This window comes from Rhododendron vialii, chromosome 3a (genome assembly GCF_030253575.1).
Source record: "Rhododendron vialii isolate Sample 1 chromosome 3a, ASM3025357v1".
NCBI classification, from domain to species: Eukaryota; Viridiplantae; Streptophyta; class Magnoliopsida; order Ericales; family Ericaceae; genus Rhododendron; species Rhododendron vialii.
This window is the reverse complement of record NC_080559.1, coordinates 26,352,444-26,638,432: the sequence shown is the minus strand read 5'-3', so window position 1 is coordinate 26,638,432 and position 285,989 is coordinate 26,352,444. Positions and strand designations below refer to the sequence as shown.

The following is a 285,989-nucleotide window of genomic DNA, read 5'->3' as shown; positions in this document are numbered from 1 at the left end:
CAGGGGTTCTTGTGCACGCGGATTAAATAGATTACGCTCTTGTGCGCGCAGATTAAATAGATTACGCCTTAAAAAGCAGGGTGATGCATTGGATAATCAAGAAATGCGCGTTGTGGTTGTGCTTTGTTGTTGAGTCGTGATCGCGATGACAATTTCGCAAGGCTAGCTTCTACGTTTTTTTTTTTCTTTTTCAAAATCCGCAAGGGGTATTTGTTGTGAATGACTTCGACAATGATTTCACAAGAACTTAAGGATTTCCTATTTTGCTATGTACGCACAAGTCTATGATTTCTAAAACATTGCGGCCACGGTTTGATTGAAATTAATACTTACATGTTAGCCAAATCAAATTGAACATGGATAAATCATCACCAAAATCGACGTCACTCGCTCTCATACCGTAAGTTCGAAGACATAAACAAAAGGAAAAGACTACAATACGCACCTCTTGTTTGAGTGTGTATCATATACATTCCCCAAAATGTTATGAATTATAGAGAAAATGTTACGAATCGTATTGCTAAAAAGTTATGAATCGTATAAAGGTTACGAGATACACCAAAATGTTATGGATCATAATGAAAATGTTACAAATCGTACTGCTGGAAGGTTATGAATTCTATAACAAAAGTTACGAAACATACTAAAATGTTATAAGTGAACCATAAAATAGGTACATATGGTACATCATTTTAAGGGATATGTATTATAAACTTTCCCCAATCAAAATATGCAACCTAGTCTCAAAGACTTCTGTGGAATGAAGAAAAAAAAAATTTAAAAATTATCTTGAACTGCAATTGCACACAATTAAAGCTAAATCTTTAGGGAGCATTTTTTTTTTTTTTTTTGAGAAAAGTTTGTGTAAGTATGTTTACTTACATAGATGTATTCGGAACCATCGGATGCACTATGCACATAGAGTTTACAAAATAATGAAGGGCTCACATGTGTCCGGATCTGTGCACACAAATCTGTAGATCGACGCTGCAATATTGCTCTCTTTTTATAAATAAAATCTGTATCGCAGCGAAATACTATATAATTAACAAAATACCAGAATACCCTAATTTTAATTTTCTAAGTGAAAAATGGGTTGGGTAGTGTTTCAAATCCCATTTTTCACAACTTAATTGTATTTTAAGAACATATGATTAGATATCCATTTTAACTTCTTAGAGCATCCATAGTGGTATAATCAAAACCAAAAGGTTATTAAGCTTAGCAACATTTGCTCAAAAAAGAGGTCACATTGGAATAACCAAACTTAATAACCTCTTAGTAACTCATCAAATTTTGATCATTAGATAATCAAAATTAGCAATCTTTTGCCAATAATCAAATTTAGTTGTCCTGATATTTTCTCAATTAAGTACACCATCATTACACAAAAACTTTCTCCATCTTCCATTTTCAACATGTTTCTAAGAAAAATACTTTTAAATACAGTTTTTATTTTTTTGCAAAAATAGTTTTTTTCAAAACAGTTTTATTTATTAAAATTGTTTTTCCCAGAACTTTTTTTTTTTTTTGCAAAAACAATTTATTTCAAAAACTGTACTTTTGAAAAACAAAAATTCAAAAATTTTTTTGTAAATCAAAATTTTCAAAAAACTATTTTCTCCTTTTATAATAATTTGTTTTTATTAGTTTGAAAACTATTTTGAAAAAATTGTTTTCTATGTCACAATTTCTAAATTTTTATAAATTGAAAAGGTGATGTGGCAAGTTTTGGTTATTAAATTTTGATTATACCATTGTGGACATCTACATTGCTAATCTTAGCAATTTCTTAAATGAATAACCAAAAAATGATGTGATAACTTTTGATTATGCACTTTTGATTATTCCACTGTGGATGCTCATGCCATGTTTAATGTACATCCTTAAAAAGGCCCATATTTGACACTAAGAAAATCCTTAAAAATGTCAAATGGACGCCCTTTTTTTTTTTCCCCTCTATACCTACCTCTCTCACACAATTTTTGGGTCTCATTTTTAACATTTTTTTTAAGAGTCAACTGTGGATGCTAGAGGTTTTTAACTTGTAGCCTTTCGTTTTTAAGCCCAACAACGATGGGAAACCTTTTCAGGAAGATGGCCCACACAGCCTGATGGATCTTCCATTCACCAATCAAATTAGAGCCCACAATGTGACGTAATTAACGTTCCTTTACCCAATCAACTGCATACGAATAAGTTGGACTTTCTTTCTCGTAGCCCAATAGTCCGTGGATATTGGTTGTTCAGACTAATAGGCCGATGGAAAATTCTAAAATCAGCCCAATGGGCTGACGATAGTAGGTGTGTGAATGTGTATTAAAGGATATAAAAAGTGTACAGAAATACGTGTTTTTCTTGTCTTTTAGTGTGTTTATCGTCAACCCAGTGGGCTGACAATAGCAAGACCGTAAACTGAATGACTTATTTTTTTGTCTTTATTTAAAAAAATTGTATTTGTTACTTTTTAGTTAATTTTTTGTAAATTATTGCTACGTCATGATGAGAAAATTTTAAAAAGTAAAAAATTATGATTGAAATTCAATTTTTTTGAATAAAGACAAAAAAATTGGCTTCTTGGCTTATTTTTATTTTTATTCAAAAAAATTAGATTTCAATCGTAATTTTTTACTTTTTAGATTCCTCTCGTCATGACGAACGATAATCCACAAGAAAATTGACCAAAAACTAATAAATGCAAAAAATATTTGAATAAGAACAAAAAAATTAAGCCATTTGGCTTATTAGGCCAAACAACCTATTATGGCTTTAATAATCCTTTGTTATTTAAATGTTTTTTTGCATTGATTTTTTTTTTTAATTTTCTGTGAATTATTGATTTGTTTCAACGAGATAAATTTAAAAAATAAAATATTATTTTCAAAACTCAATTTTTTTTGAATAAAGACAAAAATAGTTCAAAACTTTTGGATTACTTTTGTCTTTATTCAAACAATTTTTGATTTTGAAAATCGTTCTTTACTTCTAAAATTTTTCCCGTCGAGAGATGAACTAATAATTCAAAAAAAAAAAAATTTGATGCAAAACTATGAAAAGTTTTTTTAAAAAATTGAATAAAAACTAAAAAAACTAATACAAACAGATTATTAAGCCAAATCACCCCCTTAACTGTGTAAGCCCACGCTGCGTAGACCCGATAGAAATCCTAGAACCTACCTTAGTCTATACGTTGAGAACTACCCTAGTCTATACGTTGAGAATCACCGACTTGGATTTTTCTCCAAGGAAAAGGAAACAAATTAAATATCCAACGACCAGGAAAATCTTATATATATTCCCAATTAAACTCATCAGCTCTTCACCCCTCTCTCACGTAATCCTTTTCCCACATGTACTTAGTATTTTTTTAAGAAACTGAGGCCCAAACCCTATAAATACAACAACCCTCTATTTCCTTAATTAATTGCTTCATCCACAAGTTCCAGGTTTTTTAATTTTTCCCCACAAGAGTAATAAATATCCTTCCTTATTTTCTAAAATCCTCATTCTCGAAAATCAATCATGCCAAAGGAACGAACCAGTCATGTCACAAAAAGGGATGCCGACGAGTTCCTCAACAAGGTGAAGACCACGGTTTCGCCCAAGAAATACCTGATTTTCACGTCTCTCATCCAAGAAACCAAGGACGAGAGGACCGACATCGTCCTCGTCGTCACAAAGGTGATGGAGCTATTCAGACGCAACGGGGAATTGCAGAGAGAGTTTAACTATTTTATGTCGAGAAGGTACAAAATCGTCCCTCTGATGATGCGCGGGGGATTTCAGATCAGGGTGAAGCGTTCTGTTGACTTCAAAAAAAAAGATCAAGTCGTTTTATGAATGTAGAGGATGTGATTGAACGAACGAAGCGGTAACGAGGGTTTTCACGGATGATCAAGAACTATTGTTGTGCTTTCTTGTTGCGTCTCGAAATTCGACGATGATTTCATCGGGGATTACTAGTTGTGTTTTATTTGTTGTGATTCTCTTGTGAATGATGTCGACAACGATTTAATCAGAGTCTTGGATTTCCTTTCGATTTTGCCATACAAGATTATGATTTCCACCATTCTGTTCGACGGATTATGATTCTCAAAAAAAAAATTAATAATAATAATAATTCGACGAATTCTGATACTAATGCTAAAACATTACAGTTTGATTGACGAATTGGATGCGACCAAATCAATTTGAACATGGATACGTGATAGCAACCCGAAGCGGTTTGGTTTAGTGTGAATAAGAAAAACAAAAAGTGTTTGTCCATATTCGAATCCTACGATCGCTAAATATTTCATACCTTGGGGCTTGGGGCAATTAAAGGGTTTGCCCGTTCGTTAATATCACAGTCCTGAAAATTAGACGAGATGCACGCAAACTAGCCCGGACATCCAATTATCATAAAAAGACCAAAATAAAACCTCTCTATCCTATTCCTAGTTTTAGAATAATTGACAAGAAGAATTCTATTTCCACTTGAACAAGGACTTTGACCTAGGACTTTGACCTCTCTCCGTTATTTTTTTTGTAGGGAGGACAAAAAGGTAATTTCACCTACCAAACTCACTTAGGCAATTGCTGACTAGGGACCTCTCTCAGTTCATAACACCAGTTATCACAAGGTTTTCTGTACAACTGGAAATCCTAGCTTAATTCCCTCTGTCCATAAAAATCAGGTCTAATTCTCAATTCTTTTTACCATGCCGCCACAGGCCACACACCAAGTTACGGTACCAGAGGCCTTACAATACCTCAAGAAGCTGAAGAACACGCTTCGCCCCGAAGAATACAACGCTTTCGTGACCCTTGTGAGAGGTACCGTGGGTGAAAGCACCGATACTGGCTTTACGATAGCTAAGATGGCGGAGCTACTCGAATGCAACAGAGAATTGGTACCGGGGTTCAACTCTTTTCTACCTGAAGCTTACGAGATCACCTCGGACACCTATTATGGCGGCTGCCACAATTGGATATCGGCAGTGAAGGGTTCTGTTGACTTCCTGAATAAAATCAGGACGATAATGAAAGATGAGGATGATCGCATGTACAAAGTGTTCCTCGATACTATGGTTAAGTACGGGAAAGAGCACAGAGACATCGATGAGGTCTACAGGGACGGTGCCACGCTTTTTGAGAAACAGCCTTCTTTGTTGGTTGAATTCGGGAGGTTTTTTGCAGATTAGATTGCACCCGAAATCAGAGTTATGCACTGGGTGATGAAGTACAGTTGTGTTTTCCTTTGAATTTTGATAAGGGATGAGTTACGATTTTACTTGTTGCGAATGCTTTTTTGACAGTGGTTTCATAATGGGTTAGGATTTCCTGCTGAGCAACCTGACAATTGGGGTAAGTACCAATCAACCAGTGAGGCCACCGGTCGACCAGTAAACGCAATCACACATTAAGGAATTTCAAAAGTACGGTTCGTATCATAAGTAAACGTATATAGTAGTATTAGCTACATGTTACATCCAACTGATCCATGTTATAGCTTTTGAAGCCGCGTGGTTAGGCTAAATAATAACCGTGGACAACCAGTTGTGCAGTTCCGGGTCATGACATGGACTCTAACACTATTGACCACTCATAAGCATCTCAATTTGAATTCGGATACATTAAAGCCAGAATCCATGTTAAGTGGTGCCAATATTCCTCTTGGTCTCAAATCACGCTAGGCACAAACAAGATTATCCCAGTATGTGAACTATGTAAAACCGAATAACATTGAAAAATGGCCCACTAATCTGCTGAGTTGAGGCGTGAGGGAGTACCAAAACAAACACCATTTTTCGAATTAACGAAACAATTTCCGTTCGGATACAACGACAGGAGTTGGGTACAAATCAAATGGTATTGAAACTTTGAAACGGGTTGGTTAACCATCATCAGTATGCACTTGTTGCACGACAAACAACGAAACCCCCCAGAATTAACTGTCAAGTCAATGAACACCACGAAAAATTTTGGTTAACTTTTTTTTTTTCCCCCAGACCTACACACTTACAACTAAACACTGTAAACCAAATCAAGCCTAACGGAACAAACCACCTACAACAAAGCCAAGCTACAGTTGCCCAAATGTTGGAAACTTTGAAATGTTCTCACTATATAGCAGGAAAACTCAGCATAAAACTGAGATGGCAGCAGAAAATAGCACCAGCAACATGAGATACAGTCTATGTTGTCCACTGATAGTTGATGCGGAAGAGGACGTTTTCTGTGGCCTGAAATCCAAAGGACATAAAATGAGTTAAGGACAATTACCAGTAACTTAGTGATTACGGAGAGAGAGGTTAAGTTGTAATACGTCTGCAAGTAGGCTAGGGCACCACAGTAAAGAACATTGCCGGGCGCAGGCAATGCAGTTGTGTTGTCATCTTTTGGATTTACAATCCTCATGTATGTCTCTTGGCCTAGATACCATCTATCGAGATTCTCCGTCCTGAGATTCCACACTCCGACATTGTCAAGAGAAACCAGAACTGCCGTCCATGCCCCAGGAAAAACCTATACATATGCCAAAAGTGGAAATAACTGAACGACACACAATTTGCAGTTTAACTTAAAAACAAGGAAAATAGTCAAATATGTAAAAACAAATTCTAATGTGTACAGGCAACACTATAACGATTCTAAATTAGTGTTTGGTTGGGAATGAATCTGGTAATTATTGGAATGCCATATTCACCTAAACTGGTGAACGATGATTGTCCTTGTCCTAGTAATTTGCAAAAGTATGTAGGAGTCTCTATCCACAAACCTGTGTTGTAGAGCGAATTATAGCATCCCACTTATCGTATGAATTCCTGCTGTTTTCTGTCCAATTCCCATAAGCCATCCTGCCGTGGTAGTAACATAGTTATCATCATGCACACAATTGATTTGAAATAGTAACTTACGTATGGTATGCAAGAAAAGAAACATACCCAACCACAAAAAATCCATAACCGGATATGTGAAAGCTCTGCACCACTGTATCATTGTTCTGCAATACGACTTCAATGAAACCCTTGTATGTAGCATTAATGACGGATCTGTCGATTCGAGGCGGTCCAGTCAGTGACGTGCTTGGGAAATCAAGCTTGTAAGCACCTTGGACTTTGTACTGATCGGCCAACCCAATTGGTGTATCAGGATTAACAAACGAAATCCCATTTAATGTAGTTCGGGTCGTCCCATTAATCACCACTGGTGGCATGCTGCTTAGTATGTATGTGTCTGTTATGTTGATTGAACCATAGTGAAATGAACCTTGAGGGTTAGGGCGAGCTCCACTTGCAGATCCGTTTTGCCTAATCAAGGGAGTAAGCATTATTCAAGGTAGATAGATGATAAGAACTAATGGTAAGAAGTCAACTGCATGTCAACACAACCTATATTCTTCGGACACCAATTTTTCTTTTCAGGAAAGGCTTCTACGGGGGATATCAAAGTCAGTCGATGTGATACTCAAAATGTTTGAATAATTAGCCAGTTGAAAGTTTCCAAATGAAAGGAAGTAAAACTTAATAAAATATAAAAGGAATCCATGGAACAAACCTGATGGACATTGCCTGGTTCATTGCATATGACTTATCATAAACATCATTTGGTGGATCAGGGAGGGGACCAGCTGCCTTTCCTTGTGAATTGGAATAGTGCAAGATAGCAACACCAGTAACATTTTGCCAAATAGACTGATTCACAAACCTAGCACTTGCTACAATGTAGTAGTCGCTGCTTGCATTCTGATCCATGGTAACCAAAAATGAATAAGACTGCCCAACGTAGATATCTAAGCTAGTATAATTCTGTTGCATTGTGTAGCATCCCTCCGTTTCTGCTAGAAGCAAGTTATGATTCTGGATCCGAAAGTTTAAAGCAGTTGAGACCCCAACATTGTGCACACGAATTCGGTAAGTTTTTCCTGCAGGAAATTGCAGCATAGGTGATTCAGATCAAAGAAATTCAAACACATGGAAGATGTTAATGCAGAATGAGCAGACCTAAACAAACATTTATAACAGTGACCCTAATCATCAAATGGCTGGTTCTTCTCTAACAAAATAAAGGTAATAAGCTTCAAGTTCAGGTGTGAAAAAATTTGACATTGACAACTCAATTAAGCCTATTCAAAACCAGATTATAATACAAGTCTTTCAGTTAGAATTAGTATGCTGGTGCCATTTATAAAATGATGACCGACCAAAATAGATACTCCTATCATTTATTTCAATATCTAACTGCTAGCATCTGGTTGCCTTAAGGGCACACAGAGAGCTATGATGGTCATTATGAACTCCTATATATGAACAACTTCACAACAGCACATGATAGTCTATTTAGCAAAAACTCGCCAAATAACAGGGGTGGCCCGAGGCTTTCCGAGGCCTTAGGCGAAACATTAACATGAGGCCCATTTAGAGGATAAATGAAGACAACAGAAAAGGTCAGCGTAAAGTTTTTAGAATGACATTAGTTCATAGAAGCAAAATGCCACAAGAAAGCAATAATCATTTACCAGGGTCAACATTGATGGTTTCATAGTCAACGCCATCTGGGACAAGTGTGGTATTATACTGATATGGTCCCTTCCCGTTAATTAGGACTCCGTCCGGCATCCCAAGGTCATTCCCAGCATCAAGGGCCAATCTCAGTGCCTAATAAACAAACAGATCACTTTACTAGGTGAATCGCATTCCAGCAACAAAAGATTGATCAGATGATAAACGCTAACCGTATGGCTTCGGATGTACCAATCACCGATGATAATGACGATATCCCCATCCGGTGTCTTGAAAGGCAGCGGGATGATATCCCGATTAGTGATAATAAAAGATCCAAACCCACCACCAGCTCTCTGAAGATTGAGTGACGGAAAATAAAAGAAGCTGCCGATCTGATCCTTAACCTGAAACTGGTAGGTCCAGTTCCACCCTGCAGGGATGGGGCAATTGGTGCCCAAAACCCCATCTTCCCAAGAATTACGACGCATTTGCACCCCTGGCCTGTCAAAAACAAAAGAACCCGAATCACGTAGAAGTACTCAGCGCAAACAGTTCCGCCTACATAAAAGCAATCAGAATTCCGATATCAAAACAGAGTTATCGCTGAAACCTACCAAGTAATGAGGAGATCTTCATCCAATTTGTTCTTGACATTAACCACAACATTGTCGTTAGTAGTAACATTAAGAGTTGGACCAGGAAAAGTTCCATTAACAGCAATAACCTGCAAAAAAGGGCAACTGAGTAATAAGAAATTACTTTTCCATCTGCTTGCTGTCAAAAGGCTGAGTTGTGATAAGTTCGTTTTCATCCAACTAGATATACACTAATACAAATAGTAATAACATCTAGAATTTGGAATAACTTTTCTTTAGACAAAACACTATGAAACTACGAATTTCATACATTGCAACTCCACTTCCTAAATCAACAGAAACTACCAATTTCTATCCATAAAGTACAGAAAAACACAGGGAAATTGTAGAGACCACAAAAACCCAGATTGGAAAGTTAACCACAGAGAAATGTATGGTCCCCAATTGACATTTTTTGAAGTCAACCCAACTATGTAGACAATATTTTCAAAGTTTTCTCCACCATCCACAAATTCACTAAAATTGCATAAAAGTCCGCAACAACTCAAACATCAGCAAGTTGAACAAAACATCAAATAAATTCCAAAATGAAAACATCAAACATTCATCTATCTGTCCATCCATCCATCAAAACCAAATATATTCATGTTTAAGTTTTGCACCCATAAACTCAATTTTAGTCCTCAACTCTTCATCATCGTACACTGGTTCGGATCCTTCTTGTTAGCCATAATTTTTACATTACCAGAGGTTTGAGTTGCTGCAATTTAGGGAGGTTGATTGTGAGAGAACTAAGAAGTCATTACATATTACATATCTTTTCTGGAAAAATAACAATTGACTCCCTATACATTATACTAGCACATCTTCAATCCCCCAATTCGAAAAATATTGCAAAATAACAAAATATACCCACCGACTAGCCCCCGATAGCCAACTAATCCCCCTTAGTCGCGCCTTACAACCGACTAATCACCAACTAATCCCGCCTAGCGCCTGCCCAACATCCCGCCGCCTAATGTAACGCCTTGGACGCGGCAGACCACCTCGTGCCAACTTTTAGAACACTGAATATGAAAAATAAGTGGGTCCACATAAAAGGGCATCTGAAGTAAGTCTACCCCACTGCACGAATTCACCGCTCCATCCAAAACGGCACCGTTTGGTCCCTGTTTGGTGCCCAATAAATGAGCATGATGATTTATGATTTTGTGGGATCCCTGTTTGGTGCTCAATAAATGGGCATGATGATTGAAGATTTTTTGGGGCCCATTGATGTTTGAATCATCTTCATGGAACCCAAGATGGACGCCACAAAATCTTCAATTATTATGCATATTTATTGGACATCAAACAGTGCCGTATTGGATGGAGCGGTGAATTCGTGCGGTGGGTAGACTTCCTGGGCTTCTGTAGTGGCAAAATGTGAATTCCAAAAAGAAAAAATTAGTCAGCAAAATGCTTGGGGACGCTGCCGTCCCTCAAGGACAGCAGCCACTGCCAAGCCATGAAAGCGTGCCGTTTCATGGGTTTGAGGGTAAGACTCCTTTTTGTTTGCCAAGGCCCGTTTGTCATAACTCAATCACATTACTGATTAATGATTTTTTGGCATATTTCGGGTTCCACAAAATGATTCAAACCGCTCATTATTCTTAAAATATTTTTATGTGTTCTTGGAAAATAAATTAACTCAATCCGATATCGTTAGGGGTTTTTTCACAATTCATAGGACAAAACACTTAAGTTCATATTAATTATTTATTATTTTTTGAAAGTCCATTTCAGGTACCACAAAGATAATTTAAACGTTTATTATTATCAAAATATTTTTTATGGGTTAATAAAGAAAAATTAACTCAATCCGATATCTCTAACTGTTTTTTCACAATTCGCAATGCTCAACCGATATCGGATTGAGCTAATTTTTTTTTTTGCAAGAACACATAAAAAATATTTTCAGAATAACTAACTGTTTGAATCAGGGGCCCAAAAATTTAATAAATCTCAAGAGATTGAGCTATGGCAAACGGGCCTCAGCAAACACAAAGGAGTCTCCCCTCAAACCCATTTCATGGCTTGGCAGTGGCTGCAGTACCTGAGGAACGGCAGCGTCCCCAAATCCGAATGTGAACTTCAAAAGAAAAAAAAGATAAGTATCGGCACAATGTGTGTAGATCTAGGACGGGAATAAATGCCCAAATCGGAGCAAAAATAGAGACGGACTAAACAAACTTCAAATATTTCATCAAGTTTTTCATAAACTCATTTTGAGAGAGAGAGAGAGAGAGAGAGAGAGAGAGAGAGAGAGAGAGAAGAACCTGTTGAGGGACGCCCAAAGGGGAAGCAGTGATGTAAGAGAGCTCCAATTGGAAGTTGGCATATGGGTCTTCCGCGAAACAGAGACTACAAAACAGAGCAATGTGGATCAAACGCAGCATCCATGGTGACCCCAACAACGCCATTTCGAAGCTTTTGCGGTGATTTTCTAAACGCCGATTTTCTGGGGTTTAAGGGATGTTTGTTGAGTTGGGTTTATGGGATGTTCACATCACCGTTTAGAGAGAGGGAGAGAGAGAGAGAGAGAGAGAGAGAGAGGGGCTCTTCGTGTGCTGTGTGGGGTTTGGTTTGCGAGGAAATCGAGTGTGGACTGTGGACTAGTTTACTTGGTGGTGTCGCCCGATTTCTGGAATTGCGTGGCGCGATGCGCGGATTACGACCGGATATGTGCCAAACCAGTTAAAGCCCCCAAATAAATTTATACTCCAACTACAAATTTATCTGAATCCTCCTTGGGTCGCATCTAAAGTAATCCCCGTTTGTTTGATTTTTCAGGCCAGCAATGCTACAGATGCTACTTTAAAACGTAATTATGAATACAATTATGTCTGGAGCCGTTATGATAGATTAAGCCAAAGATAAAAATGCAGATGAGGTTATGGATGAATATCGATTTGCTGGATATTTTTCATACTAACCGAGCATATAGGCTTGTAAGTGAGCGCATTGGCCTAAGCGAGCATCTTGATTTGAAGGATGGTCTCCATATACTTGATGACTTTTTGATCTGACCAAGGGAGATCATGATGTTGATGACCCATTAGGAGAGAGAGAGGAGGGCCTGCGCTTTGAGAACACATAGGCTCACATAAATCTAATAATTCCGGACACAATTATGTCCAGAGATGTATATTAAGCTACTTCACTTATTTTTGTTTTTATTTAAAATTTTCTGCATTTTTTAGTTTCGTGTTAAATTTTCGTAGATGATTGGTACGTTACAACAAGAAGAATTAGAAAAGTAAAAAAAAAAATTTATCCAAACTCAGAAGGCTGATTTGTGTCTTTATTTAAAAAAATTTAAGTTTAGACCATAAATTTTTTTTTCCGATTCCACTCGTCAAGTCAAACCAATTATTCACAAAATTTTAACGCAAAACCAAAGAATTTGAAAAAAATTGAATAAAGACAAAAATAAATAAATAAACTGGCTTATTTACTAAAAACACCCCTAAACATTTCCTGGCAATGCTGCATAATGGGAGAAATATGAGGAAAATAATGATGCTAGAAGGATAAGTGTATAGGCTATAACTTAGCTAAAAAAGAGCATATGTAGGCTGTCATATTCATCAAATAGTCAAATGTAATCAATTATATAATCTAAAGTATGTTTAGAGTATACTACCAGGAGCTATGTGAACAACAAATCCATAATAATAATAAAAACTGCCTTTGTTTATCGATGAAAATCTAACCAAAAAATAAAGAAAAGAAAATAAATTCGTAGTGAAAGACATAAATAATAGGACATGTAAAAGAAAGTCGTGCTTCTAAAGCTAAACACGAATTGTGAAAAGATAATAATACCAAAGCAAAAATTTAGAAAGAACGAAGGAATTTTTATAATTTGGTACTAAAAGAATCAAAGATATAAAGAACAAAGGAATTTTTAGAATTTGGTACCAAAGAATCAAAGATATATGTCGTTGCAAGTGCTCCGTAACAAAATACCTCTTCACCTTTAAAACTCAAAATTTATGTAGCATAGGGACCAGTTACGGGAACACAAGTTTTCATACAAAATTAACCAGAGTTGCACGCAAATGATAGAAGCCGTTCAATTCGTTTAAAATAGGTTTCCGAGAGTTCTCATAAAAAATCAACTCATTTTGATAACGGTAAGGGCTTGATCAGTATATTCTATTTTATCATATAAAATTTGACAGGAACCAACTGAATGAACCGATTAAGCACTTATCGATATCCGAATTCGTTGTCTTTTTACAAGAGCTCTTAAAAATACGTTTTAAACAAATTAAACGGCTCCGATCATTTGCATTAGTCTCCAAAATGGGTCCCATAAAAAACTTATGTTTAAATTTGTGTCTCTGGAACCGGTCCCATTAATATACTACAGTACTACCTTGGGGCACATATTAATGAAAGTTGCCATTCACACATACATTTTGTACGCATATCGTGCACAATTAGTGCGTGGGGTCTATTATGGGTTCCATATAAACAATTCAAGTCATTCATTAAATGTTAAATATTTTTTCAATGGCCTCCGCAAAAAAAATCAGCTCAATCCGATACCTATAAGTGTTCGATCCAATCATCTAGTTTTTCATTCGGATTTCAGGATAATGAAAAGTTATATAACTGGATTGAGCATCTACAAGTATCGGATTGAGCTGATTTTTAGCTATGGCCTTTGAAAAAATATTTTATATTTAATGAACAGCTCAATCATTTTTATAAAATCCGTAATGAACCTCACACAATAATCTGTGCACGATATGTGTGCAAAATGTCCGTGTCAACAGACTTTCTGCGTATTAACAAAAATTGTTACCAACAGGCTATAGCCGGTAGAAAATGAGACAGAGACAGCTAATTGTTCATTTAAAATTTTCGGAGTTTCCGCCATTTCATCGCCCTTCTGTCTCTCCAACGTTCTGATTTCCTGAAAACCTCCACATGCAACACTTGTCGGCCCCACTCGGTCATTGGTCCGGAAAATTATCCAACAATGCTATGTACACAACAATTTAAACATAATACCGTCGGCAATTCCTCACATATACGTAGGCAAAAATGTTAGGTGCACAATCATCCGAACACAATACTAAATACCATCTTTCGCATACAAGTGGGTCCCGTGTGTTAAATGTGTGTGTGACCTACGTGTATGTAAGGAATTATGTGGAGGCTAGTGCTTGTGGGCTCCATATATATCTATATATATGGGGGATTGTGAATGGTGTTTTGTTTGAATAGTTGTGTACCTCCATTTGCTCCCCATCGTCCCCGAGCACAATCACATGGGCCTCAAGAGCTTTCTTCAACACACATTTATGTGGGTCCCGATCTACACAAATGTGAGGTAGAAAAGAAATGCAGAACGCCGTGCGGTGGGGCTATAAGGCTCCGTTCCAGAACATCTTCTTAAAAAATAAGTACTTATTTCACATTTTCAAACTCAAAAATAATATAAATGAAAAATTATTTTTCAATTTTTTTTTCACCGTATAAAAGATCTCAATGAGATCTATCAAATAAGATCCATATTGATAGAAAAATTATTTATGTAAATACATGATTTTTAAGCTTGAAATTACCTTCTTAAAAAATAAGTAATTATTTCCGTTTCCGGAACGGGGCCTTAGAGTACTGAATAATAAATCCAGGGAAAGTTTTCAATACACACTCTTTTAAGGTGTGATTCGTAACTTTTTAACAATAGATTCGTAACATTTTGGGATTCATAACATTTTGATGTATTTTAATAAATGTGCATATGATACACACCCAAATAAGAGATGTGTATTGTAGCACTTCCCATAAATCCATTGATCCCACCTACTATTTCCCTACGAGAATCCCGAATTATGCACTTCATTTTTTTTTTTGCTATGTCCACCTTTTACTTTTTGTGTTCTTTTCATTCAATTCCCACTCTGTTTTCCTTTTCTATTTTGATTCTTTGGTATTATACTATTACTGCTATTTAAATACTTAAAAGGTTCCTTTAATTTTAATAAAGAAACTAGCTTAAATACTTTGATTGAACATAACATATTCAATATTAACAGGATTTCCAAAAAAATAAAATAAGGATCTATGTGACCCAATGAACTAAAATGATCAAAAGAAATGGATAACAGTTTTTTTTTTTTAATTTCTACGATCTATTGATAAAAAGAAAGTCGTGCTTTACAACTACTCCCTCTGTCCCAAATTGGTGATTTTTTTTCTCAATTTGGGACCTATCAAATATTTATCTGTATCTTTTTATTTCCTAGTAATATTTTTTATGTCCAATACGGATATTGTTTGATTGTAAAATTTAGACAATTATATGAGTTACTTTAGAAGGAGGTAGTACAATTGTAAGTTCCACTATCTCTTCCTCCGAGAAATTAAAATTTCAAAAAAAAAAAATTTCACAAAATTAAGGTAAGATGTAGAGATGGGATCCTCTCCAGTCTCTTGTCTGAGTTGTTTTCAAACCATTACCGAGTCCATTTTGATTATTGGGACCATTGATATTTAAGACCTTGTCAAGAAGATGACACGTCGAAATTCATGTTAATAGGCTATCATTTCTTCATATATTTCCCAAACAAATTTATCTCAAGAAAATTGGATTTAGAAAACATTGAAACACTGGATAAAAATTAATTTTCCTAGAGATAAATGTGTTTCGAGAATATGTCAGACGATATCCGATCAACACGATTTTTGGGTACCTAATGTTCTCGACAATGTCTAAAGTATCAACGGTCACGGTCGTCAAAATGGATTTGGAAAGAACCAGAAAAACAACCCGAACAAAATCGTCCAGAGAATCCTATCCCCATATGTAAAAATTACTTATATATGTAATGTCATCTTCATTGGGCCTAAAATCAGAGTTGTGATGCTTCTTATCATTCATTCCAAAATATTTGTCTAGTCCTCGAAACAAAGACTTAAAAATAGTAGTACATTTGTTTCAAAAAAAATTTTCAATTTTTTTTATAAATTAAAAAAATTCATTGATATCTAGTAATTTGTTGAAATTTTGTTACTGTAAATTTTTTTTTTGGAGAAAATTGTATTATTCGCAAAAAATAATTACCTTGTTTGGTTCAACTTTCATCTCATCTCATCTTTCTCTCTACATGTTTCTCAATACCTTTTTTTTTCTATCTCTCTTTACTCATTACCACTCATTACATCAAAAATAACTTTTAAAAAGTTGAACCAAACAACGTAATTGTTTTAACCGAGAGTAAATTCTACACGGCCCCTCCATGTAGAAAGGATGTGCGGCAAACAAATGTAGGGATGACACGTCATCATTAGGCCAGTTTGAAACTTAAAACAGTTATTCTTTCTTTTCGCTCTTGGATCCTGTAGAGCAGAAACTTAATTATGTGTGCTTTAGAGACAAAAATTAATTATGATTCTTAAGGATAAAATGATAAAAAAACAAAATCTCTGTACCGGTTCAAACGGATTGAAAATTGGAGCACTTAATTTTTTTCATCATATTTTTTAATATATAAACAATCTAAAAATATTATGTGTTCAAATTTTCAATCCGTTAAAACCGATGCGAAGATCTTATTTTTCAATCATTTTATTCTAAAGGGTCATAACTAATTTTTGTCTTCATGACTCTCATTATTAAGTATTTTCTCTTTATTTAAGACCCTATAGAGCAGATACTTAATTATAAGAGCAATAGAGACAAAAATTAATTACGACCCTATAGGATAAGATGATCAAAAAACTAAGATCTTCGCAGAGGTTTAAACAGATTGAAAATTGGAACACTTAATTTTTTTTAGACGGTTTATATATTAAAAGATAATGCGAAAAAATTAATTGTTTCAATTTTCAATCCGTTTGAACCGATGCGATTTTTTTTTTTGTGACCATTTTATCCTTAATTTTTGTCTCTATGGCTCTCATAATCAAATTTCTGTTCTACAGTGTATTAAAGAGCAGATACTTAATAATGAGAGTCATGAAGACAAAAATTAGTTATGACTCTTTAGAATAAAATGATTAGAAAAATAAGATCTTCGCACCGGTTCTAACGGATTGAAAATTCGAACACTTAATATTTTTAGATTGTTTATATATTAAAAAGTATGGTGAAAAAAATTAAGTGCTCCAATTTTCAATCCGTTTGAACCGGTACGAAGATTTTGTTTTTTTTATCATTTTATCCTTAAGAATCATAATTAATTTTTGTCTCTAAAGCACTCATAATTAAATTTCTGCTTTACAGGATCCAAGAGCGAAAAGAAAAAATAACTGTTAAGTTTCAAATGGGCCTAATGATGACGTGTCATCTCAACATTTGTTTGCCGCACATCCTTTCTACACTAAGGGGCCGTGTAGAATTTACTCTCGTTTTAACCACCTACTTCACATGGAGGAGAAGAAGAAGAAGCAGCAAACATGTGGAGAGCTTTGCCCCCTTTTTTCAATCCACTAAAAATGTGTTGTTAGTCAATGTCCGACAAAGATACGGTATTGTCTCCAGAGAACATGGACACGTCAAGGTGTTGCCAGTGAGATCGGGTTCAACACAAAATCTCAAGATTATTGGTTCGACACAGTGACAAAATCTTAAACTACTGGGTACAATGTAGGATTTTTTAAAGATTAGTACTCCCTCCGTTTCAAAATTAGTGATTTTTTTCGGAAAGCGTGTCATTTTCAATTGTTTATATATTTCAATGTGAATGTGAAAAAATATGCAATATGGATCTTGTTTGTTAGATTATAATTAGTTCTATTAAACAAAGTTTTCAAAATCATATGAAACTTTGTAAATCGAAAGATCGAAAGATAAAAGCATTTGAAAATGACACAAAGTCTCAAAAAAGTCAGTCATTTTGGAACGGAGGAAGTACTACTTACCAAGAAGTTTTAAACTTTTGTCGAGTCCGGAGAATGTAATCTCTCTCACGTCCGCAACCAAAATCACATAAGATTAACTGATCGATCAAGTACTTGTTGAAACGTTGGGAAATGGGAATTAGGGAGATAATCTTTTCGATTACTCCTAGGTAAAATCAAAAAAGACAAGGCAGGAAATGTCTAAACATCTGTAAAGTTAAGGGATTAATTGTTTACAAAAACCAAAACCTTAGATAAAAACAATAGGATTAGTTTACTCTATCAAGTATCAACAGATTGCCATAAACGACCATTGGTTAAGAAACGATTCGCTTCATTTGGTCCTGTCAAAAGGTGGAGATTTATTTATTTATTTTTTTTTTAAAAGATCAAAGTCTCTTATAATAAGAACGAAATCACTGGGGTACATTAGAGTCGAGTAGATATCGGAGCTCATGCGAAATACGACCTGAAGAAAAAACTCAATCTCTAATAAGACAGTTTGCAGTCAGTCAGTGCGCAATTTTGTTCTTCTCCCTAGGGCACCACACAAAGGACCACTTCCTTGCACTAGAGTCAAAATTTTGTTACTACATTTTTCAATGGGAAAAGAGTTTTCTAATCCGCCAGCAGTCCAATGCCAAGTGCAATCGGTTGTCATATACCATACCCACGTGAGAAATTGTTTAGTGTTCTCACCACCAGATCCTCGTATCGAATTCACACATTTTGTAAAGGAGATGTGGAAACAACTCTTGAAACATTAATGCTGGCAGCACGGAGCCACTGAATAACTTTTCTACCCACATTGGCATGTGAGGTCAATTGAACCCTTGTTCCAATATTTTTCCTCTCTTTTACAAAAATTAGATCATGTTATCCCTATCCCCCCCCCCCCCCCCCCCCCCCCCCCCCCCACAAAAAAAAAAAAAAAAGGTTTGTTATGTTAAGACTTTTTGTTTTTTGTTTACTATATTATCTTTGACTATCCAATACCATCAAAATGGGCCGAACGTCTTGGGCCAACCCAATTCTTTGCGAACTTAAGAAGTCTATCGGCCTTTTTGCTAAACAATATGCTGTTACAAAACCCAATCGCTCCATCAAACTCAACGTCATTTACTCATTTACAGTGTTCTAAAAATAGGAGAATCACGGCAAGGCCTATCCGACTAATTTATATGCACCGATTAATCGTCGATTTTTAATTGCTATAGGCCAACTAATCACCGATTAGCTGTCCATCCTACCGCGTAGCGACTTTTTGAACACTATTCATTTATCACCGTAAAGATACCCTCATCCATGGCTGGCAAGTGGCAAGGCTACCATTTTTAATTTTTTTTTTGTGGCTTTTTAGTCATTTCATTAAGGATGGATGCTGCTTCTAGATACTTATCTTGTGTACCTTAAGTTAATATCCAATTAAGCTATTATCATTTTGGCCCAAAAAAATTTTGGTTCGATTATTAGTATTATTATTTTAAGACATCTTGAGTCTGATTAAAGGCGTGGAGAGATTACAAGAAAACTACTTGAATGGGAAAGAAATTAGACAGAGCCAATTAAACAACCAATGGAAAATCTCAAAATTTCATAAATTATTATTCAGATCGAATACAATGAATTAATGTTGCCATACAACATGCCCAAAATGGACTGACAGCCCTCCAGAAAAAAAAATTGGATGATACAATATATTGCTCGGTTGCTGCAAAAATCTGCCCTTTTCCTTCTACTTCTTTGATATTTGACAACCGATCGGAACGAAGAATGGAGGACAATAACTTGAAATACTACTACAAAGATGAGTTTCCTAAGCTTCGTACATATTATCTAATGGATATGGCTGAATGTTGGCCGAGTCCAGCGTCCATATCTTGACCGATGCTGTGACATTTGCTCCTGTGGCGTTGTTGAACAGAAACGCTCGCGCTGCTCCATAGATTGCCTTGGTCGGGTAGATTCGCGACGTGACCACTGTTCTCCCTCCTTGAGCAAAGCTCTCCACAATCGAATGATCCACCTGCATTTTGTCCTTGACAATTTAGCTACACATATTGGGCAAAATTACACAAATCTTATCTGAAAACTACTTGTAAACTTTATTAGTAGTTTCTAAGACCGGTGAGTGACATACCAATGATCTCATGGACAATGTTTCAGCATCGAGCACAGGGACCGATCCCCCATAAATCCTCTTGTTAATATCATTCGCGTTCGATGACCTGTATAGTAAAAACATTATCGTAAGTACTTGTTTCGCGGTAGGTTTTGTAATCCTATTTGTTGATCTAGTTCGGAGATGGAAGAAGCTGAGACCTCATTTCGTCGGAACATAAGAAGGTTGTGTAACTGCCATCAGTGTCCTTGGCAATGTAGAAATAAATGGCCGTGAATTCGGAGAGAGAATCATCAGCGATGACAAGGAGTCCGAAAGGTCCGAGAGCGCCTCTAACGGAAGCACCAGCAGTGCTGCAATTGTAGCCAACGTCTGCTTCGAATGTCCCCTCTAATGCTGCCTCATCCACTTCAAATGTTGCACTTATGTCCAACTGTCACCATGTATGATCACGATTTCAGTCCAACGAAACCGACTAGGATCACTAAAACGTGAAACAATGAGGATAACAACTATATGACAAGTTGCGCGTAAACCAGTCCAGACATCCCCAGTTCTCGAAATCAAAAAATGATCAGGCAAGTTTAGTTTACCTGTGTAGCAGAGGTTAGGTTGAGTGGCACAACTGAACCTGGTTCAAGCTCCACCCCTTGGTACTCAGTTGCGTTCAATCTCAACTCCTTCACTTCCTCCACCGGCCATTGGAGTACGTTAGTTCCCGTCTTCATGTCAAACTCTATAGTCCTTGGAATGGCCTGCGGATCACATATATTATTGCAACGAAATTAAAATCTTCCACGTTTATCAGGACGAACGCAGGATTCTAACCTTAAGAAGACGAACATCAATATAACTTAGAGAGACAGACATTGTTAGCGGGTGGTGAATAAGTTTACCGCGGGAAACGAAACGAAAAGGGCCGAACATTGCGATGATAAGGGATTTTTGCGCAACTTTGGGAACTGCCAATAAAAACTTATCTTGATGTGTATTTTGAGGTCCATAAACAGTGTTCTAAACGTTGGACACCGCCTAGAGCCTATCGACTTTTAGAACATTGTCCATAAAAATTGTCCATAAACAGTCACATCATACTGTACGTCTATTTAGTTCCGATCTTTTTCTACGGGATATTATCAATTGCTCATTTTGGTACGATGATAGATGAGTGATACCTGAACACATGCCCAACCCTTCAAAAGATCATCACCTGCATTGTCAGTTTCCCCAATCCAACCCCACAAGATCCTCCTCTGCTTTGTCTGGTCATAGAATGTTTTTGATGCGTAAAATTTCCCATAGTCCATCCGCAACCCGATACCCACATCCATCTCCGGGTCATCCGGTGTCCATGTGTTATTACTTGGATCGTACGTCCCGAGTGCATAAAAATCCTTCTTATCATCATCCAAACTTGCCTTGAGCACGTGCTTGACATCCGGCCCAATAACCGACGTCTCCAACCCAATTGTACTGTTTGTTGAGACCGGGTAAAAATCTATGCACTCCCACATACCCGTACCCGGAACCGCATGCATTACCCCATCCATAAGCTCGAAGCTAGTAAAATTAGTGGTTTGGTACACAAGGGAAATACCCGTTTTATTCAGCTTTGACCCGATAGCGACCCGCCATGTGCCGTCTTGGGCGTACCATGCTGTGCTCGGGTCCCGAAAATTCGTTAGTCCAATTCCGGGTGGGGGAACAATAACCGGGTTTTGTTCATACTTGACCCAATCTAGGAGGAGGGGATCAGATAAGTTGGCGGGATACGCTAGGTTTTGCACCTGCACGGCGTTATCAGTATCACCGGTGTACAACATGATGATCTGACCGTCGGGGAGGAGGGTAGCAGACCCGGTCCAAACACCGTTCAAATCGAACCAGTGATCGGGGACCATGGCGATGGGGAGGTAGAGCCAGTGGATCAGGTCCCTTGATACTGCATGGCCCCATGTTATGTTGCCCCAAACTGCTGAATCGGGGTTGTACTGGTAGAAAAGGTGGTACCACCCCATGTGATGCAATGGACCTGCAACCATGCAATTTTGTCACTTGTTATACCACATGAATTCTCGCCATCATTTTTGGGGCAAATTTTGTAGAAGTGACAAATGCCAAATTTTCGTTAGAGCAACGACAAAAAGTACGACATTCATGCGACTCCGTACACAATTGTACATTAGAGGGGCACTTGTTTAATTTACGAAGAAATTAATGACAGACAAAGCAGACTTTACCCGGTCATGGAGAGGAGCCTTAATGTTGACGGAAAAGATCTAAGGTTCAAATTCAGTATAGAACAACATTGTAACTTACTAACTACGAACATATGTAACATTCTTGTAATTGAGCATATAAATAGAGATAGAAGGGGACTATCGATGCAATCGGAATTTCTTAAACCTACAATGTTCTTGTGGAGGAGTGTAGGACTGCAAATAGGCAACGGAATGAATCTGGTGGCCGTCTGAAATTGTTCAGTAGTCCGGACGACCACCGCCGCATGGTGCTCCGGACTATTCCACAACTATACATTCTCGCAGAGTCTGCAATTAAAGATTTAGACCTCATGATCCGGAGCACCACACGTGACGGACAAATGGTGGCCGTAGAACAAGTGACCCGCCTCTAATGGGAGAAATGTCTCCAAATCGCGTGGAATACAGTAAAGTGGACAGTTCTTCTCATGTGGCGTTTGTGAAAATTGGGTGAACTCTTTTGTTGGTTTCCCCTCCGAGGGGTTTAAGTCTAAGTTAGGTGGGCAACCTACGGTCAGAGTCACAATCGTGCACGTTAGTTGAATGGTAGAAACTAGAACAGCTGGCTAGAAGAAACCTCAACCCAGCGCATGCTTATCGAGCAACCCAGAATCGAAGGTTGTTTCTGATTTCAATTCAACTAATTTCAAAAATGGACATTTTTATTCGTCAGCTTGCGGTAAGATCTGACTTCTTAAAATGCCAATGGAATTTGGAATACGCGTCCTCCAATAACAATCCCTTATCATTAAATAGTTCTCAATTTATGCCATCGAGCCTACTCGATGTTCTCTAAACCGTTCACTACAAGTTAATAAATTTTTTGAAAAGACGAAAAAGCTAAAAAGTTAGGCGAAGAAAAATACCTTGTCTCTCCTGTAAGATCTTGACTTATGAAACACATGAAATTAGTAATTTTATAACACAAGTAGTAATATATCATATCAGTCTCTTTTAAATTAATGAAGTTATTTTTTATAACATACGTGCACGTTCCAGTTTTCCCCGGGAAAAATAAATAAACAAAAAATAGAAGATGCCGATGGCCCACGGAAATCCTAAAGACACTGATCGGGTGTGAACCGACCGTGCACACTTTGGATCCTGAACGAATCCGAGCCGTTCGGCATTGGATTGAATCTCCACAAATACTTACAATACAAAAATGATGGGCCCGTCCACATAAATCACGACACTTGAGTGGCTGCCTTATTACGACCATAGATAATAGAACGTTAAAAGATTGGGAAAAACAAAAAACAAAAAACTCTCTAAATATGCAATGAAGATCCCACGTGCAGCGGACTTCGGGATCCAAGGAGCTAGCATTTCTGAAATGAGATCGGAGCCGTCAGATTCACAATCTGACTGCACAACATCATCCCCCAATTGATGTGCAACGATGCTTGCATAGGGTCCATTTTGGGTTCGTATACAAATAATTTTTCGAGTCGCCTCATTAAAAAAATCAACTCAATAGAATTTAATAGGATAACAGTAAGTACTTGATCTAATTGTTTAATTTTCCTTCAATTTTTTTTTCTGAATTTTGAATAAAAAATTAAAAGTTGGAATTAAGTGGTTACGGCCAAAACTGAGTTTTTACAAGGAGACTAGAAAAATTATTTTAAAATCACAGGAAGATTTGGATAATAATTATGAGATCCCCGATTGGGCCCTTTTGTGCAAACAAACAATTTTTATTTTGATCTTTTACTTCACGTGATGTTGAGATTTAATCACTCCTAATGTAAATTCAATACTACTACTATTTTAAATCACGTTTCACCAAAATCTCACCGATCTATAAATAATAGCAATTAAATGCAGTGGAAGTATGTTTTGGAATAATAACATACAAAAAGAGTAGCCCCAACAAATGTGGACCAAACTTCAAATCACTATTGAGCCAAACTGTTTGTGACATGGAGATTAGGACAGAAAAGTGCCAATCAAAAAACACATCCATTAAATCCAACCAATTAAAAAGCAATAAAAACACTTTTTATTTTCCGAAAATCAAAAAATAATCGGACTAAGACTTTAATTTCATCGTCAAAACGATGTGGACTTGGATGATTAATTTACTAGCAACCAAACTAGTTACTATTTTGACACTTTTTGTGTTTATGGTGATTAATAAACGCAGCAATCAGACCACCAAGGAAGATTATAGCACTATTTTCCCCATACTTTCTCCAAGTTACTTGTTCTGTATGCCCAGAAAAATTAATTTTTTTAGTGAACTTTCCTATTATGGTAATTTGGAAAAAAAAAAAAAAAAGAGCGACAAGATAGTATAAGGAAGATTAAATGTGTACGCTAGTTTATTTTACAAACATAATAAAATATACTAGTAAAGTAGAATTATAAATGATGTGGCTTAGTTTGCACCAAGTAAGCTAAGATTATAGCACTATTTTCCCTAAGCGGAACAGGACCTTGCAAATAAAATTACCACAAAAGGTTTTTTTGTATAAGATTTTGTACCAAAAGTTTACTTAAATACTAACACATTATCCGTATCAAGAACCTGCGAGAATACTATTTTCCAGAATGGTAATACTAATTCCTACTCTTGGCAACTCTTTCCGAATTTTAGCACAAAGTATTGATTTTCTAATTACCCACCAAGGAAACACTAATTAATCACTGAGGCAAAGAAGGAGACGTACCATCAGGATCTGAAGTAGAAATTAGCCAATCCCCACAAAGCAGCCATGAAAGACAACCATAAGATTTGGGTTAGTCTCCACATAATTATTACTAGATGCAAAAGTACTACCTCTAATTTACTACCCAAAAAAAAAAAAAAAAAGGTTCAAACGAATGGGATTGATGTGCAATATATAAGAGAGAAAAGGGGGCTGACAGGTAAATAATAGTCAAACTAAAAATACTTTTGTTAAATTGTGGAGCACTACCTACCATTCATCCAGTTCTTTTCCGGCTGAAAATGGTAAGAAGTCCTCTGCCAAGCCAGCATAGCATTAGTCCAAGGGTAAACCGGGCCGCTACCGGAGAATTCTCGCACTGCCTTCTCCGACACCCCCTGCGCCACCCCCCTCGACTGCGGCATTAAACTCTCCGGCACCGGCATTGAAGGAGAAGTACTCTCCCTTTGATCGTCATTGACGTTGGACCGGGGACGCGGGTCTTGATTGACGATTAAAGCAACCAAAGACGACATTAAGAGCATGGAGAGGAATATTCCGGCGAGACCCTTGAAGGGTCGGCTGTGATCCGCCGGAGAGGGAGGGTGGTCCGGCAGCCGGGTGTAGGCGGCCGATCTTTCCAGGTCTTCAGGGGGGGAAGAATTGGAGTCCATTTTTTTTTTGGTTGGATTGAGGTGGAGTGTAAAATGAGGAGGTCACTTTGTTTATATAGGCACGTGATTGTGGAGAGAGAAGGGAGAGATGGATTTGAGTTTATTAAACATGGATTTACAAGTAGGATTAATTAATTAATTACCTCGCCACTTAAATGTCCATTAGTATACTCAAATTTACTTCCATTTTCAAGCAACTTTATTAGACTTCATTGATATGAAATGGACAGGGCTACACTGTCCAGTTCCGAATTTTTTTGATTCTTTGTTGGACCTACCGGCACAATCGAGTCGGTTCACATCATAAAGCTTGTCAAGAATACGAAGCATTCCAAAAACTATCTTGATCTCATACTGGCAAGTTTTTAAACAATCTACCTTGAAAAAATAAGTTGACGCACTGAATCAAAAATTATTTTTTCTCCAACCAAATATTTTACGATGACGTATTCTTTAACATGATTTCTATCCTCGTGAGTTTTAAAAAGGAGTAATAATTCCTCATTACTTTTTTAAATGTGGTTTTAACTGAACCCACAAAAGGAAGCCCCAGAAAAGCTAGGGAGAGCGAGCATCCATATCATTTTGTATCAGTGTACTACTATGACTACCGACCGGCCCGGGAGGAAAATCGTATCGATTGGTCGCGTCGGGCTGTTTCCGGCCACCGGATGCCCGATCAGCGCGGAAATCAACGGCATTCGAGGTGTGTAGGGTGCTTGATCCGAGCACCTCTTTTTCGTGTATATACACGTATATACATATATACACGAAAAATGGGTGCTTGATTGCATATATACACGAAAAATGAGTGCTCGGATCAAGCACCCTACACACCTCGGATGCCATTGATTCCCGATTAAGGGCCCCTCGGTTTTTTTTTTAGAATTTTTAGACGGCTCGAATCGGCTGTCCGGTGGCCGGAGAAGACCCGGCGCTGCCGGTCGGTACAATTTTCCTTCCTGGCCGTGATACCTATATCATTATTGTATCATTTTGGTTGACCAGTAATGAAGATTTTGGACTCCATTACACACAAATAAATGCATACATACTCACACTCGTTGGGCCCATACACGTTGCGTCGATATTTGCATAATGTGCGTGGCTGGTTGTATGGGACCTGTCGATGAGTCAGATTGGAAGTGATGTGTCAGATATTGATTGGGTGGGGCAAATCTGCTGTCCAGGTTAGTTACATATAGAGATTGAGAGAAGGAATGTGAGGCGTACATTTTGATTAGAGGGAGAAGGGTAGGCGGGGAATTAAGGACCGTTTGGGAACTCTCTCTTTTCTTTTTTTAATCAAAACAGTTGGGAACTTTGGATTATGTAAATGAGAGAGAGTTGGCAAATAAGTAGGAGTATATATCTTGAACCCGGTTTTTTGAATTTATCAAAACAGTTGAATTTTTGGATTATGTAAAAATGAGGGGATCAATTCCTCTCCATACCCCATCCCTCTATACTCTCTTTTCTTCGTCCATATCTCGGGTCTGAAATTATGATCCGAACCGTCCACCTCGTAGAACACGCAAAAAACTATAAGCTTGCAAAATCTCAGTATGATCGGAGATCGATAGACGCGTGAAAATGTTGCAAACTTTTATGAAAGTTGAATGGTAAATATATTTTACAATTTAACCTCACAATTTACACAAAGTAATTTTTTTCGCATATCTAAAAATCTTCGATGGTACAGAGATTTTGCAGGCTCTATAGCAGTTTCTTGCATGTTCTAAGAGGTAACGTTTTGGATCATAGTTTTAGCCCGGAGGACAAAAAATGAGAGTATAAAAGGGTATGGAGGGATGAGTATCGAGTGGAATTGATCCCGTAAATGAGGGAGGTGGAATTGATCCCGTACTTTTATAGTACTACTAACTCAAAGATGAAAGGGTGAAAGAGGAAATTCATCTTCTATTACATATTTAGTGTTGAAGTAGGATAATTTTTTGGGATGACAAAAAGTGCTAACTGGGACCAAAATATGGGGATGGACGAGTCATTTGAATTGTGAAGTCCCCCTATGGGTGAGCTACTGAGGATGATGTTTTTTGCACATACTAGTAAAGGCCCATGTAGTTTGATGTCGACGGATGTCCATGGCCATCGGATCGGGTCGCTACATGAATTGTGCCCAATGCTAAACCATGTCAGAGAATTCAATAGCCATGGAGCCTCCAGAATGAACTACCTTAGCCATGGAGCCTCCAGAATTCAATAGCCATCGGATCGGGTCGCTACATGAATAAGTTTCCCTAGCTAGCTCCCATGTGCCACTTCCAGTTCAAATTAAATTGCGATCTACCTTAGCCGTGGAGCATCCTGAATGAACTACAGTAGTATAAAACTGTTTCTTTTGCTCCGATGTAAGAGATAACGCCCCAAGCGTAGGGCCTAATACGTCAGTTGAAGCATGATAATTCGGAAATCCGGGATCGTACTCAAGGAAATAATTAATACGGCTTTGCTGGATTTGTAGATGCAAGTTATGGCTTTCGGCTTTTAGACAGCCAACTTGGTTTTACGTGCGTAGTGAAAATAAAAAGGGGGTAAATTGAAAAACAAATAAACTAAGATAAAAGACAGGTTAGATCTAGGAATTACTAACACTCACGACTCAAATTAAACTGCATTTCTCACCCGATTACACGGTTCAGGATACACAACTAAGCTTCCCGAATCGGAAAATAGAATGGTTCGATTACCAAGCTAGCTCTAGAATTTATTTAGCAAATGCCTCGTGCGTCAGAGCTCCAAGTATCATGTGTGGTAGGTAGGCGATGCTCCTACCTACACATGATCAAGGAGATTAACACTTTAGCGATTTGACAAATAAACCCGAACCCCATGTCAATGATCGAAACCAAAGGTTTAAACTTTATGGTGAAAAACGCAATTCTACTTGAGCCATGAGGTGTTAATCACCCCATGACCTAACCTTGGTAAACTACTCGCACATATCTATTGAGATAGGAGCAAGCGAAAATCTACTTAACATAATGAAATAACAAGACTTGAAATAAATTAGAGATTAAGATAGATCGGGAGTAAAGCAACAACTTTAATTAAAGCGACAATATCAAAAACTAACAAATAGAGGCAGAAATTAAAATATTCAAAGCTGAAAATGAAGAACACTCAAGAACAATGCAAAAAGATTCAAAATCTATTATAGATCTAAAAGTTGTACTACTCAATCTATTATACTTGTCTCTTTTACAAAATGATGTCACAATCCTTTTTACTCCGGAGATCCACTCGCAGAATATACCGCGAGATTCGCCCCTAGGGCCCTCGGCATCGATGGCAATAGGGTTAAGCTGCAGTGCTAAGGTCTTCGGCATCGATGTAACGCATTACTTCCCATCGATGCCGAGGTAGATAGAGAACTGGTGCTAAAAGGCTCGGCATCGATGTAACGTGGTTTATCCCATCGATGCCGAGGTTGATAACTCCAGCAATTGGCCTTGCTCACTGCTTTGATCTTGCCTTGGCCTTGGCCTTGGTCTTGCTTTGCCTTGGCCTTGGTCTCGCCTTGCCTTGGCTCTGCCTTGGCTGTTAGGTCATCTTCAGGCCATGACATGCCTTAGGCCTTAAAGCTCTTTTATTTGATGATTCTCCTACAAAACAAAACCAGCACACTCTACAAGCAAACATTGTTAATAACAACTAATTATCAATTAAATTGAACTAAAACTAGACACTAGCGCACTCTACATTACATTCTCCGGTGCTTATCAAAAACTTTAAGAATTACTCCTACTTTACATTCTGTGAAAAGTGATTTCGCACTTTGATTTTTTCTACTCGAATAAAATTAACAAAAAAAACATACGTATTAAATATTGGCCCACATATGCCCATAGGACGCATTCATTGGTATGTATATAGTAGCTGTACTCTGCGGTCCTCATTAAATTGTGAACTTGCTACATTTGTACTGTTTTCAAGAATCCAGCCATATGTATCCGGGGGACGCGGGGGCTCTGCTGCCCAGGGGTGGGCAGCAGCCCCTACTCACACTCACACACTGCACCATTTTATCAAATGGAAAAAAAAAATAAACTCTTCCGCTTGCAATTCTATGGAACAGAAATGTGATTATGAGAGCTTTAGAGTTAAAATTTAATTATGTCTCTTTAGAATAATATGATCAGAATAATAAGATCTTCATGTCAATTCAAACGGATTGAAAATTGGAGCACTTAATTTTTTAATCATATTTTTTAATATATAAACGGTCTAAAAAATTAAGTGTGCCACTTTTTAATTCGTTTGAACAAGTACGAATATCTTATTATTCTAATTATATTATTCTAAAGCATCATAATTAATTTTTGTCTCTAGGACTCTCATAATTAAGTATCTGCTCTTTATTTAGGATCATGTAGATCAGAAACGTGATTATGAGAGTCCTATAGACAAAAGTTAATTATATCTCTTTAAAATAATATGATTAGAATAATAAGATATTCGTACTTGTTCAAACGAATTAAAAAGTGGCACACTTAATTTTTTTAGACAGTTTATATATTAAAAAATATGATTAAAAAATTAAGTGCTCCAATTTTCAATCCGTTTGAATTGACATGAAGATCTTATTATTCTGATCATATTATTCTAAAGAGACATAATTAAATTTTAACTCTAAGGCTCTCATAATCACGTTTCTGCTCCATAGGATTGCAAGCGGAAGAGTTTTTTTTTTCTTTGATGAAACGGTGCCGTGTGTGAGTGTGGGCAGGGGCTGCTGCCCACCCTGGGCAGCAGAGCCCCCGCGTCCGTATCCGGGTCAGCTTACGAGCACTCCAACTAATTTTGGGGTCTTAAAAGTTAGTCGCCGGAAAAAACTCTTCAGTGATCCTAAGGTTTGAAATATTTGGGTTCTGTGAAAAACAAACATGCGATCTTACGAATGACAAGTTATTATTTGTTTTCTCGTGCCCACTCGGTGAAACCCTTCTGGTTCCTTCTTTTTAATTAATTAAGGCCATATGTCCATCAAGTTTTTCTTTTTCTTCTTTGTATTTGTTTTGCCACAAATATTGTTAGTGAATTACAAAGTAAGAGAACAATTTCTAGTGAAGTGGATTGCTCACTTCCTTCCCAAGTAGTGATTAGGGTTCGAGTCCCACAGGGGGCAGGGCTATGAGGACCCCCTTGTGATAACCTATCACCTCACTAGCCCCCGCTAACTATACAATATGGCAAAAAAAAAAAAAATTTCAAAGTAATGGGCGTCGACACTGCTCTATCAACGCAAACCTAGAACCTCCTAGCACATACACGCCATTACGAGACCATTGAGCTAGAAGTCCATGTCTATCTAGCAGTGGCCTCGTTCTGCTAAGGAAAATGAGTATTTATTTTTTAAATAAGCACTTATTTTCTGACTTAAAAGTGATGTATTATGAGAGAATAATCTATTTCGTAAAGCTTAATATTTTTGAGCACGTTGTTTTCAAAAAGTCAAACTATGAAATTTACGCAAATGATACTCCTACTTCTCAAGGCACCGAAAGTACCATGCGTATTAAATAATAAATAAGTATTTTTATTTTAACATCGGAAATCCCATACTCCCATGCGTGACAATTGAAAATTGTAGAACTCAACGTTTATTGCACGATAAGAGATCCGATCAACCGGGTCCTGGTCCCCCTAAACACTGGAAGAATACGTGGCAATTTGATCATCACAAGGTAATTTGATCTCTTCGGCGCTGTTGTTGACTGTCTATTGACTGACACGAAGTGTCTGTTTCGCTTGTGCAGTATGCGTTGTGTCTTGATAGAAATAATTAAACGGTTCCGCTTGTGCAGTGTGTGTTGTGTCTTGTTAGAAGTAATTAGATAGCCTTTTGATGTAATTTCTATACTTGTTGGCAGGGATGCACATTATTTGTATTCTCTATAGCTTTGGTTAGATTCTTTTGTAAATGCCGGTGGGTCTTTTTTAATGATATGTGATGCTTGACGGTTGATATAAAAAAAAAAGAAAGAAAAAAAAAAGTTTCAAAACTTTATGGTTAGATGTGAATTTCTCACTAGAGAGCTCAAACCAAGAAAATATTTTTACTCAAATTAAAATTATTGTCAGCGATCAATAATTTTGAAAGGATTATTAATTGCAAAACAATCTTTACACGTGAATCATCTGATGACAATCGAAGGCCGCAGAGCCCTTTTTTTTTTTTTTTTGGTCTCTTTTGATTTGTTTTTGAGTCTGTGGTCCGTGAAAAAGAAATTGAGAAAAAATATTCCCAAAAGTTTTCATGGGCTTTTCGTGGCCTCACGTTTTGATACAGAAAATCACAATTACAATTACTTTCCCTTTTCCCTTCCTAGGCGACATCTCAATAGACCTTTCAAGGCCCCTGGACGGTGGAATTAGGTTTGTCCTTATTTGATTTTTTTTTTTGCATTTGTTTATTTTGCGTCAAATTTTTTTGACTTTTTGATTCGTCTCAACGAGATGAATCGGAAAAGTAAATTTTTTTTACTTCTATCAAAATATTTTGAATAAGGACCACTTTTAAGTAAAAAAAGTCAACTTTTTTTTTACCTTTTCTACTTAAAAGTGGCATTTTATTCAAAATATTTGGGTAAAAGTATTTTTTTTTTTACTTTTCCGATTCGTTTCAACGAGACAAATCAAAAAGTCAAAAAAAATTGGCGCAAAACGAACAAACGTGAAAAAAATTTAAATAAGGGCAAAACCGCACTTTTTTAAAAAGTGTTAGTGGATCTCATTTTTAAACATACTACGGTCCTATTGGATTTCGATTTGTCATATGAAGCAGTAGTTGACCAGATTCAATCGGAATTTCTTTTTATACTGCACTATTATTTCATTCCACATGGAAATTTACTTGCACCGTGTTTACTGGGTCCAAATTCTTATTGTCGCTCTTTCACAGATACAGTAATAAATGGACAATTTTTATTTTTATTTTTTTAATCATTTCCTATTTCCTACTCTCTCTTCGTGGCTCACTTTCTATCCTTTTTTTTTTAGAATGGAAATTATTACAAAATCAGAAACTCAGCTGAAAGAGTATATGAACACCCTCAACAAGGAGGGGAAAGGGATTACTAAAAGCAAAAATCCGCACTGAACTTTAGAAAATATAACCATAAGCAAATTAGCTAAATCTAGCTAGGGAGGAAACCAATGACGCATTTCTATCTATTACTCCATCCATTCCAAGATTGTTCGGATCGCAAAACGAAACCTAAAAATTCGATGTATTTTTGATAAAATTACTTAAACTTTTTTTCTCGTAAGTTACGAGATATCTAGGTGTGGTTCAAGCACCCAAAAAGAAGAAAAAACAAGAATAACAATTAGCAAATACTAATCTAAAACTCCATTTTCTCAAACAACACTAAAACATATCCCTTCCGTCCCGATTTATTTGTCCAATCTCGGGTTTCCAACTTATTAAGGAAACCAAATCTGATCCATTGATTTGGAGATTTACATAATCTGATCTATTAATTTTGAAATTGGACAGTCAATAGTGCCAGACGGCACAAAGGGTCCCAACGGAAGGTAAAGTAAAGATTGAATGGGTTTTATCCCGCTATAAAACATGTTTAAAAAGTTGATGGAATAACGGGAGAGTGAAAAGCTCCATCCCGGTCCAGCAGGACAAAAGTCAATTGGCTAGTCTGATCTCAAAATCATAAGCCCTCCCTGACAACTCAAAGGCACTCCAAAGGAGCTAACTACTCACCAAGCCGCAAATCAAACCTATTTTCAGACAAAGAAGATAAAAAACCAAAATTATAGTGGCCAGGAAAGCTCCGGAGGTTCTATGGGAAATCGAAAACGGCGAAGTGAGCTATGGCTCCCGGACAGCGATCCAGTATTTTTGGAATTGTCTCCATTGGGGGACCTTCCTAATCTCGAACCCCACTTGTGAACGAAGCTTCCACATGAGCTTTACTTTTCTATCTGAGTAGACCGAAAGTGACACTTTTTGGGAGGGACATGACAAACAAATTGGGATGGAGGGTGTACACAATATTAGATGGTCCCCAACCCTGATGTGCGCCATAGAAAACTTGAATATTATCTCAACAGAGCAACATGATTGAATGGCCCCAAACCGGCCCTGCCTCACGTTTTCCCCCAATCTTTTTGGGGACAAATCTTGTGTCAAATTAAATATTTAGGCCAAAACAAACTTCTAAAGGCGTGAACCAACTTTCTAAAGTCTAGAACTTGACAAAACACCCTCACTACTGACTCAGCAAGGATTTGGGGGTCATCTTCTTTTTCCATCCAAAAACAAAAAACATGTGGACGTCAGATATAAACATTCAAGATTCCGTTCGAGACAATAATGGCCGACCAAACAATTTGTAGCTATTTGCTTAATGATGATGCGATGTTTTCCCGAGCCAGCTTACGCGCACCTCGGATTAATCCCTACAATCCTTCACAGACGTGTGTAAGGTGACTCCAAGAGTTACTGACTAGAGGAATCAAACAAACTTTAGAAATGAGCAAACCCTTAAATCTCATGGCAAGATAGTAACGTTACGCTCACGATCTCTTTTCTATCTCCTTCTTTTCCCCCTTCTTTGTTGCATCCATTCAAGGTAAGGAAGTGAAACTTCCATATTTTCCACATGATTGTAGATCTAATCCTACGTTCTGCTAGATCTTTGGTGATCTAAAATATAGCAGATGATAGTTTCTGCCCAGGAGGAAAGAATACAGAAAGAAGACAGGCAACTCTGACTAGATCCATGGACAATGCCACAATGGATTGCAGAATTGTTCCAGTCAACTCTCCATTTTGCCACTAGATGTATGATCCAACACAAGTACCATCTCTCACAGAAAGGGGATCAAGATACTATATATAATATGCAAAATTTGCTTTAAAATAATCAATTAACGAATGAGTGCATTTCTTTACATACCACCGCGACCAAAACTAGGGTTAAGAAAAAAGGAATTCGAATGATTTGGCATGGTGTAAGGATAAACTCCCAGCAGGATTTACAGAGAGGGGAAAAAAAAGAAAAGAAACTCTCGGATGCACTTCTGCAGTTGGAGCCTCTGTAATTTAGTATAGACCAAAACATGTATTGTCCTACTTGCTAAATCAGAGTATAGTCTTCCTTGTATTGTATTTATAACTTCTTCCATCCTACCAGTGACTTGAGAAACTCCAGGACCTGCATAAATATAAATAATAGAAATCTCCCGACTACAAATTGGAAATGGGAAAAGAACAGACAAACATAAAGGCAGAGTTCTGCCTTGAATCATAAGTGTGAAATAAAATTGTTAAAAAGGGCAGTCAGAATGCTGCCCCATGTGAAATATGAACTACTAGTCCCATGACAACACACTGTTAAATGGCTTTCATCCGAGATGAAGAAACAAACACTCAATGCTTTTTTCTATTAGAACGGACAAACATAAGGGAAGAGTTCTGCCTCAAATTGTAAGTGTGAATAAAATTGTTAAAAAGGGCAGTCAGAATGCTGCCCTGTGTGAAATATGAACTTACTAGTCCCATGGCAACACACTGTTAAATGGCTTTCATCCGAGATGAAGAAACAAACACTCGATGCGTTTTTCTTTTCCTTTTCTTTCGGGGAAAACCATTGTATAAAAACAAAAGAAGCCACACCAGTTTCCCCAGATTTGGAACTTCACGAGTTCCATTCCAAAATCCCACATTGAACCATCTTTCAGTCATGAAAAATAATTAGTACCTCTGATGTGTCCCTGAGCGAGTAAAATGCATTGCTTTCCTTGGGGAAAGATGACACCAAGATTCCATAACCACGATTTCCCTCTCTCAGAACCTGGTAAATAGGCAATCATATACTGGTTTGTTAGATGTTTAAAAAAGAATGGCCTATGTGATTATCCGACCCAAAAACTGATGATGGTATTTGGGGTTAGTCCAGCTTTACCTTAAATGCATCTTCATCAGTCCGATCATCTCCAACATAAATTGGGAGCACATCATCACAGTTACTTAAGCCTACATAAAAATTCATTTGTTGTTCAATTACTGGAAATAGATATCATCATTCCCCGTAAACCGACAGAGAAAGCCAGTTAGTTACTTACCCAGTGATTCAAGTAAGAACTCGACGGCTTTACCCTTATCCCAATTGAGCACAGGCCGAACCTCTAAAACCTGAAATAGTGACAATCAGGGCAAAATTTTAGTAGGAAAAAGAGGCAAGAGTAATCAACGTTGAAATTAAATGAGTCTGCTAGCTTTCTTTAGACAAACCTTCCGCCCATGTGTCAATCGCAGATGAGGGTAGTCTTTTAGTGTTTTCTGGACACATAGTGCAATTATTGTCCAATACTGCAAGAATTCGAAGAACATAAATACAAGATCCATGGTTGCTGTGGAAAAAAGAAGTGCTCTTGAAATGTCTGATTCCACTCTGGTGTGTATAGAAACCCTTACCTTCTCATCCACATTACGATAGTGCACAGAGACACAAAACTTGTTGTTCTCCACATTTGCTCCTTTAATGTCCTTAGTCGACTCGACAAGGGATCTAAAAACCTGATCAAGCATGGTAAATCAGAACATTTTTTGAATGTAGACAGAAAAACCAAACCTCATATGCTAGTATAAAGTATTGTGGACTATATGAGTGCAATATGAAGGTTACCCACCTCCTCGATCATAGGTAAGAATTTACTAGCAGGCTGGAATAGGTTAACTTCTTTACCCTATGAACACAAGAACAAAAGGTCATGAAACCCAAAAAAAATAATAGTTTAAAGAGAAACAGATGGTTGAAGGGGAATATAAGTGTGCAAGAAAGACAGGAGTCCAAGCCAATTACCTGCTTGTCAGTGGACCTAATACAGTTTAGATGGTCATTCGACATAGGCCGAACAGGGCCCACAATGTCCATCCCATGACTTCCAGCATAGTAGAGTTCTGTTAGTCCAACAAAATCATACACCTGCACGCACGGGAGAGCAGCCCAAAGTTCAGTACAGATCAAAGATAACCCAAGAATATAGCTGAGCATATATGCACACACACGCACTGACACAAACATGCACACAAAAATGAGCGTATTACTGCAACAGAAGCCATTCAAATGACACCAAGACGTTAGTATTGAAACAGATAACCTTACCTTGTCACGGCTTCTGCCGCTAATGATTGCTGTTGGGAAATAGTTTGCAACATTCCTCACAGCATCACGCATCTGTGACCAAGTTACAAAGCATCAAACATATGAATGTATTGCTAATGTGTTTTTACAAGTTGAACAAAGTTAGAAGAATAGATTCTCACAGTATCAGACATAAAGGCATGGTCTGGGTTGTCTACGATAGGGGAAAGAGTCCCGTCATAGTCCAAAAACAATGCAATCCTCTTGCCCTTCCCGTAATTTGTAATTTGCTCAAAAGATGTAAGTGCTGAGGGATACTTCAGCTGCAGCACCACAATTGGTGGACAAATAATTGGTCTAAATATTTCATATAAGCAAGCATCTAAACATTTACCAAACATGGAGGGAAAACTTACCATCCAGCTGTGATAAAAATCAGTATCAGTTGATGCCAGCTCAGTGCTAGATTCTTTAGCTTTCTTCCTGTGGGTAGGAGATGAGGATTTCATCGCATCCAGCCAAGAGCTGGACCGCACATCATCGACTATATGAGGTTTCCTCCTTGGGATTGATAGGAAAAGATTGTGAGAAAAAACTACACCAGGGGGCGGGTAAAGGCTAGAATGGATGCCCAGTCTTGACTTGGTCAAGGTCATGGGTGGAGGATCAGCGAGAACAGGAGCATTGTGATTAGATTTCATGTCCATCGAGTCCGGCTTGTTGAGGAAGATATCAATTTGAAAACTATCTAACGGTTTCAACTTGGTTCAATCAACGGCAAAGGAATTGATTTCCAGAGCCAACTTGAGAAAAAGAACTTTAACCAACCCTCTTGTCAATAAAAAACCACCTCTTCAGAGTTTTCTTGTCATTGGCTGTTGGAGAGCGATCCATCAAGCAGAAGAATCCTGAAAACTAATGATACAGGCCATGTCAAATTGAAGAATCTAGATAGGTTAAAGAAAATGGAATAGATGTCATACAGAGCCATAGTTCAGTCTTACTTGTAAATCTTCATCTAACTAGCCAATTGTGTTGAAACCAAGCAACAGAAGGATTTCTGCAAAAGAAAGCATTGGAGCAATTACTTGTGAGCCATGGTACGGCCATAGTTCAAAAACCCGGAAATGTATTAATATTTCAGAACAAAAACCAACATAAGCTGACAACAAAATTTGGAAATATCACTCTTCCTTTGGGACCCAACTAGTGATTACCACAAGAACAGTATCCATAGTCTAGATAGGCACAAAATTATTTGAATCTTTTGCTGATATGAAGGGATGGAAAAGATGTTTCTACTGTCATGACGTCTCGTGCTGTACGCTCTCTCATTTAGTCATCCAGTCTTCTCCTCATCACATAAATCCGTCCCAAAAAGAGGCTTGAGAATGCCAAATTTGAATTCATGTGGAAATGAATCATCGCCACCCCAGACATTCGCATCATAAATGTGTCACACTGCTTATGACCACGTAACGGTGAAAGATAAAGATCGAGAGAAAAGGTTCATCAATGATGATGGCTGGGAACTTGCGATTATGACAACCATTACCATTGGATTTCTACTTATTGTCTTGTCAAGCTACATCACCGACCAATCTTCACCTAATATGGTCTATGATAAGCTAGATATAATTCATCGTGGCATGCATCATGGGATTGAAAATCTACGATTTATACCAGTTAGAGTCACTTTCAGATACAGAAACGAAAACTCATTGCACAGATATGTGATTAAGAAAATAAAGTTAAACAGAGCTGTATGATAAGAGTAGATAAGTTATGCGGAGTAGAATACTTGCAGCAATGAAAGATCCTATGATTTCAAAATACAAAAAAAGAAGCAAATAGTCTTAGGAAGATTTTAATTTAAGACACTACCATACTTCTGTTGCTAATCCAACATCCCATAGGAACCACAAATTTATGAACACACATTTTCCTACACTATGTTAATGGATAGCAAATAGAGTGAATAAAAGAAAGGGAATTTTTTTTCCACAATGGGGTTCCTCTGCATCACCATCATAAGCCAGAAATATTTGGAGACAACAAGTCTATGAAAAGTACAACTTCTCAAATTTTGATACTTATCAAAACAAAAAAAAAACTTTTCAATTTTGGAGACCATCTGTAATAAAACCAATGAACTTTTTACTCTTGTTTCAAATATCTGACTCGCACAGTGGGAGCAATTAGGACCCTCACAAGATAGACAATCCTTTGATTCTATATTAAAGAAAAATAGTAGCTGACAAATAAACCCATTAAAAAAGAAGTCGATAAATTGAAGATGAAAACAGTGACCTAATTAGTTATCACCATCAACTCATTCAAACGTAGCTTTGTGGCAGATAAATCATAATCAAGAAAACAGGAGTGGTCTTGCGGTTGGGAAAAAAAGGGTCGAAACAGAACCGATGAAGATGAAACATACCAATCCCAAACAATTATCCAAACTAAGTAGGAATCTTATCCCACTCTCGCCTTAGTAATTTAAGGTTTTAGCTGAATCCATTAAAAAGAAAGCGATGAATAATTATATTTCTAACAAAGTATTTACTAAAATAAGATTCTTGAATTAATCCAGACATTTGAATAGAGTTACTTTAGGCATATATTATTGGATACCTAATTCGTAGTCATGAAATTCTCATTCTTGGGTCAGGCCGCGATAAAGCAATTTCTTCCAAAAATCCTTTCTTCCCGGCCTAGATGGCCTGTCTTTGATCGGACCGGGGAGGGAATTAGTTGGGATGCAGGTAAGCTAGACACCCCTTACCATCGGGAAAAAAAAAAAGATTCTCGTTTTATTCTCGCCTTCTGAATTGAGCTTTTCTATCAACCCATCCAGGCCTTTGATCGAGGAAGGAAATTAGTTGGGATGCGCGTAAGCTGGACACCCCTTACCGTTGAAAAAAAAATATTTCTCGTTTTATTCCTGCCATCTGAATTGAGCTTTTCAATGAACCCAGCTAAGAGATTAGCCAAATTTACCCCATTTGGTCAAAAAAGGCAAAAAGGGAAGCCTGATTAGATTCAACTTCGCACATTCCACACATGGAAAATTGGTAAAAAGACAAACATATATAGTCATCCCACCCTTTCTATCAAAAGCATCAAGTAATAATTTATTCTTACCCTACCCCCGATTTCAAATTAAGGAGAAGGTACAAAGTGGTAAAATAAATAAGCCGTGAGCCGCGAAAATGAATCCCACATAACCAAATACACAACCCAAATTTCCAACATAATCTAAACACGAACATTATTTTCAAACGTTTATCGACGAACGCGTACCTAATTCTTGAGCTCGAATGCCGAAAAGCCCTCAAAGCATGTACGAAGAAATCAAATGCAAGAGCGAATCTGCAAAATGTAGGTTGTATTTCGGATTGAGAAACAGAGACAATAGAAGACAAAACCCTAGAAATTGAAGGGAGCGAGGAGGGATGGTATGCGTGCGAGGTTATTGAATGCGAGAAAATGAAGAGAGAGAGACAAGAGAAGAGGAGGGAAGGAGGAGGGGGGTGGGTTTATATAGATGGTTTTGCCAGGGTTATTAAACCGAAACTTAATGGAGAAGGCAAATACGGTTGGTGAACCAGGAAACAGCATCTGTAATTTCCCCATTACGAAAGTTTTCTCCCAAATTCAATGCGTGCGTGTTCGACACCCGTACACTTGTCGTGTTGACAAACTCACAGTAGTATTCTCGTCAATTTACGTACACTTCGACTCGCTAGCTTACAGTTTACGCGCAATTCGACTGATTGATAAGCTCCTAAGAGAGTTGATAACACCTAGGAGTTGCCACTAATTAGAATACTCGTGACTCGAGGCAAAGTTCCATATGAATTTGCTCCCACAAGAGTAGACAACAATTAGGAGATTTCGAACCTGAAACTTTAGAATAAAGCTATGACCGGCCTCGAGAATATGGGGGCTTAAGACGGACTTACAAAACGGGGCCCTACTGCAGAGAGGACGGGGGAGGAAGGGGAGAAATCGAACTTGAGTGATATTATGGGAGAGGTAATCGTTCGCAGTTATGACTAAAATGGTGTCTTTTGGGGCTTGTTGGTTTTGAAATTTTGGAGGTCTTCATTATTTCTTTCTACTGTCCACAACTTATTTTTACCTTAAAATTTTCCAAAAATACAGATTTTAATAGTATCAATCTCTAGCCGTCCATTGCTGTAATAAATGGCCAGGATTCGCTCAAACTCTTCTCCATAAAAGTTAAACTTTTCCTTGGAAGAGCTTTTATAAAATCTAGACCGTCCAAATACATCTAGACAGTCAGAATTACGCACACAATCAACACAACGGTTGTGCAAGTAGCATTTTTGTTGTTCAAAACTTTAGAGAAGAGAAGATACACAAGAAAGGAAAATTCTAATTTCACACACATCTACACATCCATTTACATACCCATACTCACAACAAGGGTGGGTCCTACACACACTGGGTGTATAGTGTGTGTGAGCTTCACCCCTATTATGAATGTAGGTGTGTAATTGGGTGTGTAAGTGGACGTGGAGGTAAACTGATTGCACAGAAAGTACTGAGGCGCGTGATCCAACTACCATTATTACATTTACGAACTGAATACTCCCTCTGTCCCATAATAATATTTGTCCGATCCGCAAAACGGAGATTATAAAATAATGTATTTCTTTCAAGAAAAAATTCAAATTTTTTTCATAAGTTAAAAGAACTCGTCAAGATCTAGTAAATTGTTGAATTTTTTTCCAACTTTTCTTACAAAAATTGTATTATTTTTACGTCTCCGTTTTGCGGACCGAACAAATATTATGGGACAGAGGGAGTATTTTAATAATAAAAACGGACAAAACGGACCGACTGGGTCCCACGGGGGAGATCTCTGAAGAAGTCGCGACACACGTGGAAATTGACCACCTGGGTGTCTTGTCAGGGCTTACGTGGCCACGTTACACATGGGGCCCGCCATGTAGGTTTCTGGGAAAGCTCACGTTACTTTCGCACACAGCTATCTAGCTAGCTGCTCTCAGCCTGCTCATCGATGACGCAGCGACGCTCCCGTCCGATCTGGCGAAGGCACATTTGCATAACTCGTGCGTGTGTGCGTAAGCGGGAGCACGAACGTGGGAGTAAAGAATGTTTAAAAAATGATTGCTAAAATGCTGGTTGAATGTGCGTGTGCAGAGCGATGATTAAAAAGCGAGAACGGTTAACATATAGAAACATTACGTGACTAAACTAACAACATCCTCGATCGTGCCGCGTGGACCCACGAACTATTTGCACTAGAAGAAAATGCTAATTTGGGGACCACTAGGAGGCCCCACACAATTGGATTTGACAAATAAGAGCCATCGGGTTGTACAAGTGGGTAAGAATGTTTAAAAATTGAATTGCTAAAACGCTAATTGAATGTGAGAGCGATAATTGAAAGCGAAAACGGTTAACATATTGAAACATTATGCGACAAGCTAACACCATCCTCTACCATGCCATGTGGACCCACTTATGCTATTTACCGTAGAAAATGCCAGAGTGGCTAATTTGGGGACCACTAGGAAGCCCCAAACAATTGGATCGACAAATAAGAGCCATAGGGTTGTACAAGTGGGTTGAGGGTAGGGCCAGATACAAGATGGGGAACTTCGACATTTTTGTCCGCCTGCATTTGTAATATGTGTCAATATTTAGGTTGTGATAATTTTGGTTCACTCATTTATCTTGTGATGATTTTTATAATGCTTTCGGACTTTGATATATGATATTGACCATTTAAAAAAAAAAAAAGCTAGATGGGGGAACTCCAAAGGATTGATGTATACTAGTTGTTAATGGTTGAGACTTAGATATTTTTTCTTTCATAAGGTCTGATCAGGTTCAAATTTTTTAGGCGCTCTCAAGTCCCAATTTTTTTGAGACCGGTTAATATAGAGTTTTTTTTTTTTTTGAATTTAACAAGAAACCCCGCAGATAAGTGGTGAGATCGGTCCTTCAAAATTAAACGAGGTTAACGTATGTTTAAAAAAAAAATACAAGATGGGGTAGGAGGAGATTTTGATGTGTAATGGGCTAGTGGTCCAGGTTTTATCGGCTGCAGGACATAGGTATGGTATGGTATGAATATGGACCGTGGTGGAAACTCGTGCGGGTGTGGGAAGTGGGACCCGGTCGAGCTGGCAAATCGAGTAATTCCAAAAATTGAAATTTTGGGGAGTTGCCGCGAAATATCGATCTGGGCTGCGTGTTGCCCTTGCGAGTGGAGTCCTGCTCCGGTTTCACTTTATAATCAGAAACGTTCAACTTGTAGAGCTCGTCAAGTACAATAATTATACAAAATTGGCTAGACTAAATATCATTAAGTGCCTAATCGAAACACTTTTATCTTGAAAAGAATAGGTCCAAAATACTAGATCAAACCCACTGGAACCAATGATTTTCAAATTATACATGTGTTGTCCTACCGTTCAAGTACTTGATGATATACTTATCTACTCGACGAGATCTATAAAGTAAACGTTTTCAATTAATAGCGTTAGACTGGAGTGGGGCCCACTCGCGGGGGCAGCACAGTGTTGCACTTTTTATGGGCAGCACACACCTCAGATCCGCGAAATATATTTTCTCACTACTTTTGGAAATAGTACAATTGTTTGTAGTAATGGGCCCCAAGTTTTCCCCACACAATTTAGCAGCTACCCGTATAATTTTATTAATTTCTCCAGCTGAATATGATTATGAGATTCAATTTCATGTACCTGGACAAGTTGGGGACGCATAATTTGTATATATTGAGGGCCCGAACAAGTGTATCACAATAAGTTTGTGTTTATAGACATAGCCGTCGTTTTATTTTGCACGTGCGACCAAAAATTGATGATAATTTAGAATTATATGTAGTTTTTTTAACATATATAATCATCCAAGGAATTTGTAAGGGCCAATCATATAAAACTTTTTATATTAGCCAAAAAAAACAAGTACAATTAAAATGAATATTTCATTGTGTAGGGACCCAAGCCCCTCTAGACACAAGTCACTCAACCTTTCGTATGCTCCATCGGAAACGACCTTTCGTCTTCTCCTGACTTGACCTGGCCCCCCTCCCAACCTAACCTTTTGTGTTAGGTCTATTTACCTTCGAATATGAAAGATCATGAGAAAATTGGTCCAAGTTTTCAATTTAGCGCCATTTGCTAAAATAGGGTCATGGTATATAGAGTTCATGATTCGACGCCAGTTGAAACTTTAAGAACGCCCTTTTGATATTTTTCTCTTAAAAATGAAAAACCTTTGGAACATAATAAGTTAATTCACAAAATGTCTAACTCCACAAGTTTTCCAAGAAATCAAATTCAGGGGAAAATAATAATCTGAAAAGTACTGCAATAATCAAATTAAGCCAATCGATTTTGAATTGTAAGTTTGACATATGGTTTTAAACAATTGTAGCTTCGATGATAAAGAATCAAAAGCCTAATAATATGTCTAAGAAATTGACATCCACGACATGATCAACTTGACATGTTTGCTTTTGGCCACGAAATTCTCTTTAATCTACGAAGTAAACACATGCCTTCGGACACCCGGCATTAGCCCAAAAAAAATAAAAATGCCTTCAGACTGTAAATGAAAAATGCCTTTAGATAACTAGATTAGATGTCTATTAAGCAGGCTTTCTCGTATCTTAATACGAAGTTAATTAACACATCGATCTTTGTTATCTAATTGAATGTACTCATAGCCGGATATATATAAAAAAATTACTCATAGCCAAGTATTTGTGATAAAGCAATAAGTGTTTCTCCATGAGGTTACAGATGATCTATTCCCACAGAAGTCAAACATTTCAAACTTTAGGGCCACTAGGCATTATTCTCGGTTGTTACCCTGCTCTGAAATTAGTCGAGATACGCGCAAGCTGGTCCGGACATCCGGTTATAAAAAAAGAAAAAAGAAAAAAAATTGATTGTTGTGCACTAAGAAAAACTAAATAATCTGCGTTGACCTTTTGTTGGTAAAAATGGGTGGGAAAGCATTTCAAATCTACCTAATAAAACACAATGGTGTGGAGACCACACAAACACAAGTTGATCCAAAAAGCTTAGATTCATTTGATCTAATGGCTGATGTGTGCTCTCCAACTCTTTTAAGAAACACCCACGCTCTTACAAATATATTACTCCCTCCGTTCCAAAATGACTGTCCCGTTCGGTCTCCAATGCAAAATTTAAATTGTTAATATTTTTCAATCTATAATGAATTTTATGTGCAATATGGATCTTGTATGATAGATCTCAATTAGTTCTATTATACAAAAATTTTAAAATATTTAAAAATATTATAGATTGAAAGATATTAACAATTTAAATTTTGCATTGGAGACCGAACAGGACAGTCATTTTGGAACGGAGGGAGTACAAAAATATCATCGGTTCTTTTTACTCATTGCTGGGCTTCTAACGTTGGCATAAAAAAAACAAAAATATATTACAAAAATTCCTGTGCCTACGGCATTATCAGGGTACGTAGTGTCATAGCCACAGACAAGCACTAGTTGGTTAATATTTCATGTAGCAACTTATTGGATCCAATACTGATTACTTTAGGTTTTATAGACCAACTTACGAATACCAAATTACATTCGAAGTGTTTACCGAAAGGCAGTGACTAAGTCAAAAATTTTGATCCAGGGGCTGGATTAATAGACATATTTTTTTATATACTTATTATATTATAAAATTTAAAAACTCGAAGACTCGGAGGGTGTCCGGGCCCAACATAGCTGCTCAACTGCCGAAAAGAAAAAGAAAATTGTATTTGTTGTCCGGTCAAATATATATAGGTTGAAAACTGAAGATGTTCTAGTAGAAAGTAGAAAAAAGTGCCCCCATCTTTCTTGCTTGTTTGGTTAATACTAAAAGAAAATGAAGAACTAATGAAAAAGAAAGCTTGCTCCTTAATTTGAACTTTCTTTAGTATTGTTTAAGTTAGGAGACAAACTAGAATGGAAGAAGTTTCGAGTTTAATTTTTGCACCAAATAATCAACTTGTAGTTTCACGTGCAAGAGCATTATTGAAAAGTGTAGTACTATTGATTTCCTTTCTAGATGCATTGGATTTTTGTGAAGAGTACTCTTCATTCGTACAATTTCAGAAGAAAATAGAGCACACCTCACCGACACGGGTAAGACCGTAAGAGCATCTCCAACTCAATTCTCTTAATAGAGAATCAAAATATAAATTTTTTTTTATCCAAAAAGCAAGTTTAGAGGTTTTCACTATTCACTCCAACTTCAATCCTAAATCTCTACTTTTATATCTATATTTTCATCTCTGCATAAAAAGGATAAAATGGTGATTTTAAAAAGGCAAAAAAATATAGAGATCATTCTCTATATGCTTGAAACATCTGTAATAATAGAGAATCAAATTTGGGTCTCTAAAATAGAGACCCAATATAGAGCTTGATTGGAGTAAATTGATTCTCTATTTTAAAGATTTAAAGCTTGATTGAAAATGCTCTAAGCATGTGAAACGATTGTGAAAAAAGTTGTAGATTAGTCCGAGATATACACAAATTGACCCGAGACTCCGTTTAATAAAAAACAAAAGGACAGCTTCTTTTGGTCCGTTTAATTAGGCTATTGTTTTATGGAGTGACTCATTTGAAATCTTATTAGGTACTGTAGTTTTGACCTTTAGATTGTTCTGGTGAATAAAGTTACAATTTGACTCGGACACACGTCAGTTGGGTCCCTTTCAAAACACCCAGTGGACTTTGAATGCTTCGAAACAACATAAAACATAAGACTTACTATAGTAGGCAGGATTTTCTGTGCCGAAAATTTCTATATCTTTGTGCTGAAAATTTTTCTGGCCGTTAAATTTAAAACATGAAAAAAGAGTTACACAATTCACCAGCCGAAAAACCCCTTGGCACATAAGCGCAGAGATTTTTCGGAACAGTGGAGATTGGACCCCAAAACATAATCCTTAAAGTTAGTTAGGCAAGCTTCGATCTTAACTAATCATAGACATAGAGATTGACCCAGTCTTGAGAACAATAAACAAACCAAATGAGGTGTGCAACGTGGGTTGGTGGTAATTGATTGGCAAATCTCAATACACGTTTTGTCAAAACACTTTTTAAAATTAGCAGCAAGTACATGTTCTCAAGTTTCCTAATGTAGGTTACGCCAACCACCATGTTGTGAGAGCATGTGCACAAGTCTAGGTAAATGGGGCATATTAGGTAAAATAAGAGCTGTGCTACGTGCAGCTGTCTTTTTTTCCCACCTCGGGTCCCGCAAAGATGATCGGAGCCGCTCATTTTGTTCAAAATATGTCGTTTAAGGTCTCTTTTAAAAATGAGCTTCGTTCGATATCGTTAGAGGCATTAACAAAACACCCAAAATCACTTCAGAATTTAGCCTAAATTCTGAAGTGATTTTGGGTGTTTTGTTAACGCCTCTAACGATATCGAACGAAGCTCATTTTTTACAAAGACCTTAAACGACATATTTTGAACAAAATGAGCGGCTCCGATCATCTTTGCGCGACTCGAGGCGGGAGAAAAAGGCCTCTGTGCACAGCTGCTGTGCACGAATCATTTCTGGTAAAATAAAGAGGGAAACCCACAAAAATTCTCCACACCAGCATAGTCAAACACAAAGGTAAAATAGATTTGCTTCAATTGCTCGGTATTTTTACCGAGGTACTGTTCATGAGCATTCATTAAACAATTGTTTCTCTCTCTTCCTCACTCACTCACACACACACACACACACACACTCTCTCTCTCTCTCTCTCTCTCTCTCGTCTTCAACCAGTAGCGAATCAAGGGTCTCCACCACCGTCTCCTAGTCCTAGATCTTGGCCCAAACCAAGCGAGCCGGCTACGTCGCCAACCGCCTCCGCAAGAGCACTCTGGCCACCGAGAGAGCCAATAAGTCCAAGTTCGATTTCACGGTACAAGAACGACGGTGAGGTAGTGATGTTGAAGACGAAGCTCGTGACGGCAACGATAATAGGGACGTTAATCGACGAATAGACTGTGGCGATTTTCTCGATCAACAAAGTTCTGTTGCCGAGGGAGCTTTTCAAGGATTTGGCGACGCCGCCTTGTTAGATCCCACATCAGGGAAACTTGAGAAAGTCAAGTGGAATATAAGGATTCGCCCACCAGCTACTGTATAACTTGAGGTTTACCTTTTGAGCCATGTGATTAGGCAAATAATTAGCAGGTCAACTGGGCGGGTTGTTACAGGTGGTATCATAGCCGACACCAATTGGAAGTGTGAGGCGGGTCTCGCAAGTGAGGAGCTTGAGGTGCTTGTCGTGCTTAGGTGGGCCCGTACAAGTGAGGAGCTTGAGGTACTTGTCATGCTTGGGCAAGTCCCACATGAGACAAGCTTGATGTGCTTAGGCAGGACTTATCACATGTCGCTTGGTGGGTGGAAGTGATGGACCTTGGGGCGCAACGGGGAAAGTTAGATCCCACATTGGGGAAACTTGAGAAAGTCAAGTGGAATATAAGGATTCGCGCCACCAGCTACTGTATAACTTGAAGTTAATCTTTTGAGTCACGTAGTTAGGCGAATAGTTAACAGGTCAGCTGGGGCGGGTCGTTACACGCTTGCACCAGAGACAGTGGCTAATGCGCCGAAGCTGGCGAAGGGGAAGCACCTGTCACAGCTGACGACAGATTCCCCGACGGTGTGGAGAGAGAGAATAGTTCTAAAATTGAATAATGGAGTATTTTATAATATTTGTAAGGATAGAGATGATAATAGAGATGATTGGTTAGGGGTTGAAAGAGATTTGAGTGGGTAAAATGAAAAAAGTGGACTATTGGATGCTAAAATACATTTTCCTTGGTGTACAACTGTACATGCTCTGAGGCTCCTTCGCTTAGAAAGAGAGCCACTAAACGAACCAAGTTTTTTGAATTCGAATTTGTAATTCGGTTCGTTACATAAACCAATTAAATTTGATCATTTTAAAACTCATTTAGAGTGGCAAAGCTAGGATTTTGTACAGGGGTGACACTGTTCAATGGAAGCCTACTAAATAGTCACATAATGAACAGTAGGACGATTCACTCTTGCTTTAAATCCTTGTTTTTGAAAATTTTAGCAATTTGAGATGTTTTTGAAAGACAATTTAATTAACACTCACACTCTTTGTCTCTTTGTAAAATGGGATTGAATGGAAGAAGGTGCTAGGCAGCCTAGGCTGCTAGCAGATCATCTGGGTGTGCAAAGTAATTTTGTATCCTAGATAGACGCAGTACGTCAGTTGTTTATTTAATGGATCCGTTCTGGTTTTATCATGAACTTTATTTTGTTTCAAAAAGAGAATAAAAGCTTCGTTCAAGTATCTTTTGTTTTTGATATTTAAATGACAGCTATTGAGATGTTATTTTCATGATTAAAATCGTTCATTTTTATAACTCACTATTTGTTCTTATTATTTATTTAAAAAATTACATTCGACTATCGGTAAGTACCTAATCGACATCCGTTAGTATAATTTCTTTTTGAACCGGGGTTGTCCCATGCCGTCAAGGCACCTCTGCCCCGGTCTTGTTTAGCTTTCAAACCAAGCTTAAACAAGTCCGATATATATTGAGCTTGTATAATTCGTTTTGTCAAAATAATTCAAACTACTTGAAATCAGCTCGATTAAAGCTCGTCTGAAATTCAGTTGCCTGACAAACAAGTCAAACTTGAATACATGGACTCGTTAAATTTTCAAACAAAGTATAACAATTCGGTCGTTTGACTCGTTTATCAGCTCTATATATGTAAACTAGCGCACGCTAGCAGATAGTTCAAATGATCAAAATCTATCGCCCTTTTTCTACTTGTTCTATTTATCCTTCCTGTATTGCAGGTGCACTCGCCTTACGTTTATAAATGCGGCCCAAGTGGCCCAGCTCGAAGAATGAAACCAGTTAGGCCCAAACAAATAGTTAAAGGGAAATATACAAACCAAATCTCTTATTATTTTAAGCATTACAAAGATCAGTTACGATGAACTCATGGCAACTCAATGTGGATGGAGCTTGGAAAAGGGGATATATGGGCATGGAGCTTTTGGGGTAATTATCAGGAATGATTTGGGACAGTTTTGGGGTGAGGCAAATGGCAAACTGGAATGGTGCACAGGGCCTTTGGTGGCTGAAGCACTAGCTTTTCGAAGGGGAATCCAATTGGGCCAAACAACGAGGTCTAAGGGAAGTGTTCGTTGAAGGAGATTCTCAGGTGGTTGTGTATATGATCAATGGTGCAGTTACGGTGAACCAAGAAGTGAAAGATTATCATTGATGATATCCAGACTTTGAGTAGATGTTTTGCTTCTTGTATTTTCTCTTATAGTCGTAGGTCCTTTAATTCAGTTGCGCATCTTTTGGCTAGTAAGGGTTTATTTGGGGTGGGGTATAGTCTTTGGACCGAGTCCCCTCCCGTTTGGCTTCTCGATCCCCTGTATAGGGATGAGGTTTCCTCTTGATGTATTGGTTTCATCGTTATAATATCACCAGTTATCATTTTGGCAAAAAAAAAAAAAAAAACAACTCATGGCAACTCGAGCATTAACGGAGATACGCGTAATCTGGTCCAGACATCTGAGTTATAAAAAAACTCAAGGGGAAACCTAAAGTTTGGAGGTACTTTTCAAAGGTCTATATGGTCATTCTACCCGTTCTCCGTCCCAATTGATCGATCTTCAATCAGCAGGCGATGCTGAACATTCGGGCTTAAAATTCTGGAAAACTTTTGTGCAGCCCACAAATATACACTCCTAATGGAAACGAGGCTGAAGTCCAGCTATACGTCACCATCGTCGTATATTAACAGGTTTTAGAGGTCTGAAACGAAGTTAAGTTTGGGGCCTTTTCCCTAGAGCCCAATTCAAGGCCTATGTTGATCTGAGTTGACGACTAAGGGTAGTCATATATCCCTGATTCCCTGCCCAGAGTACCAAACAACACGAGGAGTGCTAAGGATAAAGAAAATTGACAAAGAAAATATTCTTAAAATGTACATGAATGACTCAGATGCACTGCACATTGCAAAGAAAATACCCTTAAAGTGTACATGAACGGCTCAGATGCACTCATATACACTTTAAGGATATTTTCTTTGTCAATTTTCTTTGTCCCTAACACTTCTCGACAACATAATCTAAGAGACATTGGATGAACAATCTCAAGCACGGAAGAAGCAAATAAAGCCGGGAATGTCAAGTAGTCACTGATAACACAAGTAAAAAAACACAGGTTTTTCAACCTTGCACACAACCAAAAGCACCACAAACACCCCTCTCAGTGGGTTGAAACTTACCCCTCTCAGTGGAGCAAGTACAAATATTCTCTTCCTGAGTCTTTCGAATTTTACCCGTAATAGCCCGAATTAGAGAGAGGTACAAATAACTTGACCGCAACTTCCTAGTAGTTCAGAAACTACAACAGCATGGAACCCCACAATCCCATTTTCCAGGCACTTACAAGCATGCCTCAAACGTACCATTTTCTTGATCAAGCATGTGAACCACCTCAGCCACACCAGCAGCAAGCTCCTTCTGGATGACGCCATCGGGCATATCAAATGTCCTCCTCCTCATCGAAAGCGATTTGCCACCTGAAGGCTGGGGGTCTACCACATCAAGCATTGCTTCCAGCTCATCAATCATCGATCTTTTTGCAGCCCGCACCATATGATCAACACCCTATTCGGGCAAAAGGACAGAAAATGAGAACACTGAAATTTACAAATGGCCCATTCCTAATTCCAAGTAGTCAGACTAAAATAGAACTGCCCCAATTAAGACAAGCAGATGAGTGAGTCATGAATGTTATAGAGAACTGTGCTACTTTCATGCTAGGAGCACAAAGAAGAAAGACTTTTGAAGAACATATTCCATGTTCACCAAACAAACGTCAGTCAGTTGCCCATATATTCTGAAGTTGAAACAATAGCTAGCCATCTAGAAAACATAGCAACCACAACTTACATGAGTATCTAACCTGTGTCTTAATTGGACACCGCTGGTTCTGAATTTCAATCCAGAAACTAGAACTGTACTACGTTAAGATCAAACTTCACCCAACAAGGAAAAAGCTGTTGAATGATATGAAGTTTTGTTCCCTTTGCAATTGACATTGTTGAATCTGGCTATTGTTAAGCCGACCAAAAAATAAGTAAAATCTGGCTATTATTAAGCCGCCAACAACTTGATGCATTGTGCATGAGAAAAGCAAGAACTCATTCTGATCATGAATTTCCTCTATATGTTTTCTTCACTCTGCTATCGTTATTATAGTTATTTAATGAAGTTGGAGAAGAGTATGCCACTAATAACCGCAACCACTCCAATCGGAACAGATAAATCAAGTAATTGACAATGCTAGGCTGCCATCAAGTCACAGTAACCACCCAGTCTACCCGATCAAATCACCAAATCATTGCCCGACAGACAAAGACATAAAATCATCCAAAACACATAACGCAATGAACCTGCACACATTGAAAAAAGCCAATGTAGGATACTAACAAATCTAAAATCAATCATTGAACACTTGATATGCAACAGAACACTTAATACGACCAGATTAGTCATTCAACTAAGAAACAGTTTATGTATTGATAACAAAACACTGAATAGAACAAGATAAGTCATTGGACTAAGAAACAGGCAGGTTACAGTCGGATTATAAAGCTGCAAGTAACTGAATGAAGCAGATAAAGACTGCAGACATCAAGTTACCTCAATGGCATCCACAGTGAGAAGCAGGACAATGATCTTCTCAGAGAACCTCTGACGCTCCTCAGCGTCATGGGACAGGCGGCGACGATATGAGAAGTTGTTGAAGAGTGCCCTGAGCTCCTTCAACTTGGCCTTGGCAACTGCCAGCTCGCGGAGTGCACGAAGCGCCTGAGACCTCCTGATCAGGTAAGCCCTGAAGCTGACTTGTATCATCATCGCCGCATCTTGGGGCGACAACTCCTTCCTCTTCCCCTTCCACTTCTCGGCACCCCGTCCCCTCTTCGCAAAAGCCTATCATACCACTCACACCACCACCACTATCTTTCAGAAAGAAGAGTTTTGAGAAAAAAAATTCAACTACTTATGCAAGTGTTTTGTTGTGGCTGCAGCAGAGCAAGTCATGGGACTTTTCTGAGTAGTACCCATCGGCTTGACACAGCTTCTACAAAATAAGTTGGGTTCTATCTGGTAACGCTAAAAATATCAGCTTTCGGAGATCAATGGCGTTTCTCATACCAAAATGGCACAGCTTCTCCAAAATAGCTGGGTTCTGTTAACGCTAAAAAAGATCAGCTTTTGGAGGTTACTGGCATTTCTCATACAAAAATGGCGCAGCTTCTCCAAAATAAGCTGGGTTCTGTTAATTAATAATGCTAAAAAGAACAACTTTTAGGGATTAATGGCATTTCTAAGACCACCAAAAGCTCACCGTTTGCCAGCATTTTAGTCAAAAAGGCACCGAAAGCAATACAAATAGTTTGCAAAGCGCACTTATTTAACCCTTTTTCTGTTCTCAAAAAGTTAAAAATGCAAAAAAAACCCTCAACTAATAGCCCAAAAATCTTACTAAAGACAAGTCTTTTCTCGCTGGGCTTTCAACCAAAAAGTCAAACGACGAGGATTCATTCTTCGGGGTGTTTGGAAATCTACTTTCTGACTTTTCATTTTTCAGCTTTTTGGCTTTTCAAATTATAGTCAGAATATGTTTTGAAGAATAAAAGAATGTTTGAGAGATATGTGCAGAATGTATTTTGAACAATAGTAGTGTTTGGTAGATGAAGGATGAAAATGAATTATAGATTATTTTTTTTTACCAAGTTGCCCTTAACCTCATTATATTGTGTTAAAAGATGTAAAAATGAATTATGGAGGAGAAGTGGACATTTTGGTAATTTAACCGAAAATGGGAAAAGGAGGTGGAGGTGATTCTCACTTTTTGCTTCCTTTGTCAAAATCTGGGAATGGGTAGCTAAACAAACAAAATGCAATAATGAAAATGCAAAAATGCACCTCCCAAACACCCTTCATAGGCATCCCCCACACACACACACCCCCACCCCCTGCCCCCGAAAAAAAGAAGAAAAAAAAAAGATCCTAAGTATTTTAGAAGCTCAAGTTTGATAATTAATACTGTACCCCATAGCTTCTGCTCTTAAATAAAGAAATCTAAATTATATATTCACCTTAACTACTGAAAAGCAGATACAAACAACAACAACAACACAATCACAAGTTTTCAAACAATTAATACAACGATTAATTAATTAAAGGAATTGAAACAGACCTGCCTCAAAACGAAGGCCCCATGATTGTCAGAAGGCTCTTCGATCTCGACCACACGAGCGCGGGGTCCCCCTCCATTGCCACACTCCTTCTTCTTCACCTTCTTATCCTTCTCTTTCTCTTTCTTCTCCGATTCGCTGCCCTCGGATCCATCTCCAGTCGACACCTCAAACACGTACCTCCGGCTGACCGGAGACTCCTCGTGCTTGTCCTTGATCTCCGCCGACCACCTGTACTTCTTCTCGACCCCACCTCCCTTTATTGAATCCTTCTTCTCCTTCTCCTTCTTTTCCTTCTTCTTTTCTCCGCCCTTGATCTCGGCCGTCCACTTGTACTTCCGATCCAGCCCGTGCTTGTCGTTGACCTCGGCCGTCCAAGTGTACTTCCGATCTCCGCGGTGGTGGGGTTTTTCAGCGTCCACCAGCTTATCGAAGCTCAGCTCCAGCGCGGAGACTCGGTCACAGAGGCTCAGCAGGTAAGACTCGGAGCCGACTCGGTGATGGACAAGTCGCCGAGTCGAGGTGTGATGCGGGGTTCGATCGATCTGTATGAGATCAGTGATGGTGTCGAAGTCGTGGAAATCGATGAGTGCGGGTTTGGCGGTGGGGCGGAGGAGATCGAGGGCGAAGTCGAGGTGGTCATGTTGGAAGGGGAAGCAGTGGGGGAAGAAGGTTGGGGTGAAAATGGAGGTTTGTTTGATGAAGAGAGATGGTTGGGAGGGCTCGATGATCTCGATTCTCCTGTAGCGGGTCATTGTTGATCAGCTCAAAACGGGTAGAGAGAGAGAGATTATGTGGAATGCATTACGGAGTAGTATATATTTGCAGAGAGAGAGAGAGAGGAGTGGGAAAGAAAGGAAGGTGAGTAATAAAAAAAGGTGGGAACTTGGGGGGATGACGCTGGTAGGGTTAGTGTTGGAAATTTACATGGTGAAAACAGATGAGGCGCCACGTGGCGGGTAGGGAACGGCGGGAGGTTCTAAATTCACATCAATTTTGCTTGCTCCCGTCGAAGTGAGAGTTATAGAAGTGGGTAGGGGTGTTATTCGGTCGGTTCGGTTCGGTTCGGGGTGGATTTGCCGCACCCCGATCGGGTTCGGGGTATATATTTCGGAGACCGATCCCGACCGGTATTAATTTCGGTTCTGTTCGGTTCGGGGTGAGTTCGGTTCGGTCGGGGATTTCGGGGCGTTCGGTTCGCCCGAAATGGGCCTTAATTGGGCCATTTGGGCCGTTTTTAAAAATTAACAATAAACTACGGGCTATGTTTAGACTATTTTTTCACCCATATTTGGGCCATTTTCACATGTTTCTCACCCATATTTGGGCAATTTTCAACCTTAAGTCAATCACCCAGGTTTGGGCCATTTTTTCACATTTGGGCCATCGTAATTTGTACCTTTTTTTTTTTTTCAAACACCAATTGAAAAAAAAAAAAAAACATACAACAAGTATGCTCAAACAATTACAACTTTTACAAGTACTCTTCCACCATCTTCTTTTTTTTTTCAATCGAATGGAAATATTTTCTACACTAGTGTATATAACTTGGAGGAGTTAAAGTAATTTAGAACAGAGAGAGTAATCGATTGGAAAATTTTGCAAAAACGTAAATAAATCAAGCAATGAAATTCCAAAAAAAAAAAAGTAAGAGCCAAAAGTTAACCATTCAAAACAATAAGAGCCAGAAGATTAAAACAATTTATATAAATTTATATAATATATTTATATATTATATAAATATATAATATTCGCGCTCGGTTCGGTCGGTTCGGTCCTCGGTCGGTTCGGTTCGGTTCGGTCGGTTCGGTCCGCATTCGGTTCGGTTCGGTTCGGTCGGTATAGATTTCCAGAAAACCGAGACCGAACCGACCTAGGTTCGGTTCGGTTCGGACCACCCCGAACCGAAAAAAAACTCCCTTGGACCGACCGAAGACCGAACCGATCGGTCGGTTTTTTCGGTCTTTTTCGGTCCGGTCGGGTTCGTAACAGCCCTAGAAGTGGGGGACTGAGATCAAAATGGTGCGTGGGCCAAGGGAAGATGGGGGTGTATTGAGATTAAACCAGCGTGTATTTAGAACCTCCCGGGAACCAAGAGGGTAGAGGTAGGGAGCGGAATTTTTTACGAATAAGACAGAAATGACCCCGCAACGGTATGAAATGAGTGGGACAAAGGAAATCACGTACTCCCTTCGTTTGAAAATGCTTGTCCGATCTGTAAAACTTAAAAATAATACAATTTTTAAAAAAAAAATTCAAAATTTTTTCACAAATTAAAAATACTCATTATTATCTAGTAAGTTGTTAAATTTTTTTTGATTTTTTTTTGTAAAAATTATATTATTTTTAACACTCCGTTTTACAAATCAAACATACATTTTGAAATTGAGGTAGTATTTGGATAATGATTTGACAGGAATAGGGAGGTGCACATGGGGATATGGATATCTGAGTGGGATCACCTAAATACTAAATTTAAAATGTGTGTTAAAATACTACTCCATGCTCAAGCCTTTTGGCACTATTAGACTGTACTGGCACAGTGTTCACACCAACTCCTATTTATAAAAAGCTTGTGATTGGGGATCTTAAGATTCGATGAAGTTGGTAGAGTAATACAGCAGTAGTTTAACAATAATCCTGTCGCGAAATCTAGTGTAGTTTTAAACACTGTTTCTCTAATTTGGTTTGCCTAAGCTAGAGTAGGAAATTACGAAAACTCATTTACCATCGCTTCTTATAATGACCAAAAAAGTTAAAATTTCAATTTATTGAACGAACATCAATTCTGCTTCTCCCATGCCTTATCGACCCATATTGAAGATGATTAATTCAAGTAATTATTGTCAAGAGAAGTTTCCTTGTCATGGACAATGCGGGGACATGAAAACGTCTTGCAATTGAATTGAAGATCTGCCATAGCTTAATATTATAGGGTGATGCACATTGAAATAGTCCACATTAGTTGACAATTATTGAGCTACTATTAAAGATCCATAAATCACAGCGTAAGGTACTTCGAATGCTCTTTTGCCGCAATCACGCATGATTTGTCTCTGTTTGATATTGAGGCAAGCGTATACTCCGTATTTATTTTGTCTCAACTAACAACGGTTAAAGCGGCTAAACAAATCAAGCTATTCGAACTTGAGCTCGTGTTCGTTCTGTAAAAGTTTGTTCAAGATTGGTTTGTTACATAAACAAAACCAAACTTGAATATTTTTTTGAAGCTCGTTAAGATTTCAAGTCAAGCTTAAACAAGTTACTAGTACTTGGCTCATTCGACTTATTATGCATGAAAAATTCAAGCTACTTAAGATCCGCTCGTATTTGTGTTGATTAAAACTTGTTTGCGATTGGCTCGTCATATAAACAAGCTAAATTGAAACATATTTTTGAAACTCGTTATGCTATCAAACCAAGCTTGATCAACTACCTGTTTGGCTCCTTTATCACCTCTAACAACGGTCAATTGCACAAATTAATGTCAATCACGGATTCACTGTTATTAACAATACCATTGATCTTGTTCATAGCAGAGGATTTATGAGCACTGAAAACTCCATAAAATCTGGTTCTGAATATACGTATACAGTTGGTCAGTTGTTTGAACGAGTGGAAATTGAATTTGAAAATGAATTTCAAAGGGTCTATTAATTTGTTTTCGAGAACGATACATCATCATAATTTACAGGCAAAAATAATTAGGTTAATTGTTATTACTCTATTTGACGATGACAATTGACACATGTAAATTAATTTTTATTTTAGAGTTACCGAATAAGTAACTCATGCAGTTAGTTGGGCTTCCTGCGAGTGGTTCATGGAATTGGTCCCCAAAATTAGTCGAGGTGCACGCAAATTGATCCGAACATATAAATTGTGATAAACTCATGCATTTAAGATACTGACAAATTAAGAATTGTATTTCAACTCTATATCATCTCTCTGCCCCATCAACATAAATACTAGCGATTTCTTGCGGAATTTAAAAGAAATAACACAACGATTGAAGTAGGAAGAGGAAGAAAACCAATACTACAACCGTGAAACCCAAATTTAACTTAACTACACAAAAACCAATTGAAAAGGGGGAAACAAAACACAAATTACTAACCAATTTTTTGCTTGCTACATGAGCCACGAGGCAGGATCCTCTGTGCCGAAAACTCCTATGTCTATGTGGGGAGGGATTTTGTCCGAGACATAAGGGATCGGACCCACAAGGGACACATTGCCTTATGTTGGGATGAGAAAACCTTGATGTTGAATGTAATGAAAACAACCAGAAAACCTCAACATCACAAAACCCGTCAAAACAACCCCGATAGCAACCCCAACCACCAACCCACCACCCAAAACCCCAAAATACCCCCAAACACAATCTCCCTCCTCTTCCCTCTCTGCACCCCCCTTCTCTGTCCTAGTCTCATGTACCACCCTCCCTGCCTCCTCCACACTCGCCTCCTCTTCCTCCACCACCCCGGGTGGCGCCTCGTAAAACATTTCTTCTTCCGGCTCTTCACACAATTCGGACCCCAAGTCGGCCTCCCCCTCCCCGTCGTCATTGAGACAAGACTCGGTGCACGAACACGTGGAGGCCGCATCCAAACCGTCATTAACGGCGAAATCATCATTTACGTCGTGGTCGCGGTGGTCCTGGTAGTGGCGAAAGACGGTGTCGAGTCGGTTGAGGCGGCGGGAGATGTGGGCCAAGTGGTGGGGCTTGGAAGGGTGGGAAGCGATCTCCGCGGACAAGAGCTTCCTCGAGAAGACGAGTTGCTGGGCGATCTCGCTGTCGTCCGCGAGGAGGCCGGAGGGTATGGCCGGGTAAGGGGAGGAGAGGCGGGCGATGAGGGATTCGAGTTCTCGCAGTTTTCTCTGCAAAACTTGGTATCTCTTCGTCATGTCTGTGAACGATGAGTTCGTGGGTTCGTGTGTGTTTTTTTGGACTGAGTTTTTTTCGGTTATTTTTGGTGGGAAGTTAGTTTTGTGAAAGGGAGAGATGGGGTTGTCATGTGGGGTCCTGACCGATACGACTTTTGAACGTGACCTTTGAAATCGAATTGGGGTTAATTTCGGGATTTTCTTCAAAAAAAAAATTTTTTTTTTATTGTTTGAGAAGGGGAGGAATACATGTTGAGAATAAATTTTATCCCGTAAATTTTTTTTTTTATTGTTTGAGAAGGGCCATACCGAGTGTCTATTGTTGTGATCTGAGCCATTCATATTTTAAGACAGACAATATAATATTGCCATGTAAAAAATCAACTTGATTGGAAGTCGATAGATATATCAAAATTTAGATTTTAGTTTATAAAATGGACGATCTGATTTCTGTCAATAATAATAAAGATAAATTATCCATTTTATAAAGCAAAATTTAATTTTTGATACTCCTATCGATGCCATTCAAGTTTATTTTTTATATGGATATACTCTTATGTGGGGTCTATAAGATCAACAATAAATACACGGTAGGACCGAAAAAAGTGGTAGTGAAAAAGTGAAGTTTTCCACCGGTGGTGGAAAGAATTTAGGCCCCATTCCAGATTCTTAAAAAAATACTTATTTTTTAAGGATCAATTTTCAGACTTAAAAATAATAGGTTTACGAAAATAATTTTTCAATTTTTTTTGCAGAGTTTGATAGATCTCATCTATAAAACTAAATACATATTGTATTTTTTTGATTTCAATAAATCTATTATTTTTAAGCTTGAAAATTGTAAATAAATATTATTTTTTAAGGGGTAATCCGGATAATCTCATAGATGTATGGGCTAATGGTCCAAATGAATGAAGCCCTACTGTTTGGGGCAAGTGTTGCATAGTCTGTCCCGGTACATGCAAGGAAAAAAATTGGAAGCCTTTCCCGTTTTTTTAAATGATCAGGAACATTGATATTTTAGACCTCATAAAAAACATTAGGAACGCCACAAAATCATGTTAATCGGATATTGTTTGATGTGTTTTCGAAACATATTCATCTCTACAAAAATCCATTTTTATTCAGTGTCAGCAATATTTCTAAACCCATTATTCTCGAGATAAATGTGTTTAGAAAATACACAAAATGATATTCGATTAGCATGATTTTTTGACATGTCTAATATTCTCGGCGAGTTCTAAAATATAAGCAGTCCCGATCATCAAAATGGACCCGGAAAGAGTCCAGAAATGACCCAAACAGGACCGTTAAGTCACTTAAAAGGGATTGGGGAGGATTCCATCCCAAAAGAATTTGATTGGAATAATAGTGATTATTTAGTATTCTTAGAGCACCGTCACTTACGTGTGGTGAAACCCACACCAATGTATGGTGGAAAAGGCCCCCGAAGACCATGTAGCCAAGGTCTGCCCTGATATTTCAGGGGTTTAAAGCAAATTTTGAAGAAGGGGTCTGTAACGCCCCGAATTTTGGGAACGTTAAAAGGATAATTTCATTGAAAATTAAATGGAGTCTGACTCAATATTACATTATAATCTTAACCAAAATACTTTAATACAACAAAACAAGGGAGAGTTCACCCTGTTTGTTTATAAGATCTGACACATTATACCGGCATCGCCACCAATATAATTGTAATACCCGCCCCGGATATTTCGGTATTTCAATTATTTTTAATTGAACTATGTATTTTATGGGTTTAAATCGTAAACAATAAAACTTACGAGGGTTCTGTGTGTGATTTGTGATTGGAGCATAAGTTAAGGCGTGGTTCTGCTTACGTGTGATAAATTTCCTTGTGCCTTTATATAGCAAAATATCCTGACGATATTTATCTTTCTCCATACGTATCTTGTTTCTACGTAGAGAGAGAGAGAGAGAGAGAGAATGATTTGGATACAATCTCTCTCTCTCTCTTTAAAAAGAACTCGCCTAAATCTTTTTCAGCTTTGGGGGGGGGGGGGGGGGCCTCCTCCTCCCCTCTCTCCATCGCCTCTCCTTCTTCTCTCCGTTTTCTTGGTGTATCTATTCTCGATCTGTTTCGGCTGTGGGCTGTTGTGATCCAGGCGTTCATGCTTCCGGTGCTCGGGCTTTTGGCCGGTTGTCGGTGGGCCTGTTTTCTACTGGTCTCCGACTCGTCCTCTCAGATTCGGTGAATAGTGGCCGGCGGTGAGGTAATAATAGGGTGATAGGGTTGGGTTTTTCCTTGCTTTTTTCGGTTTTTCCGGTTCTATCGGCTTGTACCGGTCTGTTTTTTCAGATCTGGTGGGTTTGGTGGTGGGTTAATAATTAGTTAGCGACTGCTGGTTTTTTCTCGATTTCGGTGGTGGTGGTGCTGTGTTAGTGGTTTGGCCGTCGTCGGAGATCGTCGGCGTCCTCCTCCCGCTGATATGGTGGGTACTGCGGCTGTTGATCTGGATTTGACGGCGGTAGTATAAGGCTCAGGGCTTGGCCCTTGAGTGTGTCGTCTAGTTTGAAGAGCCCTGGGACTTGAATAGGCAGACTTGGGTTTGCAGGCATCGGCCGCCGTGGTCGCGTGTGATTGAAATTTTAGCCCATGTGGATTTCTATTTCAATCTCCTCACCCGGAGCCCCGCGTTGCAGTGGGGGCTTGCCGGAGATTTAATCTCCTTCACTCTGGTCCGAGGTCCCGTCTATGCCTCTTTGTCGGCGTATGACGTCATCCTTTGACCGGAGTAGGCCGGCGGCTTATTGGTGTCAGTCCAAGGTGTTTGTGCTTCCGGTCTGCTTGATTTCTTGTCTGTTTCCATCGGTTTGTTATTGTTCGTCTGTGATTTGGGGGTTACGCCATCCCGAGGCGACTGAATGGATAGATTGATAGCTTCTCGTGACCCGACCCTTAGAGGAGCTGAGTAGTGAGTCTGTGACTCGGCTTAGAATCTAGGCATTAGTGGTCTCTTTGTCCTTGTTTATCATGTGTATTTTTTGGATGGTTTGGCTGTAGTTCCCTCTTCATTGTATTCGGATGGATTCGCTATATTTGCTTATTTTTAGGCCTTTAATGAAATGAATTGCTGATCAAAAAAAAAAAAAAAAGAGAGAGAGAGGAGAAGAAGAAGAAGAGAAAGACATGTGCAGGGTTGTTCTTTATAAAATTATTCAAGGTACTTAGAAAGCTTGCGAATTTTTCTAATTTTTACTGAATGTTCATTTATGTATCTAGTATACGGTGGTAAATTTTTATAATTTTCTGAGAGGTGTAGAAAAAGATAAAAATCATAAACCTAACTGTGATTAGGATCCTATTTTTTAGCAGATAGCTTACAGAGCTGTGTCTTTTATCAATTTTTTTTATAGTTAAGCGATTCTCCTGATTCTAGGGCCTTATGATTATGAAAAATTGATAAGTTGGTGATGTTTTGGCATTGGAATTACTAAAAAGTATTAAGTATTCAATTTTTAATGAATTTTCAAATACCGACTGTTCTGCTAGAAATTGTGCTTCGCTGCATAGAATTTTCTGAGTTTGGAAGTGATTTTGATTATGTTCCTTTATTTTGAAAAATCTGGAAAAAAATCAGGAATGAACTTTGACAAGTGATAATGGTGTGTACCAAATTTGGGATTTATTAGATGCGTATTATAGTGTTGGTGGATTTTACATGTTTGTGTGACACTGCTGGGTTTTGTAATTGCTGCATTGACACATTTTGAGAAAATGGTCATATCTTTTAGCTCGGGTATCAGGTTAGCCCACGGGTTGTTGATTCTGAAACTAGACTTGTATACCTTTCGGAATATGCAGGGGTTGTCGCTTGTTTTGTACCAAGTTAAATCAATTTTTGATTTGAAATTGATAGACGGACAGAATAGACGGACAGAATCTGTGATTTTAGACAGATTTTTGTGTAATTTTGGATGAGCATAACTTTGTTGTTCGGACTCCGTTTTTAATAAATTTTATATCAAAATTCATATATCGGAGGTGTACTTTTTAATGGTGGTGGTTTCATGATATGGTTTTAACCTTATAAAAAGTTATAGGCAGAACACAACAGGCTTGTCGTAGATTTCAAACCAAATGTAGAGGTTATGTGGTGTTTGAGTGTTACGCTTGTTTAGGGACACTTCTAAACCTTTGAGATGAACATGCTAGTATTCGTTAAGCATATTTAATTTATTGTTGGTATTATAGATTATTGTTAGGAATTAGTTTTGACATTTAAGCGTTCAATAAACTGATATGGTTAACTTGTGGTTAGGTGTCAACCTAATCAATTGGAGAGGTCGAAACCTTAAGTTTGGCGTACCTCGATCGATGCAAAGGTGAGTGTGTTTGATATGATTCTTCTCCATATAATATTGCTGTGGTGGTGAGTGTATATTTTACTATTTGTGATTAATTTTCGATATGATTATTTTTAATGAGATGTTATAGTAAGGGGTGTATATCATGCTATTGTTGTTTAGCTTTTGATATGTTGTGAATGATTCCGAATGAGACACACCATGTCGTAAGTTATATCGTTCAATGGACGATGGTTGGGAGCATGGTGTGTGAGACACGAGATTTGATTTTGATATGCGTGTTTGATGAAAATACATGCTGATAGGTGTTGATTGAACCGTCGAAAGTTAACGTGTGAGGCATACCATGTCGTATGCCATGCCGGCTAATTGTCGGTGGATGAGAGCATGGTATGTGGGATACCTTATCTTAGGTTCATGGGATATGGCAGATGTGTCACTGCATATGATGTGATTACATTCATATTGTTGTGCAATAATTATTATTGCTCAGTTGGGTGGGTATGTTGGTTATAACTGTTGCATACATTCTAGTATTTCAATTATATTGGTGATGTGTATTCATGTTGATATTCCTTCGGATATTGTGGTATTATGTTGAGCATTTCTATATCTCACACACTCTGGCTTTCCTTTTTGGTCTGCCAGGTAGCGAGTTACTTAGAGTGGGTCCACTATCGGTCGTCGTGTTGAGGTATTTTGCTAGCGTCAGGTGGGATTTTGGTTACGTTGTTGTCAAGTGCCTTAACTGGTACAAAATTTAATTTGTAAGGAGTTGTAACTAAGGATAGTTAAAGTTTTTTTAAATGTATAGGTTGTAATTAAGTTTAGTCGATGGTTGGCGTTCTATTTGAGGTTAGCCTTGGACGTTGTGAATGGTCGAGTTTGTTGTAGGTGGTTGATGATGAAGTTGGTTTATTCAAGTTGTAAATAAGTCATTGATAGATGTGTTGAAGTATAGAATTTTTAAAGTGCTATAATGCAGATGTTGTTTCTTGGTTGTGCGATGTCATGGTTGGTTGGTCAATACATTAACTCCTTTTTATGTTAAGGTAATAAGTCTTCCGCTGAGTGTTTATTTCTGACAGGTTGTGATGTGTGGTTTGGTCTTCTGTGTGGAATGCCACTTGGTCACGTCGACTCGGGCCCACTTTGGGTGCCGTTTGCGGGGCGGGGCGTGACAATAATATGTCAGAGTCACCAAAGGTAACATCGTGAGCTAAAAAAGCTCCATAGAACAATTCATACCCACTAACCCTTAACTTACGAACAACGATCATAAATTCAATAATTTCCACATAATTCATACATATTCGACAAAACAGTTAACAATGACACATCCACATTCATTATCCAAACTAACATTGGTGTCCATTATTTTCTGAGTTTCTCCTACGTAACTCCTCGTAGACCGTGTCACCATTTTTCACATTTCATACCATATCAACATTTCCAAACTTATTTTTAACACACTCAACCTCGGTTCTGCCGTTCCAGTCTCCCGAGTATCCTCACAATGGTTCCGCCGCACCGGTTTTCCATTGGCACACTTTGCATTGGTTCTTCTCCGCGGATAACCAAGCCACACATCCAACCTCGTTTCCGCCGTTCCGGTCTCCCGAGTATCCTCACAATAGTTTCGCCGCACCGAGTTCCCATTGGCACACAAAACACACACCACACAATGGGCTACCACGTCCTGCCACATTGCGGTTTCCAAAATATTTCACATTTCCAAAACACGCCTTTTCATTAACCACACCCTAGGTGTCATGTTTCTAACTTTCTCGATTTTTGTGTCTCGTTTTCATGCAATGACTCCACGGTAGGACTTTTCATATACGTAATCATAAATCATTCATTGAAATCGTGAAACTAAACTAGCAAGATCATCCAACTCTATATTACTAAGCATGCTCAAATCACAACTTAAAGCATAATGCCACTTGTACGGACGTCTTTGGAGTGAAAATCACTTATGCTTTACAACAAGACAAGTAATACAAACAATTCATAATACATACTCATAATCATCTAAATATCAAAATACGAATATTTCTATCAACAATAAAGTCTTATCTTTTGAAAAACCATTCTTTCTTCATTTGTGAGAAATTCAAAACAACACATGTTTACTAGAGTAAAAGTCGATTATTCCAACAAGTTCATACTTCCATTAGCGAGAATAAGTTTACAAATTTTCATGCATTTCAAACTTATAGGGGATAGATAACCTTATATACGGAAATTTTACTTATACTTCCAACATATGGTTCTACGTTATACTTGGAGTTGGTGGACAAAGGGACTCTACCTTTCTATTTGGCGGTAGTGGCGACTACGGAGAGAATGTGTACGTCAGGCGGAGTAACTTCCTACGGTTGGCTTCCGGTAGCTTTGAAAGAGAAAGGTTTATCTCGAAACTTCTTTGTAACTAAAAATACTAAACTTTATGGATCGAAATAGGGGTTTTAAGATGAGTTTCTTGAAGAACACAAGAAGAGCTTCAAGAACAAGGAAGAACTAAGTAAGAACAAGTAAGAACACAAGCTTTCTTAGAGAGGGAAGTTGGAGGATGAATGTGTGAGTTGAATGGTGAATGGGGGGTGCTATTTATAGCAAAAATTTGGCTCCCTCTCCTCCCCCCTTGGCCAGCCCTCTCTCCCTCTCTTTGTCCCATGGATTTTGCTCCATTGTCTTGTCATTTCAAGCCTTCAATCAATGTCATAGCCTTCCCTCACTTGTCAATCCAATTTTAGGTCAAATCCTAGGTTATCATGAAGGGTTTTTGTCTAGTTTTGTCCTAGGTTGGGCTAACTTGCAAGGAAGAATAAATGATGGCTAGGGTTGTACTTAGGAAGACTAGAATGGGTTGTCAAGTTGTCAAATAAGCTTAAGGCTATAAAGGGCAGGTTGTGGGAGTGAACAAAGTCACATGCGCACACCACACTCTCTCCCTCTCTCTCTCCTTCGGCCTCTCTGTCTCTCTCGGCCTCCTTTCCCCCCTCTCTCTCTCCTCCTCTCTCTCTCTCTCTCGGCTTCCTTTCCCCCCCCCCCCCCCCCCTCTCGCTCTCTCTCTTGTACCATGTACAAACAAACATATATATATATATATATATATATATATATATATATATAAGTACATATATACATACATCTAGGAAAGTTGTCCTAAAATAATTAGGTTTAAAGCTATAACCTAGGTGTGCATGCATAGCATGGCTAGGCTTGCTTCCAAAAGAAGCAACATGATGGCTATGACTTGTCTTGTCCAAGTCATACATTCATTGGTAAGTCAAAAGTCCATTAACCAAGGGATAATAATTCCCCTAGCATTTATTAACCAATGGTTAAAGAAATAATGATGGTAGGTATGGGCTTGAATGACCATTCATGGGGTATAGTGATTATCCCTAAAGGTCTAAGAGTTCAATTAGGTTTGGGAGGGATTCAAAAGGTTCAAAGATGGTCAAAAGGTCCAATTAGGGTTAGGGAAATGTAACTAGGTGAATTGGAAGTCCGGTTCCTCCAACTAATTGGTTGGAAATTAACTTTACTAGCCATTTAGGGCTTTTAATCAAGAAATGAAATTTAAAGGACTAAAATCTAATTATGACGGATTAAAAAGGAATATTAAAAATAATATTAAGTAATTAAAAGAAATTCTGATAAATAAATGAAATTTTTATTCATTAAAAATTCCGAGTCGTTACAGGGCCCCAATTTTTCCTTGTTGGGCTTTTAGTTGATCGAGGTACTAAAATTTTTATTTTTGAGCAAATACGTTGGGTATTAAAAATAGTTGGGTGCCCTAATTTTTGCACTTTTTAGAGGGTCCAAGGCAACTGGATCTTGTGCCTTAGCCTAGGGCCGACTCTGCACACAGTGGTGCTCTAGAAACAAGTAATAATCTTTTAGATTGATGGCTGAAATGTTTGAGTAATATGGTAACAAAAACTTACACACACACACACACACACACACACACACACACACACATATATATATATATATATATATATATATATATATATATATATATATATAGTTTTGCGCTTACCTTTGGGATACAATATTGGGTTACTTGGATTCAAGGAAAAAATAGTCTTAGCGAATGTTAATAGATTCAAGGGCATGTCTGATCATTGAGGAGATCTGAATCAGAGTTCCATATAGAATGACTATTTCCCTACGGGCATATAGATTTATTGTACGAAACAGGATGAAAATTGACAAATAGCCAACGGAAAAGGTGGAAAAATCCTTCATAACAAGAGATGGATACTCCAAATTAACATAGCCATTTGCCAAATTAAATCCCTACATTCTACCGATAAACCAGAAATTAACGTCACGGTTGTTGCGTCTTATCTTACTCTGCAGAATAACACACATATAATATTGTAGACCGTGCTCACTATTCAGCTAGCTTATGAAAGCTTATTAGTTATGAGTTGGGATATTCATATGTGCGGGCTCATAATCAACCTCTTGTACAACTTCATTGACACTGTTATGGTAGGTAGAATGTGTCTCTTCTTCTTGTTGTTGTATGCCATGGGGGTCATGCTCAAGTATTACCCTTCCTGAATTTTGCCATCTTGGGTCCTGCACAATTGAGGCATAACAAAACATGTCAATAAATCTAATTATTTTCCTAATTTTTATCAAACTATTCTGCTTTTAAGGCCTCAAATTCTGTCCCACCTTAAAATCTGATTTTGTCAAATTCTGAAGAATTCTACTAAGCAATAGCAAAACACAAAACAAAAACAAAGCCGTCATTAATTACTAATAATTTATAACGTGTTGTTCTTAATTTGGCTCGGAGAAAATGTTTCTCTAAGTAAGTATGTGGCAGACAATGGCATCACTCACTCACATGATAAAACGATTGCACGCTATACCATCTAATCATCATTCACTCATGTATTCTGCTCTTTTTGTCTCATCCTTCCAATATAGTTCTGACGCGTCACCACAATTTGAGATGAATAAAAACTAATGCAGTACTTGACTTAAAATTGTTAACCTTAGTGACAGGTTTGGATTGATTTGAAACCATGAGTCAGTACTTGAAAAATACTAGGACATACAAGATGGGGGGGAAGGATGCATGTGAAGCCCATACTACTTATAAAACCGACTTGCTTTTTGGGTCTTTTTGATGATATATAGTAAGGGAGAAACTTATTCACGGTAGAGTCGTGAAGAAGTTATTTACGACTCCGTGCGATTTCGGTCGCCCATTTTGGTTTTGGACAGTCCGGATTTAAATGAAATTTTTTCAAGGAAGAGTTAAACTTTTTCCCGGAAAAATTTCATTAACATCCAGACCGTGTGTTTGGACGGTCACGATTAGCTCCATAAACAACTATTCACGGCTCCGCTGTTAAAAAGATTTTTCCATATAGTAAATGACAATACGACTTCTTAGGAGTGATCTACAGGAAATTTCTACATAGATACATACATTAGTACACCCTCATAGTTTGCACCAGTTAGATGTGTTTTGCCAAAAAACAGTGATGTATACCCATGCACATGATAAGGGGATGGGGCCAATTGGAACTGAATAATTAATAAACACATGAATGTAGTCATGCACGTATCATTTTTGCCTAGTCATTTTTCCTTGGTTCGACGGTCAGTGGTGTTTGAGCTAACTTACGCACACTAGCTTCGACTAATCCCCGAGGACTAATCCCCTCCTTGGTTCGGTCAGAGACAGGCCAATCATTTTCACTAAGAGGTCGGTTGCATCAGTTGGTGGCCAACCCAAATCCTTTAAAAAATAAAAAAAAGGGCCTTAAATATGCCATATGAAGGATGTAGAGGGTAGCATTGTTTAATGTACCTCTATTTCTATAGCCTTTTGCAAGCCCATATGAGATGATGACTCTTCGATCTTATTTCCTGCATGTTTACATATACCAATGGAATAAACGGTAATACAAATAGATGATATAGCAACCCAAAATGATGAATCCGGGGAGCATGCGTGTTGGTCCCATCCAGATCAGTCATGCTCGACAATGGACGACTAAGTTCAGCCCCAATTGATGATCAAGAAAAGAAAAAAAAAAAACAAAACTCAGCCCCTATTGCCATAATAAATGGTGGGGGCTATATGGTAAATTACACTTTGGTTCCTATAGTTCCAACAAGATTCCAGTTTGATCTCCAAAGCTTTGATTTCGTTAGTTCGTACCATACACTTCTATTTCGATATCAATAATGCAGTTCTTCTGTCATCTCCCATTAGTACATCAAATGAAAAGGAGACATATTCGAAACTAGAGGGACAAAAGTGGAACACAATAAATTGGAGACGTCACAGTCGGTCACACACGTCGTTCTTTTCCCGTTTGAAATACTTGGAAGATGACGGAAGTGCCAGATCGAAGCAGAAATTGAAGTGTATAGTTTCGATTGATCGATAAACCCGAGAAGTTCAATCGACCAAAGGGAAATCTCGGTAGAACTACCGGAACCAAGAGTGTTATTTTACCTGAGACAAAAAACATCAGTTGTGGGAAGGCGGGTGTGTGCTTGGTCGGGAATAATCAGAGTAAAACCCAGGTACATGTTGGTCCTGATGACCATTTTTGTTGTGGGAAACATGCCAATTTGAATTAGAAACCGAAACCGAAACAATTGGCTTTATATGAATTGAACCTGAAATTGCTGCTGCTTCTTCTTCTGCACTGAATTTCATTCCCTTCGGCTTTTCAGTGATCATTTCACCACCATGAGTACTCTTGTAACCAATGCTATCACCAAACTCTGCTCCCTTTTTAGTTGAATCCATGTTGACTACCATGTTTGGGAATGCCTGTGACTTGACCAAGAAAAAAAAGGTGATACTCCGTAAATCAAAAGAAAATGACGTAACAATTGACAAACCAAAAAATTGTGACAGTGACACCTTTTTGTTTTGATCGATCGATGACAGTGACATTTATGCTAATTGATAATCCCAAGCATCGGCATGGTGTGTCGATTTCAAATGAGAGAACCATGATTAAGCCTCACATTCTGCACATATCAAGTTTCTATACATAATATGGTTGTATTGTATCGTATGACCGATACCCTCCAACAGATTGTGCAATGATTTTCGCTAGCTTCAAGTATTATGAATGAAAAACACCAAAAAAAAATTATGGCTCGGTTGGCCAGGGGATCTAGCTGACAAGCACTCGAAGGCAAGAAGAAGCAGTAGGCAAGGGAAGTCTGAAGGCCGAAGCGACCCCATGCATAAACTCAAGAAAGATAGTACTAGTATTATCTTCATTATCTTATGAAGTTTGAACCCCTTTAATTTGTCTGCATGCGAGATATACTACGGCATCTTACGTATCCGTGTGGGATATATCACATATGATGTATACAAATTTCGCAATTTATATTTCGCCATCTCATTTTCCAAAAACAAAAAGATGAAACTAGTCTCTAGAGCACACAACGCCATTGAACCAACCTTGCTTGGAAAAAGAAGTCTTTTGCCGAAACCTCCTCCATTGTCAGTGAGCCCGAGACGTCGAGCATTGCATGCATGCGATGAACAAATACACAAGTAGAAGATGAAAACAGAGGATGTGATCAAAGACATCATGAGGATATATGATTAGAGATTCAAAATTTCAATGATCACAGGACTCAAACAAGCACACATAGAATACACTGAAGTTTGGGAGGGGTGAGTCTTATGTATAGAGTTGAAGGAATTACTAGTGTTCAGTGTAGGCATTAAACTCAGGCTATGTGATAGTAGACGAAACAGGACATTCAATTGGTTTTGAAGTGATGAGAGACCTATGAATGAATTAGGAAAAAACAAGGTAGGGATGGGTTGGGGCCTTCTTTAATTTGTCTCTCCTCCCTTCAACTTTCACTTCACAATTGAAGGTTTGTCCCCTCAAAACTCCGGCACCCCTTACAGGGAAAAGAAGGGGAGCAATGTAGAGCTACATTAGTATCTTATGTGTATATAAACCCGAGCGATCCGGCCAAGCGGGCATGACAAAGCTAATAAGTATTTGTCCTTCATCATGTCGCATATTCGAATCTCACGGACGACGAAAATTTCATATCTTGGGGCCATTAAGGGTTCTGTTCGGTCATTAACTTTCGGGCTCCAGAAATCAGTTGAGGTGTGCAAGCTGACTCGGACATCCGGTAATAATAATAAAAATATAATACTGTATGAATCACAAAAACCCTATAAATATAATATATGCAGACATCTTCGATCTGACTAAATCTTTCTTGACCGTATTATAGTATTTGTCAACGTGTTGTGGACCGAATTTGCTGAGACTCAAGAGAATTTCTAGGCATGAATTGTTGGAAGCTGCTTGTTTTCCATAAAAAGAAGAAGAAAACTGTTTGTTCATGGACCGGCACATGTCAATCAAATTACGTACGCACGCACTGTATATGCATATACGAGAAACAGCGAGCCAACAATTTTGGGAGTTTATACCAAGTAAAACTGTGTGTGATTTTGATTTTTCAATGGCATTAACTCTCAACGTCGCGACGCGAGTTTAAGTCACCAGAACGTGAGCATACGCTACACTTGAGGGAGATAAGAAATCGTGCGTGGGGATATATATGTATGAGGACTTTCGAGCCACATTTTTATTGTTTTTGTCAATCACCACTTCTGTCTCGTTATGTTGCTTTGAATTTACGACCCGACTCGTCGAGTCGGACTTCTCGATCCGACGTTTTATGGTCATACAAATAACTGGAGGGAAATTAGCAGGTTTCCACTCATACTAGAGCACGGGATACACATTGTTACTGTGTGAATGACACAACTCGAAATATGGGCATCTGATTCTTTCTATAGAAATGAATTTAGTAATTCAAATAGCAGAAAGTCTACACCCGCTGCTCGACTTTTACCGCACTCCCAACGGCTCTCAATCTCACCGTCCTAAAGTGTTTTAGACGGTTTGGATTCTAAATTTTTTTTCCAGGGAAGAGTTTAGTTTTTTAAAAATCCAGACTATTGATTGCCCAGACGAACGGTGAGATGTGGAGCGGTAAACATAGCGGTGAACGTAGCACCGCTAGGTGTGAAGTTTTGGGGAAGATTTGAAAATTTGTCGCAGACAAGAAGAAGAAGTCAAAATGGCCCAAGATTTCTGAGTTTCAAGATTTCTAGCGTGCGTGTGGCTCCGTGTTTCTGGCTCATCTTTTCTCGCCAACCTCATTCCCGCTGATTTCAAAATGGAAAAAGTAAAAATGTCACCGTTCGATTATTTTACAATTTTATTTTTTACCTGGACACCATTTGATTATTTTACAATTTTATTTTTATCTTCACTTTTTTCCTCGCTGAAACCTGCCTTTTCAGTCCCCACAAATCTGTTTTTAGCGAATTTTTATGAAGCTGTGACCACGAGAACAAGCACGCCTGATTTGCTTAGGCCCGAAGCCAAACCTCGAAAAGAAAGGGCCCTTTATACAATTCTAAGGAACAAATAAATAAACTTAAGAAGCAAAATTATTAGTAGTTGTGAACACATACTAATTACAAGTATTTTCCGCAAATTTGTGCCTTTTTACTTCCGTTTTTTATTTAAAAAATTGAGATTCCTAGTTCTGTTCACCCTGCACTAAAGAGGGTGAACATTACTCTTCTCCCTATTAGTTAAAATGGTGTGGATCTCACCACAAAGTGATGTCATGCTTACCAAAAAGTGTATTGCACTGATGGAATCTACATCATTTCAACCAATAAGAGTGAGGGTAATGTTCATCCTCTTTTAAGGAGGGTGAGCAAAATTGCACTCGCTCTTTTACCAGATTTGGGCTATCAATTCGGTAAGGGCATCATCAATTTTTTGCTCAAATTTCTGTGAGCAAATTTGGCGTAAAATTGATCAAATCTTTATCGATATCCGAATGAGATGATTTTTTTTACAGAGTTCCTTAAAAAAGGGTGTTAAAAATATTGAGCAACTTTGATCATTTGTGTAGGACTCCGAAGTGGGTCCTGAGAAAGACGGTGTACATCCCGACCGTCCGTTCGGTAATCCAACAGTCCAAATCTCATCTCCATCATGCTATTGATGCACAACACCATCCCCGGTTGGTTTTACTGATGTTTGCAGACCTATTTTCAAGATAATTTTGACCACCATTTCCTTTAGCTTCACTAAGATAAGTGTTGATCCACTGTAAATAGGTTGAAAAAGACGCTTAGGGATTAGAGCAGAGAAAACAGTCTCCAAAATCAGGCCATTTTGTCTTGTAAAAGTCCAGCATTCTTGGTCGCCGCGCGTTGTCCTTTCGGCAATTTTGGAGTAATCTTTTAAGCAGAATCCATGAGGCAATCACTCCCATAATAATGGGTCACCGGCAGCAAACCTAGAAGATGAGACACAACAGAAGCTAGCATGGACCATTGTCCACTGGGATTACCAAATGCATGTCACCCTAATCAAGCTAATTAAAGTAATAATCTTAATTTACAGGTGATGATGGGGGACCTCAAAAAGCCATAGAACGTTCTATGCTTCTGTTTGGCTAGCTGGAACGGTTTTCCAATATTCCAAGAATTTTATAACCACAACTAAACGCACAACACATGCACGTTCACTCACAAGATATTTGCAGGTGTAATGACGAAGTTATGTATGCACATTCACTCACAGGACATTTGCGGTTGTAACGAAGTTGTTTCCTTTCTCCGATGCCAATTTCTTCTCCAGTCCATTTACAAATCGGTGAGAGAGAGAGAGAGAGTACCAAGAACATCATATATTGCAATATTGCTGGTAAAAAAATAAGAGCAATGCCATATCAAATCCACATCCGGATGTATATGGGATCCACACACATTGTACGAGAATCAAAGACTTTGAAGCGTATCTAAAGACACACTATCTTTAGAACGAAATTTGCCCCCACTCGATAGAGTTTGTTGTTGGGTTCAGGCAAAATCGTCCTCAGGATTCAACAAAGCCTTTGGGTGAAGAATTGCAACCAACAAAATTGAAAGACTTCCGAGAAATCCTTTTGTCTACCGTAACTAGGGAAGTGCTACAATACACACCCCTTATTTGGGTGTGTATCATATGCACCCTCATTGAAACACACCAAAATATTATGATTCCCAAAATGTTCTGAATCTATTGCTAAAAAGTTACGAATCATATTGATGAAAAGTTACGAATTTTTAGTATAAAAGTTACGATAGGAAATAAAATGTTATGAATGATCGGTCCTACAAGTAATTTTTTATGAGGGGACACAATATAAACCATACAATAGGTGCATATAGTACACATCTTAAAGGGGTGTGTATTGAAGACTTTTCCACGTAAACTGTTATGCGAGAGAGATGATTATGTGGAGTGGAGTAAATGACGTTGGGGTGAAAAGAATTTATGTAAGAGTCATAAGTGCCCTTTTGGAAAGATTACACCTCTTCAAAACAACACATACTTTGAAAGTGTACTTGCACTCTTTCATTGAACATCACACCCCTGGAACAATTGGTTCCATTCACAGTTCCCATTTGTTCGAAAGATACCCTTGAGGAGTTTAGTCCATTTAATTACCCATTCACTTGAAAAGCACCCATTCGCTCTATTAAATTTAGACCGTTGATCAGGTGCTCCAAAATAAACAATTTCACACCATTGATTTTCTATTTAATGAACCGAAACTGCGCGGTGTGTGAAGTACATAGTCAAACATGAGACAAAATGTCTCAACAATCATCAATATCAAAATGCAGCCCCATCAATCCCACACGAATCCGACTTTGAACTCTATATATGAGAATCTCAGTACATGCATGATTTCTCAATCGAAAATCCTATGTGTACCGACCATTTTTGGACCGAAACCGTACCGACGGCCGCGCGCGGCCGTCTCCGGCCACCGGACGGCCGATCCGAGCCGTCCAAAAATTTTAAAAAAAAAAACCGAGGGGCCCCACGCGGGAATTAACGTCATCCGATGTGTGTAGGGTGCTTGATCTAAACACCCTATTTTTCGTGTATATATGTATACACGAAAAATAGGGTGTTTAGATCAAGCACCCTACACACATCGGATGACGTTAATTCCCGCGTGGGGCCCCTCGGTTTTTTTTTTTAAAATTTTTGGACGGCTCGGATCGGCCGTCCGGTGGCCGGAGACGGCCGCGCGCGGCCGTCGGTACGGTTTCGGTCCAAAAATGGTCGGTACACCTAGCAGTACTCTTTCTCAATATATAGAAGCACCAACACCATCTTTTGAATATTTAGAATCCTTATTACTCAACATCACCACTGAAGATTTCGTTTGTATTATCATCCATACATTCATCAGATGAAGAACAGACCGTATCTTAATTTGTAGTATCAATTTGACCAAAAGAATACAGTAACATTTAGCAAAAGTGTCAAAAATCAGACCCAAAACAAACTTAGCCACGAATGCATGTTGGGCAAATCCTTTTTTTTTTTTGTATAGGCCCTAGTTGAGAAACTTGAAATTTTGTATTTTAAATTCCTTTCTTTTTAAATGTAAGCATAGTTTTTTTTTATTATTTAAATTTAGTATTTTGGCAGAAGAAAGTTAAGTCGAAACAAGTTCTAATTGACAAAACCCAAAAATAGAAGATATTATTGAAGAAGATATAAATATCTAATTTTTAGAAACTCTAAAGGAATGCTACATACACGGATCCGGGGGTGTTGTAGTGCACCCCTGTGTAGTGCGGCTGTAGGGCGGTCCATAGCCGTTGATCTCATCAACTAACGATTCAAATTAAAACACTTTTGGACGGCTATGATGCCGCACTACACAGCACACCACAGCGTTTCCCAATCCCTACATACACTACATTGTTCCACTACATTTCATGTGGGGCCTATTCTGGGTCCCACAAAATTCAGAAAAATACTCATAAATTTTAAAATATTATTTTATGGGGCCCTGTAAAAAATCAGCTTCAACGAATCGGTAAGTAATATTTTTGGATTCGTACCTATGGATCGAGAAATAATACTTAACGATTTTCGTTAAAGCTGATTTTTTCCGTTGAGCTGTTCTTTTCTCGGTCCTCGATTTCTGTAGAAGGTGGAGCTGGTTTTTGCAAAATCTGTTGAAAAAACAGAAAGGGGATTATCAACCATAATATATAGCACAACAAAACAAGATATTTTACCATCGCAAGTTTGCTGACATAATCGTGCACTCTCAATCAATGAAGTACTAATACGCAAAAGGAATAGGTATTTTTCCAATCAACTGAAACATCTCTTAAAAGATGTTACCAGTCCATTCTCATAATAGGCAATAGTACTTACTAATGTTTTACGCATCTGAGTGGTCAAAACAGTCCCATTTTTTCGGTTCAAGGCATCAATTCTTGTGTCTTCTTTGTTCCTCATTATTACGAATATCTGCGACGAGAAATCCACTGTCCCATTTGAAAATGGAAAAGAAACGTCAAGCATGACAATGCCCGTAAACAGGAAAGCAGAATTAGAAGCACCTAACAGCGATCAGGTGCCAAATTCAAAACAGATCAACAGATAGAGAAAGGAATCATCAAAGGATACTCATCATCATCATATAAGAAAAGCACATAGGTATATATACGCAGAAACATTCTCCTAATATCGGATGAAGGGCATAAACAATCTTCTCCTTTTGAAGGTACACCATTGGAAGTGAAAAAAGCTAGTAGAAACTTCAAAATAAATCATGGCATCAAGTTCTTAACCAGCTAAATTAAGCACAATAGAATACTATCAAAACACATGTATAGCGAAAGAAGGCAAATGATACGAGACCAGGACATGATGTACAGAACCTCACTCTGGTTTTGAAGACCAACTGAAAATCTGGCATGTTTAGATTGCTGCCGAATTTTTCTCGGTAGTTCGCATCTGATCCAGGAGCCAAGAAAGGGACAAAACTGCAACGTGGAAATCGACTATTGGCAAAGTTGGCAGGTCCATCTGGGATTGCAAATGGATGCTGTTGCGACTGTCCATCCAAAGATTGTCCACCGAAGTTGGAAGGGGCCCTGCACTCGCGAAGAATTCCACATTAATCACAAGCACATTGCACGAGAAATAATGAACTTTCTTTCGTAGAGCCAAAAAACCATGAATGCTATTGCTAGCTGTGCCTCAACAAAGCCACAGAGAGCAATCCAGAATGCTTAATATTTCAGTTCTCATTTTCCCTTTTTCCAGCTTGTATTTGTCTGAAATACAAAACCCATGTCATTGTCTGTGTGCCAAGCTTGCGCCTAGAAGTGCTTCATCCATATCACAGGGAAGCGAAAAAAGAGAGGCAAATGCATACGCAACTGATCCTTCAACACGTATCGTAAAAATATTTCATTTTTAATTAGTAGAGCTTGCACTACCGAACAGATCATTTTTTATGAGCAGTTCAGAACAGCACTAAGCTTAGAAGTCCGGTTTATATGGTTTTGCTTGGGTCCTTAGCAACGGCGGAGCTATTGAGGGACCAGAAAGGGCACAGCCCCCACAGGATTTATTTATTTATTTTTGCATTTGTAAAAAATACAAAAATTAATAGAAGTTTTCAAATAGCACCAAAAAAATTATTGAGTGCTTTGGGACACCTCCAGTAGTCGGTCTATTTCTATCATCCGGCCAGTGGGAGCCAGAAAGGGGTAATAAAGGAAACGAGCAACGCCCTCTTATTAGAAGTTCCTTAGAACAAGAGGTTATTGCTCCCTTACTTCATTCCTTCTCCACACCAATAAGCTAACAACGTTAATTTGTAATGTAGCCACATGGTGTCCCAACGCCTTTATCCGTCAGATTAATGTTGGTAAAAAAAATAAGAGCAATGCCATATCGAACCCACATCCGAACGCATGGGATCCACACGGACATGCATATGGTATACACGCACATTGTTGTGAAACAATATCAAAATGCAGCCCCATCAATCCCACACGAATCCGACTTTGAACTCTATGAGAATCTCAGTACATGCATGACTTCAATATATAGAAGCACCAATACCATCTTTTGAATATTTAGAATCCTTATTACTCGACATCACCACAGAAGATTTCATTTGTATCATCCATACATTCATCGGATGAAGAACAGACCACATCTTTGTACCAATTTGACCAAAAGAATACAGTAACATTTTGCAAAAGTGTCAAAAATCAGACCCAAAAAAAACTTAGCCATGAATGCATGTTGGGCAAATCTATTATTCGCACAACATTCTATAATTATACATCCCTTTTTCATACTCGGTTGCCTTTATATACAGAGATAGAAGAATGTTGATATTTAACATATAGTATAACAAGTGGTAAAAAAAAGACAGCATGGAGGTTCAACTGCAAGAGATGAATACGCCATATCTTCAAAACCTTCAAAACATAGGAACCGCCTCTTCTTCTGGTACTTGGAGTTCAGACCACATAATGAAAAAGAAAAAGTCATCGGAACTCACATTTGGAGCAGATTATTCACAGTCACAGTAACTGAATTTGTACGCTGCAAATCCTGCAAAATATTTTCACATTTTAGTCTCATAATTCAATCGTCAAATAAATTAGGGGGAATTTATAACGATTGTAGCAACAAACGGAGCAGCAGACAGAGAGAATCATATTGAACTCTGTAAGCTTTGCTTTCTTAGTGGCCTCTGTAATCGGTCCTAATTTACCAGGATAATAGGATAAAAGAAAAAAATGAAAGCAAAACACGGTTGGCAGTTCAACACCTAATTCATTAATCTGCCATAATCATTGCTTCTCTAACAATAAGTATACTTGAATCGTTATATACCAAATACCGGTAAAAAAAATCATCACTAAAGCAAAACAGACTAACTGTGATTAACAGGCTTAAGGCAAGAAACAACACAACTTGCAGAAAATAATAGAAACTGATCCAAATTATACCTGGAAAATTAGTTCATCCGGCATGTGGGGAAGCACCTCCCTCACCGTTTCAGCCATGGCAAGGATGTTAGCTAAGTTATCATTTGCAGTCCGCGAAGCAGTCCTAATATGCAAACCGCCAGCACTGCCAGGGTATCTCACTGTACCAGCAGGAGGAATGGGTGGAGCAGATGTACCAGCCTGAGATGGATTCACAGGCCAAAGGCTCCAAGCAGAATCCTCAAGGGCAGTTTGGGCATAGGTTTCCCCTACAGCTGCAAGATGCCTCATCATCATCTGGACTCTCCCCAGTCCAACTGGCCTGATACCTGTGGAAGGACCGGCTCCATCGATACCTTGGCCGGACCAAGTGTTCAACCAACCCGAATCCAGTCCTGGACCCCTACAAATGTAAAACAACAAGGACAAAAGAAACTTTAATAAAGAGGATGTGTTTACAGGAATTGCCGAGGTAGAAACCAGAGTAACAGAGGATGCAGTGGTATGTGCTTGAACTTGCTTAATATCGTTTAATACAGCAGAGATTTTTCCCTGAACTTTTCCAAGGAAAATAGCTCACCAGGATACTCTATATTGCTGAGAAAACAGCCTAGACATACCAACAAGATAAACTTATGCATAGCCAGAAATTCTTCCAGAAAAGCAAATTTGATTTTTTACTTTTACTTCTTGCCTCTCTTCTTTCATGTTCTATAAGAGATCCACGATCGGTTAAATAACTGAACTCTTATCATTTCTGCTTCCGAACATTTCAATATAGATGCCCTCAACAACTAGCACTGGGTAAAGCTCATGCAATAACTGTCCTACCTCTACCCTATCTCTAGTTTCATTTCCTCAGGAGCAATCAAAAACAATTTTTTTCATTTTTCCCATTATGCACCCGTAATGCAAGGAGAATTTGTAGGATGAAGAAAAACAAAAACAACTTCGCTGACAATTACAGTATTATTTTTTTGGTTCGAAGAGTCCACCAAATACTTTGAACTTGGATTAGTAATCAGCTTTGATACTTTATTTTGGAATCTCTTATACCGAGTTGGAATCTCTTATACCCATCTAAAAAACGACAAAAGTTAAAGAGCATGTGATTGAATACTGTAGTAAACTGATGAATTTTAATGCCATATAAGAGGCACTTTTTCAGCCATATGCAAAAAGCATCAGCCTAGATGAATGCATGCACTAGACATAAGAACACTAACCTCCAAGCACCACCTTCTAAAGGATTCTGCATCTGATTGGGGAACACTCCTGTGGGCATGGTATGACCAGGAGGATTATGCCGATCAAGTCCAGTGCTTATTTGACGAGCAAGTTGCTCATCAGTTGATACATCTACTGCGCGAGGATTCGCTTCCTCTTCTGGTCTCCCCGCATGAAGTGGTTTTCGACAAGTGGGGCATGAATAATTCTCAGTTAAACCTTGATCCAACCTAACATTGAAGTGTCAATGTCAGCACCCACATTGAATTTTCACATGCAAAATAACATTTCCAAGAAGCAAAATAGCTCATACCACGATCTCAAACACGCAAGATGGAAAAGATGATTACAAGACAGTCTCTTAGCCTTTGCCATTGGTTCCTATCGTTTGCCAACCCATCAGAACTAGGAGATAAATATGAAAATCAAACAGAGAATCAGGAATGAACTAAGCTAATAAGCTTACCCTACAGATGGCGCATTCGTCATCATATGTTTTTATCTCTTCAGATGTTGCATCAGGAAGTGCCCCATGAAGGGCACGTAAAGCTATCCTTAGCCTAATAAATCCTCTGATGCGTTTCACAATTGCACTTAACAAAGCCTGTTCCATTATAGGAAGTAATTAAAACCACCATGAAATAGGCAAATGAAAATAATTAAGTCCAATCAACGTCGAAATATCCACACAAAAAAAAGAGGCCGATTTACCCTTATATTCAGGAAAAGAACTATATCCACAAGATGAAATGCCATGCCATGAAGCCACCAAATATGCACATAATGACCAAGTGCCATCAATAACGTCATCATGTCCAGAAAAAAACCCAAGTTGCGGATAAGTAATCCTTTCCATTCCAATAATGAACCTGCCATCAAACTCACAATATTTATCAGTAAAGGCAAATTCAGTCCACCACAAGAATTAGAGCTACCCATGACATTCAGAAACAGCAGCAATAACAATACAATAGAAAAAGGACAATTTACAAGAATCATGGAAAGCATTGACCTTAGCAAGTTTTTTAAATCACTCTACATTCCCAAGATGAACACCAACTAAAAAAAGGTCAAATTCAGAATAAAAACAAGCATCAAACGTGTAAAAGAAGAAAATGAAGACAGGTGCACTTTGTTGACCATGAATCTAGCTCCGCAGGGTCAGCCCATAAGTACTCTCTTCATTCCTCCCTAACCTATTGTCTTAACATGGAAGGTCCTTACAACTACCGAGTGTTATTCCAGACTGGCATTATTGGAACAAAGTGGTGGAGTTATGTCCGCTATGCTTGATGGCAGAGGAAACTCCTCAGCACCTGATGCTTTTATGTAGATTTTCATGGAGGGTGTGGGCAGTAATTCTAAAGTGGTGGAACATTTCTTGGGTAAGCCCTGGTTCAATCATTGGCCTTATTGAATGGTGGTTCGATAATAATTTCTCTAACCTTGAGAAATCAATTTGGGAAGCTTGCCTTTATGCTGTGATGTGGTCTATTTGGCTGGCAAGGAATGATAAGGTGTTCAACAACTCCGAGCTAGAGGTTATGGAAATTTGTGACTTGGTGAAGACAAGAGTCGCTATTTTGATCAAAGCGAAATTCGATATTAAGCTTTATCAAGTGGAGGACTTCAAAAGGGCTTTGGATGGAATCAGAAGAATTAGAATCTGAGATGTACTCATTTTAGGTGTTTTTCTGCTTCTCATCCAATCTTTTATTGGATGTTCTTTTAACTTTTATTTTAATCTTTTGTTCGATGTACCCTATCGATCTTAATAAAATCTTTTTTGATGTGCCGAGAAAAAAAAAATTATTGCCGAGAGGAATAAGTACTGGCATTATTGGAACAAACTGGCTCTCTAAGACACAACCGTGCATTCTTATGCCTGATATCCCTAACCTTTACTTACTGCACCAAGCAACGGCCCGATTTTGTCCATTCTGTTCGCCTCAATTTGGCTGATAATTTTCAATGGTCAGTGAATGTCCATACACCATACATAGGAACCGAACTTGTTAGCTGATAGCCAAGTTTTGTTGGTTTTACACGTCAAAACTCTCCCTTTCCTGACTTTATGTTCTAAGAAAAACAATAAGGGAAACAAAATATATCTACAGTGTCATGCTTCAGAAAACATGTCTCCCCTCAAAGATCATGATATACTTCATGACTAAGGAGAAAAATAATAGCAGTATACTTTCACCAATTTTTGGAAGCTATGAACGAAGCAAACACAACATAACAATTGCGTGGAGCCTATGAACTCCTACCCTCATTAAAGTAAATACAATTACCAAAAAAAGACATGTATACCTACAATAGTTTCAAAACTACCTGCTGCTGACATATCAAAGAGCTTGGATCTCTCGCAAATTGAACCGTTCCCTGACGTGTGGTGGATCCATATATCGAGCAACTGGAAACCATGTATCACGACAGCCTACAAAGAAATTTTCTATCTGTTACTGAATGTCTATCCGCTATGAAACTGAAACCACTTCCAGGCAAGAGTACCTGTGACGTCTCAAAAGCAATACTGAGAGGCTCAAAGAATAGCAACAGAAACAGAGATGATCCTAATGTTGGAGATATCAGTAGGCATAGGTTTATCCTGTAAGCAGCAAAAAACAAGACCAATGAGAAGAGTAACAACACATAAAAGTAAATCAAGATGTGAGAGAACAAATAGCATGGACATTAACTCCTGGGGTCGACCAGATATAATAATTCAACTAATGGTTCATAACTTTTGTATCCGTTAAGAGAAGTTGGAGAAATCAGCAGATTGTCTCTGCCTACCTGCATTTATTCTGGAATCTTGGTTGACCATAAAATAAGCAGTTTGCTCAACTGATATATCAAGGATAAGTATTTGTTTGTGGATGAAAATAATTGAGAAAAAATATGTTTAAAAAAAGTGATCGTTAGAGCCTCTCATCATTTGTCGAAGTACTCTCTCTCTCATCATTTGTCAGTTGAGCATCTGCAGTTTTAAAAATTGATCCAGAGATATGCATGCAACGGTAGCTTCTGCAGTTTAGAACCTCTCATCATTTGTCGAAGTACAGGATTGCAGGCTGCAACTCGCCTGCATGAAGCTAGAATCGCTAGTAACCGCCGGTCAGCCATACAGCGGTGAATTTCCTAAAAAGTTTATGGACTATTTCTGCCTTATATATTCAAAATAGCCTTTGCTTGACCATGACAACTTTTCCTTCCAAATAAAACAAATTTTATTTCTGAGAGAACTAATGTTTCTTCCCAATGCATTCCTCTTTTCAAAGTTCTAACCTAGGAAAAAATTTTGGACAATCAAAGGAACTTGAAACCCCAAAATTTTTTGCAAGGGTACTTATCAAGCTTAGAGTGTTCAGTAGTACCAGAGCAAGTCGCTGGCTATAACGAACAATAATACAGAATATACACGAAGATATGTCCATGGTGTTGCAGAAGGAGATGCATTCAAGCGCTCAAGTCGATCTCTTGCCAAAGCTTGGAACATCTGTACATTATTAACAAAGGTGGGTTAAGATATAAGCCAGTTAAGTTCCATACACAACGAACCTACATCTTGAAATGCTATTCAAGAACCTTTAACGAACAAAGGATGGTAAGCCATGTGGACCATAGGACGGCTTGAAATATCGTTGGTGGGATGACCAAAGGAAGAAATGCCCCCTGCTCAACAGTCATCAAACAATTAGAGAAGAATACCAACTTTTGATTGATGAGAATGAAAAGCAACTTATCCGAATTAATGCCTGTAGCCCCAAAAAATGACAGAATATACACACACAACACCACTTCTTGATTTCTAAAATATTAATTCCATTTAAGCATCACATAGAGAAAAAATAACACATTCTGAAAGGAAATCAACTACCACAGCACAACTTGGTAATAATGATAAAATGGACAGACAACCTCAAAAGGCTCAGGCCCCGTTCCGCCAAGGCCCCTTAAAAAATAAGTACTTGTTTTGGGTTTTTGGAAGGGGAAATAAGAACCCTTGTTCCACTAAGGGTTCTTAAGAAATAAAAACTTATTCCGTGTGCCATTTTTGATTGCTTAAATCTTTCAATATGGAACTCAAAAAATATGCAATATGAATCTTGTTTGATAGATCTCAATTAGTTCTATTATAAAAAGTTTGCAAAATCATGAAATTCATAATAAATTGAAAGATATAAGCGATCAAAAAATGGTACAGATAAGTAATAAATTCATTATTTTGGGTTTTTGGAATATAGAAATAAGAAGGCAAAAAGTTAGTGGAACATGGGTTCTTATTGGGTTAAAAATAAGTACTTATTTTGTTAGTGTAACGGGGCCTCAATAACGTATGATCACGACAACATTGTCGGTGACACAAATGAGAAGCCGAAAGCATAAATATGTAAATGCACTTCATATCTTTGCAACAAATTAACAAGCTTTACCTTATAAATAACATAGTTAATAAGTCTCTCCCCCAGTTTTCGAATTTCAGATGAGTGCAACTCCACAAAAAATATACTCTGCACGAATAGAACAACGAACATATCAATCAAGCAACGATGCCTCCGTAGAAGACTACTTTCACGAATTAAACTAAAACTAATGTAGACAAAACCAAAGCAAATCCATCAACCACTAAGTACCCTACAATAACGTTGCAGTCCCAATCAGCGGCTTTTTATATGGTTCTGTGCTGCACCTAGTTGAGTTAAGACTCAAAATCAACATGATTTGTTTAGACAGTTTAATTAGTAATCATATTACAAGGTCTTTGGTATGATGCTAATGCATATTCATATTTAATGAGGTAGTTACTTTTAGGAATAAAGCCGGACGCGAATTTGCTACCTCAAAGGTTTGATGAGTTCTAGGAAACTTTGGTATTTTTTGGGTTCCGTCTCACAACTCTCACCATATATGGGAAGATAGAACAGTCACACGCACACACTTATGACATGTTCAGAATGTATATTTTTGAGATCTAGGTTACATCAATTTGATATCAGAATGAAGATAAATGATAATTATCAAGCTATGGGAAAATCTCTCTGATGTTAAAGAACCACGGACCTTAAGGTTGAGTTTTTGGCAACTGTATGGGATTGATTACCCAAATGACAGAGAACTCAGAGGTTGCTGATTTCTTGATGACCTAAACTAAAATTATTAATCATCATTTATCACTTTTTGGAATGTTACGGCTAAAATTCCCAGGTTTTATTAGTTCCAGGCTTCCAGCTATTCTAAATTTCTAACCAAAAAAATGTCTTTACCTGATGCCATGCTAGGTAGCACAAAATTTGGCAATTTTTTTGGTTATTGTAGGGTTCTGTTAAAACCAATAAATAGGGCCTGTTGGCAAGTTCTTCTTGTTCCAACCAACTTAAAGCAGAAACAATTCAGAAGTACTGCATAAACATGAGAGAAAAGGATAACAATTGGAGAACACAACGATGATTTGAAATGAAGCTGAAACATATCTGAATTTATGTCAGGTAAAGACCATTCTAAGGAGGATAGAGACCTATCCACTCATTCTCCTACATCCAAATGCCAAAATAAATTGCAGAGATCAACAGGAACCGAAAACCAAAACTTACCTTAAGCCCCAGAATGAGCAGGATAAATACATTAATTGAAAAAGTAGCCAACAAGGCAATTGTGGCTTGAGAACCCAACAGCAGCTGTAACGTATAGCGCATATTCCCACGTTCCATAGAATCCTCACCAATTAACCCATCTGAAGTTAGCTTCTGAAGTGACAGTTGTGTCCAATACTGGAGGCTGACAAAGCTAACCAGTGTGCAAACTGCCGAGATCGATAAGTAGCTCACAGCCATGGGTAATAACAATATCTTCTTAACCACAACCAAGGTTTCAAACTCTCATAAGACCCAAGTTAGCATGACCTTCCTGGTTCGAAACTTATCAGAATAGGAGCAAGCTGGAGAGGCCAAGACTATGAATTAGTGGGCAGCCTTGAACCCCCCTCCAATATCAACCTTTTAAAAGATCCTTGAAATGCCCCGATATGAAATCAGAACACCTGCACTCAAAAACAAAACTGAACCATAGTTACGCACCTGGATAACATAAACAAGCATAAATGACCTTCGATAAGCACCCTAATGTCGGGTTTCCAGCTTTCGAGCAGTATGAAAACAAAGGATTTAGGATTAAAACAGCACAAACAGACTATCAGGCCAACATTTACTACAATTGCTATTTAAGTTTTCCTACCTCCGTTGTATCTTCCGCACTGTCATCAGAAATTTCAACTCAACAATGCTTCCTCCGTCTTCTTAGGCAAGGCCATTACCGTTTTTCTTTTGCCCCATTCTACCTGTCCAACGTCAGAAAATAAGTCAAACGGAACACCAGCTTTTTATTCTTGGGTTCAATTGTTTTTTTTTAAAACCCCCTTTTTGGATAGTTTCCTATAACTCTTCTCTACCAACCTATTGAAACAATTTTCATAGTAGTAGGGAAAAAACACCTTTTTCTGATAAATTGGGCAAACCCCGGCATAATTCGGTCCGTCATTTGATGATAGATCAAAACGCCACCAAACAGAACCCCAATCACAATTCCCTTCTCCTCACTTTAAACCCCAAAAAAGTAAAAGACAGGGTTTGTCCAAATTATTTTTTTGATAACTTAGGTGTCTAGGCTAGCTTATGCGCACCTCGACTAATCCCGGGGCCCAATCCCACCGCCTACTTGCAAAGCTCTGTGGGGATTGGCCCTAAAGGAGTTGATAGCAACTAAGAGGTTTTGTTCAAATGAGATCAATCTTCAAACGTCGGACCGAAATTAAAGCAAAAGTAATCCATAGAGCTCTTAAAATGGATCTGACTTCCGCCATACTTGGTACATAATTCTTCCGATTTCGAACCACACGAGAACGCCCAAGAACCCTAAATTTGACCGCACAAAGAAGCCACGAAATCGAAGGCATATAAACTGACAATAACAACGTTGTGGGTAAAGTAGAGAGATAACTGATGAATCGAATAAAGCACAAAAACAATCAACAATCCATAGTACGACGCACCAAAACATAAAATCTGTGTGCGTATATATGTATGGAAATGGGAAATATATTTGAGAGAAATCACGTTTAAATACACAAGAGATTGAAGGAATAACAAACCTGATTCGATCGGAAGAGAAAATGTTAGCTCCGATGGAGAGTCTTTTTTACGTAGCCTTGACCTAAAATTGGTTTGGGGGAGAGTTTAGGACCGTCGATCAGTTTTTGCGGGAAAATGGAAGGGAAAATAAGAAGGAAAATTACAGTGGTTACATAAATCATATAGTACTAATGTAATCTTAATTTGCATTGGAAGCTTCCTAATACCAGAATCTTGTCCCTCCTGTCAGTGACCATTTTGTCGGAACGGTTTGCTCCTTATCTTTTAAGAGAATTTATATGAAAATTGATATTTGTGTTCTCTTTTTTAATGCAGTCGTTCTATTTTATTCATGAAATTATATGAGAATTAATATCTGCGTTTTCTTTTTTGATGCAGACGCTTCACTTTTAACGTGAAATTACTAGTAACTTTATAAACAAAGTAGAGCGTCTGCATCAAAATAGAAACGCGAATATCAATTTCTATTTATATTAAAAAAAAATTTGGGAAAAAGCCTATGGACTTTCAGTCCAATGTCAGATAGATCTACAAACTTCCATAAATATTAATGAAACCTCTAAATTTTAAGTACAAGATTTTTTTTTAATTACTGTTACACTTACACTGTCAATTTCTTAACGGAGGATGCTTATGTTGTACCAAGGCTCTGCTTTTGCTACCGGAAAGTCTAAGCTTACCAACCCAAAATCCCGATCGGAAATCCGATGCCCCGTCTAGCACACTCCGGCCACCGGACGGTCGATCCGAGCCGTCCAAAAATTCTAAAAAAAAAAACCAAGTGGGCTTCCCCAAGAATAAACAGCATCCGACGTGTGTAGATGGCCGATCCAAACAATTCATTTTTGTGTTTGGATCGGCCAAAAATGGAGTGTTTGGATTGGTCAAAAATAGAGTGCTTGGATCGGCTACCTACAAAGGTCGGATGCCGTTTATTTTTGCGCTAAACCACTTGTTTTTTTTAAAAAAATTTTAGACGGCTCGGATCGGCCGTCCGGTGGCCAGAGTGTACCCGGTGGGGCTTCGGGATTCCTCTCATCGGAAACTGTAGCACCACTCTTTTGCTACGCGTACATACTAGGGTGGGCCATCTCTCCCTCTCTACATCTCACACCGCCCATCACTCTCTCTCTCCTCTTTTTTCATACTATCATGTTTCTCTCTCTCTCTCTCTCTCCCTCCTCTTTTTTCATACTATATCATGTTTTGTCACTAAAGAAAAGAAATTCAGAGATTATAAAACAGCTGATGCTCCTTTGGTGTCGAATCAGAAGCACCCGTGTGGCTCTAATGAGTGGAAACCACACTGCTTCTAGGTTGTGCTCTCGCTAAAATCTCTCTACTCTTCTCTCTCCTCTAGCGAACTATTCCCGTCTAGGTTTTTACCAGATCTCTACATCGTTAAGTGATTGGAATTTCGTTGTAATTCATTTGACTATGCTGTCCAGCTCCGTGCTGCATAGCATGCTACGCAGCCGCCGGCATCGGTTCAACGATCGGAGACGTTCACTGCATAGAGCTCGTCGAATACTATAAGTGTACCAAAAATTAACTCGATCAAATACTGTTAAGTATTTCATCGGAATACATATAACTTGAAAAAAATGAATTCAGTGGTTTTGATCCAGTGTTTTGTATCCATTAGAATTCATTCTTTTCAAGTTATATATATTCCGATGAGACATTTAACAATATTTAATCAAGTTGATTTTTGGTAGACTTGTAGTAGTCAACAAGCTCTACGCAGTGGACATCTCCAATCGTCGGACCGATGCCGGCAAGGCCGGGCTGACAGCCACGCAGCACACTGTACAGCACGGACTGCACAGTATAGTCCCCGGATCCACTAGCTTGTGGGTACTGAGCTAAGAAAAAATCAAATATAAAACGAATGAAAAGTGAAACAATTGCATGATTCAATTCTGGCAGTAGTCACAACAACCTTTTGATTATTAAGCTTCCAAGTCATGATAGACATTAAAAGTTATGAACGAAAGTCGTAAACAGTGGCGTCTTGGCTAATGAACTCGGGGTTTTAGGGCAGCAAAATAGCCCAAATTATTATTATTATTATTATTAGAAGGATGAGGACAACGAGGATAAAATTGAAAATAAGAAGTCAAATCAATCCTTAAATTCAAATTACCTGGCAATGACCCAGAAGTAGGGCTGTAAATGAACTGAGTCATTCGCGAACTGTTCGAGGCTCGGTTCGGTAAGAGTTCGTTCGAGTTCGATTCGTCTGCTAAACGAACTGAACCTGAACCTCAATTCTAAGCTCGTTCCGTAAATGAGCCGAACCTAAGCTTAACGGTATTCAGCTCGGTTAGGTTCGCGAATCTATATTTAAATTTAATTAATAATTCAATAGGGGTCTATTTGTAAATGTAAAAAATTTTAAGGTTGTACATATAATTCAATATTAATTTTTCTCCCAAATTCTATACGATCAATGAGAGAGTTTAGGTTCGCTCGAATTTAATGAGCTGAGCAGAATCAAACCTGAGTCTTGACGAGCTCAATTCAAGCTTAGATTCGGCTCGGCTCGATTCATTTGAGTTTAACGAGCCAAACTCGAGCCAAGATGTTCAAGTTCGAATCGAACTCGAGTCAGACTAGTATCTTAAAGAAACCCAACCGAGCCGAACCGAGCCTTGAAAAATTTTAACAAGCCGAACTCGAGTCAAGTTATTCAGGCTCGAATCGAACTCGAGCCAAATCCGAGCCGAACTCATACCTTAACGAACCCGAGCTGAACGTAACAAGGTTCGACTCGATTCGGTTCGTTTACGGCCCTACCCAGAAGCAAATTCCTAGAGAAATCGATAGATTGAAGAGAGAGAAGATGAGGTGTGGATCTCTGGAGAGAGAAAGAGAGAGAAGCAGGCATTCAAGTCTCGTTTTCCTTGCAAGGGTAAAAGGACAAATGGCACAGTTGTGTCGTGGCACTAAACAATTGTGTCGTGGCATTAGGAGCATCCTAAAAATAAAGAAGTTTTTCATAAATGTTTTTTCCTAGCAAATGAACCACTACAGTATAGTTTTCCTGCAAAAAAAATTGTCAAATGAACACTCACAAGAAAATAGATTTCTTTTTCCTTTATTTCACTTTACTTAACTTTTCTTGAGAATAACTTTCCGGTACAACATTTCTGGCAACTGAACGGAGCCTTAGTCGTTTTGTTATACTCCTACCAAATTTGTTGACCTGTTGGGTGATTGGTTTGACCAGTCATTTTTTGTCAAAATTGCATGCGTGACACAACCTCAACCATTGGATCGGAGTTACGGTGTCTCTAAAAGGGGAGGAGATATCAAAGTATTTTCCGATACCGAAGTATTTTCCTAGATGGACATCCTATTTAGAAAGGGAAATGCTATGATGTCCACCCGTCATTTGGGGACACCGTAATTTTTGGCATAACCAACCATTACAAGCATAATCAAGACCGGTGATATGTATAACCAAGGCATAACCCCAAAAATCCTCAAAAATTCTAGAGATTTTGGGGATTATGTCTTTGTAAGGTCTTGATTATACATATCACTGATTTTGGTTATGCTTGTAATTGTCAGTTATGTAAAAAATTACGGTGTCCCCAAAATGACCGGAGACACCATAAGATCATCCATTTAATTAGAAAAATTATTTAGGTGGAATTCGCTTTGGAACGTTGCTAATACTAGAATTTGGATGATGCTATAGTGTTCACAGTCATTTTGGGGACACCGTAATTTTTTGCATAACTTTACCATTATGAGCATAACTAAAACCCATTACAAGCATAACAGAACCCAAATAAGACATAACAAAGGAATATCCAAAAAATCAACAAAGGCATAACAAAACCCAACCAAGGCATAACAAACAAGTTATGCCTTGCTATGGTTCTGTTATGCTCATAATGATTTTGGTTATGCTCATAATGGATTTTGGTTATGCTCATAATGATTTTGTTATGTCAAAATTTACGGTGTCCCCAAAATGACCGGGACACCAAAGTCATTCCCCTAGAATTTTGTCCCTCCCTTCACTGACCAATTTTTTGGTTCGAATCATATGTTTCTTAACTTTAAAATGATTATTGTATTCCTTTTTTGTTGTTGTTGCTATTCGTACTACCACTATTGTTATTGACACCACGCAAGTAAAATGAAAATTATGGAATATGCCACTATATTACACGATGATCAGGAATATTTTAGTTTTCCACTTCTCTTTTAATTCACACAACAAATATCTCGTCCGTATTATTGAAATTCAAAGGAAGAAAGAGAACCCTGTATTGTTCTTCTTTTTTTTGGTAGGTAGGAAGTCCATTCAACTAAAAAAAAACGAAGAGACTATAACAAGAGTAGCAAAATATATATATATATATACAAAACTTCTAATAAGGGCGCCCTTACCGTATTACGGTAAGGATGTCCTTTCCCGACCAATTTGCGATGATCCGAGCCGCTCAATGTGTTCAGAACGTGATTTTAAGGTTACTCATTAGAAATTAGCAAAAAAAAAGATCGAAAAGGGCTTGATCCGAGCAGTTTTTGTTTGTATTTTATTAAACGGTTCAAATAAAAACTGCTCAAATTAATCCCTTTCCGGTCATTTTTTTTGCTAATTTTTCGCGGGTACTCTTAAAATCACGTTCTAAACACATTGAGCAGCTCGGATCATCAAAATTTGGTCGGGAAAGAGAAAAAAAGGGGAAGCCCTTACCGTAATACGGTAAGATCGCCCTTATTGGAAGCTTACTAATATATATTGTTATGATTCTAGAGGTTATTGTTATGCCCTCATTTCTTTACACTTTTCAATTTTATAAACTCTTAAAATTATCCTAATGTCAGAATCTAAGGAATTAATGATACACTGTTCGTTACCTTATTTGGAAATAAATTTTAAAAAGTAGTTCCTATATCCTCAGCGGTGTAGTAACATAGTAATAAAATCAATGACTTTGCACGTTTCTTTCTTAAAATGACTTCACATCCAAATTGGCCATTACAAATAGAGAACAGATAGTCTCCATTGATCTTAAGTTATACTCCTAATTAGGGGATTTTTTGAATTGAGCAATATACTACTCCCTCCGTCCCTTTTTAAGTGTCTTGCTTCGTAATTCCAACTTATTAAAAAGACATCATCATTATACCTTTCACATCAATTTTTTCCTCCACTTTCCCTACTTACCCATCATCATTACACTTTTACTCACTTACTTTTTAAAATGGAATCTACTTTTAGGGACAAAATAGACAATTCATCAACTTTTACCCACTAACTTTACAAAATGGACACTTATTAAGGGACAGCCCAAAATAGAATACCGGACTATAAATAAGGGACGGAGGGAGTATATGTTAATGGGTTTCTCCCGTCATTGAAAAATTTTAAATAACCAAACATAAATCAATAATTGATCCGCCGTAGGAAAATATGGAAGAAGCGATACTATTCTTGTTCCCGTAATTCAACCACCTAATCCTTGACCTCTGGTGGTAATAGAAGCGGTACTATTCTTGTTCCCGTAATTCAACCACCTAATCCTTGACCTCTGGTGGTAATACATCTCTTCACGGTTAAGGAGAAGCTCAATTTCACTTGTGATCTGTCGTTGCAGCAACCCAGAAAGTTGAGAAGGAGTAGAAGCCTGTAAATTGGCAATTTAAGATCTTCCAACTTAGAAATATATATATCTTCCAACTTACGCTTGTTATTTCCAAATTCTGCTTTGCTCCATTGTTGGAGACTACGTTGACAACCTGTACATGGGGAACCCCTTAATTGGATTGAGAGCCACGATGATGAAATGACACCTTCACAGTTGGGATGACATCGACTCAAATTTTGAAAGATTTTTTGAACTTTCTTTAAAGGGACGCAACAATTCAGAATAAGAGGGTAGTGATCTGAGTTTTAGTGTAGGGAATTTATGAAGCCATTCCATAGAAACCATGTTGGCCTCACCAAGTTGATTGTTGGTCCAGGTGAAGGGGTTACCTTCAAATTCCAAATCCATAAGAGCACACTGTGACATAACGTTCTGAAAGTTTTCAATACAGGAACTGCTACAACTAGCCCCTCCTTGCTTTGGGCCAATGAAAAGGGACCGCACACCAAACTAAACCAACTGAAATATCACATACTGCAATCTAGGGCATTCAGGTGAGCCCTTGGAAAAAGAATTACGGCTACTTCACCGGCAAACACAGCTTTGCACATGTCTTGTCATACAGTATCAAAATAGATTCATCAAGAAACCCACATACAAGTAGTTGACTCACACACATAAATGAAACAACTAGAAAATATTCAGTGTTTTCATCCACAAAAGTCAATAAGAGAGCAAATCCATATGTCAAAACAAACAAATGATATTCTTCCATTGATAGGTCCAAACAACTTCAAATTAGACTTCCACAACCACATTTTATAAGGACAGGATAGGATGTCATCAAACCAGTAAGCAAGCAGACTGATTGACTGAGCCACAGAAGAGATCCTACAAACAAATATATATATATATATATATATATATATGTGTGTGTGTGTGTGTGTGTGTGTGTGTATGTGTGTGTGTGTGTGTGTGTGAACCTTAATGTGGTACGATAATCATGAATTCACATGAGATACAAATGCATAGGCAAAGAAATAGGAACCAAGTAGTAATAAAAGTAAACAAAGTTGGGAACTAAATTGGATATGGAATATCGGACTGGCCCTTAGCTCTGTTCATAAAAAATCTCCAGTGGGCTGCTTACTCGCCCCATTTCCCATACTCACTGGTCTTTCTTTGCCCAACAGTATCATTAAGGTAAGTGAGATACTTAGAAGTTGTCAACAAGAAATGCGTACGACTACATAAAAATGATGATCTGTACTTTTACCAAGTCAGGGCCCTAGAATCTATTCTTTACCCATCTAAAAAATAGATGGGGTAAAAATCTAAGATAACTAATGTCAATATCAAATTGTTCACTATAGCGAACAATAATTTCTAGAAACATAAAACAATTTATCCTTCTCAATATAAAGAAGTTCATTACTCACACCTTCAACATACTATCACATCACTAAGAACAGCGATGCCTTCACATGACAAATTCATACGACGCAAAAATCATATTGGATCAGAAAAGAAAGGAACAAGATGACTAAAAATCACACCTTCGAGTATTTAAGATTTTGGTTTGATCCTGCAAAAACAGACTTTGTAGCCACTCAAAGGTTCCTCCTCATGCACGATAGCTTGGAAAGTCTCACGTACGCCGCTTCCATCCATGGCCTCAAAGGTAATATAGTTTACCGAACAACACGTCTCCTTGTTTGCCTTGAGGAGCTTGCCAAACGCAAATGTTGTTTTCTACAATTTCAACAAATTCACTCAATAACACAAAAGATAATTTAGACAGTAAAAGTGGCAATCACGAAAGAACTTTAAAGGACAGACGCAGATAGGTACTTACATAATTCTTGTTATAGGACTTAACAGCCAATTCTGCGCAATATTTGAGATGGTTCGAAACAGGCTCGTCCACCTCAAAGCTCCACCGGAATGGCTTTTGTATACCACACCCAGCTACATCAGTGGGAACCATGACGTCAAAGCCCTGTTAATATCAACTCAACAGGTAGATTAAATCATCAGAATGATATAATTATACTAAGCATACCGAATGAAAAATACCAATAATCAATTAGAAAAATAAACAAACACATAGACGACAAATAATATGCCACATTTACTAATCACCATGTTCTCATTTATCTGATTGTTGTAATCCTCGTGCTCTTCTTTTGTCATTTTGCGATAGCCATTAGCAACAAAACATCCCTCGTCGGAATCTTCATCATCATCTTCTCTAGCGTAGGATTTCTTTTGGTCCCATCCAATGCTGTTGCAGTTGACAAGTTTCATCAATTTTAAGACAAAATCCAACTCTATGATTTTTAGGCAAACAGGAAGGCCTATGCTTTGTCCCGAGGCAATAACCCTCAGACCAAATAGAGGACTAAAAAAATAGTCGACGTCCTCCCCCACTATCCCACCAACAAAGGACTCAAAATTTGGTAGAACCGCATGTTCCCTAATCCCTCATTGCCTCCCAATCCCCAATCCCTCATAATGCTTAGCCCATGTCCCCCATAATTTCTCATGGGATTGGACTAGTTCATAATAGTCTCATCTAGTCCATTGTTTGGTTAGCAACTCCTAGACAAGGAACTAATCCATACCCAGAGTGGTTAAAGGTGAGCCTAGGCGTGCACTTAGACCCGAGGTTGCATGCCATAAAAAGGGCAGGGCCAGGAACCGTAAAAGATATACACCATAGGCGCTCCAGGCTTGCGCCTCTTGCATCTTTTGCCTTAGCAAGTGGTGCATGCCTAATTCTAGTCTCTTTGACAAATAGAAAGAAAACGTTAAAAAAATTTATCCAAGCACGTTTCGCAGATATGGGAGGGGAAATTAGGGGCATTTATGTTACCCCATGGTTCACAATTTGATGCTTATGGGAATTAGGAACACAAAGCTAGAGTAGACATGGATGGTGTATTTGTCCACTAACACTTCATACCCCGCATAGCGGATTACATAATATCCCACGCTTGATTTCCGAATTATTGGAAAGATGGGATTAGTGATGGGGATAGAGGGGAGATGTGTGTCCTAGAGATAATAGATGGGATTGTATGGGGTACCGGAAAAATTGTGCTATAATTAATTCGGGTGGGAGATAAAGGACATGATAAAGAGTAGAGAATCACTTTTGAAAATTGGATTAAAGACAAAAATAATCCAAGAGGTCTGGAGGGATAATTCCTTACACCAATTACTAAGTGGGAGTTTGAGTCCTATAAAGCCACAGATGGGGGACTAGCTAATCCTGAGAAAATTTGAAACTGCAGGTTTCCTCATACCATGGAAGTGGGATTGCAATCTCGGCATCAAAGGTTAGCAAGTCCCCCACCCTCCGGATTATTCTCCCTCCTCATCTAATTGTAAAAAGAATAATCATGATCTCTTCATTCCAAGTTTATTCAATCTTTATCCCCCTCAAACCAAACACAACATAACTAATCTTGGGGCTCCATTATCCTGCAGACCCCAAATGTTCCCTATGTCTCCATCATGATACGAATTTCAAACGAACATAATGCCATTGGGTGATACAAATTTCACATGAATTAAAACTAAACTAGTAAGAAAATAGAGCAAAACCGGAAACAAAAATGACAAAACATATTAGTAATCAAGAGAGCAAGAGAGAGCATACTATTCATCATAAGGTCCAAGAGCGAGAGTTGAAAACACTAGACTTTTCAAGATTTCGGCACCAGGCAAGTTGCAGTCCTGTAAATTGTTGACTGAAAAGGTTGTTTAACTCATTCAAAATTAGAATATAATGTAGAGTCATTAGGAAAATAATACAACTAACTATTGCTTCTACTACTTACCTTAATGCTAACCCAAGGCAACGACCATTAAAAATCAAATTCGGAGTCAGATGAAAAAGAATATCCATATCCTGCATATGCTTCATCTAGAATTTCCCCTATTTCAGCGATCAAATATTGCAAACGCAATGTTTCCCCATAGCCCCTTGCTAATTCCACAGCCATATCTCCTTTTGCCTTAAACCCGAAAAACAAAAATTATTATTGAAACCATCACCAAAGAAACAAACAACTATACGTACATATATACGTGAAGAACCAAAAATCATGTTCGCCAAGGCAAAGGATACTCACCTCCAGACAAAACACGCGATCTTCAGGACTTTCCTCTCGATCGCGTTCAATGTTGATAGAATTAGGGCACAAACTATACATACATGCGTATGTATAGATGGATGGATAGATAGATGGCTTATCTATCTTTTTTTTTCAGGTCCCTGAACAATATAGAAGGTTTCAAAATGGTCCTTGTATTATTTTTCATGTCAATTTCACCCTTGTAGTATGAAGCATTTTTCACTGTCACTCTTCCCGTTAATTAGGTAGAGGAATTAATAGAATATGCTGACAGGGGTGATCTCTGTAGGAAAAGATAGTGTGGAAAACCAGTAATCGATTTTACTAATTTTTGGAAATTTACAATTGAACAGAATATTACATGAATTGGAATTACAGAATATGAAACATAAACATAAATTGTAAGTAGGGAACAAGAATTTGCAAACCGAGACCCGTTTTGTACAACGGTGCCTTTAAGACAAATTCGCCGTCTCACCGGTGCTGGAGGTTGTGTCGGTGTTTGTCTCCCAGGGTTGACTCGGTTCCCACATAGCCGCCGGAGCACCGCCGTAGACTGCTCATCGAACCAACTTGTGTTTGTACTCTCTCTAGAAGAAGAAGGATTTCAAGAAGAAGGAGAAACTCTTTAGATTTCTTGGTCTTGAAACAAAGGAGCCGAACTCCTTTATATAAACGAGGAAGAGCCTTCTCATTGAATACAAAAAATTCAATAGGGGGAGCATGCCCATTCAATAGGGCCAATTCAATATTTCATATTGAATATGAAGAATTCAATTTCTGGAGAAAACTGCTACAGCTAGCCATTAATCCAGCAATTGATTCCATAATCAAATTGTGGGTTTTATTCTAGGCATTCAACCCAAAGTTAATCAGTCGCGCACAACTGATTTTGGTCCATCCAAACGCGAATGGTATAAACTCAATAAAGCACAATCAATTCCAAATCAATCTAGATTAGACCATAGACCACAGACCTCGAACCACAGGTCGCGGGCCCACGAATCCTGAGCTCTGGCCCCGGCCCCAGTCTAATTTAGGTGTTTGGTGATGGCGCGTACGCACGTCATTTGGCCTTTCCAATTCCCATAATGAGACAATTTCTCTTTCATCTTTAATGGAATTTATTCACTATTGTAGTGCCCACCTCACGCGGTGTGGGTCCCACCAAAATTCTCTTTGGTAAAATTTCATTTTTCAACAATCCCCCACATTAATGAAATTGGCAGAAACCGACTTGGAAGACAAAGCTAACATGAGAGAGAGTACAAACGGAAAAATCCTGCATAGGATAGGTAGCTTTTGGCTATGAACCTTCCCTTGTGAAAACATATCGGATTTACTGGCTGACCAGTGAACATGATGTCTTGAACTGTTCTGCCTTTTGTGTAAACCAAGACAACAGGCCTCACACGAAACTTCTCCAAACACGCTTTAGTTCTCACTGTTGGGTTTGTTTTGGCCATGACACCCCTTCCTAGTTCTGCAAGTATTTTCTCAAGAATTTTGCCTTTCTAAATTCCCAAAGAGGCGGCCCCACTTCACACTCACATAGGTGACCTTCTTATAAAGGGTATCCTGCTATACCCCGCCCGCCTAGCATTCCAGCGCATAAGAGTCATTAAAAGGAATGTTTAACCTGTTTCCATTTTGCAGGTATCACTGTTTCGCACCATAGGAATGAGCAGGAGAGCATGTCTCCACAGTGATCGTTCTCCGTTACTCGCAAGTAGGTTGTCCCATTGAATCTAGATCTTGGGATCTCCAGTCAGCTAGGTTGGGTTTCCTTCACGGTACACACGAGCATAGTAGGCTTTAGCCTCATTCCTTTCGATGCTTTCTTAACTAGCTCTTTGTTTAACCATTTGGTTAGCGGATCCGCAATGTTGTCCTTTAACTTTACACAGTCAACAGTAACAACCCTAGTTGAGAGCGTCTAATGGTATTGTGTCTATGACGACTTACCATTATACGTGTTACACACCCTTCCAATCACTAATTTACTATCATAATGGATGCAAATTGTTGGCACAAGTTTCGACCATCTTGGAATATCTTCTAGAACCTGGCGTTGCCATTCTCCCTCTTCACTTGCCTTATCTAAAGCAATGAATTCAGATTCCAACGTAGACCGTGTTATACACGTCTGTTTTGAAGATTTCCAAGAGATAGCCGCACCACTAAATGTGAAGACATATACTCGTGGATTTCGAGTCTTTCATATCTGATATCCAGTTAGCATCACAGTACCCTTCTAGTACTGCTGGATATGTGGTGTAGTGTAGTCCCAAATCACGAGTATACCTCAAATAACGTAGTACTCTCACTATCGCCTTCCAATGGTCATCCCTTGGATTACTCATGTATCTACTCAATCTGCTAACTGAATAGGTTATGCCAGGCCTTGTACAACTCATCAAGTACATCAGACTCCCTATTATCCGAGAATACTTCAACTGGGATACGCCTACCCCCACATTCTTGGATAAGTGGATATTCACATCCACAGGAGTCCTTGCTATATTCATATCAAACTTGCTGAACTTCTCAAGAATCTTATCAACATAATGAGACTGAGATAGCGCAAATCTATCAAATGTTCTGGTGATTTTAACATCCAGTATCACATCTGCAAGGCCCATATCTTTCATTTTTAGATGGAGGTACAGCTACCTTTGGGAGACACCCCTACATTCGAAGGCAACTGTATATCACACTCCTCGGTGTGGACTAAATCCAATGCTCAGTACTTTTTTCAACTCATTGATAAAAGTCTGTCACTTGGACCCTTACAAGGCAATCACTTGCCTATCCTGCTCATTTCCTAAATGAGAGGAATTTGTTCCTGTAGGAATCATGGTTGGCGCACCAACACAAGAATTTTCTTATTCAGACATATTTCTGAAAACACTTGGCCCAACAAAGCCGAGTACAAAAATTGTCTACACCGAGCAGATCAAACACAAGACCAAGGCCGAGCAGTGTCAAAGCCGAAGTCAAGTAGACTACTCCAGAGGCCAAACGATCCAATGATTTGAAGTCGAGTCGCACACGACTAACTAAAGCCGTAGCCCACCACTTTGAGGCCCAGTCGCACACGACTGACCAAAGCCGAAACCAGACAGGTTTTTATTCCCCCTTTTGAGCATTCGCCAAGCTATCTACTAGACAGATTACTCCAATGTCACACAACAGGTTGACTCCAACATACCAAGTTCAGATCATCCTCCCTGTGGTAACATTTATCAAAAATCTTCACTAACAAAAGTTAGTCCAGATTAGCCTCAAATCAAACTGTTGCCTAAACAACAAATAGACAAATCCTTCTGCTCCGAGGATTAGTCACAAACTGAAAAGTCATTATGTGACCAACTATCAAAGTATAGATCCCATGGGCAAACTCTTCACTGTTACCGAGCAAAGACATCAGTCCACGTACTCATTTAAATGCCAATCAAGTGGGTTGCGCGTAGTTGCGAAGGTTACCACCAACAGTTCTATCTCACTCTGAATCAAACCGTGCTAACCCATGCCACAACAAAGTGACACCACATCCATAATCTCGTGATAGCATCCTGTGGAAATAATTACCAAAAACTTCCACACAAAGTTAAGTCACATATGGCTTAAAATTAATTATTAAACAACAAATATCTAAACTGCTCTCCCAGAAAATAGAACCTGTTGTTTTCCAAAATTCAATTGACATAAATGGAACACAAGAAAATCCACGTAAACCCAGTAGATGAAACTTAAAAGGAGAAAACCGGATTCCCTTTCAATTCAAATTAATCACCAAACAAGGCAATAGCAATGAATGACTCACTGCCTTTAGTTTCCAAAACCGTATCTTAGGATATGAAAACCTCCACAGGGATTTGAATATATCATGCAATAATTCCCCAATTAAACCACAAACTGTTTTGCAAACAAATTGCAAGAACAAATAATGGGTATTTGAATCAACAAAGTAAATGACAAAATTATGACCCACAATCATTCAAGTACGGAAATGTTGAAAACGTAATACCCTTTACTGATCCAAGAAACACAGTAGTGGACAAAACTTTCCCCCTGATTTCAAGAGTTATAAACAATAACTTTGAAAAGTCCAAAGTTTTATATCCATGCAATAAAGGGCTAAACCCTGTAACATGGTATATCCAAATAAAACCTTGCAAAACAATGTAAGCAAAAAGTTTGCTCACAACCATGAATACCCATGAGCTGTGAAATAACCAAGCTTCGAAAGCTATGGCCCATCAATTCGTATAACCAATCCGGACGCTATCCTGTTGATGCAGCGGAATTTACGAGAGACTAGTTAGCGTACTAGTCCAAACGAGATAAACAACTCGTCGCAACGAGCAAATCTTGCGCACAAGAAAGAAAGAGAGAATCTCTGAATATTATTAATCAAAAAGCTGCATAAACTCTAGGTTACAAACCCTTAAATAGGCTGAACCCTAGAAACCCTAAAAATAAACTTGGAGAATAAAAAGTCCTAGAATTTGGGGCTTTTCCTAAAACTGAAAACGGGAAAGAAAAACAAGACTTTCCCAAAAAAAAAACAACTTAAAAGGAATTACGGTCTAAAAGTTATTAACGAAACAAATTTTTCCTAAAACGGCAAAATAACGCAATTGAAGACCTAAACGAAGGAATTAGGCCGAAAAGCACCATCGATCATCAACTTAGGGTTATGAGTATTGACCGGAGCGCGAAAATAAGTCAGCCCACCAAGTTTGGGCCTATTCCGAGCTCGTCCGAATTTAGCCAATTTGGGTAATCTGAAATTAAACACCGTTTGGACTTTTGGGGCTTGGCTCGGTCCAGCTGATCATGGAAATGGGCCTCCACGTGTTCTACATCACCTGTGAAATCAATCACCAAAACTTCCACCCACATGTACAAAGTTCAAATCCGAATATGATATAACATAGATTGTTCTCTAAACAATTTGGTTAACATTACAAATTGGGAGCCACATAATCTAATATGCAGTACGGTTCAAAACTCAAACCTTGTAATATGAACCAACAACTGTTACAATAAGACATTAAAATGCTACAATCAGAACAATTGAAACCAATTAACCTAGTCAACTGGTCAAACCAAAACTTATCCCAAGATATCAAGTACTGCTTTCAATAAGAATGAGTAACGGTTTTTTTTTTTTGCTTTCCTTTTGCTGCGAAAAAATGGGTTTTGCCTTTACAAGATTCCACAAACTTGAAGCACCCAATTATAACAGCCAATCAAGTTATCAAAAGAACAGCCGCCAGTAGAGTTGTGGCGAATTTTCAAAACAATTAGCAATAACAAAAAATTTACAACTTTCCGAAGCACGGACTACGTGAGCAAAATTGTATAATGCACTATGGAAAACCAATTTTTGCTATGCCGAGCACAGAGATTTAACAAATCCAGAAAACTCATAAAATGTCCAGACCGTATAAAACCACTTTTGTTCTTGAATGCAAATGGACAAAAATCAAATTTCCACCATTCCCAGAAGATAATCATAACCTGTTTCATAGAACGAAAACCCTTTGATCTTCAATAATACTTAACAAAACAAGTCAGAGGAGTGTCTATGCAAATCCAAATACTATCATATGGGAAAAAATTATCTAAGCACTGACTTTGTAATGGAAACACCCACTGACTAATAAGAGTCAAAAAATTGCACAAGTCTCTGTTTGAGACCAACTTCCCAATTATGTTAATCCCTTTTTCCAAATAAAAAAAACTGTTCATAATGGGAAATCCAGAAACCGTTGCCAAAATAGCCAAAACTAATTTTCCAAAACAAATAATTTTTGAAAATTTACAATTGAACAGAATATTACATGAATTGGAATTACAGAATATGAAACATAAACATAAATTGTAAATAGGGAACAAGAATTTGCAAACCGAGACCCGTTTTGTACAACGGTGCCCTCAAGACAAATTCGCCGCCTCACCGGTGCTGTAGGTTGTGTCGGTGTTTGTCTTCCATGGTTGACTCGGTTCCCACTCAGCCGCCGGAGCACCGCCGTAGACTGCCCGTCGAACCAACTTGTGTTTGTACTCTCTCTAGAAGAAGAAGGATTTCAAGAAGAAGGAGAAACTCTTTGGATTTCTTGGTCTTGAAACAAAGGAGCCGAACTCCTTTATATAAACGAGGAAGAGCCTTCTCATTGAATACAAAAAATTCAATAGGGGGAGCATGTCCATTCAATAGGGCCAATTCAATATTTCAATATAGGGAATTGAATATGAAGAATTCAATTTCTGGAGAAAACTGCTACAACTAGCCATTAATCCAGCAATTGATTCCATAATCAAATTGTGGGTTTTAGTCTAGGCATTCAACCCAACGTTAATCAGTCGTGCACAACTGATTCTGGTCCATCCAAACGCGAATGGTATAAACCCAATAAAGCACAATCAATTCCAAATCAATCTAGATTAGACCATAGACCACAGACCTCGAACCACAGGTCGCGGGCCCACGAATCCTGAGCTCCGGCCCCAGTCTAATTTAGGTGTTTGGTGACGGTGCGCACTCACGTCGTTTGGCTTTTCCAATTCTCATAATGAGACAATTTCTCATTCATCTTTAATGGAATTTATTCACTATTGTAAGGCCCACCCAAGCAGTGTGGGTCCCACCAAAATTCTCTTTGGTAAAATTTCATTATCCAACAATCTCTGCTTAGGAAAATTCTAACTCTACACCCTTACACACCCTTACTCACAATAGAGTGTGAGTTCCACACGTACTGGATACAAGGGCGGAACCAGGAATTGATTTTATCTTGGGCTAATCAAAAAAACATTTCAAGTGGGCAAATTTTTTTTCAATTGTATAAATCGTATCAAATACATATCACGTATCTTAAAATATGTTCAAGATTTTTGGAGGAGGGAAAATATTAAATACAAGAGTGGGGAAAGAGAGTGTTTGTAATATATTGAACTCAATTTTGTTTTGGCTTGGTACAAAATGGTTAGAACCTATTCCTATTTTTACTACTCCATGGAAACATTGGAAAGCTCTAGTACAAGATACTTTCAAAGATAATTCTGGAATTACACATGTGATTAATTCTCACAAAAAACTCTACATACTTCCTGAAGATATTCTAGAGCTTCCAAATTAAAACCAGGGGTGAAGCTATATTGGGGTCCGGGGTCCCGACCTAGAGTTTTAATTTTTTTTGTATTTTATATACTTGATTTTGAATATTATCGATAATTATTCATGTAGGTACTTATAAATTATAATCTTAATAATTTTTGTTTAATTTGATAAAAAATAAGTTATTTTACATTCTCAATTTTTTCATAAATAAAAAATAAACACGTGATTGTTGAAATAGCTTAAAGAAAAAAGCAAAATGATTGGTATATTTTAACTACATTAGGTTAAAATTATTTCAATGTACAAATTTGATGTGTTGAAAAGCAAACACTTTATGATATAATAAGTATCGTTCCGATAAAAAAGTTATAACTATTAAGCCGGCCCCCTTCAGATCAAAATTGCGACTCTGCTATTAGTAAAAACTAGATATTTATAATTTTTTTTGGAGGGTTTCTAAAGTGGACCTGGGTTACAGCCCAACCCATGATGGGTCTACTTCCGCCCTTGACTCGATATGTAGTATGTGAGGGCTCCACCCTTATAATGAGTGTGGATGTGTAATTGGGTGTGGAGGTAGAATGATTGCTCTGCTTATGCGAGCCTCTGATGTGGAGGTGCAAATGGGCATTATTCTTTATTGTTTTTTCCACATTCGTTAATTCTAATCTACTCTATTATAAGGAACTTGGAAAGGGAAAGTTTGCTTACGAAAATCGAACCCTACCCATATACTTACGGGCATACTCCTTAACAGGCATCTTTTTTCTCCTCTTTCCTCAGCCCCGACTTTGATTAATTTTAACTTTTTTTTCTTTTCTCTTACTTTCCATAAGCTGCAAACAAAGCCATTAAAAAAAGGGGTTTTTCTCGTGTTTTTCAGCCCTTCTTAAATTTGCATGTAGGAACTAGGAGAGAGAGGCTGATAAAAAAAAAAACTAGGAGAGAGAGAGAAGTGAATAGGGGTTCCACGCTTTTGGGGTTTAGGCCTGGTCGATATGTTGGAAGCCAAAGACCCAACGATGGAGCTCGTCCTTACTTGCACTAGAATAAAAAAGAACTGCATTTGGCTTGAGGAAGAAATCAAGAAGGTGGTTTTCTCATTGTTGTATTGCGTTATGTCGGAAATTTTTTTTTTTTTTTGAAAAATAATATTTTATTTTGAGTTGTGAATGAAAAGCAGTGCTTTTTGTGTATGTTTAGATTCCTACTGAATTTTGTATGTTATGTGGAAACGGCAATGTTGGCATGAAATGAGCACCAATGTTGACATTCCATTTAGAAAACTTATTTAGGTAGAATTCGCATTAACGTTCCCAATACCAGAATTTTGTCCCTCCCTTCGCTGACCAGTTTTGGATCGAATCATATGTTTCTTAACTTTAAAATGATTATTGTATTCTTATTTTTTTTGTTGCTATTCGTACTCCCACTATTGTTATTGACGTACACCACGCAAGTAAAATGGAAATTATGTAATATGCAGCTATATTACACGATGATCAGGAATATTTTAGTTTTTCACTTCTTTTTTAATTCACACAACAAATATCTCGTCCGTATTATCAAAATTGAAAGGAAGAAAGAGAACCTTGTATTGTTCCTTTGGTTTTTTGGTACGTCGGAAGTCCATTCAACCAAAAAAAAGAAGAGACTACGACAAGCGTAGCAAAAAGGAAAAAATAAAAAATAAAAAAATAAACACCCTGTACCGTTCGACATAAGGCATACCTGACCGGTTGGGGGCATTACAATTTGTGATGTGAATAATTGTTAGACGTGATGAAAACAAAAAACCAAATAAAAGTGAAAAACGAAACCTTTGGGTCCGGAATATACGGTTCAACCTGAATCGTTCATCTTAATAATCAATGGTTCAAATTTGTTAAAACTTTTACCAATAAGAATAAGAAAACAAATTTGAATCATTAAAAATACTATCCGACGGTTACAATAGTTTGGATCGCACCTCTGCAATCCAAAACTAAATTGGAGATAAGTCAAATTCAAACTTTTTTATTGGGAATACCCATGCATGCCTTTAGCATGAGAAATTTTTCTGAGCGGGTATATTTCAAGTGGTACCCGTTCGGCACATTCGGGCTATCCAATACATTTTTGGACTGTTCGGATTAAAACTCTCTCTCTCCTCTCATCCCAACTTTTTCTCTCTTTAAATCTAAATTGTCCGAAAACACAATGAGCAATTCGAATGCGCCAAACGAACACCATGTGGTACCCGCAATTTTCACCCTCTAGCACATTCGGAAGCATCTATCTTTATTTTTGCACTGCTTGATTTGACCAGAGGTATTTCTTCACATATCATCATAGCCACTACCCAACACATTCTCATCGAGAGAATGAGCATTTGATCAAGCCAATGGTCAAATACTCCACCTATTCCAAAATTCTTACTGGCCCTCCCCAAACATATCAACCACTCTGCCGAAGTACTCATCCAGATAAATTGAAGGTAATTAGCTGCAAATAACCTTCTCAAGCTAGTCATGTATCTCGTAAAACAAAAGATAAAAATCTTAGCAAAACAGAAACTTAGGCAATCCACAGTGGCATAATCAAAAGCAAATTATTTTTAAAGTTAACAATATTGGGGTAAAAGATGGCTCACAATGGTATAATCAAACTTAACAACATTCTTAGAAATAATCAAATTTTGGACTTTGGATAACCAAAATTAGCAACTCTTTTCAATAACCAAAATTTGTGGATCTCACACCACATAAGTTAACTGGTTCTAAAATTTATGTACACGTGTGTTTCAAATGGTATTTTCTTCGCTTGCTCTATATCTCATTTTCTTCAGCCACAAACTCTTTCTTTTTCTTTCCCTCCAAAAGTGAAGCTCATATCTTTCAATCATTTACAATTCAACTCATTGTCACCGGATTAAGGTATTTCACTTCTTTTTCGTTTTTATTTTATTCTTTTTCGTTCCTCTCCTTGTGGTTGAGTACATGAAGAACCTTGCATTCTTTTATAAATTCAAGAACACATCTGTTTTTTTTTTTTTAGTACATGATTTTTTTTCCAAATTCATAATATGAGGGAAGGAAGTAACCAATTTTTTCTCCAAAATTAAGGGAGAAAATCGATATATTTTTGCCAAAAAAAAAACCGTAATAAAGGGAAGTGATCAATGGTGGAAAACATTTGTCGCCGCATTAAGCTATTTCACTTCTTTTTTTTCCGTTTTTTTTTAATTCTTTTTTCGTTCCTCTCCCTGTGGTTGAATACATAAAGAACCTTACATTTTTTTACAAATTCAAGAACACATATGTTTTTTTTTTTTAGTGCATGAGTTTTTTTCGAAATTCATAATATTAAGGAAGGAAGTCACCAATTTTTTTCCCAAAATCAAAGGAGAAAATCGATATATTTTTGCCAAAAAAAAAGTGTAATGAAAGGAAGTGATCAATGGTGGAAAACACAAGGAGAGAGAGAGTGAAACTGTAGTGTATCCCTTATTTTAGTTATGGACTAAAAGTGACCATTGTGGATCTCAACATTGTTAAGCTTAACAACCTCTTAAATGAATAATCAAAAGTTGATGTGTCAACTTTTTGTTATCCATTTTTGATTAGGTCATCCACAGCGGTATAATCAAAAGTTAATTGTTTTTAAAGTTAACAATGTTGGTGTAAAAAATGGCTCATAATGGTATAATCAAACTTAGCAACATTCTTAGAAATAATCAAATTTTGGGCTTTGGATAACCAAAACTAATAACCTTTTTCAATAATTAAAATTTGTAAACTCCACACCGCATAAGTTAACTAGTTTCAAATTTTGTATACACACGTGTTTTAATTGGTATTTTTTTCTTCTCTTCTTCGCTTACTCTATATCTTCTTTCATTTCATCCACAAACTATTTCTCTTTCTTTCCCTAAAAAAGTGAAGCACATATCTCTCGATTATCTACAATTCAACCTATCATCACCAGATTAAAGTATTTTACTCTTCTTTTTCATTTCTATTTTCTTTCCCAAAAAATTCATAATATGAGGGAAGAAAGTCATCGATTTTTTCCAAAAACTAAGAGAGGGAATCGATATATTTTTGCAAAAAAGAAGAAGGGTAAATTGAGGGAAGTAAATGACAAGAAACAAAAGAAGAGTGATAGTGAAATTGTGGTGAACCCTTTTTTTGGTTATGGATTAGAAGCAACCATTGTGAAGTTCAACATTGTTAAGCTTAGTAACCTTTTAAGTGAATAATTAAAAGCTGATGTGTCAACTTTTGATTATACTACTGTGGATGACCTTGTATAACAAGACAAACGTCAAGAACATAATTAAAATTGGCTTTTGAATATTTTATTACGCAAGTTTTTTTTTGTTTTTTTCGTAATACAAGAAATCTTGCACTAATTTACGCGCACTTTAAACTAATTCCTACCGCCACTGCACCTTAAACCAGTTCCTGCCGCCCCGCCATTTCACTCAATTACTGGTTAAAAATAGATGAGTTTCTATTGTAAGCAAAACTTATCAACGCCCCTGTTCCGAGTCCGTGCATCTTGATTTCTAAGCCACTATAGCACAAAAATTCCTAAATAGAAGAGCCCCATTCCCGTTAGGATTGTTATAACTACCATCCTTTCCTTCAGAATAACAAAAATTCATAGTAAAACCTAAGCAGAACTAACCGAAAATTCATAAAATTTCAATCCACAAGTCCTGTTGCGAGGCAGATCGATACCAAATGAAAACATAACGCAATCACAGAAAGCAATTTACCATCTAAAAATTGAATGCAAGAACCTCATTAACACCCAAAAACAACTTCATAGCCACATCAATTTTCGCATACAAACGCCAACTCAAAAGTTAATTCACCATTTTCTTGGAAACATAACAGAGACCAAAAAAAACCAAATATACTGTTCTAACTCCCCTGCATCACCAGATTCACTGCCCTTCTTCACTCGACCTTGACATGAAACACGTCAGACCTCTCCTCTTCCTTCACCTTCGGCAGCACAACCTTCAGCACGCCGTTTTTCATCTCTGCCTTGATCTGATCCGTCTTGTAAAGCTTCTCCGGAAGATCAATCCTGCTGCTGAACCTCCGGCTCTCGGGCTCCTCCTCGCTCTCGCCCTTGATGACCAGAGCGTTCTGTTCCACGGAGATCTTCACGTTCTCCTTCCCCAAGCCGGGCATGTCCATCCGGAGGCAGAGTCCGTCCTCGGTCTCCTTCGCATCCCACTCAGGACGGAGCCCTGATCCCAAGTCCGTGAGCTTGCCCACCATATTCAGGATCTGGTTGAGGCTCCTCGTCGAAACGAACGGATCAAACGCATCTGAAAGCCAGTTCAATATTTTCTTAGGTAAGTTACGTGTGTCTATCGCGAGAGAGAAAAAGGATTGTAGAGAGAACTGATAACTGTACCTGAGCGGCGGAGACCATACACGTTGTAGCGGCGGCGGTCGGCGAGGCTGCGATCGTCGTCGTCCTCTTCCTCGAATTCGCGGACGGCGTTGGTGTTGAAGAGACGAGAGGCGCGCTGGGAAGCCGGGGCGGCTTGGCGGGCGGCGCGGAGGGACATGGGGAGGAGGTTGGAGGAGACGAGCTTCTTCAGGGCGAGGGAGGAGGCCATTGGTTAGGGAAACTTGGGGATCACGAATGTAGTGAGAGAGAGAGAGAGAGAGTAGGTTTATGGAGGGTTTTGAGAGATTGTGTGTGACGCGTGGCGGAGGGAATCGGGGGGACGTGGGTTTTATAGGCGGAGAGAATGTTGGGTGTGTAGAATGCCCCAGAAGGAAAAAGAACGTTCTGGATAGATGCTTTCGTTTTTTTGGCTTCTCTTTGGTAGTGTACGTTTGCCGATTTAGTTTAGTTTTAGTTTTATTTTTTAATTATTATTTTATTTTTTTCTTTAATTATTATTTTATTTTTTTAATTATTACTTTCTCATATTTCTCTTTATCTCTCTTCAATCATTACCTACTTTTTAATTATTACCTTATTTCTCTCTCCGCCCACTACCAAAACTAAACTAAACTAAACTGTCAACCAAATAAAGCCAAATTTCAACGTCATTATCCTCGTAATTTATAATTGAATTTCGGCCATCACACTCTCTAGACAATGTCATGGGACTAAGCAAAAAATATCCCATCACACATATTTGTGTTTGGGCTGCACAACAATGTGTGGTGGGTTAGGACTTGAGGCACAACCATGAGCATTAAATAACTGCCGACCACATTTTTTCGGGAACTTTAGGCATGTGTGGCGGGTTAGGACATGATGCACCACCAGGGGCATGAAATAACTACTGACCACATTTTTTAGTGAACTTTAGTGGCGTGTGGTTAGCGGTGTGCAGCAGTTCTAATTTTTTTTGTATTTTTTTTTTAGGTGGTGGTTGGGGGGTTTGGTTGGAGTTTGGAGGTGGCGGCTTCTAGGGGTGGCTCTGCCGTTGCATTTCCAGTCATCTCTTTCGGTCTCAGATTAGGCTTGGCCCTGTTCGACTGATTTCCACGGGTTTTCTGATGTCTTTGGTATGGAGCTTCGTCATCCGAGGCATCTGGTGTCTAAATACGTGCTTCATGTTTGTCGATCCATGTATTTTTCGGTGTGATGCAAGTAGTGGCTCTTGTTTATATAATGGCTCCATATTGGAGTATTCAATTACGCTTTGGAGTTCAACGGAGTCATCTCAGGACCGGCGGTTGTTTTATGTTCCTTTGTTTTAATTGGTTATCAGTTGTCGTTGTATGGCTTACTTTGTAATTGGATTCTGTAGATGCCGTATGGTAGATATTAATGAACTAACTGGAAAAAAAATAAAACTTATTTCCTATTTACAAGTGACTTATCTTTTATCGTTGTAACTTTTGAATTTTTATATTTTGACTTGGAAAATGGTTTTCATACTACTTTCTTTGTTGAGGGCACTCTTTTTTTGTCTTTTAGTGAAAAAACACATACCAAAATTTCAGAAAAAGACAAAAAAAGAGAAAGAAAAAAGAAGCCATTAACAAAAAAAAAAGTGTGAAAATCATTTTCCTACTTTTTTAAGAAAGTTTGAACGAGATAATTTCATGAAAAATAGAGGGGAAGAAATCAACATATTTTGAGCTTCTAAATTTAATGTTTATTCTTCTCATTGAAAGTAAGAAAATGCTAACTTCTGCCCATTAGGATGATAATGTGGAGAAAGTATATCGATACCCGAAAAATTTGTATTGATATCCGTAAAATGTGTATTAATATTCAAACTTGTTTGTTATTATATTTTTATTATCCTTCGCCTAATGAACAGAGATTAGCAAAACCGTTGAAAATAATAGTCAAATAAGTGATAGAAAGTAACATTTTCAAAAACAAAAAACCAAACAATTAAGTAGCAAGATTTATTAAGGAACTCCGATAATCTCATCCCTTCGACATGTCAAAATGAAGTCGGTTAGTTTAAATTCGTTCTAACCGCAAGGGTGCTAAATCAATTTCCTGAGCTGTATCCAAGGATCATCCTGAAATTTTTTGGCCAAAAAAAGATCGATAGTATTTCTATTTTTTACTGATAATTTGATATCCAGCCAAATGGATCTACTATTGTTTAGGGATCTACACCGTTGACGTTCAATTAAAATTGAAGCTAAGATTTGTATGAACTCATCCAAACACATGAATTGAGAGAGAGACAGAGAGAGTAATTCTAATATGGGTAGTGATTTTGTCACACCCTTTTTTGATAATGTCACACCCTGCAAGTGTATTTTTTGGTGCAAAAATACACCAGCAGAGTGTGGCATTATCAAAAAATGGTGTGACAAAATTATTTCCCTTCTAAAGGGGTGTTTGATTCCCTCTTTTTCAACTTTTCTTTATCTCATTTTTCCATTTTGGGTGTTTGGCTATCTCTTTTCAAAACACATTATGGTAGAATAAGTTTGCAATTTTTGTGTTTAGAGAGCAAAACGTAAAAAGAGGCCAAGAGAGGTGTTTTTCCCATTCTGGGATTAATAGCTTTTTTCTTGGCAATGTATAATTACCAGACTACCCAATCCTTTATTTGACATTTACCCAATCCATCACTCACAGTAGGCCTGTCAATGGACCGGATTCGATCCGGATCCGATCCGAAAAATCCGATCCGGATCCGGATCCGAATCCGATAACATCGATCCGATAATCCGATAATCCGGATCCGGTAATTCAATACGGATCCGGGTCGGATCCGGATCGGATCGGATTAAATCCGTTATCAATCCGAATCCGAACTTTATTTTTTTTTAAAATTTTAATTTTTTTTAAAAAAATAGTAAAATTTTTATTTTGAAAAAAAAAATGTTTAAGAAGTTGTATTTTTATTTTTATTTTTTATTTTAATTATTTTAATTTTTTTTTCTGAAAATAATTTTTTTTTGAAAAAAAAATTGTATTTTTTTGAAAAAAATATTTTTTTTTGGCTAAAATTTTTGAAGTAAAAAAAGTTTCCGGATCGGATTCGGATTTTCGGATCCGGATCCGAATTTTTCGGATTCGGATCCGGATTCTCACTATCGGATTTGAGTCTTATCGGATCCGGATCGGATTGTGTCTTATCGGATTCGGATCCGGATCCGGATCTGTCGGATCCGGATCGGATCCGGCCCATTGACAGGCCTAACTCACAGTAAACACGTTTCCATTTCTGGCCACCAGGAGCTTTTCGACAATCATGATAAAAATCCAATCCATAATTCATTTTCGACAATCGTCTACCAAACACTACTACAATTTCAAAATACATTCTGCACAAATCTCCCAAATACTCCGTATTCAAATACATTCCGGCAATAATTTAAAAAGCCAAAAAACCAAAAAGCTGAAAATGAAAAGTCAAAAAGTAGGCTCTCAAACAACCCCTAAATTTTAAATGCTTATTGATGTCAAGCGTAGTGCTAACTCCCCTTGAACCATGGTTTCTTGAAGTATTGACCAATTTCTTTACTATTTAGCAAAATGGGACGGTTCCGGGAACCCTTAAAAAAATTTCTAAAAAAATCCTTCAAATCTTATTCTCATAATTCCCGATCAAATTTTGATGATCCGAGCCACTCAATGTGTTCAGAAAGTGATTTTAATGTTGTCCATGAGAAATTGGCAAAAAAAAAACAACAGGGAAGGGCTTGATTTGAGCAGTTTTTTATTGGACCGTTCAATAAAGTTCAATAAAAAAACTGTTCAGATGAAGCTCTTCCCGGTAATTTTTTTTGTTGATTTCTCTAAATTACCCTTAAAATCACATTCTGATTACATTGAGTGGCTCGGATAATCAAAATTCTATCGTGAACTTGGGGGGATTTTTTTAAGGGTCCCCGGAACCGCCCCACAAAACAAAATTTATAGATCGACCTTAGAGCATCCGCAATGGTAATAATCAAAACCAATAATCAAAATGTGTCACGTCAGCATTTGATTATCCATTTAGTTCATAATCAAACTTAACAACCTCTACCTTCACATTGGTTATTTTTGCATCCTTAACCAAAAAAACCCCCACAATACAAAATGCACATTTGTCCAATCACAAACAAATTTCAATTACGCACCCGACCACACCAAATTATTCGTCTCGATGAGACGATTCCAATGTGGGGTGTTTTTGAGTTTTTTTGTTTTGAGATTGGTTATTGATAAAAGTTGTTAAGTTTGGTTATGGAATAGATGAAATTTGATTATTTACTAAAAAACTGTAACTTTGCTTATTACAATGTGGGGTATTTTTTGAACATTGTTGTTAAGTTTGATTATTCAAACTCATTTGCTTATTACAATGTGGATGCTCTTAGGCCTATTTGCCTTAACAAGCCATTTGGACTATTTTTTGTTTTTATTTAATTTTTTTGTGTCAATTTTTTTTTGTATTATTAATTCTTCTCGACAAAAGAAATTATAAAAGTAAAAAATTACATTCATAACTAATTTTTTTGAATAATTCAAAATTTTAATAAAGACAAAAAATAATTCAATATGGCTTATTAAACGCTAATGGTACTACTGTAGGAGTAGAAAACCTAAAAATTGAAGGGTGAAAAATAAAAGATGCAGTACGGGTTAAAATTTAAAACTGTAATCTATTTTATTTTTAAACTGTAATTACTACTCCTAATATCGAAAAGTCTACCCAACCGCTCTAATTCACCACTCTTCTACTATTCTCAACTTCATGCCGAGGCCGAACGGTGAAATTGAGCACGTCCGTGGACGAGCGGTGAAACTTTGGCTCGTAGAGCCTTGGTTACCAACTGAACTTTTTTGTTCAAAGAAAACAAATACTCTACTGCTCCTACAATAACTAACTGAGCTGGAAAAAACACACCCACAGATCCGAGAGAGGAGTTGCCCAATCACCGGTGATCTGTGAAGATGATGGTGGATCTGGGTTCCTTCTCGGACGACAAGTTCGACGCCAAGAAATGGATCAACGCGGCCTGCCAGGCCCGTCACCCGCAGGACCCGCTGGAGAAGCACCTCGTGGACCTGGAGATGAAGCTACAGATGACGTCCGAGGAGATCGCCGCCTCCCTCGAGGACCAGAGCGCCGCCGCCATCCTCCGTGTCCCCCGTGCCACCCGCGACGTCATCCGCCTCCGCGACGACGCCGTCTCCCTCCGCGCCTCCGTCGCCGCCATCCTCCAAACCCTCAAAAAGGTACTCTCCGCATCACCACTGTAAACGGAGCCGCATCTGTTTTATCAATTTGTGACCATGTGATTGAAATTGAATCAATGGTTCTAGTAATTATGTTATTGACTTACTGTACATGTGTGTTCACATTGCAAATCCAATGGCATTGATGAATAACCGTGATGATAAATGTGTGTGTGTGTGTGTGGGGGGGGGGGGGGGGGGGGGGGGGGGGTGGGTGTGTGTGATGAATTGTTATGCTATGGATAGATTGATATGGAATAGCTGATTATACATGTGATCTGCAGTTTGAGATTTTAGACATTAGCCGCTTAGGTATTCACCACATCGCCATTGTTTACAGTGCTTAACTTTTGTTTTTCTTTCTGAATTGCGACAAATGTGATTGAATTTGTACAAATGGTTATAGCAAATTGGCTATACATGTGTATCTACATTGCAAATCCAATGCCACTGATGCAAAGCTGTGACGATAAGTGTGGGAAAAAAAAAAAAGAATTGTTATGCTCCGTAAAGTAGATATGAAATTAGCTGATTTGAGATGTGATCTGCAGTTTGAAATTTAGACATTAAGCTTACTAGAAGTCAGGGCACGGTGCAAAATTTATAAAAGTGATGTTTGGCACCAACAAACTGAAACAAAACAATATCCAAATCGCACATGCATAAATAGTTATCCTGATGCGCAGATAACTTGCGTACAGCGTACATTTACTATCAAATAGTTGAGATCAAGTCTTACCGGGGACACATAGGTGAGATTAATGCGATGAATTATGAATGCCCATAACTTGCAAACAAATACTACTTCCATTACAGAAGACTGCCAGCAAATAGTTCTCTCCTTTGTAATCTCATTCCTCCTCTATTCAAATGCATTTTTTTTTTTCTGTATCTATTAATTAATCCAGTATACCTCTATCTGCTCAAGGAAAGGGTGGGGAAGCAGTTATGCAATTAAGAATTGAGGGCACTCGAATTTAGGAAAAAAACTGTCAAACATGGGGAAGATAGTGTCTTGTAGTTAGTTACCATAATTGACCTTATGTACTCTAATATTTTACTGCTTATTGACATATGTTGGCAGTTAAGGTTGTGGCTATTTGTGGTATTCAAAGTGTGAGCCAGCCTCAGAAAAAAGTCCACACCAATTTAGTGCTCTCCCTTTATATAGTCTATTAGAATAGATTGTAATTTGGAATATGCAGATCTGGATTCCCTCCCTCCCCAATGACATAAATTTCTCCCATACATAATGTACACACAGGATACTATTTGAAGAATGGATGTTGAAAGGTTGTACCGCTTCCATTGGAGTTATATTCGTTTCAGTTGTTTATCATCTTGGACATACTAATTGAACTGTACTAGGAACGTGGTTTATCTCCGTAAGAGAATAGAACGCGAGGCGTTAACTTGAATTGTTTACTGTCTGCAGGCGGAGGGATCTTCAGCAGAATCTATTGCCACCATAGCTAAAGTGGATACCGTCAAGAGAAGAATGGAAGCCGCTTATGAAACATTGCAGGTAGACTAATTGGCAGTAACAATTCTCAAGTTTATCATCTTGCCATGTGACATGTGCACTTCAAGTACATTTTTGTTGTTGTTGTGTTCTTCTATAAACAGGATGCTGCTGGATTAACCCAACTAAGTTCGACCGTTGAGGATGTCTTTGCTAGTGGTGACCTTCCTCGTGCTGCAGAAACCTTGGCAAACATGAGGCATTGCTTGTCTGCAGTTGGCGAGGCAATTATTTATTTAAACTAAATCATGTTGAATGCACTATGTTCATTATCCATAACATTTAGGGTTGACTAAGATGGAACCCATCCTTTTCAGGTTGCTGAATTTGCAAATGTTAGGAAGCAGCTTGAAGTCTTAGAGGATAGACTGGACACAATGGTTCAGCCTCGTTTAACGGATGCTTTATCAAATCGCAAGGTTTATTTTTTTTAAGAGTCTTGTGTAACCATTGGCCGCGTTCTGATAATCTTCAGCAGCTCAGTTCACCATTTTTTTTCTTGACATTTACACGAGTAAATTGCCTGAAATATCTATTCCCTGTTCTTGATTCTAGGTTGATGTTGCTCAAGATTTGCGGGGAATTCTTATTCGAATTGGAAGGTTCAAATCTTTAGAGCAGCACTATACCAAAGTTCACTTAAGACCTATAAAGCAGCTATGGGAAGACTATGGCTCACAACAACGAGCTATTAAGCTTGGAAGTGAGAAAAACGAACTTGAAAGGGTATCCAATAGTCATGGTTTTTCGTCGAGCTTGCCAACAGTTTCATTCTCCAGTTGGCTGCCCAGTTTTTATGATGAATTACTGCTTTATTTGGAACAAGAATGGAAGTGGTAAGTTTAGATCTTAGTTCCTGCTTTTATATTCCTCTCATTGGCGAGATAGAAACAGAGGCTATAAGATTTTTAACCGGACGATTGCATGCTAATACTGCTGTTGACTTGGGCAGCCATTAAACTGAAACGGTAAGTGTACATATGGGAAATAAGATTCCGTTGTTCTATAAAATACCCTTTTATATAGGAGAACTGGTAAGAAGGCCAATAGCTGCTTCTGGGCCGGTTTTCTTCCCTTGCGAAGGAATTGAAAAAAAGAAAAGAGGAAAGAGAAGAAAGGAAAATGAAATATCAGGCTTTACTGTGCAAACTGAAAAGACCCTCAGGGTTCTGGGATTGATATCTATGTATGCATGTATGGGTTCTTGTTTCATAAATTCAACAATGGAAGTTCATCTTGTCATATAAACAGCATAATTATGTGCCAAACCATGTCTGTTAAATCTGATTCATAATTTGAGGTCTGTTGCGAGGGAAATAACTGTGATATTTGCACAATATACTTGACTATGGTATGTCAATTCTTAGGGTATGTACTTATATTTAGCTTACCATGATGAAAATGTGATTTGCATCCCAACTGTTTTCATTTTATCTGCAGAGATATGTAAATCTTAAATCTTGCATGACCTAGGTATACGGATTATGAGCAAACATGCCAAACAATGTGTCAACCTAAGATTGTTTATTCACTTAGAGAGCAAAAAGCAATGGAGAAGAAAATCATCGAACTAGATTAAGCTAAGATTTTCATTTTCTCTACGGCAGAACTTAATCGCAATTTTCATCTGCAGGTGTATGGTTGCTTTTCCAGATGATTATAAGACTCTTGTCCCTAAGGTTCTAATAGAGACCATGGCAACGGTTGGTGCAAGTTTCTTATCCCGTATTAACCTTGCTACTGGAGATGTTGTTCCCGAAACAAGAGGATTGGCTAAAGGTGGAACTTTAGATTTCTTCAGGAGTTCTTACGGAGAAGCACTGGTTTCTGTTACACATTATTTGTTGTTCTGCTTGATTTGATGGCCATAAGGATTGCACTCTAAATCATCCTGCTTCTACTTATTACTACCATTTATGGAAGTGCAGTTATTTACGTGTTTGTTTTTTGGGGATTTAAGTACCCATATGCAATGTTGGATTCTACGTGCTACAACATTCCAGAAACTGTTAGCAATTTGAACTACCAATTCTATTATCTTAAAACAGGACTTTATACCCATGTTTTGCTACCAGTCATAGAACATAGCTGCGTAAGTGGTTACTCGTTGATTATCAAATATAAATCGTTGCCTGATCAATTACGAATACAAGAATACCAAATCATTAGCTGATGAATTACAAATCGAATAATATCACCTTTCTCACTAATGCATGACAAGAATAAAGAATTAGGGTTGAACTATGTGTTCAGGTTTCATCTATAAGATGAGGAGATGTTTCCTATTTTTCCTAAGGAATCAGCTTTTCATTTCTTTCCAATCTCATATGGTCCCTTGGCGGACAACAAATGGTATTCTCTCTTTGGTGTTTTTCAGAAATTCATTGTCGTTCTTATTATGTTAGGACCAATAGACAACGTAGTATATTCTTCAATCACGTTGGATGCATTGTACATTACCCTGGCAAGGTACCAAGTGACTGAGCCTACTTTACACCTGGTAGTGTAAATGTCTGTGGGGCTGGCTAATTTTGCAGGTTTAATGTGATGAAGCTATTTACGGGTTATGCTGCTGAACTTGGCTCCTTCTAGTTTGCACCTTTTGATTCTTAGTATATTCTATTGCATATGTTTAAGATCACTGTCTGAGTCCAATTGGATTTTACATGCATGGTTGGACGACCAACATCACTCCTTTGTTTTCCTGGGTTAACATGTTGGAAGATGTTGATGAACAATGGTGTCTTTGTTGGTTTTCCTTATAGGACCTTTTGTTTTCATCTGTTTAATGTTATCTGTTCTAAATGATCTGGAACCTGAGACTCGGAGTCGGTTTTTCTGATGTTGAATCTGACCATTGTTTTCATTTCCGTTTTCCAGGAGTGCTGGATATCTTATCGGGGGATATGCCAAAGGGTATTAAAGTTCAGACTAGGCATCTCGAAGCTCTGATTGAACTACACAATATGACGGGGGCTTTTGCGAGGAATATTCAACACCTGTTTTCAGAATCTGATATCGATGTTTTAGTGGATACACTGAAGGCTGTATACTTCCCATACGAATCTTTTAAGAAAAAGTAAGTACATGTATGCCAGAGGCCTGCATTCCTCTATTGGAATTTCCCCCCCCTTTTCTATTAGTCCTCATTGATGTTTTCTTATCATAGCTATTAGCTAATACAGAAGAGCTTCTTATGATTTTTTGTATATGTACGTTACACATATATGAGTGTGTGTACAATGTACCCGCCGTTACACATGTATATATGTATGTATACATGCACATGTGTGTGTGGCACTGTGGGTACCCACACTTGCACATCTGTTTATTTATATGTACGTATTTATAGATTTATTTAGCTTGCATGCAAGTAAATTGTCAGTTGGGATATGATACGTTTCCTTTTGCATTAGGAAGTTTACTTTAAGTTGGTCATATGCTAGAAATGCAGCCTAGCAGCTAAAGAAAGTTTGTTGAGTGGCTACTCTGTGAAATTGTGTTTTGATGCTTTGACTGTAGCAAATCATTTGATATGATCAGTAAAGTTGTCTGAAGTTTCTGTAAAAAGACGTTGAACATGACTGGGAATCTAAATTGAGAAAATTATATCAACACATATAGGCAGCACTAGGGCCATGATGATTTAGATAGTTTATGCAAATGCTGTCGAAACATGAAAGTGGAGATATATGACTTGCCCAAACCAGTCTGCTGCAGGAGGTAGTGATTCCCCTTATCTATGCCCGGGGAGACTTGCTTTCGTGCAAAGATTACAGTTTTGACTATAAATGCAACTAGGATACGCTCGAGCTTTGTGCACATCACACTATGAGCCGCACCTAGCTAACTCAGTTGGTATGAGTTCATTTCAGCTATTCAGTGCTAGATCTTGGACGTTTATGGAGTCTTTGTTGCCATTCTTTACGGGGTCATGGAGTCTTTGTTGCCATTCTTTACGGGGTCAAGTCATTAACCCCATGCACTTGAAAATGTTTGTTTTTATGTTTTTTAATCTTATTATGCATTCAGTTTTTTGGTATCTTCTTTTCTGTTTCTTTAATTGACTTGAGTGTGTCCTGGTTTCTCCCTCTGGTCTATAACTTTACCTGTGCTCTAGGTATGGACAGATGGAGCGTCTTATTCTATCAGCTGAGATCGCTGGAGTAGATCTTAGGGGAGCTGTTGCGCGTGGCATTGGAGCCCAAGGAGTTGAACTTAGTGAAACAGTTCGAAGAATGGAAGAATCTATTCCACAGGTCATTCTTCTTCTTGAAGCCGCTGTAGAGAGGTGCATCAGCTTTACTGGGGGGTCTGAAGCAGATGAGCTCATTCTTGGCCTTGATGATGTAATGCTACAGTACATTTCCACCCTACAAGACACATTAAAATCTCTTAGAGCTATATGTGGAGTGGATATTACTGGTGATGGCATTGGTTCAAAGAAGGAAACCGGATTTTTGGACAAAAAGGAAGGAGCTCATGGTTCTCGTAAAGCTGACTTGATCTCAAACGAGGAGGAGTGGTCAATGGTTCAAGGTGCACTGCAGATCCTTACAGTGTCAGATTGTTTAACTAGCAGATCCTCAGTCTTTGAAGCTTCATTGAGAGCTACTCTTGCTAGACTCAGCACAAGCTTGTCACTTTCAGTATTTGGGTCTAGTCTGGACCAAAACCGTTCTCACACCACCAGCGGTGATGGGAGTGCGGAATTGTCTTTGGCTGCCTTGGATGTGGCAACTGTACGGCTTCTTGATGCTCCTGAAAAGGCCCGGAAACTCTTCAGTCTTTTGGAGCAGGTAAGTGAAAGTAGTAGTTGTGTATTTACGTTCTCCTCATTTATTTGTTTGCTTCTCATTTCTCTGGTGACGAGAGAAAGGGATAGGGTGATCTCATTTCTCCATCATTAAGAATTCATCTGGGTACTACTAGAAGAGTGTAATTAAGTTAACTTGAATCCACCCTGCGTGAATACAGAGAGTCCCTGTTTGGGGGTAGTCCTGTAGCTGAAATAGGTAGCACATGATTTAAAGTTGAAAGGTACATGAATTGAAGTTCCGATACCAAAACAATGACTTGATTCCCAATTAAATAATGAATCCATCAAAGTATATTCCTCCTCCCAAGCTCTATTGCAGTGTAGGTGTATATATTTAAATATGGTTATGTGAAATCCTTTAGAAGTTGAAGACAACTCTGTTATTGTGTGAAACAGGACTTAGTAACGAGTTCAAAAATCTAGGCTGAGTGATTTGGTTAACATTGAGAATTTTCCTTGCTGGTGGAATTTTTCCACAACCCACCTTTCCACTTAAGTTTTCTTTACTGAATTGTTTGAAAGTTGCCAAGTTATGCCATAATAGTTAAAGATTCAAATTTCTGATGCTTGTCCCTGAGTAGCTTCCGGGTTCTCAGGTAATAGAGATCCTCAGGTTTTCAGGAAATTTGCTTATAATGAGGATTTCATCACGATGTGACAAACTGCAAGCATATTTTCGTGTTGATCCAATTTGCATGAATTATTGTTTCCAAATAATAGCTGCATGCCTTTTTATAATGGTGAGTATATCAAGATACGTATTGCTTGGTGTGCTTCAGCCATAGCAACCTAAGAAAATTTGAAAACTGTTAAAGCATCCAACTCAAGACCAATTGGCGATGAGTGGAGAGGCCGCCCAAGCTCATATACTAGTTTTGGAGGTTATAATCAATGAATGTGGGACAAGCTCTAACAAAAACCAAGTCTGATGGTGCTTAATTTTGAGCTGAACACTTGTAAGGCATACTTGCAACTTATATGCCACTCTTACTGCAAATGATCAAAATCTCTCTCATTCGTTTCTATATTTTATTCTGACTTTCAATAAAAAAATGTTCAAAATCTCTCTCAGTGATTTATTATTGTGTGTCGGTCATTAACTCCTCAATAGCTTTCCTGGATCCAACATCCTTTCTCCTCCCAAACAACCGGTTTTTGGCTATGCTTTTCATGTGATGTTAAATGTTAATCCCTCCGTCCCACTTTGTTCCGCCTGTTTCCTTTTTTGGACGTCCTAAAAAATTGTCTATATATCACAATCTATAATATTTTATATATTCAATATGGATCTTGTTTGATAGATCTCAATTTATTTTATTAAACAAAGTTTTCGAAATCATAAAAAACATACTCCCTAGTCCCTCCGTCCCACTTTGTTCCGCCTGTTTCCTTTTTGGAACAACTCAAAAAATTGTCTATATCTCACAATCTATAATGTTTTTTATGATTTCGAAAACTTTGTTTAATAAATAAATTGAGATCTATCAAACAAGATCCATATTGAATATATAAAATATTATAGATTGTGAGATATAGACAATTTTTTAGGACGTCCAAAAAAGGAAACAGGCGGAACAAAGTGGGACGGAGGGAGTAATAGATTGTGAGATATAGACAATTTTTTGAGATGTTCCAAAAAGGAAACAGGCGGAACAAAGTGGGACGGAGGGAGTATCTCTTACCTATATATGTGTTGCGTTGTGCATTCTACTTTGTGTCTATTGATACATCTTTACCCTTGTCTTGCAGTCAAAGGATCCCCGATTTCATGCCCTTCCACTCGCATCTCAGCGAGTCGCAGCATTTGCGGAGAAGGTGAATGAACTTGTTTATGATGTACTCATTTCCAAAGTACGGCAACGGCTGAGTGACGTGTCTCGATTGCCAATCTGGTCTTCAGTCGAAGAAACTAGCGCTCACCCTCTTCCTAGCTTTAGTGCATACCCTCAGTCCTATGTGACCAGCGTTGGAGAATATCTTCTTACGCTACCCCAACAGTTAGAGCCACTTGCTGAGGGCATTTCAAATAGTGATGCAAACGTCGATGAAGCACAATTCTTTGCAACTGAATGGATGTTCAAGGTTAACCACCTTACGCTTCATTGGATAGCGTTGAATCTTATTATTATACATTTAACGGATAAGTGTCGACAATGGGGAGGCATTGCAAAACAAGCTTTCAATTTATCTTTGTAGCATCCATTAAGGTGAAGATAACTAGTTGTTTTTTGTCTTGTTTTTTCCCCAAAAAAGGTTGCGGAGGGTGCAACAGCTCTTTACATGGAGCAGCTGCGGGGGATTCAGTATATAACAGATCGTGGTGCACTACAACTCTCTGCTGATATCGACTACTTAAGTAATGTGCTTTCTGCACTTTCGATGCCTATTCCTCCAATCCTCGCCACATTCCAGACCTGCCTTTCAACCCCTAGAGAGCAGCTGAAGGATCTTCTCACGACAGATTCTGGTAATCAGATCGATGTTCCGACGGCCAATCTTGTCTGCAAGATGCGGCGGGTGAAATTAGAACAATAATCGCTTACCGTCAAGTTTTTCACTGAGTTTGACAAAATAGGTAACATAATCAGCTAAATATATTACGTGCATGTATTTTTTCTTCCTCCATAACTTTCATATGTTAACAATGTAAAGTAGGCATAAGCTGAGATTTTCAGAATATGGAAGCAGTTAGAAAGTGTATTCTTTTTCCTCTGTACATTTTGGCAATTTAACGGAATGCAAAATGTGAAAGCAAGTTGACATTCTAGAGAGAATTTGCTGCGAGAAATCCAAGATTCTGGGAGAGAGAGAGGCGTTTCGCAGGATTTGGTTACAGAGAGGCCATGGAGAGGGAAAACAAGGGTCGGAATTGGGCCGTCTTCCCATTCTTAGGGGTGTTTGGTTGCCTAGATATGCTTGCTTTCGGGTTAAATCTCCTCCCAATTTCATTGTAGTGTGCATGTGTTGGGTTAAAGATTTTTTGAGCCCACTAGGCCGCTACAATGATTGGTACTGTTCATATTTTGAACCCGTCAAAAGCATGAAGCATGTTAAAAGATCAAGTTGATCATGTGCCGTTTGATATAATTTTGAAACACGTTTATCTTGCAAAAAATGTCTGAAACGGGTTTTGATCAAGTCTTGCAATCTTATATTTTGCAAGTTATATGCGTTCCGAAATCACATCAAATATTTTCCAATCAGCGGTGAGCCTCGAAAGAATCCTTTTTGGTCTAAAATTGTACTTCTCCAATCTATTTGAAGGATTGGAGAGGAGCTAGAGTCGTGGTTGGATACCCCTCAGCTAGATTTGGGGTAATTAATTTTCTTTAGGGTGCAAGGCAAGAAAAAGAAGGGAAAAAAAAAACTGTTTCCCAGAGGTGATGATGTGGCATTAACTGTCCCCACAATCTGATTCACACACATGAATATATACACACATATGCATACACGAAAAGTGGGGATGCTCGCTTTACACCGTGTAGAGCGATTGATCCGACCGTTCATCTTGGCACAGACAGCTTGAAATGAATCTAATCGCATACATATCTGAACTGTCTATTGTTCGGTTAAGATCCAAGCCGTCGATTGTCGAGATGAACGGTTGTATCGACCGCTCTACGAGCGCTCTACCGAGAGATACTCGGCAGCATACCCATTCTCACACACACATTTGTGTGCGCGCGCGTAGTTATTATCTTCTTGTTTCTCGGGTACTGATGCCCACTAATTTCAAGAAGATACACCTTTGGCAGCATTCATTCATAGCTAGTAAACTATTAAGAGAAGGTAGAAAAATGCATAGGTGGCCAAGAAGACTACTCTTCTTGCTCAAGACAAAACTACTGATTGGAAACAAGAGGGAAACAACAAGGTCCAACCACACATCCCCCTAATATTATCCGAACACCTTCTCAATATTTTGTGGCTCTGCTTCCATTTTTCCAACCCATACACACCAAAACCCTACCCCCCAATGCCAAAATTCCCTTCACAAGCTTCATAGCAATACCTTTTTTTCCCAACTCAAAACCATGAGCAATGACTCAGTGGACAAGCTGGTCATCTTCCTGGCAAAGAGGGATGGCATTGACAAGCTAGTCAAGACCTTCCAATACCTCTCCAAGCTCTTCCACTGGCATGCCGAGTCAACTCGACCCGGACTTGCCCAGCGCGCCAAGCAATGGGAAGTGGCATCCGGCCTCAGCCGGAAAGCCTTCCGGACCGGCCGGTTCCTCACCGGATTCAATGCCATCCGGCGGAACCCGGGATCCACGCCGACCTTCCGGTTTCTCTCCGTCCTTTCCAACGCAGGGGAGATGGTCTACTTCTTCTTTGACCACTTTCTTTGGGTGTCGAGAATTGGAGTCTTGGACCCACACTTGGCCAAGAAAATGAGCTTCATTTCGGCGTTTGGTGAGGCTTTTGGCTACATATTCTTCATCATCTCGGATTTTATTCTCATCAGAGAGGGGATTGAGGCAGAGAGAGAAATTGTTGGTTCAACAGAAAAATCAACAGAAGGAGACGATAAAATTGGGAAAATAAGAGGAGAGAGAGTCATGAGGTTGATGGCAGTGGCTGCAAATTTAGCAGATTTGGTGATTGCAGTGGCAGATATTGAACCAAACCCATTTTGTAACCATGCTGTGACTCTTGGAATAAGTGGTTTGGTCTCTGCATGGGCTGGTTGGTATAGGAATTGGCCTTCATGAAGAAAATCCGACGGATCGAAATGGAAAAGGAAATTTCACAAAAATTAATAATCTCTGTTTTGTCTACCAGATCAAGAAGTAAATGGATGTTGTTTTGATACTTGTTGGGAGTTTTGTGTGTGTGTGTGTCTTGCGTGCATATCCTTAATCCTTTAATTGGGAAATCTCAGTAGTATCTTATTATTGATATGATTCATACTAGTGTGCATACTTAAGTCACATATTGCTTCGACGGGAAAGAAAAAGGGAGTGCGAGCGTCTATAAAAATTCCGATTTACTAAAATTCGCAAGAGCGAGAATTCTAAAAACGGGAGCAGACGGTCTTATCAGAGGATTATTTAACCTAGGTGCATATTGCTATATATGCATCACTGAGTCTTAAACCCATGGGATTGGGCCGGTGGTCGAGTCTGCGGCTTAGCGGTATTCTTCCTCCTAATTAAGTGTAAGATTAAAAACTCCATGGTGCGACCAACTCTTATAGGGTCAGTCTATACGAGACTTTTCTCCCGGCATTAATCAGATCTATTGGACGGACTGTCCTCAAACCTCTTTAGATAGTGTTGTTCATTGGATTAGAATTTGAAATTAACATTTTGACCTTCTAAAGAAATGACCAGTCACCTAAACTTTTTGTGAAATTTTTCTGTGGATGTTCATCAGAAATTCCTCTTGATTGATTGATTGATTGCATCCAGCTAGGCACCAATCTCAGTACGTATACTAAAGAGATAGTTGGTTGATGAAATTGGAGTGAGTTGATTTATTTGTTATACCATTGCATTGATCAAGTAATTGGTTGAGATTCAGATCAGATCATTCGTCTTGTCCGTCTTTAGTATCCAATCTAAACCTCTCCATGTTACACGGTAAAACTCCATGGCCTTTTTTGATGAAAACACAATGAAGTAAATAATGAAGGAGTACTTTTTAACAAGAAAACAAAAATGAAAATTGAAGGTTGAACTGGCTTCATCCTGCAGCCTGCCCATGTAAACCCAAATACAAGTTGAGCAAATGCAAATTGGATGCAAATACGTATATGGTCGAGTAAAGGCATCTTAGCATCATAAAAGTAAAAGAGTCGTAAATCGGAGGAGAGTGAGAAAATGACCTTCCCAAATTTTTCGGGGAAAAACTATTTTTTTCTTTTCTTGTTTGGTTTTTTTTTTTTTTTGCTATAAGAGACAAAATTTATGTACTAAATTCAAAATGTAAATCATATACTCCACTTGCATTACACTACGGCACAAGTAGCAAAAATAATAACCTCGATCGAGCAAATTAAATAGGAAATTTACCACTTGCAATTGAAACTATGCACACACAAAACAAAACAAAATAAAAAGAAGAAAGAGGAAATTCTTTCTTCTTGAGCAAAACAGAAAATTTGGCCTTCTTTCGCTTGGAGGTTTCTAGAATCACCCCTCTCGCCGCGGTTTTCAATGAATAAGTTCTTTCAATCCACTTTTCTTACTCTCATCCCTCTCTTTTCTTTCTCGGAGAGTGCTACGGAAACCGATGAAACACACCAACGGGAGCCACCAACGGCCGGAGTGGGCCCCGCGTAGCCGTTGGTGTGCTTATTGCCCCAAAAAAATTTCCATCAAAACCTTTTACAAGAAATGCTATTGGTATAGCAAGGAATGTACAAATAGCGCGTACAACGCCCTTTTGAGCCAGTCTCGGGTCCAACAAAGATAATCGGAACCGCTAATTTTGTTCAAAATATTTTGTTTTGGGTCCATGTAAAAAATCAGCTCCATCCGATATCGTGAAGGGTGTTTATGAAATGTCCATATTTGCTAGCCTAAATTCTGAAGCAAAATAGGACATTTCGTAAATGCCCTTAACGATATCGATTGGAGCTGATTTTTTACGGGGACCTAAAGCAAAATATTTTGAACAAAATAAGCGGCTCCGATTATCTTTGTTGGACCCGAGACGGGCCCAAAAGCGCGCTGTCTGTACAGTAGCACGGTTCACATTTTACTAGGAAACAACGGGGAAGTTTCCTTTGCTGACTTGGCAATAGTCCATTGGCTGAGGTTCTTTTACGCGGGAGTAAGTAAACCATCCAGTAAAGTTTATTTACGCGTATGAAGTGGGCTCCACTATCTTCTTTCGTTCGTTGAATCGAGTGGGGTCCACGGCGGTTGTTTTCTCCGGAAACGGTAATCAAGCTCTCTCTTTAGCAGCGACTTCCAGTGGAAAATTTTCAGAGACTCTCACTCCTGTGGCTATATAAAGAGAAACCTTCTAAAAACTCACACAGGAGTATTAATTTCCTCTGTTGTTGTTACTGTGGAGTTATAGTGATCGATCACCGTCGAGATTGCATTTGGTTCTGTTTTTGAAAGGTACGATCGAGTTCCCTTTTGATTATTGAAGTTGAGATAAGAATTTCGATTCACGAGCTAGCTAGATCTAATTCGGAGCGGCTTTGTTTTTGACGATCGATCGATTGTGTTTTTGGTTGATCAAAAACTGCGGAGTGTATCAGATGGAAGAAGGCGGTGTGCAGGCGCGTTATGTGAAGCTGACCAGAAAACAAGCGGAGGTGATTAGGCCTGGTGAACTTAATCAGGCCATTCACGTTCCTCAGGTCTCTCTCTCTCTCTCTCTCTCTCTCTCTCTGTTCTATATATGCATATGTGAATGTGTATATATCTATGGCTACGTATACTGGACATTCACGCTTGACACGCATGCAAACACCGTGATATATAGCCCCGATTTTTAAATTGTAGGAGTAATTATCTTGGCATTTACGTAAAAAAAAAAAATTAAAATAAGTTGTACTACTGTATACTGTATACATGTGTTTGATTCAGCTTTTTTTACGCTAAAATGAAAGTTATTGGTTAGGTAAGTTGTAAAGTAGCTTATCTATTACCAATTAAATTTCTAAATTCTCCTTAATAGTTCTATAGAAGCACTCTGGAGTTAAATTTTTTATTTTTTTTTGTTAAATCTTTTCACGCAACTTCAAATAAGCCACACACACACACAAAAAAAAAAAAAAAGCCCTAAGAATACGTACATATTTGTTCTGTCTTATTCTTTCTCAAAAGTAGTAGATGGAGAAACAATTACTCTCTCTGTCTCATTTTAAATGTCCCTACGAAAAATCGTGCATTTTGACTTTAAAAAAATATTTATGGGAATATTTTTTCGAATATTTTTGCATTGTTCAAAAGATCTCAATGAGTATTTTTTAATGGTGCAAAAAAAAATCTAAAAATTAATTCCGAATTTTTTTTTGAGGTCAAAGTTACACGGTTTTCAGTAAGAAATAGGGAGACGGAGGGAGTAGTATTCTTTATATGACGATGCATTGTAGCTACTCACTTCGTAATTTGTATACCTTTGCTTTAGCCTAACGTTTTCAGCTTACGCTCTCAGTGAACTTGTTCAACTCAATAGAAATTACCCTGTTTGGAATTCTTCGCCATGATGTTGCATAATGCAGTACTATTAGATGTTTTGATAGTAGATGATAATGGGGGACAATGGTCCACTCTTGAAATACTCGCATTCCTCTTGAAATACTCGCATTCTTTTCTTTTTTCCCCGATCAGCACAGAAAATTTTATTCACAAAAACATGAAAGTGATAAGACAGGAAAAAAATGTGTTGAGAGAGCTGCAAAGAATAAACAACTAAACATGGGGACTCTTCTACAAGTGTTACTCGTGAAAACTCAACCTATCGCTCAGCCTCTTGATTTTTAAGAGAAAATAAAACAGCAACTAAAACAGTAAAAAGAAAGAAAAATACAGTTGACAAGATGCTAACTGTGCAAAACTTGAAAATCCAAGCTGCAACACCCTGGAAAACTCGCACACTTATCGAGGAAACCTTGTCAAGATATTTTTTTTAGCGAATCACCTTGGTGACTCATTTATTTACATTTGAATCGCTTTTGCTCATGAGAAAGCACTGTATGTTACATCATTACGGTGCGCCATAGAGTTTTATACTAATGTGCTGGTTTGTTAAGCAGCTTCATCGCAAGTGCAGTGAATGTAGACAGCCTTTACCTGAAAGGTTTGTGTTTCCTAAAGATGAACCCTGGACCACTGGCATTTTTGGTTGCGCTGAAGATACCGAGAGTTGTAAGTTTTCAGATCTGGTCTTGGGCAACTGGATCTACCTTTAGTAGTTATTTCTTGATCATCAAATTGTTACTTGTATTATTGGATCCTTGTTTGACAACCAACTTGTTTCTTCAGTTTCTGGTGGAATATACATGTCTTAGATTAACACTGTAGACCACGCTGATACTGGTTTCAGATATTGAAATACTAATTACTACCAGATTTTGCATAAGTGATATCTTGTGGTCGTAGCCTGATAGGTACTGAACTCTGGTATGATTCAGTTTCCAAATTTTTGAACTAGTCTAATGGAAACTGTATTTGGTTGATGTGAATGTTGTCAGCTTGTTTTCGCTGTACTTTTTATGGTGTTAATGGCATAAGCTTGCAATGCTATTGAATCCTAGGCCTCCATTACTTCCCATCCCACAGTAAGGAATAACTGGGGCAGGTTATCCTGTGCAATTTCATAAGTGATTTAAGCTGACATATTAGCTAGACCTCATTTGTGAGTGTGGATATTGGGCATTTCTATATGTCTAGTTTCCAGTCATCACTATGGATAATTGTAGTGGTAGAAGAGTCTTTGAGAGCGTGGTGGTCATCTCCCAAGCTGTCATTAAGAACTACACTAGTTGTGTTCGTCAATTAGAGGAAAACCAGAAAGAGATCAAAGGAAGGAGGGAAGAATTGATATAGAAGTGTCAAGAAGAAGATACAGCTTTGTTTTGTGGAAAAATGATGTGGTTCTACAGTGAAGTTGTCTCTAGCCTTTTTTGAATTGTGGCTCAAACTCTACATATCTAAGATCACAGGTATCTAGCATGTGACACAACATCCCTATTTTTGCTTTTGGTCTAATCAATGCAAACTAGTTTACACAAACTTCGAATGGCTAGGATCAGTAGCTATGTAGCATGTTTTCTGTTTCCATATTGGAGTGGTCAAGAGACACATTTGTTGAAGTGAGGTTTGTTTAATAGCCCATTTATTCATGTTAGACTGTTAGTGTTACATCGTCTCTTTCATATTTAAGCTGTTCTTGATTTTCTTTCCCTTCTTCTATGTTAAAGCTTATCCTAGCTATCTGCTGTCTCTATCCTTCTGCTTTAAACAAGGACTTCTACTGTTTACTTTCTTATTTCACACCTCTTCAGGCTGGACAGGACTTTTGTGCCCTTGTGTTTTGTTTGGACGCAATGTTCAGAGAATAAGAGATGATGCCAATTGTATTGGTCCATGCATGTGTCACGCCGTTGTAATTGAAGGTGGGATTGCACTTGCAGCAGCAACGGCAGCATTTTATGGCTTCGACCCAAGCACATCACTTCTTATATGTGAGGGTTTACTGTTTAGCTGGGGGATATGTGGCCTCTACACTGGTCTCTTTAGGCAGTGGCTGCAGAGGAAGTATCATCTCAAGGTAACCTCTATTTCTTACAATCAGAAGAAAAGAAAAGAAAAAGGTATACCTCTTTTTCTTCAACCACTATTGGAACTATATGCTGATTGACCACCTCACAATATACTGTAACCTTAAAACGAAAAACCACAATACTCGGATCCAGCCCCAGGATTTTGTTGCATCATTTTACAGTTTCTAGAGTTTTGTGTTAGATAAAACCTGTTATGAACTTAGATAACTCAATCTCCATTGTTTTCTCTTCGGTGGAAATTGAATGTATAAAAATTTGCTAGTCTTACACGCTGAGCCCTTCAAAATATTGCGGATCTAATGTCTCAAACTCTCTCAAATAGACTAGACGCGTACTTACCTGCATTACCTAAACATGTAGGAAGCCTCGTGCTTTTGCTTTTTGCGACACAGTCTTACATTATATATACAGTATCATTTACTAATAGGTCATGACCATACTAGTAGGCTTTGTCATTGAATAAGTAAGAGTTCGATCTGTTTGTGATCCAAAGTTTTATTTCAATGTACATCAATGAAATGCTGTCAACTGGCCCGAACTTTCTGCCACGGAACGAAAAGGGCGCCCTATTCTTCTTACAGTTAGACTTTTGCTCATTCTTTCGGCTAATTGTGCAGAGCTCACCGTGTGGCCCGTGTCTGGTGCACTGCTGCATGCACTCGTGTGCCTTGTGCCAAGAACACCGGGAGATGAACGGACGTCTCTCTGATGGCGTTGTTGTGCCAAGGACCATCGTCAACCCTCCCCCAGTTCAAGAGATGAACTCTGCCAACGACAGCAGCGGTACCTCAGCACCCTCTGTGCAAAGCGTTGACCACGCCAGTTTGGAGATGCAAGCCTCTTAGATCCGCCGACGCCCATAGTGCAAGATAATAAAAGAGAACCATATAATTCAACAAGGGTGTGCATGTGTTGGGTTTTACTCATATGAGAAATTTAATTACTGGGAATTTATACAGATTCCTTTTGTGTCTAGAGACTAGGAGAATACAGAGTTTAAGGCTCCATTGGGGAGAAATTCTCTCGGTTTTATTAATGCAAGTCCCTTATGTTTGGGAGGTCTTCCTAAAATTTTGCTATGATATTTTATTTCGGTATTATTTTCCTTTTCGTAATCCTTTGTTTAGATTTCTGTCCTAATTTATAGATTAATCATTCGTCTCGACGAGAAAAATCAAAAAAATATAAAAATGTGAACCGAAGGTGAAAAAAGTTTATAGGATGACACAAAAAATACTTTTTTTTGGGTATTTTTTCTTCTTTTCAAGATCTTTTTTGCTTTTCATCCGTATTTCATATTTTTCAAACACAGCTCGTCGAGACAAATGGCCAATCTAAAAATTTTAACGTGGATCTGGTAGAATTTCAGAAAAGACAAAAATAACACCAAAACAAAAAATTTAGTATGAAGGATACGGCCTTAATTAGCCAGTTAGCCTCCATGGTCTAAGCCTCTCTAGGACGATGATGACAGATGATGTAGTCGTTCTTTTGGCCAAGAAGTTTGTTTGGGCGTTTTAGATGTATGAAAAACATTTATGTATAACGGGATACCATGGTGGAGGTATCCCCTCTGGTTTGTTTTCACATTTTTAGTCATTTTTCGCTCACAATAAATAAACGAAACCGATCATTCAAATGTGATCAGAAAATGACTGGAAAGGTGAAAACGAACGGAAGGGGATACCACCACCCCTGATATCCCCGTCCGTTATACATAAAAGTTTCTCTAGATGTAGATGAGGTTGTCTATTGTGGCTTTGTGAATTTAACTGCCCATTCCTCTCCTTGAATCTTTTCTTTTTTCTAATACGAGATACGATATGTGGTCTGGCCCTAGTAGTTCCTTTACTTTGAGAAAGTCCCTCGATACAGATCCATTAAGATACATAACACCAGTTGATGACTGAAGAAACTGTAAGAATTTTTTATTTCTGGGAACAATATTGAATCAAGGTTTTTTTTTTTTTGGAACAATTTTATATAACAGGACCAAACCAAATCCCTGAAGGGGAGGAACCCTTACAAGGGAAACACCTCACTACACTAGGACAAACCCTAGCTGTAGAAGGGAAAAAAAACCTATGAAAAGAAATCAGAATAGAGAGAATAAAACTAGACTGTACAAAGGAGATCAACATTTAAACCCCAATCCAGAATCAAACAAATGTTAGTAGCAGACCTACTAACATGCCTCCAGGAGGTCATACTAGCCTTAACCCCCTCCAGAATCAAAAGCACTACTGAAGCAGGTTCATGGCCAATCTGTTGAAAAATCCTACTATTTCGCTCTTTCCAAATATAGTACACTGAAGCAGCAAGGCAGAACTTGAATAGTCTAGATTGGATAGAGCAGTCCTTACAATGAGATAAACCCCAATGAATCTCATCCATGAGATCACGAGAAGGAAGAACAAAACCACACTTAGCTTTCATAACCTCCTAGATAACAGAAGTAAACGAGCATTCAAAAAATAAATGTGAATGGGACTCAAAACCACCCTGACAAAGGACACAATAAGTGTTATTGACCAGACCCCAAGCTCTTAGTTTGTCCTTAGTAGCCAACTTACCAAGAAGGGCAAGCCATTGAATAAAAGACCATCTTGGAATGTGCCATCTATGCCAAACCATATTAAATCAAAACACCTCAGGCCCATTAGTGCGAAGTGCCTGCCACGCTGACCTAACAGAGAAAGAACCATTTGCAGACAAAGTCCAAGTAACAGTGTCCTCCCTATCAACGTGGGGGATGAGGTTAGGATCTGTGGAGGCCACAATTTCTCGAACAATAGGAAGCCTCATTCTAGGCCATCTCCAGGTCCCATTATGAATAATAGAACTAACTGTTGCATGAAGAGACCTACCAAGGTTGAAGACCACTTGATTCCCATATCTGAAATAAAGGGCCAAGGGTATGCCAATTATCCAACCAAAGGAATGTGCTTAAGCCATTACCAATCTTGGATAGAATAAACTTCTGACCTACACTTCTCAAACCAAAAATCTTTCGAAGGGTCCAAGAGGAGTCATTGGGAAATTCATCGACCAATCTTGAATCAAGGTTTTGTTCTTTCTAAACAGGGGAAAAAATAACGAAAGGCAACGTTAGGAATACAACTTCAGACACAACTTTGCTCGAATAGTTTGATGTACATAAACTTCAGCACCAAGAAACTCTACTGAGTAAAAGAAAAACCATTGTTGCTACAAAGAAGCTATTGTTGCTAAGACTGTCAAAATTCTGCAGTATCACACAGTCCACGATTAATAATAGCATCCAAGCCCGAAAAAATGCATCTCATGAAATTTCTAGTACTGAAACTCATCTCTGATCGATCTACTAATCAAACAAACCATATGCGTCGACGGCAATAACGACATCTAGATCATGAACCACTGTGAATGAAGGTAGAACAACGCTGCTACTCACATAGTAGTTATGCACAGATTCTATGCACAGATCCAGTGTGGGGCCCATTCAATACCTATAAATGCTCAATCCAATAATTTAATTTTTCATTCAGATTCTAGGATAATGAAAAAGTTATATGGATAGACCGAGCAACTATAGATATCGGATTGAACTGATTTTTTGCTGAGGCTCTTGAAAAGATATTTTACATTTAATGAACGGCTTGAATTATTAGTGTGGGACCCATAATGGGACCCACACAAAAATTTGTGCATAGAATTTGTGCATTTCTATTGTGTGAGTATCATTAATGAAGGTAGAAGCACGACCGTGGCCATCTACTCCTCGTAGATGGTATCATAGTTGTCAAAAACCTACGATACATGATACGTATCCTATGATTTGTATCGTCTCCTTCAGAGAATGATACGTATCCCACCCAGTATCCTTTTTGTATTGACATCCTAGGATACGACCTTATATGCTATGATTTATATGCGTATCCTAATTCGGTATATAGGGTATCCTTTTTGTATTGACATCCTAGGATATGACCTATATCCTACGATTTATACGCGTATCCTAATTCGGTACATATAGTACGATTACAAATTGGAAAAAAGGCAGACTATATTTCAAGGAGCGGAATCCCAAATGCATTAATCTAAGCCGTTTGATCTACTTATGGCATCTTCCAAACAATTTGATAGAAATTCAACCTCAATGTAGGACTTGTATAGAAGAAAGAACCATACTTCGATTGTGTTTTGTCTTACTTTTCTTTCTCTAACGAAGGGAACAGAAAACCTTAATGTAATAGGCCCTAGTTGAAAGACTTGAGATTTTGCATCAGTTTGTTAAATTGTTAATGTTATTAGGTGTATCTACTTTTAATTATATATTAATTATGATTAACGTTGTTGAAACATAAACTAAATTTAATACTACCTCCGTCCTAATTTAATTGTTCTTTTTGGAAGTTCGTGTCATTTTTCAATTGATTATATCTTATAATTTATAATGTTTTAGGTGATTTTAAAAACATTTATTATAGAACAAATCGAAATCTATCAAATAAGATTTATATTGGATATAAAATTTATTACCAATTTAAATATATAACCAGTTTTTGTATCCAGTTATAATAGAACTAGTACAAATAAATTAGGACAAAGAGAATATTTTGGCACAAGAAAATTAAGTCCGAACAAATCCAATTGAAAAAACCCAAAGATGGAAGATATTATTGAAGAAGATATAACTATCTAGTTTTTAAATAATAATGCGAAAACTATTTTTGTTAGTGTCAAAACTCTAGTGCACAAAAGGTTTGTACCATGTGCATGTACAAGACTTTTATGAGCTGAAATTTTAACACCAACAAGAATAATTTTGGCATTAATATCACTACCCATTACAAACTCCAAAATATCTAGCTCATGAGCTCTAGAATATTCTTGTCAAATATCTAGAGTTTTTTGTGAGAATTAATCAAATATGTAATTCTAAAATTACATCAAAGTTTATCTTGGATAAAAATATCTTTGTACTAAAGCCTTCTAGCCATTTTGTACCAAGACAGAAAAAATTGAATTGAAATGTGATACAAATAGTCTCATTCCCCTCTTTTGTCCGTAATATTCTCCATCTTTCAAAAATCTTATCCAACTAAACAATAGAAACTCCTACTCTTTCAACAAACGTAGCTTAAGATATGTGATACGTATCCCAATATTATTTAGATAATTGGAAAAACGATATATGATACGCATCCTAATTTGAAAACATTGGATGGCATTGAATGATTCGACTCGATTGGTCTTGAGCTCGGCGGAGCTGTGTATCAAAAGCAAAAGGATCATAGACCAAAGGCTGAGTTTCATTAAAAAAATTGCACTTTTCTTATTTTATTCTTGTTCAAATTTTGTTTGCGTTTATTAATTTTGCACTTAATTTTTGTAAATTATTGATTCGTTTCATCAAGACGAATCGAAAAACCCAAATAGTTTTTGTACATCCAAGATAAAGTAAAAAAAAAAAACTGGTTTTTTGAGTTTTATCTTGGACATTTCAAAAAAATTTGGATAAAAAAATTATAATTTTTCACTTTTTCGATTCCTCTCGTAGAGACGAATCAATAATCCAAATATCGCAAAACTAACATGTAACGCCTCGAAAGTTCAAAGACATTAAAAAGAATTGAAAAGAGACTTTCAATTACTTTTCCATTTCGGAGTATTTAAAATTCCAAAGCCTTGTCAATTCCAATTAAATCACAACGTATCAACCTTAAAGTATTTTGCCAAATTCTCTAACTGTACAATATTAAAATAATTAATTGAAATTACAGAGCAACTAAGGGTGTAACCAGAGTTTGATGATATCTTCATTGGTCAACGTCAAATCATTCCTTGTCTATGCCCTTCTGTTCCGTCTTCAATACCAGGCGTTTGAGTTACCAGGGCAACATAGTACCGTGAGCGATGATGCTCAATAACCAAAACCCACCCGAACCCATAACTTACAAACAAAGGCATGTACAATACTGTTAAAGTAAGAACAATTAAAGTAGCAAGCGATCAATTTCAATTACTAGCCTTTAACTTAGTGAAATCTAGAATCTCAACCCATGAGAAACATCCTCCCATGTTAACCACTCGGACTATGGCCACTCGTGATACCGCTCTCCCTTGCTTGCCCTAACCGGGAGCCCCGATGAAACGGCCTAAGTTATTTACTTAGTCAGAGTCATCGGCCGCCTCACAAGGATGAATTTCCCAGAGAACTAACCATAACCATTGGGCCCACAAAGAACTAACCGTAACCTTGGGAGTATATAGACCATAACCTAGTACTATAATACATATCACCCTTTTATCTCCTATTCAAAAAGAGTGATCACGCAATGCCATATCCTAAGGTTTTGAATCGACAATCAACTACCATACCCTGGCTTCATTTTTCTTCTCCCAAATTGGACTCCGTGGATAACCTCCAAGAATCTCACTAAAATCTCATTCCTCTGGCTAACAGCCAATCATATCATCTTCTATCTTTTTCAATTTTCTTTAACTTAAAATCGTCTATGTGATATTCTCTACACGTACACCAATCCCCTGTGAACTTAATGTCCGTTCTAAGTTCTCAAGATGCAATGTCATGCGATACAACTAATTATTCGACACAACGAATCATGAGATAAAATTAATTACTCGGTACACTATCATGCGATAAAGTTAATCATTAGGTACACTAATCATGTGATAAAATTAATTATACGATAAATTAATCATGCGATTAAATTAAGATTGAACCGAAACTAATTAACTTTTGAGGGCTAACATTATTAGACTTCAATACTCAAGGGTTGGATTTATAAGATAAACAAACTCGGGAGATCAAACTGTAATTAGTCCAAGAAAATTTCAAAATCCAGTGGCTATGTTACGTCGGAAAAACCAGGGGGTCCGGCCGGACTCGACCGGCGGGACTCGACTGGCGACGTCGGGTTTGAATACAATCATACCGAAAAGTTAAAATCAATATAGACACGTGATATATACTTAGGGAGGTAAGTTCAAAACTACCTATCGTCCGGCGAAACGATTTATGGAGTGATTTTGGCGGCGGTTTGGAACGGCGACGGAGCTCGGTTGTGATGGTGCCCGGCCGGCTGGTGGTGAGAGGTGATTTTGGTGGTGGTGGTGACGGCTCCGGTTGATGACTGCTCTGGTTGGTGAGGAGGGAGGAGGTGGAGTTCGGTTGGAGAGAAGGAGGTCTACGGTGGTGATGATGGTGACCGGAGGTGGTGGTGTTCGGGTGGTGAGGAGCGGTGTCGGTGATGGCGGTTCTTCTTCTTCTTTTCCTCTCTCTCTCTGCCGTGTGTGTGTGTTTGCTGGGAATAAAAAGAAGAAAATGGGGAGGGATATATCAAAGGGTTAGGATTTGCATAAGGGATACTAGAGGCCGGGGCACACGCGATGCGTGTGCAAGTTGGATTTTCACAACATTTGTAAAAATTTGATCAAACAATAAGTGGGAAGCATTTTTACAAAAAACGTTGTGAAAATCCGACTTGCACACGCATTGCGTGTGCCCCGGCCTCTAGTTTGCATGCAATACGCCGTGCGTCAGTGATGTGCAAGTCAGCAGTTAGGTTGTTCTAATATTCGACCAAATATATGTTTCCTCCACCATTGTGCTTGGAAGCATTAAAAGTGTTAAAACTACAATTATAGACTTTGATTTTCAAAATGGAAGTTAAATTTTCTTTTGATCTTTGAACCAGAATTATGAAGATGCCGAGTTACACCCTTAGCACCGACCGCACAAAAAAGGGGAAAAAAGAACGAATTGCATGATGTCTAAACAGAAGGGATCACTGCTCATCCTACTTTCTTTCCCACGTAGCTCTTTTCAGGTTTTCCTTACACACTACCTATCCTGATGCATGATGGCCACGTGAATTATAGAAACAGGAGTTGGAAAAAGAAAGAACTCTTTCATCTACTAATGGGGGAAAAGGAAAGTCACTCTAGCACACAAATAAGGGAGAGAAGATTGAGAGTGGACAAACCTTAGATGGTGGAAAGGTGGGTGATTTGCAGAGATTTGCCGGAAACTTTTTGACAGTTACAGCTTGTGAAGAAGAAACGTGAAGGAAATAGAAGAGGGATGGAAGAGAAGAAGAGGGGAGTTCTGGCTGAGTTGACATCGTGGGGAGCAGTTGAAGTGCAGACTTACCCTTTTGCCCATAGTTAACTGCTGTGAATTGGAAGAGGGGTGAATTTTTAGATGGGTATTTTTGGAAATGAAAAAACATGACAAAAAAGGGAGACACCAAAGTGGTGCTCTCCCTTTATATATTAGAATAGATTAACTCATGGGAAATTATGTGTTGTATTATGTGTTGTCTACATTTGAGGGAAATGGGGGGATTTGTACTTAGCCGAAATATAAAAATGGGGAGGGGTTGAGAAAAAGAAAAATGCTCTGGTGCCACACGTGCACACACTCGGACAATTACTCGCCGAACATGCGCAAACATAGATGATTACGGAATAAAATTTGGTGTGACGACACAAATAATTTTTCAAATTAAATAACTAACGAGCATAAATAATATTTTTGTTTTGATAATAATAATTATTTATTAAAAATACCGGGTCTTTACATAACAAATGCGAAAAATATGAATAAAGGACAAAAAGAAAAAATGCCCAAAAATTCTAAGACAAAGAATGGGCATAAGCATGACACAAACACGGGTTAAAAAAGTATTATTTTTGTTTTAATTTGTGTGAATGTATGCAAGTGCATGCCAATGAGTCGATTCATAGTATTATATCATCGAATTTAAGCAGGCCATTTTTATTTGCAGATCAATGAATTTGTGAAACGCGCTAGGGCTGCTAAAATTCATGCATGTGTCTATATTTTCTACCATTGGGGGTACCAACTGTGATGTTTGTGGGGTGGGGTGTCATTCTGGAATGGTTTTGCTGTGTACTATAAGTATACTAAGAAGTTTGTTGATATCGTGTCCATATTTCAGAATGGTTTTGGTTCTAAGTGTGCCTCCACCTGTTATGTTGTTTTTGGTTCCAAGTGTGCCTCCATCTGATATGTGTAGGAGACTATGATTTACTTTTTCAGTCTACTTTTCTCCATTTTGTGCATGAAGAGTAGGAGTTACACCTCTGCTATTCATACACACACCATAGTGATCCACTTATTTAATGTTGCTTGTGCTTTTATAGTATAAATACTTTCGCGAATCATGAGCTTATTCTACACCCATCTATTGATTCAAAATTTTGTACCACAGGGAATCAAGAAGATTGCATCAATTCCACGTGTTTGGCTTTGGGAGGAAAGAGAGACCAAATTGCTCGAAGATTGCATCAATTTCAACAAGCTTGCAACATAGAAAATTCTCAAGTAATATGTTGGTTAGCTTGTTTATGGCTACCTTTGGTAACATTGGACATTTGGGTACTATATGAATCTATTGTAATTCTTGCAACCCTTTCATGTAATTTGTGTTTTCGAGTGTTTCGAAAGCTGGTGTAATGAATACTTGCCCGATTGAATGAATTTTGGTTAATTACATTGGCAACATTGAAGTTTTAGATTATATTCGTGCTTTTCTAATAATTGTTTTACAATTGGAGCTGAATGTAATTAAAACGCTATTAAAAGTTTATCAAAGACAACGTTCAAAAAACGCTATTGAAAATTTATCTAAGACAGCGTGCAAAAAATGCTATTAAAAGTCTTGACTTTTAATAGCATCGGCTAATACAGCGTTCCAAAGAACGCTATCTATGACATTCAATAGCATTTTTCTAACGCTGTAAAATGTAATTTTTGTTGTAGTATATAACTTTAAAAGAAAATGTCATCCTTAATGGGTAAAGCTAAGACTCAACAATAGCTTATTGATAATCTTGAGGATGTGTTTGCAAAGGTCCATCTATCTATCTCTCTCTCTCTCTCTCTCTCTCTCTCTCTCTGATTGATGTACTCACTCACTCATACTTGCATCATGAATTTTGTTCAAATAGGTCCAGAGAGAGTTCCATCTACCAGCAGGCGATTTTCCAAACATAGAACACTTCCGAGAGGTTTTGAGTGCTTACAACATCGATAAGTTTGAGAAACTGAAGTCTAAAATGATTCAAGCCGTGGATGATATGCTTGGTTATGACATTCCAGAGCTCTTGAAGAATTTCGGGAATCCTTATGACTAAGGATGTTGCCATTGAAAGCCAGTGCTCCGAGAAGTATGTTGCACATTATTTGTCACCGCTGACAAGAATTCATGGAGCCGCCCCTGGAAGCACCAGTGGTACGTGCGTTGTGCTTGTGTCGTGTCGTGTCTGTGTGGTACCTGTGCTTGTGTCATGTTGTGTTTGTGCAGTATCCGTGCTTGTGTTGTGCAGTACCCATGCTTGTGTCGTACTTGTGCCCATTCCTAATTAAATTAACCTTTTTCTAAGAAATCACTAATTAATGCCCCCAAAATCGGGGCACTACAACATACAATTATTATTTGTGAAATCCCATGTTTCCCTAACAAAGTGCTTTAAACACTTGTAACGCCCCGATTTTCGTAATGAATTTCTTATTAATTTCTTAATATGATTTCACATAAAATCCGTCGTGTCGTGTCTGTGCAGTACCCGTGCTTGTGTTGTGCAGTATCCGTGCTTGTGTCGTACTTGTGCCCGTTCCTAATTAAATTAACCTTTTTCTAAGAAATCACTAATTAATGCCCCCAAAATCGGGGCACTACAACATACAATTATTATTTGTGAAATCCCATGTTTCCCTAACAAAGTGCTTTAAACACTTGTAACACCCCGATTTTCGTAATGAATTTCTTATTAATTTCTTAATATGATTTCACATAAAATCCACAACGGATAAATCCAACAAGGAATTTTAGTTATTACAAACCCAAATTAAAATACTAAGTCTGTCTCAGAATAAAATAACATGTCATGAAAAAATGCAAAGCCATCTTCTAGTTTTGGCACGGGTCCCAGGCGAACTCTAGCTCGGTCTCCATGACCGGATTCTCTTCTGGATAGTACTGCTCGTCTTCGAGATTCTGTGTGCCTTCTTGATTTTCTGCAAAATCTAGCACAAGGCCGGGTACTCTGTACTGTGAGTGACAAGATTCACCCAGTAAAATAATCCTACCCATTTATCCCTTTATTTTATAGCTAGCAAATAGTCAATAGAATATTAATGCAAGGAATAAACAACAGAATAACAAATAATTTGTTTCTTACTATCTTTTAATCTGATGTGTGATCTAAGATCTTCTCCATAAGATCTTTTCCTCCCTAACCACTAGTCATGCCCTGTCCCATGAGGTCACTTCCTTTTTGCTACCGCAGATTACACCTAAGTTATATACTAAGCGTGCATCCCTCTCACTACAAAAACAAAAGGGATAGCTTATCATGCCATAACATAACTAGGGTTCACCTACATCACTTCATAATCATCATTGGATTTCCCGCCAGTTTGGAGACTGGGCCCCTGTTAGCACCCATCTCAAAGACCAGGCCCCTGTTGTCACGACCCTGACCCGCCCCTTGAGGTCTTAATCATGACAAATGCCAGTGATTTCTCACTAAGGCCAAATCTTAAATCAAATATCACATAAACAAGTGATAATCAAAAAGGACTAAAACTTAATAGCGGAAGCAAAAGCCAGCTTTTTATTGATAACAAACCAAAGTTTTACATAGATTTTACAAACCAAAAGTAAACCTATCAGAGCTGTGCTTACTTACAAACTACAAACTCAAAAGCTAACAAACCATGTATAAAGTTAAGTGTCCACAAACATAATTTCCTCTATACAAGTTTCCAAAAAGAAATACGACACATCCCAAAAGTAAAACACCACGCCACCCTACGCGTCGCTTCTTGAAAGATGGAAAAAAAAATACATAAGCCAAAGCTCGTGTGAATGATTAATACATAACTCACATGCCTTCCATGGACAATGCAAAATAATTTGATAGAATTTCAAAACAAGAACTCAAATCCATAGGCCAAATATAATGCACATTCCGCTATTCAAAATTCAAAAGCTACCAGGCGTCTCCGGTAGTGGATAAGCCAGACGTCTACGCATTATCCCAAAACACACACCAACCTCAAACACCCTTGCTAGCCATTAAGCCGTCCCCTAGCAAGACCGGACGTTGGGAATGCCATTAAATAGATTTGCAAATATTTCACAAATAGGTCCACCTTCCATTACTATTCCATGGAGTACACAATTCATAAAATTTGTTCAAATAAGTTCGTTAAAGAAAACAAGTTCAAAATCATGTAATTTAAGTATTAAATCACTCACCTCGTATCTACGTGTCACCCAAACCTCCTAAAATAATTAGGCAATGGAAACACAATGAGAAACTGTTAAACATGCATAAATATAACTTAAATGAGGTCCTAAACACATTTGAGAACAATTGAAGAAGTTAGATACCTAGCCTAGTGAAAACAGTTGCAGTTCTAACTTCAACTTAAAATCTGTCTTTGCGCAGCATAACTAAGAGACAATCTTCATGCATTTTTTTAGGTCTATGAGTCTAGTTTCAAAATCAGAAATCGGATCGCAATTTCATTGCCCGAGCTGAAAAATATGACCGTTTCCGTAAAGTGCGACGATGCTGTCAGCACTGCAGATACTAGAACAGCAGGTCGGTTAATGAATTTTATCTCATTCCACATTTTTAGTTAGATTCTGAAAATTTTGCACAGTAAAGTAGACACATATAGGCATCTTCAATAAAAATATCAAAAAATATTAAGGTCGGGAAGTTGGTGAGAAAAATTCCCCAAGAACAAGGCAGATTCAATTCTGCAGATTTTCCAGAAAAATTCATCTTATTCCTCCTTCAATTTTCAACCCTAAAACCCTTCAATGCACATCAAAACCAACTCTAGAACTTCACAAAACATACTTAAACATGTAGATACAGTAGAGCTATTCTAGAAACATCAAATTCATGGATCAAAGTAAGATCTAAACATGAAATTCAAGGGATTCAATTAGGGTTCTTGAGCTTCTTCAGGAGTTCTACCTAATTCAACTTGTGATTAAACTAAGACCCATAAAATTCATCACTTAGACATGGAATTCAACTACCCTAACATGTGATCAAGGAGGAGAAGCATAAATTACCAAGTCAAGTTGTAACGCCCCGCTATTTTTTAAAAATAAACTCCAAAATACACTGTATTTCAAACACTTCTAGGCCCCTATTTTCTCCATAAATAAATTACATCACCAAAATAAACTTAAGCCGCCTTCTAAATAATCTTCTAGATGCTCCAAAATTATCAACTCTTCCAAAACCTCTCCAAATTAATCCTTAAATGCTCTGATTCAATTTCCACTAATTCGGCTCCACTCTTGAAAAAGATATTATCTGGGAAGCATACGATACAACAGAATAACAAAGCTCATATGTGGAATCAAGAAACGATAATCGACCAAGTCGAAGCAACAATCACAAAGAACCTTATATCATGTCCTCCTCAGTACCTGACCTGTGATCCTCCCCCAACTCCTTCCTCACCGGGTCATCCTCGACCCATTCTGGCTATTGGATAGGCTATTGGTGCATGAGTTCACTCGATCCATGTACGAAACAATTCCATAGTACTCAATCAACAACATCATATTCAATACCAATTATTCCACTTTTCAACAATATTCCATAGGATTGAACGAAAATCACGAGATAATCAAAATGAGTATAAAGGTGAGAGTGAAGAAAAGATTCCGGAAGTAGGAAGCATATCGTATACTCCTCGGATTATCTCAAATATAACCGGCCGTTTTGTCCACGAATCAATGCCTTAAAAATATTTTTCCACCAATATCCACCCTTCAAAACATCTATAACTATTTATAAAATAAACTCTCAAGTTTCTTTCTCCTCTCTCTCTCTCTCTCTCTCTCTCTCTCTCAGCTAAAATTGGAATGAGAAGAGGCGTGATGTTGTAGGTAGAAGGGAGGCCTATTTATAGGAGGCTAATAGAATCTTAGTGTATCTTGATCACATCCAATAAAATCTAAATCAAATCTAATAATATTTAAATCAAATCTTATATAATCTAAGAAAATCCAACTATATCTAATAATATCTAATCAAATTTTATAAAATCTTATAATATCCAATAAAACCTACAAAATCTTTATAATATCTAATAAAATCCAATCAAATCTTAATATCTCTAACAATATCTTATATAATATCCAATAAAATCTATATAATATCTAACAAAATCTAAATAATATCTAATAAAATCTAATCTAGTCCAATCTTATCCATTCATATCTTAATAAAATCCAATCTAATCAAATCTAATAAAATCCAAAATCCAATCTAATCTTATCCTAATCATATCTAACACAATCCAATCTAATCTTATCCTAAATTTTTTAGGATTATGAAGTAGGATTAGGGTTTTTCCTAGAAAGTCTAGGTTTAGATCTATCAATTAACAAAATCAATTATAATTACAAAAAAAATATACTTCAATAAAATATTTAATTTTATTCAAAAAAAATATTGGCCCGAATTTCGGGTCATGACACAAGTCTTCAATTCAAAGTCAACAGGTTTTTCCCTAATTTCCCCCTTTTTCTTCTCTTCACCGCTTCTCTCTCTCTCTCTCTCTCTCTCTCTCTCTCTCTCTCTCTCTCTCTCTCTCTCTCTCCGTTAAAGATAGATACAAGGTAGGAACAACGTAGAAGTTTAGAACCTCTCGCCTCTTTTATTTTATCAGACTTCAAGAAAGATTATCATGTGTGTGTGGGTACATGGCCTATCATGTGCCATAATTCATTTAACAAGTAAAATAGACTCCTAACTCACATAATTGACTCAAAACATAGCACATAATCAAACTCTAATTATAATTAAGATTAGAGGTATTACACCTGTTAGCACCTATTTCAAATCACATCACCACTCAACATCTGCCTGCAGGCAACCTCTATTCCTGAAACTTTCCAAGTTTTCCTTTACCTAATAACGTCTAGGTAATTTCTGGCGTATACCAACCCATATCGCTAAGTTCGATCTAACATGTAAGTTCATGAATCGAACAATATAAAATAAGATGCGGAATATTGGAATAGCAACATGATAATATCGAACAGTAAATCACATAACATTTTATGGATAGGCCGTTGTCCTTAATCTTGTATGGAAACAAATATCGAATTTTACAAGTTTGATTATGAAAAAATATAATAATAAGATGATTATAACTATAAAGTTGTAAAAACGATAAAGTAAAATCTTTAGTAGAAAAATAAACTTAATGTTACTAATAAAATATTAATATTTGATCATTATGTCGCTAAGGTTCTACTTATTTTACTTCAGTTAGGTTCCGGTGAGGGATCCCGCATTTTAATAAAATGCGGGACTCCCCTTCCCGATTGAATTTCGATGATCCAAGCCGCTCAAAGTGATCAGAACGTGATTTTAAGGGTCCCCGCGAGAAATTAGCAAAAAAAATGACTGGGAATGGCTTCATCCGAGCAGTTTTCATTGAACGGTTCAAAAAAAACTGCTCGGATGAAGCCCTTCCCGGTAATTTTTTTTGCTGATTTCTCGCGGGAACCCTTAAAATCACGTTCTGCACACATTGAACGGTTTGGATTTTCAAAATTTAATCGGGAAATGAAAGTCCCGCATTTTAACGAAGTGAGGGATCCCTCACTTGATCCGTGGTGTATTTTACTTTTATTTATTGAGGCTTAAAAGAAAAGGAATTGGTTAGAATAATGAGTTTTATCACAAAAGAAAAGATTAAATGGTATATACTTGATTTAATCTAATATTAAGATATGAGAAATTTTAAATACATCAATTAGAATAAAATTTTGTAATAATGATCATGACCTTAATAGGGTCCTATGATCCTAAGCATCATGTTCGGGTTATCAAAATTTGGGGTTTGGAGGTTCGCGGATTTTTTCTAAATAAATATATTATCAAAGACTATCGAAATTAAAATAATTAGACCATAAATAATCTGTTAAATAATATATGTAGATTTCAACAAGATTTGATCTTAGGATTATGGAGAGTCTTAATTAAAATTATTTGACAAAAATAACATGAGTTATAAGGTCGCAAGTTTTTTATTATTATTAAAACTCTGTGAAATAATTAATTAATTAGATAATAATAATAAATTATTGATATTAACAAGATATCATTTTTGAGATACGAGGAGTCTAGAAAAAATATCCCGGGTGCCAAAAATATTGTTTGGGAGGTCGCAAAATCATTTTGGACCATTTTTAAACAAACCGAGGGGAGTTTGCGGTGGGGAGTGCGGACACAAGGTTTCACCTGGTTCTTGCGGCCCGAAGGTTGCGGCCGCAAGGTGCAACACAGTTTTTGATTTTTTTTTGTTTTTGTTTTCTTGCATGCTTTTGATGCATAGGACCCTATGGAGCTATGTGCTAGGCCTAAAAACATATAAATATACTTGAGGAATTAATGGAAAGGATTATAATACCTTGATTTTGTCGAATTGGATTGAAAACGAATTTTGGAGAATTGAAGGAGATGACTTCGGTTACGGTGATGGAGGGACTTTGGGATTGAATTGGTGATTGTTTGGTGATACTATAGGTCGTAGGAGTTGATATGTATGGTCAATTAGGGTTTCGGTTGAGTGCACCTAGTAAACCCACTTTCCTCTCTCTTTCTTTCTCTCTCTAGAAATCCATTGAACTGAAGCTTTCTTTTCTGATTTCCTTCGAGTTTTAGTAATGGTAGGGAGTGGAGAAGAGAGGTGTGTGCTCCAATGGAGGTGGGGGTGGGTATTTATAGGGAATTTGGATGTGGAGGTGTTAAGGTGGCATTAATGGTGGTGATCCAAGGGTCAGATTAGGGTTGTAGGGGTCGTGCCAAGTGTAGCAGGGACAAGCAGGAGGTGGCGCAGTGGTGTTAATGCTCGGAGGTTAGTGGATTAGAAGAAATTTTCGGATTCCAAAGGGGGATGAACATGGCTCTTGGGTGAGCAGGGAGGTGAGTGAACTTGACTTTTGGATGGCTTCTGGGGTTAAAGGCTGGTGGCTAGGCAAGTGGAAGGAGGTGGTGGCAGCGTGGGGTTGGAGGAGAGGGGTGGTGGAGAGAGAGAAAAAGCCGAGAGAGGGGTGGTGGAGAGGGAGGGAGGGAGGGGATATACATGCATGCATGTGTTACATTTTTTTTATATACATTTATATATTGTTTAAAACTCGGACGCTCAGGGAGCCGGGGCCGGAGCCTCCGGGCCCTACATACCTCCGCCCCTGACTTCTCAACATCACCAATTCACCATAGTGTTTGACAGATACTATTCGCATCCTCTCTTTGTTTTCTTCCTTGAAAATCTTTCTATGGAATGTTGGTGTAGGGTCCAAGAGAGGGTGTAGGCTCCATGACTCCATCCTAATCTACGTATAAAAAGAGTCTTGGGCACTACACAATGGTGTACACTGAATAATTTCTCAAAATTGGGACAAACTTAAGTGACAAAAGACTTAATGTGTGTGCATGAGCAGAAGCGAGAGCATGAATGTGCATTTTGAAAATTTTCCGTATCATTGAAATTTGTAAGAGTGAAGGTTGAAGAGCAGGAGCATAGATTCGAAGGCAGAGGGCAATACTACGACAATAGAAAGAAAGTGCATAATTTTCAAATACAAATGTGTTTAGAACTGTCCGATCACATCAGTCCCGACAAACTCTGGATGGTGGCGCACACATATCGAACCGTTCCCGACATACCTCTCCACCGGTTCGGATCTGCGAACAACATTTCTTTATCAAGTTAGGCCCAAACCCACGACGAATATTGGGTCAAAACCCGAAATTACAAGCCCAACGCGGGAAATCCAATTAAATTAACGGCACAAAACTGAAGAGCACCGAAACAGACCAATAAAAAACAGCCACGTGGATAGACGGTTAAGATTTGAAACTTCACGCCTTTATTCTTGAACCGTCGCAACCCCTGTTTGTTCGAACTCTGTATATATATGCACACAAACGCTAATTTTCTTGTCCATATCTTTCTGATGAGCGGATTCTCCGATACGTTGAAAGCCCTGTCTTGTTCTACTCCTTATTATTCGTCAATGGCGTCGCTGACGTCCCGTTTGGAGCACTCGGTGACGCCAGACGCTCTCAGGTCCTACCTTGCCGAGTTCATCTCCACGTTCATATTCGTCTTTGCCACCGTTGGGTCCGTTATGTCTTCAAGTGAGTGCTCTTTAGTCCAGATATTGGAATGCGTTTTGCTTAACTTCATTTTGATAAAAAAAAAAGGCTGTTTACCGATTATTAGTTTAGTTTCTCGTAAAAAAAATTTGTGATTAATCATCGCCTAAACGGGAGGAATTGAAAAAATATAGTACATTAGTACTTCAAGTTTAAAAGGTCGAGATAAAATGAACCTAAACGCGTGAAAATTCAGTTTTTTTCAAACTTTTTCCGCCTTTAGTAAATTGTTTGGGACTTTCCGATATAAATTTCTACTTTTACATTTTGTTCGTCAATACAAATAATTTATCTAACAAACGTGACGTGAATTTGACCCAAAAAAATCAGAAAAAATGACCGAAAAGACAGTCGAATAAAACAGATTTTTTGGACCAAACACACTCTAATTCCGTAACTTCGAAGTAGTGATCGAACAATAGAAGAATACTATTTGATTAGCAAAATAGTGAAAGTGTTTGGGATGGATGTTGCAGGGAAAATGGTGCCAGACGCTGCAATTGATCCATCTAGCCTGATTGTGAATGCCATTGCAAACGCATTTTCATTGGCAGTGGCCGTATACATTTCGGCCAATATTTCCGGTGGCCACGTGAATCCGGCTGTCACGTTTGGGATGGCGGTTGGGGGCCACATCAGCGTCCCGGTGGCTATTTTCTACTGGATTTCGCAGTTGATTGCCTCTGTTATGGCTTGTCTTCTCTTGAAAGTAACCACAGTCTCACAGGTATGAAATGGAAAAAAGTTGCTTTTTTTAGAGATGGTGTTCTGAGCAATTACGTGCACAAAGAAAATAGAGCAGACGTTATTACGAATAGCGACTGCATATTAAAAACACAGGACTCTGCTAAGTGGTAACACAATGTATAGAGTCTAAACTTACCTGGTGCTAAGGCAGACTCGTAGCATACCACTATTATGGTATCTCTTGGCACCAATGAAATCCTAAGAAGAAGCATTTAGGAAATTTGTCCCATTGTTGTTGTTTTTGTTAACTTTCATCTCTTTATTACAACGTTAAAAACTAAAGAAAGATGGATATAAAATAGAAGGAATGTCCCATCTGATCATTTCTGATAGCCAAAGTTAATTGATTATAACCATGTTGTTCTTAACCAAAAATTTTGCACATTGCAGCACGTTCCAACCCACGGGATTCCACAAGAGATGACCGGGTTTGGAGCATCCGTGTTGGAAGGGGTGATGACATTTGCTTTGGTGTACACTGTCTATGCAGCCGGTGACCCGAGACGTGGTCCACTGGGAGCCATTGGACCATTGGCAATCGGGTTCGTTTCAGGAGCAAATGTACTGGCATCCGGGCCATTTACTGGTGGGTCGATGAACCCGGCTACCTCATTTGGGTCTGCTCTTGTCGGTGGCAGTTTCAAGAACCATGCAGTCTATTGGGTCGGACCATTGATCGGATCGGCACTTGCGAGTATCCTATATGACAATGTGGTGTTCCCTGTTCAAGTGCCGGCTATTGCAGATAGGGTTGGGGTTTAAACATAGGAAATGTTGGGCCTCTGTCAATTTCTTTGCTTCTGTGTAATTGATTTTTGTTTTGTTTTAGTTGCTTTGGAAGCTAAGTTGGGTGCTTCATTGTTTTAGGTAATTAATTAGTTCCTAAAAAATAAATGTCGTGTAGCAAATTACAAAGTTGAGGTATTGCTCTGACCTCTTAAAGGTTCAAAGCCTGATGACTAAAAATGCATCTTAAATACATTCAGGCTGATACCCACAACATGGACATGTTTTTATTGCCTGATTTTAGCTTGAACATGTTTTTGAAGCTCGTTAAAGTTTTCAAACCAAATTTGAACAACGAATTCTTTGAGTCATTCGGTTCGTTTACCATCCTAGGTGGGAGGTCCCACCCTTTGTGTTTGGATTACCCAAGTCCACACAGCCGGTCGAATCGGTTGAATCGTCGACCAGCCGTCATGTCTCCAGTCCGGATACCCCATAAAACAGTTTGAAGGTAAAACCCGGATAGATCCGGAATTACCAGTGGCCGAACCCGCAATCGGGCGACCCGTCTAGATTCCAAGAACAATGTTCCGCTTTCTGATTAGAATTCTAGGTAGGAAAATCAGAACTCCCGTACTCCCCTTCTCCCTTTCTTCCACAGTTCCACGACACCTCAACTCCCCCGCCTTTGCAATTGCCACATATCTCCAGCAACGGTGCAACTCCGGCAAAAGTACTCAGGTTCTATAATCGAATTCAAACGCCATGTATTGGCTTCCCTTTTGATCATAGTATTTACTATTAGATTTTTTAAAGGGTTCCAACCTAAAACCAATTGACTATAGGTGAAACAACTTCTAGAATAGATATTCACCGAGCTTGGAATATGACTGAGATAAGTGATGTAAAATAAATTATAACATCAAATTAAGCTATTTCAAAAACATCACCAATTTACTGAAACCATCAGCCACTACAAGAAAAACAAACCTCCGATGTGACACTAGTAACGGTCATTCCCAGTTCAAACAGTAAGGAAACAAACATTAACGCCACAAGCCGGAAGTAAAAAGCAATGCTAGCTCCAAACCCCTACAATGTGACAGCCTTGTCAGGTTGCAGATTTTCCTTGAAGAGGTTGCTGCAAATCTTTAGAAAATGTTCTTTCGAGTCTCGCTGCAGAAAACGAAGTTAGAATATCCAGAAGCGCATACGTCGTCCCTTCCACCCATTAAGCGCACTCCACTAATTAAGCACATGTCAAATCCTGTACTGGGTTCAATGACGACAATAGCAGGGAAAACCTTCAAGTTGCAACGAAGACATAGCCGCCTGCCATCTTTAGCGCCAGCATCTACCTCGAAGATGATGAAACTCTTTCGGATACCCTGAGCAATAGCATCATCTTCTGCCCTGGCCTCAAGGTTATGCACAAGAGAGCTCAATTCTCTCGTTGGCTGTACCATTGCGAGTAACCATTTGTCCTGAATTTGTGCATCATACTCTGCCGCTAACAAGGGTCCGGGGTGCATCAGGGCAACAGGAGAGTACTTTCTCTTGCGCCTTTTGCGCACCTGCTCACGCATGTCTCTGGAACTTAATCTTTTGGAAGCCTCCATTAGTTCTGCGCAGACTGTGCAGTGTCTGCATGTGTGCCCGACAAGGCTGCCAAGCACCTATCATCTCCGTCATCATTATCTTCCTCTTCATCGTCTTCGTCTTCCTCCTCCTCCTCATCTTCATCCTGGCTTTTGGTATTTTCCTCCTCAATGTTGGTAACTCCCTCCTTGATTTCAGTGTTGTACAGAATGCCATTCTTTATGAACCTTACCATCTTTCTTCTTCTTCTTCCCCCTTGATTTCAGTGTTGTACCGAATACCATTCTTTATGAACCTTACCATCATTCTTCTTCTTCCTTCGTACAATTAACTGGTATATATACACCACGGCTAGGGTTTTCGTTCCTCCTTCGGTTCGTCCGACTCTGACTACGTAAACAATTTAAGAACCGGTAAATTTCACTGGCCTCCCCTGAGGTATCTGACAAATGCACGGACTTCCCCTGAGGTTTCAGAAATGTCACTTCTACCAAATGCGAAGGTTTTTTTTTTAGGGTTTAGACATAAAACTAATTGGCTATAGATGAAGTTAGCTCTAAAATATAGTAACCAAGCTTGGATATATGAGATGAGCAATGTGAAATAAAATCTTAACAATATTAAGAATGGATAAACCGTAGAACGAGGCCCCGTTTCGTTAAAAAAAATAAGCATTTATTTTTAAAAAAAGATAAACACTTATTTTTTTTAATTAAAGCTGTTGTATTGAGAGAGAATGACCTGTTTGGCAAAACAAAAAATAAGAACCTTAGAAAAACAGTGCATGAATAAATGCCGTTCAAAATAAAAAAATGATAATAAATAAGGTGTAGAATCACATAATATAAAGTCAAACAATGAATTTTTACTTGATACTGTAACTTATTTTAGAGGATTTTTATTTTCTAAAGTATATTTTTAAATTAATATTTAATTTCCAATATATAGTTATATAATATAATAAACATATTTATGATATCACAATTTTAATCCCGTTTAATTGCGGCTGAACCAATAACCCGCTCTGCTTCGAGTTCCGAATTTCAAAACATTAGTTTGAATTACGGATATCTCAAACAAACCAATTTTTCTATGATGCCCTCATTTAATATGAGCCTTTAGATCAGGTTTTGGGTGAATCTCAACCCTTAGATCAAAACCACTCCCAAAAAGTAGGGTGATTTTGCCTTTTTTTTTTTAAAAAAACGTCATTATACTTACCATAATTTATGTTGACACTTACCACAAAATATTGTATACTTATCACAATAAAAGACTACAATTCAACGTTTTTACCCTTTCTCTCTCTAACTTGTTCTCTGGGTAGCCTGTTTGGCGGGAAAATAAATTTTTTTGATGGAAAAATGTTTCTTTTTGCAAGAATTTTTTGAATAATTGAAAATTTATAAGTTCACACCACTTTTTGTCATATTCACCCTACTATTTGTCATTTTCCTAATCATTTGTGTAATAGACTATCAAATATTGGGTGAAAATATAATTTTAATTTAATAATCTTTAATTTGTAAACAAATTTTTTATAACAAATTTTTGAAACTAAATATTTAAGCCAAAAAATTGCCTTGATTTTAGATTCATGTTTTTAATATATTTCATTAAATTATTTTTAATTAAAAGGTATTTTACAAATATTATTGAGAAATATTTATTCATTTATTGTTTTGAATAATTTACAATTAATGTTGTTAATATATTCCATTAAATTTTTACTTTGTGTATATATGTTTCTTATAACAAATTTTTAAAAATAATAAATATAAACCATATAATTGTAATAATCTCCTAATTATATTTAAATAATTTATTTGAAATGATGTATGCAATCGTTTAACGTGATATTATAACAATTAGCAATTATAATTGACATTAGACTATTTAATTGGTGGTAGGGTGACGATTAATCTCTATAATCAACTATATGGTAGTCAGAATCATTTGACTGAGAGCTTAATTGATTGATCATATTCAATAAGTGATGATATAGTGATGATTGTGTATTAATATACTTGGCTAAAATGAATTGGTTAAAGTAGGTTAATAGTGATCAATGTTATTAGTAGAAATATTAGTTAACAGTAATCTTAGTTGCAATGAATAAGTGATTGATACAATTGGCTAATGTAAGAGTAACCACTAACTATTGATCTCTAATGACCCATTCAATACATTATTTAGTTTCATTAATCATTAAGATATTATGCTTTAATTACAAGGTAATACAAATTAAGTAGAACTAAGTAACAACACATTTGTTGTGGTAGTTACCTTATTAACTACCCTTATTATGGTGCATTAGTTATGTTACATAAATACATATCTACCTGTCATCAATGTCATACCTACCACAAAATTAGGCTATGTATACCACGCCATCTGATTTTTGTTACCATCACAATATTCGGCTGTTACTTCATGGTATATGTGTACATACCACAATTCTTGCTAGTACTTACCTTTCGAAAAGGATTCACTTACTTTCGAACTTGTGCAATAAATGCTTACCTACCCCCACATTATGCCACTAAAGATACGAAATTCCTCCCTACCTACCTTAAACTCCTCAAATTTATCCATCTGATTTTTCACTTTTCCACACATATTTCTTCTTGTCTCAGGAAATAAATATTGAAGAACTCTCTAACTTTCAAAAATAATAAATTGAAGAATTTGACCAAGTAAGTTTATCCACATTATGAAGTCTTATTTAAGTTGTGATTCTTAGATATTGAACATAATTTTATTTTTTTTAGCAAAAGGTCAATGATTATGTTTTCGGTTTGTTGTTGGTTTGTCAAGATAAAAATGACCATAATGTATATCAATTGATTACCACGATATATGAAAATACTTACCACAAACTATGGTCGTATTTGACCATATTCAGAATTATCTCCATAATATGTCGCATTTTTTTACCACTATATATAAAAACACTTACCACGGATTATGGTCGTATTTTACCAGATTCAGATAGATGGATGACAATTTTAAAGGGAAGAATGTAGTGATAGACATTAGTGATGACGCTAGTGATGATGACAGATATGGTGATGACGACAGATTTGACGATTATCGGTTGGATGCATTAACGGAAGAAGATGTTTATGAAATGATATTCAATTCGGATGAGGATGGAGAAAGATTCTATAATACATATGCCAAAGTGAAAGACTTTAGTGTCCGAAAGGATAATGTTCACCTACAATCATTCACTGGGTGAGACTCATCTACATATTACCCACAATCTTTTACTGGGCGAGACTCATCTGCATATTATCCACAATCATTCACTGTCAATGGTTGTGAATCTAGTGTCGAACCTAATTTGGTAAGTCTCTTATTATGTAGCCATGTAATAGACTATTATCCATTTGTCCATTCATTAATTATTATAACTTTTAAACTATACAGACCGCTGGATGGTTAACAAATCCAAATAGTGTTCAGGCCCAGATCCTAGGCAGCAACTTTGAAGGATGTTCAACAATTCCCGGCAACGGTTCTGACATATCCAGTTTTAGTTATGTACATCCTGTATTCGTGGTAAGTATGTTCTTTGACATGGTAATCACCTCTAGTTTTATGACATGACCACTAAAATGGTAGGGTATCCCTCCATTAACAAGAAGCATACATAAAATTTCTCAAAATTCATCAAAACAAAGAAATGCTTCGAAGACATTGAATACATATCGTAAGTTTTTAGCAATTCTGAATATCAAAAGGCAGCAATCTACATGAGCCACAATATCATTAGTAGCAATCTATGAGCCACAATATATACATCCAAAAGGCAACAGCCATGTTAACAGAAAGGTAGCTTCATTTACATCCAAAATATTACACAATCAGCAGCAATATATGGGCAGTTTTTCCTCCACAATATCATCACTTTTTCTTTTTAGTGTTGGGATATTTCTTTTTAGCCTTCTCCATAATCTTTTCCTTGACATTGTTTCATTCAAACATGATCAAGTCCAAAACTAAGCCAATCCTACCCTCTGCAGACCTGAACTTCAGCTACAATTAAGAAATTAAACCAATAATTAGGAACAAGTGCTGGGTATATAAACCAGTAGAAATGACATTATATGTAAAACTAGTTTGTTACCATAATCAATTCGTCTTCAATAAATTGCTCCAAATTAAAGTACTTGGCGGTGTGCACGCCACAATCACCATCTTCTTGAATTGGAAGCCATTTCAGTCTTTCAAATGGTAGCATACTAACTTTTTTGACTTGTGTCTCATCCAAGTATTGAAATAAATCATCCAAGTATTTTAACACACATGTGACCAATTCATAAATTTTGGTATATTTCCCTTCAAGGATCACCCTCTAGCCACCACATGGCAATCCTAAAGACGTAAGAAATGCAAACCCAGGCCTCCGCTCGATCTGACTCTGGAAATAAAGTATATGATGAACGATATGTAAAAACACCCCCTTCCATTTTCTTTTTGATACAAACTTAACAGAACCCACTAATTTCAAAAAGATTACTTGCTAAAATATCAAAACTACCCCCATGTCTTCCTCTCTTCATCCCTTCCTCTCTTTCCCTCCATGACATCCGATTCACCTCTTCTCTATTTCAACAACAATGGAAACCTAAGTTTCCCTATAGTAAAAAAAAAATCAAAACAAAAAAAATAGTCAAGCAAAATCAAATTTCAAGAACCATTGTTACAAAAAAATTGGGCTTGCGGATGTGTTCTTCAATTAAAGATAAAAACATTAAAACTCCTACCTATATTGAATTCAATATGCCCATTATCAATTAGTATAAACTACCCAATTAATTTCATTTCCCAATTGGACCACTAACATATATTTTGGTAGTGTTTTTATTCAAATAAGATCCAAGAAATCTGATGTTTGGCTAATTCAACAAACAGAAACCAATTTTAGTGGGTTTTACATGTATAGGCAACAAACTGCCCAAAAAATGTCTAGGAACAAAACCCTAAATCTGCCCCAATTTTTACAAAACCCTAAATCTTCTTCGATTTTCCCTAGCAACCCACACTATGTGTGTGTTAGGCCCAGAGCTGGGGGGGGGGGGGCTCGTAACCCACACTCTCTTTGTGTGTTTTGGTGAGAGAGAGAGGAGGTACCTCGACTAATAACTGCTATGGAGGAGAAGACAAGATGCTGTGGAGGAGCGTCTGAGAAGACAAGATGCTGTGGAGGAGTTGGTGTAGAGGGACTGCTATGGCGGAGGACAAGAGGAAGAGAGAGGCATGGCCATGGCGTTAGGGAATCTGGTGTGAGAAGAGAAGATAGAGAGAGTGAGTGAGAGGAGTTATAAGGGCATCTCCAACAGACTTAATCACTTTTTAGGCAAAATGCTTAGGAATTATGTCAAAAACTAGTTTAGCTAGCCAGCAAATGTATGAGTTTTCCAACAACCTAGGCAAGTTCCCTATTCAAATACCAATAACAATTTTTTATTCATAAATTCTTGACTCGTGAGTCCACTGTTCATGTTCTTCCACTGCGAAACTTCTGTGAGGACAATACCAGCATCAACACCCACCGCCTCAACTTGAGACTACAGCCCTTGTAACGCCCCGACTTTCCGGAAGCAATATAAAATAAAATCTTAAGAAAATTTGCTAAATAAATATAATTTTTCAAAATAAAGTTTAGCTATTACAGTCACAAGATAAATTTACTATTTCAAAATACATTAATTTCAGAGCTGACTCTAGGCTTGATACAAATCCGAAGCATACTCAATCTTCGTTCTTGATATTTTTTTCGTATTGAACTACACCATCTTTGAATCATCTCCATTGAATCCTGTGCCCACTGGCAAATTGATCGCCGAAGCAAACGATTTGCCAAGATACAGACGTATTCGTGAGTGATAAATCACCCAGTAGAATAATCCAACCCAACCACCCCTCTTACTTTACAGTTAGCAAGCAGCAGGATAATAGTAGTGCGAAAAAGCAAGACAGAGTTTGTTCCACATAAACCAGTTTATTACTATCCATTAACTTATCGTGTAATCTAAGATCTCCTCCGCGGGATCTTTCCTCCCCAACCGCTAACCATGCTCGGTCCCATGAGATCACTTCCCTTTGATGTCGCAGATGCATCTAAGTTATGTACCGAGTATGCATCCCAATAACTACAATAAGGGGAAAGCTTATCATGCCTGAATCACGACTAGGGTTCGATTATCTTATGTACCACTTCACAAACCATATCACAATCACCACTGGACTCCCGCCAGTCTATCAATTCATCACTGGACACCCGCCAGTCTATCAATTTATCACTGGACACCCGCCAGTTTCATTTTCATCACATCTCAAAATCACGCCTGCAGGCAATCTAAAAATAAAAACTTTCCAGTTTATCCATTATCTAGCATCGTCTAGATGAATTCTATTTTGCAATACCACCCCATGTCTCTAGGGTCCAATCTAGCATTGAAATCAAGTATCGGCACAATATGCAATTAATCAATAATAATTAAAACGATTAATAAATAATGAAATCACGCAACTTTTTATGGATGAGCCGTTGCCCTTAATCTTGTATGGTCACCATGTCAATAATAAAGTAAGAGTTTTAAAGTAATTTAAATGGAAAAATTTTCTGGGCTCTTATTAATTAATTCTAAGATAATAGATTAATTAAATACATTAATTAGATAAAAATATTAGAATATTTATCATGACCTTAATAAGAGTCCTAAAGGTCCTATGCAACCAGTTGAGTGTCAAAAGTTGGGTTCGGAGGGTCGCGAGATTATTTTAAATAAAAAGATTGAATAAAAGTTGTTAAAAGTAAAATAAATGGATAATAAATTATTTAATAAATAAGATAGGTCGAGGTTAACAACGTTTCATCTTTGAAAGGTAAAAAGTCTAAATAAATTATTCTAGAATTTATAATAAGGTTTATAAGGTCGTAAGGAAATTTTAATTGAAAAACACGGTAAAAATAATAATAAATAGTAAATTAAATAAAAAAAGTATGAAATTAACCAGATAACATCTTTGAGGTGTGAGGAATCTAGGAAAAATAGTCTGGGTGTTAAAAATATTGTTTGGAAAGTCGCAAATATTTTTCGTTTATAAAATCTTGAAAGATAACGAATAAATAATTAATAAATATCTAAATAAATAAATAAATTATGAAATTAACAAGGTATGATCTTTGAGGTGTGAAAAGTCTAAGAAAAATAGTTCGGGGGTAAAAAATGGTGTTCGGGAGGTCGCAAAGTTGTTTCGAAACGTTTAAAACCAACTTAATCTACGAGATAAATTAAACTGATATAATTAATACGTTTTATACTAAGTTGATATTATATTGTAAGAAATTAATATCAAGGAAGTAGTTTTTTATAATATTAATATCAGAAAAATTGTAAACAAATATCAGAAAGGTCATCTTCTTCATAAATAATTACATATAAAGTGTCAAGCTAAAAAATAATATCAAATTGATAAATACGGCAGAAAATGCGCATTGAACTATATATTTTTTTTTTGTTTAGGACATAGGGTTAAGCATATAAACACGTAATATACTTGGAGAAGGGGTTGGAATGGATTATAATACCTTTAATCGGATAGAATTGATTTCAAAAACGAATCTTGAATTTTGAGGAAGAAGACTGCGGGTTCTTTGATCGGGAGACTTTGGAACCAAATTGGATGATACTTGATGATGCTAGGAGTTGTGGGAAGAGTTTGGAACGATCGAATTGGATTTCGGTCGGGTCTTGGTACAAAACTCACTTTTTCTCTCTCTTTCTTTCTCTCTCTAAAACTCCATAGATTGAAACTTGGTTTTCTCTGATTTTTCTCTCTTTTTTTGTACTGATGGGGCGTGGTGAATATTGTGGTGTAAATTTCGTGGGTCAAGGGGGTGGGGTATTTATAGGAGAATTTTGGTGAAAGAGGATAAGAGTGAATTTAATGGAGTTGGATTCAAGGGATTTGGAATGGACGAATTTGGCTTGATTTTAGGGTTAAGGAGGAAGTAGAGACTGAGTAGGAGACAGAGAGACGGAAGGAGTTTGAGGTGAGGGAGGAGAAGGAGTGTGCATGTACGCATGTGTGTGTAGAAAAAATTTAAAAAAAATACATGTATATATTGCATGCATAATTGTATTTAAAAAAGAATTGCATTAAAGAAAATAACTATAATAATATTATATTTAAGAAAAAAAAATTGGGTCAAAAATTCGGGTCGTTACAGCCCTTAACCCATACAGATCGCACATCACAGCATCAACACCCACCAAAAAATAATTGATTTTGATTTTGACTTCGATTTCGAGGCTGCAAGAACAATACTCAGCATCAAAACCCACACCAAAATCAGTCGACTTTGATTTCAATTTCGATTTTGAGTCTACAAGAACTGGAACACACCTTCAATTTTGGAACTTGCCCAGCGACGGCGACCACACACCGGCTATTCTTGTCTTGGCTGGAGTCGACAGCGACGGCGATGAAAACCTGATGGGTCGCTGTGCACAGATCTGATTGTTGAGAGAGACAGAGAGAAAGGAGCGAGTGCTACAGTACCACGGCAGAGGTAGCGTGGTACTGTAGCAGTCAAGCAAATCGCCGAGGGTGGAGCAAGGCTGCTGGGTAAGGTTTTTTCATGCTTTGGCTCGGTATACCTGAAAAATTTGACGAGCGAGACAAATTGCAGTGGCTGTTGGCTGTAGGAGATGCTCTAACCGGTTTAGAAGGCTAACAGGAGAGAGGGGATGGATCAAGGGCCGAGATTCAAAGAGAAGATCCAACGGTTTTAAAAAAAACAGGGGCACGATGCCCCAATACCGCTCTGGGGCATGGTAGCCGGACGCCAAATCGTTTCACGCGTTCCTCTCTCACAGTCTCAGCGCAGTTTTTTTCTCAACGGACAATGGCGCCCAAAACCCTCTCTCTATCCTCTTTCCCCACTCTCTCTCCGATCTTTCTCTCTCCCCACCTCATCACCTCCACCCGCACCTCCCTCACATTCCACTACCACAAACCAACCCCAATTCTTTGCAAATCCGTACAACCTCGCACCCACGAGCAAACCCCGGTTTCCGCACCCGAGCCCGAAGGGGCCGGAGCGGCAGCGCCCACCCGAGGGGATATATTCCTCGAGCACCAAAAGGCCCTGGCGGATTCAGCTAAGGTGCTCTCGGCGATTAAGAGGAAAAAGAAGAGGGAGAAAGTGGGTGGGTCCACGAAGGCCTCGATAGCTGTTCCGAGCTGTTACGGGTGTGGGGCTCCTTTGCAGATTTTGGAGATGGATGCTCCTGGTTACGTGGACCCGCCGACGTACGAATTGGTAATTTTGTTTTTGGGTCGTTTGTTAGTTTGAGTTTTGGTGTTTGTTAATGCATGTGCCCACCAGGTGTTCGTGGTAATTTGCAGTGTGGCTGGTTTGGAAAATGGGTCATGTTTAGGTTATTTGCTAAGTTTGCGTTTGGTGGAGTGGAATGACAATGCCTACCAGGCCACCAGATGTTTGCAGTTGATGCTGTTCGTTACAAAACCGTTGGTACTGGGGGTTGTCATGGTCGTATGAAATTAATTGGTAATTTCAATTTCAATTTAGACCTTAGGAGGCTAATTTTCCATTGACCATTATAGAATACATTAGCCCATTGAATAAGTACCTGGACTACTCGTGAAGGGATTACCAATACCAATTCCACTGCCGCCCATGTTTTGTGGGGCTACTCGTTTCAACACCCACCCCCCCCCCCCCCCCCCAGTTAAAAGGGAGTTTGGGTGGGAGCAGAGGAGCCCCTCTCCATAGGTTTGGCGCCAATCCATATTGCAGGACATCACATAGGGTATCTGTATAGCCAAAGCTACAGCCCGCACAACCCAAGGCCAAGTGGATTAGATATCTAAGAATTTAATCCCTCCACCAATTGTTGCATTCAAACGCGAGAAATGACCTCCATCTCCATGTCTAATCCCACCAATCAAAGGGGTCCAAGGGTTAGTGAATGACTGTCCTTTAGACACTATCTTTTCGTTGCCCTAGTGCAAGTTGACTGATGTAGTTTTCTTATGAAAATGTAGATGGCATTCAAAAGTTGTTAGTCGTGGCCCTGTGAGTGGTGATTGGGCGGTTAGTTTGTTTAATGTGGAAAACTTCACCGAAAGTAAATAACTCGGTATGGTGATATGATAATACCAAGTGACATATGCGGTGGTTAAATGTAGAACTTGGTTTGGTTGATATGAGTTGGTACATCAAACAACTTCAGCTATATGGAGCAAAATGTTGATGCCAATTGGTTGTTTGGGTTGCAGAAAAAGAAGCATCGCCAACTTAGAACAGTTCTTTGTGGAAGGTGCCGACTATTGTCTCATGGGCACATGATTACTGCTGTTGGTGGAAATGGAGGTTATTCTGGTGGGAAGCAGTTTGTTACTGCTGAAGAGCTTCGGGAGAAGCTATCACACTTGCGCCATGAGAATGCTTTGATTGTTAAATTGGTAAGGCTACCTATTCAGACTTTTAGTACGAGGTAACTTCGATGTTTTGACTTTCTCTGACCTTGAGGGTAGTGTTATCATACTGTGAGAAATGAACTGCATTATGATGTGAAGATTTTAATTTCATTTGAGCTTATTTATGGTGAAAGTACATGAAAACCCCTTCAACTATCACTTTTTTCCATTGACAGCCCCTCACATTTAAAATTGCCCATACAGACCCCCTCAACTACTGGAAATGAAAAAAATGTTAACTCCGTTAGCGGAATGGAGGAAATGACTAAAATACCCTACAACAAAAAAATAAAAAATGCTTCTTCCTCCTAAAAACATATTTGGTTCGACTTCGACCTCCTCTACACTCTTTGGCAAAGAAATCATCACTCCCGTAACATCACATACATCTAGATATACAACACTTCATCCATTCATTGAATTCAATATTTCATTTCAATTTACCAACCATACCCAAAAACAACCACCCACAAAAACCCTCTTCCTCTTTTCATCCCTTCTCGTTCTTAATATTCTGAAAGATTTCGTAGTTTTCTCGGTGATTCTTGATGGAAGGTGATCTAGGTATACTGGGTATTCCCTCCGGCGGGTTGGCATCGATGGTGTTGAAGGAGGACAACCTGGGTTTGAGCTCGAGTTGGGCCTTGGGTTGAGCCTCGGTGGCAGCGGTGGTGGGTTGAATGCTAAGCAAGTTGTGACCACGGGTGGTGGTGACTCCTCCTCCTCGTCCTCCCCTCTCTCTCTCTCTCTCTCTCTCTCTCTCTCTCTCTCTCTCTCTCTCGTTCTAACCAGATCTGTTTTGGGAGGAAATTCAGCGTTTTTTTTGTTTTTTGTTTTGGTTGATTCTAGAACTGGGTAAAGGGGAGAGAGGGTAGAGGGGAGAAAGAGAAGGGTTAGAGAGGGTGTATGTAATGCAACAAGGGTATTTTCATCCGATTTATGGATGAGGGGTTCATCACAAATGGTTCTGAGATGGAAGGGTGTCACTTGGGTAACGGGAGTAGTTGAGGGGGTTTGTATGGGCAAGTTTAAATGTGAGGGGGTGTCGGTGAAAAAAAGTGATAGTTGAGAGGGTCTCCATGTACTTTCACTCTTACTTATTTCAAATTCATGTGATCTTATCATCTTATGTCCTATGCAGGTCGATATAGTGGACTTCAATGGAAGTTTTTTGGTTCGTGTGCGCGATCTTGCTGGTGCAAATCCAATAATACTGGTTGTGACTAAGGTATTTACTTGTACCGATCATTTGGTTTCCAATCAAGTTACCAGTGCATATTTTCACTTTGCACTTTTGTGAAGGTTGATCTCCTTCCCAAAGGAACCGACTTTAATTGTGTCGGCGACTGGGTTGTGGAAGCGACAATGAAGAAGAAGCTCAAGTAAGTATTTCACCTTTTGCACTTGCTTCCCTTTTGTGTGTGTGTGTGTGTGTGTGTGTGTGGGGGGGGGGGGGGGGGGGGGGGGGGTTTCTCTTTAAATATGGAAGTTTTATATGACAAATGAATCTTCTATTTTTCAGTGTTGTGAGTGTGCACCTAACAAGTTCGAAGTCTCTGGTTGGGATTGCTGGAGTTGTGTCTGAGATTCAAAGGGAGAAAAAGGTTTAGGACACCTCTTTTGTTATATATATCTATGAACATCAGAGGTCTTGTGCTCGACTCCTGGCAATTTTTTTTCTATCAACATCAGCTCTTCTAGAAATCTCATCCTTTTTGTCATATTCTTCCGCAATGTTTTTCTTCTCCTTATCACAGTAGTTACCGAGTTAATTTATAAAGATAGGCAGTCTCAATACGTAATTATTTGGGTTAAGCCTAGTAAATAATGAGACTCATCTCTTTGATTTGCGTTTCCCCTGCAAAATCGCTGACCGTGACATTTCTTCATGCAGGGACGAGACGTGTATATTCTGGTAAGTAAGTTTGACTTGGCAGCTTGAGCTGATTTGGACAGTTGTCATTTGAATGTTCAACTGTGTTGTTATTAACATTGCATGTTCCATTTGTATGTACATAACCAAAACAAAATAGTGAGTTGAGATCCTACACTTCATCACTGTGCCTTCACAGGCCATTCTGTTTTCACCTCAAAAAAATAGGTCAATATTCTGCATTGTCTGAGTTGGAGCCATATTTGCACACTTTAGGGGGGACTTCTTATGTTGGTGTCATTTCTGAAATGCATACGCATGTGTTTTCATCTACCATCACTAAAATTTGTACATACATGGAAAAACAGTGTTATGTATTTTGGGGAGTCAGTTTTCAATAAATGACCAAAAAATATGGTGAAATGCGGGTGTGATTTTTAGCATTTGCTTGTATTTTAATTATTTACTAGTTTCTTCTTTGGTAATTTTGTGATTGCATTAGTTTTCCTTTTCCTGTTTTTTTTGTCCCCTCAAATCATCCTATATGGCCATATGTTCATTAATTTAAACTTAATTCTCATTACAGGGCTCAGCTAATGTTGGAAAATCGGCATTCATCAATGCACTATTAAGTAAGTCAAAGTCATTGGTTTTATGTGTTTTCTTGAAGGGAACAGTGATAAGTTATTGAAGAGGTAGGTATATTTTTAATTTTGGTCGATTCGTGTGGCATCTCATTTAACGGACGAATTATATAGCTATTACGATTAAAGAAAGCTCTTATGGCCTGAATGAAGTACAACAAGAAATTTTTAGAGCAGCAAAAGCTTTACCACAGAGCTTGTTAAATGGGATTGTTTATTAATACATGTGTTTGTTTTTTAAAATCTGGTTGAATTTTTTATTCCTTTCCTGTTTGCTACATTGACATTCGTCCTCTAATGATGCTCTGAAGGTGATTCACTGTTTTTCTGCTTTGAACTTCTTGTTAATGTGTGAAAGCCAGAGATGATGTCATACAAGGACCCAGTTGCTGCAGCGGCACAGAAATACAGACCAATACAGTCTGCTGTTCCTGGGACTACTTTAGGTCCAATTCAGATTGATGCTTTCATGGGAGGAGGGGTATGTAATTTTCATGTGTCTATTTTCTCCTTTGCTAGCCTTGTTGCGGTAGTGTTGATAACTCCACAAAAGCCTAGAGCAACCAGTTATGGGATTGTAGGTGGTGGTACCCGGTTTGGGATTCAGGACTTCCAAGCTGAGAAACGTATCAGTTAATGAGAAATGGTCAAACACACAAGGAAAAGAGATTCTTTGTAATGGTAGATACAAGAGCAATGACATTTTCCCCCATTTTTCTAACTGAAGCATATGATTGGCAGACCGTTTTGGTCTAATACCATAAGTAATAACCATTAAACCAGCCCCTTGAAATTTAAGGCCTGTAACTACTGGAAGCTAAAGAGAAATAATACTAAAGATCATGCAAGTGTATTGATTTATCCATGGGGATTATGTTCTAGTATATTTTGGCATTTTACTTGTTTCCTTTTATGCCTGCATAGCGTTTTTCTTTGTTTGTTTTGGTGGTCAACTATTTTTGTTGTATTGGTCTTGGGGCTTCACAAGTTTCTATTAGTGTAAGACCATGATCGACTCTTCCAACTTTGGAACACTTCTAACATCCTTTTTTTCACTATCATGTAGAAAGTGTATGATACACCTGGAGTTCATCTCCACCATAGGCAAGCTGCAGTGGTTCATTCTGAGGACTTACCTTCCCTTGCTCCCCGAAGTCGGCTCAGGGGTCGGTCATTTCCAGTATGTTTTCTCCATTACTTCATGCAGCACCAATGTATGATGAGTTTTCTGTTATACTGAGTCCTTTGCCTAACCAGAATTCTCAGGTAACTTTAGATGAATGTGCGGCTGGTAAAATTGGATCCAATGGCTTGAATGGTTTTTCAATATTCTGGGGAGGTCTTGTTCGAATTGATGTCTTAAAGGTTAACCTTGTTCTCATGTTTCTATTAGAAGACTGTTATGGGTAGTGTTTTTTTTTTTTGCCAATATTGTATACATCAGTGGGGGTTAGTAGGGGAAGTTAGTGAGTTAGTCCACAGGGGTTCAGAGGTTATCCATAGCCCTGAACCCACAAACCGCCCACAATGGGGCTTGAACCCAGGTTCTCCCACAAGGGAGAGCCAAGAGTTGCCAACTGGGCTACAAGCCCATTGGTCTGTTATGGGTAGTTTGCAGCTTAACTGGTTTCAACTTGTAATCTCTTCCTTTTGTTTTCCAGGCACTCCCTCAGACATGTTTAACATTTTACGGGCCCAAAGCATTGCAGATTCACTTGGTTCCCACAGTTGATGCAGATGAATTTTATCAGGTAGTATACTATTTAATTCCATGTACATAGTTTAATGACAACTTCTGGCTTTGCATTGGACTTCTTGCATGGGGGGATATGTAGTTATAGTTAAAAAGGACTCAAGGAATGGAAAACAGATAGTGCAATTGCTTGTTAATCTAAATCTAATAGCATTGAAAATTTGGTGCATCAGTTCTCTTAAACATTTATCATTGGAAAGATTTGGCAGCTGGAGTGATTGCAATGCTTGCTGGACCTAGAATCTGTTATTGATATGTCCAAGATGTAGTTGACAAAATGAGGTCTGAGCTCTTCTTGGATTAGCGTGATTCATAATGTTAGTTTTAATATAATTGTGGGTGCAGACCTTCAGCTTGCTATGTACATTTCCCCACATCAAAGTGCCAAAAGAAAAGAACATAGAAGGCATAAGTAGATGAATTGGATCACATATCATCACATGTTCAATCTTCAATGCACTGGGTGTGAATTTGAATTTCGAATTTATAAATACACCTATACTGTGTTCATTGTCGTGGTCAGTAAATGCATTGTTGGATGAACTTTTTGCCCCCTTGAAGAAACGAGGAATGAAGTTAGTTTAAATATTATTTGCTCATAAAAGACTTTATCTATGAATTTTAGGTTGGACAAAAGTGGATTAAGATTATGTTAATTTTAGGGTAGTGATAATGCCAAAACTGTTTTTGTTGGTGCCAAAACTCCAATGCATAATAGTCTTATACATTGCACATTGTACAAGCCTTTTATGCACTAGAGTTTTGACACCAACAAAAACAGTTTTGGCATTATCATTTCCCTAATTTTAACAGATGAGCTTTTACATATCCATTAGGTCATTAACTGTCTCGTTTCTACACAAAAAATACACATATCACATATGTTCCCTAGGTATTCCTGCAATCGAGACACATTTCTATCATATGTATGGAAGCCGTTCTTGCTAGTTAACTCATTCAGGCATATGAATTATTAGTCCTTTTCTCAGACTCCTCATTTTTTAAAAATATCAAACTCTTCATTCTGTTTCCCAATCAGCAGATAACTTCAGCCTCTCCGCAAGAGTTTGATGAATCACTTTTGGTTGAAGCTGCTTCAATTTGGATATTTGAGTGTGCCAATATAGAATACCATATCATGTTAGAATTCTAAGTTTATCTTATTACCAGCATTTTGATATTCCTGTTATGTTGGCTGTGTTGCATTTGAAGTTATTGATACGTATGGCAAGATAACCATAAACGGACGTAACAAAAAAGTCCTTTGAATTAACCAATTGTACATTTCAGGCACATGCGCATGGGCATTGAAAAACTTATCTCCCCTTTTTGTTAAATATCCTGTCTGTTTGGATAATAGAGGATCTCACCTTGCTATTGCAGAGAGAAGTTGGAAATCTATTGACACCTCCAACTGGAAAGGAGCGGGGAGACAACTGGATGGGCCTTGAGACACAGCGTCAATTGCAAATAGAGTTTGAAGATACACAGAGGTCTGACTGAATAATACTTAATAAATGGCTATGTTGTACCTTTTCGCATCAGGTTAATATTTGACTTCAATTGTGAAGAGTTGTCTCACTGATAGTTACCGATTTGGTGTTGAATTTCTAGGCCTGCTCGTGATGTGGCTATATCTGGCCTTGGATGGATTGCTGTTGAACCAATAAGCAGATCTCCCGGAGTGTGCGATTCAAATCTAGAAGAAACAGATAGAGAGTTGCTTCTGGTTGTCCATGTCCCCAAGCCGGTTGAGATTTTTGTTAGGCCTCCTTTGCCAGTGGGCAAGGGGGGGGAAGAATGGTACCAGTATCGAGAGTTCACAGAGAAGGAATTGGAAGTTAGGCCAAAATGGTATTTTTGATGCAAGTTTTCTTGAAATCTGTTTGTATAAATAATCGAAAGTTCAATGTAGAGTGGCCTCCCCCTAAACACTGGGCTAGGCATATAGAGAGGGAAAAATTTACAAAGACAACAAAAAAAAAACTGTTGTATATTGGTTTGTTTGTATTGTTGAGCTGATATCATAGCGTTTGATTTGTTGACGGAAATGTTAGGGTGGCGAAGGCAGCATTATTCATGATGTAGTTGAAAGGCGATTTTGTTTATTCTTCATTTGATTTGGCTGATTCTATACTCTTACATTTCTATCTACTCATATACTTCCTCTATTGCGAAGGCAAACCTGTAGGCCTGTTTTAGCCTTTCCTAGTACACCTACTTGGGGACCAGGTGAAAAATCTTTGGAAATTCTGCCACCTAGTGAAGAGGGAAAAATGAAACACAAAACCAAAGAATTGAACAGATTTTCTTTCAGTTTACCAAAATTTCCTGCGGAATTAATTTTCTGCTTGCGATCAACTAAATTTCACATAGGATTGAAGGGTTGAGCTACGGGCCTAATGGGTCTCCCATTGGGTATAGGAGGGCAAAACATTAGGCCTGACTAGAGCTGTGAACAAGCTGAGCCTGAGTTCTACCGTGTTTAAGTTGGTTTATTACTAAAATTTTTGATGAGCTCGAGCTTCAACATAGTGAAAACTTAACCAGCCAAGCATGAGCTAAGCCAATCGAAGCTTGACTCGAGCTTGAGCTTGTTCACAAACATATATTTCTACTTGCATGGTAGAGGAAATTTTGATTGTGCATGTGTCTTATATCAATATACGCTGCAAGAAAAAAGCCTATGTTTCCAAAATAGTGTTATAAGTCCTTCTATAATCAACCCATTGGGTTGACATTAATACCTATTATTTTATAATATAAATCCACATGTCACGAAAAAAAGAAAGTTGGACAACAACCAAAAACCCATTTTGTTCCCTGAGTGTCAGATCTACTTTTTATTTTACCTAAATGCCAACTTTGCCCTTATTTGTTCACCTTTACTTTTTGTTGTTGCAAGTCCACGGCAACCTTTCTTTTTTTTTTTTAAATATTCACGGCTACTTTTTGCTTTTTTTTTTTTTTAACACTCAAGTGTCCATATTATCTTATGCGTACTTCAACTAATCATGGAGGCCTAATTCCACCGCCCTGTATGAACTAACCACAAAAAAAATTAATAGCGCTTGTGAGGTTTCAAACTTGATACATTTGGAAGAAGCAAATCCTAAGTCTCAGACTCTACCTACTAAACCAACCCCTTGAGGTTTACTTTTATTCTTTCTTTTTCTTTGTATTTATTGACTTCTTTTTGCCCTGAAAAGTGATTTTTTCAAAATTAATCACAGAATGCATAAAATTCACCAAATCTTATACTAAACTATTCAAGGCTTTAAATCCATACAAAAATCGCACATTTCCAACATCAATAGCAAGGCACATACAAATATAAAATGTAAATTATAATCAAATTCAACTTACAGTTAGTTGGGTATCCAAAATAACCATCAATCTGCATAAACAGTTTACCTTTCTTTACAAAATTACTTCCCAACTACCCATATTACTACTATTTGTGCAAAAATCTACAACTTAAGTTGGGATCTATGGAAACAAAATAAAGTTAATCCCCAAATAGCCATGTTCCTGCCATCATTTTGTGCAAAAGTCTTTCAAATTGAACTGAGATCTTCAAAAACAAAATAAATGTAGATCCCAACAACTTCCATATGTACCACCCTGCATGAAAAAATAAAAACATGATGCACAATTTTACCTTAATCAAATATGCATTTTTATCTTATCAAATCTGCATAACTAATCAAGACAATTAAGCTCAAGCCAAAGCCAAAGGGTTATGGACATTACCTAATATTTCAGAGAAAAGATTGGATTCAAGCCAATGTCGCTACTTGAAGTTTTCTTTTTCTTTTTCTGTGAACCGTTGACAAAACCAATATTTTCCTTCTCCGGACATGTCGTAATATTATGGCCAACTTTCTTGCAAAATCCACAAGACTTGGTTACCTTTCGTGCTTCTTTTCCACCTTTCAATCGTTTTGTCTTGGGACGCCCTTTGGTTTTTGAAATCGGAGGACAATGAATATCATCAATTGGTGTATCCGATAAAGTTTCCTCCTCTAGCACTCGCGGTGCTTCCTCACTTTGTGGCACTTCACGACTCCAACGTACTGGTAAATATGTGAACGGTATTGCATAGCAATCCTTATGAAGAAACACACTCAAAATGTGACGACAAAGTATTCCCCAAAATTCGAAGTGCTTGCAACTACATGTTGCCATCTCACCATCCCAAAACACGATACGCTTTTTCGTAGTTGTTTCCTCGTGATACTTTACTATAAACTCATTACCATTTTCGCCAAGCAATGAATATAAAGTTGCTCTTCCGAACTCTTCTTGAAACTTTTTAAAACAAAATGGTGTGAGAACACCACGAGCTTGCTCTTCCAATGGAGACATTGTTCTCAAAGTAAAGATAAAAAATGCTAAATCCTATTTGGCTTCAAATTTCTTAACAGAATGTTATGGAGACAAAAACATATAAAATTGGTTTACCCATCGATCCATCAAAAAGTTTCCTTTAACATTCAATAAACCCCACAAGCCAAATACAGGAACACCAATAGATATCCACAACTACTTGTCATAAGGAACAAACAAACTAGGTTAAAATCTGTGAATGATTCAAAGTGAAGATTAAGACCCCCCTGGTTGAAACCATAACTTCAGAGTGAAACGTACCTTATTTTTTTAGGGCTTCTAGAATGGAGCTTACATGTCACCAGCAGGTGTGATTCCAACAGAGATTCCGGCAGAGATATATAGGAGTAGATTCTTCAAACGGAATCAATCAATCAAAAACGGAAAAGCCGTGAGAATTCTACCAAGCAACCGTTGTCTTCTACAAGCCGAAATCGAAACAAAAGTAGGAAAACAAAAATCAACGAATGTTGCGTTCCGTTTGGTTGCAGGAAAACGAAGGAAATAATCAGGACGGAAATAGTACTACTAAACACAAAGGAAATCTAAGCAGAAGAAGATTTGTACTAACAGTGGAGCAATAAATGACCTAAAACACGAGAGAATCGTACAGAACAGGGTTAAGTAAAGTTTATATGTGAAGCAGAAGCTTTCGATTTAAATAGAGAGGGAGGGAAGGAATGGAAAACGGGAACAATGGGTGTTACCTCTGTAATTCTTTCCTCCAATGGTGTAGTTGAGATTTCTGAGTTCAGAGTTGAAGAGAGAGAAAAAAAAATTGCAGTCTTAAAATGGAAAGAAAAGAGTAAAGTAAAAGAAAGAGGATGGAAAGAAAAGTTATTTTTGGGGGAAAAGGAAGGAAGGAAAACGAGGGAGGTTAGTTTTGTCATTTGAAAAGAATAGCCTTCCACCTGCCAAAACCTTGTCACAAAACGTCTTCCACCTGCCAAAACCCTGTCACAAATCGTACAAAAGTAAAAAGTAATAGTCAGCCCAAAGGGCTGACGGTAGAATTAGCCATTTACTATAGCTTTTGAGTACTGCACAGCAACATATTACTTTTGAATTATTACTTATGAAGTAATGCGATCTCCTTCTGTTAAAGAAAGCGAGCCTCATGGAGCCGAGCATGTCCTTGTTCGTTTTGGTTTTTGAATTCTGTTTCAGCGCGCGGTCTTCAATAAATTTTCTCTTTTTTTCTCCACTCAAAATCCAAAATCTAAAAACCAAAACGAACAAAGTCATGTTCAGACTTACTGAGTATAATGTTTTTTGCAAGCTCGAGCTGAGCCAAGCATGCTAATGTTTAGTCTCCTTTATTATTAATTTTTTCACGAGCTCGAGCTTGAGCTCAATAAAAACTCAATGAATTGAGCTTGACCGAGCCCAAAACGAGCCGTTAACTTACAGCCCTAGGCCGGGCCGAGTTTTTGCCAATATAGTAGAAAAGAAGTGCTGAGATTTGGGCCTGGTGCCCGGATCATCCGACCTTGCCCGAAACCACAGTGGGGAAATCAATTTCGAAATGACAACAAAAGGCATTTCCCGCCCTTCTGGCTCTCCAACCAATCCGTTTCTCTCTCTAAAACTTGAAAAACACATCAAACTCTTCTCTCTCCAAATATTGTCTGCAGTTCACACCTTCTTTACACTAGGGTTTCGATCTCCGGCGCCCGTTCGCCTTCTCAAATCCGCATTCATCTTTCAATTTTCTAGGGTTTCGATCTCCGAAACCCTCACACCACGTTCTTCAGACTCATCCCCACTCTCGAGTCTCTCTCCAATTCAACGCCAGCGCCACAATCTTCACTCATTTTCCGACATCACGTCAACATTCACTACTCTACCTCCGTCGGTGCTCTTAAAGTTCTCCGTCTATCACTTCGAGTCGTGAATCGAACTTAAACATGTACATCAAAGAGATAACCTTGGAAGGGTTCAAGTCGTACGCGACAAGGACCGTGGTCCCCGGTTTCGACCCTTTCTTCAACGCGATCACGGGGCTGAACGGGTCGGGAAAGTCAAACATTCTCGACTCCATATGCTTCGTCTTGGGCATCACGAACTTGCAGCAGGTTCGGGCCTCGAACCTTCAGGAGCTCGTGTACAAGCAAGGCCAGGCTGGGATTACAAAGGCCACGGTGTCAGTTGTGTTTGATAATTCAGACAGGAGTCGAAGCCCTCTCGGGTACGAGGATTCTCCGGAGATCACAGTGACCCGTCAGGTATATGTAACAGAATATGTGTGTCAGTGTGTGCGCACACACATATTGATGGTGTATGTTTATGATGTCTTTTATTTTGTTAAGTTCATTATATAGCGGTAGGAGAAATGGTTTTGCACTGCACTATTCGATAATCACACTCCAAAATTAGTGTTTAGTGCGTTTAAATTTTTCTGCCATATGTATTTTGAACAGTAAAAGAGAAATTTGGGGTGTGGATATCAAAATGTGGGGTGCCAAAATCAAATTCTGGATGGTTCTTGAGAAAATCTAGAAATGAAATGACATTCATTTTTCGGGGTAATTTGAATGTGCTACAGAAGGCTATATTCAGTTGATTCTGTACATCTGATGTTTTAGGAAAGTAAAGTAACTAATTAGTCTGTCTATTTTTTATTAAGTGAAGTATTCAGATATCATTGGGCTTACTACATGGTGAGATGAGATTCTTGTTGCTAGGATATATGAAGGCCATTTCCCTTTCTACACAGGATTTATTCGAGACTAATTGGTTCTCCGTGTATTTATATCCTTGATTTTTGGTAGGACCATTCAAAGAAATGATTACTTGGTGATTTTCTATTGAAAATAACGTCATGTCTGTTTAGATTTAAGTAGAAGTATTATCTATGCAGACTAGTTTGACATTCTGTTGGTAATAAATATTGCACCATTCAACCATTCATTGAATTTACTCTTCTACCATGCAATTGGCATTTGAAGTTATGATTTTGCTTGATAACCTTTTTCTTCATGCTGATTTGCAGATCGTGGTCGGTGGAAGGAACAAATACTTAGTAAATGGCCACCTTGCACAGCCTAGTCGAGTGCAGAATCTCTTTCATTCTGTGCAGCTTAATGTCAATAATCCACACTTTCTCATTATGCAAGGGCGCATTACTAAGGTCCTAAACATGAAACCACCTGAAATCTTATCCATGCTTGAAGAAGCTGCTGGAACTAGAATGTATGAAACAAAGAAAGAGGCTGCTTTGAAAACACTTGAGAAAAAACAGAGTAAGGTAGATGAGATTGATAAACTTCTTGATCAGGAAATACTTCCTGCTTTGGAGAAATTGAGGAAGGAGAGGATGCAATACATGCAATGGTCTAATGGAAATGCGGAATTGGATCGGCTTAAAAGATTTTGCATTGCTTATGAATATGTTGAAGAAGAGAGGATTAGAGATACTGCTCTTACTGAAGTAGAGAACATAAAGGCTAAGATTTCTGAGAGTGATGATAAGGCAAAAAAGATGCAGATGGAAATACAGGAGATGGAAACGAAAGTATCTCAATTGACTTCTGAAAGAGAAGCAAGTATGGGTGAGGAGGTTAAAATTTTGTCAAAGAAAGTAGATGATCTTTCTTGCAATCTTGTGAGGGAAGAGTCTATACTGAAAAACCAAAAGGAAACGCTCAACACGGAGAAAGAGAATGCTGAAAAGGTGCCGGTTCTCTATAAGTTCTTTTTCTTCTAAAAGTAGCCATGCAGAATTCCTCTACTATTCTCTTCCAAAGTTTCTTCTTTCTGCTTCGATGATACAAAGATTTGAAGTCTTAATTTTGCCAGATTACGAGAAGTATTGCAGAGTTAAAGAAGTCTATAGAAGAGAAGGCATCTGCTGTAAAAAGTGCTGATGATGGAGCAGCTGATCTGAAAAAGAGAGTTGAAGAACTTTCCAAGAGTTTGGAAGAGTCCGAAAAGGATTACCAGGTAAACAGTCCCTTGGGTGTTGGGTTGAACTCCATTGACATTGTTGTTGTTTGCATTCATACCCTTAGAGAATCTCATCCTTCAACTTTTGTGGAAAGGGTGTGGTTGCTGGTAAGAGCAGCGGAAATGAGGACAAATGTCTTGAAGATCAACTAGGTGATGCCAAAGTAGCCGTTGGAAATGCAGAAACAGAACTAAAGCAATTGAAAACAAAAATTAACCATTCTGAGAAGGAGCTGAAAGAGAAATCACAACAGTTGTTATCGAAGCGTGAAGAAGCTGTTGCCGCAGAAAATGAGCTTCATACTAGAAGTAAAGATGTGGAAAGTGTTCAAAAGGCTTTGGAATCTCTTCCATATGAAGATGGAAAGATGGAGGCTTTACAGAAGGTATGCTTTTCCAATGCTGGTTATGCAACCTATTCTACCTTGAAGTCTGGTCAAAGTTCCACTGTATGTTGTAAATTGTGATAATTTGTTAAGTTTTCTTCAGGATCGTGCATCTGAGTTAGAGGTAGTGCAGAAGTTGAAAGACGAAATTCGGATTCTGTCAGCGCAGTTGGCTAATGTGGATTTCACTTATCGTGACCCTGTGAAGAATTTTGATAAGTCAAAAGTGAAAGGTGTGGTAGCTAAACTCATTAAAGTGAAGGATAGCTCCACATTGACTGCCTTAGAGGTTGGCCATGCATGATATCACATACTTGGTTTATTTCGGATGTATATTTTGTTGCTGCCCTAATTTGTTATAAGCATAATCACCTCCTACTCTTTTACTGAGCTTGTTGTGTTCAGGTTGCTGCAGGAGGAAAGATGTTTAATGTTGTAGTGGACACGGAAAATACTGGAAAGCAACTTCTTCAAAATGGCGAACTTCGAAGAAGAGTTACAATTATCCCTCTGAACAAAATTCAATCCCATCCTGTCCCTCTCAGAGTGCAAAATACTGCTGTTAGATTGGTTCGTCTCTGTTTTTGTTTGCATACTTCTATCTCTTTTTAGTTATTATTGCTTGTATTTATCAGAAGCTCAGTGCTCTACATTTTCAGGTTGGCAAAGGGAATGCAGAAGTGGCTCTGTCTCTTGTAGGATATGCTGAGGAACTGAAGGTATGATTTACACGTGTCATGTATGTTGTTCCTACCTGGTAGGGTTTAGGATCTGTTTTTTTCCTGTTGTTTTTGTAATCCAGTCCTTGTGTTGTTGATTGCCTTGTTTTATGTATTTGGTGATGTTCGTGACCAGTGAATGTTTGAGAACATGCAGTTGTGTGTTGGAATTTTTTTCTGGCACCTGCCTTTCCTAATGATATGTCATCATGAACCCTGTCTATCCGCCCAATAATGAGCTGAAGTTCACTTAAAATTTGAGTGTCATATGATAACATTGTGTTGCGTTGGTTGCACTTAGATTATTGCTTACTGAAAGACAGTTGATCTGTGTTGCAGAGTGCCATGGAATATGTATTTGGTTCAACATTTGTTTGCAAAACAACTGATGCGGCAAGGGAAGTAAGTCTTTTTTGTTTGTCTAGTCAAGTTGTTGTCGGATGTAATTGTTGGCAATCTTGCTTTAAGTTTTGATTCTCATTTATTATTGTCCATGAAACAATACCACAAAATGAGGAAAGAGAGTGGGGTACTAGATTTAATTGTCAAGAATAGGAAGCAATGAATGAAACATTCTGCAAGAACAGCTCTGAAACAAAGTAATTGGCTTGTAGGGAAATTGAAACTTGGTGACCTCTTCCATTTACTTCTAGTCATCTATTGCGTCTAGTCTAGGTCTTGGTGGAGTCAACTCTTGAAGAATTTCAACATCATATACTACCCCATCTCGAAATATGTTTCAAAGTTTAAACTGGTATGTTATGTTGTCTCTGTGTTACATGGAGCAGAGGCACTAAATGCCATCAAAGGGGAGAAAAAAAAGAGGGAACGTAATATATCTGCTGTGTTTCACTGAAAAATATGCAGTGTTGGTCATGTTTTGGGTCTCTGGACCTCATTAGACATAGATTGTGAGGGTATCCATGTAATAATTCTGTTCAGAAAGTAGTGTGGTCACAGACTCGCTACTCCAATGACCTACAAAGTCTGCTTACTCACTGAGCATTACGTAGTTAATATTACCTCATTGAGCTAACCCTTTTTGGTAAATATTTTCAGATTGTGGATGTCCATATGGTTCACTTTTGGCCTTTAACCTTGATTTTCTAGCTTTTCATACCTTGAATATTTTGGTGTCTTCTTGGTTGAGCTTGATTTGATTTTGGGCTTCAATGGATATTGCATAGGTTGCTTTTAATAAGGAAATTGGCACCCCAAGTGTCACTCTTGAGGGGGACATATTTCAGCCAAGTGGACTTCTGACTGGTGGAAGTCGCAAGTAAGCAACGGCATTATAGTTCATCATTTGTCTCCACAACAATTCTTTTGCCTTTACCCAACATTGCTATTCCTATAGTGCCACCCAGTTCTTACTTTACTGTTCTGTGTTAAAACCTTATCCACGTGCACTTATACATGTACTAATAGAATAATGGAAGTTTTATTATTTGTGGCGCACACATGTTGATATTTAGAGTTCAAAATCTAAGTCCATGGACCATGGTTATCGCTTTTGTTGCATAACAATATGCTGTAATGGTTTTCACCCTCTTCTGTTAATCTGACCTCCTAACTTAACAACCATTTTTTGCAGGGGTGGTGGTGATCTTCTAAGGCAACTTCATGCTTTGGCAGAGGCTGAATCAGAACTTTCTGTTCATCAGAAGACCTTATCTAAAATTGAAGCCAAGGTAAACCTTGAACATTAACCTTTTTTGAACAAAAGTAAGAATGGTGAACTAGAAAGAAGAGAGTAAGAAAGAGAGTGCTTCTTGAGCTTCTAACTTAAAAGGAATTTTGTAATGCATCTGCATATTTTTATTTGGTAGTGGAAGAGCATCAGTGTATTCTAAATTCCTAACTAGGGAGTGGGAAAAGGGATGAAGCTTGAACCAGGTCCTAAGATGGGGAACGGCTTGTACTTCGACAAGTTTGTTTTATTTGTGTTTTCTGATTGACTAAGCTATTATTGTTACCACCTTGTCTTTTTTGATTTTCCATTGTTGGATTTTTGTTGATCGTCTCTACCTGGTCCCATGGCTATTTGAAAAGCCACATAACGTATATGTGTTTTAGCTAGGTTAAATAGCTATGTGGTGGTCACTTGACTACTAATTTGCAATTGAAAACGGCTGGCAGCACCGTCAATTATACTATATCACTTGTAAATTGGAATACCGATTGGGCGTATTGTAGACTATGTTGACTTCTATGTCATCAACTTTTGTGGCAAGCAGCCAGCCATCTTGTTTGGATACTAATTTCCTTTGTTTTCTTTTTTTTGCCTTGACATTTAGATCTCGGAGCTCCTTCCTCTTGAGAAAAAGTTTAAGGACCTCAAGGCACAGTTGGAACTTAAGTCGTATGATCTTTCATTATTCCAGAGTAGGGCTGAGCAGAATGAACATCATAAGGTGTTGTGGTTTAGCCTTCAGAAAGACATCTTGAAGTGGAATTTTTTTTACTGCTTTTACCTTAATCTATACATTCAATCCAGTAATGTTTAGTGTACCATTGTTTTTAATTACTTGCTGGGTTTATTGTAGCTTGGTGAGCATGTAAAGAGAATCGAGCAGGAGCTTTCAGAAGCAAAATCTGCTGCTAGTGAGAAGCAACTTTTTTATGAAAACTGTGTAGCCACAGTATTGATGCTTGAAAAATCAATACATGAACACACTAACAATCGCGATGGTAGACTGAAAGATTTAGAGAAAAAGATCAAGGCTTATAAAGCTCAGGTGCAATCAGCATCTAAGGACCTCAAGGTAGGTGTTGAAAAATCTGTCAATCTATCAACATTCCCCTCAAACCTTATGCAAACTATTGATGTGCAACTCAACCGACTAATTGCTACAGGTGATTTCCGGTTCTCCTTGATTTCAGATGACAATGGTAACAATAAGTTTTGTGCTCACAAACTCAAATTACACTTCACTTCCCGCACAATTAGAAAATCTTCTTCCTAAAAGATAGTTGCCTCTTGATGCCACTTCTTATCTGTCTTACATGGATTTGGATAGGTTGTAAGGATTCTGGTGGAGAAGGTTTAAATTTGGGATTGATTACAATGGGCAAAACATGTACATCTTGAAATACCAAAGGGGTCTCTGTTTTAAAGTAGTGTGCTGGTAAAATTACCAAGCAAATTTGTCTTTCTATGAGATTCCTCTGAGTGCCTATTTGCAATGTATGAATTGAGAGTTAAGTTGGAAGATAAGGCTTTCGACTTTCATTCTAATGGAAGCATAACTGTGCATGGGTTTATTCCATTTTCACAATATTTTTTTCCGAAGTTGAGATCTGCTTTATTTGGTACACAAGTTAATGCTTTCCATTACCAGTGTAACTGTAATATACCCACTCAGTGTCACGCATTGTGCTGCAACTGTGATTTCAATTTTTCCATTACTAGTGCAATTGCAATATACCCACTCAGTGTCGCGCATTGTGCTGCAACTGTGATTTCAATTTTATACAAACTTCTTCATCACCATGTGAATGAAAATCTCTGTAGCTTCTCCCTGTTGATTTTGTTGTGCATGCTTGTAGGGGCACGAAAATGAAAAGGAGAGGCTTATGATGGAAATGGAAGCAGTCAAACAAGAGTGTGCATCCTGGGAGAGTCAATTAGATTCTCTGAAGCAGCAGATTGACAGTCTTACTTTAGAAGTAGGTAACCATGAAATCAACGTAAGTAACCAAATCTCTTTGTAATTATTGTTTTGGCATCAATTCCTTCCCTAGCAGAAAAAATGACTCTTTTAACTTCTCTTGCAGTATGTAGAAAAAAAAAATGCTCATGATCATGCAAAATCTGAGCTCGATAATTTCCGCTCAAAGATGAAGGAGTGCGATACACAGATTAGTTCCATTCTCAAGGAGCAGCAGGAACTTCAACGCAAAATTAGTGAGACAAATCTTGAAAGAAAGAGGATGGAAAATGAGGTAAGTATGTATCTTGTGTGTTCTCTGCTTATTCTGGCGGCAATAGTGACACCCTTTTTTCCTTCTTTTTTCCCCCGAGGCAGGTTAGACGAATGGAGACGGACCAGAAGGATTGCTCCTTGAAGGTCCAAAAACTGATTGAGAAGCATGCTTGGATAACATCTGAGAAGCAGCTCTTTGGAAGAAGTGGGACCGATTATGATTTTGCATCCCGTGATCCTCGTAAAGCAAAGGAAGACTTTGAAAAGCTACAAGCTGATCAATCGGGGTATGACCACATCGTGAGTTTGGGCATGTTCATATGTATACTGTAGACCTTCATAATGTGTTTTTCCTCTTTTGTGTTTGTTAGCCTTGAAAAAAGAGTTAACAAGAAGGTTATCGCAATGTTTGAGAAAGCAGAAGATGAGTACAATGATTTGATTTCGAAGAAGAACATTATTGAGGTTTGTAACTATTGATTCTGACTTCGTTGTACCAGAATCTCATTACTTATTCCGAGCTCATCTTGCACAGAATGACAAGTCAAAAATCAAGATGGTGATTGAAGAGCTTGATGAAAAGAAGAAAGAAACACTAAAAGTCACTTGGGTTAAGGTTAACAAGTAAGTTCTTATCTCATTTCTTTCTCATGATACAACTAGTTTATGGAGCTACAAAAGCCGTGCACTTACTATTCCAAACTTATGTTCTGTAGTGACTTTGGGTCAATATTTTCTACCCTCTTACCTGGCACAATGGCAAAGCTAGAACCTCCTGAGGGTGGTAGCTTCTTAGATGGTCTTGAGGTTCGTGTTGCATTTGGAAGTGTGTGGAAACAGTCCTTGTCAGAACTTAGCGGTGGACAAAGATCTTTACTTGCACTCTCTCTAATTCTAGCACTATTGTTGTTCAAACCTGCTCCACTTTATATACTGGATGAGGTACGCCACTTCTCTGAGTCCTCCAAGCGTAGTTGGTATCCTTAATCTCTAAGTTGTGCCTTACATAATAGAAATGTTATTTGCATTTTATCAAAAAAAAAAAAAAAAACACGAACATGATAGTTTGCCAATTAGATGAGTTTGATTTGCTCAAAACAACATGATGTTTCCATTTTACCTTTTTCCTTCGTTGTTTTTAGTGCTTTTTTTTTTTGGGAGAGCGGGGAGTTACATAATTTTTTAAAGATACTTAAAAACAAGTATATAACATGACATCACAACGTGGATCTAGGGTATCTTGACTTTAGTGTAGGTTTAATTAGATTGAGGTATATATACATAACTAATTGGGGATGGGCATATTGAGAATTTAAATCTCTAGTTTCTAATACTTAGGGAATCAAGCCTTCAGTTCAAACGGGTGTAAGAACTTGAAAATTCACTCTACCTGGTGCATTTGAGTAACTTGGAAACATGAATTTGTGACTGAACAATTTAGGCTTGCTTATGCTCTCCCTTGGGAGAAATTAATTCGCTTGAAATTGTTTAAGCTTGCATATATTTTCTATTCTTAGTATACTTTGATTTGACTTTTGTCTATTTTGATTTCGTTCTTGTCCATGAAATTCCTCTTGATATTCCACTTTTGTGAATGATGTTCAACTTTGCTGTTTGTGCTGTTTTTCACTAGGTTGATGCAGCTCTTGATTTAAGCCACACTCAGAATATTGGAAGGATGATCAAAGCTCATTTTCCACATTCCCAGGTTTGATTTCTTTCTTGTACCGGGGGCAGTCTGTTTGATATGTTTTCGTATTGCTTTGTAGAGCCAATTTGCATCTCTACTTGCACCATTACCAGTATATAACTCATGATTTTTTCACTGCTCAAGCTTTAATTGAAGTAAGCAAGAGGGATATTTCCTGGAAAATGTCATTTCTCTTGATAAATTATTTCATTTGCTCGAATTAGGTCTTATGGGTTGTCGCATCTATGAATCAAATGTGCCCCAGGATCCCAGCATTAAGCGTCAATTTTATGAAGTGCGAATGTAAATTAGAAATCCATAAGGCATCAAATCTCTCCCTAGTTACTGCAGCTATTATCAATTCTTCTACCAGAATCAAACTCGTGTACGAGGGGGAACACAGGACGTAAGCACGAGGGCTGCCTTATTGGCCCAACAAGTCAAATGCCCACCTAGCCCAAAGCTTAGTCCAACGGTTTGGAGACTTTCCTCCGCCTCCTTTGTTGCCGATTTGCTTGACAACCCAGTTCGGTCAGATTAGTTCCATAATCTAGCTTGCCCGGACCGGGCTTTCCGTGCTTGGTCAGGCTAGCCTAATAAATGATCATTGATCAGGAACAAAAGAAGAAGACTAAAGGGTTTGCAATAGACGGCAGATTGACGATTGTTGGAAAAATGGAATTTTAACCAAAGAGAATTTGGTGGGACTCATACCGCGCGAGGTGAGCCTAAATTCCATTGAGAGATGAATGAGAAATTGTCTCTCAAAGTGGGTTTCGGACCGACAACAGTGCACGGTTGAATGGTCAAAACTGGGTTGATTACCCATAGTTATTACCCATGATTGTGTATTTAATTTCGGGAATAATAACTGTATCAGTTTTATTTCAGAATTGAATTGCGGAATCAATTCCCCTATTGATTATTGGCTCCTCCATGAATATTCGTATTCATTGTCGTATTGATGGTAGAGGCTCCTCCTTCAGCTATATAAGGAGACCTCTACCTTTTGGTTTCAACACACCGAAAACAATCCAAAGCATTCTTCTGTAATACAATAATTCTTTTCGAGAGAGAGAGTACAGACACAAGTTAGTTCGACGGGCAGTCTACGGCGGTGCTCCGACGGCTGAGTGGTAACCGAGTCAACCCTGGGAGACGAACACCGACACAACCTCCAGCACCGGTGAGGCGGCGAATTTGTCTTAAGATTGTAGGAAAATAGTGCGGAAAAACAATAAACGATTTTTCTAATTTCTGATGATTTTGTCAGCTGAATTTCCCACATTTAATCTGCTATCCTTTTGTTTTGTGGACCTGTGGTGACCATTTTCTTGCTGTTTGCAGTTCATTGTTGTTTCTCTGAAGGAAGGTATGTTCAACAATGCCAACGTACTTTTCCGGACGAAGTTTGTGGATGGTGTTTCTACTGTGCAAAGAACAGTGGCGTCTAAGACCAACAAGTGATTTGTCATTTTTCCTGTATTATTTGTAAAGCATGCAAGGGATGTATGATGGAAATTTAGATTGTGCCAAATAGTACATTTTAACTATGGCCGTCTTTGATCCTCTAATTATGGCTCTCTGGTTGTGTATAAATTTCTCACTTTCGTGAATTTGCATTTTAAGGGAAAATTACAATGTCCCCCTACAGTATTAGGATTTTCCTTTTGGGCCATTGGAAGTTAAATTTTTTCCAATTTGGTTTACGAACAATTTGGCTTTTCCCAATTTGATCCAGGTGGAAAAGGACATCCCGTTCCCCGAGGTAAAAGGCATTCATGGCAGAGTTTCTATGTGCAAATGATGCTCTATGCCACACCCCTCTGTTGACCTCCTTGCACTCAATTGCTTTAGCATATGGGCCGGGGTTATAATGGGTCCTGGGGCATTCCGAGTTCTTAGAGAAACCATGCGGAATTTTTGCAAGATTTTTGAAACTTTATTGAAATATTATAGGTATGTTTAGTTCAATGGAATGGAATTGAGGTTAGAATGCAATCAGATGAAATGAGATTGGAATATTCATTCTCATTCCCAAGTTTGGTTATGCTTTGAAATAGTCATTTTCATTCGCAATGCAATGAAATGGTTTGGTAATAATAATTTTTTAAGCGGCAATAGCAATTTTTAGAGTGACACTAGTAATTTTAGTTTGGCAAAGAAATAGAATGTTAATTCCTTTATTAAGAGGAATGGTTAATCCATTTGGAATAATCATTCCATTATTTAATGATGAATTAAACATGGAAATAAGTATATTATTGAAATGGCCATTCTATTCAAACTTTGATTTCATGGAACCAAACATACCCTAAGTTTAAAGCTGAGAAAACTCTTGTGAAATTCCCACCGCAACACCTCAAGAAAGTTCACTTATTAGAAATTTTTACAACACAAACTTTCTTATTTGAACCCCAAACTCCCACTTATACATTGATGTTTGACCCTAGGTTTAGAACATCTTAACCATTTGCCACCGCTACGTATGAGTAGTAAGATTGATAAATGAGTTGAGCAATTAATTGTATAAGTTTAGTTTGAAAACTTAACAAATTCTCAAAATATGTTATAGTATAGTTTGTTTATGAGATGAATCAATTTTAAATGAGATTTAATCGAGTAGTTTGAATTATTCAATCATAAGTAGGACGAGCTGATTAATGGCTCGTTTGATCTTGGTTTGAAAAAAAAAAAAAGATCTTGGTTTGAAAGTTTAACGAGCCTAAAAAATGTTTAAATTTTGTTTGTTTATGCAATAAATTGATACGTATCGCATTTAAACACGAGATCAAACTCGGACCTGCCTGATTTATTTATTAGTCCATTATTGGTTCTAATGGGGATCTCGTACCTTATGGCATAATGTAATTTGGGTTTTATGAAGAGTGATTTTTTTTAAAAAAAATTTACTAACAAAGTGAGTGATCTCCTTTTCTTTTTTAGATATATGTTATGCATATCTAAAGTAATGGAGGATATTGTTTTAACCAATCAGATATAATGTTTCATTGGACTTGTGTTCCATCCAACCTATTTGGTTCCTTCAAAGTTACAGAAATTGTTGCATGCCATTTAATTTTTATAATCCATTTGAATCAACCTTAATCATATGATCGTGATTAAGTTCATATTTTAGATAGGAATATATAGAGTTACGTATATATAATACTAAAAAAGATCTCTATTTGGTGTGAACTCTATTCGGATTTAAAACCAAGTCATATCTATTTTTTTTTTAAATGCCCACAAATACGAATTATCCATAGCACACAAATTTACAGCATTAACCCCGCAAGGGTTGCAATTTCCCAATGTCCAGCAGTTCTTCTCCCAGGCACTCTATCTATTTTCATCTTGTGCTTCATCTTCATCTACACAAGTCTCTTTTATGGTGATACTTAAAAAGGAATATATGTATTACATGTGGACGTGTTAAATGCATTTATGTAATTTTTTTTTGTGCGGAACTAGAAATGAATCTAATGTTTGATATTCGGCAATTTATACATCGTGTGCCAGCCTTTTTCTTGTACACAGAGAATATGACAAAGGGCGCTACTATTCGCAGCCCTCTATTTTCTCCCATAGCCCGTTAAAAATTTCTAATTATACTCGACAGTTAGGTACCGAAATTGAGATATATTTTCAGCATCCAATTACCGAAATATAATACAGTATTTTTTTCAACAGCTATTTACCGAAAATATATGTTCGGCAGTTGTTTACCGAAAGTTGAACATATTTTCGACATGTAGTTACCGAAATATAATCTTGTTTTCAACAGCAATTTATCGAAATGTTATTTATGATTTTCAACAACCATTTACTGAAATGTAATGGGCTATGAGAGAAAATAAAAGGCTGCGAATAGCAGCGCCCTATGACAAATCATAATAGGCGTCGTAAGTGTTGAAATAACATGATAATTTAAGAGATTTGAAAAATAGAAGGGTAATTTACACTAATCTCCCCTAAGTTTTTTGACAAATACATTTCACCACCAACCTTTCAACTTTTTACATCGGCCTTCCTTGTAAGGGAAAAACTTTACTTGATTAGTTTGACCCATTCCGCTAAGGAAAATAAGTATTTATTTTTTGAATTAAAGGTGACATATTGTAAGAGAATGACCTGTTTTGTATAGCGGGTAATAAATAGTACTTAAAAATAAGAATTTTAGGAGAACGGTGCCTGACTCCGTTGTTTTTCATTAGTTTGTGGTTTCTAAGTTACTAGTCTTGAAAAAAAACCTTTGTGTAACACCCATTTTGGCGATAAGTTTCTTTTAGAGAATCTATACCAAGGAATTAAATAAGACTTTTCGATACTAAATGCGATGGAAAAGTAAACCGTAACTAGAAACTTGGAATCCATAACTCTTCAAAAGAATAGCAAAGTGGATCTTATTGAGCTAAGTTATTCCCTTTAATGGAGATTAGTGTAATTAACTGAAAGGTTCAGTCCTTAGTGTATTTATCATAAACCTCAGGGGAAGTTTTCGTAACTTACCCTAAAAAGAAGAATGAGGTGTTCCACCTTCTAAAAAAAGTATTTTTTGAAAAAAGAAGGTAATTTCAAACTAAAAAAATTATGTGTTTACGTAAAAAAAATTTCTATCAATATGAATCTTGTTTGATAAATTTCATTAAAATCTTTTAAACGGTGCAAAAAAAATTAAAAAATATTTCTCATTTTCATTATATTTAAATTTGAAATTATCTTCATTTTGAAAAGAAAAATTTAGAAAGAAACCGGAATGGGATCTAAGCAATATTCTTCAAAACGGTGGGACCAAATCTTAGAAAGTTCTCTTAAAATCCGACTTGGCAAGAGGCACCAGCGGACACGGGTCTTGAAATAGCTGTAACCCAAACCTACAAATTCCCAACTCTCTCTCCCTCTCTCAACAACGGTCTCTCTCTCTCTCTCTCTCTCTCTCTCTCTCTCTCTCTCTCTCTACAACTCGCACAAGTTCCACTATCACAACGGTCTCTCTCTCTCTCTCGTCTTCACAACTTCGAACAAACCCTAAACCTTCTCCATCGATCGAACACTCCACGGAATAATATCCACCAATCTTGATCGCTCGATCAATATTCAACTTCCTTCGCGTCACTAGCAATGGTACTTTTCTCCACACTCATCGCCGCTCATATTCGGTTCTTGCTCCAGAGCCTCGACGAGTCCAATTCCGACTCCGTCTTCCGCGAGCTCTGTCAGGTCTTTCTGACGCACTCCCTTCCTCGCTCTCATTCTCTTTTCGTTCGTGCATAAATATGATATGATATGGGCACACATGCAAGCTTATACGTGCATATTATACGAGTAGTTGCTTTGGTTGTTCATGATCGGATTGTATTTGGTTTAAGTCGAGTTTTGATCAGAACTGATTATTACTCCGTTTAATTGAACAAATTGAATATCTCGTTTTAAGGATCTTGATAACTTTCTTTTACTTTATTCTTTACGTACTTTATTGGTTTTCCAATGGTTTAAATAGACTTGTGCCCTAAGTCACATAATTCGTGTTCGCGAGCGGGTGGGGGTGCGGGAGCGCGAGAGCCTTGATCTTTAGAAGAACTGTAAGGCAGAGCGTCTCAGTGCATTTTCTTTATTTACTTACATTTTTATGTGTCATGCATGGTATTTTGAATAATCACTTAGTACGTAGTAAAATTTCATGCCCTAGAAAAGAAAGATATTCATAATTTAAAAGTACACATTCATGAAGAAATATGGTCATCTAGTCAATCAAACACATCGAAACTTAAAATTTACAACATGTAGAGATAATAAAGAATATAGTTTCTGTTTATACAAGATATAATTTATTTCGATTTAGATATTATTTCTTTTTGGGGATAAAGTACTTGTTCTAGTTGTGTATATGCAAAATCCTCCTCTTTTGGTACAATAGCACGACATATAGAGTTTTGAAACAACATGACAAGGTCTGTTGTCTAATTCATTGCTGCTGCAATGATATAGTGCCAGCCAACTTGTCCATGCGTGCAAGGGATTGCAGATGTCGTTTGAACTCAACACATGGTGGCCTACCATTGGCTTAAACAAGGATCCAGCCAACAGATCGCGAACTTAGGTCCCTATTTACCAAACTGCGTCTAGATTTCTAGCTGGTTTGTGATTCCTGAGCTAATGCGCAGTTCGGGGGGGGGGGTGGGCTGTGGTTATCCAACGAATAATGTGACTAAGGTTGTGCATTTCTTTGAGAAAATTGGGGTGGCAAACTCCATAACTCGAGTCAATGTGCAAAGAATTCTATTTGAAGCTTCCCCAGTTCATGTCGATCTCCCGAGATTTAGTAGATTGGTTTTTAAGTGTACTCGTGAGCTTATTGAGCCAAGCTAAACAAAATAATGAGCTTCAATCTGTTTGGAACCTAGAGAAAAGAAAAGGAAAGAAAGGAAAGGAAAGGAAAGGAAAGTTGGGAGGAAGATTCTTCCTTGTTTTGTTATTCCTCTCAAACCAAACAAGGGAAAATTATTTTCCCTTCTTTTCCTTTCTTTTCCAGAGGTTCCAAACAAAGCCTAAAGTTTGGTCTGTTTATAAAAGGAGTAGATATTGAAGGAAATCTTACCAAGCCAAGCATGAGTTAAATTTGACTAACTTAGTTCATATGACTTCTTTTGGTAATATCTAAATTGGTCTAAGGTGCTTTGGTTGCAGTGTTTTCCTGGCACAAAAAACAGCCTAATCAAACCAAGGTAATTCTCTGACATATATTTCAGGGGCTTGATGGTTGAGATTGAAACATACTTTCTCAGACTACCCTATAGACTACACCACAGGGAGTTGGACATGAACAATTAGATTATTTTATCGAAACCACGGAAGGAGTGTTGATCAGCATTGCGTAACTTAATAATTACTAATAACTGGAAATTTATGGAACAATTTAGAAAATTTCAAAATAATTTGTTTCAAAATAATAATCTGGAATGCATTGAACTGTAGAATTGGATTGGTTTGGGTCTGAGGGTCATGACATGTTTTTATAGATAACTTGATTCCTAAGATGCTCTTTGCATGTAATGTGTTTGGTGTTTCACATGTAAGACTGTATGATGTTGGTGAAACTCGTTAGTTTGCTATTTTCATACTGGCATGATGTGATTTGTCATTATATTGACGAATGTGATCTTAGTTGTAAAAGGCTCAAGGTGCTAAGGTCCCCCATAGCCTAGCACAAGCTTGAATTATTAAGATAGAAAGAACATCTTTCTGTGAATGGAACCTACTAGAAGGGTTTGGCCTATCATATATTGAGGCACTTTCGTTTGATGAGCCTGGGCTTTCTTTGGTCCTAGGTGTGCATTTGACAACAGTGGATGTGTTGTGTCAGTTTTAATGTCCATAGGAGCAACTATAGTTGATCTTTGTCATTTGTTATAGGAATTATTGGGGTTCTACTGCAAGCATTTCTAGTTGATTTACTCATTGGGTGATATTTGTTTGTTGGTGTAGTTTGTTGACTATGGATGTGAGGGTAGCATACTGCTGCTCCAAACCTGCTTGGATCATTCAAATTTTCAAGAGGGAGATGTGCAAAAAATGCAACTGAAGTCTGATTTGCTAGCTGGAATCTTCAGATATTTATTGCAATGTCTGAATTTCAGCTCCATATTTTGTGAAGCAATGAGGAACATGGTCATGAGTGAACGATTTATTTCAGATTTTTGTGATGCATTACAGTTATCACTTTATGAAAAAGTTGGGGTTGGCCTTTCTTTGGCGGACTCCGAGAATGTAGCCATTAGGACAAATGGTAAGTTTCTTGATTCATATGTGTTGCTGCATCCTTCCTCTGTGTGTCAGTCCCTTGATACCTTATTTTGACCAACTGTTGATTGGTTATCAGGACAAAACTTTTGCATAGGCCAAATTGATCAGTTGTTGAGAAGTTCTGCTGTATTAGAGTCTGCCGAGCAAATTCAAAATGTTATTATGTTTTTGGATCGCTCAGAGGGCCTTTCTAAGCATGTGGATTCCTTTATTCAAATGCTATATTTGATGGAGCTGAAGGAGAGGACTCCATTGATATTATCTCCATTGCTTTCTCATGATACAGTCGAGGCCAGGTTCTTAACTTACTTATTTCTATCTTCTTCTTCAGATGATGATGAACTATAAAATGATAAAATTGATTTCTTCATGTATTCTACCTTTTAATTTGGTAGTAACCATATTAATCATCACAGTGCCATTTGTGGTTGTTGTAGGAATATGGATTTATTCTACGGTTGTAGAGAAAATGAGTTTGATGCAATTTTGGCGGAGATGGCGAGTGAAACCAGTATGTCGTCTATTTTGTCGGAACTGGGTTATGGATGCACAGTTGACGCTTCACATTGCAATGAGGTGTTATCTCTTTTCTTGCCGCTCACTGAAGCCACACTATCAAGAATACTTGGTACAATTGCCCGCACGCATACTGGTCTTGTGGTCAACCAAAATTATTGTTCAACGTTCTACACTTCTATTGGTGGCAGTGCCACTTATGACTTGTCATGTCTGAGCTCTTGGAATATTGATGTCCTCGTGGATTCAATTAAGCAACTTGTAAGTTCAATTGATTATTTAGCTTTCAATTAATACCATCTTCATCCCTCAACAGTGTGACTAGGCAATATTGGTTTCTCACCAAGACATTGATGTTTCTGACATTAGGCTCCTGATACCAACTGGATACACGTTATGGAGAATCTGGACCATGAGGGTTTTTACCTTCCTAGTGGCCAGGCATTTTCCCTTTTCATGGCCATTTATCATTGTGCATCTCAGGTATTATGTTCACTTCTCTATTGGACACTGCAATTTTACTTCCTGCGGAGCTAATATGTAATCAATACAAAATGAAATATGCAGGAACCCTTTCCGCTGCATGCCTTATGCAGGTCTGTCTGGAAGAACGTTGAGGGCCAGTTGTCTTTTTTGAGATATGCTGTTTCATCACCACCAGAAGTATTTACATTTGCCCATTCTTCTAGGAAGCTGGTATGGTTTGCCGCATGTCCTCGTATATTACATTTGCATAAAAAAATTTGTATTGTTCTTTTTCCTGCTTATGGCTTTACCGTTTATTTCCTGTAGGCGTGTGCTAATGCATTGAGTGATAAGGTGGTTCCACAAGGACTAACAAATCATGCGTGGATATCTCTTGACCTTCTGGAGGTGTTGTGCCGTCTAGCTGAAAGGGGCCATGCTAAATCTGTCCGACAAATTTTGGAGTCACCTCTTAAACAATGCCCTGAACTTTTGTTGCTTGGGATTGCTCAGATTAATGTATTTACTTACGTGTTTTTTTTTTTTTTTCATTTCTTATGGCGATTTGTTACACTCTGTGTGCAAGAAGTGAAATCACATGTTGCCTTTGCAGACTCCCTATAATCTACTTCAATATGAAGTGTTTTCTGCTGTATTCCCCATAATAGTTGCCTATGCCACTGGAAGTAGTATCGTTCGGCAGCTTTGGCAATCTAATCCCAAGCTTCTCTTGCAAGGATTTCTGGATATAATGAGAACAGACCAAGGCAACATGGTTAAAGTTTTGGACATTTGTCAGGAGTTGAAGGTAAAACTGATCTATTATTCGCTGTTTGTTTAGTAGCTGTTTGAAAAATTGGGAGTACTATTTATATGAGATGATTAATCAAAAAGACTATTTACTTGAAGATGTACTATTTAACTTATCCTGATTCGTGAGTCGGAAGACCTTATCCTAACTGTGAATTGCATCCAGTCAGAAAACTAAAGCAAGAAATTCAATGGGAAAGTTGTTTTCAATGATGATCACCTGTGTAATGGTAACTGGTATGACACTTGCCTCCATAAGAAGAAATGCCCCAACACAATCATTGACAGTATGGTAGCGTATTGTTTATGCTATGGTTTATGGCAAGTCATATATGTATGTGAGAAAACTGGTTTAGATGGCTGGGCATGTGTTACCAAATGCTGTCAAGTGTACCAGTTAGAAAACGGCAACCGTTCAGTTTGTCGGTGTTGCAGGAAAAGGTAGTCCATAGAGGAGATAAGGAATCACTTACAAAACTTGTGGTCTTGGGCACATCACTGAATGGAAAATTGATGGTATTCTTGTGAGGCACAGCTCTTTAGTTAAAAAACACAGCTGAATATGATTAATTGTTTCTTTACAAGTCCTCTGCTGATTTTTTTTAATGTTTTTGCTCCTTACTCTTTATGCTTTTTTATGTCAAGTAAAACTGCCTTATAGTATGATGCTATCTGCTATTGTTTGTTTATCTAGTTTCTTAGTTCATGTCATATTGCAGATTCTGTCATCCGTACTGGAGCAGGTGCCAATTTACTTCAGCATCCGACTTGCTGTTGTCGCCACACGGAAAGAATGCATAAATTTTGTGAGATGGTTGGATGATAATATAAGAACTCATAAAGATGTATTCGTTGAGGTTGGTTTCTTGGTTCATGCTCAGGCTTTAAGTTCATTAAGTCAACAAAATCCTTCGATTCTACGCTAAAATTATGTAATATCCCTATTGCTAACTTTAGGAGTGCCTCGAGTTTTTAAAGGAGATGCTTTTCACACCAGAAGCTCTATCTGAAGATTCCTTTCAACATTCTTGCGGTCTTGCAAACTTAAATCTCAACATTAGTTCAACCATTTTGAAGGTTGGATTTCTTTACTTGTGTTGTGTTTTATGCTGTCTATCTTCCATGATTTCTTAGTTCATTCGTGGCTTGTAACAATATGATAATTTTCAGGCCCTTGGTACTAATGCTGTACATATTACCTCTGAGAAGCTCTCTGAGGAACTGAAAAGGTTTTGTAAGGCATCCACAGATGTAGGTCTGAGACTGCAGAATGTTAGGAATTCAGATTCAACAACACCTGATGAATGTTCAGATGATATAGAGGAAAAAGCAAACACCTACTTTCGTGAATTATTTTCTGGTCAGATGACTTCTGATGCTATGGTTGAAATGCTTGCTCGTTTCCGGGAATCATCTGAGAGAAGGTTACTTATCAACTTGGTGATTTGGTATCTGCTAAAAGTAATCGGAATAAGTGCATAACAAATTTTTTTCCATGGCTTTGGTTGTCTGTGGTGCTTCCTGTTTTGATTTATTGATGGCTTTGTAAGTCCACTCTGTGAATATATGCAAAAGGATTTTTTTTTGTCCATATATCTATTGTCTTTCATCGAGAAATTGTATACATTTATCGCATCTTCTTCTCCATAGTTTGATTTGTGCATTGCATTATGCAACGCCATGCAGAACTCTTGAGAGTGACTGCTTCCATTCTATATGGAGGGTTTTATACGTACCCCACATTACAGCTTTTACCACACATGCGTTTTTGTGAGATTGATATTTTGTTTAATTTTTTTCTATAGTTTATTAGTGCTATCTTGGCATAGAACAATTCTTATCTGTTCCACCTCAACAAAGCTTGTTTAAGTTGTTTGTGCAATATACCAGCATCTGAATTTATCATAGCGAAGTGGTTTATCTAGTAAAAAGTAATTTCGACGTCATTCACTCGTGTTACTGGGCAGGCTAAGTGTGATATCTATTGTCGTCATTTAAACATCAACTCCTGACAAGCTTCTTTGTAATTGGCAGGGAGCAATTGATTTTTGAGCGAGTGATACAAAAGCTATTTGAGGAGTGCTGTTTATTCCCTCGGTATCCAGAAAGACAGCTTAATACTACAGCTGTTCTAGTAGGTATGATTCCTTGTTACTTTCTGAGTTTTTTTTCTCCCTTTTGCTAAGGTAGGATGCAAGAGGAAGGGGAGAATTGGCCGTGGTAGAGCCAAGAGTAACAAGGCATAATTCAAAAATTGTTCACTGTTATGTGCTGCGACCGAGTAACTACGGTCCTTTTCTAGGTATTGCTTCTAGGTGCTATTAATGATTTGCTTGTAGTTGCTACTGAATGACTTTAACCCCTCGGGACTGCTCTTTTATGTCCCAGCCTATAATGAACTGAATGTGCCCAACCTCTGGCAGCCTGGATTTAGGTTTACTTGGAGAGTCAGAATGGGACTTCTGGGTAATCTGTATGGGTACACCATTTGGTGTACACCATGTTACACAAATGATCGGAGCCGCTCTTTTTTTTAAAAACATTTGTATAAGGATTTCTGTAAAAAAGTCAGCTTAGTCGGATATTGGTAAGGGCTTGATCAGTTATTTGCTCAATTTTCTGTAAAAAATCAGTTATTTTAAGCAAATTGAGTGGATCCGATCATTTGTGTGGAGCCCCGAGGGTAGTCCCACACAACGCAGTGTACATTTGGTGTACACCAAATGGTGTACCCATAGTTTTATTGGTATTATAGAGTTAACTGAAATTAATCTCGTGGAGTGATTATTTTCCAGCCAAGGATTTAAATTGCCTCACCCAGAATTAATATTGAGGATGTATGAGTCCAGTCATTGGTATCATATTCATAGAGGTAATGCTCACAAACATGCGAGCTAGTTATCCACTGGAATGAAGTGACTGGAAATTGTATGTTTGACTCTTTAGCTATCAAATAAATTTTGTCACAACTTTGAGGTTTGCCTTTGTGCTTATGAAGGAGGGTTTCATGAAATTCGATAATCTTTGTTGATGCTCTTCATCTTTAGAATGCCTCTGTTCATTTGATCGTGTATGTCTCTGTTCTTTTGGGTTTGATCATGGTCCAACCTGTTATATCTCCTAATACAAAAGATTTATCTTCAAAATATGTTTTATCGTATATGATCTATTTAAATGTCTGGCAGACACCCTTATTGGCTGAAAAAATGGGGACATTTTCTTAAGTTAGAGACTAAAAACTGACCCAAAATGACTCCTCAGCTTGCAATTTTATAGGGTGGTAAATGTGAATCATTTATGGCGTTGAACACCTGAATGAAACCTATTCAGTAGTTTATTCAGTTATAAACGATAACAAGGTACAAAATACTGTATTGTATCAAACTAGGTATTGAGGAATGAGGATGACTCTACTACTAAGCAATTTTGGCTGGGTCCATGGTCCAGTTATCAACTGTTTGATGCATTATACTGTTGTGTTCATGGCCAAATTTGTCTGGCAATAGGTTCACCCAACGTTAATTTGTATAATATTTTTTGAAATCTGGCAGTCAGGATTTAGGTTTACCTAGAGAGTCAGAATGGGACTTATTGGTAATCTGTGTTATAGTGTTGACAGAAATTTCCCAGCCGAGGATTTAAATTGCCTCATTCCACCCAGAATTAATATTGAGGACGCAACCATGTGAGCTAGTTATCTACTAGAATGAAGGGAGTGGGACTTGTAATTTTTACTCTGTAGCTATCAAATGATTTTTTGTCACTTTTTTGAGGTTTGCCTGTGCATATGAAGGAGAGTTTTATCTTTAGTATCCATTAAGCCTTTGTGTCATTTGATTGTGTATGGCTCTGTTCTTTTGGGTTTTATCGTTGTCCAACCTGTTATATCCACTCGTACAAAAGATTTATCTTCAAACATGATGTTAACGTATATGATCTATTTAAATGTCCGACAGACACCCTTATTGACTGAAAGAAACGAGGACATTTTTGTGAGTTTGAGAGTAAAACTGACCAAAATGACTCAGCAGCTTACACCTTTGTAGGATGGTAAATGTGGATCGTTTATGATGTTGAACACCTGGATTAAACCTATTCAGTAGTATATTCAGTTATTAAAGGATTAAAAGGTACTCCCTCCATCCCATAAAGTTAGGCCCCTACAAAACTACGTGCAATTTTCAAACTGAAAAGTAAGGTACTTATCAAAGTAATTTTTTGTGCAATATGGATCTTGTTTGATAGATCTTATAAACGGTGCAAAAGAAATTGAAAAATTCATTTAGTAGGTATGTTATTTTTAAGTTTGAAAATTGCACGTAATTTCATAGGGGCCAACTTTATGGGACGGAGGAAGTACCAAATATTGTGTTGTATCAAACTAAGCATTAAGGATGACTATACTACTAAAGCAAATTTGGCTAGGTCCATAGGGCAGTTTAGCTGTTCAATGCATTGACAGAGTGCATACTGTTGTGGTCACGACCAAATTTGTCCTGCAATAGGTTCACCCAACATTGATTTGTGTAATATTTTTTTTTGTGATGAATGTATTTGAGCTTTCGTTGTTCGTATCACCTTATGGTTCTTGATTACTTTCCAGGTTCCCTGATAAAGCATAGGCTTGTGACTGATCTTACACTTGGTTTAGCAATACGTACTGTGTTGGATGCATTGCGTAATCCTCCAGACAGAAAAGTTAGTTTTGAGCTTTCATGCGCCTTTTATCTCTTTCTTGCTCTATCTTCAGTTTCCTATATATGTATATCTTTTAAATTAAAGACTTATAATGTTTCTCCTCCTAGATATTTGCTTTTGGGACTCTGGCTTTGGAGCAGTTTCTTGACCGCCTGGTGGAGATTCCACAGCTTTGCCATCATATTTTGCAAATATCTCATTTACGGGGTACTCATCCAAAACTTGTTGCATATATTGAGTGTACTCTGGCTCAATGCCACTTGGAATCAAATGGCAGCAGTGCTTCTCCTGCTCTGTGCAGTGGTTCTACTCCAGCCACAGTGAAAAGTATGGAGGTACAAAATAAGTTTGTTCTATTGACCCTTGGAATGTATTTAGGTCACCTAAAACACCCAAGTGGCTAATTTCCATTGTGATTGATGCACTTTAGTCAAACTATAACGCATTTATATCTAAGTTGTAATACTATGTCCATACTGCTTCATAATGTTGATAATGCTTCATTAACAATGTTAAGCATGTTATAGGGGACTCATGTGAGGATTCTTTGAGGGATGGGTTGCCAGAAATTTAGACCTGGATATGAATGGATTTGTTACTGTTCCAAGATAACAGTTTGACAACTATTACTGGTAATGCGGCATGGTAAAATTTAGTCACTTGTTGACTAATGTAGGCATGTACTGCACACGGAACCACTCGTCAACTTGAGTTTCCTGTCTTCCAATAAGATGTTCTTCTTGGTTCTAAATATGGTAGTTTAACTCAAAAGCTCTAGGTTACAGTCATTACCTAGGAAGCACGGATATTGACATGCCATGACACAGAGACATGTAGACACTTCATTCACCTAAATCCTAATATTAGGATATGGACATATCAGGGCATGTTGAATAAAATATATGTCGAAGTCGTGTATCTATATATTCCTAATTCATATAAAAGATACCAACATATTGCAATCAAAATAGATAAAAACTCAGTAACGTTACGAAGATATCAAAACCACAAAAGCGGACAAATTCAAGAACTTAATTAGTGTACCTCGAAGGAAAGACAAACTAGTTTTCACCAAATTGAGATTCTATGCATGTCATACTATGATACTAGTCTGCTTGTTCAATGAAGAAGAATAAGAGAGTCCGACACAGTGACTTGTGAATAGGGATTGGTAACCATCCGACTGACCTTCCTTTTTTCATACTCTTCCCTCTTGGTTAGGGCTTGATGAATGAACTGAAAAAAGAAACCTTTGCTTTATTGTTATTTTTTTGCCAAGTTCCTTAATGATTTTCACCCACCATCAATCAATACAGCCCCAATTGTGTCCTAGTGGGTCTTCAGCATGTCTTCAACATGTACTCATCGTGTTGGGAAAAAAATGTAAATGAAAAAATAGAACTTCCTTCTGGCATATCCAACACCTGTCCGTGTCCAACGGTGTCGGCAGGGGTGGCTCCAGGTTTCGAATGGAGTAGCAGATGAATACCCTGAGTTTCATCATCTCAGTATATATGGATCCATATATTTGAACACCTTAGCCCATTGCTTTTGAACACCTTAACGACAAATTTTGCATTTTCAGAGACGAATTTTATTCGTCATCAAAGACTGAATTTGTTGTAGTGGAGGTAAAGTAACCCATCCACCAAATATTTGCACACCTTAGCCCACAGCTTTTGAACTCCCAGCTTGACCCACTCCAAACTTTGCACGCCAATTGATGTACCCCTTGCCTTGCAAGGGGGAGGTCTGGGGTTTGAGTCTATGGAGAGAATCAAACCCCCTTTGGTTTTTAACAGACTAATTCCCCGCTAACCCCCCACTGTTGTATACAATATTGGGGAAAAAAACCCTACTGCTTGCTCAGCTTTTTCTTTTAATTAACTCATCAATGTGGTGCATGGAACTAAAATCTAACAACTCATGAATTGAAGTGTAAGCTCATATATGTTCATATGTTTCGTCACAAAGTTGATTTTAATACAATGGATTACTATTTTACTTGTGATATTTTCAATGAAAAATGCTAACCACAGCCCAAAGTATAGTGGTTAAGGTCCAAAAATAGAGTTGATTGTGTGAAAAAGTGCATACAAATATGTGAAGGTGCATTGAGAAGTATGAACAATGTATTCAAGCTGGAAGTTATGTGTATCTTCAACTAGCCACTTGGTTTTTTTAGTGTGATCAATAGAAATGTAAATTTCTTTATGAGTAATGTAACAAAAAGTCTTAGAGCCGCCATTGGATTTTAATCTGGGCCAGCTTGTGCGCATCTCGACTAATTCCGGGGCAGTGAAGGTAACGACTAGGCATAACCCCGAGTGGCCCCAAGGTTTGGAATGTTTGGCCTCCGTGGGAATGAACCTGTGACCTCATGGAGGGGCACTTATTGCTTTCTCACAACCATTTGGCCAAACCCCTTGGGGTTTATGTGCTTCATTAGTTGTTACTGTTGGAAAGATACGTCTTTCCACACCAGCCTCTTTTCATAATGAAAGGAGTAAATTGTGAAAGAAGTAAAACACTTCTGGTTTCTAGACCTCACACATCGACCCCAAAATCTTTTCTAAGGTCGTATTTGGGCCCAATCGCTTTCCAGTACTTGCGTATTGACCCCAAATCATTCAAATACTTAAAGAATTGAAAGGAGACTTGGCACAATGATAAAAGAGAAAGAGAAGTACTAGGGAACTGAAGCAGTAACTGGCTTCAAGCTACTTCTACTTAGTGTTCTCGTTGTACTTTGATTTCTTCCTTTTCCTGACTAATGCTGGAACTGGAAGCTATAGCTAGCTTCAGAATGTGGGTCTCACCAGCTATATTACACTAATTACTGCAGTGTCGTTTTTTTTTTTTTTAAATTGTTTTCTAAATAACAAGTTGTCCCCTAAGATCCTAATCCCACATTCATCCTAAATAACATTTGTCATTTAGCTTCCTTTTGGTTTTCAGTGTCTCCTTTTGGATGGATATCTTTAGTTTTTATCTTTAGATTTTGGGAAGCGATTTGAAGGTTGTTGGGATCTTTGTATCTTTCAAGTGGATCTCTCATCTTCCTGTACCTTTTCCTTGTTTTGTAATAAAATATTACTTTTTTACTGATAATCGAAAATAAAACATTAAATAGTTCACAACGTTCAGCTCAAAATCTTTATGGCATTGCAAGAATGTATGTTTCACAATGATCTTGCTTAGTCAAGCAGGGTTGCCATCTTCTGAAACACTTATGTAGAGGACATGCAAGATGATTCTTCTGATGCACTTAGAATATTACATGATTGTTTCTCAGTCTTTACTAATGGTGTCCTTGCAGAAAGAAAATAGTATTTCAACAGCTGTAACATCCCCTGCTTTTGTCCATTCTTCCAGGAAAAAAACTTCAACCAGTAAGTTACTTTACTTTTGTTAAATCCTGACAGTTTCATTGCGACATTAGTTATTTTTCCTTTCTAGTACATGATTATTTTCAATGTCCCGACTCCGTAGGCATGCTTAGACAAAATTCACATACTATGGGGTTTGGTTCCGCATTGAACATTGAAACGCTTGTTGCAGCAGCTGAGAGAAGGGATACTTCCATGGAGGTATTTTCTTCTCTATCTTGCATATTCTTTGTCAGGACAAATTGTTTTCGTTCACTAATAATTTGTTGGGTACATTTTGAAATACCTCGCTTTTTATGTGTGTTGTTTATGATAACATAACATGTATGTACCTTCTACATGCAGTATCCTGCATCAAGTACTCAGGACAAGATACTATTTATGACCAACAATATGTCATCCTCAAATATTGAAGCTAAAGCAAAGGAATTTTCTGAGCTTCTTAGTGAACAGCATTATCCTTGGTTTGCACAGTACATGGTGATGAAAAGGTTAAATCAGAAATCCATTGGCTTCCAAATCACATTCATTACAACTTGTTATTTCATTTTAAGTAACAATTTTTTGCTCGATGTGATGTCAAACTGAACTACTTATCAGAGCAAGCATTGAGCCCAATTTCCACGACTTGTACATGAAGTTTCTGGACAAAGTTAATTCAAAAACATTGAATCAGGAGATTACTAAAGCTGCCTATGAGAATTGCAAGGTTGCGATGCTAAGCCGTCTTTCCTATTCCCGTTGTTGTGATTGAGAATAATTGCTAATGGCACCAAATTTACAGGTTCTTTTAAGATCAGAATTAATAAAATCAAGTTCAGAAGAGCGTTCCTTGCTGAAAAATCTGGGTAGTTGGCTAGGGAAGTTCACTATTGGAAGAAATCAAGCACTCAGGGCCCGAGATATAGATCCCAAATCTTTGATAATAGAGGTAATTATTGCACTGATCTTTGCATAAACTGACTGAGCATAATTTAGCTTCTGAATGCACATTGTGGATGCCTTCTAAGCTGGGAGTCCCGCCAGTTTTTGATGATTTTATGGTTTTTTGAATGGTTTCTCACGCAGGCATATGAGAAGGGTCTTATGATCGCAGTAATTCCATTTACCTCAAAGGTAAAATTTTCAAAGTCGTTTGTTCTGGAGTTTGAAGGGTCCACTTACTTATGAATTATGATATATTACCAAGTTGTACTTGCTACAGATTTTGGAACCATGCCAAAATAGCGTTGCCTATCGGCCTCCAAATCCTTGGACTATGGCGATTCTTGGTTTACTTGCTGAGATTTACGTGTTACCCTATCTGAAAATGAATCTTAAGTTTGATATTGAGGTACACAAAACTTGTGCTCCTTGATTTAGCTTTTCAGCGTGGTAGCTGAATAGTGACATCTGACATTCTCCCGATTTGCTTTTCATCCCCACTGTTTTGGTATCGTAGGTCCTCTTTAAGAACCTTGGTGTGGATATGAAAGTAGTAAAACCAACGTCTCTACTCAAGGATCGAGCTCGGGAATCGCAAGGAAACCCAGATTTTTCTACGAAAGATATGGGGGCATCCCAGGCACAATTGATCACTGAAACTGACACTGGAATTGTGTCTACATTTAATGCGGTTGATTTACAGCCTGATATAATCAGTTCAACTCAGCCCGGTGCCCATTTAAAGCTCTTGTCACAGGTTTGTGCTTCTGTACTTGTTTATCATCAGTTGGTTCCCATATGTTGTTTTGAATAACCTTTTTCTCGTTAGTATACTGGGAATCTCTATTTTGCATCTGGTCCGTCAATGTAGGATGAAAAGATGGCAACCTTAAGCCTCTCTGACCGGCTTGCTTCTGGACAAGGGCTTCCTCAAGTACCTCCATCTCAGTCTCAGTATTCTGTTGGTCAGGTGTGCCCCCCTCCTATTTACTCTTGAGTTTATTAAATACTTCATTGATTACTCTGATCTAGTATTTAGTTACCTTCTATGGTGGCAGCTTTCTTCACCTATCCATGATATTGGAAGTCATATTATCTTCAACCAAAAACTCAGTGCTTTGGGCTTGCAATATTTTGAAAGGTTTGGAGTTTGCTTTCCCTGTCTTTGTTACATAACCATCAGTCCTGCTTTGTATTTGTAACCCTGTTGGTACTTGTTATATCAGAAGCATTCCCCTTGCCATCAAGAGAGCTATAGAGGAGGTTATGGATCATGTTGTTCAGCACAATGTATCCATAGCTACTCAGACGACGAAGGAGCTTGTCTTAAAGGTTTGTATTTCCCTTTTTTAATGGCCAACATTCTTCACCATTGAGCTGTAACTTTTGTTATTTCGTTTGACATCTTAGGACTATGCTTTGGAGTCTGATGAGACCCCTATATATAATGCTGCACACTTGATGGTAGCAAGTCTAGCAGGAAGTTTGACATGTGTCACATGCAAGGTTTTTTTAGGCCATCCTAGTTTTTTGTCACTTTGTAACTATTATTTTCTTGCCTCTTTCTCAATACCTTATTGTTATACTGTTTGGAGTATTATTCTTAAACCAGCAAATATATTGTTGTTTTCCTCTAAATTGGACCATCTCCTCTTGTATTATTGCTGGCAGGATGTTCTTCGTGTCTCCATCCTGAATCACCTTAGGAACTCCTTGCAGGCCTCCAACATTTCGAGTGAACTTCAAGAGCAAGCTGTTGCTATTATATTGAATGATAACCTTGACCTTTGTTGTGCAGTGATCCAGCATGCTACAACAGACAACGTATGTTTCCATGCTTCAATAACATTCCATATCCCCTCACCCTGTGTTCATATGCAAACAAGTTGGTGTATGGCAATGTTCCTTTCAGTTTAAATTGCGGCCTATGGTCAAAGTAACAGTAAATAAAGTTTGGTATGACACTGATATTGAACTGTATCGGATGATACATGGTTTTTTTTAGCACCATATTAGACGTATTGAAATGGAACAGCCATAAATATCCCTATGTAACAGCTAATGCTGCAACCTATGTAGCACCGACCCTCCAAAAGGGCGCCGTGTCCACGTATTGGACACGGGGACACGCAGAGACACGTATTGGACACGCCACATGGCGTGTCCAATAATTTTTATTATTTTTTGATAGGGGACACGGCTAGGGGTCAAAATGTAATATTTTTAAAATTTTTGGGGGTTAATATGAAATTATTCAAAACATTTGGGTTAAACTGTAATTTTTCCTTTGAAATTTTTTTATACAATTTGTGAAATTATTCATATACAATGGTTCATAATTTTTTTATATATATATGTACATATATTTATTTATTTATACACGTGGCGTGTCCCCCGCTGTGTCCGTGTCCCCATTTTTTTAGAATTGCCGTGTCCCGTGTCCGTATCCGTATTCGTGTCCGTGCTACATAGGCTGCAACCCATTGCCACAGAATTCTTGAAACTGCCAAAGTATGTTTAACCAACTGGGGTTAGCTCAGTTGGCCACCCTGGTATACAGTATACTTTCGTTGGAGAGGTCAAGGGGTCAATCCTTGCCAAAAGCAAAGATTGATTATTTCTTCCCTGAATGGGGGTATTCGTTTAGTTATTTGTTCCCTTAATGGGCAATCAGTTGGGCTTACTAATGTCGGCTTACTAATGTCCCTTTTGATATAATTTAGATACGCGTATTCTTGTACCACTTGTAGTCAACAAACGGAAATGCTACATACGCCACCGTTGGGTCCCACCAACTTGTTACAGCAAAAAAATAAAACTCAAAAACATTTTCTCTCTCCTTACTCTAATCTTCTACCCCCTCTCTCTCACCACCACCACCACCATCTCCACCATCACCGACGCCAACAACCACCAACCACTGCCGGCACGATGCCTATCTGATGCAACCGTCCCACCATCGCCGCCAGTCTCTCATCGTCGCCTTCGCTGCTGACCCTCTGCCCAAACACCATCACTCCCACAGATCCAAACCCACCGCCACCATTGTGGCAATCTACACCTCCGTCGTACACCGCACCATGGACGAGATAACCAACTCACACCAATCTACTCTGCACAAGAGTTGAAAGTTTCGAACAGAAACCTCCTTTTTATTTTCTTTCGATTTTTGTTTGCTCTATTTAGAGGCGAGCCCCATTTGAGGAAACACATTGATGAAGTTCATCTGATAAAAATGGGTTAATTACTCTCTACTTTGTAACACGGACAGAGGGGAAGGATTAATTTACTCTTTTTGATGTGTTATTTCTTTCTACTATATGGTGTTGCTTTTATGTTCTTTACTAGTGTGAATCAAAAACCTTGGGTTGATCTTTTTCTTTCTACTTCCATCACGGTCATCTACACCTACCTCGACATCTCTCTCCGGTGGTGGTGGGGTGAAGATGCAGATTCAATTGGTGGAAAGAGAGAATCATGCAAAACATGAGGAGAGAGGTAAGTGAGACTGAAGTGGCATCCTGCCAGTGGTGGCGTGGTGGGTGCCGGGGCCGGTGGTGAAGGAGATGGTGGTGGTGGTGGTTAGAAAGAGGGGGTGGAAGGTTAGAGGTAAGGAGAGAGAAAATGTTTTTGATTTTGAGTTTTTGTTGTTGTAACAAGTTGGTGGGACCAGCTGTGACGTGGCAGGCCACGTAGGTTGTTGTGGTTGAGGTTGTGGTGGGTTGTTGTGTATGTAGCATTTCCAATAAACAAATAAGATAATTACACAATGGAAACTATTCCCAAGTACGGTGTAATCAAAACTAAGCACAGAGGAGGAGAACAAAATAATGGAAGAAGCTCTCAGTTTAATGGAAGACCTGATTATAGTAATTAGACTAGTTGTTTATTTTAAATCAGGATAAGTAGATGTGTATTATGCAAAAAGGGCCAAAACCGGCGTTCCATCTTAAAATAAGTTTAGTAAAATTTTGAATCTTTGAATTGTATTCCCATCAAAGGAATGGAGTTGAAAACTGCCTGTCTAAAAACTACAGTATATTTGAGCTCACCAGTGAAATCAACAAGAAAAAAAGGATAATTGCTTACAAATGATGTACTTCAATAATAAACACTGAACGTGTTAGACTCTACATCAGATTCAGCTCTGCTGACATAGACCCTCCAAAAATTTTCCGATTCCTTTTTCTCTACAAGTACTGCATGATGCACAATGGAACCATCATCCACGCACGTTTCCTCCTCTTTATTTAATTTGCAAACCATTCCCCCAACATTCCACTAACATCAGATGGAAGTAAGAATGACCCAACAACTCTGAAAAATGTAAAACACCAAGTCCCAAAATCTCGAGCCAATGCACAATTGAAGAAGTAGATGATTCACCCTCTCCAACACTTTGCAGCACGTTCAACCTTTGCTAGATGATCTATAGCCTTTCTTCCTCAAATAATTATTTATGGGAAACGAATCTATAGTGTTTGTGCATGCTAAGAGCATCACCTTAGAAGGAACGCCCGACTTCTGAATGTTATTCCAAGGAAAGGATCTGCATGTCCTTCCACTTAGAATAGAATGGAAGGATCTGACTCAGAATACTCCACTTCCTTTACTCCACCTCAATTTATCAGCTCTGGAATACCAGTTCCTTGACTCCACCTCAATTTATCAGCTCTGGAATACCAGGTGTCCATCCCTTGAAGAAGTCCAAAGAATTGAAGCACATCATCCAGCTCCCAATCCTGCAGTGGTCTAACAAGTAAAAGCTTGCAAACCAGACTATGACCATCATCGCGATATTATCCGCTACCAAAACATTCTTGTCAAGAGCAACGGGAAACAACACTGGAAAAGCTTCTCAAATAGGAACATCCCTACACTGTATATCATTTTGAAACATAGCTGTTATGGTTGCTAAACTCCGACCACTTAGCCTAATAGCATTCCAAACACCCACCATGAGTGGATCCGTGCCTTCCTTTGAAGTCCATCCCCTATGCTCCAATCCAATTCAAGGCCATTACCCATCAAAAGATTGGTTGAACTGGCAAAAGCTGCAAATACCAAATCTTTCCTCTGCTAATGAATTGCAATACTACCCTGACCACAGCTGGGAGAGGCATAGGGACAACACATTTGATGAGATTTTTAATGCAGTGATGTGCTGCAACGATATATGGTGTATAATAATATATAATAGACTATAGAGGATGCTATTATCCAGGAACTTCGCTTTTTGTGGGAAGCTGAGATTCAATTAGGCCTACTTTTTTTCAACGTAAGACCTGTGGTTGGTCTTAGACATGAAGATATGTTGAGTTGGATTTTTTATTTTCTAACATAGTGTAGCCAGTTTGGAATTGGCCTTTTGTGTTTGGATATCAGGTGATGCGACCCCTATACATGGGTAAACACAAAAACCCTTACGAACCAACTAAAAACACATGAACACCTAACACACCAAAGCCAAAGCAACCTATGCAAGGAATACACAGAATCCAAAATTTCATCCCATTTAGGTGTAACTATCCCTGTATCCTAGCTATATACAAGAAGGCAATTAGAAATTGCCCCCGACTGTTTTTTCATGATACATTTACAAATGATTTTTCAGGCATTGAAAACTGTGGACAATGAAATCAGCCAACAACTTTCATTGAGAAGGAAGCATAGAGACTATGCTGGTCAGTCATATTATAGCGCAAGTTTGTATACACAAGGTCCTATGAGTGTAATACCAGAGGTCCTCCGCCCGAGACCTGGTCACCTCTCTCATTCCCAACAGCGAGTTTATGAGGTAGCTTTTCTTAACTTCTTCACGGATAATTTCTGTGTGCTGATTGAATCTGAGTAATATTTCACTGTTGCTTTATTCTCTCTGATTGCATAGGAATTTGTTCAGTTTCCCTGGCAAAATCTGTCTGGTCAGAATTCAATTGCAGTTCCTGCTGCTGTGCCAGTTTCATCTGCTGATTCTTTTGGTGCTGGTGTGTCTCGTACACATGTTTTATCCGCTGGAAAGCTTAGCCTAGGACTCTCTTCATCTGGAATGGGGAGTTTGGGGTCAGGTTCTGTTGCTCAGCCTGCGGATCGTATTTCTGAGGAGGTGGATCCTAGTTCTACTGGGCTTCTTAGGTGAGTTGTTTCCTTTCTTTTGTAGTATAGTACAGATCCCTTTTTCTTTGCTTATCCATTTTTTGTTCTTCTCGCAGTGGTTCCTCTGCTCGCAATGTTGCAACGGATGGTACTATAGAGAGTTGTGTTGAAGTTAGCAATGCTGCGTTAAATTCTTCACCAGCTACTGTCCTTGAACCGCGTGTTTTAGAAACCTCTAATGCTATGAAAGTTAGTAGAACTCATATATATTGCTTTTGTTTTTATTGTTATTTATCTATTTCTTTTGGGTTTTGCACGTACACATGTAAAGGTGCATTAGTGTGTGTCCATGTTGAAGTATCATTGTTGTATTGATGTGCATGTCAATGGTTTGGTGCAGAAATTGGGCGGGACTCTTCCGCCATTTCTTGCAACTTCCACTGTGGAGCGTATGGCTGGTGGAATTTCAGAATCCTTATTAACCACTGGAGATGCTTTAGAGAAGTATCAAATTGTTGCTCAGAAGGTAATGCCCTTGGGTATTGCTTCTATACGAATTTCCAAATCCTTCCCCATTCCTGCCTAACCTGTGCTCGTGCATGTGCACTCTTGCCCATACAATTATGCAAAAAGAAAAATTAAATGAACTAGGGCCCTGCCAGTTTAATTAAGGAAACTACTAATGGACTATGCACATCACAGTTAAAACCTATAGAAATAAGTAGCTTAAGTTATTCTGTTGAAGTTTAGACATTCTGGGTTGTTTCGTTTTTGTACAGCTTTATTTTTCTTTCCTTTTGTTCCTTGCTCTTTCTTTTTTTCTTTCTTTCCAACATGTTTGCTTTCCTAGAATATGTATTCTTTTTTACAGTTTGGTTCTTCGAATTCCAACTTCTTTTCAATGTTCTATCTCTTGCTCTGAGTTTACTTCCTTCCTTTCTTTCCCTTTTAACTTATGTTTCATGTTTAAATTGATTAATCATTTGGAGCTCTTCGCAGTTGGAAACATTAGTAACTGAAGACAATGTGGAGACAGAAATTCAGGTAGTAATTATTCTGTCCTGCCACTTAGTTAGCATTACATGCAATGTGAACTTGCAGCTGCTTTGCCAAGACTGATCATGAGGGCCCTTGATGCCTTTGTGGCCTTTTTTATGTTCTATTTGAAGCAGTCATAAACATTTTTGAAGGTGAACATCAGGAATATTACTTAATTTGGGTTCACATTTTCCATACAGGGTGTTATTGCCCATGTTCCTGAAATCATACTGAGATGTATAAGCCGAGATGAAGCTGCACTGGCTGTGGCCCAAAAGGTTTGTTGCCTCATGTTGAATATTTCATACACGGGTGTTTTCTTGCCTAATTTTGCACTTATATTGTTGCAACAGGTTTTTAAGAGTTTGTTTGAGAATGCTTTAAACAGTTCACACGTTAAGGCTCATATCAAAATACTGGCTGCTATTCGAGATGTATGCAAGCTAGTTGTTAAGGAGCTCACTAGCTGGGTATGTTGCTTTAGACTCTATTATACGGAGAAAAGATACGTATTGTTCATATTGATAATGGTTGTTACTTATTGGCCATTTTTTAAAACTGTTCGTGTATTTGTTGAAAGTTCAGGTACTAATTGTAGCTGGAATAACAATAAGAATATTGACCCATGTAATCTGCAATCCATGGGATATGGGCTGGGGAAGACTGGAGACATACCTATTCTTATGTAATATATGCATATTGTGGTTGCTCTCGGAAAGTTTTACCACTGAAATAACAGCGCAGCCTCCTTTTACGAAACTAGTTGCAAGAAGAGATCACGAACTTGCTTATGTTTAAGATTCTCTTTTTGAAACACAATCACGAATAGAGAAAAACTCTCTATTTTCATTAATTCAATCATAAACAACCATCCGTCTGCGTAAGGCTTACAATGATACTTATAGGGCAAAGAAACCCTAGACCAACTAGGAAACTAATAAACTTCCTAATCAAGCCTAAATGAAAGAAATTACAAAAAATGGAAAATTGAAAATAAATTGCAGAATCAAATGCTAGGTGAAATAACAAAAATGCCAAAACAAACGGAAACCAAAATGGAGTTTCCTACTAAAAGTTATAAGCAAATTAATTATTTCCTTAAACGGCAAATTAGGCAAATCGAACGACCAATCGATTGGGTTATCAATCGGCAGTCAATTGAAACCTTCTGACTTTTTTTACCGTAACGTGGTGTGAATATATATTCTGTATCTTGAATATATATTTTGTATCTTCTTGTAATATGCTATTTTAGGACATGTATCGTAATCAAATCATAGCATAATCATAGGGTAATCATATCGTAATCATATCCTAGCGTAATCATATCGTAATCAAATCTTGTAATCTTCCTTTCTTAGGCATAGCTTTACTCTATTTAAAGGTGTACTCACCTCATTGTAATTCATTCAGAAATAACATCAAAATTTTCCGTGCAAGACGATTGGTGGATAGTCCCAAGCAAATCTAGGAATTTATGAAACTCTAAGAGTGAATATTCCCCACCCAAGTCAGACTGAAGAATTTTAACCGATGTAGAAAACTGATTTTGAACCTAGGTCCTATAAAGAAGCTTGCAATGATCCTAATTGGATGGATGCCATGTAAGCTGAACTTACTGCTCTTGCTCACAATCAGACTTGGGAGTTGGTTTCACTTCCGGATGGTAAGAATCTAATCGGTTGCAAATGGGTCTACAAGGTTAATACTCATTCTGATGGTTCTTTAGAACGGTATAAAGCCCGCTTAGTTGCTAAAGGGTTTTCTCAGGAGTATGGGATTGATTATGAGGAAACTTTTGCCCCCGTTGCCAAAATGACCACTGTTCGCACCTTGATCTCAGTGGGCGCAGTGCACCAGTGGCCTCTTTCTCAGTTGGATGTAAAGAATGCTTTTCTCAATGGCAATCTCTCTGAAGAGTTTATATGCAGCCTCCTCCTGGCTTCTCTCATCCTTCTAGTATGGTTTGTCGCTTGCGTCGTGCTCTCTGTGGCTTGAAACAGTCCCCTCGCGCTTGGTATTCACGCTTCCAGGATGTTGTTCTTCAGATTGGCTTTAAGCCCAGCATGCATGACTTTGCTCTATTTCTCCGTCGCACCTCTCATGGCCTAGTACTTCTCTTACTTTATGTTGATGACATGATCATCACTGGTTCTGATTCTACTGCTATTGATGAAGTCAAAAGTCATCTCTTCCGTGAGTTCGAAATGAAAGACTTGGGCCCGCTACGTTATTTCCTTGGTATTGAAGTTGCTTTTTCTCTTCAAGGGTATCTTTTGGGATAGTCCAAGTATGTTACTGATATTCTTCACCGTGCTCGTCTCACGGATACGAAGACTGTTACGAAGACTATTGATACTCCCCTTGAACTCCATGCCAAGTTCTCTACCTCTGATGATGTCCCCCTTGAGGATCCTACGGAATATCGCGAATTGGTGGGCTGCTTAGTTTATCTTACTGTTACTCGGCTAGATATTTCTTATGCAGTTCACATTGTTAGTCAGTTTGTCTCTGCTCCCCGGACTACGCATTGGCCTGCCCTCTTACGTATTCTCCGTTATCTTCGTGGTACCCTTCATCAGTGCCTTCTGATTTCTTCTACATCAAGCTTAACCCTCCATGCTTATGCTGATGCTGACTGAGCAGGTGATGTCAATGACCGCAAATCTACCTCTGGCCTCTGTGTTTTTCTAGGCGATTCTCTTATCTCTTGGAAAAGCAAAAGGCAATCTGTTGTTGCTCGCTCCACCGCGGAAGCTGAATATCGTGCCATGGCCCATGCTACCTCTGAAATCGTCTGGCTTCGCTGGCTTATTTCCGATATGGGGGTCTCTGTTACTACTCCTACGCCTCTTTACTGCGATAATAAGAGTGCTATTCAGCTTGCCCACAACTCGGTCTTCCATGAGCGCACGAAGCACATTGAGATTGATTGTCATTTCATACGTCAGCATCTTCAGTCTGGCACCATTGCTTTACCCTTCGTCTCCTCCACATTGTAGCTGGCTGATTTCTTCACGAAGACCCATACCGCTGCTCGTTTCCGCTTTCTCCTTAACAAACTCTCGATGCTCTCTGCCCTCGCACCTTGAGTTTGAGGGGGGGGGTGTGAATATATATTCTGTATCTTCTTGTAATATGCTATTTTAGGACATGTATCGTAATCAAATCATAGCATAATCATAAGGTAATCATATCGTAATCATATCATAGCGTAATCATAGGGTAATCATATCGTAATCAAATCTTGTAATCTTTCTTTCTTAGGCATAGCTTTACTCTGTTTAAAGGTGTACTCACCTCATTGTAATTCATTCATAAATAACATCAGTATTTTCCGTCTCTGTTTCTCTGTTTTCTATCACATGGGACTAGACGGATCGACCGATTGATCGATCAGAGAATCAATCGACAGTTTATGCCAAAACATGAAGATTCCTAATAAAATACGAATTTCAAAAATAATAGACTAAAATTCTTATATTTCTAGAATAATGAACACAACGGGCTTCATCAACCTCCAAAACGCAAGAAACTCAAAGGATGTTATGTTGTGGAATCATGCCTTCCAAATCAAAGCCGGAAGGCATCAGAGAGGGCAGGCCTAGAGACCCAATGGCCAATTCAATGTGTTTGCTCATTACGTTGCATGTTTCATCCAAAATCCAGAGCATCAGCAAAGCACAATTTTTTTGGTTGCTGGAATGACGATGTTTATTATTGTACCATGTATCTGACATCTATAAATCAGTGCTAGCATTTCCAACCTATTGGCTTGTTTTGTTTTACTCTTCTTCTATGAGTATTAATCTGTCTTGGCCTTTGCTTACAAAACTGTAGATGAGATCCTTTCTTGTTTTCATTGAATAATATAGCACATAACCACCATTTGTGTTAAATATTTTTGCATAATGCTGAGCGGATATAAGTACACAGCGGTTCGGTTTGTAGGAAGAACATTTGTAGAGGAAAACAAGTGAATTTCTGTTCCTGTGGGTTTATTGTAGGATGAACATGATGCCCTAATCTCTTTGCCTTAGGCATGATTGAAATGGGTGGACAAGTTGTCTACGTATCTTTCTGATCTTGTTTCCTCCTCTTCATCAAATTATTGGCTTTGGTCCATTTTGATTTGGTTTTTCACTATTGCCTTTGTAATTTCTTATATAGGTGATCTATTCAGATGAAAAGAGGAAGTTTAAGACAGCCATTACTGTTGGACTTATTCGCGAGGACTTGTTGAACCTTTCAGAATACAACATGCACATTACAAAGCTTATTGATGCTGGGAGGAATAGTATGTATTAGGAGCATGAATTTATTTAGTACAGCTTTAGTCATTTTGATGTTGTCAGAAGTGTATTTCTAGGATATTGAGCACTCAGGATAAATACAAAATTTCACGAGAGAGAACCGTACATATTAATGGTCTTGTAATCCTCTCTCCTTCCTTCTTCTTCTTCTCCTTGCTCCTTTTTCTCCCAGTATATTTAACGTAGTATCCCACTGGTCTATCGGAGACTTTTGGACAGGACTCTATTTCATACTACTTGATTCAAAACCTTCGTCTATAGGTGCACTTAGTTTTGTTGTGATCCCTATGTTGTTGGATCCCTTATTTACCTATGCACGGGCAAGTGAGGGTTGCAGGGGAAGAGAAGCGTTAGAGGGAATCCCTAATTGGTAAAAGAACACAGGACCTTGTGACCTCTCCCCTCATTGCCACTTCGTCGTGGGTCAGATGCTTCAAGAAACTTACATTGTTATTTTTGTTATTAAAGTTTCGACACGGCTTACTGGTTGCTTATGTTGCGCAGAAACTGCTACAGAATTTGCAATTTCTCTTCTCCAGATTTTGTTGGTTGAGGACTCAAGGGGGGTTGTATCTGAACTTCCCAATTTGGTAGACGTGTTGGCAAAGGTACAACATTCTTTGTCTTATATCATGTAGAACGAAGTCCTGATGTTTAGGGTAGTGGGATTGTTGATAGCTCTGTCATATTGCAGCTTGCGACTAAAGCTGGGTCTCCTGAGTCTTTACAACTGTTGGTCAAGATTGCAACAAATCCAGCTGCTAATGCACCAGCTCTTGATGGATTTTCTGTTGGCAGTGATGACAAGGCGAATGAATGCATAGAAAAGAAGGTTGATGAGGATATTATCTTAAAAATGTATTCTCACTTCCCTTGCTTGAATGAATCTTTATGATGTAGAAGACTTAAACTTATTTTGCGGTGAAACAGGGTTCAGACAATGCTATTCCAACTATGGAAGAATTGATCAATGCCGATCCTGGGAAAATGGACCTTTCTGCCTTTAATGATCAGGTTTTTCCGAATTCTAATTAGAAAACATGTGTATGAGATTGATTACTGGCTCAAAAAGGACTTGATAAGCAGATATGCGGATTTTCTAATATTGTATGCATTTGCATGTGCATCCCCCTTAGTTTTGTTTCCATTAGGTTTTGGGTGGGATTCCTAATGAAGGCCTGGTTGGAGCTTTTAGCAATTTAAGTTTGGTTCTGGACCTAAGTTACTGGAGTTTTGAGATATTTGTTTCAATTACTTAGCTCTCTCTCTCATGGCAAGTTTTTCTGTGCAAGCAGTAAGCTTCACTTTTTTGGCAGGTCTGATATATATCAACTCTCATCTCTATCTTCCGTTTGGTCCATTGACCCTTCCACTTAGAATTTTGAGCAGCACCAATAACCATCAACCTACGTGTCCATATTCCTTCTTAATTCTACATGCCTTTTATGTCTTGGTCTTGGAAGTGATTTCTGCAGATCACCAGTTGTTATGATAATCTCAAATGTAGTCCTTGCAGTGGGCCAAACCCGGTTTAGCATGGGGTTGCTGTTACGGGCAGCCCAAACCCGTCAGAGGTGTATTGGGCCGAACGTCGATGGGCCGTTCCGACGGTCCACCCAGGTGGCCGGGCCGAATGGTCGCCCGACCAGAGAGGGGACCCTGAAGTCAGTTGGAGAAATTATCATGGTGTCACGCCCTTATCACGTGGGTCCAGCCACGTGTCTACCGAGTGTCATCATGACATGACTAACCGAAGCTGATACGCGTGATGTCAGGCACACGTGCCGTGCACAAGTAGCTTGGAGAGCAAGTACGTTTACTCTATATAAGCCAAGTACATCAGGCTCCTAATCTGAGATCTACTTTCCATTCCTATCTTCTTCTCCAAGTACTGACTAAGGCATCGGAGTGCCCTCCGGCTGACTTCAGCCTGTGGTACTAACAGTGGTTCCTCTTGTAGGTCTACTCAAGAGAGGATTATGGGCTTTCGGATCTATCCATCAAGCTACCTCAAAACCACAACCCCACAGTCCTTTACTAAATTAAATAGAACTGAGTTTTTTAGTTTCTTTAAAACGTAGGAAGGGCTTCTTTAAAACGTAGGAAGGGCTTAAATCTGCTTCCAATTTGATTTTCTTACATGCTTATATACTTCTGAAAGAAGGAGATATCTCAAGTTCAACTTCCCCCAAGCTTAACCGGAAAACGTTAGTGTATAGGTGATTGTGTACACCCATGGACCTCCCAACTCAGAAACTAGGCCAGGAACACTCTGGTCTAAACCAAACCTCTCCCCAAAAATTAATCAATAAATGAGTAAGTAGAGTGTGTGTTTTTATGAGTTATTAAATGTTAGGCCATGTGGTTATTTATTTTATATTTGGAGTCCGATTAAGGGGAAACAGTGTTTTCTATTCTGTTTCCTTCTTATCTTTATCTTTTGTATGACACTTGTTTTGTTGTGGACTGCATTTAGGTTTCTGGGCTATTTGCAGAATGGTATAGTATAAGTGAAAGCCGTAGTCCAAATGATGCAGCTTGTTCTCGCTTTCTCTCACAATTGCAGCAAAATGGTTATCTTGATGGGGATGATATGTCTGATCGGTTCTTCCATCATCTCATGGTAATACTTTTTCTTGCACATCTACATCTGTTTTCTTATAGAAATGTATGTTTCTCCATCATCAGCATCATTACCGTTACTAAAAATACTAATTGGTTTCAGCAACTTTCGGTGACACATTGTCTCTCAACTGAGGGGATTAGTTCCAGGTCCTTGTCATTCCATCTGCATCAAACTTCACAGGACCTATCATTTCTTTCTGTTGATATGTATGCAAAGCTTGTTGTTTTGGTTTTGAAGGTAATCATAATTTCTGATGCTCTTCCTCCCTTTCTGTTACTGATATTAGTGTATTTTGTGTGGCATGATTATGTTACATCTACACTTTCCTGTGTTCTTTATCTTAGCCTGTTACCATAACTGATGGCTTACTATTTGTTTTTTAGTTTTGCGTGGCAGGGCAAGGACCAAATAAACTTCTACTTTGGCCAAAGGTCTAAGCAACTGTATTTGGCCCTTTCCTTTTTATGCTTTTCCAGAACATCGGTTCAAACGTTTATATGTTGTGAATTTATCAGATATTATCAGTTACTGTGAGAGTCCTTCATAGAGATGCTGAAGAGAACAGAGTATCTTTCAATCCAAGGCCGTATTTCAGGTTGTTCATTAGCTGGATTTTGGATCTTCTTGCCCCTGATTCCATCCTGCAGGGTTCTAACATTCAGGTATGAAGCATATTTGCTTTGTCCGTTGCATTTCTGATTCTGCATAACTAATCCAATTGATTGTTTTCCAGGTCTTAATTGCTTTTGCAAATGCTTTCCATGTATTGCAGCCTCTTAAAGTTCCTGCGTTCAGGTCAGTACTCTGAACACCTGATATGTTGTACCCATTCCCCACCCCCCCCTCCTTTTTGCAAGCTTTTTTTTAATTAGTTTAATGCTCGCTAACTATGCAATTCAATGCAGATCAATGTGTTGTCTTTTATATGTTGAATGAATAATGTTGGCTAGAATTTATGAACATTCATGGTTAGAGCGATGTCATTGCAAATGTGTGTGTAGGAATCTAGCCTAGTTGTTAAAAGAATAATTAGACAAAATACTTGTTTTGGATTTTTTAGTTCCTGTACGAAGGTTTTTCAGTTAATATTTTTGACTGTTATGGCATCCAGGCAAGGATCTTATCATGTATTTGAATGGCTAGGACCTGACTGAAAAAAATCCATCATCATGTTGTGTGGAAAGTGAAATGTAATTCATTCAGAAACCTTCCTGAAATACGGGTTATTTTCGTACCTCTGCTGTGATCTGTAATTGTCTGATTTTGGTGTTGCAATTAGCTGATTTGTTTTTGTAAACAGACTCCTTATGGTAATTTAGGACACTTGTACAAGTTTGCACATTGTAGTTTTATTAGCTTCTGTGATTCTCCAATTATGAGACGATCTTTCATGAAGGCAATTTTGACTGGTTTGAATTGCTTAGCTGTGTAAGATTTCTTTACCTTTTCATCAAATGAGTTTGAGAACACTTGGAGTTGGAAGTATTCTGGAACCTTGTGTTATTTCTCATGCTTTTTGTTTCATTGATTTACTTGTTAGAATTTCCTGGAACATAATACTCTTTTACTCCGTAATATTTTAGATTTGAAACAGCAAAATCGTTTTAAGAAATATGCGATTGTGGAACATATACTGTCCTGTATCAAATTATGTTGCAATTGGTGGCACATTGCTTTGCGATGCTACCAAATTGTCCACCTCCCTGATTCTTCCCTGCTAATCTTTAGTCGGATCTTGATTACGAAATGGTTGCTGCTCCTGAGGATAGAAATTTCATCAATTCAAAAGCATCATAATATTGGATATTATTTTAGTCCCCGAGCTCTACATTTCTAAGATAATATGTTATATCTTTGAATTTTTGTTTATCTTCACTGATGACTTGGTGATGCTTATTGCAGCTTTGCCTGGCTTGAACTCATAAGTCACAGAAGTTTTATGCCTAAACTGCTCACTGTCAACCCTCTGAAAGGTTGGCCTCTTTTTCAACGCTTGCTGGTTGACCTGCTCAAGTTCATGGAGCCACATCTTCGGAAGGCTAAAATGGGAAAAGCGGTTTGCTTCTTCACATTTTTTCTTTTGTTGGAGAGTAGATTTTGGACTTACAGAATGCTACTTGCTCACTGTTATCTATTTGTGTGTGCAGATTCATTATCTGTACAAAGGCACCCTGAGGGTGTTGGTTCTACTGCTTCATGATTTTCCAGAGTTCCTCTGTGACTATCATCTCAGCTTCTGTGGTGTGATCCCTTCCCGTTGCATCCAGATGAGAAATATCATCCTCAGCGCATTTCCACACAATATGAAGGTCCCTGATCCATTTACTCCTAACTTGAAGGTGCTAGGCTGGTTGAACTGTCTTTCCCCTTGTTATCAGCATCAGGGTCGTGATTAATTAATACTCTTCGTTTTCCTCGTCTTTACAGATTGATTTGCTTCCAGAGATCAAAAAGCCCCCACGTAGTTCATTGGAAGTCGTAGCTGCACTGACAGCAAAGCAGATGAAATCCGATATAGATGAGTATCTCAAGGTAGACTGGAGTTTCACCATTTGGCTTTTTGTTTTCCTCTTTTATTTTTTGTAACATTGTGATTCTCTGCAGACAAGGCATCAGGGATCATTCTTGTCAGAACTGATGCAGAGATTGCTTCTGACACAAAATGAAGCAGCACAAGCAGGGACGCGGTACAATGTCCCCCTGATGAACTCCCTTGTCCTCTATACTGGGATGAAGGTACTGTTTGCCTTGTATTTTGTACTCAAGTTCTTTACTGGGGTTCCCCCTCCTTTCTACCTCGTCAACTAGTTTTCTATGCTGAACTATATATACAACAGTTAACAAAATACTATCCATCTGGAGCATGGCTCTAAAGTAAAATATCCCTCTGGAGCATGGCTCCAGAATTTCCTGTCGTTTCTCTTGGAATTTGAAGATCGATTTACCTTTCAAACTTTACTTAGTTGGACATAGGTCTAGAGAAACGATTAAGTTTCTTGATGTCTGAATAGGGAATTGAGCACTAAGCACTTCCATATTGTGCATCATTTCAACTCTAATAGCACTACTGCGCAGAGAGTGGTCTGTCTGCTCTGCTTAGTAATGTCTTCTTTACCGCAGCAAAACAGAAGTCTTTCACTAAAAGGTCCTCATTATTACAAATTTTTACAGAGTGTCCAACTAGTACAAGCAAATACTTCGAGTCCACTTGTACAGCAGACGGGTACTGATTTACAAGAATACTTGAGGGGTCCTGCCTTCGAAATTTTCCAAATACGAGAATACTTGAGGGGTCCCGCCTTAGAAATTTTCCAAATGCTGATTGCGGAACTTGACTATGAAGGGCGTTATCTTTTCCTTAATTCAATCGCAAATCAGCTACAGTACCCAAACAATCTTACACATTTCTTTTACATGGTTCTTCTCAACTTGTTTGCGGAAGCTAACCAGGTTAGTCTCTCTCTCGCTCATGTTTTACTGATTTGTGTATCCTTCCAGCTCTGCATTGAACATAAAATACTGTTGTATGCAACCACAAAACTCTTATTGTCCCCTATTATTGGTTGAAATTCGTAGAACAGAGGATTCTTGATCATTGAGAGTTGCGTAGATCATTTTCGGCTTCTTTTTCGCCCTTAGATGCTTAGTGTTGGAATTGTTTTGTTTTGTCTTTTGGAGACATGGCTTTTGCACAATTGGTGCGACAGAAATCATTACATGAACCTGAAGCAATCACACCATTGCAGTGTTTTTACTGTCAGTATATTTTGTGACTGCATCTTGGTTTTGCTTCCTTATATGTATGATTCTATGGGCAAAACATGGTATGATCACAACTTTGTAACTCCTTGTTCGGCAGGAAATTATCCAGGAGCAAATAACAAGAGTTTTGTTGGAACGCTTCGTTGCGAATAGACCTCATCCTTGGGGCCTTCTTGTCACCTTCATGGAGCTCATCAAGGTAACTTTGAAACACCCCCCCCCCCCCCCCCCCCCCCCCCCCCCCCCCCCCGGGCACCTAGCTGTTTTATGGTTGTGTCATTGTATGTACTTACACCATCCGGGTTTGTTTTTCTGCCTCACAGAATCCGAAATACAACTTCTGGAGTTCGTCTTTCATAAGGTGTGCACCAGAGATTGAGAATCTTGTCAGATCGGTTTCAAGATCGTGTGGTGGCCCTGAGCCCATGGACGAGTCTATGGAATCTGGTGGAATTCCTGATAATAATGTGCTCTAATTCGGGAAATCTCTGTCTTGTACAGTTTATCCTCTGAGGAACTGATTGTCCTAACAAGCAACACATATCTTACAGCTACCAGTTAATTGCATAGAAGAAAAAAACTTCCTAAAATCTGATAGAAGCTGTGCATCCTCTCTCTCTCTCTCTCTCTCTCTCTCTCAAGTTAATTCAGTTACCTACGCAACGATCTCAACGACACATTCTCGTCTCCAAAAAGATCTAGATGATGAGCACTGGTGAAAATTTCAGGACAATTAGTAGCATGTGATTCACTATGACATCATATATTTGCTATTTTTTTGTTATATAACATTTGATGTAGTTGAATGTTAAATTTTTGGTCGACAAAAAGGAGCATTTTACGAGCATAAATTTGAATTTAAAGTTGTAGACAAAAAGTATGCACTAAATAAAATAACATACAGATACGACCAAATCTATTAAGTTTAAGTTTAATTTACTTAATACAATTTCCAAGAGTTAAAGAAAGATAGAAGTAAAACCCAGCATCATATAGTAGTACAATTTGACACTATATAATTGAAACGGAGAAAATTGTGGATATCAAGTTTCAAGATGTTAAATTGTCACATAAGCTTTCAAAAGAATTTGACATCTCCATTTAAAGCTATGTCTATTAAAGCGGCCACAGATAGTGTATAACTCTGCGGCCAAAGATAGTGTATAACTCCCGATATGGCTATTCGGGTTCACCTATATCAGTTGTGGTTAACTTTTTAAGCCAAACACATGGCATCTCTATATGGTTTTGTGACGAATTAAAATTTTTCCGCCTCTTAACCAATTCAAAATTTAAGCCTATCAAAAAAAAAAAGACCAATTCAAAATTTATCCCCCTTTTATATTCAGTTATTAATAAGAAATACCATAACTAATGACAAACCAAACAAACCACGTACTGTATAATTAATCACTTCTTTATAAGAGCATCCACAGTGGTATAATCAAAATCAAAACGTTGCAAAGGCAATATTTGCTCAAAAAAGAGCTTACATTGGAATAACTAAACTTACCAATCTCTTAATATTTCATCAAATTTTGGCTATTGGATAATCAAAACTAGCAACCTTTTATCAAAAACAAATTTAGTTATCCCCACATTTTCTCAATCAAATACACCATCATTACACAAAAACATTCTCTCTCTTCCATTTTCAACACGTTTCTAAGAAAAATACTTTTTAAAACACTTTAGCATAGCTCTTAGCAAAGCTTTTGTTGGAATAGAAAAATCTCGTGATTTTACGAAATGCTGAAATACTCTATCCGTCCCTTTTTACGTGTCAACTACGGTTCTGCGTCATTTTCAATTGCCTACCTCTTAATATATATTAATAAAAATATGCAATATAGATCTTGTTGGTAAATCTCAATTATTTCTATAAAATAATTATTTTAAAAACATATAACATAATATACGCCGAGAAAAGGGTGTGGGCTTGTCTCAAATGATTATCTTGATTTGGAGGTTTGGAGAAGAGGATCTTGGATGGTCAAGCTAGTGTATCCAAGATCCTATTATCTCTATAACTTCATATTATGAGTTAATGAATCCTATTTTTGCTTATCAAAATATACGCCAAGAGATATAAGTCATTGTAAATAGCACGCAGAACCGTAGTGAATACTTAAAAAGGTACACAAGGAGTAACACACAAATTAATGAAGCCGTGCTCCATCCTAAGGTCTCAGGTTCGATTCTCCTTGTCAACAATTCTCGGAGTCACCTCACGTGTAAGCGTGTGAAACGACTGTGGGAAAGACTGTAGAAATTAGTCTAAGGTGCGCGCAAGCTGGCCCGGAACACCCTACGTTACCAATACATATACTCCATAAATGAAGCCGAGACAGCAATGAAAGACATGCATAAATTAAGCAAAGTGAGGGAATAGGGATACGGCGAGCCGGTAGCAGATAATAGAAAATTGGGAAAGACATGAAAAGGGCGGTGGTGGATACGCTGTGGAGAGATCACACAGAAACATGCCAAAATCCTTGCCTCACATGACAGGATTTGTTTTCAGATTCCCAACGTTGTAAACGGCCGCCTTGCCTAATTTTTAATCCAAACCTCGTTTTGCTTAATGAATTTATAATCAATGAGTAACCCAGTATTGCTGGCATGCAAGATGCTCGAGGTTAGTCGAGATACGCTAAGCTGACCGAATACTCAATCGGCTAGGAGGGAAAATGCCCATTAAATGAATGCGCCCGAAAAACAAGTATAGTTCAATTGATTTCTAGTGTTACATGTATTACTGTTGAATTGTCATTCAATACCGGCCCTGTGCTAAGGCCAATGAGACGGCCACCCTAGGCGCCCTAAAAAAGTGTCAAATTATGGCCCTTACTATTGTACCTAGCATGTAAGCTCAAAATGAAAATTTTAGTGCCCCGCATGTGAGTCTAATTAAGAAGAAAAATTAGGATTCCCTTAAATCTTTGAAATTCGCCTAAGATCCCAAAATGTCAAGCTGGCCTACTGGCATTTAGGAGTACATTACATGACATAGTGAACTGCCTGAACTTAATTGGTTGTAGATTTTGTAGCTGTTTGAACTGGTATATAAGCATGATCTGATTTTATTTGGGTGAGTGTTCCTTGTATACTATATAATATAATAATTCAAAGTCAAACTCCCTTTGAAGTCAACTGGGTTGGGGAGGGAGAGGGGTTGGGACGTTAGATACAAACAAACATGACTCCTACGATGAAACAAAATCGATTCCAAATTAAGGATCTATAGTTGATATATAATGTTAGGGACATGGAATTTTGCTCCATTTCAAGGATTACGATTAAAAATTTCTCGAGTGCTGTTAGTTTTTTGGATCAGTTCATCCGAGCCGCCCAAGTCTTATTTATCAAGAAAACTATACACAAAATCTTCAGCTGAAATCTCTGTTGACCGATTTCCATGTGATGAAAATTTCTTCCCGTTTTGTTCTTCAATGGAGAGAGAGAGAGTTTTGCCACAGGTGGTACAAACAAACTGACATTGACCAAAGATAAAATAAAATAGCAATTGACTTTTTTTTTATTAAGAGTCTGCTAAGTAGTAGTCAATTATATTTATGTTCCTCCAAAATAGAAAGAAAAAAAAAAGTAGTAGTAGTCAATTTTATACTAATGACAAACTGTTTGACTTTGTTAATTTGCGCGAATTAACCTCCCCCACAAAGAGCAAGTCTAGAGTCCCAAATGATCGAGGCCACTTCTATAGGCATTCCTGCCTGAATGCCTGAATCGAGCAACGTGTTTAGATATTAATTTGACTTGTTTTGAATTAATTATATGTTTAGATGCCAAGTACCTATCAGTACCAATGAAAAATGTGCACCTAATTTAGTGATTAGCACAGCTAAAATCGATATGCTTCTCAAAGCGTATCTTATATTTAAATAAATAAAACTTATACTAATACGCATGAGCTACAATACTAATTACCCTAATTAAGATCAATTCTTTTAGCTGTCCTTCAAATATTTTATGCATGTACAAAGAGAGTTAACACTCTATTCAATATTTTGATTTCTGGAATGGATATGGGCACATACATACTATATACGACTAATTTGATAATTACGTAAGTTGATCGAATATATTTGAGATAATTTCTTTGACACTGTTTTCGTAATATCTATTATCAGAAATTAATATTACTCTTATTTGTGGCAAAAAAAAAAAATTTATGGTCGCCCACCCAACGTAGTTTGTTTGTTTATTGATAAAATAAGAAAAGAAATACTGCTATTATTTACTGGAGAACATATTACTGTGAAACTTAATATCCAATTCAAAATAATTGACAATGAGTGGAGAGGTCCCAAATGATATTAAGTGATCATCCATTTCACTCGTAAGCAATGTGAGAATTGTAACGCCCTTAATTTTAGGAACGTTAAATAGATAATTTTCATTAAAAACTAAATAGAGTCTGGCTCAATATTACATCATAATTTTAACAAAAGTACTTTTATTCAACAAAACAAGGGGGAACTAGGGTTTCTATCTACTGCTCTGTTTGTTCCTCCATCTTGGCCAACTCCTCGACCCTAAAAGCTTCCAAGGTGTTGAGTTCACCATGTTTGTCTATAAGATCTGACACATTATACCAGCGTCGCCGCCAATATAAAATGTCAAGGTCATCAAAGGTAATACCGTGAGCTACAAAAGCTCAATAGAATATCTCATACCCTCTAACTCTTAACTTATAAACATTTGATCACAAATTCAATGATTTCCATATAGTTCATACATATTCGACAAAACAGTTAACAATAACACATCCTCATTCATTATCCAAACTAACGTTGGTGTCCTTAATTTTCCGAGTTTCTCCTACGTGACTTCTTGTAGACCGTGTCACAATTTTTCCACATTTCATAAACTATATCAACATTTCCAAAATCGTAATTTTAACACACCCAGCCTCGGTTTCGCCATTCCGGTCTCCCGAGTATCCTCACAATGGTTCCGCCACACCGGGTTTCCATTGGCACACTTTGCATTGGCTCCTCTCCGCGGATAACCAAGCCACACACCCAACCTCGGTTCCGCCGTTCCGGTCTCCCGAGTATCCTCACAATGGTTCCGTCGCACCGAGTTCCCATTGGCACACAAAACATACACTACACAATAGGCTACCACGTCCGGCCACATGCGGTTTCCAAAACCCTTCTCTTTTTCAAAACACGCCTTTTCATTAACCACACCCTAGGTGCCATGTTTCTACTTTCTCGATTTCTGTGTCTCGTTCTCATGCAACGACTCCGCGGTAGGACTTTTCACATAAATCATTCATTGTAATCTTGAAACTAAACTAGCAAGATCATCCAACTTTATATTACTAATCATGCTCAAATTCCTACTTAAGCATAACGCCACATGTACGGACGCCTTTGGAGTGAAAATCACTTATGCTTTACAACAAGACAAGTAATACAAACAATTCATAACAAATGCTCATCATAACCATCTAAAGATCAAAATACGAATACTTCTATCAACGATAAAGTCTTATCTTTTAAAAAAAAAGTTCTTTCTTCCTTTATGTGAAATTCAATACAACATATGTTTACTAGAGTAAAAGTCGATTATTCCAACATGCTCATACTTACATTAGCGAGAATAAATTTACTTACTATCATACATTTCAAGCGTTATAGGGAATAGATAACCTTATATACTTAAAAGTAGTGTATACGAAGATTTTATGTTATACTTTTCAACATACGGTTCTATGCTATATGTTGAGTTTAGTGGACAAGGGACTCTACCTTTCTTCTTGGCGGTAGTGATGACTACGGAAAGTAAGTTGACGATTGGGCGGAGTAACTTCCTACGGTAAGCTTTCGGTAGCTTCGAAAGAGAAATGTTTCTCTCGAAACTACTTCGTGACTAAAACTACTAAACTTTATGGATCGAATGGTGATTTTAGGATGTGTTTCTTGAAGAACTCAAGAACAAGGTAAGAATGCTAGAATTTCTTAGAGAGAGAAGTTGGGGGATAAAGGTGTGAGTAGAATGACATGAGGGGGGTCCTATTTATAGCAAAATTTGGGCTCCCTCTCCTCCCCCATGGCTGGCCCCCTCTCTCTCCCATTACCCATTGGTTTTGTTCCATTGTTTGGTCAAATCAATACTTTCAAGCATGCCAAGACTTGTCACTTCTATTCTAGGCCATAACTTAGGTTATTATGAAGGGTTTTAGTCTTGTCATGTCCTAGAATAGGTTGCTTGCAAGGAAGAAAAAGATGATTGGCTAGATTGTACTTAGGAAGACTATAAATGGGTTGTAAAGTTGTACTTTGGTTGAGTGTGAGAAGGGCTAAAAGAGATAACTTGTTGGAGTGTAGAAAAGCATGCGCACACACACACCTCTCTCTCTCTCTCTCTCTCTCTCTCTCTCTCTCTCTCTCTCTCTCTCTCTCTCTCTCTCTCTTGTACTAGATGCCTATATATGTATATATACATAAATAATTCCAAGTAGGTTTAGGTCTAGGTAGTCTTAAGTCTAGTTGAAAGAGAAAAAGTCTTGGAGGGTTTTCAAGTGACTACTCAATGGAGGAAAATTTTCTAGAAAGTGTACTTATGCAAGTATAGGCTCATATAGGTATGTTTATTATAGCTTATGAGGTACATATATACATGTATATAAGATATATATATATGTGTGTGTGTGTGTGTGTGTGTGTGTATCTAGGAAAGTAACCCTAAAGTAATTAGGCTTAAGGTTATACCCTAGGTTTGCATGCATGGCATGGCTAGGCTTGCTTCTTTTGGAAGCAACATGATGACTATGACTTGTCTTGTCCAAGTTATATACACATTGGTAAGTCAAATGTTCTATTGTCCAAGGGATAAGAATTTTCCTAGCATTTATTAACCAATGGATAAAGAAATAAAGAAGGTAGGTATGGACTTGAATGAATAGTCATGGGGTATAATGATTATCTCTAATAGCCTAATGGTTCAATTAGGGCTAGGAAGGTTTATAAGGCTCAAAGATGGTCAAAAATGTCCAATTAGGGTTAAGAAATTGTAACTAGATGAATTGATAGTTCGGTTCTTCCAACTAATCGGTTGAAAACTAATTCTACTTGCCACGTAGGATTTTTAGTCAAGAAATATAAATTTTAAGGACTAAAATTTAATTATGACGGATTAAAGAAATTTAAAAGGAATTTTAAAAGCAATACTAAGTAATTTAAAAGAAATTCCAATATTTAACGAAATTTTTATTCAATAAAAATCCAAGTCGTTACAAGACTAGCTTTTCTTTTAACATCCTCCCTCATGTGTAGTCGCGTTTGAGGTTTGTCACGTGTAACCTCTTTTTGGGTTTATCATCATGCAGTCTTTTTGCTAGTCTGTCATCATGAGCTGCGGATTGTTAATTTAATACGCTCTGAATTCTGATGCCATGTGAAAACTTTATGTCCAACTTAAAATCAATTGCCAATGAGTATCAAGGATGGCACATATCACCCGTCGACCAATTATGTGCTTAACAAACCCCGAACAAAGTTGGCAAGACATCAACAAAGATCTGGCTAATGTTGAAACTTGAAATTAACCTGGCTAGGTCGATCGTCACATAATCATTTGGTAAGATTTTTGCTCTCACTGTCACAAATTTAATTAGCTAGCTTGAGATATTTAGGAAAGGAGATTAATTTCATGCTCCCGCTCTTGTTGTTGCTCTCGTTTTCGCTCTTACTCGCACACGAATTATGTGACTTAATTAGTTGAAACCCAACTTAAAGAATTAAGTGCGCACATGTGATATATCAGTATTCTTCTTGTCTGCGAGAGTTCAACGTACGTCGTCGGTCCCTCTAACTAAAATGAGGGCCACTACTTATATCTGGAGGTTGGACAGTTGGGGCTTGGAGCCATATTGAGATAAGTGTGCAGCATGGCAATGAGTCATCAAATTTTATGATTTTCCATATCATCTTGGAAAATTCACAAATTTGCCAGTGAAATTGTAATGAAAAGTTCAAGTTGCCATCAAAGTCCTTGAAAATACTAATCTTTCCTACAGGTTCACTTTTTATTTATTTTTTTTCCGTTTCCCTCCACCATGTCGTTTTTGAAAATGCGGATCCTCACTCTCCCGTCTCATGGACTAAACGTCCGGTCCAGTTTTTCCGTTGGTGTATACTTTTTGACTCCATTTTGATGATTCAAGTTGTTCGCTTCTTCAAACTCGTCCAAAATATTGACCAAGATCCTCTCCTCTTTCTAGTCCATAAAATGGACTGGGCCTTCCCGTTTTTTACCATTTGTGGGTCCTTTCCGGACGTGATTTGATAATATACAATTGTCTCATTCATGCCTATTGCAGGGAAAGCTATGTTTCTCTTAATTTTATGAGTAAATCTAACTATCATGTGCCGTGATACAAAAATAACCTACATAATTAAGGACGGCCCCACTTTTTGTGGGTGGTTAAAAAAATATTATATTTGGATGATAGGTTACGTTTAGTTTAAGTAAATGAAAGATTAATGGTGGAAATCCCCTGAGACATGGAAGATCCGAATTTATTATAGGCGGTGCATTATTTTTTTTAAAGCTCAGTTGACTTTTGTGTGTATATAAATGGGGAGACACCAAGTACTGAGTTGAATGCTTGGAGGGAGAGAGAGAGAGAGAGAGAGAGAGAGAGGGAATGAAGTACAACCAGATGAGCAGATTGAATTGTGGTGCAAACATACCCATCATGGGTTTTGGCACTTATTCTTCTGAGAATGTGAGAGAGGAAACCAAACAGGCAGTCAAAACTGCTCTCAAGGTACATACATACATACATACATACTCTCTTATTATATCATATGCATGCACCACAGAACTAGCTTTTACATACACCATGCATGATGCGCGCATACATTTTCAGCTGCACATTTACGTACTAAAATTCACCTGTACGTTTGTTTTGGAGACTTTTACTGTATCGATCGATCGTTCGTTCGTGTAGCTGAGAGTGCAATATATATTGAGACGGGATCGATAATGAAAAACTTGGACAAATTAAACTGTGCATGGGTTGACGTACGTTCATGATAATGGTAATTGATTTAAGTAGTGTAGTGTTAGTACTTGTTGTTGTTGTTGTAACTTGTATATATGAAACACTATATATGCAGATGGGATACAAACATTTTGATACAGCAAGAATATATGGTTCAGAGGCATCAGTGGGAGAGGCATTAACAGAAGCAATATTTGTTGATCGGAGTGTGGAAAGACAAGACATCTTTGTGACTTCAAAACTGTGGGGAAGTGATCACCATGATCCTGTCTCCGCACTCAACCAAACCTTACTGTACGTAAGACCATCCAACTAGTACTCCTTATACTTCTACTCCTACTCCTACTAGTGTGTGGGTGTGTGGGGATTATAAGTCTCATCAGAGTTGTAACATGTAAATGGGGAATGCAGGTAAATCAATTTTAAGCCATATATATAGCTAGCTAGGAAGTGTAGATGTGTCTTTTCAATTCTCAAATTTTGATTACTAATATATTTAACAAATTACAAAGATGCCAATTCATATATACAAATTGCTATACGAAAACATATTTGATTGCATATCATATTTTATATATTACTTCCTCCGCTGTTCAAAAAACAAAAAATTTACTTCTTCCGTCTCAAATTGCTTGCCCTTTTTGAAAAATCGTACATTTGACACGCAAAAATTAATGTCTTTGTGAGATTTTTTTTTACACCAGTTTTTTCTTAATGAGATCCTAAAATTGGTGTAAAATGATTTGAAAAAAAGTTCATGCTATTTTTTGTGTGCAAAATGCACGGTTCTCCTAAAAGGGCAAGCAATTTGAGATAGAGAGAATATATAAATATCACAAATACTTTTACAAGTTGTGATATGAGTTCTTTCTAATTCAAAATCTATAACTAGAATTAGAATTAATGTACAATTACCACAAACAAAAGCACCGAACACCCCATAGTCTCACCAACGCTTATATGATAACCGACCGTGCACATACAGCACTCGGGGCCCGCTCCAGGTTCTGCATGGATAATTCAAGTCCTGTAATTGGAATGAAAAATTAAAAGATTGAATCAATTAAGCACCTACATATATTAGATTGAGTTGATTTTTCGCGGAATCACTCGGAAAACTGTTTTAAAATTAATGAACGGCTTGAATTATCTGTACGGTATCCGAAAGTGGGCCCCATGTGCCGTTTCTGCACGGTGTGCCTCAATCGTTTCCGTAGTCTCAGCTTCAAATTTCAATCTACGTCCTGAGGTAGTAGTTTGTCTAGAGAGACATGTCTCCAGCTTTTATGCATGCATGATGGTAGTTTCATATTTCAGCAACATAATACTCCTCTAATAAGAATATTTATTAGTTGCACTTTTCCTACGTCTGCATGGCTGATGTATACAGTATACTGCTAGCTAGAGTATTAAGAAAACAACAAGTGGGTCTGTGACGACAAGGAGATGTTGATCCCAAAAGATATATATGCAGATTCTTTATAGGGGTTCTGTCGTAATTTGTGACCGCAAATTTCTACCCTCCGTTCGCATAAAGTTGGGCCTCTACGAAATTACGTGTAATTTTTGTGTAATTTTTTTAGCTTAAAAATAATGTATGTACCAAAATAAGTTTTTGTGCTACATAAAAAAGTGCAATTAATAAGGATAGCAAAGCTAGCTGATAAATTCTCTCACAACCTACGCATGCATCTGCGGCAAAGTGGAGAGTGGACGGTGCTGGGAGGCTTGCAAAGATAGCACAAATCCTAACATACATGGTTAATTTGGTAGTGTGCCTAGGTTGGCAGAAAGGGAATCCGTTGTATATAAGGTGGGTTTGGATTAAAAAGTTGATTTACTTATTTTATTGCTCTTATTTAAAAAAAATTTGCATTTGTTTGTTTTGCGTCAAACTTTTATGACTTATTGATTTGTCTCGACGAGAGGAATAGAAAAAGTAAAAAATTTTGATCGAAATTCATTATTTTTTGAATAAAGACAAAAATAAGTCAATAAGTCAGTTTATTTTTTTACTTATTCTTGTCTTTCTGAAAAAAATTGAGTTTCGATCAAAATTTTTTACTTTTCCAATTCCTCTGGCCGAAACGAATTAATAAGTCACAAAAGTTTGATGCAAAATTAGCAAATGCAAATTTTTTTTGAATAAAAACAAAAAAAAAATTATTGTTCCACTTTTAAAGCCAAATGAGCCCATATATAGTCCTTTTTTTTTTTTTTTATCCGAGCCCATAGTCCTTCCTTTGTCCCAATTTGTTTATTCAATCTCGAAAATCCAACTCTTTTAGAGAACATAATCATTACACCTAAAAAAGGTATACCTTTCCACATTTACCCTTCAATTTTTTTACTACTAGAAAGTTACTTTATTCCAATAAAGAAGGGGTAGAAAGGAAAATTTGATCCATTTAAAGGTCAAATGGGCAAATATTTTGAAGCACTTAAAAAAGCCTAAATGTGGGGAAAAAAACATCGGGACGGAGAGAGTAAGAATTGCAACGATGATAAATATTTTTTGACACTACCTACGCCGGCTAGCTACTTTGTTTACAAGAAAAAAAAAAATGAGAGTGTGCAATTTGTCCATTTACGGGCTTGTGCTTGATCTGTTTTGATGATTTGAACTGTTGAAATCGTAAACCTGTTGGAAGAGTAGAGTATATTAGTAGATGTTTTGGATGGGTGGGTGTTGCAGGAATATGGGATTGGAGTACGTGGACATGTACTTGGTCCACTGGCCAGTGAAGCTGAAGCCTTGGGCCACTTATCCTGTCCCAAACGAACAAGACTTTGAAAGAGTACTGGACCTGGAGACCACGTGGGCTGGAATGGAGAAATGCTTGGATATGGGGTTGTGCAGGGCCATCGGTGTCAGCAATTTCTCTACCATCAAGATCCAACGCCTCCTCAATTTCGCTTCTGTCCCTCCTGCTCTCAATCAAGTACTACTACTTCGTTCCCTCCCTCCCTCCCTCCTTTTTCCGAATCGTTCGATTCATATGGACTATTCATTATTTTGTGAGTTAACGAGCACCAGATAGCTCCGAACATATCGGTGTGTTCGAACATGTGAACATAAATCTATGCATGTGGCATTGCTCTCTGCTCTGCTATAGGGTAGGAAAATAATTTTTTAAGAAATTGGAAATAGTCTTATGGCCCCACAGGTTTTGTATGTGTTATGAAATATGGGAGCAGAAACGAAAAATGATTCAACAAGAATGAGCAGAAAATACGAGATATGTAGTGGTAGGACAAGTCAAACTTTTGATTCTTCTTTTGTTTTTGAAGCAACCTACCTACAGGCTACAGGAGATTATTTTGTTTATCTTTTGGTCTATGAAAAAGATTAAGACCTCAATAATTGGGACGTTATTTTCAAACATTGCCGTTACTAATTTTTTTAAAAGAAGAAATTGTTACTATCGTCATAAAAAAAAACTAACACCTGAGGCACACGCGATACATGTGCAAATGATGAAGATGATTCTATATAACTAATTTTTTCAACGTGAGACAGAAAGAGATTTTTTGATGAAATTAAAGAATGCATTCTTACCCAAATTCCTTTCTTTTTAATCACCATTCTTTTTCCATGATCGGTGATCTGATGCTTGATGTATATATTGAAGGAGAAGTTATGAATTACTGTGCTCAAGGAGTTCATCATTTAAGTAGGATGCCAACAAGAGCAATTATAGGACGTGGGTTCTCAATTAATTATATGCAAAAGTCTTTTCTACCCTTTCAATTAGAAAGTGAACATAGCATTTCCTATTTTTTTGGAAGGGTATTTTTGGACTTTAAAAAGTCCATAAAGGCTATACAGCTTCAACAAAATGAGTGATACAGTCACGAGTTGTTCTTCCTTTATATATCACTAGTGCTAGTCCGTGCCTACGGCACTACGCAGTTGTGTGATTTAAATGAAAACCATGGGCACTTAACCGGGAAGCAGAAGAATGCACTACAACCTTTGGATCTAATGAATCTAAACCGTTCTAACAACTTATCTTCACACCTTTCTCTTTTATAATAAAGATAATAGATTGCTACAATTTTGAATTTTGTAACAGGTGGAAATGCATCCGATGTGGAGGCAATCAAAGCTGAGAGAGTTCTGTAGGGACCACAACATCCACGTAAGCGCATATTCACCTCTTGGTGGGCCAGGGAATTCATGGGGATCAACGGCTGTGGTTGATGACCCAATCATCCAATCCATTGCTCTCAAGCACAAGGCAACCCCTGCTCAGGTAATCACAGGCACTCATTTGTTTTTTAGCACGGTAAGAGCAAGTCTAATGGTTGGGCCATTTTGACTTAAGTCGTTCTCGTAAAATGGCCACGTATAGTTTGGCCAATAAATGAAAAACCAACGGTGCATTGTCATTTGCGAGGCCATTTTTTTAATAATTCATCTTGTATTCTTTTTCTAATTAACTTTTACCAGCTACAAAAATAAATTACTCCTACTTAATATGGTGGTGCTGCAATCATCATAGCAAAGTTTTTCAGTGATTTTCGCACTTTACAATTTCCTATGCTCTCTGAAACCCCCATGTGCAATTGATTTTCGCACTCTATTTTTGGAATGCAAATGACATATATTTGGAGTGCGAAAATCTCGGCATCTGGGCTAATGAATCAATAATTCCGAAAGAGGTTTCTCACCTTCCTCTTGCGGGATCCAACTAAAATCAGAGCAAAGCCCTTCTATATCGTGACATAGTGCGTGCCTCATCTACAAAAATGCTATTACAAAAATAGGAACATGTATTTGTTTTCTTATTCTATTCATTGTTAGCGAGAACTATTTTTTACGAAATTGAAAACATGTTTTCTATGTTTTCTCGTTACAGGTTTGTTTCTGAATAATTCCCTCAAACAAAAATTTCAAAAATCCTCACAGAACAAGTTTTTTCTTTTAATTAAAACATAAGTAGAAAACCCCAAAAAAGAAGTAAACCAAACGGGGCAGAATTGCTCACAGTCTTCTGCAAAATCTATGTAGGTTGCCCTGAGTTGGGGACTATCCAAGGGTGGTAGCGTAATCGTGAAGAGCTTCAACAAATACAGGATGAAGGAGAACATGAGGGCCCTTGATCTGAGATTGGACGATCGCGATTTACTCGATATCGAAAGGATGGAAGAGAGGAAGATTATGAGAGGGGAGTTCCTTGTTAATGAAACCACTAGCCCCTATAAGACCATTCAAGACCTGTGGGATGATGAAATTTGATGACTCTCAGTGTGTACTTACAATTTTCAAGAATTACAAGACTCATTCTGTGTAACCAAGAAACCTCTGGTGACTTACCCAGAAGAGGAAGAAATCGCCTGAGGTGCAAAATGTGATGCAATATGCTAGGCATTCATCAATGGAAGCTGTTTAATTTGAATTGAAATTCCCACAAAGAAAATCAACTCGTAGAGTTTTGAGGTGTTCCATCTTTTGTATCCAAAGAAATCAAATTATCGAAATTTGTGGTCGACCCAATTCTAAAACTTCATACTTAAACTTCATAGTTCATACAACTGGAGCTTCCAAATTTAAGCAATCTGTCAATGCTGTGATTGTTTTTGGCATGGAAAACATAAAGCATGAACATACTGCATAAAAGTGAACTTGGCAAAAGTAGCGAAAGTCTGTTAACAGAAAAAACCTGCAATGCTAACTCTTTGGATCACTGAATCTTGAAGGAACGAGAAATGCGATATTATGACATGACAGTTTTATACAAATAAAAGGCATGCCGGTGTTACCAACATAAAGTTGGCTTGACAAGGAGGATGCGGCTAGTGATAATTGAACAGGGGCAATCACCGATGAGTTCACAAAATAGATGCATTCATTTGCACCTACATGACAAATGAACAACCTTCTGCCATCAAAATACATGTCCACCGTTCAGGGGAAGGATAAAATTACAGTGTTGTATAATACAATAACATACAACAAGAAGGCCTTTTTGCATCCCCCAAGTGAGTCAACATTCAAGTATGCAATAAGCGGTATTCTGGGAATTAGACATGGTCTTGAGTTTCAAATCTTCTTGAATAGGATCTCAAGTCTCGATTCTTTTTCGAAAAACCTCCCACCTTTCTTTCCCATGCCAGTCCCCTCAAGATTCAACAAGAGGAGAGACTTGGTATCGGGCCTCCACATAAATTCTTTAAGATCAGAAAGCAAAACTGAAAGTGCAGGAGTTACTTCACTGTCCTTTATATTGTTACATGACACAACTCGGAGCCTTTGAAGATCCTTCAATGAAACAATCACATACTCCAGGCCTTGAGTTGTTAGCAGCCCACAGCCTTCTAAAGATAGGAACCTCACCCTCCTGAAAAAGATGTCAACAGTTAGCTTCCTACCGAAGCACTTTCAAAAGAAACTGCTAACTAGGTAACTGTTCTCTTTCGATTCATGATAATAACTCATTATTGTTTCTCAGCTGCATCTCTTCTGTAATGACAAAAGATCGGAAGTTGAAACTGCTAACAAGTTTTAGAGAGGAGCTAGGAGGAAGATCACAATAATAACTTTTCCAACTTCAGGTTCCTAATCTCTCGTGTCTTTTTTGTATCATATGATATCTATTGCATAATGATTTTCGTACTCCTCTTTTATCCCACTTCCACTTCCTTTTTAGCCGTAGTCATTAAAAATTACGAGTTTGCCCTCTCATGTGAAAAAGTAGTTGGGATTAACCACATTAAAAGTAAGTTTTGTAATTTCACATACATAAGGATAAAAAATAGGAGTACAAGTGGACAAAACAGGAGTTTGAAAATCAATTCCCAAACCATTTTGCTACGGAGTATATCATATAAAAGCCTGCAAAAATGATAGCCCTAGAATGTTGGTGCCATGGACAGAATTTGATACCATAAACTCAACTGCATTACTACTCTTGAGAGAATTAAAATAACAGCAGTATCAAGCAATAAAAGTGAATGCATTGAGCTATACAAGTAAATCAACAAAGGGAGCTCCATACCTGCAGATACCAGCAATGCTGAACATATCATTGTCCAAACCCCAACAATTCTGAAAGACAATCTCCCTCACAGTCTCACACATGAGAAACAACGCTCTCACACTGCGCTTATCGCGCAATTGACACCTCTCTAAATGCAAACGCTCGAGGGTCGAACAATAACCCAAATGCTCATCAGGCCCCGGACTACAATCAATCCTCTTACAAGACTGAAACTTCAAGGTTTTCAGATTCTCACAATATGAAAGAGCTGACAGCCACCCACCCTCCATTCTATGACTAGTTATAGTCAACTCTTCAAGCATTTGGCAGCACTGTCCAATTGCTTTGATCCCATCGTAGCTTCCCTCACATCCACTGAGCTCAAGCTTCACCAACCTCCTACACCCCTGTGCCATTATCGTCAAACCAATGTCTGAAACCAAAGACCCATAAAACCCATCAACATATCCCACCAATTTCAGTATCTGAAGGTTCTGACACGCCGCGATCCCCCGCAAGACCTGATCATTGCACTTGTGCAACTCCAGTTCTTGCAACGTGGGACACTCCTCAGCAACACTCAACAAACCCAACTCACTAGCGTTGATTACCATGAGCTTTCTCAGGTTTGGGTACCCACTAGCTAATGACCTCAAACCAAAATCAACTTCATTAACTGAGAGCAAATAATTTTCAGGCGCAAACCCACTTGGGAAAACGTTATAGTCTACATGGAAAGAGACCATTTTTTGAGTCAACAAAATACCTGACGAATTCCTTGGGGAGATGACACACCCATGGACGACATCAACGTGGATTAGGTTTGGGAATCGGGCGAATAACCGGCCCGACACGAGGAACTCCCAGTCTAGAAGCTTTATGGAGCGTATGAGGCGGCCCTGGAGGTTTAACCAGCGTTTGGAGACGAGGGAATTCGAATTCCTTTGAGATTTGGGGAGTTTGGAGAGGATTTGGAGGAGAATCTGGTCGGAGAGGAGAGAGGTTCGGTCGGAGACCAGTAGGGTCTGTGAGATGAGGGTTTTGTTGGGCTGTGATTTGGGGTTGGTGGGTAGGGGTTGTCTGGGCAGAGAAGATTGGAGTTTTGTTTTGAGCCAGAGTTTTGACCAGGCCTTCAGTGGGGGAGGAACTGGGTCTGGTTTCTGTGGCAAACAAGACATCGTTTCCATGGTGGTAGTTTTGCTTCCTTTGTTTTGTGCTCTGTTTCTTGTTATGCTGCTGCTTCTCTGCATCAAATCTCTCTCTCTCTCTCTCTCTCTCTCTCTCTCTCTCTCTCTCTCTCTCTCTCATAAGACTGAAGTTTTTTCTTCTCTCTTGTTTTGCTTTTACACCGTTTTAGATCTCTTGCTTCTGAATCTGTTTCCCTTCCTCAACCGTGTACTCTGTTTTCTTGGGTAGTCGTTCTCCCCCTCTCTTCCTCCAAGAGTTTTCTCTCTCTAGATTCTCTTTCTAAAACTTTTGGAATGCTCCCAACGGACTTCTAGGGGTGGGGTCCAGACATTCTCGGAATTGTTGCATGACTTTTTGTTGTCATCTAGAATTTGAATTGCCTTCTTTTTGTCATCAGTTGTCACTGGTTTGGAAAAGTCATCATTGAAGGGAACACTATTGCCACGAAAAATAAGTACTGTTGCCAGGTTAGTACGTATTCTTAGTAGGGGTGATACCGGTCCGGTTTCGACTGATTTGGATGTATTTTTCGGTCGAAACCGGTTATCCGGTTTGAGATTTTTAGAAACCGGAACCGGTTAAGATAAAACCGGTCCGGTTTTGATCGGCTCAACCGGTTTCGGTCCCGTTTATCCGATTTATCCGGTTTTCATTCGTGGGCCATATTTTTGGCTTAACACATCAAAAAATTCACAATTCAACCCATAAAATATCAACTAAAAATCTATAATTCAACTCTTTTTTTTGGGCTCAACAAAAAATGATTGATTTTGAGCCCAATACATTAAAAAAAACCCCATAAAAACATAATTAAACCCATAAAAATAGTTTTTATATAATAAATATATTTATTAGACCAATATACACCACAAAATATCATCACTCATAATTCAACCCCTCCCCTATGTTTATATATATATATATATATATATATATTATAAATATATATAACCGGTCCGGTTTCAACCGATTTTTAAAACACATAAATCGGATCGAAATTATTTTTTCGGTTTATATAATTTTATAAACCGGAACCGGATCAAAATTATTCAACCGGTTTAAAAAATTCGATCCGGTCCGATTTTTTCGGTTTCGATCGATTTTCCGGTTTTGAGTAACAGCCCTAATTCTTAGAGCAAGTTTATTAGAGCAAACAAAAAAAAGGCATGCAGCAGTTAGCTAAAAGGTTAGCAAAAATACATTTTGTTTTGATTGCTCGATATATATTCCGAGCAACTATTCACTAGGAATCCTTTTTATATGATTTTCGACTGACACAAATTTTCTCTCTCTTGATTTATCTGTTTCTTCACGAGACTTCATGCCTTTCAATAAGAGTTTTTGGAATCGTCAACCAGGAATCCACGATTAAGCCATATGTGAGTGGGTTTTTCGATCGAGCAGAGATTTCACCCCCGAAACCACGGAGGAAGAAGATGACGCAAACCCACCAACTGGGTTTTCAAGAAATCCCAAGAAAACAAAGAACAACCAGGTGTTTCAAGGGTAAATGGCAGACAATGATTTGACGAGGACGAAGATCTAATTCTTGACGAGCAGCAGATGTCGGCGGAGATCGACACCTGCTTGTCGGCTTCAATTTTTGGGTTAATTGAAACTCAATTTATGGGTTTGGGGTTTCTGCTGTTGAAGTGTGAGAGACTGAGAGAGAGAGGGGATAATATTTTATGATATTTTATAAGAATAGATATGATAATAGAGAGAATTGGTATAGAATTAAAAGTAATTTATGTAGGTAAAGTGCAAAAAGTAAATTGTTGAGTAGGTAAAATACATTGCCAAATACATATGCCTCCTGTACATGCTCTTAGTAAGTAGGCAAAAAAAAATGTGAACAGTGCACATTTTTTATTTTACCTATTCACATTTTTTTAAACACTACACCAACACTATTTATTTAACATATTTTTTATTAAAATTATTATTACTTTGAGAGAGAAAGAGTGAGTGGGAGAAGATGTATAGTGGTCTGAGTGAGAGAAGAGGTGAGAGAAACTATTTTTTAAAGGGTAGCTGGTGAACAGTAGTTGTACCATTTTCGGCAGAAGTATCGAACCACTGTTCAAGAATGGAAAATAACTGCCTTTTCCCCGAAGCTACTGCAACTGGTTTTTTTTTTTTTTTTCTTAGCTAAAATAACTAAAAATGCATTATGCATTATCTGGTGTACAAGCTCTTAGCGGGGTGATTTTCTCACTTCATTTTTTATATAATCGGACTCACTTTTTGTCTTTATTCATGTGAAGTGACGACATTGCTCTTTAATGATCTCACTTTTTGGCACATATAAGGGTAATATTGTATTCTTACATAGCTAAAAGACAATAGGGGAGTGAGGTTATAAAAAAAAAAAAAAAACCCCTATTTTTTCTTGTTGCATTTTAGACAATACAAATTCTGTTTTCTCCCTTAAAAAATAAGTATTTATTTATAATTTTTAGGTTTAAAAATAATAGACTTACTAAAATTAAAAAATATACAATATAGATATTGTTTAATATATTTTGATGAAATCTATCAAACGCTGTAAAAAAATTAAAAAATTATTTTCTTAAACTCATTATTTTTAAGTTTGAAAATAGGCTCTTATTTTTTAAGTACTTATTTGAGAATCTGAAATGGGTCTACGTATTTTGTTTTGTCAATAGCTTCAAGTTAGAATATTCTTAAAAAAAAAAATTGCTTCCTTAAATTGTTAATTAGAGAAAAGGACATATTTTAGTAAAACATTTGTTCTCACGGGACAAAATCATAGATTAGCAAGTCAAAGAAAAGACTACACATGCCGGTCGATTTTGAAGGATGAAATATGGCTAAATAAGCATGATGAGAAAGTATTGACATGATATTTTGATCGTAAGATCATCTTTAATTGGATGATGAACATCAACTCAATATATGCATGTTTAAAAACGCGACTTATGGATGACTTGGGGATAATGAAAGTTTGGCTTAAATTAAGTAAATTGTTTTTCTGGTCTTTTTTAATTTTTTCTAAAATTTTTGTTAAAATTGATAGATTAATTATTTGTCTTAATATACAGAATTAAAAAAATAAAAATTATGAAAAAATAATTCAGTAAAGAGAAAATAACGAAAAACTATATTTTTCGTCTTTATTTGAATTTTATCAACTTCACATATATTGTCTTCTAAATTTTTGAAAATAAATTCACTAAACATTGATACTACCAACTGCCTTTAAGAAAAAATAATTTATCTTTATTCTAACTTTTTTTTTTATTAGATAAGTATATTACTAAGAGTTGACAATCTAGTCTACTATCTTACCACTCAAATATAGTTCAAGAAGTCGTGTGGCTAGTGATAAAGGGAAAAAATACAACAATTAGGCTATATTTAGATGATCGGAATCTTCAGTTGGAACAAGAATATAATTACAAAGAATTAAATTCCTAAGAATTTTCTCGAGTAGGAATAGAAATATAATTACTATGAATTAAATTATAAGGTAAACAAGATCATAAGAGTGATGTAGCTTGCAGACAAAGAAGGGGAAGAAATAAAATTTAAGTATAATGATTATACCGCCTCATCACGAATAATAATTTCACTCACAAATTATTTTTATTCAACTAATATATTCGCCTAAGTAATAACGTATGCTAACATTATACGATCTAGTATAATTCCACGACGGTTAATTCTGAATGGGACATAATATTTTTTCACTAATGTCGCAGTGTTTAGCAAGCCAACCAAAAGGACAAAGTACAATAAATACTTAGCAAGATAAGCACTAGATGTGTCCCTCCGTTCCAAAACCTTGTTTTTCTTTTGAACCTTGTTTTTCCTACTTCAAAAGAAAGAAGAACAAAAAAGATCTTATAACATGGGGCACACCAGCCTTGTTTTCACGACACAACTTCTATGTTTTGAGACAATTGAGACACAAAAATCCTTCAACTGGGATTTGAAACAACCAAACGAAAAGCTCATCACCGCGTGATTCCGATCACAGAATAAGCGTATGACTTGAACTTGATAGTAGTCAAAGGAAAAGCCTTCAATATATCGAAAATTGTGGAACCTACATCGTGAAATAAGAAAAGAAAAGAAAAAAGAATATTCTTCGGAATGCTTGATGCATGTGGGTAAAAATTTAGCTGGATTCTCGGACACCAGATAGTCAGATACGAACACCACAATGACCCGTTTACTCTTATCAAAATTGATTACCAACAATAGAATGATTCATCGTCATTATCTTCTGGGGGAATGTCAAGCGTGCCAATGGCACCTATGTGGTTTGGTGCCAAATATTTTAAGCTGTCCGCCTTGGTAAATTCAACCCTATACCTAACCTAAATTGTGTTTGGGGATAACCACATTCTGACCAAAGTTTTTTGAGTTGAGGTCGAATAATTCAAATACTATCAACACCACAGAAGTCGATGCACATGAAGATCCAAATAACTCGTTTCACAACATGGATTGTGTCCCCCATGATGGTATGCGCATATACACACAGACGTATATTTCGACCCACAAAATGAGGGGGAGTTTTAAATACACATTGGCTGATGCATCAGACCTGAACCAACATGCTTAAAGAAAATAGAAAAGCACTCCATCCCTTGGTAAGATATAAGTTACACTAATAGTTTATATGGTTAGTCAAGGTGCGCAAAAACTGGTCCGGACACCTGAGTTGAAAAGAAAAAAAATAAAAGCTTATTTGGTTCACGCATGTCTTATTCGTTCATGTTTATAATTGGAAGATGCGAAGAGGAATAAATCCTGAAGACATTTCGTAGTATGTATGGCATACAAGACAGTCCCAAACTTGGCCATTTTCTAGTCAGCACTAAATCCTTATCATTTGGAACATGAACATGATCGGATAATGTACACGGCTCCCGCTTTAAGTAGGGTAAAGCTAAAAGTTAATAGGCTAAAAGTTAATAGGTCACAGCGTAAACCAATTCCGGGCTGAATACTTGCACTTGAGTCCGAAACAAACGGAACCATTGTAATATAAATACTGTACAATTGATGCACTCGGCAACAGGTCCTGAACATGTTCTGAAGAGAGAACAAAAACAGAATAAATACATATCTACATACTGGGTAGAGAGAATATTATCATATGCCCATGGAACCACAGTTTGAACATTAGCATAGAATCAACATGCTTTTGAGCAGAAGCAGGACTTGCTGATGGTGACAATCATGTCCGAGGGGCCGCCATTTGCTGCTTCTTAATCCTCTCCCCTTGTTTTACCATGCTGAATCAAAATCAGCAGACTTTAGTCACATTGTCTTCAATCAGAAAATAAAATAAGCATTGTCGTGCTGCTTTTATGGCAATTTGGATACTAGTTTCATGCTGCAATACCAGAGCCTAATGGATTCTGGATAACTCCATATTATGAGAGCAAAATAGAGGATGCAGTGTCTTGTTACGACGTGTTACCAGTAGTTTGGACTATGGACATCAGTAGGTATATGAACACTAAGGGCTGAAACCCACACAAAAATCTTTCCTGTTCCCTCTCCAGTCCAACGGAGTTCAGATTGAATAAAAATGACACAAAGTTGAACCTACATTCATGGGTACACAAAAGTTGCGAGGACGAGGTTCAATACTGGTTAGCAATATTAGTTACAATAAAATGTAGAATTCTCATGCCATTAACAGCCGAAGTTCAGCATTGCCGAGCATCAAGTAACACCTCATCTACATCTGGTCAAAATACTAGCACCCGTGTCCATGTAATATAGTAGTAACATCTCATCAACAAATCACCTAGTACTGGTTATTAACTTCTAATCCATAGCCAAAAGGTCATTTTCTAGGTCAATTCAACAAACCTCATCACAACATTGATAGAATAATAGAGATGAATGAGCTCACGTGCATGCTTGTGTGCCAAATTCACGAGCAAACAAAGGATTTCACATCTTGCCCTAGTTAAGGACAATTTTTGCTGAATGAAGACCTTCCCCGGCAATTCTTTCAAAGCATCAAGGTGGCCCAAATTTGTATTCACAAAAAGGAAAAAGGCTTCCCAAGCATACTTGCTTATAGTTGCCTAATATTTTAAGTCAGATGCAGGTTTCAAGAAAACATAACAATGATATGCAGAGAGAGTATTTTTCAGACTCCAGGATTATTACATCAAATACCATTCTAGAACCATTACCTGATATCGTGAGGGGTAATAAATATCCACTGGGATCCCTGTGCCAAAGCAAAATCCACAAGAGTGTCCAAGCTGATTTTCCGGCTAACTGCATCCTGAATATTGACATAAAATGAGGGAAATTCTCAGATTGTTCTTTTCTGTTGCATTCTACTGAGAAAACAAACCTATTTGCCGGCTAACTTAAAATCGAGATTCCAGACCATTATCTTTATCTGGCACTGGGAAGTGAGCGCTTCTCAGTGAGAACTTACCATGAAGACATCAAATTCGTCCATCGCTCGAAAGGGGGCTTCCGTCATTTCATGCAGAGCTAGTGCAAAGCATAATGTTGAGAAAGAACGCTCCCCACCTGATAAAACATGAACTATAAGCAACGCATAAAGTTCTAAACTGTAACAGACTGTGTTCGTGTATTAGCTAGTACTACGTATTTTGTTAGTACAATTAAAAGGCCGGATCATATTCTTGGATGAATAAAATGTTGAATTTCAAAGCACATCAAGAAAATTCTGGGTGCTGCATTTTATCATGTTTTCTCCTATTACCTTTAATTCCAAAGGGCAACCAAATGCAAACCTATTGTTGACAATTTCCAATCCCAACACCCCGACTTGATAATGTCCTATCCTCCAACCACAGCACGATTGTAATGATGAAATTTAAAAAGGACAGAGAGGTTGTAGACCCTACAGGTATGATAGTTATCACATTGAACAAACCTGAGAGCCCTCTAGTGTCACGAACATTGTTACTTGATGCATCTTGGGGCATCTTCACCTGCAAAGAGAGAAGAATTACAGTAACTAAAAGAGAATGCAACGGAGGAAAAATTCTCATTCATATTTATACTAGAAGATGAACATAGCAACAAATTATCATTGTTGTGGGTACTCAAGGCCGTCGAACTACCACAGCAATAAGAGCACCTTTTGATGCAAAATGCTTACCTCTATCGAAAGTTTCTCCTCTGCATAATTGACTTTCACGAGACCGCTAATTCCTTTATTTTTCAAATGCCCATTAAATCTGATTGCAAACAGTAAATTATTATGAAATGGTTGACATAAAATTGATAATGCATCACGGGGCAGTATATTTAATGTAATCTGAAACTCATACTTCCACGTCAACTGGCGCTTCAGATCACTCGCATTTCTCTCAAACTTGCGCAATCTCAAGTTTAAGGCCTTCTGGCATGCCTATGTAAAAATTACAAAATGCAAATTCACGGTGAGAAATATGAAGTAATGCAACTGCATTCTGAATGGAAAAGCAATTAATTTATACTCCCTCCGTCCCATAAAGTATGTCCAGTCCGCATAATGAGGACTTAAAAAATAATACATTCTTTTCAAGATAAATTTAAATTTAAATTTTTTTTAAAAATTTACTAGATGTCAATGAGTTCTTTTAATGTATGGGAAAAGTTTGAATTTTTTCTTGAAAAAATGTTATTTTTTAGTCCTCGTTATGCGGACCGGACAAACTTTATAGGATGGAGGTAGTAACAGCATATATGATGGAATGCAAAATAGTAGATGTCAAACTTTGCACTCACAAACTTGAGAATATGATTCAGATCCTAAACAAACCGAAACCTGAGGGAAAGATAAGGAAAAACAAGAAAGGGGAAGGAAAAAAAAAAAAAAAGGAAATCCACAACATCGTACATCCTGCACTGTTAGTTGCTTAAGATAGTTCTAAATGTTAACATAAGTCCATAATGTACGTCAAGAAACGATGTTATTGCGGGAAAAGCTTTTCGCCAATAAATTCTTTGAGATGGCAATCAGCTCCTAAACACAGTTTTATAAGTTCAACCATACCACCAAAAATCAAACTATCCATGCAAGCAGTAAAAATCAAATTTTCCCACAATTAGCTCTAAGAACATCTGTGTATGTCTCCTGAGCAACTTAGCTACTACAATGATTTACTGATGCTTCATACAAAAATCAGATTGAAACCATAGATTTCTGACATGTATTATATTGTGTGAACCCCCGCCAATTCCTATGAGTTTCACTTTTGCGAATGTAATCTGTAGGGGTTTTCAGAAACCTCAATTCAGAAAAGAAAAACTTACATTCAGTTTCTCTCGTAAAGCCTTATAAGTTTGCTGCTTTCTAAGTATTTTCCGCTCCTTCTTCTGATGCAACATTCTGAGATCCTCAATAGACTCATCATACCTGCAAAGCAAGCTTTTCACATTTCAAAATGCAGTTCACGTTGCTCAAGTAATTCACAGGTACACATATCTCATCCATACCTGTCACTCTCACGCTGAAGTGTCCGATTTAGCCTACTTAAGAGATCACTAAGTTGTTCTGGGGTACTCGCTTCACAGCCTTCTAAAGCTTCAAGATCACTTTCAGGACAAATAATAGAAGCCTTTCTGTAACTCTCCTGCAAGTCCATCGCATGCTAACGATAAAGAACTGGTTGATGCCTAAAACATGCTTCCACTTCAAAAAGTAACAGCTAAACCCACGGTCATGAAAGTAGGATTAAGTTATGTGTTCAGTTGTTCTTGTTGCCCAATCAAGGTGTAAACCTGTCAGTACCACCTATTCTTGTATACCAAGTAACCAATATATATGGGTATGTTAACACAATAAGTAACAACTACAATGACAGGCTGCCCACAACATTATGTCAAAGACGAACGAACAATCCAGATGATGTCACCGGACTAAATTAAGGCAAACAGTTTGAGAGAGAGAGACAGTTTTATAAGGTCATAGCAGTTTGAGAGAGAGAGATGGTTGAGCTGATGTGATGGACCAATGATAACGTTTATAGCAGCTATTGATGGGAAAATATTGCTGGTTGGCACTTACAGAAATACATGAATTCAATTACAGAATTTATAGGCAGAAATGAATTCATTGACTTAAGAGGGGTTAGACACACACCACGCGTAAGTTTTTGAGCTCCTCATATTGTGCCTCTGCCGTTTTGATTTCAGGGAGGACCTTGTTATTCATCACTTTCTCATAATGAATCTTCTCCTGAGATAAGAGATTTCTTTTATGACCTTAATAAACTTGCCACCCCTCAATTAAACAAAAGCACAAACCCAAAAAGTTCCAAGAGAGAGAGAGAGGAGCCAACCGCTTCTTTAGAATGTAGATCTTCTTCAATTAGAATGAGCTCGCGCTCTTCTTCCTCAAAGGCATCAATTTCTCCTTTTGCTGATTCTACATTTTTTAACAGGGACAAAGAAGCATTGGTAACATCTAATGTGGAAACTGACATCATATATGCAAGAAAAGATTACCATACCACATAAGTTCTCAAATGAAGCTTTAAGGTCACTGGCTTTAGCATCTGCTTCCTTCATTCTCACACGGATTACTTCTACCAACATTTCGTTCTCCTGAAGGTCTTCTTGGATTTTCTAGACATCATATTCAAATGAAAGCTATAATGTAAGGGAAATCCACAAACCAACCATGTGAGGAAAGAACTTCGAAGATGTGGTTATAAGATACAAACAGAGATCTCGTGAAGAAGCTCATCAACATTAGAAGCAGGTGCTGAACCAGCTTCTGTGACCTGTGAATTCTTCACATCTTGAAGTGCATATTTCTTTTGCGCCACAAGGCGCTCTGTCTCCCAACACCTCCTCTGCGTAAATGATAAAGCAAAGATGATAAGAATAGTACAAATCCACCAAAATATTTATCAAATAAGCTTCTAAAGATAACTATGTCCATTGCTCGACCATCTACAGGTAAATGTAGTAGAGTAGCATATAAAAGGCTACTAACAATTCAATTTCAACTATAGTAGGTGAACATCAACTGGCAAAACTTCAAGAAATTCCATGTTAATAATAAGGGGAATGGGAACGACAACATTTATATACAATAAGCATTTGAGATATGGGAACATATTCCATTCAATGTTCTAAAAGTCGCTAGGCACTGGTCGGGCGGTCGGCCACCTTTGAGTCGGGCGGTCGGCCACCTTCGAGCTATTAATCGGATTAATCGGGCAATTAATCGGTGCATATTCATTAGTAATCGGCAATTAATGGTTAGTTGGACCTAATCGGATAGGCCCTGCCAGCAATTAATCGCCAACTAATCGCCGATTAATTCCTTGTTTTAGAACACTGATTCCATTAAGGCAAGTCTCCTAAAATTAGCTCATCCTCGGTACATATATTAACTATTAAGTCTTATAAGTGCCAAGTATTTTGGTTAAAATGCCCACCTGGAGTTCTGAACCATCCTGCTAAAGGATATCACATATTCACCCCACTTCACCTATTGGCTGTTAAAGTCGGTTGAAGGAAATTTAGAAGAAAAGAATTACTAGGTCCAGAACAATTTCAACTCCTTGACAATGTGGGAAAATAATGCAATGGAATCTCCTTGAATATCAATCTTATCTTCTAGTTTTAGTAACAGCTCCCCTACAGCAGCTACTGGAGGAACTCTCCCAAGGGTTTGATGGCAAGGCGCAAGCCCTAAAAAAAATTATCACACGAAAAAAAAAATTATCACACGAAATCCCAGCTCCTTCTGATTCCTTCTTACCCAGCCACTCCCCTCTAACATCAAAGCTCATAGTAAAATTTCAATTTGTGATGGTGTCATGTTAATTCACATCAATTATGGGAGCACAAACTAGAAAAACATGTAATATGGGGTTTTGTGATAAGAAATCTTCTGAACACTCTCGATTCCCAAGACACTTGCAGCCAGCAATAGCTAATCAGTAATTTTGCAAATCTTTGACTTATTTAATCCAACATGTCAGAAAACCTTCTCTGTATGACCTTAGATGAACGGGGCAAAGTATCATCAATCAAGAGAAGAATAGATATAAATTTCTACGTATTTTGAGGCTATCATGCAAACATCTTGTTTTGGACCTATTGTCTATCTTATCACATATTGTAGTTCTGGCACAAAAACCAGACCTCATCATTAATGAAACAAAATTAGAAGAACACATTGGTTGAGGACTCGAGCTTGTCCTGAATTAGTTAATTATTACCTCCAACAATTGTATATGAGGTTGAGTTGGATGCTTCAACAGATATAAACTAAGATTGAAGAGACACTGCAGGAAATCAAGCAATTCCACTCTAGCGTTCCCCTCGTCGTGCCTTTAACTTCATAAATCCACAAACCTATCCATTCACAATCAATCTCATGGAATCTGGTATGAGCATGGGGTGTGGGACTGTGGGCACTTCCAGGCAGCGGATCTCCCTAAAGTTAAAATAGAGGGACATATCTCCACAGGGTGGGTATGGATACAAGGACACATTGCTAACCAAAATACATTGCACATAATATACTAATCCGATACAACACTGTTAGTACGAAGGCATCTAACGTGATTTCGGGGAAATTAGGCATCCAAGTGTCTAGTTTGGGTAGGGGTTGGAGAACATCCAGTTACCCTTAGCCTTGTGTACTCTATGTATACAGACATAGAAGGAGGAATACAAGAGACCATGTAACAACACAAAGTCCAAACCCTACAAGTTCCAATGTATGCATAAGCCTTGTTGGTGTGCACACAAAAGATAAAAGAAAAGAGGAAATGAAACTGTTATAAAGAGAAAATGAAGACAATAAACCACCCGCACGACCACCATTCAATCACACAAGCAGGTGCAAAACAAGGACAATAATTACCTTAGCACTTTGAAGTTTATTATTGAGGTCCTGAAGTCCCTCTTCTACTTTCCTCTTTTTCCCACGGCATTGTTGAGCTTGTTCTTGTGCACTTAATGCATCCCTTTCTAGATTCTTTATTTGATTATCATACGAACCACAAAGGCGACTAGCTCTACCCTTCTTATTTGGAGGGAGAATGGTTTGAGCATTAGCACGGGAAAACCTAGTAAGACATCATTGATAGTGTGTTGTTTCAGTTTCAACTAGGATACAAAATTAAAAAGAACTGAAGAAGCTACCAAAATACAAGTGAGGTTGAGAATGCAATCAACAGATCTAACAAGTAAAAAGTAACACAAGCATTCAATGTTATGAACCAGTTGACAAATTAATACACAGGGTCATCAAACCTGCAGCTATCAGTTGGTGGAATATTTCCACAGAAATCCAGAGGTTTGTGAAAGGAAAGGGGAATCACATGTAAGCTGTCTTCATTCCTAAGGAAAAGACATAACTATAGGAATTATCACCCGTGTCAGCTGAGGTTTAATAGTTTTTCTCCCGTCGCTCATGGTAGTATTTAGTAGAAGCTTTTGTCGCTCGTCAACTGTAGAATGGCTCTCCCCCACTCAGACAGTTTTCTGCATTTCATATTTCACTACTGCAATTTCTACTATTCTGTTTACATGTTGGTCAAGTATGTATTATAAAATTCGAAGTTGCACTTTAACTCATTCAAAAGACTGCCCAATTAATTAAAAGAAGACCCGATATTGTCATTAAATGCATCACTATAAGAAGTGATGTGATTCCTTGAGATAGGCCATGAACTTCTTCCACCAATCCGGAGTGGGATGGAATATCACATTCTGTCACTGATAGGACCACTGATTCTCATGTGCACGCGATGTAGCGCTTAGTTCCACACAACACTCTGTTCCTGCTCATACAGACTCTAGAGGTGGCTCCCACCATGTGAGGCTTAAACACACCCAACTATAACGCCCCCATCCTGAAACCATAGCGATATTGGCCACTTTGAGGACCTCATGGCATTAAATTGTTACAGGAATGGGATGTGAACTGACTTATATACCCCCAACTTTTTCTAATGAGCCGATGTGAGAGAGAGAGGCAACTCAATGGTTAACTGGTTGATATTGTTCATCCTCAACCAAAAGTTCTGTACTTGGTTAACAGTTCGTTTAACATTAACCCTCCCAGAAACTTTGTCATCAAGGCTTCATGACCATATCAGACTCCTAGTCATGGCCAGAAACTGTCATCAAGGCTTCATGACCATATCAGACTCAAAAATGCTTGATATCATCTGCAAGTACTCCATTTGTAGGATTTATAATTTGCAGATGAGGCACGCGCATGCACAGCCAACTCATTATTGTTTCAGCAAATGGGCGCCTTTCAGTAGATCAGTCAAGTGTGATATCATTTAACAAAAGGAGACACTCCAAACTCTACCAAAACTTTTGTAATACACCGATTTCCTAGTAAATTATAGAGGTAGAACCAGCCTCAGAGAAAGATAACTCTGCCTGAGAACTTGAATAGGAATAAACTTTGAAATAATGGAACAGTTCAAAAGCAGATCCTTTTACGCAGTGGACTTCGTCATTAAGACTGTTACGAACTTCGCACCAAACTTTGTTCTTTTTTCTTCACATTAGATGTATATCTCTATGCTTGAGGTGTTCATTTAAGGATCCTATGAGGAAACAGCCTGATAAAAACACACTACAAACATAAACTAGTAATTTGTTCCAATAATCCAAGCAGGCCCCAGACATATCAACTACTTGAGACTAAAATGGTTCAAAGAATAGAAGAGAACATGAATTGGAACAAAATCTTACATTTTGAATCCATCTGACGTGAAAACTTCCTTCAAATTTGCAATTCTTTGTTCAAAAGTAACTGCTTTCCCCACATCATAATTTCTGACGAGCACTTGTCGCTCTGCATTGCCCTACGAAAAATAAAGAGATTCTCAAAAGATGTTTAATGCACCACTAGTTCTTTCCTTGTGTTTATACAGATAAGGCAAAGAAAAACCACATAGTCAAGGTGCGCGTAAACTGGTCTGGACACCTGAGTTATCAAAACAAAAGATTTATATCTCTACATAATTCAGCAAAAAAAAAAAAAAGTTAGATTGGTACAATAATAGAATCAGGTTTCAGTTACAGAAGTTATTACATGATTCCATATTCCGAGCAATGAGCCAAAATAAGCTCCACATTAGTTACAAAATGAAGTTAATACGAAAACAATCGGATCAAGGTTGCCAGAACATAAATATGCTCATGAATAGGCACTTTTATTTTAGCAGTAATAAGCTTCTATGACAGAAACACAATAAGCTTTGTCCCCAAAAGAAACTAAGCGGAGAAAACATGCAGAATGTGGAAGAAAAGTATATTACCTGATCCACCAGGACATTCATAACAGTCGGATTATCAGAATGTAAGCAAGAAATAGTAGTAGGATGATTCGTCTGGGGAAGCATGTGATTTGGAATGGACAACCTGCACAAGATAGTGCAGACGTGAAATCAAGAGAAAAGAACCTGGCATAAGCAAACCCACTATGAAACTAAATCAATAGTAGGAATCCATTTATATCTTCACATCCTTACCTTGGTCTAGCGAAGTCATATATAACAATCTGAAGGTGGTTGTACCCTGCTTCCTTTGCACATCCTCTCAAAAGAACAGAATCCTTATGATCTGTCACAATAAAAGCATTGAGCAATTTGCCTATTGCACTTTCTACAGCAACAGCCCACATGTCGCCATGTACCAAAGACTGCAATACAGTGGCATGTATTGTAGTATGTTAACAATTCAAGACAGGAGAGAGAGAGAGAGAGAGAGAGAGAGAGAGAGAGAGAGAGAGAGAAAAGATATCACAACTATTGTATATATCAAAGAAAATTGCCCATGCACACCCAAAGTCTACATGAGCGCTAAGAGCTATTGAACATCATTCAATCCAAAAATGTAAGCAAAGAAAATTGCCCATGCACACCTAAAATCTACACGAGAAGGAAGAGCTATTGAATATCGATCGATCCAAAATGTAGCAACCCACATACAAACTTAGTTTCCCAAACTTTCAAAAAACTGAAATTCCCATCCCACCAAATAGGATGGTTGAAGACAAACATCTAATAATCCTCGAGTATTGAGTCAGTAATAGTAAAACGAAACTTGATCAGGGTACTGATCCTGTGAAAAAAAAATTTGGCACGGAAAAAAGATCATCAGTGACTACAGGTTAAGCAGTCTACCAGAAAATAAGGCAAAGTCCAATTATAGTGTCATGGAAGCATGATTTGTAGTATTACCAGCACAAGTACATTAATGTTTTGCTTTGCTTCATCTACTTAAAGCGGGAGTATTCTCCCCCCCCCCCCCACACACACACACACACACAACCCAACAGAAATGAAGGATAACACAAAGAAAGGGAGGGAGAGGTAGTAGCAAGGGTCATCAAGAGAAAGGGGAAAGAAATGGAAAATATGATATCAAAAAAAAGTAGGGTGATTTTTGAAGAAAAGACTGATAGGAGACACAGTAAAGCCCATCTCGATTTTCTCTAGTAGTAAAATCATTTACATCCAACCTGCCACTGCCTTGACCTCAGCTTCTTACCAACAAACCAACAGAGATCAAGACAATGAGAAAACATTAGAAAATGCAAACAATTAATGAGAAGATACTGCACAAATAGCAGTCAGGGAGAGACAGATGGTACTGAAGCTCCATCACGCAAGTAAGTCAGCACTATTAAACTATTGCTTAACAATTGAACTCCACAAGGCCTTGACCTTAATATTTGGGGTCTGCTACATGTTTTTATTTCATTCCAACTGCAATAGCGATTAGGAGCATTTAATTTATATGATGATGAAATTATAAATCTACCACTGTGCTATATATTGAAGAGTATCCATTGCTATAAAGATTCCAGCGGTATGAAGATGGGATCGATATATCAAGAAAAGTCACCATTACTATAACGATTCTAGCAGTACCAAGATAGTTATATATGTAGACCAAAAGGGTGACTATTTACGAACCAAAAGTAAATTATATTCAAATATAAGAGGAACATGCATAGACAGCATCACCAAGCTCATCGAACCCAACCCTATTGCTTCGGTTTTCTCATTTTTCTTTCTCCAACAATCTCTGTTGTCATTATGAGTAACGATCCCTCAACTCCAACCCCTTTCCTTCGCCTATGTGTTCTGCAACTCTTAGTTTCCCACGCCCTACGATTTCCGATAAACTAACTTTCAGATATGCCAAAAACATTGCTCATGAAGATGATCCAAACTACGTATCCTTGTAGGCTGATCTGAAACTTCAACAACCAAATCAGATAACCCAGAAACTAACACCATAAATAGTTGTTCTATGAAAAGACAAGGTATTTTTCTATATGAAAGGCTTCCATTTAGGCAGGTCGATAAGAAACCAATTGTCATTCTGCGATGTTGAAGTTTGTCCCACATCAGTTAATATCTACTCCAAAACTAGTATATAAGCCTGGATGGCCTCTCACCTCATTGCCAATTGGTTTTGAGGTGGATGCTTTAACATACAAAATAGATTTTTGCATTCATATAAATAGCCATGCCAGAAGCCCACTTATAAGCATAGTTATTGCACTCCCACAAATAATTGAATATAACCCAACATCAACCATAACATTCATGTTCAATAACATTTGTTAAGAAAATGAGGTTTGGGCTTTATTTTATTAACATTTAAAGAAAGGCCAGTTCAAGTGAGCATTTTCTTCTAAGCTGCATGAAAAGAAGAGTTCATGCAAAGTGTTGATGCAACAGATGTCCCATGCACATTTCGTTAACAGCTATGCCCGAGAATTAGTGAATTGTTATATGTACACATGTACAGAAGCTAGCAATTTTTTGCTCACCAAAACAGTAAAACAAATTTAAGAGTACTAGAAAAATCCCGAAAGTGAGGTCCACCATAAGAGAAAGCTTATTAAGCAAACAGAGCCAAATAACTACATCGTACAATTAAAAATTAACACCAATATCGAGTGGAGAAACAACAATGAAGTATTTCTCTGTCGGGACCTACAAATCAAGTGAGAATGCAAAACTCAATTTATGTGGGTAATGGTTTATCTGAACTTAGCAATCACATTGTACACACCCAAACCCCTACAAAGGCACGATTACTCTCTGCTACTAACCACATGGGCACCAATGGGACCAATGGGTGGTCTTTTGAATCTATGATGATGTCTCTCTATTGCCTGTAACAGAGCAGTCACTCTAAATCCTCCAAAAGCTGTTACCTGAGATAAGAGAAAGCATCATAACGGAAGGATGAATCATAAGTTTTGCACGTCAAGGGATTCAATTATTCAAAAATGCATACTGAATCACTGATATAGACATATGAAACTGTGCTTCTAGCTGCGTAAAAGAGAATGGTCCATCAAGTTCACATGCATATAAAGACCTCAGAGCTAAACAAATTATCCCGACCTTATTGGACTGATTCAATCGGAGATCACGGATGCTTGATCTAATCTCGCGATGCTTCTTTTCATTGTCAGCAATCTAAAAACATAAAACCATAGAGCACAGTAAGAGAATGAAAACAGACCATCGTATGAAACAAGCTACAAGCCTCAAATAAGAACTGCACTTTAATAGACAGGTCTGACATGATTAACGAATTATACCAACAATTCCTGCCAAGAATTCTGGAACTGTCAAGTCATCATTATCCAGAAAATTGTTATCAATATTAAGATTCGGATTCCAGCAGAACTCTATGAGGGATCATCGCACATTGAACAATATCTTGTTCAAAAGAAGTTTTCTCATCATAAAATCACAAGATAGAAATACTTCAACAAACTAAAATTACATAAAATAAAATAAAAATGCGTCAAAGGGACGCAACTTCTGCAAACATGAAGTTCACAGAACAAGTTCTTTCTGCTCTAAGTTTCTAACAGTGGCTTTGCTTTGATGATAATACTTATATATGCTTCCTCCCAATAGGTATAATACTTACATCCATGTCTTGGCTCACCAGTGAGAAGGGAGGTCATACAAGGCATCATGTTGAGGTGGTGTTTAAGAAGGCTCTAGGTGCACCGAGGCGCCATGGTCCACGAGAGCCTAGGCGTGAGGCGAGGATAAAAACTTGTTGAGATTGTTCAACAGCTTAATTCAAAAAAAATAAAAATATAAAAATTGGTCAACAGTTGAGGATAAGAACTTTCAACTTTTTCCTTGGTCTGCAGTATATAGGATTCAACTTACACCCAAAGATATTCAGCTTTGAGGTGTTAGCAGTTGACCATATTAACTATCAGCTTCTGCAAGGAAACCATGTCCTAACTTCACAGCGATAATATCATGAAAATGGATGAACCTTAGGCTGCTGATACCTGGATTATTGACTACATCAGTAGTTCCCCAGAAAATTGTTTCCAGAATTTACAGTGACAAAGAGGAGTCAAAAGAGGGGATAAAATGACTGAACAACCAAGGCAAATCCTCATTGGTAAGGCTAGAGACAGATTAAGGAAGTAACAAGATGTGGTATTTGAGGTTGATGACCAGCATTGAGCAATGCAATGTAAAACAGTAAGCAATAGCTGGTGATATAACTGCATTTTTTGACAACCTAACCACGCAGCAACATCCAAACAAATCCAAAAAGTGAAGTATACACCCAGCATGCGGCGCAACAATACACGAAGATGAAAATAATGTTTCCAGCATAATAAGAATAACTAAACAGTTCATGCATTCTCAATTGTCATGCCATGAATCATGTAAATATTTGCAAAATTCCATACCTCACGAGCAATCTTTTCTAATTCATCCTTTTGAACAGATAGGCTATCCAATAAGGCCTCCTCTTCTTCCTTCAATCTGAAGTAACACCCTTTATTAATGTTAGAGGACATCACTTCATGCCAAATAGATGCATATGAAGTTATGAACCCACAAACAGGATAACTGTATGTTCGAAAACTCATCATCATCCCTCTCAAAGTGTGCTTTAGCTTTTGAAAACCTTTGTTCCCCTTTTAGACACAGGAAATCAGGAAAACACAACGGTCTTAACAAATTGACGTGGCATAGTTTTAGCATGACTCACAAAAGGCAAATGTAGTTAGTCTTATTATAAGTGTATTATAAAATGCAGGTTCAATATAGTTTTATGACAGCTTTTCACTCCTACTGTAGCTCCCCAGCTTAGCATCTTTGGTGCCCTACAGCTTCACTGCTACTGTAGCTCCCCCGCTTAGCATCTTTGGTGCCCTGCCCCGCCTCTGCTTCTGGCAACTATGCTTTGAAGGTGAACTTATAAGAGGGAGAGATACTTGAAGAGGCGGTTTTCGAGAAGTACGAACCATTGTGGGTGACTAAACCCTGAGGTGGCTTTTAATTTGTGGGGCTTGGTGCTTTCTTTGGGATGCCATGGGGTGTAAAGGTAACCAGAGTCAGGAGGCGGAAATGAAAGGCCTAGTTATTAGCGCCTTAATGTTTAATGTGGTTGCTATGGAAAGTGCAACAAAGGCACAGAGGAGGTTGTTCATAGACTAAAGACCTCTTCTTTTCAATTCATACAGTTGAGATACAGGATCTGTTCTGCTAGCTTGGATGAAATTGTGGGTTTTCGTGGATTTTTAGATGTAGGTGAGTTTTTAGGCATTCTTGAGTCCATGGCCCTCTTTTTCTTTTTTCCTGCTTTGTTGGTTGAGGTTATCACGAGTTAGCCCCATACACAGTTTGTATCCCGATTCTGCGATAAATATTGCTAATCTGTCCAAATACTGAATTCAAAAGTTTAACAACTACGTGTAAACTTAAAATAAAAAACAAACAAACAAAAATCAACCTTGATAATGATAAATTAGCCGCATTGAACTCATCTTGAAGTTCCTTGAGCCTTTCCTCAATCTCAAATTCCTCAGCCTGCAGAAAAAGAGAGACTAAAAACACATACCATATCGATCATTTTTACAGAGTAACCAAATCATTTTAAGCTCACCAAAGACAACAAGCATTATATGCAAGTTGTTAAAAGGAAGAGAAGATTAGGAAAACACATTCATAATCTGGACGCAAATTATGATAAGCATTACTTTCCGCAGAAGAGTCTGTGCAATATAAGATAGGAGTATCCTCCTCCTAAGGTCAAGGGTACCGGGACTGCTTAAGATTTTGATGACCATTCTTTTATTGGTTGCATGTACTTTTCATCCACGATTGTCATCCTAGCCTTGGTGTTGCACACTTAGGAGGGGTAAGCCTAATTATGTCTGCATCTCTTCTTGGACCTGTTTCTTGTGTACATTAATCAAATGTTCCTCGAATCATCGCAGTTAATCAGGGAGAAATAGAAATGAACGAACCCTTTTAGACATGATACTAGTTGATACTAATAGGATCAAAAAGTTGATAATGACAATATCATTGCCTAAGCTTAACTTATTTTATAGAAGCAAATTACCTTTTTACCTTTCAAGCTACAGTGAAATTTAATTTATTGTAGGAAAGCCATTGAAGTCACAAAGAGAATTGTATGATCTAGTAACCAGTACATCAATATTTGAGTTTGCTCAGCCTCATACTCCCAAGGCTTAAGGGCAACAATTTGCACTGAAAGGCTAATACATTGGAGTTCCGTAGTTGCGAAATTTCAAACTAGCCTTCCCATCAGGTTCGAGGGCAGACAGTTTTTGCATATATCAAAATTCAGGCTATCAAATATAGCCTTTTCGACAACCTCATTCACAGGGAACCATAGTAGGTATTGTCTTTTATCAGATAATTGACCCCTAATCTCAATCATTTCATGCAACATAATATTTTTGTTTTTGTTTTCACCAAAGCAGGCTACTCCACACATACGTAAGTGTCGATGCCACTACTTGACATCCATCAAAGAAAGAGTTGGAGAGAACTAGTAAAAATACTATACAATATATAATGGGGCCAAAGGGGCACAATTCACCTTTTTAATTCAGAACAGTTATCCATAGACAGGGAAAAAAACATGGTGTGACAAAGAACCTGCGTATTCTTCGTATGCTCCTCATGAATATCATGAATTTGCTGCTCAAGCAACTTCACCCGATTCACCATCTTCTGGATTAAGTTTATCTTCCGGCCATGATCTCCTTCCAGCTCAAGTCGTTCTTTCGTAGCCTAGGAATGGAATTTAGGATAAATAAAACATTAACCACTTCATAGTTGTCACAACTTAGCTATTACAAAGCTTTTGTGATATCCAAACAAAACTGTCAGATGAGAGATGGAAGATAAGCTTAAGAGAAGTAACGCGCTTTCTCGTTGCCCGATCTTGAGAATATAAACGCTACAAGGAAAGAATGATCCCTCAAAAAAATTTACATTTCAACATAAAAGTTTGAAAAAGGGAAGAGATCAAAGAAACTTGAAACAAACAGGAAAAAGAAAAAACTGCAAGAGAACTAGTAATAGGAAATGGCTATACTTTGTTATTAGCAAAAAATTTAACTGGCCATCTTTAACCCTTTCCATACAAGGAGATTCTCCATTCCAACATACCAGAGAGAGACTCTGCTGCAATTCATCTTTCATCCTCCTCACTTCTGATGTCCTCTCCATCATGCTGGCAATTTGAGCTTTCTTTTTTGTCAGATGACCCCTCAATTCTTCAATCTTACCCTGTCGGAATAAAATAAATGTCTTGTATCATCCTCTATCATGTGATTTGTGATACAAGCAATTGGAAGTAAAAGTGTAAAACCCGCATCCAAAAGGAGTCGAGGCTACATGCTATAACATCTGAACTGCACATGTCACCCAATAAGGTGCTATAGCTTCACATTACGCTACAAGGCATGTTAGATTCACTGCAGTGTCAGTGTCAGTGTCAGGCAACAAACAACAGTGTACCACCTAGATGTGGTTTTTTTTTTGGAAAATGAATCCCTTTCCTACGCACTACAAGCCAAGCAACTAAAACAAAAACGGGATTATTAATACTTACACTCAATAAATAAAACACTTGACATCCATGTTCACACAGCAGCTCAAATGTAGATAAATATAAAACATGAGACGAATATAGTAAAGCTTCAAACCATTCTAGTTTCACCATATCCAGTAGTACATGTTCACAGGACTATCCTTGAGCAAATATACCTTATGCCATGTTTGGATGATGTTTTGAAAATTTTTGAGTTTGATTTTTGGGTAATGAGTGGAGAGAGAAAATAGAGTAATGATTGGAAATAGGGATAATGAGTGGAGATATATATATATATATATATATATATATATATATATATATATATATATATATATATATATATATATATATATATATATATAAAGAGAGAGAGAGAGAGAATGATTGGAGAGAGGAGAGAGAAATGAGAGTAATGATTGAAAGTAGGGATAATAAGTGTTTTTTGAGTTGGAATTTTTTTTTTTAAATGTCATCCAAACAAGGCATTAATTTTTTGGAAAATCATCACTTGCATGTGGGATACAAAAACAAAATGATCAAACAGCTACTAAATATTTGGTATCAAGTTCACATGTATCTCAGTACGTATTGGACCAATCTGCAACAGTCGATAACTACATCCGAAGCTTGATAAAACAAACAGGATGTGATGAGGGGCAAAGAAATACATTGCATGATATTTGCTTGAGCACTATGGACAATTGGCTATTTACAGTACAAGCCTCTAAACAAATAGATCGTTCTATTTGAACACCAAATTGCTTGTGTTGTAGCTACTAAATTCGTAATTGTAGGAGAATAAAGATCAGGACATTTGCCACATGAAAGTTTGAGGTTGAAGATGCACCTGGCAAAAATACAATTGAGACGGCATACATGTATGATAAATTTAACCAAGCTGTTTATCGGATCATCTGTTTATAAAATCAGTTTATTAGAAATTCAAGGATGCACTACCATGTACACCCTGCATACACAAGAAAAAACTGCTGGCAGAGAATAAATAAACCGACACATGTATGTTGGCATATTTCCCAAGGATGCAAATCAAGAAAGAAAGAGTTCTTTGAAAGCCAAATGGAGGCACTCCAAAAAATCAACTTTTAGCTCTTCAACTAGCATTCAAAGCTCCTTCAAAGTTTTCAATGCAGGCAGAATGGTACTGTTGCCCACATCGATTGGCCTCTACACCCACCAGGGCCACCACCATCAAAAAACATAGGGGCACACAACACACACATACAAAAGTCAACAACCCTCCCCTCAAAGTTATTAACCTAGGCAAGGACAATTGAATCTCAGTACATTAACACAACTCCTAGGATATAGGTGACCAATGGTTAAAAAGACAAATAAGGAAGACTAAAGTGAAGCAATAAAATATATTGGAAACATAGCATGAAAAACCCAATTTAGAATTTAGTACTTCAAAGACCAAATCAACCAGGTGAATATGCTATAGTGGGTGGTTAACCATCATTCCAACCAAAAGAGATGAAGATGCTAGACAGTCACAAGTCAAAAGCACCTAGATGCTTGTTACTCACAATTTGTCTATCAATCCGGTCTTGGCACTTAGGTATACGGCTTTTCAGAGTCTCAATCTTTTCACTTTGTTCCTGAAGCTGCTTGTCCACATCATAAACCCATGACCATGCAAGCCTCTTCTTTAACAGCTGCACCTTTTGAGATATTTCTTCTATGTGCTCCATGTTTTTAATTTTTTCTTGCAACTCCTTAAGTTCTTTTTCAACTGGTCTTATTGAGGATTCCAGCTCATTAACAACTTCATTTGCATCAACCAGCTGACTACTGATACTCTTCAAGAGCTCATCCACTTGATGAAGCAGTGTAGCCTTGAAGTAGAACTGAGTAACGCACAGTTAGAAGTGAAAGATTGACCCCAACATGCATTAACAAATAGTGTTGCCTTGAAGAACTGAGTAACGCATAGTTAGAGAAGCAAAAGATTGATCCCAACATGCATTAACAAATACATCAGCAAGAGTTGTTCCTGAATTCAACTTCTTACCTTGAATTTATCTTTGTCATTCCCCGAATGCAAAAATTCTCTGCTTTTGTCTTGACTCATAATTACACATGGATTCTCGACATCAATCTGCAGAATGGAAAGCACAATGTTCTGAGAAAATCAAAAGAATGGGTGTTATGTTTTCAAGCAAGTAGAATACCCACACCTCTTTAATTCTCATAGAGAGGGAGAGATCTTCTGTTTCAGCATGTAAGTAGACTGTTATTTTGAAATTATCACAGATTCACAACGTTTTGCGCCAAGTACAGAAGGCATTATGCTTGAATGCCACAACATTATAATCCCAACCATGAGGTATTATCTGTTCCCAAAGGAACTATGGTCCCTTTGCTCTTGAACAAATGAAAATAACACAATACAGTATCACATAAAGTCGGCTCATAGTACCACACAAAACTCACATTAAAATGTTCCACAAGCTCACGTAGATCCTCCCTGCGACTAGCTACCTTTCTTCCTGCCAAATAACAGAAATCAGAGCAAGTGAATACCAGGACCTCTGCCATTACTTCAGTAACCTTTACAAGTCTTCAAATAAATCACCAAATTAGCATCTGATAGTAACAAGAATAATCCCATTCCACAAGCCCATGTTGCATTTTCCAGTGGACATGAAGGCAAAGATGTAAAAGAACGCACAAAGAATTGCAAAATCAACAGTGTTACGATCTGGATGTGCATTGTCAAACTTAATTCAATCATTAGCTCAATAAAAAACAGGGCAGGCAAATATGACAAAAATGTACTCCACCCACACAAACACACACAACAAAAGGACAAATGTCAGATCGAGGAAGAAAAAGAAACAACTGCCAGCTTCTAAAATCAAATTTGCGTCAAAAAGTAAAGTCAACCTGAAAGTTCAAAGGACATGGGATAGATGTTTTTCCTTTCTAGATACAAGGCTAAACTTATATATATCTCAACATTTCCTGAGATAAAAATTATAAAAGTATATCATCAAGCTCAAGCAACTTAATCCCCCCTTGCCTCCAAGCCCTTCATGAAACATAATACCTCTCATGAAAGGACACATCATTCACTACATGCATTATATTCAGGGATTGTTGCCACTTTGCCAGTATTGACCCAGGGTCTGTCTCTAACTTGACCTTGAACCCTTCCATTCTTGCCATCATCAACTCTCCCAACTCCCCAAGTACAATCTCCACCCCAATGGCATCTAGGAAATTTAATGCATCAGCCTCGATGTTTTTTTTGGTCAAATGGAAATATATCAGCCATGATATTTGAAGGCACACAAAAGTATGAATAACAAAACAACAATATGTCTAAGATTTTCACACAACCAGGACACAAAAAAACTAAGGATAAGCACATGACAAACAGGAAGGCAACATCACACAGGCACATAAATGCAAGACAGTACAACTCTCATTTCCTTCTCTTCCCCATCCCCCACCCTATGTTCAATTGTTGCACCATTGTATGCTTTCAAAGAACCTCTGATTCAAAACAGATTCAGCTTAAATAGTTCACAATCGACGAATATAGTGTCTTTCTGTCCGAACACCAAAAGAGAAAGTCAGGTTCAAACATAAGAGGTATGTTGAAAATGTCTTGTGGAGCCCCAGAGCAACAGGAGAGGCCAATTACTAATGCTTTAACATGTCTTATTCCATGAAGAATAATCTCTATTTAAAGATTTCCCCTTCACGACAAGCACGATTGAGATGTACAGTCGAAACAACAAAGAATCTCAGGAAAGGACAAAAGAACACATAGGGAAACCGGGAATGCAAAACAGCAATCAGAAGCCACAAATCCAGTTTTTGAAGGTCACACCCGCTTCCTGCTGTGTCTTCTCAGAGTCAAGCAAAGTATAAAGTCCTTCTCTACTTCTGAAATATAATTACACATGCAATTCCAGCAAGCAATAATTCAGACAGCATAAAAGATGCATGTATAGTAAAACCTTGCTGATTCTTCAAGACAAGAGAACTTGTCGTCTCCGAAATCCGGCGTTCTATTATTATCATGTCACCATATAAATCTGGCTTAAAAGCATCATCGCCTTGATTTTTAATTTGAAGATCAACAACAGCATAGCTGCAAATAGATAAGTAACAGTTAGCACCCCCAGGAAGACTTCGCCAAGTGATGCAATTTCATGAGATATTGCAAAACTAAGGCACCAACATTGGAGCCCAACATTGGAAGGATAATAGCTGGAAAAGAGAAATTAATTTACCAATAAAGAGTGAAGCATAGAAGTTAGCCACAACCCACAATATTTTCAATTCACAAAATTACTTGAGCATAGTAATTTTTTTCGCTTTCTGCATTCTTTTCTTTCCCATTATTCGAGAAAACAAAAATATAGACTAGCAGAAATTGCTGTAAATCTTTCCAGTTCAAAATAAAAACTGACTAGCACAAAGCACCTATTGTTGTTCGCCGGTCAATATACTTCTGGTCAGGGCCCTTGCTTAGCCTTTATGGAGCCCATTTAAAACTACTTATCAGTCATTGAGTGACCAATAGCTTCTGACGACTCATCTTCCTAAACATATCGAATAACCAAAATAGATAGCACTAACAAAGGGTTTCAATTCAAGTAATGCAAGCATTTCCTCTTGATTGCAAAACCCATGTCAGCCAGTCCAAAGAAAGGGTAGATCCCCTCATGGTATGCAACAATAGTTGACAAAGTCAAGTTGACAGTGCTAATTGCTTACTATTACCAATAACCATCACCAATAAGGCAATAAGTATCAGCCATTCCCTTGCTACAGAGTCAACTTAAAGTTGGACCTTGATACATGTGTCACTATCAACTATATCAGTTAATAATCTATAAGAATCTTGTAGTGACATTTTTCTTTGAAGCTCGTGGGTAACAGATATATGGATGTAATTCTAAGTCCAAAGAAACCATGCCCCCAGCAAACGCCGAAAAGTACTCAGCCACCAAAATTCTAGCAATATCGTTCTGCAACCAATTGTGCGGGTTACAAGCATCCAACATCTCCTCCCATGAGTATGAAACAAAACAAGCACCATCCATAACCATCAACTTATCAGTTTTCAAAGTAACAATGTCACTTAAATTTCTTTACGTAGTTTTAAATATTAAAAAAACAAGAGCTAAACAGTGCACAGAATCTGAAGGGTTGAACGTACACTGCCTTACCCCACAAGCGGAGAGGCTGTTACCATGATAAAACCCGTAGCCATCTGACCATATTGGGACAACTTACTGTTGCACCCACGCCCTTCTGCTAAATAGTTTCAAATGCATGACTTAAACCTATGTCATTTCGAATGCACAAGCACAAATGTGAAAGCATCTTTCTAAAACATCACAAATTACTAACACGCGCGAGAACCCAAATTGAGGGGGCAACTGAGAGCGAAAGGATTATGTGACTAGGCTTTAACCATAACAAACCCAACAAGATAATAGTTACTAGGTTATTGTTTGTACCCAAAAATGACCACCAATATGGAAGCACCACATCGCAAGTATTTGACCAAAAAATAAGGCAAAAACAGTTGGGATTTCTTTAACCCATGTTTTGATGAAATGTAAATCAAGTGCTTTGAAGTGGGTCCCTTCAAGGAAGGAAATGGAACAACATGGCCATGCCTTGTGCAAGAAAAGAATTGGTGCTGCAATGACTTGTGATGTGCACAAGAAACATGCAAATGGAGATCAAAGCTGGGTTACTGGATTGCGCTTACTGCTTGTGTAGGTTGAACTCTCAACCGTTATGGCTTCCTTTATATAAGGACGAAACAAGAAGAAGAAAAAGGTCCCCGACCACACAACAAATGCTCTTCTTTTATCTCTTTCAATTTCCATTGTCCAGTACTATGTCTATTTTTCTGCACATTTCAATTCTATCAACTCCATAGTTGTAACTTTTTATTTTTGGTAATGGACATCCTGAGCATTTTCCATTTCAATGGCTTTCTTTCCATTTGAGCACCGCGCTCACTAATTTTTCTACATTGCTTGAGAAAATGGCGAAGTCCTATTCCTTGAGGCAAAAAAATAACACAATTTGCCTGTGCAAAGGTCGGTCTTTCCACACTTGAACCAACTGTGGTTCTGGCACGCCCGCGCATTTTCTGGATCACAGGGCAAAGGTGCTGTTCTGCTTTTTTTTGAGGGAAACAGATGTATAAAAAAGACAACTTATTGTTGTGCCCAGGCTGCCCTTTTGCTAGACAGTTTTGACTTTAAACCTATGTCACAAAAGCCTCATGCATGAGTGCGAAAGTGTCTTATAAAAGATCGCAGATTACAAAGATGTGCGAGAGTCAAAATTGAGACAGCGATCGTAGATCAAGCGATTGAGACGGAAGCATTAATGTGACTTGGCTTTACACATAACAAACCCAAAAGATACAACTAATAGGATATAGATTTTTTTTTTTGAAAAATAGACAATTTTCTTACAAACCTGCATCCCGTCTTTATGAAATCTTTCAATGTGGCCGCCCGCTGCGTGCCTTTGGCTCGACACCCAAAAGCAACACACAGCGCGGTGAGTATCGCACTCTTTCCACCTATGCACGTCAAAATCGTAAGTGAAATCTTGCAAATGCTTCACATAAACACGTAACCCAACACACAAAAAACACAGAGAGCGAGAGAAGAAACTCACTTCCGTTTTGGCCAGTGACGAAGTTGATCGAGTCTCCAAACTCGATTTCCAAGTTACTGTGACACATGAAGTTCTCCAGACGGATCTTCGAGATGATCCCCGCTTGAGAGTGGTACGGGTCGCCGGTTGGTCCCGTGCAAGCCCTAGAATCTTCCATTGCGACGTTTCTAGGGTTCTTCAGAGGAGAAAGAAGCAGGATCGGAGAGTGGATAACCGATAGTACTTGCAGAACACTAATGAAGTACGGAGAAGGGTTTTGTGTCTCCCGACTCCTTCCCTCTCTCTCTCTCTCTCTCTCTCTAGAAGTCGGAGCCCGGGTGGGAAATATGGCGGGAAGAAATATAAACAGTGGAGCTGATGACTGAATTGCACTGTCTGACCCCTATTAAATGTGATGTGGAGGGAGAAGGCAAAGGCCCAGGCCCGCTAAGAGATTTTTGGACTTTTGGGTTTTTTTGGTGGAAGGAAAATAACGGTCCGTATACGTATTTTGATAATTAATACTCGTCAATAATCTGCTGAGAACATTTATTAATGTTGAAAATTTTATTAGCGGGTATTAATTATCAAAATACATCTTTGTCCGTCATTTTCCCAAATGATTTTGGCACTCTATTTTTTTATGATGACACCATAGTTCTGAATACTGTTTCGGACAGAGTACCGGTTTTTCTACTGGTACGGTACGTACCGGTACCGGTCAGGTACCGGATACTGTTTCGGATTTACCGCAACTACAATATATATAATAATTATATATAATTATAATTCAAAAAAATCCCCCATATTATACAATTCATCATAAAATATCTCTAGTCCCACATTGCTTAGTTACAAAACTCTTTGTTGAAAAATGTATGCATTATAATTTGTGAAAATTTATATGCATCTCTATTAATTATTTTGATGATTAATTCAATGATATTTTTATTCGGCAAATACAAAATTATCGAAAAGTCGATTCCCGAATTAAATATTTTCGTGACCTTGAAATATAGCATAAAGTCTCTTGGATTCATGATTTATATTTACAAAGACTTTATTGAGCTCAATACATGCTTTAACGGTTTATTTAGATGAAATTGTGAGCCACAGGTTGACGAACCGGCTGACAAGCCGGGCTGTCTGAACAGAAAGCTGTGACAACCGGACGACCACCCGGATGACCACTCTATCAAACGGCTAGTTTCCAACGGCTAGTTTCAAACGGCTAGTTTCCAACGGCTAGTTTCAAACGGCTAGTTTCCAACGGCTAGTTTCCAACGGCTAGTTCCAACGGCTAGTTTCCAACGGCTAGGAAGCATATGGATGGCTATATAAGGCATCAAGAACTCATTAATGAGTACATACACAAGCTACAACATTCCATATTATTGCAAGAGCAAATTCTCAAAAGATCAAAGCCAAAAATTCTCATTGTTCTTCCACTTTCATATTATTCTTGAGAGAAAATTTGTACAAGTCGTGAGCGATAATTTTCATACCTTCTTCACATACTTGTATTTCCTAAGTAAGTGTTTGAGTCAAACACTTGAAAGCTTAGAAGACCAAATTCGGGTTGGAATTTGGGTGTTATTGTTTTTGAGAAGTTTTCGGAGAAAATTCTTGCGGTTGTGCTAGCTCCTCGGGAAAGCTAGAGGCATTCGGTTCTTGTAAGCACCCGCAAGACTTACAAGTTGTAATCTTTTAAAGATTAGTCTAACCTTCAAGTAATTGCTTGAGGAGAAGTGGAGTAGGGCCGGACCGTGGACAAATCCGGACCGAACCACTATAAACGGGTTCTATCTCTCTATCTCTCTATTTTGATTGCATACTTATTGTTTGCATATATTGTTAGAGATAAATTTTTATTGGTAATTATTACTAGCAATCCTATTCACCCCCCCTCTAGGTTGCATAATTTGGGTAACAATTGGTATCAGAGCCTCGGCTCTTGTTTGTAGATTTAACCATCTAAGAGTTAAGATCCATGGCAACCACTAGTAATGTTTCTTGTATCGAAGGTCAATCGTCCAATAGACCTCCCTTGTTCACCGGAGAAAATTACTCTCATTGGAAAAATAGAATGATGATCTTTATTCAATCCACGGATTATGATCTATGGAAAATTATCAAAAATGGTCCCATTATTCCTACTAAGAAAGTTGGAGAAGAGACTATGCCTAAACCAGATTATGAGTGGAGTCATTTGGAAAAGGCTTCAATAGAAAAGAACTATAGAGCTATGAACCTTCTTTTTTGTGCTATTACTCCCAATGAATATGATTGTGTCTCCGCATGTGAATCGGCTAAAGAAATATGGGATAAGTTAGAAATGTCACATGAAGGAGATAGTCAAGTTAAGGAGTCCAAAATTGATATTCTTGTGCATAGCTATGAGCTCTTCAAAATGAAACCGGATGAATCTATATCTCAAATGTTTGCTAGATTTGCTAGTATTACTAACGGTTTAAAAGCTCTTGGAAAGATTTACAGTCAATCCGAAATGACAAGGAAGGTGCTCCGTTCCATGCCAACCAATTGGGACACTACCACCTCCATCATCCTACAATCCAAAGATTTCTCAACATACACGATGGACAAGCTCATGGGATCTCTCATGACGGAGGAAATGCATCACAACCTCAAGGGTGAAAAAGAGAAGAAAGTTAAGGATCTTGCCTTCAAAAGTACAACAAGCAAATCAAAAAGCAAGGAGGATTCAAGCAACGAAAGTGAGGATGATGAAATGGCGCTCATCACAAAAACGTTCAAGAAACTCCTCAAAAATAGAGCATCTCGCAAAGGTAGAGGATTTTCAAGAAAAGATGGAGGCAAAGAAGAAAGTAGCAAAAAGGATCCAATCATTTGCTACGAGTGCAAGAAGCCCGGCCACATCAAAAGTGAATGTCCATATGCCAAAAAATATTCAAAGAAGGACAAAAGGAGAGCTATGATGGCCACATGGGACAATAGTGACGATAGTAGCTCCGATGAGGACGATGAGCAACAAGAGGTCGCTAACTTGTGTTTCATGGCCATCGAAGAAAACGAGGTAGATCTCGACTCATCCTATTCCTTTGATGAATTGTTTATTGCCTATAAAGAGTTGAAAGTAGAATTTGAAAAAGTTGTTTCTAAAAACAAATTTCTTAAAAAGGTTGCTAAAGATCTCTCACTAGAAATGGATGATTTAATTGAAGAGAAAGATATTTTGGAGGAAGAAAATGAAAGTTTAAGAACCTCTTTGGCAAAAGAAAAAGAGTATTTGAAGGATACTTCCAAAAACGAATCTTTAGAAAAACAAATTGACGATTTAACTAATTCTCTTTCAAAACTCACTAATGGAAAAGAAAGTTTAGACATTCTTCTTGGAAAACAAATGGTTTCTTTTCACAAGGCCGGAATTGGTTATAATCCCACTCAACACAAAAATCTTTTTGGAAAAGATGTTCCTCCTTCTAACCATTCTAAATTGACATGTCATTATTGTGGTAAAATTGGTCATATTTCTCCTACATGTCCTATGAAAGGATACTCATCTTCTAATGCAAAAAAGGTTTGGGTTCCTAAGAACCGTATCAATGCTAACCTTCAAGGACCCAAGATGATTTGGGTACCAAAAGTCAAGAATTGATGTGCTATTGTAGGTATGCTTCAAAAGTTCTCTCAAGGAAGGAAGTTGGTACCTTGATAGTGGATGTTCAAGACACATGACCGGTGACAAGAGGGCTTTCAATTCTCTTTCGCCTAAAGATGGTGGACATGTCACATTTGGAGACAACAACAAAGGCAAAATCATAGGAATCGGTGATATAGGTAATTCTCCTATTATTGAAGATGTTTTACTTGTTAGTGGTTTAAAACACAATCTTCTTAGCATAAGTCAATTATGTGATAGAGGAAATCGTGTTATCTTTGAAAAATCCAAATGTATCATTGAAAATGTCAAAAGCAACAAGACACTCTTCGTTGGACAAAGACTTGAAAATGTATATGTTTTTAATCTCAATGATTTAAGTAATTGTGATATAAAATGTTTTTCCGCTTTGAGTGAAAATAGTTGGCTTTGGCATAGGCGCCTAGGACATGCAAGTATGGATGCTATTTCAAAACTCTCTAGAAAAAATTTGGTAAAAGGTCTTCCTAAAATCAAATTTGAAAAAGATAGACTTTGTGGTCCTTGCCAACAAGGAAAACAAACCAAGGTTTCTTTTAAGTCCAAAAATGTTGTTTCAACTACTAGACCTTTGCAATTACTTCATATGGATTTGTTTGGACCAACTCGCTCTCCAAGTCTTTGTGGAAACTATTATTGTCTTGTTGTTGTTGATGATTTCTCTAGATATACATGGGTGATGTTCCTAGCTCATAAGAATGAGGCTTATCCTAATTTCACTAAACTTTGTAGAAGAGTTCAAAATGAAAAAGGCTTTGTTATTTCTAACATTCGTACGGATCATGGAAAAGAACTTGACAATTCTTTATATGAAAAGTTTTGTGATGAACATGGTATTGGTCATAACTTTTCCGTACCTCGTACTCCTCAACAAAATGGAGTAGTAGAGAGAAAAAATCGTACTCTGGAAGAAATGGCCCGCACTATGCTTTGTGAAAACTCTTTGCCAAAATATTTTTGGGCGGAAGCCGTTAATACCTCATGCTATATTTTGAATCGAGTTTTAATTAGGCCTATCCTCAAGAAAACTCCTTATGAGCTTTGGAATGGTAGAATACCCAACATTAATTACTTTCATGCCTTCGGTTGTAAATGTTATGTATTAAACAATGGAAAAGATAACTTGGGTAAATTTGATTCAAAATCGGATGAAGGCATCTTTATTGGTTACTCTCTTACTAGCAAAGCATATAGAATTTATAATAAGCGCACTAATCTTGTTGAAGAATCTATTCACGTTTCCTTTGATGAATCTAATCCTTGTGCTACTAAGGATGTTGTTGATAATGATGACTTAGAAATTACACATGAGATTCATGACTTGAAAATTCAAGAAAAAGTTGATGGTGATACTCAAGTAGAAAGCTCTCAAATCAAAGAAGATGAAGTTATTAATCAACCTCAAGATGCCATGGGAGACAACCAAGATCTTTCCAAGGATTGGAGATTCGTGCAAAACCATCCAAAGGACTTGATTCTTGGAGAAGTTTCGAAAGGGGTAACCACTCGCTCGTCTCATAGAAATTTTTGTGAAAATCAAGCTTTTGTTTCTCAAATTGAGCCTAAAAACTTTCCGGAAGCTCAAGATGATGAAAATTGGATTTTGGCCATGCAAGATGAGTTAAATCAATTTGAAAGGAATAAAGTTTGGGCATTAGTACCTAAGCCTCTTGATCACACTATTATAGGTACTAAATGGGTTTTTCGTAACAAGCTAGATGAATCCGGAAATATTGTTAGGAATAAAGCTAGACTTGTTGCTCAAGGTTATAATCAAGAAGAAGGTATTGATTTTGAAGAAACTTTTGCACCGGTAGCTAGATTAGAGGCTATTCGCATATTGCTTGCCTTTGCATCTTTCAAAAATTTCAAGCTTTATCAAATGGATGTGAAAAGTGCATTTTTGAATGGGTTCATAAATGAGGAAGTTTATGTCAAACAACCTCCCGGCTTTGAAGATCATGTATACCCCGATCATGTTTTTAAACTCTCAAAAGCTCTATATGGTTTGAAGCAAGCACCACGTGCATGGTATGATAGACTTAGTTCATTCTTGCTTGACAATGGCTTTACTCGTGGAAAAATTGATACTACTCTTTTCATTAAAGCCAAAGGTAAAGATATGCTCATTATTCAAATATATGTTGATGATATTGTCTTTGGTGCCACTAATGATAATATGTGCAAAGAGTTTGCTAAGTGTATGCAAGGTGAATTTGAAATGAGTATGATGGGGGAGCTTAACTTCTTCCTCGGACTTCAAATCAAGCAAACTAATGAGGGGATCCTAATCAACCAAGCCAAGTATGCGAAAGAACTTATTAAGAAGTTTGGCATGGAAGGATCAAAGCCAATGAGCACACCAATGAGCACATCAACTAAGCTAGACAAAGATGAGAATGGTAAGGCCGTCAATGAAAAGATGTATCGAGGTATGATCGGCTCATTACTTTATCTCACTGCAAGTAGACCGGATATAATGTTTAGTGTTTGCATGTGTGCTAGATTTCAATCATGTCCTAAAGAATCGCATTTAAAAGCTATTAAACGTATTTTTAAATATGTTGGCGGTTCTCATGACTTAGGATTGTTTTATCCACGTGGAGTTGCATTTGATTTAATTGGTTATTCGGATGCGGATTTTGGAGGTTTCAAAGTTGATCGTAAAAGTACAAGTGGGACTTGCCAATTTCTAGGGCACTCTCTAGTGTCTTGGCATAGCAAGAAACAAAATTCCGTAGCTCTATCTACCGCCGAGGCGGAATATGTAGCGGCCGGAAGTTGTTGTGCCCAAATATTGTGGATCAAACAACAAATGGAGGATTTCAATTTGCAATATGATCATATTCCTATTAAATGTGATAATACTAGTACAATTAGCTTAACCAAGAATCCGATTCAACATTCTCGAACAAAACATATTGAGATTAGACATCATTTTATAAGAGATCATGTTCAAAAAGGGGATATTGAACTTAACTTTATTAGTACCGACAAGCAATTGGCGGACATTTTCACAAAACCCCTTGGTGAAGAACAATTTTGTTTCATTCGACGAGAACTCGGCATGTCTAATCATTTATGAAAAAGTTGTGTTCTTGATGTCAAAAGTTTTTTTTTGGATTCAATGTTGAGTTGATTGAATTCGTAAATATCATACTTGATGGAGAGTACAAATGATCTTGATAAAGAAATCACCCTTCAAACATTTTATCATATGATTCATTTTCCTGTGTTTGGTATGCAGAAAAACAGTTTTATGGTCTTTAATGCTACTCCTCTTAAACGTTTTCTGGACTTAACCTGCATTTGTCAGTGTAGAGACCCGTATTTTATTTCCATAATTCTTTATGTTTTATTAAGGCATGAGTTGTGATATAAAATGGAGAATGAGTTCGGATGTCGAATGTGCTAGAATTTAGAAGTTCGGGATGCAAGTGTAATATGCATGGGTGTATAAGTGAAGGTGTGTGTAGAGGATAATTCTCCCCCACATATATTTCTTTTCTTTTCCGGGCAGACACACACACGTTTCTCTCTCTCTACTCCCTCGACCGACTCTCTCTCTTTCTCACCTCTCGTCCAAACTTCTCTCTTCGATTTCATCGCCTTAGAATGAGATTTCGGAAAAATCCCAAGTACTAAAGTTGTTCTACGCGACGAGATCTTCCTATTGATCGAAGAAGAATCATGATCGGAGCACTTTGAGGTTTCCTCCATGTTCGGGCTTGCTTCTAACCCTCGAGGTAGGGATCTCCTACCTTCTTTACGTGTTTAAGTGTTGGTTAGATGTACAAGAATCAAGTTTGATCATTTATTTTGAGTCTTGAACAAATCTGTTATATGCTGATAATTTCGTGGGTTTTGGAAATCTGTCTTTTGGGAGCCCTCTGCTAGAAATCACTGGCATTTGTCATGATTAAGACCTCAAGGGGCGGGTCAGGGTCGTGACAGTCAGTCGGATGTCCAAGCGGATGTCCAACCGGACAACCGTGAGGATTGAGACTTATTCAAGCTTTTGCGTTGCTAACTCTGATTTATTAAGTCTGTTACACTTAGTTTGTATGAACTTCATGGCTTAGTGCTTAAATTGTCTCTTATATACTTCGCCGATATGAATTTCTTGTCTCTAAACTTGCAGGGATAATCATTCTCGGTAATACCCCTCGCATTCTTTAAAAAGCTCTCTTTTAGGGGGAGCATGTATTAAGGGGACACAACAATAAACACCCGAACACAATTTTCTTCCCCTATTCTTGTCCTATTCGGCGCCGCATCCCCTATCCTATCCCTATTCGGTGCCGCATCCCCTATTATCTCTCTTTCGGCGCAGCAATTCAATCAATTCGGCGCACCATTTCAAACACTTCGGCGCAGCATTTCAAACAATTCGGCGCAGCATTTCAAACAATTCGGCAATCTCATACTCTATAAATTCAACAACACAATCTCTATCTCCTCATCTATCTATCTTTCCTTCTCTCTCGGCCTAAATCTCTCATCAAGCAATGGCAAACATACCGCAAGGGTTACCGTTTGAGTTTTACGAAAGAGATGCCGAACGAGCAGAGTTCAGGTTGTTTATCCAAACCATTTGGATGCAACTCTTTATCTTCATTCTGCTGTGTGCGTTACTTACAATGAGAATACCACCATGGTTCGGGTGGAATGTAAATGTGGATACTCTGTGGTATTGGATTGGCATTGTAGCTGCCGTTGTAGCAGCCATTATTCGAGAATACGAAAATCAAGGACGCCAAGCTCTCAATGAACGAAGATAGAGTGCTACAGGGCAAGAGCGGCATGGTGCTGGAACCATGGCCCTATTGTTTTTCTCTTTTTAGTTTTTTTTTATGATGTCACAGGGGGAGAAAAAGCCAAGTTTTAATTGATCTATCTTGCCATTTTGGGCAAATTTAAAAAATTGCTTGCTATGATCTGATGATTATTGCTATTACTCGTTGATCATAGATAACTGCTTTGGTGCATGTATTAAGGGGGAGATTGGCATAACTCCTACTTGAATAAAAACTATCATTTTGTGTCATCATCAAAAAGGGGGAGATTGTTGAAAAATGTATGCATTATAATTTGTGAAAATTTATATGCATCTCTATTAATTATTTTGATGATTAATTCAATGATATTTTTATTCGGCAAATACAAAATTATCGAAAAGTCGATTCCCGAATTAAATATTTTCGTGACCTTGAAATATAGCATAAAGTCTCTTGGATTCATGATTTATATTTACAAAGACTTTATTGAGCTCAATACATGCTTTAACGGTTTATTTAGATGAAATTGTGAGCCACAGGTTGACGAACCGGCTGACAAGCCGGGCTGTCTGAACAGAAAGCTGTGACAACCGGACGACCACCCGGATGACCACTCTATCAAACGGCTAGTTTCCAACGGCTAGTTTCAAACGGCTAGTTTCCAACGGCTAGTTTCAAACGGCTAGTTTCCAACGGCTAGTTTCCAACGGCTAGTTCCAACGGCTAGTTTCCAACGGCTAGGAAGCATATGGATGGCTATATAAGGCATCAAGAACTCATTAATGAGTACATACACAAGCTACAACATTCCATATTATTGCAAGAGCAAATTCTCAAAAGATCAAAGCCAAAAATTCTCATTGTTCTTCCACTTTCATATTATTCTTGAGAGAAAATTTGTACAAGTCGTGAGCGATAATTTTCATACCTTCTTCACATACTTGTATTTCCTAAGTAAGTGTTTGAGTCAAACACTTGAAAGCTTAGAAGACCAAATTCGGGTTGGAATTTGGGTGTTATTGTTTTTGAGAAGTTTTCGGAGAAAATTCTTGCGGTTGTGCTAGCTCCTCGGGAAAGCTAGAGGCATTCGGTTCTTGTAAGCACCCGCAAGACTTACAAGTTGTAATCTTTTAAAGATTAGTCTAACCTTCAAGTAATTGCTTGAGGAGAAGTGGAGTAGGGCCGGACCGTGGACAAATCCGGACCGAACCACTATAAACGGGTTCTATCTCTCTATCTCTCTATTTTGATTGCATACTTATTGTTTGCATATATTGTTAGAGATAAATTTTTATTGGTAATTATTACTAGCAATCCTATTCACCCCCCCTCTAGGTTGCATAATTTGGGTAACACTCTTTTTCACTTTAAATTACTTTGCACACTAGTGAACTTGTGAATGAGAACCCAATAAGAGATCTCGCGCGCTCGGGAAAATGTGCCGTGGCCGAAGACAATTTGGAAAAACTGATTCGGAAACCAATTAACCGGGTGCGCGTCACGGGTTATCCGCGCGCAGGGGGTGCAAATCCCGGATTTGAGCCTCGCGCACGTAATATGGTTAAGCCCACGTTTTGCTTATTATTTTTTTTGGGTTAAGATAACCTAAAGAAAATCTGAAACGTTTTTTTTTACCGAAAAAAAAAAAAAAAACAATGCAAAATCTCGGCCGGAATTCCCGGTACTCCGGTACCGGGCGGTATTTTCCGAGATGACCGGTACCGGCCGGTATTGACCGGTATTTGGTCCGGAACGGTATTGGGGAGTTAGAGTACCGATTTCTCTGAAATCCGGTACGTACCGGCCGGTACGGTACGGGATTAATAACATTGGATGACACTTCAAAATTTGTCTTTTATTGTGCCTTGTTAGAGTATCCATAATGTTATAATCAAAAGTAAAAAGTTTTTTAAGTTAACAATATTGGTGCAAAATATGACTCACAATCCTATATCAAATTAGCAATCTTTTGACAATTACCAAATTTAATTGACCATATATATTCTCAATCAAATACACCAATCATTATTATCTCTCTTCCCTTTTCCTCTAGATCTCTCTTTCTTTTCTAAAATGTTATATTTTTTTTAGAAAACAGTTTCTTAAAAATAGCTATTTTTCCAAACAAAAAAGGTTTCAAAAACTATTTTCTATATCTAGTAAATTGTTTTTATTAGTTTCAAAACTATTTTTAGAAAATTTATTTTCTACTGTTCACATTTTTTTGTTTTTTTTTTGGTTTGAAAAGATGATATAACAAGTTTTAGCTATCCAATTTTGATTATGTCATTGTAGACATCTATATTGCTAACCTTAGCAATCTCTTAAATGAACAATTAAAAGCTGATGTGGCAACTTTTGGTTATCAATTTTTTATTATAGTATTGTGGATACCCTCGTGTATAATTTTTACTCTAAAAGACAAATTTTAGAGTGTTATCGTAAAAAAGTGGAGTGCCAAATTCATTTGCTTTTTTTTTGTCATTAATCTATTTTTTTTGCGTCAATTTGTTTTTGACAAACTTTTTACCTCTATTAATTCATCTTAGAGAAATCGGAAAAGGTTTTTTTTTTTTTTATTCAAAAAAAATTGTAATATCCAAGATAAAACTACAAAAAAAAAAATTTGAATTTTAGGCTTTATCTTAGATATTTTCAAAAATATTTGGGTAAAAGTAAATTTTTTACTTTTTCGATTCTCTTTATTGAGACAATCAATAAGGATAAAAAGTTTATCGCAAAACGAACAAACGCGGAAAAAATGTAACATGGACAAATGGAAAAAAGCACAAAAATTCTTTAGTAGAACTTATGTTGAGACTCGCAATAACCACCCTTCCCTCCTTTTAACACGGCTTTCGATACATATTTCTCACTTATTATTCTCCGGCTCCTTTTCATTGAAAATTTTGCCCCACAATTTATTGGCTTCTTTGAAGTTGTTAGTACTAAGCTAAAATTATTTGTTTAAAGTGTTGTTTCCATTAAACTAAAACATTATAAACTACAATAAGTAATCTATAACTTAAGACTTAGAGGAAACGCTCCCTCATTCGGTGCACTTCTATTCAATTCAAAATGGGTGGCAATTGGACCCGAGTCAACCCAAACCCGTTTTTTTTTTTGATAAGCACATTCCTTTTATAAAAGCGCAAACTCATTTACAACTCTAAAGGGCATACCCCCGAAAGAAACAACTCCTAAGGTACCTAACTTTATTTGCTGTGGTTATTCAGAACCATCTTATTTCGCTAAGTACGATCTCGAATAAATTTTCTTTTCAACTATTATTCTTATTTTTCTATGTATTTTCACTCATTATCTCAAAATAATTCCTCAAAATTTAAACCAAACAAAGTAGGAATATGATCTGGCCAACTCACATTGTTTGAAAAGTTCTCCAAGTGATTGAAAAGTTACTAGTGATTGAAAAGATGCAGAGATGATCTATACTATGGGATGGGGAAACTGGACAACTGGAGCATTGCATCTTCGGCGGTGACTGAGGCTCTACTCGGATCGTAGTGAAACCAATTCATTGATTGTTATCTTGTTTTTCAAAGAAAAAAGATTTTATTAATCTTTGAAGAATAGAATAAAGATTAAAATAATATCGGGCACATCGATAAAACACCACTTGAAAACCAAACCATCGTTCTTGTTATGAAATGGGAAAAAAAACAAGCCCCCGAAAACTGGGCTTGTATGCAGTCCAATGGGCTTGTGATCCAGGACGGACCCACTTCAAATGATCCGGGCCTTTCCTATTTTGTGTCACAGTACACGAAATGGTGTCCGTGAAATTCTTGGCCGGTCCTAGTTTTGGCTTGGGGTTCCGTGCGGACCCTCTTTTGTCTCACTTTTCCGTGCAATCCCTTTCTTAAATATGCTTTTAATAATATGCCCTTTTGCAGAATTTTCAAGGGTGTGAATTTTTGGAGAAAATGACGGCCAATGGCGTATTTTGATAATTAATATACGCCAATGATATTTTCAGCATTAAAAAATGTTCTTACCTCGTTTTTGACGGGTATTAATTATCAAAATCCGTCATGGGCCGTCATTTTCCTGAATTATTGGGGGTGTGAATTTTGGGAGGTGTGAATTCAAACTCCAAAAGTTCACACTTCCAATAATTCACACCAAGGTTGCAGATGAGACGGGGGTATTTTTGACGGTTTACTTAAAACGGGGGCTTATGCGGGCTGGACTTGACACGCGGTGGACTTGGACGGGTAAGTAGTGACAAAATATGACCGGCTTGAAAGACCCCATTGTTGGCCCGGCTCAAGAAACATAACCAAAAAATTCAGCAAGAACTGTTGCACAAATAGATGGGTTTGGGGCCTTCTGTTTCCTTGGGAAATCAGTTTTAAATGAAGTTTGAGTCCCCTCCCGCATTGGGAAATCAGCAACATGGAAAATAAGACAAAAATTAATTTTGGTTTTATTCCATAACCACCCTAGAAATTAATTGTAGCTTAATTTTCATCTAAACTTGCTGATTTCATGCTAAAAAAAATATCGTTGTATTCTTGACAATAGCATGACAAATGGAATTATCGGTACACTTTCTACCCAAAAAAGAAAAAAGAAAAAGAGAACTTACATACTTTGCTTGTGGAAAAATGTCGAGTGAGCTTTGTTTGCAGCGCCAAACAGGGAGAAAATAATACACATCAACTTGTAAAGAGGAACTAGGAATTTAATCTCTTTGGCAAATAACCCAAGTAGCTTATTTTTTGTCTTCATTTAATTTTTTTTTTTGCATTTAGTTTCACGTCAAATTTTGTGGATTATTGGCTCGTCTCCACAAGGTGAATTAGAAAAGTAAAAATTTAAGATCGAAACTCAAATTTTTTAAATAAAAAAAAAAAGAAAATCAAAAGGTCATTTTTTTTGGGCTTTATTAAAATAAATGAGTTTCGATCAAAAAATTTTACTTTTCCAATTCCTTTTGTAGAGACAAAGCAATAATCTAAAAAAATTGACCCGAAACGAATAAATGTGAAAAATGTTGAATAAAGACGAAAGAAAATAAAAGAAAAGCCACTTGACTTATTTGCCATATTGGTCCTTGATAAATGGTTGTAATTGTTGTGAATTTCCAGTATTTTGCACAGGAAGAAATAATTGAATTTCATGTCTTCATCGTTATGTACCCAGTGGTTTAAAATACATTAAAAAATTTTTTTTTTCAAATTTAAAGAGGGGTAGCATTGCTACAAAAGCTTGGGCTGTGAAATCATTACCCAAGACACATTTCAAAGGCAACATCATGACCATATTTTGACTTAGTGTTGTTAATCCTTTTTTCTGCTAATGGAATACAACGAGGGTACTTTAGGTATTTCAGTGTAGGTTCGAGTCCGTAAAGATGAAGAAGAAGGAAAAAATGCAGGTGGCTAACATCATTTTAATTTAGGTCTACTCACAGTTCTAATAGCAACCTTAATCTCATAGTTATATATGGAAACAAAAGCACCAATTTTTAATGAGCACAACCCAATATTGCACATAATAGGAAGCATTGCAACTTAAAACGGAAAACAACTCACTTCTCCTATACCAATCCCCCCCAATTTGAAGAAGAAAAGACAAAAAACACTAAAAGGACAAAAAAGAAGAAGAAGTAAAACCATATTATTAACATTCGACAATCGGTTTCTGAGCCACCGGAGCGTCACCACCACCTCGTCCCATCTCGGGCGACTTCCGCTTGGGCTTGGCCTCTTGCAACATCGACACCACGTCCCTCATCGAGGGCCGATCGGCAGGGTTCCGGCTGGTGCAGATCAATGCAACCCTCAGCACCAGCATCATTTCCTCTCTCACCGACGCGCACGACGCCCCGGCGTTCTTGTCCAGCACGTCGATAAGTCCGTTCTTCGCCTTGATTTTGGTCCTCACCCAATCGACGATACTGTTGCCTTCGCCAAACTCCGAATCCACCGATCTCTTGCCGGTCAGAATCTCCATCAAAACCACCCCGAAGCTGTAGATGTCGCTCTTCTCATCAACTTGTAATGTGTAAGCATATTCTGCAAAACCAAACACACCCTTAATTTAGTACTACTACTACATAGACTTCCACCATAACATAAATCAATTATTTCAAAATCATTAACCGCCCAAATTGTTTTGACTTTAAACGAAAAGTCACCAAGTGCAGAGGATGAGGTATAGTGGATCGTAGGCTTTTGCACCGTCTGATCCGAGGTCAATACGTAAGAAAAATCTTGGTGGGGCCCATGGAGGAGGAGAAAAGCAGAACTATAAAAAGGAGAAAAAGGAGCCTTCATTCACGCGCAATAGTGCGCAATGCGCTTTAACAGTGGTAAGTTCTATCATCACGGCCCAGAAACGAATGAAAGGATGTGCGCAGTGCGCCTGTGGCCCTCTTTGGTACAGTGCACTACAGGGCCACCTTGGACCGAGCGCAATTTAGGGGTGTTTTCGATAATGAATAAATTTTGAGAAGAAATTTGTTGCAATCAAGTTGTAAAGCATTTTTGATAGTAAATAAGTTGTTAAGAAATGTTAAATTATTTCCGATTATAAATAAGTTGTAGATAGATATGTGAGTGAAAAAATTATTAAGAAACAAGTTGTTCGTTAACGTGAACAAGCTAAAATGACAAAATTTGTTGATTAGTGTGAACGAGATGGTAAAAACGACTACATTGAATGTACATGAATTTTGTTTGACATATGCGAGTCCATGTATATTGAACCACTCTGGATATAATTGTATTAAAAATTATGTTTTAAAATTGTGCTGTATATTTTTTTAACAGGAGATAAAGCTTCAAGTTGTAACTATGGTGAAAAACTGAAAAATTAACTCAGATTTCGTCACCCAACAATACGAACTAAACAAACAATGACAAAAGTGGCACGATCAGGCCCACTAACATGCCCGAATGTCCAGGGGGCACAGTAGCCTGACATTGTTACCTAGCAAAACGAGGAAAATTGGACACGTACCTGGGGCAATGTAGCCGTAGGACCCGGCAATGACGGACATCGACTCATCGCACTCGATCAACTTGGCTACCCCGAAATCGGCCACCCGCGCCTCCATCTCCCCGTCAAGGAGAATATTGCTCGGTTTCAAATCACGGTGCACTATCACCGGATCACAATCATGGTGTAAATAACAAATCCCTTGAGCCACCCCTAACGCTATCTTGTACCGGGTAAGCCAATCGGCCACCAAATTCTCACCCTTGTTTTTTTCGTGCAATAAGTCGTCTAGGCTTCCGTTGGGCATGTACTCGTAAAGCAGCATTGTGCACTCGTTGTTGCTGCAGCACCCTAACAGCCTCACGATGTTCCGGTGCCTCACGTTCCCCAGCACATCCACCTCGGCGAGCACCCCTCGTCTTCTCCTGATTGTTTCCTTGTGCTTTCCCCATAGCTTCTTCACTGCTATGATTTCGCCACCTGGCATCTCCGCCTTGTACACAGTCCCAGTAGACCCCATACCGATGATCTTATCGGTCATCGATAGGCACTCCAACACATCGTCTGCCGTGAAATTCAACCGCTGAAAGGCGGTTAGTTTCCACGGCCCGATCTCATGAGTATCGCTTGTAGAAAATCGACGGCTGTAGCTTGCGTGGAAACACTTGCTACCAGCAATAAGCACGAACAGCCCGATCCCGAACGCCGCCGCCATGATCCACACGATCGCGCCGGCGGTCCTTTTCGGCCGCGGCCGGACCTCCACCGCTCCGGCCGCGACCCCCTCGCCTCCGCACGGTTTCTGTAGAATTCTACCGCAGAGACCGGCATTCCCGATAAATGACGTTGGATGGAGGTTGGGGAATATCGTCCCCGACGAAGGAATCGGTCCGGTTAGCTGATTGTAAGACACATTGAAACTCTCCAGGGTGGTACAGTTGTTAAAACTCGAAGGGATCTCCCCGGTCAGGTTGTTCCGCGACAAATCAACGTCGGTGATCGACGGCAACGTCGAGATCTCCCACGGAATAATACCGGTAAGCGAATTGCCACGCAAATTCAAGCAAATAAGCTTCTCACAGTGATCGACGTCCCAAGGAATGCTCCCGTCGAGATCGTTTCCTTCTAACTCGATCTTGTACAAGCTTCTACACCCCATAAAATCCGGGATTTTGCCCTTGAGCCTCGACGATTTCGCCGAAAATATCTGCAGGTTCGGCGAACTCCATATGTTATCGGGCAAACTCGTGTCGAACGAGTTCTCCGATATGTTCAAGTACTCTAACACGGCCGCATTGCCGAAATCCCTCGGGATTCCTCCGCTGAAGTTGTTCTTGCTCAAGTCCATGAACGTCAGATTAAACAAAGAGCCGAATCCAAACGGGATAGAGCCGTTTAATCTATTGTCTTGGATTCTGAACCGGGATAAGGTCGAGCAATTCGCAAGCGAAGGAGGAAGCTCGCCGATGAAATTATTCCCAAACAGAATGAGTTTGACCAGCTTGTTTCCAAGGCAGAGATTGGGAGGCACGGGACCGGAGAGCGAGTTCGACGACACGTCGAGTTTCTGCAGATTTCGGTTCGACCCTAACCGCTGAGGCAATATTCCGGTGAGAGAGTTATTCCAGAGGGACAGCAATTCGAGGTCGGGAAGCTCCCCGATTCCGTCCGGTATATCGCCGCTTAGTTTGTTGTTCATTAGGCTCAAGACGGTTAGCTCTTTCAAATCAGAGATTCCGTGAGGGATAGGCCCGGAAATGAAGTTGTCGGACAGATCAAGAGACTTTAGCGCCGTCAGTTTTTCAAAACTCGGCGGAATTTGGCCGGTGAAGCCGTTTTTAAACAGCAACAGCGATTCGAGCTTGGTGAGGTCGGAGAGTTGAGGGGTGATCTCGCCTGAGAGATTAGCGGTGGAGACGTCCATGTATTTTAAATTGGATAATTTTCCGAACTCTGGTGGAATCCCGCCGACGAACACGTTGTAACCAATCTCTAACCGCTCGAGCTGGGTTAACGAACCCAGCTTGGGCGGGATAAAACCGGTTAGAAGGTTCCCGGCTAGGTGCAGAAAACTTAAATTCTGAAAGTTTCCGTAACTAGCCGGGATTTCTCCCTCGAAGTAGCTTCCTCCGAGGTTGAGGTACTCGAGGGAGGGGAGGCGGGTGATCTCCACCGGCAGGGGACCGGTGAAGCTGTTGCTGTAAGCATTGAGAACTGTGAGGAAATTGAGGTTTGAGATACCGAGTGGGAAGGTGGAATTGAAATTGTTGTGGCTAATGTCGAGAGTTCTGAGGTAAGCGAGGTCGAAGACGGCGGCGGGAAGGGGGCCGTCGAAGGAATTCGAGCTCAAATTGAGGTGGTGTAAGTGGGCGAGGTAGCTGATTTCAGGCGGGATTCGGCCGGAGAGGTTGCGCCTGGAGAGGTTGAGGGAAATGACTTGGGAGGCCTTTCTGTCGCACTTGATGCCGGACCAGGAGCACCAGACGGGTTGGAAGCTACCAGGTTTTGAGAAGGTGGGTGTGGGGTCCCAGTCATGGAAGGTGTTGAGGGGGTCCTTGAGGATGGATTTTAGAGAGAGGAGAGAGAGGAGTTGGAGGGGGGTGGTGGTGGTGGTGGTGGTGGTGGTGGAGGATAGGGATATGTTGAGAAAGAAGATTAGTGAGAATGCGGTGAGATAGAGAGGGAAAGAAGAAGAAGAAGGGTAGGAGGTGAATTGGTTCATGGTTTTTTGGGTGAGAGATGGGTAGTGTGAAGAGGGGTAAATTTAAGGGAGGGAAGGTTTTGACGAGGGTGAGAAATGCTTTTGGGAAGTGTTGGGTGCAGAGGGTGTTTCATCATGATTAGTTTCCTCTCAGTGGGTTCTGTTGGGTTGTGAAAATTTGGAGAGAGAGAGAGAGAGAGAGAGGAGAAAAGGGAAGGGAAATGAGTGAAAACTGTTGTAATGGGTGCCACTGTTTCTTCTTCTTCCTCTTCTACTTCTGGTAGTTCTAGTTGTAACTCCCACTTCAAATTTCTACTACTTGTATGTATATCTTTGATTCTCTCTCTCTCTCTTCTCTTGAGTGGTGGTATTTACCTTTGGCTGCTCCTATAATACTTTTGTTTTTTCTAGGATTTCTTTCTCCTTTTTTCTTTCTACTTTTCATCATTCCTTGCCTTTATCTTTAGCCAACATCTTGATATATTTGGCAATGGTGACAGTGGCCCTCGCAGGATCCAAGAAATCCATGTCAATTAATTTCCCACTATTATTCTAGAATCTCATTCTTTTCACGTAAAATCCATCTTAATTTTTTGGGTAAGTAAATCCATCTTATTTTAGTAGTGTCTCTATTCAAATTTGTGTAAAAGTTGAAAAAACAAGTGAACCCTTGAACCCACCTGTATGGCTCCCGCATCACGTGAAACATGACACAATTAGATGGAGAAAAACAAACAATTCAAATTGCGAATAAGTTCTGGTGACAATCTCAAATAATTACACTACCGTAACGGTTTCATCATTGGACAAGTTAGTAGAAATGAAAGAGTATCAATTCACGTGGAAGGCGTTGGCCTATGACACTATGTGTTTAGTGTACCATATCCATATACTCGATGAGACTAATAATCCACTAATCTTTGATTACGCATTTGTATAGGTAGTTTTAATTTGTTAATTATGTGAAAATAAGACCGTTTTTGAATCACTGGCGCGGGTGCCTAGAATATTTTGTGAAATGCCCTAAATATTTTGTGAAATGTCATGAAGGTGTGTCCTTAATTAGGTAGACAGCAGGAGTTGTGATGGCAAATTGGTCACTATGATTTGGATGTATAAAATATACCCTTTTGCTCTCTAGCTATCAGTTTGACTTCAGCAAAGGGACTAAATGATATATGTTTACTTTGTATCATTGATGTTGTTAAAGTATGATCATGATAAGAAACAAAGTTTCAAAGACAATCATTCTCAATTAATTTGCCTCATCTCTTTAAATACTACTCCAGTACTTAGTATTAATATACAACAAATTAAGGTTTGGAATACTTCCATTCTACTGCCTTTTCTACTTGGCTTATACTCTTTAATTGCCTCTTCATTAAGCTTTCCAAATAAAAAAAAGTCTACCCCACCGCTCTCAATCTTGCCGTTTAAAAGTATTTTGAATGATCCAGATTTTTTAAAAAAAAAAACTCTTCCCTGGAAGAGTTGAACTTTTTTCTAAAAGCTTGTTTTAAAATTTCGGATCGTTGATTGTTAAGACGGACGGTGAAATTGAGCGCTATGATGGATGGAATGGTGAAAAGAGCAGTGGGGTAGACTTTCTGTTCCAAATACTCGATGGAGTCTTATTAAATTGAAGCCAATGATTTCCCCACCAGAAGTTTGTTGGAACCCTGGGTATGCCTTCAAGAATTAAAATAGATGGCCACTACTACCACATCCTTTTGTCATTTTAAATATTTACCAGGCAGTGGTCTCACTACCTTAGTACCATTGTTTAAACAGAAACAATTAATTGAACCATATTTTCAATTGTTGACATTACACCATCAATTGAACCTTCCAACTTCAGGCGCCTGATGTACACTACTTCCACGTTTTACATTACACTAGCCACAAGCACATTTGGTGCAATAAAGTTAAAAGGGGTACAAACTAGCCGAGCCGAGTCGGTTTTGTTGAGCTCGAGCTCAGCTTGTTTGTAAATTGTAAATGAATCAAGCCCTTAACGAGTTGAGTCCAGATCATTTACTAAGCGAGCCTCTAGAAATAAACGAGTCGAGACGAGTTTTGGAGTGTTGAGCTCAACTCACTTACTACACGAATCTAAAACTAGAGCTTGAGCTCCGCTCAATTACTAAAGGAACCGAGGCGAGGCGAACCTTGAGTTGATTGTGAGCAGCTCAGTTCGTTTGCAGCTCTCTGTGCATGAACGACAGTTCAAAGAATTCGTGTCTTGGTACAATAATTGTTAAAGGCGTGTATATTATGTTACCATGTTTTTTAGGTTTCAATATTATGTTTCTTGTTTATATGCTAGGTTAATATTTATGTTTCCTTATTATGCGTACTTCCTTTATTGGTCTAGGTTTCTTGGTTACCAAATTATGTAGACTATATGTATAAGGTATGTTATGGCTACAATATACACATCAATGAAAAATCGATGAAAATAAAGTTCTTGTCAATTCTCTTTTCTTAACACCATGGAGAGAGAGAGAGAGAGGATCATCATCCCGATAAACTTGAAAAATCGATGAAAATAAAGTTCTTGTCAATTCTCTTTTCTTAACACCATGGAGAGAGAGAGAGAGAGAGAGAGAGAGAGAGAGAGAGAGAGAGAGAGAGAGGATCATCATCCCGATATACTTGAAAAGATCCTTTACTATGA

The 285,989-nt window shown here is 38.0% G+C and overlaps 20 protein-coding genes across 29 annotated transcripts; 8 read left to right on the top strand and 12 right to left on the bottom strand.

Annotated features, from left to right (window-relative positions):
• Window positions 1-5,768: 5,768 nt before the first annotated feature.
• On the bottom strand, window positions 5,769-11,886 carry LOC131319558 (monocopper oxidase-like protein SKU5). Its single transcript, XM_058349870.1, has 9 exons — window positions 11,401-11,886; window positions 9,101-9,210; window positions 8,717-8,987; window positions 8,501-8,639; window positions 7,540-7,906; window positions 6,927-7,292; window positions 6,761-6,839; window positions 6,308-6,507; window positions 5,769-6,224 (listed from the first exon to the last, which is right to left on the bottom strand). The coding sequence occupies exons 1-9, from the start codon at window positions 11,542-11,544 to the stop codon at window positions 6,122-6,124; spliced, it is 1,779 nt and encodes a 592-aa protein (XP_058205853.1). The 5' UTR covers window positions 11,545-11,886; the 3' UTR covers window positions 5,769-6,121.
• A 7,662-nt stretch (window positions 11,887-19,548) lies between these two features.
• On the bottom strand, window positions 19,549-25,732 carry LOC131318962 (beta-fructofuranosidase, soluble isoenzyme I-like). 2 transcript variants are annotated; one of them, XM_058349035.1, is made up of 7 exons: window positions 25,295-25,732; window positions 25,042-25,050; window positions 21,281-22,137; window positions 20,699-20,860; window positions 20,306-20,538; window positions 20,124-20,211; window positions 19,549-20,009 (listed from the first exon to the last, which is right to left on the bottom strand). In XM_058349035.1, exons 1-7 carry the CDS (start codon window positions 25,692-25,694, stop codon window positions 19,800-19,802), a joined length of 1,959 nt encoding a protein of 652 aa, XP_058205018.1. In that variant the 5' UTR covers window positions 25,695-25,732; the 3' UTR covers window positions 19,549-19,799. The 2 variants fall into 2 exon arrangements, with proteins under 2 accessions (XP_058205018.1, XP_058205019.1); XM_058349036.1 differs by lacking the exon at window positions 25,042-25,050.
• Window positions 25,733-34,576: 8,844 nt separating this feature from the next.
• On the bottom strand, window positions 34,577-40,428 carry LOC131319381 (probable trehalose-phosphate phosphatase F). Of its 2 annotated transcripts, none has more exons than XM_058349608.1 (13): window positions 40,130-40,428; window positions 37,831-37,886; window positions 37,243-37,741; window positions 37,009-37,149; window positions 36,848-36,919; window positions 36,545-36,667; window positions 36,372-36,428; window positions 36,157-36,258; window positions 35,974-36,051; window positions 35,805-35,874; window positions 35,645-35,715; window positions 35,441-35,533; window positions 34,577-34,894 (listed from the first exon to the last, which is right to left on the bottom strand). In XM_058349608.1, the coding sequence occupies exons 3-13, from the start codon at window positions 37,531-37,533 to the stop codon at window positions 34,850-34,852; spliced, it is 1,143 nt and encodes a 380-aa protein (XP_058205591.1). In that variant the 5' UTR covers window positions 37,534-37,741; window positions 37,831-37,886; window positions 40,130-40,428; the 3' UTR covers window positions 34,577-34,849. The 2 variants fall into 2 exon arrangements, with proteins under 2 accessions (XP_058205591.1, XP_058205590.1); XM_058349607.1 differs by having other exon boundaries at window positions 37,243-37,734; window positions 40,130-40,344.
• A 10,637-nt stretch (window positions 40,429-51,065) lies between these two features.
• LOC131318960 (BAG family molecular chaperone regulator 7) lies at window positions 51,066-55,032 on the bottom strand. The gene is made up of 3 exons (XM_058349033.1): window positions 54,168-55,032; window positions 52,604-52,894; window positions 51,066-51,565 (listed from the first exon to the last, which is right to left on the bottom strand). Exons 1-3 carry the CDS (start codon window positions 54,918-54,920, stop codon window positions 51,341-51,343), a joined length of 1,269 nt encoding a protein of 422 aa, XP_058205016.1. The 5' UTR covers window positions 54,921-55,032; the 3' UTR covers window positions 51,066-51,340.
• A 12,616-nt stretch (window positions 55,033-67,648) lies between these two features.
• Window positions 67,649-71,080, bottom strand: LOC131319234 (uncharacterized). 2 transcript variants are annotated; one of them, XM_058349399.1, is made up of 4 exons: window positions 70,868-71,080; window positions 70,063-70,225; window positions 69,242-69,300; window positions 67,649-67,992 (listed from the first exon to the last, which is right to left on the bottom strand). In XM_058349399.1, exons 1-4 carry the CDS (start codon window positions 71,000-71,002, stop codon window positions 67,828-67,830), a joined length of 522 nt encoding a protein of 173 aa, XP_058205382.1. In that variant the 5' UTR covers window positions 71,003-71,080; the 3' UTR covers window positions 67,649-67,827. The 2 variants fall into 2 exon arrangements, with proteins under 2 accessions (XP_058205382.1, XP_058205383.1); XM_058349400.1 differs by having other exon boundaries at window positions 70,063-70,219.
• A 7,334-nt stretch (window positions 71,081-78,414) lies between these two features.
• Window positions 78,415-87,865, bottom strand: LOC131318920 (E3 ubiquitin protein ligase RIN2-like). 3 transcript variants are annotated; one of them, XM_058348968.1, is made up of 15 exons: window positions 87,669-87,865; window positions 87,201-87,432; window positions 86,756-86,858; window positions 86,116-86,561; window positions 84,958-85,035; window positions 84,110-84,196; window positions 83,899-84,020; window positions 83,033-83,129; window positions 82,853-82,958; window positions 81,230-81,387; window positions 80,985-81,122; window positions 80,832-80,899; window positions 80,518-80,748; window positions 79,313-79,694; window positions 78,415-78,911 (listed from the first exon to the last, which is right to left on the bottom strand). In XM_058348968.1, exons 4-15 carry the CDS (start codon window positions 86,353-86,355, stop codon window positions 78,855-78,857), a joined length of 1,764 nt encoding a protein of 587 aa, XP_058204951.1. In that variant the 5' UTR covers window positions 86,356-86,561; window positions 86,756-86,858; window positions 87,201-87,432; window positions 87,669-87,865; the 3' UTR covers window positions 78,415-78,854. The 3 variants fall into 3 exon arrangements, with proteins under 3 accessions (XP_058204951.1, XP_058204949.1, XP_058204952.1); XM_058348966.1 differs by lacking the exon at window positions 87,201-87,432; XM_058348969.1 differs by lacking the exons at window positions 86,756-86,858; window positions 87,201-87,432.
• Window positions 87,866-94,770: 6,905 nt separating this feature from the next.
• On the bottom strand, window positions 94,771-95,750 carry LOC131319047 (uncharacterized). The gene is made up of 3 exons (XM_058349148.1): window positions 95,424-95,750; window positions 95,137-95,280; window positions 94,771-95,033 (listed from the first exon to the last, which is right to left on the bottom strand). Exons 1-3 carry the CDS (start codon window positions 95,586-95,588, stop codon window positions 94,848-94,850), a joined length of 495 nt encoding a protein of 164 aa, XP_058205131.1. The 5' UTR covers window positions 95,589-95,750; the 3' UTR covers window positions 94,771-94,847.
• Window positions 95,751-109,345: 13,595 nt separating this feature from the next.
• On the bottom strand, window positions 109,346-110,370 carry LOC131319430 (heat shock 22 kDa protein, mitochondrial-like). The gene is made up of 2 exons (XM_058349663.1): window positions 109,971-110,370; window positions 109,346-109,881 (listed from the first exon to the last, which is right to left on the bottom strand). Exons 1-2 carry the CDS (start codon window positions 110,176-110,178, stop codon window positions 109,502-109,504), a joined length of 588 nt encoding a protein of 195 aa, XP_058205646.1. The 5' UTR covers window positions 110,179-110,370; the 3' UTR covers window positions 109,346-109,501.
• A 4,427-nt stretch (window positions 110,371-114,797) lies between these two features.
• Window positions 114,798-124,334, top strand: LOC131319055 (conserved oligomeric Golgi complex subunit 7). The gene is made up of 10 exons (XM_058349160.1): window positions 114,798-115,226; window positions 116,662-116,751; window positions 116,853-116,972; window positions 117,066-117,167; window positions 117,304-117,584; window positions 118,382-118,527; window positions 119,629-119,827; window positions 120,869-121,547; window positions 123,317-123,649; window positions 123,821-124,334. Exons 1-10 carry the CDS (start codon window positions 114,942-114,944, stop codon window positions 124,100-124,102), a joined length of 2,517 nt encoding a protein of 838 aa, XP_058205143.1. The 5' UTR covers window positions 114,798-114,941; the 3' UTR covers window positions 124,103-124,334.
• A 1,047-nt stretch (window positions 124,335-125,381) lies between these two features.
• LOC131318914 (peroxisomal membrane protein 11B) lies at window positions 125,382-126,382 on the top strand. The gene has a single exon (XM_058348961.1). It carries the CDS (start codon window positions 125,602-125,604, stop codon window positions 126,280-126,282), a length of 681 nt encoding a protein of 226 aa, XP_058204944.1. The 5' UTR covers window positions 125,382-125,601; the 3' UTR covers window positions 126,283-126,382.
• A 2,068-nt stretch (window positions 126,383-128,450) lies between these two features.
• Window positions 128,451-132,890, top strand: LOC131319456 (cell number regulator 6-like). Of its 2 annotated transcripts, none has more exons than XM_058349695.1 (5): window positions 128,451-128,643; window positions 128,787-128,888; window positions 130,290-130,401; window positions 131,541-131,806; window positions 132,437-132,890. In XM_058349695.1, the coding sequence occupies exons 2-5, from the start codon at window positions 128,787-128,789 to the stop codon at window positions 132,662-132,664; spliced, it is 708 nt and encodes a 235-aa protein (XP_058205678.1). In that variant the 5' UTR covers window positions 128,451-128,643; the 3' UTR covers window positions 132,665-132,890. The 2 variants fall into 2 exon arrangements, with proteins under 2 accessions (XP_058205678.1, XP_058205680.1); XM_058349697.1 differs by having other exon boundaries at window positions 128,458-128,643; window positions 131,541-131,849; window positions 132,437-132,569.
• A 16,740-nt stretch (window positions 132,891-149,630) lies between these two features.
• Window positions 149,631-151,825, top strand: LOC131319241 (probable aquaporin TIP5-1). The gene is made up of 3 exons (XM_058349407.1): window positions 149,631-150,047; window positions 150,542-150,792; window positions 151,203-151,825. The coding sequence occupies exons 1-3, from the start codon at window positions 149,825-149,827 to the stop codon at window positions 151,572-151,574; spliced, it is 846 nt and encodes a 281-aa protein (XP_058205390.1). The 5' UTR covers window positions 149,631-149,824; the 3' UTR covers window positions 151,575-151,825.
• A 10,180-nt stretch (window positions 151,826-162,005) lies between these two features.
• Window positions 162,006-170,072, top strand: LOC131319242 (NO-associated protein 1, chloroplastic/mitochondrial). 2 transcript variants are annotated; one of them, XM_058349409.1, is made up of 13 exons: window positions 162,006-162,477; window positions 163,458-163,643; window positions 164,800-164,886; window positions 164,961-165,040; window positions 165,181-165,262; window positions 165,553-165,573; window positions 166,118-166,163; window positions 166,538-166,656; window positions 167,242-167,355; window positions 167,442-167,540; window positions 167,837-167,926; window positions 169,312-169,421; window positions 169,543-170,072. In XM_058349409.1, the coding sequence occupies exons 1-13, from the start codon at window positions 162,061-162,063 to the stop codon at window positions 169,790-169,792; spliced, it is 1,701 nt and encodes a 566-aa protein (XP_058205392.1). In that variant the 5' UTR covers window positions 162,006-162,060; the 3' UTR covers window positions 169,793-170,072. The 2 variants fall into 2 exon arrangements, with proteins under 2 accessions (XP_058205392.1, XP_058205391.1); XM_058349408.1 differs by having other exon boundaries at window positions 167,433-167,540.
• A 1,235-nt stretch (window positions 170,073-171,307) lies between these two features.
• LOC131319312 (putative protein FAR1-RELATED SEQUENCE 10) lies at window positions 171,308-172,301 on the bottom strand. Its single transcript, XM_058349514.1, has 2 exons — window positions 171,682-172,301; window positions 171,308-171,552 (listed from the first exon to the last, which is right to left on the bottom strand). Exon 1 carries the CDS (start codon window positions 172,294-172,296, stop codon window positions 171,682-171,684), a length of 615 nt encoding a protein of 204 aa, XP_058205497.1. The 5' UTR covers window positions 172,297-172,301; the 3' UTR covers window positions 171,308-171,552.
• A 1,466-nt stretch (window positions 172,302-173,767) lies between these two features.
• On the top strand, window positions 173,768-184,665 carry LOC131319479 (structural maintenance of chromosomes protein 2-1-like). The gene is made up of 20 exons (XM_058349730.1): window positions 173,768-174,542; window positions 175,310-175,990; window positions 176,116-176,259; window positions 176,358-176,648; window positions 176,752-176,937; window positions 177,054-177,218; window positions 177,308-177,367; window positions 177,707-177,769; window positions 178,555-178,646; window positions 178,962-179,058; window positions 179,665-179,781; window positions 179,914-180,132; window positions 180,917-181,057; window positions 181,145-181,312; window positions 181,396-181,580; window positions 181,665-181,758; window positions 181,829-181,917; window positions 182,010-182,235; window positions 182,927-183,001; window positions 184,331-184,665. The coding sequence occupies exons 1-20, from the start codon at window positions 174,225-174,227 to the stop codon at window positions 184,448-184,450; spliced, it is 3,531 nt and encodes a 1,176-aa protein (XP_058205713.1). The 5' UTR covers window positions 173,768-174,224; the 3' UTR covers window positions 184,451-184,665.
• Window positions 184,666-187,919: 3,254 nt separating this feature from the next.
• LOC131319013 (uncharacterized) lies at window positions 187,920-220,023 on the top strand. Of its 3 annotated transcripts, XM_058349108.1 has the most exons (51): window positions 187,920-188,206; window positions 190,472-190,772; window positions 190,866-191,085; window positions 191,227-191,566; window positions 191,675-191,788; window positions 191,873-192,001; window positions 192,098-192,289; window positions 192,384-192,578; window positions 193,016-193,096; window positions 193,300-193,437; window positions 193,538-193,657; window positions 193,751-194,004; window positions 194,615-194,718; window positions 197,184-197,278; window positions 197,386-197,613; window positions 200,574-200,670; window positions 200,771-200,868; window positions 201,013-201,158; window positions 201,268-201,376; window positions 201,452-201,598; window positions 201,736-201,783; window positions 201,872-202,000; window positions 202,109-202,348; window positions 202,463-202,561; window positions 202,650-202,732; window positions 202,818-202,923; window positions 203,002-203,097; window positions 203,263-203,415; window positions 207,206-207,388; window positions 207,482-207,726; window positions 207,804-207,936; window positions 208,088-208,213; window positions 208,687-208,731; window positions 208,926-209,003; window positions 209,079-209,195; window positions 212,896-213,022; window positions 213,543-213,646; window positions 213,733-213,870; window positions 213,969-214,052; window positions 215,515-215,661; window positions 215,764-215,901; window positions 216,048-216,095; window positions 216,180-216,326; window positions 216,398-216,459; window positions 217,567-217,720; window positions 217,812-218,003; window positions 218,092-218,196; window positions 218,269-218,400; window positions 218,836-219,114; window positions 219,524-219,625; window positions 219,750-220,023. In XM_058349108.1, exons 1-51 carry the CDS (start codon window positions 188,108-188,110, stop codon window positions 219,900-219,902), a joined length of 7,200 nt encoding a protein of 2,399 aa, XP_058205091.1. In that variant the 5' UTR covers window positions 187,920-188,107; the 3' UTR covers window positions 219,903-220,023. The 3 variants fall into 3 exon arrangements, with proteins under 3 accessions (XP_058205091.1, XP_058205092.1, XP_058205093.1); XM_058349109.1 differs by lacking the exon at window positions 201,452-201,598; XM_058349110.1 differs by lacking the exons at window positions 201,452-201,598; window positions 201,872-202,000.
• An 8,075-nt stretch (window positions 220,024-228,098) lies between these two features.
• On the top strand, window positions 228,099-233,880 carry LOC131319471 (NADPH-dependent aldo-keto reductase, chloroplastic). Its single transcript, XM_058349715.1, has 5 exons — window positions 228,099-228,229; window positions 228,582-228,760; window positions 231,162-231,408; window positions 232,543-232,722; window positions 233,481-233,880. Exons 1-5 carry the CDS (start codon window positions 228,107-228,109, stop codon window positions 233,706-233,708), a joined length of 957 nt encoding a protein of 318 aa, XP_058205698.1. The 5' UTR covers window positions 228,099-228,106; the 3' UTR covers window positions 233,709-233,880.
• A 283-nt stretch (window positions 233,881-234,163) lies between these two features.
• On the bottom strand, window positions 234,164-236,933 carry LOC131319470 (F-box protein At5g07670-like). The gene is made up of 2 exons (XM_058349714.1): window positions 235,468-236,933; window positions 234,164-234,810 (listed from the first exon to the last, which is right to left on the bottom strand). The coding sequence occupies exons 1-2, from the start codon at window positions 236,697-236,699 to the stop codon at window positions 234,513-234,515; spliced, it is 1,530 nt and encodes a 509-aa protein (XP_058205697.1). The 5' UTR covers window positions 236,700-236,933; the 3' UTR covers window positions 234,164-234,512.
• Window positions 236,934-241,468: 4,535 nt separating this feature from the next.
• On the bottom strand, window positions 241,469-265,568 carry LOC131319201 (structural maintenance of chromosomes protein 6B). Its single transcript, XM_058349359.1, has 28 exons — window positions 265,210-265,568; window positions 265,006-265,111; window positions 262,512-262,645; window positions 260,977-261,032; window positions 260,555-260,641; window positions 260,070-260,390; window positions 258,096-258,215; window positions 257,580-257,714; window positions 256,402-256,478; window positions 255,353-255,428; window positions 254,022-254,096; window positions 253,724-253,828; window positions 251,124-251,293; window positions 250,911-251,013; window positions 250,342-250,454; window positions 248,489-248,693; window positions 246,327-246,458; window positions 246,114-246,228; window positions 245,943-246,028; window positions 245,744-245,839; window positions 245,098-245,234; window positions 244,915-245,017; window positions 243,948-244,027; window positions 243,776-243,854; window positions 243,548-243,605; window positions 243,080-243,177; window positions 242,826-242,920; window positions 241,469-241,907 (listed from the first exon to the last, which is right to left on the bottom strand). The coding sequence occupies exons 1-28, from the start codon at window positions 265,364-265,366 to the stop codon at window positions 241,850-241,852; spliced, it is 3,177 nt and encodes a 1,058-aa protein (XP_058205342.1). The 5' UTR covers window positions 265,367-265,568; the 3' UTR covers window positions 241,469-241,849.
• Window positions 265,569-279,085: 13,517 nt separating this feature from the next.
• On the bottom strand, window positions 279,086-283,660 carry LOC131319109 (leucine-rich repeat receptor-like protein kinase TDR). The gene is made up of 2 exons (XM_058349229.1): window positions 280,633-283,660; window positions 279,086-279,686 (listed from the first exon to the last, which is right to left on the bottom strand). The coding sequence occupies exons 1-2, from the start codon at window positions 283,331-283,333 to the stop codon at window positions 279,292-279,294; spliced, it is 3,096 nt and encodes a 1,031-aa protein (XP_058205212.1). The 5' UTR covers window positions 283,334-283,660; the 3' UTR covers window positions 279,086-279,291.
• Between the last annotated feature and the right edge of the window lie 2,329 nt (window positions 283,661-285,989).

Bases quoted from the DNA above. Each gene is read 5' to 3' on its own strand.
- LOC131319234 (XM_058349399.1), bottom strand. From the start codon at position 71,002: ATGATGTCTTTGATCACATCCTCTGTTTTCATCTTCTACTTGTGTATT. The intron at 69,301-70,062 runs GTTCAATTCATA...GTAAACATGCAG, and splicing joins AGAAGCAGCAGCAATTTCAG to GAAATAAGATCGAAGAGTCA. The intron at 67,993-69,241 runs GTACATTAAACA...TCAATTGTGCAG, and splicing joins AAAAGGCTATAGAAATAGAG to GACCCAAGATGGCAAAATTC.
- LOC131318960 (XM_058349033.1), bottom strand. From the start codon at position 54,920: ATGACCCGCTACAGGAGAATCGAGATCATCGAGCCCTCCCAACCATCT. The intron at 52,895-54,167 runs GTCTGTTTCAAT...GTGGTATGATAG, and splicing joins GGGCCTTCGTTTTGAGGCAG to GCTTTTGCGAAGAGGGGACG. The intron at 51,566-52,603 runs GTAACTTGATGT...TTGCCCGAATAG, and splicing joins TCACTGTGGATGCCATTGAG to GGTGTTGATCATATGGTGCG.
- LOC131319242 (XM_058349408.1), top strand. From the start codon at position 162,061: ATGGCGCCCAAAACCCTCTCTCTATCCTCTTTCCCCACTCTCTCTCCG. The intron at 165,041-165,180 runs GTAAGTATTTCA...TCTATTTTTCAG, and splicing joins ACAATGAAGAAGAAGCTCAA to TGTTGTGAGTGTGCACCTAA. The intron at 165,574-166,117 runs GTAAGTAAGTTT...TTCTCATTACAG, and splicing joins GACGAGACGTGTATATTCTG to GGCTCAGCTAATGTTGGAAA.
- LOC131318914 (XM_058348961.1), top strand. From the start codon at position 125,602: ATGAGCAATGACTCAGTGGACAAGCTGGTCATCTTCCTGGCAAAGAGG.
- LOC131319558 (XM_058349870.1), bottom strand. From the start codon at position 11,544: ATGGCGTTGTTGGGGTCACCATGGATGCTGCGTTTGATCCACATTGCT. The intron at 8,640-8,716 runs GTTAGCGTTTAT...TTTGTTTATTAG, and splicing joins GGTACATCCGAAGCCATACG to GCACTGAGATTGGCCCTTGA. The intron at 6,225-6,307 runs GTATTACAACTT...TTTGGATTTCAG, and splicing joins GCCCTAGCCTACTTGCAGAC to GCCACAGAAAACGTCCTCTT.
- LOC131319109 (XM_058349229.1), bottom strand. From the start codon at position 283,333: ATGAACCAATTCACCTCCTACCCTTCTTCTTCTTCTTTCCCTCTCTAT. The intron at 279,687-280,632 runs GTACGTGTCCAA...TTGGTTTTGCAG, and splicing joins CTACGGCTACATTGCCCCAG to AATATGCTTACACATTACAA.
- LOC131318962 (XM_058349035.1), bottom strand. From the start codon at position 25,694: ATGGACTCCAATTCTTCCCCCCCTGAAGACCTGGAAAGATCGGCCGCC. The intron at 20,539-20,698 runs GTAAACTAAACT...ACATGGTGACAG, and splicing joins ACCTAACCTCTGCTACACAG to TTGGACATAAGTGCAACATT. The intron at 20,212-20,305 runs GTCTCAGCTTCT...TTTACTATACAG, and splicing joins TTATGTTCCGACGAAATGAG to GTCATCGAACGCGAATGATA.
- LOC131319456 (XM_058349695.1), top strand. From the start codon at position 128,787: ATGGAAGAAGGCGGTGTGCAGGCGCGTTATGTGAAGCTGACCAGAAAA. The intron at 130,402-131,540 runs GTAAGTTTTCAG...ACACCTCTTCAG, and splicing joins CGCTGAAGATACCGAGAGTT to GCTGGACAGGACTTTTGTGC. The intron at 131,807-132,436 runs GTAACCTCTATT...CTAATTGTGCAG, and splicing joins AGAGGAAGTATCATCTCAAG to AGCTCACCGTGTGGCCCGTG.
- LOC131319470 (XM_058349714.1), bottom strand. From the start codon at position 236,699: ATGCAGAGAAGCAGCAGCATAACAAGAAACAGAGCACAAAACAAAGGA. The intron at 234,811-235,467 runs GTATGGAGCTCC...CATCTTTTTCAG, and splicing joins AGCATTGCTGGTATCTGCAG to GAGGGTGAGGTTCCTATCTT.
- LOC131319047 (XM_058349148.1), bottom strand. From the start codon at position 95,588: ATGAAACTTGTCAACTGCAACAGCATTGGATGGGACCAAAAGAAATCC. The intron at 95,281-95,423 runs GTGATTAGTAAA...TGATATTAACAG, and splicing joins ATCAGATAAATGAGAACATG to GGCTTTGACGTCATGGTTCC. The intron at 95,034-95,136 runs GTAAGTACCTAT...TTGAAATTGTAG, and splicing joins AGTCCTATAACAAGAATTAT to AAAACAACATTTGCGTTTGG.
- LOC131319381 (XM_058349608.1), bottom strand. From the start codon at position 37,533: ATGGACATGAAATCTAATCACAATGCTCCTGTTCTCGCTGATCCTCCA. The intron at 37,150-37,242 runs GTAAGTTTTCCC...GTGGTGCTGCAG, and splicing joins ATTTTTATCACAGCTGGATG to CTGAAGTATCCCTCAGCACT. The intron at 36,052-36,156 runs GTAAGGGTTTCT...GAATTCTTGCAG, and splicing joins ATCGTAATGTGGATGAGAAG to TATTGGACAATAATTGCACT.
- LOC131319055 (XM_058349160.1), top strand. From the start codon at position 114,942: ATGATGGTGGATCTGGGTTCCTTCTCGGACGACAAGTTCGACGCCAAG. The intron at 115,227-116,661 runs GTACTCTCCGCA...TACTGTCTGCAG, and splicing joins TCCTCCAAACCCTCAAAAAG to GCGGAGGGATCTTCAGCAGA. The intron at 118,528-119,628 runs GTGGAACTTTAG...TCCGTTTTCCAG, and splicing joins AACAAGAGGATTGGCTAAAG to GAGTGCTGGATATCTTATCG.
- LOC131319241 (XM_058349407.1), top strand. From the start codon at position 149,825: ATGCACACAAACGCTAATTTTCTTGTCCATATCTTTCTGATGAGCGGA. The intron at 150,048-150,541 runs GTGAGTGCTCTT...TGGATGTTGCAG, and splicing joins TGGGTCCGTTATGTCTTCAA to GGAAAATGGTGCCAGACGCT. The intron at 150,793-151,202 runs GTATGAAATGGA...TGCACATTGCAG, and splicing joins AAGTAACCACAGTCTCACAG to CACGTTCCAACCCACGGGAT.
- LOC131319013 (XM_058349108.1), top strand. From the start codon at position 188,108: ATGGTACTTTTCTCCACACTCATCGCCGCTCATATTCGGTTCTTGCTC. The intron at 201,159-201,267 runs GTTAAATCAGAA...ACTACTTATCAG, and splicing joins CAGTACATGGTGATGAAAAG to AGCAAGCATTGAGCCCAATT. The intron at 217,721-217,811 runs GTTTGCTTCTTC...TTGTGTGTGCAG, and splicing joins AGGCTAAAATGGGAAAAGCG to ATTCATTATCTGTACAAAGG.
- LOC131319479 (XM_058349730.1), top strand. From the start codon at position 174,225: ATGTACATCAAAGAGATAACCTTGGAAGGGTTCAAGTCGTACGCGACA. The intron at 176,649-176,751 runs GTATGCTTTTCC...AGTTTTCTTCAG, and splicing joins AGATGGAGGCTTTACAGAAG to GATCGTGCATCTGAGTTAGA. The intron at 176,938-177,053 runs GTTGGCCATGCA...TGTTGTGTTCAG, and splicing joins CCACATTGACTGCCTTAGAG to GTTGCTGCAGGAGGAAAGAT.
- LOC131319430 (XM_058349663.1), bottom strand. From the start codon at position 110,178: ATGGCCTCCTCCCTCGCCCTGAAGAAGCTCGTCTCCTCCAACCTCCTC. The intron at 109,882-109,970 runs GTACAGTTATCA...ACTGGCTTTCAG, and splicing joins GTATGGTCTCCGCCGCTCAG to ATGCGTTTGATCCGTTCGTT.
- LOC131318920 (XM_058348968.1), bottom strand. From the start codon at position 86,355: ATGGCTGTGAGCTACTTATCGATCTCGGCAGTTTGCACACTGGTTAGC. The intron at 81,388-82,852 runs GTAGTTTTGAAA...GTTTGATGGCAG, and splicing joins CTTTGATATGTCAGCAGCAG to GTTCATTATTGGAATGGAAA. The intron at 81,123-81,229 runs GTAAATCGGCCT...ATAATGGAACAG, and splicing joins TTCTTTTCCTGAATATAAGG to GCTTTGTTAAGTGCAATTGT.
- LOC131319312 (XM_058349514.1), bottom strand. From the start codon at position 172,296: ATGTCTCCATTGGAAGAGCAAGCTCGTGGTGTTCTCACACCATTTTGT.
- LOC131319201 (XM_058349359.1), bottom strand. From the start codon at position 265,366: ATGGAAGATTCTAGGGCTTGCACGGGACCAACCGGCGACCCGTACCAC. The intron at 246,229-246,326 runs GTTTGTATCTTA...TATGATGTCTAG, and splicing joins AGCTTCTTCACGAGATCTCT to AAAATCCAAGAAGACCTTCA. The intron at 244,028-244,914 runs GTAAGTTTTTCT...ATTTTTACATAG, and splicing joins CTTTACGAGAGAAACTGAAT to GCATGCCAGAAGGCCTTAAA.
- LOC131319471 (XM_058349715.1), top strand. From the start codon at position 228,107: ATGAAGTACAACCAGATGAGCAGATTGAATTGTGGTGCAAACATACCC. The intron at 231,409-232,542 runs GTACTACTACTT...ATTTTGTAACAG, and splicing joins TCCCTCCTGCTCTCAATCAA to GTGGAAATGCATCCGATGTG. The intron at 232,723-233,480 runs GTAATCACAGGC...AAATCTATGTAG, and splicing joins ACAAGGCAACCCCTGCTCAG to GTTGCCCTGAGTTGGGGACT.